The 288,358-nt window shown below is 45.3% G+C and overlaps 3 protein-coding genes and 2 long non-coding RNA genes across 15 annotated transcripts; 2 read left to right on the top strand and 3 right to left on the bottom strand.

Annotated features, from left to right (window-relative positions):
- Positions 1-11,060: 11,060 nt before the first annotated feature.
- Positions 11,061-15,031, bottom strand: LOC138066101 (uncharacterized). Its single transcript, XR_011139353.1, has 3 exons — positions 14,914-15,031; positions 11,819-11,889; positions 11,061-11,088 (listed from the first exon to the last, which is right to left on the bottom strand). It is a non-coding gene; the product is annotated as an uncharacterized lncRNA (long non-coding RNA).
- Positions 14,773-56,873, top strand: DENND3 (DENN domain containing 3). 2 transcript variants are annotated; one of them, XM_068933437.1, is made up of 23 exons: positions 14,773-15,008; positions 20,537-20,813; positions 21,145-21,260; positions 21,772-21,911; positions 27,209-27,320; positions 28,855-28,974; positions 30,610-30,828; positions 32,008-32,129; positions 32,614-32,769; positions 36,254-36,350; positions 40,105-40,208; positions 40,520-40,701; positions 41,281-41,802; positions 43,044-43,306; positions 43,871-44,041; positions 44,670-44,799; positions 45,250-45,357; positions 47,412-47,551; positions 48,821-48,981; positions 50,674-50,807; positions 51,880-51,995; positions 52,137-52,274; positions 55,263-56,873. In XM_068933437.1, the coding sequence occupies exons 1-23, from the start codon at positions 14,925-14,927 to the stop codon at positions 55,461-55,463; spliced, it is 3,813 nt and encodes a 1,270-aa protein (XP_068789538.1). In that variant the 5' UTR covers positions 14,773-14,924; the 3' UTR covers positions 55,464-56,873. The 2 variants fall into 2 exon arrangements, with proteins under 2 accessions (XP_068789538.1, XP_068789539.1); XM_068933438.1 differs by lacking the exon at positions 14,773-15,008 and adding an exon at positions 15,531-15,615.
- A 3,584-nt stretch (positions 56,874-60,457) lies between these two features.
- On the bottom strand, positions 60,458-152,837 carry SLC45A4 (solute carrier family 45 member 4). 9 transcript variants are annotated; one of them, XM_068933444.1, is made up of 9 exons: positions 128,716-128,825; positions 114,393-114,483; positions 99,819-100,437; positions 74,892-75,080; positions 71,677-71,856; positions 69,399-70,474; positions 69,187-69,286; positions 67,921-68,132; positions 60,458-67,108 (listed from the first exon to the last, which is right to left on the bottom strand). In XM_068933444.1, the coding sequence occupies exons 3-9, from the start codon at positions 100,060-100,062 to the stop codon at positions 66,746-66,748; spliced, it is 2,364 nt and encodes a 787-aa protein (XP_068789545.1). In that variant the 5' UTR covers positions 100,063-100,437; positions 114,393-114,483; positions 128,716-128,825; the 3' UTR covers positions 60,458-66,745. The 9 variants fall into 9 exon arrangements, with proteins under 9 accessions (XP_068789545.1, XP_068789544.1, XP_009682077.2 ...); XM_068933443.1 differs by lacking the exon at positions 128,716-128,825 and adding an exon at positions 115,927-115,959; XM_009683782.2 differs by lacking the exons at positions 114,393-114,483; positions 128,716-128,825 and adding an exon at positions 152,760-152,837.
- LOC104149889 (uncharacterized) lies at positions 152,292-187,034 on the top strand. The gene is made up of 5 exons (XR_695417.2): positions 152,292-152,580; positions 152,776-152,897; positions 174,148-174,332; positions 182,997-183,226; positions 186,115-187,034. It is a non-coding gene; the product is annotated as an uncharacterized lncRNA (long non-coding RNA).
- An 18,595-nt stretch (positions 187,035-205,629) lies between these two features.
- Positions 205,630-233,491, bottom strand: GPR20 (G protein-coupled receptor 20). Of its 2 annotated transcripts, XM_068933847.1 has the most exons (3): positions 233,405-233,473; positions 219,279-219,375; positions 205,631-206,978 (listed from the first exon to the last, which is right to left on the bottom strand). In XM_068933847.1, the coding sequence occupies exon 3, from the start codon at positions 206,955-206,957 to the stop codon at positions 205,896-205,898; it is 1,062 nt and encodes a 353-aa protein (XP_068789948.1). In that variant the 5' UTR covers positions 206,958-206,978; positions 219,279-219,375; positions 233,405-233,473; the 3' UTR covers positions 205,631-205,895. The 2 variants fall into 2 exon arrangements, with proteins under 2 accessions (XP_009682078.1, XP_068789948.1); XM_009683783.2 differs by lacking the exon at positions 219,279-219,375 and having other exon boundaries at positions 205,630-206,978; positions 233,405-233,491.
- Between the last annotated feature and the right edge of the window lie 54,867 nt (positions 233,492-288,358).

Here is a 288,358-nt window from a genome sequence, read left to right on the forward strand (position 1 = left end):
TTCCCGCAAGCTTCCTCAAAGATAACTGGTTGCCAAGAGGTCATGATGGCTGTACACCTCCAGTTTATACTGAGTACAACTGGAGTTTGAGAAGACAGCATTTCTGAAAGTTTGACCTAAGATATTTCAAACTCAACACATAAAAACAAACAACATCAGTAAATAATTTTGAAACTCCTTCCCTCCTTGTTTATATTTCAAAGAAAGACATAAAGTACACTCTTAATTTCTGCTTAGATAAAGATAAGGCAGCTGAGGTTTTTAACAGAGGGAAGCAGTTTGGTTTTACCCTCAAGTTTCTCTTTTAAGTTTTCATTTACTACCAGGTTAGAATTTGAGTTGTGATACTTACAGCAGTTTTAGCTCAGACTGTCCACCCTGGTTAAGGACACACTTTCTTTTCCCCCACAACTGACCTATTTTGAGTCTTCTTATTTGGGAAATGGTTGCTTGGTACCTGCTCCTTCATACGTATGCTTATGACTTAATGCCTGCACAGAGCTTGAAAAAAGTGTTTGTTTATTAAATTTGAAGATTAATGGTTGCATAAAAAAGAACAGAGGCAACCACTTCTGCACATCCGGCCCAACCTCTTACCTATCCTGTTCATAGTGTTTGTTTGCTTTGAACAGATGGAACAAGGTAAATAAGCTGTTTAAAAATAAGTCCTGCAGAGCCATTGTACCTGCTTTTTCTGCACAGAAGGTGAAACAAAGAAGCAGACAGCTCAGGCCCTGAATATCAAGGCATGATGTAGTTCGTCTGCAGCCAACTTTGTCTGCCCTATAGAAAGGAAAGCAGCATGCTGATTTCTCCTATGTGGTTTTACAGAGGTGAGTCATGGCAAAGAGAGATGAAGCAACAAATATTTTATTTATGAACTAGAGGAGCCATGTGACAGCTTTACTATGTGTCCTACAGAAAATGCTGGTGCTACTACTTAACATGAATGGGCTGGCAGGGAAGGGAAAACCAGCTTGCCATTTTTAATTCATAACCTACAGTTCATGAGAACTGTAGACTTTGGACAAATCTTCCAGGCAGATTCATTCATTAGTCTTAATAACTGCTTGCAAGCAGTTAAAAATGGGGAAAAAAAACTATCCAGTTTAGCTTCTGCTTAATCTTTCCAACGACAGTCTAAGTAGTGAATGCATAGGTGACATCAAACAAGGGATCTTTTTTCCGCTCAGTTGTAACTGGAAAGATGCAGATATGCAAAGGCTTCTTGAGACATTTGTAACTTCCTATATGTATTTTTATTTGTTATTCTTGTGTCTCTGTAGTCTTATAAGAACAATCAGGCCAGGTTTATCACATCTGTCTTTAGATACCAGCTGAAGTTCCTAAGCTGAAATTTAACCTAAGCTCTCTCTCTGTTCTCCGTGGTATCTTCATCCTGCTGTCAGTTTGAATCCTGGTCTAAGTTGCTCCACGGCTTCTTACGAGCAAGAGGTACAGATACCTTCCGTAACAACCGATCCTCTCAGGCTCTTTAAAAGCAGTTTCTACAAGCCTGAAGAATGATAGGATGGAGGGAAAAGACTTGTGCTGGTCTGCTCACAAAAAAATAATAGCTGTAATGGTCAGAAATTAAAGTACTCGTGGAACATCCTTAATTCTCACCAGTTTTTGCATGGTTACTTACTTGAGGGTAGTCCTGGGAGACAGGGAACTTGTGGTTAAAGAATTGCAATTACTTCTCACATCACAAGTTAGTCAAAAGCAGACCATTCCACCTTTGTTTATAGTTGCACAGTCTATACACTTACAAAGAGAGGTTCCTTCCACAAGGACTTTGCATGTCTGCAGTGTGTCACAAATAACTGAGCTATCACATTAATCAATACAGAATTTCTCATCTTTCCCCAAGAAGAGTCATGGTTCAACCCAAGCTCTTCTTTATCAACTCACCTCCTGTTTTTTCAGTTCTTTATGTGAAGCTAGTGCTGGTGTATGTTGCCAGCTGGGGTGGCTAGATCTGTTGTTGTGAATCTAATGTGACATATTCATTTGGCATCGCTAGTTCCTTAACTGTCACCCGGGCCTGTAAGTCTCCGTTGTGCAGCTGCTAAGTTTTTGGAGCTTTGCTTTTGTTTCATCTGCAAGTGCCCCGTTTCGAAATATTCAAAGTAGATTGTATCAATGCATGCAGTATAAATACTTAGGCACTGCATTACTAAGCAGTAACACCCTTCTGGAAAAAAGAGGATGCCAGTAAGAGCAGGGGATTAAGAATTACTAAGTAAATAGATGCAGTGGAGGAAGGGAGATAACAATCACTCCTGCTCACCTGTAGGTGTGAAAGCAATCAGTCCTTCAGTACGGAGTAAATAACTCTGGTTTGCCATCATCTGGTATTGCCTTAAAACTGTTTTTTCTTGTTTTTCTTAACCCTGTTAAAAGAGAGAGAGACTGTGTTGCATTTATGTATCGTGCTTGTATTTATGCACCCAAAAGATCAGCAATGAAAGCAAAGAACTAAGCTTGGCAACTGAAAATGTTATCATCCTTTCTTAGTGTCGCAGGATGGGCCTGCATTAAATGATTAAATAACCTCCCTAACTATAAATAGAAAGTGCTGTCCAGGCATTGCTGCCCACATTTTGTTTCACTCATATTTTCCTCAACTACATATACTAAAAATACTAGCATTAGAATCTGTTAACATCTCTTCAAGGGTTTCATAAAGAAATACGTGCTTACAACAGTACAGTATGAGACAGGCGTGCGAGCATTTTACACTGTGAATGGCAGAGTGCAACACTTTGTCAACTCTTCTGTGCACAGGCTCAAGGGAACCGGGAGCGGTGATGCCAATGCGCACGTGAGTAAATCCACTGAATTCCACAGCGTTGTTCATGTGGTTAAAGCGATCCGGAGATGGCTGCAACTACTTGCAAAGTTCAATACCTGCTGCTACAAAAAACAGAAACAGATAAAAAATCAGATTGGAAGGGATCTCTGGAGATTCCTAGTGCAATCTCTTGCTTAACGCAGGGAAAACTTCCAAGTTAGATCGGGTTGCCCTGCAACATAAATTCCACAACCTCTGCTTGTCATTTAAAAGGAAGAAAAGTAGGGTGGGTAGATGACTGCAAAAGTACAGTCCAGAGCCTAGTTTGCAATTCAGGCTTAGCCACTACCGAGAGTGGCTGAACGCCATGAAATTAGCAGTGATGTCTGAAGAGAAATCAGCATTGGCATCCACCCAGTTAGCAGTGGAAAGCGTTCACGTAACAGCAGTCGTCATTACAGTTATCATTAAGCACTTTCATTCTGCCTTGGGGACAGAATGGGGAATGAGGGCAGAGGAAAGGTGGAAAGCAAATGTTCCCTAGGGCAAAGGCTATGAGCTCATACTGCATTTAGCATAAAGTTGGGATCACGATGGCTTTGGGTACTACTGAAGCACAAGTGCTAATGACTTCTGCTATTAGCACCACGTTGAGCTCCGTTCTCAAAGGTACAGGTCACGTGCACTGTGGAAGAAACTACATGTAACTAGAAAAAATTGATGGCCTCACCCTCCTTCCTGACTTTTGTCTTTGATACAAACCCCGCATGCTCCTCCGCTGCGAATCAGAATATGTCTTGCAACATGATGAAAGGAAAAAACAATGATTCACTGGGTATTTCCGTGATACTTGGTATGGCGCTATGGCTACAGGATGAAAGCAAAATAAAAACGTGCTAAGCACTGAAAACTGGAGGATATCTATAAAACCCCCGTTTTTCAGACATAGGTCATTCATGCTTACCATCACTGCAGGCAATCTGAGTAGTGGCATCCTAAGGAGAGAGGACAGGTGCTCGGCTGGGCCTGGGCGCATCCTGCCATGGGAAACAGGAGGAAAAGGGGATGGAGATCTGGGCTAGAAAACTCAGGGGAAAGCCTCGGCAAGCTGGCTTTGCTCTTTCTGCCGTTGAGGAGAATGGGAAAGCAGAAATCCGTAGCTGTTGCTTACGGGTGGGCCGCTTCTGAAACTTCACTTCCTACACTGCCCTTTTTCCTTGCTGCCAGTTGCAAGCCCAGAAGCAGCAGAAGCAAACACAGCTTTTCAGGGCTCTGCCACAGGCTACGGGGGTAGCCAGAGCCATGGATGTTTTGTTATTGTAGAGCTGGCATGCGTCTGGAGCTGGCTGTGCTCTCTGAAATGAGACTGGTAGTGAAAGATAATACGGGGAAAACATCGCCTGATGATATGAGTGAGATGTGGTTAGAATTAATTTGAAAGCAAAGCTGCAAATTCTGCATATTTATGCAATCACTTGTCTGGAAGGCGTAGCTGTTATATTTAAGTTCTGATATTTATTTTAACTTAGCAGAACTGAACACCATCTGTACGCAGAGAATAAAGACAAAACAAGCCCAGGCTGCTTGGCTGTTGCTACTGTAAGCTCTTCGGAAAAGAGACTATGTCATAGGTCTGTAGTGCACTTAGCACCGGCGGCATTTCAAGCCCCACTGGGAACTCTAGGTGTTAGGAAAAATAAATCTGAGTACAAAAATATTGCATGGGGGATCCAATAGCTGGCTCAGTGCTGAACTACAGATTCTGCTTAGAGCCAAAGCGTTTGTGCTGTTTAGGTTTAAGGGTTGCTTTTAGGCTGAGCTGAAAAATAGAAGGCTTGACTGTTGTCACTTCACAAGATTTGGATAGGTGGGGAGCACTTGCACAAACTCTGTTTGAGGACTGCTTTCTACCAGCCAAAACCGGCTGCTTTTCAAAGATACTAATTTTGAAACAAATGCAGCCGTTATAACATATGGCAAATATATACTGCAGCACAGTGCCCTGCAGCACGTTTTAGGCATTGCTTTATTAACAGCCTCTTCGATTCCTTCCTGGTTAATTCAGATTGGTCTTGCTGCAGTAACTCTGAAGACTTCCCTAATCAGATTCAGGTTTCTCTCCACATCAAAAGACTGAGTGTTCCTGGGCAGTAGGTAAATAAATTACCTTCTTTCCTTTGAAGTCTTTATCGTAATGACATGATTAGCAGGGGTAATCATGTATGTCATTATGAAGAGGTGATCATGTCTTACTCAAGCCAGTTAGCTGTGCGCTGGTCTTACAATATTTGGCGGCAAATCACTGTAACAAAGCTTCTGTGAAAAAGAGTCTTTTTAAATCTGAGAGGAAAACCAGGAAGTATCCATTAAGAAATAGACTTGACAGGAATATCTGTTGATAGATTCATCTCCAAACTCTGTTAAATTAAACAATGCTGCTGTCTTATAACTATAGCCAAGGAAGGACACATCCAATTTTGCTGAACCAGCTTTCATGAGAAGTGGCTGCTCTGGTCATTAAGGATATATGGAATCTATCAGTGTATGATCAATTTTTGTTCTATCATCAACTTCTACAGCCTGAAAAAAGGCCTGCAGGGGAATGCCTTACACGGTAGTGCCACGGCATGTATTCCTAGCACGCTTTAAAGCATACCTCTATTTTGGTGCAATATGGAACACTGCAGAACAAAATATTTTGTAATTTATATTAATGTCACTTCTGGCCATATTTGGTGAAGGGGCCAAAACGCAATCCGATGAAAGATACAAACCAGCTTTCCTTTAAAACCATGGCAGAACTTTTAACAAAGAAACACCAGAAAACAATTAGTTGTTGTTGTGCTATTGTCCACATGCTTTGTATCGGTTCCATGCTCTGTAGGTAACGGTAGGAAACTCAGGGAAATGTTGCTTGCTCCTGCCCTAAGGTATTTAAAGTCTAAGGCTGCAGTCCTGTAGAGTGGTGTGGGCCCGATCCTGAAGAAGAAACTCAGGGCTGAGAGCTTAATTTTAGAAAAGATGTAGCAAGTGAGCATACCAACACATAGAACATGTGGATGAGAACAAAATCAGTATGAAAAAATAGTTCTTTAAGCCGTCTGTCTGCATAACAAAAGAAGTCTGGTTCTTTCCGCCAAGACTTAAAAATAGTCGCTGTTCTCCGTCAAGTAATCATAAACTTGTTTCCAGCTCTGGTTTAGCGTATATCCATTTTTAGTTTTTCATACAAATGTGATACCTACATTTAAGAACTACGAGGTCTCAAAATTCTATATGGTTTTGAATTGTTTATGTAATTCACTCTCAGTTGGTGAACAGCTTTGGTAACAATACTACGAAAGCTATGACCAAGGCTTTCTGCGGCGCAGCTCATCTTACAAGGAAGCTTTCCCAAACCATGAGACCAACTCTTTTTTCATGCTAAAATTCCATAATAATTGCCGTTGCATTCAGAACAACACGCAACAAAATAAAAAAAAACTCTTAATTGACAATCATTTGGAACACTTCAATAATGCTTGCCGGCTGACCACACTAAGGTCCTGATGTTGAGTTTGCTATATAAACGCAGAAAACTAACAACCACTCTTCAAAAAGATCGGTTTAGGCTAGTAGTGGATGGCTGGAGTAGTCATAAACGGTTTGCTCTTTCTGAGACTTGATAATTGGACATAAGGTTAATCTTTGTGGAGTATGATCCCACTTTCATAATTTCCAGTCATTTCCATTTATGTCGGGTTATTTCACTTCATCAAGAGGAAATGTTGCATTTAGATGGTTTTCTGCTTCTTAGAAGATTTGAGGTAAATTAACTCTGAAAAGTTCTCCAAACATCATGAAAAGGTAAATCCAAACAGGGAAAGACAGCATTAGATTCAGCTATGCCAGAAAGGAAAGCCTGAATTGCTCTGAAAAATGATTCCTTAAAATACCTCTGATGAATAATTCACCTTTGTAGATGAAATATTCTCTCTGCTCTTTGAGGAACAGGTTACCCTACAGAAAACTGAAATTGCTATTACGGAGGAATAAAGAAGAACCACAGAAAATGTGGCAGTGGGAATATACTTACATTTTAAGTTTTCCAACCCAAAATTTGGCAGTTCCTTTTTTTGTTTTTAGATCAGGAAAAGTATGACAAGGAAAGCAAGCACTACTGACCAGTGTCTGTACTGTTGCAATCTTCCTTTTTGTACTCAGCTATGCACATAATCCTCCTTCACCTTGTGGCAGTGTAGGATGTCTGTTCGTGTGATAGACAGGTTGTCACATGACGTCGCTATGCAAATCAGGGATTTTGAAGCACTAAGTAGAGTTAATTGCTTATGAGAAGTTACGTTCCTTCTGGTTACGGCCACACACGATACTGCAGCGTGTGCCAAACTGCCATATTTGTCAGAGTCAGGCAATATTTAAATGTACCCTTCTTACAGTAACATAGAAGTGGACCTAAAAGTATACGATATGTATAGCTATGCAAATGTTTGAGCTGTGTTCTCTGTCTTCTGCACTTTTAAATCTCTAAGGACCCGTGGATGCAAATAGAGCAATTCGGGTTTAATTATTATAGAATCAAAGACAATTTCTGGTCAGAAGGGGCCTCTGGAGGCCTCTAGTCCAACCCTCTGCTCAAAGCAACGACAACTTCAAAGTTAGATCAGGTTGCTCTGGGCCTCGTCCACTCGAGTTTCAAAAATCTCTTGAAGAAGCAGATTAAAGAGCCTCCCCGGGGAACCTGCTCTAGCGCTTAAATCACTCTCACGGTGAAAAGTTTTTTCCTTACATCCTATCAGAACTTCCCTTGCTGCAACTTGTGCCTGTTTCCTCTTCTCCTCCACTGTGCACCTCTGAGAAGAGTCTGTCTCTGTCTTCTCTGCAACCCCCTTTCAGGTAGATTATAATTACATGTCTCCTGAGCCTTCTCTTCTATGGTTTTGTTAATATGGTCCAGTACCCCATTGGCCTTTGTTGCCACAAGGAAGCTCTGCTGACTCCTGCTCAAAGTGTTGTGTGCAAACGACACAAAAAAGTCCTCCGTGTACAAAGCTGCTGGCCGGGCAGGCAGCACCCAGCCTCTAGTACTAATACCGTTACTCCACCCGAGATGCGGGACGCTGCACTTGTCTTTGCTGAACTTTACGACATCCCTGTTTATCCACTACTCCAGCTTGTTGCGATGCCTCTTGATTGGCAGCCCTGCCCTTCAGCCTACCAGCCTCTTTCCCCAGTTCAGTGGCACATGCAAACTTGCTGAGGGTGCATTGCATCTCACGGTCTAGGTTAGTGATGAAGATGCTAAGCAGTATCAGCCCCAGTATCAAACACCAAGGAATGCCACACATAACCATTTGTCAGTTGACACTTGTTGACCATAGCCCTTTAAACCTAATGGTCCAGGCAGTTTTCATTCTCCTTGTGGTCCACTCCTGTAGTCCATATCTCCCTAGTCTGGCTACAAGGGTGCCATGGGAGACTGTTTCAAAGCCTTGCTGAAAGAGAAATGACATCCACTTCTCTCCCCTCTTCCACAGAGTTGGTCATCAAGGAAGGCAATTGGGTTGCTCAGGTGCAATTGCCCTTGGTAAAACCTATGCTGTTCCTTGTGTGCTTAGAAATGGCTTTCACGAGGTCTTGCTCCACAATGTTGCACTGCCTCCTACAGAGCTGGGAACATGTGGGTCAAACGCTGTCAAGTCAGAACAGTCCACTGTCATACAAAACCATTCTGGTTAGCACCCATCGATAATCTTTCAGTGTTCACAGTAGACTGCTATAAAGGATACACACTGTGTACTGCCTTACTTTCGTTTCTGCTTGAGCAATTTTTTTTATCTGATGATAAACTAAGGTTACTTGGAAGCTAGTTATTTTATATGGAAAATACAACTCTTCAGTATTCTGGTTGGATCTAACCTGGATTAATCGTCTTCAACAACCTTGTAATGTGAATATTTAAAAATGAACAACCTTATCATATCATAAACAATGCACAAGCTAACATGAAAGTTGGTTTAACCTAACGCATTTTATTTATATATGTTGTTTTTTATAAACAGAGTGACGTAGAGGTAGCTAAAAAAGATCAAGGGGGAAAGAATCTGGCTTTTAATATGAACTGGCCTACTATGAACTGCTGACAGATCTTCTCTGAAAACAAGGGAGCCTACCAAGAGATTCTTGAGATTCCAGGGACAAAACCCAATTTCCTTCATTTAAGAAAATGTCATCCATAGTTACAAATTATGCTATCTGTGGTTATGTATTTTAAGGTTTTTTCATACATAGGTTGATGTATGCATGCAAGAAGAGTTATCACACCAAAACTGTTCTATCTAAAATTTTATTTTCTGTAGCTGATCTTCTACCTCTCTGGGCTAATCGACTTCTTCTCTATCTTGCCCCACCTCTTCAATAATTCTGAATCTGCACTTCTTCCGCAATACTGTAGTATAATGACAAATGTTACAAAGTCTTAAAGCAGCCGTAAAACTGTCAAAATCCCATTGGCTGCCTATGACTGTGTAGGATGGTAAAGAATTGGAAGCCCAGTAAATGTCACACTAAACAAGTCAGATTTGAGGGACACGTTGTGCGTTCTTTGTAAATAAAATACTTCTAAAACTGACCCTGTAGTGATCTGATTCAGGAGGAAGCTCTTCTGCAGGCTCAGTAGTATGTGGCAATATTTACAATGCAAAGTGTTGCTAATATTCAGAGCATTCATATTAGTTTGAGTCTTTGCCAAGACGTGACAGGTTAGTGTTACTATATTTCTCTAGATGCAGGTGTTGTCATAAAGCTCAGCTTTTTTTTTTTTTTTTTCCTCTCAGGACTTTTAACAGATTTTACTGCTCTGAAAGCTAAAACTATTGCCAGCCTGTTTATTGGAAATATAGAGACAACGGGGGAAACTAAATGCATTTACACCCAAAGCTATTTCCTTGTGCCTGGGCTATAATCCCATCACAAAAATTATTTGTTAAATTGAAAGGTCACTGATTGTACAATCGGCTGAGGAGTTTCCTTACTCGTTGGACTAGATTTCTAACTCTTTTCCTTCATACCAGAAGTCTTAACTCTCTTGCTGTGTTTGTACACAGAGGGTCACTGAAAATGGCGGAACCATTTGGGCCGGAAGGGAGCCCCGGAGGTCTCTACTCCAACCTCCTGCTCAAAGCAGGGTCACCTCTGAGGTCAGATAAGCTTGCTCAGCGCTTAAGCCAGTCTCGTCTTGAAAACCGCCAGTGATGGAGGTGGCACCATCTCTAAGCCCCTGTTCCAGCACTTAATTATTCTCAGACCAAAAAATGCTTTCCTTAGATCCAGTCACAGTGTCACTTGACCTACCTTTATATATCAAAGGAGATGGCAGTTATTAAAGTATTTAATAACAACCATAATATGAACTATTAAGTATTAGGCATATAGCACATTAAGTATTATTAAGTATAGGCATATAGCATGCCCTAGCTTATCCAGAGATGGTGGAGAAACACAACAAAGCCCTTCACAGCATATGTGGACATATCACAAGGATATGAGCCTTAGAGGCACATGTCTCCCTACACAAATTCGGATTGGGGGTAACTTTTCATAGTTTGAGAGTTGTGAAGAAACAGCAAGACAGGAGCTGACTTCTTTAGTACACACGCAGTACACAGTACAATCTGTGGAGAATACAAATCCCATCTGGTGATGTTTTATAAAAACTGATCTTGTACTGGCAGTTTTCTGTAATCTCGGTGAAACATATCTATTATTAAAGATACGCATGCTGCACGATATTTAACGTTGCAAAGAATTTATATTCTGCTATACCATAAGCAGTGGCAGGCAGGGCAAACCAGACAAGCCAAATAAAAAAGGAAAAAAGACGCAAATGCAACTGTTAATAGATGCTAAGATCCCTGAACTGTCCTCCTTTTTCTCTGATACATTTGCTCTGAATCTGGTGATCCTTTACATTAACGCTGGAGTCAAAGTCAATACACTCGGTCTGACAATACCTGGGGCGATAATGATTTCTCACTGTAGCGTTACTAAGAACGTCCAAAAATATTTGAGACTCTAGAGAGACAAATTTTAAGTCTGTGCGGGGCCCTTGTTTGAAGAAAAAGGTTCCAATTTGCACAGTCAGTTACCACACAGTTGCTTGGTTGCTAATATCAGTGTAAATTTAGAAAGTGTATTGCCCTGCAGTTAAAGAAATGTCATACCTTTCAATAAAGATATGTCTTTCTCTGCAGATTCATGGAATTCTCCTGCTTCATTATTCTGAAAAAAGGAATCTAAAACCGGGAAACACTGAAGTTAGAATATGACAGCCTGAATTCCCAAGTTTTGTTTAGAACAAATCCTTCCCACTGTGAAAGACCCAGTTAATGACTGATTTTAGAGCTAAAGGTCTTAAAATCCTGAGATGTAGGAGTGTACCATAGACCGCAAAGAGCGAGTCTGATGCATGTTAGAGCAGGATACCTCATGTTGTACTTCCTGATTTTTCTTTGGCTAGAGCACACATTTCTTACAAGACAGAATGAAGACTTATCTACGCAATCTTGCACAACATAAAAAGTAACAGAGTTGACAAAGAAACGTGTGTGTGTAGGAGTCAGGTAGTGGGAGGAAGTTGTGGTCTGATTCTCAATTCTCATCTAACGATACTGCTTTGCAAAAACCTTAATCATTAAAAGAGAGAGGATATTGAACTGAGCAACGTATCAGTCAACACGCACAATATGAGCAATGTCCGTGTTCAGTTTTAAAAGGATATGCCTATAGTCCTCACACGCATCACGGTGAAAATCTTCAGAAGGTCATGTACAAAGTTCTGAGTTGGAAACTAATACATAACTCCCTATATAGCCTTTATATAGTTCTCATCACTACTTGAAAAGATGCACAAGCAGGGATAAAAGTCAATACTAAAAGGTTAATCACGGTATTTTATAACTTAAGCACTTTACTGTAAACAGTCCTAGTGGTTCTAGGGAGGACAAAGTCCTTCCCCAGCCTTACCTCAGAGCTGTGCTTTTCAGCCAGTGGTATCATCCGTTCAGAGGGAACTCATAAGGGCTGAGGACTGAGTCCTAAATTAAGAGTATCACAGATGAAAGGAAACGTTGGAAGACGGTACAATGAAGATGCGATGTACAGCTTTACTACTACATGGGCTAGGATTCCTCTGACTATAGGTGTCTGCAGGGTAGACGTCTACAACTCAACAAGTCACTCTGGACTCCCTTCAACATCAACGAAGAACAAGTCAGCCATGTCCACGGAGTTTATGGTGTGACCGCCTGATGAATCTCATTCATAATTACTGATTTATAGCAGTAATTTGGAAGAGGTGAGGGTGGAAGTTTGGAGAAGATTTTGGAAGAAACGTCAAATACAAGGCAGATCATGGAAAAAGGTATGAAATCACCTGTGATTCAGCAGGGCCTTTTTAATGCTAGGGCCAGCTCCAGGCTTCTGATTAGGCAGAACATCTTTGGTAAGTACGACTTCATCAAAGAAACACATGACTTGTAAAATCATTTTCTCATCTTAACAGAGACAGCCCAAGTAAGCCATAAATGCCATACTTGGAAACTATTCGACTTCTATGTCAAGGGAATTTTTAATTCTTCAGTTATGGCCTCCAACTCTGATATAGCCTTATCCATATTGGGTATATATCCAGAGCAGCAGTTTTTTCTTTGCATATAGCTCTAAGCAGACGAGTACGACATCAGATGTAGAGCTAACATAAAAATATTTACTGTATTTGTATTCTTGTATAAAGAAAACAGATAATAAAAGCTATTTCCTCTCTAGTGGATAATTTTTCTTAGAAAAAATTAGATTTAACTAAATAAATCTTTTCGTAGCAGAGAGGGATTTTTCTCTACATGAATTATTTTGCCTCCTAACAGTGACTCCATATACCTTCTTTCCTATTTCCAAAATTATTGAGATTTTATCACAGATTCACATTATTACCTTTCATCTAGTAGTTCTGTTTGGATAGTAACTTGACGATATCCTTGCCTTGAGGGCTACGTTAATTAAGAACAAGAATCATTCAGTGTTTATCATTGCAGATAGCAGAAAAATCAGAAACTAATCATCATACAGACGAATTAAGTACAGTGAGATCTGGATTGCCTGATAGCAATGTACGATTCTTTTAATATGATCACATGCCAGGTTATAGGTACAGGTCAAGGAACGTAAGATGCATGACTGTCACGTTAGAAAAAACAACCCCGAGAAGATCGTAGGGGGGTACAGTGGGTAACCTATTAAAACATTACACCCTTTTTGAATGTTTTGTAAATCAGTCTTTCACTGTTTCAATTAGGTGCGGATATCCATCACAAATATCAAGGTGATTTACTGTCATGTTCAGCAACACTAAGTCGTTTTTGGTGTTCATAATTCAGAAGGATTATTGGAAAAATTTGAGGAGGCTGACCAAAGATGCACAAAAGTGATTAGCAGGGAGAAATCTAAGAAGTAGAAACCAATTGTTTAATTTTTCTGTTAAAAATAAATTGAGCCTAAGAACTGACTTGAACACTAAGCTTTCTCTGCGAGAAGTCGTCTTTTCATAATAGAGAGCGTGTCCAGATAGCAGGCAAAGCGTAACATGATCCAGTGGCAGAAAGCTAAACTAAAGAGTGAAACTAAAGATACGGTGCCTTTTAGCAGTGATGGTTACCAGCCCCTATCACAGGAACCCATTCGTCAGCCAGAAGTTAAAACGGAATAAAGGAATCACTCTGATCCTGTGGCCGACTAAACGAGACGATTTTAACTAACCCTTTTGGCCCTAAAACTCATTAATATAAACCTGTGGGCCCTTTGAAGAAGTGATCCTTGAACTTCCAGGTTTTCAAGAATTTCCTTCTTTTAGTCAGTGCTATATAGATGCAATTTCCCACATTCAGCATTTGTGACTTCCTCTACAGAAGTCGTTTGAGAGCTCTAGAGGCCAAATACAGTCCTGAGCTATAATAAAACAAAAATTCAGGCAATAAAATCCCCATGAACAGCACATGTTGTGTTTCTGATGCTCTGTGTACTTCTCGAAGAAGTTCCCACTTCCCTAAATGCCGAACTGACAGCAAGCTCTGAAAACCTAGGGCCGTTTATTTTAGGATTTTTACTGATTTTAACGGATGGGAACACCAGTCCATAAAAAAAGGTTTGTGCCTGTGGTGAAGCCGCATTTTGTAGCTTCAGTTTTGCAGAAACTGCGCTCAACGGTTTTAGGTGCCTTACAGTAAAATGCACCTATCCCAGGGGAAACACATTTCCCTCGGTGAAGATGCACACAGAGCCTTCACATACCGGCTGACTCATTGTCTGTTTTCATTAAATAGCTCAAAAAAAAAAAAAAAAAAAAAAAAAAGAAGCCGCGGCGTCCCCGAGGTTGTTTCTCCGCTCCGTGGGCAGCCCCATGCTGCTCTGGAGGCGACGGCGCCACGCAGCCTGCCAGCACCTCCTCTCTCGTTGAAACTCCGACAGATTATAAATAAAAGACTCTCACTTTAACGGCAGTCACGCACCCCTGCTGAGTCATCCGGAGCAAACAGGAGGGGAGCGGCGCCTCGCAGCACAGTGGCGGGCCGTGACTTCACCCTCCTCTTCACCCTCCCTCCCCCCCCAAAGCATCGGGATGGACCCAAGGCGCCTCCACCTCTCCGCAGCCCCGCGACTGGCTAGGAGAAAGCGGCGGGTTTCCCCTCGCAGGGGAGCGGCCTGCCTGAGGGACATCCCGGCGGGCAAAAAGTGCGCAACAAGGGCGGCAGCGGCCGCTCCACCAGCTCCTCACAGAGCGGCGCGAGCCCCGTTTCCACAGGGCGCGGGGGGCGGGGCCAAGGCGGGACGCGGCTCTGATTGGCTTCAGCCCGCAGACAGAGGGGGGAGGAAGCCAATCAAAGAGGGTTATGTCGTTATCGCTGTGCGTTTGGAAGCGGCCGGGCTATGTGGGGCGGGGAGAGGTGCGCGCGCGTGCTCGCGTGAGGGAGCCGCCGCGGCCCGGCAGGGACCGGCCCGCAGGGAGGGGCTGAGCGGCTCCTCGGCGAAGGAGTCGCCGGAGCCCGCCCGCCCGCCCCTGTCCTTGCCTCGCTGTGCCATGGAGGACGTGCTGCCCTCGGGCCTGCTGGAGATCTGCCTGCTGGTCGGCGTGCCCGGCGAGAGGGTGCGGGCGCTCCTCCAGGTGAGCCGAGCCCGCCGTGCGGGGTCCGGGCCGGAGGGCGGGCTCGAACCCGTGGCGGCGGGAGCGCGGGGCGGGCGGTGCCTCCCCCCACCGTCCCGGCTCCGGCCGTTTAACGGCTCCTGTTAACGGTTGTCTGTGCGGGGCTGCCCGGCCTGACGGCGGTTTGGTGTGGGTCCGAGCCGGGTCAGCTCTGCCCCTCCTTACTTCAGTGAAGCTGCTGCCTTGCCTTGTTGTTGCTGTGGTCGGATAGAGCAGGAAGGGCTTTGAAAGTTGTTGAAAACCCTTCCTTTGACAGGAGGCCACCAGCAGAGTAGGAATGACGTGGGGTGAGGCTTCAAGTAAGAAACTTGAACTTCTGTGAGGAGTTGAGCTTCGGTGAACATTAGCTTCTTGTAAGCCGTAGCAGCCAGCAAGCTGCTTGAACAGTGCGTAACCTTTACTGGGTAATATCTCATTGCCCATCGTCTGTGGGAGGTAAAGGCTAAAGGGGGGGAAGTAAAGCTTGACGGCTTTTATTCTTAGGGCAACAAGAAGGGCTAAATCCCCATCTCGAGATTACCCTTGGAGTCGTTACGTGCTCTGAAGTTGATTTTTTTGATCGTGTCAGGTGAGTTAGAAGTTGATAGGTTGTCTTCTGTTTTGAACGACTGCTTTATAATTTCCGTGTGTTTTGAGCAGCGTCCCGTCTGAATGAACAATTAAAAGTCCTTTCCCTGACTTTTCTTTATTAAAAAGTCCAGATGGTTTCGTTAGGGCTCTCTGTGTGCTGTCCGGCTGATGAGCTCCTGCTCCCACGGATCTCGCTTATCTTGCTTGAACTTGAATTTGGTTGTGCGCTCCGATAGCGTTCGATAGAAAGGTCTTTGTTAAACGTGTTGCTGTCAGCTCACTTGGGCTGTAGCGCTGGCAGCTTCCTAACTGATATAGGCTACTGAGTGATTCAGTTTATGGAATGTCATTTACGTATATATTGAAATTAGGGAAGTAGTCGGGCCATAAAAGTCACCACCCGTTTATTTTGAAATCGGCATGTATGCGTTCTTACGACATCTGCTTGAGAAGTAAACCTAAAATGGGCACTTTTTTTCTTCTCAGTTCACCGTATACTCCTTGCATACGGTGTGCTCCTAATCTCAGCGCTTCCAAAAACCCTGTTGAACCACAAATAGGAAATTGGCCACAAAAGATGGAACCGTATTCTGATCTCGTTGCCTGTTTTGAATCCTTGCTTTGCTCCAGATAGCAAACGTAGTGTCAGAAACAAAAGTGTTCTCTGAGCGTGTTAGTACTACTATAGTAACCTCACTGCAAGCTGTTGCACCATAGTGATTTTAGTCATGGTCTTAGGGCAGGTTTGTAGATTTTTATACCACATCCTTTTCCTTCCCAGCACTACTTACATGATGAAATGGTAGCACACGGTTTGTGTCCAATTTCGGCGAATGCAGAATGAAGAGACCTTATTGAATAAAGAAAATTTTGATGGAAAATAGTGGGCCTCTGATGATACTTACAGATATAAGAGCAGGGTAAAAATCTTGAAAGTGCTTAAAATCTTGGTCATGAAAGTGTGTTGTCAATTTTTAATTTTATTGCAATATAGAACAATGAAGTCAGTGGGAACTAGATATTTAAACCATTCCCAAAGTAGGAAAAGGCTTATCAGAGTGACCTGTCACCAGTGCAGATTCCAGGAACTGGAACAAAAATAAGGTTTTGCAGGGAAGCTTGTGAAACTGATCTTAAGTTTCCATGCTGTCCTTCATTAATTGTCCTTATTGTCAAGATTATTGTCACTGTAAGATTTAAATTTGAAGAGATCACAGACAGCTATTTTCAGCTCGAGATGTTTTTGGTGTTGGAAGTGTACATTTTGTCGGAACGGGACGTAAAAAAAATAATAAAGAACACAGAACCATCTTTGGTAAGATTTCTTTCCCCCACATTGGCTTCAGGTATAAAGCTGGGTTTTGGCTTGGCAAGTGCTACGTGCAAACTATCTGCTAGCCGCAGATCTTACTGCTCCACCATTGAGTTCTGTATCTGCCACAGTGAGTGGTACAGATGTTATCTCTTCCAGTGTCTATATCTCGTCTTCTGACTTGGCTAATTCTGTAACTACTAAACCAATTTTTTTGCCTTTTTCTGTAATTGTCTGCTGGAAATGAGATGTCATTCTGTGCACAATAAGCACGTTGATCAAACACTAGTCAGCAACGTGCACTTGTGGCAGTGAGAGCTAACCACACGTTGGCCTGCGTTGTCAGGAGCATAGCTAGCAGGTAAGGGAAGTATTACTCCCATTTGCTCAGCACTCCTGAGGCACATCGGGAATACTGTCCCCATTTGGGGCACCTTGATACAGGAGAACTGCTGACAAGCTGGAGGGAGACCAGAAGAAGGAGCCTAAAATATCTGAGGGCTGGAGAACGTGTCGGGAAAGGGAGGACTGAGGGACCTGGGTTCATTTAGACTGAAGAAGAGAAAGCCAAGAGGACATCTAACTGCAACTTTCATTACCTGTAAGTGTGATGGGAGGTTACGGAGATGACAGAGATGGGCTCTCCTCAGAGGTGGAAGGGCAAGAGGGAGTAGTCGCAAGCTGCAGGAAGGGAAATTTTGATTGGAGATACGAAGTTTTCAGCCTGAGAGTGATTAAGCACTAGATCAGGTTCCCCAGGGAGGTTCTTTAATCTGTTTCTTAAGAGATTTTTTGAAACTCGACTGGACGAGGCCCAAAGCAACCTGATCTAACTTTGAAGTTGTCGTTGCTTTGAGCAAAGGGTTGGACTAGAGAACTCCTGAGGTCCCTTCTAACCAAATTTTTCTGAAACTTCAGAATTTTCCCTGCCAAATTGTTCCTTGAAGAAGTCATTTCTTTCATGACATTCTAAATGAAATTACCCTTTCTCAGGGAGAAGAGAATGACATCGTGGATAACAAGAAATAGCTGAGCTCACGCTCCGTTCTGTGGTTTCAACGCACTACTTCTTTTTTTGTGTTTAGAATAGCGTGGTCGTTGTAACAAGTCTGTCTCCTGTCTATGTCCTGTACGGCACCGTTGTCGCAGGAACACAATAGGTAAATAGCACTGGAATACGATCTGGGATCTTGCAGAATTACAGGGAAGACAAGGCATTAGTGTTTATAAGTATGCTGCAAGGATGTTTGATAGCAAAAAGCAACATTTGGAAGAGAAGCCTTCCAAAATGAAGAAGTGACAGTAGAAGCAGAAAATATAAAATGTTCAAAGAGTGGTAGAGACAAGTGAAGATTGTTCTGTCGTTGCTTGTCCCCTATCCCTGAACTGAGAAGATTTAAAAAAAAAAAAAAAAAAAAAGTCTTTGGCGGTGGAAGTTAACATGAGCTGAGTTGAATGCTGACGACTGGGTCACTGGGTCGGTGGCAGTGCTGACAACGCTGTTCTGTGAAAAAGTTGGTGCTTAATGCTTCTGTTGTAGTCCAAGACATCAAGGACCTGCCCTTTTAGAGGCTGTTAACGCTGTGAGGCCATTAAATCGCTGGCTATAATCCAGCACTTTACAGCAAAGAGATGCCTTCAATGCGAGTCCGGGATTGTCTTATCAAAGCAACTTTGTATTAAACCCTCTGCAGGGCTGATCTGCCAAGCAAGAGGGCTACTGTTCAAGGAAGTCTGTTTTTTCTTACTTAACAGCCTCAGGGCTGAACCTTAATTCTTAATTTCCTTCTGCAATGTTTAGCAGCTTTTTTTTTTTTTTTTTTTTTTTTTTTGGAGAGTGATCTTGCTGAATTTACCTCTCTCCCCAGTTTCTTCAGTTGAAGCTGATGTCAGCTGCCAACTAAGGAGAATTAGGCTTGAAGCTCTTTGCGTGTCTGGAGGTGGCATTGGGTACCCTAAGTTGTAATATGCTTTTTCAAAGTTATTGTTATCTTTTGACTATCCCAAGGGATGCTTACCTGAATGTTTGTCTTTTCCTCTAGTTCATCTTTTCATTCTAGTTCAGACTTTGCATATTCTATAAAGGAATATTTTTTCACTCTATTTCTTCTAAGTATTTTCTTTCAAGTACACTATTATAGACACTATGGTGGAGCTTAAGATACAATAACTAATATATCATGAGGGTACGTATTCCTCCTCACTTTTCCTATGATGCTCAAATGTGAAAAAAAGTATTAATAGACTCATCTACTAGGACAAAGAAGCTGAGGCTTTCTGTTCCAAAACTTTGGTGGAGGAAGACTGGGCTTCAGTAGAGCAGTAAAGCTTTGTATGTTGTAGCTGCTTTAAAAAGTGGGGAAAACATAATGAGAGAGGCCATCAGTGGTTCTCAAGGAATAATTTAAATGCAAGTAATACTGTTGCGTTATACCTAGAGGTGAAAGTAAGAAGCAGCATGTATGCTTTGTCTGTTCTGGAATTAGCAAAGAGTGAACACAAAGCAAAGCATTTCTAGCCACATGGAGGCTTGCCTTTCCAGTCCCCAAATATTCTTTGACTAATCAAAGGTTTTACTTGCTGTATTTTGGCCTTGCAGAATGAATTAAGATTATTGTGAAGTATTTCAAAATGCAGTTACTTGCATCTTTCTCACTGTAAAGAATAGAATAAGCACTCCCAAGTACAAGGGAATCTCCTCTTCTGATTACTTTCTCCAGAAGTTTTTCTTTGAAGTGAAACAGCAAGGACTTTTCGCACAGTAGTTCTTTACAGAGCTGCTTACTATGGAATTTTGTAATGTCATACATAATCTTGGGATACACGTTGCACTCTCCATCAGTACGTGGAAAAATTTTTATGGCCTCCTATTTTACGATGTCCTAAATAACAATGTCCTGCAATAAAAAACAATTGTGTTTATTTTATTTATATATATATATATATATTCACTCACACACTCACACACTCACACACTCACACACTCACACACTCACACACTCACACACTCACACACTCACACACTCACACACTCACACACTCACACACTCACTCACTCACTCACTCACACTCTCTGCACGGACGTTTTAAATTGCCCTGTCAAGTTAAAAAAAGTTTACCTTGTGAAAGTTGTTTTTCTGTAACGCTTATTCTGAGTAAACATGTAGCTTTTCCTAAAATTGAACAAAGACTTATCTTGGAGTTCAGCTTTCTCTGTTTGTTCTCATTTATTTGTTGCCAGGTTTCTCTTAATACCAGTTTTTATTTTAGATATAGTTTACACTTAATCCTAGCTCTTCAAAGAAGGAAGCATCTTATTTTCTATTTGTTAGTTTTCTTAGGCCAAAGGTGCATTGTTGATTTAGTGTGTTTTGAATGATGAAGAACAATTCTTTAGCTACTGAAACTGATGAGAGTGTTCACATTGAATTAACATATTTCCAACAAGAAATTAGAAGGAAATGTGAAGAATTAAGGAAGGAGAAAAAACACTCTAAATCCACAGTGTTAGGGCTAGAGAGAAAACAGGGCTAACAGCAATTTAAAAAAATTAGCAGAATGAGTGTCAACTTCATGTATTAATATAGATATATATATTTTTTAATAGGGTACTCAGAGGAAACCCAAAAGCCTTCCTCCCCTTGATCCAGAAGTTCTTTCTGTGTTCGTGCCTCCGTTTATCAGTAAAGACGATATTCAGGTGATTAACACAAGTAGTAATAACTTGAATAAAAGTAAACGTCGGTCTTTCCGAAAGAAGAAAGAGAGACCGAAGATTGAGAATGTGAAGAGTCTCAATGGGGATCAGAAAGCAGCTGATACTGAAGAAATTGCAGTTCCAAAGGACATTGACCTTATTGGTTTGCCACAGCTATGCTTCCCAGGTACTGAGGGGTTCTCTCTTCTTACTGAGAACTGGTTTTTTTTAAGTATAGGTAGATAGATATTAAAAAATAAATAGCAAAATACAATAGATGGGCTTTTTAAAGTATTACCTAATAATTTTGCATTTTTGCTTTTTCGGTAAGGTGTGACTTACAACCTTTGTATAATAACTCTTAGATTAAATGGATTATATATGTGCATTTTAATCCCTTAAAATGAGACATTTCTCTTGAAATTAAGTGGAAATGTACAATACTTGTCATGACTAATCATTTTTCAAGTGGCTGTCGGTATATATGTAGTTATAAAAAGTTTCTGCTTTAATTGTAGGAGGACTTTATATAACCTCTGAATCAAAAGAGGACCACATTCACTTCCTGGTCTTCACAGATGTCTGCGGTAACAGAACATATGGTGTTGTTGCACAGTACTACCAGCCTATGCAAGTATGTTATTTAACTTATGCTTTTATTAAAACGTATTAAAAGATATAAATAAAACACCTTGAGAATAATAGCAGGTTTAGTTTCTGAAATTAGTTTACAGTTATGTTTTTATGTTAGTAGGAACAGAGAACAAATTGTACTTTATAGTGGCGCTCTAATTTAAGGCAGTGCTGTTCTAATGTACTCGGGAACAACTGTTATGGATTTCAATTAGGAGTTCTGACTGAGTGCTTAAGAGCAGATTTTGGCCTTTGAGCATCTTCTTTGTTCTAAGAATATTTGTGTGATGATTGAACTCCGTGTTCTTGGTAAGTGTCTTTGGCGCTAAAAAAATTTTTAATGTGTAGAAGTCTTGTAGGCTGAAATTTTTCTGAAGAGCTTAAGGGAGATGGCACCCAAATTCCCTTGAAGTTTAGTGGAAATTGGGTATCATATTTCTTGTGTTCTCCTGAAAAGACCAGCCATAAATTCACGATTAACGTCAACACATTAATCTGTAGTTTTCTTGTAGGATGGCTGTTTTTCCTCAAATGGGCATGCCCAGTGGGAATCCGTACAGACTGGGAAAACGCTTGGCTGTTTTGTACCGTTTGCCATTTGTGTTATATCCAGATATCCATATTTTAATGCCCTCAAGGACTGCCTCTCTTGGTAAGAATTGCTTTCCTCTGTGTTTCTGCTAGAAATAACTATGCAGATTTTAATACGTGAATTTGCATTATGTGTGTTAGTTTCATGATGGTAAGACTGGAGTTAATTTTAAGTTAAGATGGCATGAGGCAAAGGAGATGCGAGGCAAAGGAGAGGAGAAGTGTCATGTGAATGGTACCTAGACGGTAAGAAAAGGCATGTTATAACTGTCAAGGAAAATTCATATGTTCTTCTTTTGAAGTGGATTAAAAGCTCCTTGCATCAGGGAGCCTGTCTTTATACATTTGGTTATTACTGGATAATCTGCGTTTACAGACCTTCAGTTGTCCAAGGGGGAAAGAGGTTTTTCGCTGAATTCCAGTCAAACTCTGTAGAGTCAAATTTGAAGTCAGATGGTTTGCTTTTGCAGGTGTTTGCTTCAGCAGGTAATGTCCTTATTTGTAAACGGAAAGTTGCTAGGATTTTTGGGTCAGAGCTGAACTCTTCCAATTTGTTTCTGCCTACTGTCTATGCTGAGCAGGTGAGCAAATAACAGCATTTTTTTTGGCGATTCCTCAGGTTGTGAAGCTGCTTCTAAACTGCAGAGCTCGGGAGAGCTTCTTGGGTGCTGGCTGTGGGTGCATAGCTAGCCCCTAGCCTGACTGTACCGGGAGCAGGTGTGAGCACTCATTTCCCCACCCTATGTACCTCTCCCTCCTCAGGCTGTGGGCTTGGGTCTGCCTGGAGCGCTCGCTGGCTCTCCCTGGTTTAGACAAGGAGAGTCCTGGAGGTGCACAGCAGCACCTTCATGCTGGGCTGTTCAGATGTTGCCTCTTAAAAAGCTGTGTTATCAGAAATGAGTGACTGTCGACTGCTCTTAGGCAGGAACAAACACATTGCTGATGTTCACGATAGTGCTACGCTGTCGTCGTCAAAGCGTTAGGAAATGAGTTTAATGTGGAAAGTGGGCTTTGACGTGATGGAAACTAGATAGAAAAAACAAGATCAAGATATTCAGGAAAATGAAAAGGAAATGTTTGTCCGCCTTTCCTGCCCAGATCATTTTTTCTACTTTTTAAGTTTAAGTCAGTTACATCAGCCCTTGGTATTTCAGGAGCTGATTCATTGCTGCTTTTTTAAGTCTCGGATCTCCAGTACATGCTAATCGGTACGTGTAATTGTTAGAGCTCTATTGCTGAGCTCCTGTGGGAGCAAAACCTTAAATCTTTACGCCTTATGGTACTTTGCCTTTCATATACAGTCTTTATAACAGGATTCATGCTTCTTTTATACTGTGAACTTAATCTCTCTGGGGACTTACTGTGCGCTAGCTTTCCGCTGGGTGGGAAATAGCCTAGATTCAGCTTTACAGTTGTGATGCTCATCAGTGGTTTATATAGTATATTCATAAGTGAGTCATTTCTTCTCTGAAGTGAGACATCTCTGAGCTGGGAGAAGCAGGCAATTTGTGAACAGATTTTTAAACAGCCCGCTAAGGGAGAGGTGGGAAAATATTCAGGAAAAGCCAGGAAATTTCCAGAGGTTACGAAAGCATTTTAGGGTGTCTCATACTTGTTCAGAGCAGACAGGAACTAGCTTGAAAGAAACTTGGAGGTAGAGTCAGCTCTCCTGAGATGCAAACATCTGCCTCAAGATAGGCATTTTAAACATCATGATTAAGCATCTCTGCTTTGATCGTCCATTAGAAGTCTTTGCACATACTCAAAGCCGTTAGCCTCTGAGCTAAGTGCTATGGATAACTTTCCTCCTTAAGCTGAGTCTGTATTGGTTAGCAAGGAGAGGTCACATTTATCAGTACCCTGCCTACTAAGTTCTAGCTGATTTATAAATACGCGAATAATTGCGGAGGAGATCTGTATGGTAATAGCCTTCCACGTTAGTATTGTGTGTAGACCTTATCATATAATAGGGGAATTTGTTGTACAGGTGCACAGCTCTCCTCCATCCATGTTAGCAGCTGTAGCTGGATACAAGTTTCAAGACTTAATCAAAGTATGTTTAACTGAAAGAATGAAGTCGCAAAGCTGTTTTTGGTGTTCACATTTCCTGCTGTACTGGAAACTCAATGGATAACGTTTTCATGTTATTTTCTTCTATATTTTTTTTAAAGTTATAATAACAATGTTTTTTTCTTTGATACCATTTGATAGATAAGTTCAGAAAGCCTACCCTTATTATGTTTTTGTGCGTGTGAACAAAGTACGTATTTTACTTTGCCAGAGTAAATTTAAGTGGGAGGAGAGGAAAGGGTGGAGAGGTAGCATTTTTCTGTGTTTGTTTTGGTTGCGTTACTGCATTTTTTTTTTTTTCTCCATATCGCACAAAGCGATTAGCTGCTGGGATATATGGCTGCTCTGAATGGAATATAGGCAACTCCAGTAAGCAAGACCTCGGGAATGTCTTTTGAGCATAGTGAACCATCTAGCTAATGATTTTTCGCTGTTTTGTAACCTAACAATTTTAATATTGTTTTCCTATAAACCAGAAAAGGTATTAGAGTTATTTTCATTTCGTAGGTCTTAGTTGTAATCAGAGCGCAATGGATTATAAACCTAGTTAAATAAATGTTTTGATTGAAAAAGTGTATGCACTTGACAAATAATAACACTTTCAATAGGGAACTGATATCCTTGGTATGCCTCAGTGATGTTTTGTGTGATGCTTTAACTGATTGATCGTCCTGCAAGTCCAGGGATTCAAAGATACTAAATGGTGGACCTGAAACTATGTACTCCTAGTGTGAAGCCCTTTCCTGGTGGGAATTAGTGGGGAAAATACTATATATTATTGCTGCTATAGGCCTGATGTTGAAGTAGCATCTGAAGAGGTTCTGCTTCCATTTAGGATCCTGTTGTAGCAAAAGATTTCATATTTCCCCAGATTTCTGTCACACACAGCCTGTTTTCTCCAGAACCTGCAGTGAACAGGATAAATGAGGTAGTATCTGTATTCATTTAAGAGATTCTCCCAAGGTATTTTATTGTCCTGAGCTTTCCCAGATAAAAAACAGGTTCCTAACCGTTTTCAAATGGCAGCGTATAGTAGAAATCACACTGTAACCGAGTAACTGTGACAAAACTAAGTTGCAGAGGCTGGGTCAAACTATAAATCCCTTAAGGTACGTCCAGCCGCAAGGGGAACTTGCCAACTTCTGTCGTAATGACGAAGATCTTCATATTCTGTGTCATTAATTTCATAATTAATTGACGTATTACTAATGTACAGTGCTTCCAAATCCAGAACAACTTGAATAGAGTGTGTTTGACTCTTTCCTAACAAAAAAGTGTGAATCTAGACCATTTCATAACATTACCACTGCTGAATTACTCTATAGGATTATTTCAAAAGATTTGGTATTAAACTGAGAGGTTTTGGCACTTTGCATAGTATGTTGGGGTTTTTTTTTTCCTTTTTTTTTTTTTTCCTTTTACCCCAATCTGTTATGCTCCGTGTACAGTGAAATATTTCTGGCAGTAATCAGCTTCTGGATGAACTCTCATCTCGGATGGGTGAATAGGCTCCACTCAAACAGTAAATTTTCCAACCTGTGTGTTAGTCCTTTCAACTGCCTTGAGGAAAAGCTGGAAGTGTGCAAATAGCTCAGAGCACTGAGGCAGTACAAAAGAACCATTCTTAGGTGTTCTTGCTTTCTGAAAAATCTTTCTGCAGACAGTTAATAGAGGTAATGGAGGGTTCATAAACTCCTTAGCTCCCTGCTTTAATGTTTCACAGATTACTTCATTTATAACAGCAGACGTTTGCAGTGCAGAGCTGTCAGCTGCTGTTACATTGCATTAATGGTCACAGTGTACTGATTAAGAAGCTCTTACCGTCCCTTCTGTACATCTACTGCTTATTCAGTGTCAGGGTCAAGTTGTTTCTGTTGTAACATTTACTGGATGTGCTGATATGTTCTTTTTGTCTCAAAGAAATGAACAGGTCTGCTTACACTATTAGTAATGTATTAGGTGTGGCAGTGTACTGAATTAAAATGTCTGCTTTTCTTTGAGAATTTTTGATTTCTCAAGTCCCTGGTCTGCCTTCCCAAATAGCTGATGGACTTTTGGGGAAATGTTTAATGGTGTAATAGTCAGTCCAGGGCTGTCTGAATTTAGTAAACTTTTATGTCTCACTAATCCATTAAAAAGCTCTATAACATAAAGGCAGCATATTTTGATTCAGGAATCCAGCTTCCACACACAAATGTGATATCCTGGATTCTTCTATATCTCTTGAGGTATTCATCTGCTTTCTAGACCACTTCTCCCCTTCTCCTCCCCCTCCCCCCAACCCGAGCAAATATCCTTCTTTAGGAAATCAGTAAAACTATGAACCAAAGTAAAACCTTGAGGGCAAATAGAACCTTATTAAGCTCCTAATTCCTGTACATAGGAATCTGCAAGCTTATATTTCTGATTGTGTAACGGATAGAAATAGAGAGCGAGAGTGAGCGAGAGAGCTATAAACATGCACGTGAGACTTACATTGGATAAAACGTTGATCCCTTCCAACTACAAATACCTATTTGCTTAATTGTTACATTTCATGCATTTAATGCTATTGGACTTACCAGTTTGCAGTCTTAATATCATGCACGTTTAAATGTTCATGAATTGGGCTGACATTTAATATAAACCTTTAGATCTTTGTGGCTTTGAAACAGCTAAGGTAATAGAGTTCCAGAACAGGCATATTTGACAGGTTTGAACAACTGTGTTTATGCTTTGTGTGTGTAGAAATGATTTCAAAGAGCAGTGTTCATGCAGGCCTGCAAGGCCTCGTGCTGAGCATGCTTCTTGCTTCACGTTCCTCTGCAGTTAAACTCGTCTTTCATACCTACAACTTCTCCTTTCCTTTGACTCTTTTTGCCAAAACAGCTGCTTAGGTAATGGATGCATTCGTTCCAGAGCTGATATCTGATGCGATGGGAGACCCCATGGCACTGTGTTGCAGCTGTGGGTGTGTTGCTCTCAAAGCAGCATCTAAAAGGCGCTTCCTCTAGCTCCCACCTCTAGGTCTCTTTTGCTACCCTGCGACCCAGTATGTGAGATGCATCCTCTGATATATAAAATATAGCAGTAGTTTATATGTGGAAGTAGAAAAAACTTGAAACGTGCTTCTAGCACAGCAGCATCGTTAAAATTAAATGGAGCCGCTAACGTATCTAATAGATTAGAAATTAATTAGCTGGAATAATAACTTCATTGCTCCCAATAATCCTTTTAGTTCTAGGTTATCAGCAAAAAGTCGGTTTGCTTGTTAGTATTTATAAATAATTTGCTATAATTTAATTTCAGCTTACTAGTGCAACTGCGACCTTTCAGGAATTTCGATGTTGACGAGCCCATAAAAGAATTTGCAGCAAAGTTATTTTTAATACCCAGCCCTCCACCAGGACCACTGCACTTGGTAAGTACTGATGCTAAATTTCATAATTACTTTACCATTATGTGTTGTAAAGTATTAGGATGCTGCTTTGTATAGTTTAGAGAAAATTCTTCACTGTCAGATCGGAGTTTTTACCTGCTGGCATAAAACTGGTGTCAAAACCTATGCTCTGAAAATAAAGGCTGTGTGTTATTAGTAGATCCAGTAATGGTGTTCATGGGGTGCAGGCTTGCACACTGACGTACCAAGTGGTTATACTGTTTAGTTTTTAATATCCTATTAGCCAGGATTCAGTACCTAACAGGCATGAGCTGTCTGCAACAACACTTGGACAGGTCCAGAGGATAACGTAATGTAGCTTCTGGTCTCTGGAGGGGCAGCCCGCGTAATCTCTGTTAAAGGCGGCTGGAAGCTCCAGTCCGTAATTCCCTTATTAGAAGATCAGAAGTTTACCTTTGGTTGAACGGTATGCCATTGCCATCTCATTGAGTATGCACGTACCAACCCCAGTATATCACATAACTCTATTACCTGGCGGAAGTGTGGGATGGTGTATGTTCAGCCATGTGCCTGAGAAGTAGTGCAGTCCCTGTGAAAGAAAAGAGACCAGAAAAAAAAAGCTACTGGAACAACATGCGCAGCTCTGGACTTGTTTTCTTCTTGTGTCTGAACAATTCTGGGGAAGCAGAACAGTGAGTGGTGAGTTAAATGTTGTGGAGTGTGTGCGTGTGGCTTGGCTGCTGCCAACCCTGAGACCCAGCTGGGAGGAGAAAGTCACGTAAAGGTTTGTATTCAATATAGAAGCCAAGATGTGTGGGCTGTATTTCTTCTTTATAACCTTTCCCAAGTCATGGTGGATGTTAGCTGAGTCGATGACTTCAGTACGCTCTCTTTGGTCTGACTGAAAAGGCTTGTAGCAAAGCAGCGCTTCCGCCATGCACTTCTCCTCAGCTGCTTTCCTTGACATTGGGATGAGGTGTAAGGAGCAGAGAAAAAGTATCAAAGCTGGAGAATTGTCTGAATGATTCGCTAAACCGTCTTCCAAGGGCTGAGGTAGACGGGACATGCAGGGTCTGGCCCATAGAGATTTGAGCTGGAATAGTTGAAATACTGAAAAAGCTTGTTAGTTTTGGCTTGTTCTGTTGTCTTAAGTACGAGTGCGGAGTTCTTTTGTTCGTACTCTCATTTCCGTTTCTTGTATGGATTTTATCAATACTTTGATTTCTCAATTGTGTCTATAGGTACAAATCCTATTATTCTACTATGTTTATAAGAAAGCGGGTTTTATAAGTCTGTTAAAAGAATATTTGATTATATTTTTGGTAAGCTTTATCAGCCAGCCAACCTGTGAGAATGAAAGGAAACAAAAGTCCATGCTGATCTTTAGAACGAGTTCGAATATCTTTTCTCTTTCAATTTTCTGCAATATGCAAATACCTGTCTGTTTGCTCTCAAGTAATCTGAATGTTTTGTAGTTGGAACCAAAATTAGGAATGCGATGCGTTGTGGGAACGCTTTGATTAAAGAAGTAAATGGAAAACATCTGTTACAACAGGTATTTAATATGAAACCGCTTCAAATAATAATTCCTTCACGAGAGGATCCAGACAGTCCAATTATTGACCTAGATCTTCATCTTCCGTTGCTGTGTTTCAAGCCAGAGCAGGTGCTGCAGGTAAAATCGGCTAACAGATACTTTAAGACGGGTTTGAGACAGTACTGGTGATCTGTGATTTAAAAAAAAAAAAAAAAAAAAAAAAAAAAGATACTGTAGTTATCATAAACCCAGAAATTCAGAGTAGTCTTGGTTTTATATTCTAGAGATACTGTGCCATACTGCAACTGTGAATAAAGTATATTTATCATAAAGACGTTTCGGTATGTGTAGACCAGATTTGATTAAGGCACATTGGATTTATTTTTCCTGTTGTGGTATACAAATGGGTGCTAAATTTCTTAAGCATACATTTTAAAATATAAATGCCCAAGCTGATTGACAGATTTGATGCTGAATTGTCATAAAATGCAAGGTTAGAAGATTTGTAGGATTCATTCTCATGTGTGAGAGAGACCCCGAATCCCTGTTTAAGTGCAGACTTTAGCTTACCTGTAGGATCGATCTGTAACAGTTGGCGTTCTCGTTTAAGTGAAGTGCAAATGGTGCAGAAAGACAAGAAATTACAAGAAGCCATTTGCAAAGAATATTTTGCAGTGCGTCATAGAATGATAGAATGATTTGGTTTGGAGTGACCTTTGGAGGCCGTCTGATCCAGCTCCCCGTTCAAAGCAAGGCCACCTTTGACAACACAACTTCAAAGTTAGATCAGGTTGCTCAAAGTCATCGGTATTCCTTTAAAGGAGCTGGTGGGAGACCTCTTTCTAACAACTTTACCTGGGATGCTTGGAAACTTCCTCAGTCCAGAGAGTAGGCAATATTGACTCTATGTATTATATATGTGTGTATATATGTGTGTGTGTGTGTATGTGTGTGTGTATATATATATATATATATAAATATATGTATATACACATACATACACACACACATGTATTGACTTTATATATACATACATATATATCTCCCCATTCTTCCACCCATGTTTGCACGCTTTGAGCAAAACTATCTGAAGTTCTAAATGGCCCTCTGCAACTGCTGCATCCAGAGTCCAGTGCGTGGGTTGCAGCACCGATGTAGTATGTCCCACCTGTATGCCGTGAGTGTTACGTGATCTTTGTGACTTGGATTCATCCCAGCTAACTTGAGGTATCTGAGTTTGGTGTTCAGGTGCCATTGGGTCCCTTTACATCAGTAGGCATCTCCAGATAGCTTCCTGAGCTGCTCTGTGCAGACATCTCTCTGCAATGGCAATATGAGGAATCTGATTGGCTGCTATCTCGAATTATTTGGCTGGGATATCTAAAATCTAGATTGTCTTTGTGTTTAACATCAGTCAGACTGGTTTGCTCGTTGTCTTCATCTGAGTGCTGTAAAGGCCTAATACTGTGACAGAAAGAGGGGACAGTTCTTATCAGCGTTTCCAGCTAAATCCTGGCCTCGTTGACTTTGGTGGCAAAACTCTCACTGACTTCACCTGTCACTTAAATTTTCTCTCCATTTCTACTTTGACCTCTGGTGAATTTTATAAGAATTCTCCAGGTGGACATGATTTTTATTTATGAATTTGTAAGGTAGCAATTGGAAGACAGAACTTGTGAAACTCAGCCTCGCTAGCAGATAAAAGTATTTGTGTGTATATTGTATTTTTTAGGTGTAACTCTTTGTAAACATTTTTTATTTTGTTGTTTCCAGATTATGACTTGTATTTTAACTGAGCAGAGAATTGTTTTCTTCTCCTCTGACTGGGCCCTGCTGACACTTGTGGCTGAATGCTTTATGTTGTACCTTCATCCTCTTCAGTGGCAACACACTTTTGTGCCTATTCTGTCTCGTCAAATGCTGGACTTTGTAATGGCCCCAACATCTTTTCTTATGGGATGTCATACTGATCATTTTGAAGAAGTTAGCATGGTATGTTGTAGAGCATTACAACTGTTCGTGCTGTTCAGTTTCAGCACGTTTATGTGTCCCTTGCTTCTTTCAGGTGCACCTTAGACATTTGCTTTTGTTGTTTGAGCCTATAAAAGGTGAAGAAATGAAAGCTATGAAAAGTAGCAATGTAATGACTATAATTTCAGAATTATTCTGAGTTTGTCTTCTTTTCTTTCAGAATCTTAATTAACTAAGCCTCTTCCAGTGGGAAATAATATTTTTAGTTTCTCAAAAACATAAAAAAATATCTTGACCTCACAGTTGAGGGGTTTACAAGAGCTAATGTGTATATCCTTTTTTTTTTTTTTTTTTTTTTTTTTTTTGAGAGTGTCTCACATAGGTTTTCTGCAAGTGCTGGAAGCCAAACACAGAAAAGTTGTATAAGTTTGTTATTTAAATCTATCTGATCTGACTATAAGCCAAATTGAAATTGGTCAGTCTGTTCAGGTCCGAAATGAACAAAATGCAAAATTGAAATGAAATATTAAAAATAATTTCAGCTGTAAGGTTAGCTGTAAGCCAATGTCATTATCATGAATAAGTACAGATTAAAGAATCTGTAAAGAATCTGAAAAGTGTAAAGAATACACTTCTGTTTGCTATTACTTGAAAGGGTTTTATTTTTGTTTTTACACACTGTGTTACAGCCTTAACTTTTTAAAATTGCAAATTGAGAGATCAATGAAGAATTTACCTCCATGTCACCTTTTCTACATTAGTATGTTCTTATGTTTGAGGCTGTAATATATAATCCCTCCCACTCCCCCTCGCCCTTTAGAATTGCAACAGAAGTAAAGGCTGAAGGGAGACAGCTTTTAGGGAGCTTGTTTGCAATAATTTTCAGATTGTTTTGCATACATCTTCATATGTGTTCCTTTTCAAGGAAGGACTTAGAGATTTAGTATTAATTTAGTTCTACACAAAGAGCATATTAGGTTACCAGAGGTTTGGGTACTGAGCTAATACCTGCTAAATTAATGACATTTTTTTTTTCTTGAAAGTCATTGTTTAGTTATCGATGTAATCTAGTTGGTAGAAACTCAATTCTTTTCTGGTTTGTCTTGCTGCAATAATTTATTACTTGAGTGTGTAAAGAAGAAATAAAATACGTTTCTGTTGTAAAAGTATTTTAATCATTCTGTTCTCTTTCATTAAAAGGAGGCTGAAGATTTAATTCTGATCAATATTGATAATGGGGATATTACACATTCAAAAACACCTGAGGAGGAGCCTGAAATTCCAGATGTTCCAGCACAAGCAGCAGAAACTTTCATAAAAAGGTAAAAAGAAGCTGCAGCTGTGTTTATGCTAGTGCATATCTTAGGCCTTCTTTGTAAGTTTTTTTCTTTTGTTATTATCCATTATTATTATTTCATTCATATAAGAACCATTGCATTTGATGAAAAATTAAAGATTTCATCTAATTAATATGCAGGTAACTTTAAGCAGTCGTAATTATAACCATATTATTCTGCCATAATGCTGCTCTTTTTCTTTTTTTGGTTACTGGTGCCAATCCCTGGTACTGGTACTGGTCAGATTTTTCTCTGAACTTTGCTGTTCTGTTTTACAGAAAACTTAATGCACTGTAATCTATGTGATCCAGTAAGATCAAGACTCTTGCTATTTTTTCAACCCTTGTGCATCAGTTTTGTACTTTCTCTGCAGGGGTGTGAGGTCTAAATTACTTTTTCTTTAAAAGATATGACAGAAGAAAAATTGGTGTTAGCACGTAACTTGACAATTTGCTTCTTTTTTGTGTAGAGTGGAGAGTCTTCAGCTGCATTATGATTTAGAGCTCTGCCATCTCGGTGCTAGCACAGATCTTGGTGAACTCCAGATGCGTAGAAGGTCTTGGCAGCAGAAACTCAACAGTGAAGTTCAGCAAACAGCTTTGCAGTTAATCGTTAATATCTTCAGGTGAGGGGATACAATTTTTTTTATTGCATGAGCACATGGTGCTTGTTAAGATGGACACTTTCACTGTCACTGAAAATACTCTTATTTCGTCTTACTTTATAGATATTTTGTAAATCTCCTAGGTTTTGTGAGGGAATGTGAGAAAGAGGTCCTGCTGGCCCATAACTAATGTATTTGGGTGCGTATTTGTTGCCAGGACATCTTAGCTTAAGCCGTTCTGATTTTGAACTTAGGTATCTCTTGTATGAAGATTCCAGGAAGAGAAGTGTAGCCCTCGTATTTTATGCTTAAGAAGAGGTTGAGACCCAGTATGTGTATTTATTTGTGTGTAATAGATACGCGGCCTTGGTCATTTATGCGAGAGAAAAATGAATTTAAACTGGGACAGAGGAGAAGAGCAGGATCAGGAAATCGGAAGACCTGGGCGTGTTTTGGCTGGTTGAACACACGCTGAGAAGGGATGAGGTATTTGCAGATTGCAGCCATGTGAGAGTGAATATGAAGGGAGAGGCAAGAGCTGTTGAAGCCCAAGGACAGTGTTGGCACAAGAACAGTTGGGTTTTGAGTGTGGTTGCGGGGTGAAATTTTTAGCAGCGATGTGGGGTATAGATGAAGTAACTTTTAAGATTAAATTAGATAAAATTAAAAATCAAATGGTATACTAATAGGGAACTAGATTCAATGACCCAGCTATCACTTTTACTCTGATCTTCGTATTGATTATTCTCGGTGGTCAAGTGAGTGAGTCCGAGGCCTTGTAGATCTGCACCTCTGTGAGGGCAGTGAAAAAGGGATATTTTTCACTTAGGAGAAACGGATTCGATTGTCCTAGTCAGCAGGAGGCTGAGAGGCTTGCTTCTTCTTTGTGGTTCTCTTCTGGCATCCACACCTTGTGATCTGGTGACTGATCTCTCTATTTCACCAGTGTGGTTGTTGCTATCCAGTCATGTGTTATGAAGCTGCTGTGAAATGCTTGGGGAGGAGGGGAGGTAAGGGGAGGAAAAAAAAAAAAAAAAAAAGAATAGTAAATAAGTGATTTTAAGTGTGTCGTATACCCCATACTTAGATAAGGAATTGGTCTTAATGATAGCAGCCAGCATCCTGAAAAATTAAATTCAGCGCTTTCGTGGCGAACAAAAGAACATGTGCAGTTTGCTTTAATTTTCTTGTCAGTGTTAGTGTCTGTCATAAATCTGTGCTCCAGAAACTTTCCATAATTTATGCTTAACATTTCTCACACATTGTAATCTTGTTCCGTATATTATCTTTATTAATACAATATTGTAGATTTGCGCAAGAAGAAGTTTCGTTTTGCTAGAACACTACCAAGGTGCTATTGTGACCGAAGCTGCGTTCCTACCCCTGCCCTCCTCCCTCTGGAAAAAGGTCCAGCTGTACTAATTTTTCTGAGTCTTAACCTAACCTAACGTATTGATAGCTGTAGTGCGCTTCATCTTATCAGAACGCTGGCTACAAATCCTGCTTTAATTTGGCAAGTAACGAATGAATGGTAATGTGGCAGGTGATCCTTTCGAAAAAGTGCAGAGGAAGGATCAGTTTGCATGTGCTTCATTTCTTTTTACATAGATATTAACATACTCAGCCATGAGAATGAAACTGCCTACCTGACATGCCTAAGGAAGCTCACTGATTGTATGGCTGGTGGTCTGCAAATAGCTGTGCCAATACACATCCCCAGCTGCTTCTCCTTGCCTCTTGCTGGAGACGATGCTCCCTTCAGATGAGTCCTGAACTGCTCACGGGAATGCTCTTAAGACTTTCAGCCCAGATATGTTGGGTTAAATAGTCTGAATACCAGGTCTTTGCAAACCTGCTGGCTTTCACTGAATCAGCTTAGGGAATGTTTGTGCAAGTAGCTGGGACCTTGGGGAGGGCAATAAGTGCTGAGCATGGAGGAAATGACATACTACCCAGCTAGCACAGCTGGATCTGGCAAATGAAACCGTATTCACAACCTGATGTGCTGCCACTGTGGGATTTGGTCGATTTCTGTGTTTGGCAGCAATATGTTTCAGATAGAGATGAGCAGAAATGAGTTTTGCTGCTAACAGCTTGAACTCTTTAACGCACTAAACACTTGGCTGCAGAAAATGAACAGATGCTTTGCTCTCTAAGAGATAATAACATGTTTTGCAAAAGGCATGGTTCTTTTCTCGCTTTCTTTCTCCTTTCCTTCAAACTTTCTCTTTTTGTTCTTTTTTTCAGCATTGTCTCTTCTGTCTTCTAACGCTATATCTACCAGAGTCCAGGAGCGAAGGAAAGTAAATCTCTATTGATGCAGTTGTGCTGCCAGTTGCTACTGTCTTCAGTGAGGCATTGTAGTATTTTTATGTGCCAAGGTTTCATGTTTAAAACAAACCCATGCTAAATTATGTAGAATTATATGCTTGTACTGGCTACCATTTTTCTGAACCCATATGGCTTGATAAACTGTTATGGGCTTATAGGTCTGATTTATGAAAGACAAGTGATGTATAGGTCTTCTGTTGGGTGTCTGCATAGGTCTGAGCGTCTCCTGTTGTGCTTGCATTCGAGTTTTAACTCACCAGATTATCTTCTTCGCCCATATATTTTCATGGGAATCGTTTGTTCCTTAATATCCAGTATGAATAGGTGAAATAACATGCAATAAATAAGAGGAATCCTAATTTTAGCCACTTTGCATGCATCTAGGCTAAATAACTTTTCATTTCTTACTCACCGATTTGGGTTCGGAGAACAGCTTTTTCTCTGACAAACTCCTATATCCTGTTCCTGAAACAATTTGTTTTGGCTCATCTGTAGGACATAAAAGTTGCTGATGACATGTGGTTTTCCAGGGATGGTGTCAGGCCTCTGCTGCCTGTTGTGACCATTCATATACTAAAATATGCATCAGTTCTTTATCTCACTTTCTCTTTTATTTCAATAATTCTATTTCTTTAGCTTAACATGTCTGCCAGATATTGCCAGATTTTATGAGCAGAGCTGAATTGGGCAGCAAGAAATATCATACCCTGCAATGTCTTACGTGGACATTAGAGATGCGATGTAATGGGGCAATGTGAGGCCTGATCGCATCTTTCAAACTGCCTGTGTGGACAGGTACATTGATCTTCATAGTGCCCCAAATGGATTGTGTGTGATTCAGGAATTGTGTGCGTAGATATTATTCCAGGACTGGAGTCTAAATCCTGACTTTAGTATATAGATTCTTCTCCATGGAGCACTGAAATTGATCCCAGAGCCTCTAAGTGAATCTATTGACTGGAAATGGCAGTGGCAGCAGATAGCCTGTCTTAATCCTCCTTATGAGTGTCTCTGTTCTTCTGTGATTCAGTAACCCAGACTTGTTTGTAAAATTAAGTTCGCCTTCTGATATGGCGTCGTGTTTCTAGTAGTACCAGTGGGCTGCTGCTGCAAAAGTGCAGTTTGCTTATAAATCTCCAAACGTACTTACCTTTTTATTGATTTTTGTCTCCAGGGAGGTAAAAGACCATCTAAATTATGAACATAGAGTGTTTAACAGTGAAGAATTTCTGAAAACAAGGGCGATAGGAGACCAGCCATTTTACAAAAAGGTAAATTCCTTGTTAAATGTTTTGATTCTCTATTATTAATCTGTATTTTGAGGATTAATGCCAAAAATCAAAGGAATGGTCATGATTTGATCTGTGTAGTGCTACTGAACTGCCAGTTTTCAAAAATGCCTTACCACATTTATTTTATTTACTGTAAGCAGAGAGAATATTAGACAGCGTTTTGGAGAGCAAGATGCTAAGTAATTTCAGAGCGAATGCAATATAATTCCTCTCGAGTGAAATTAACCTATGGCAGATGGTCAGTAAAGCTACATCTAAACAGTATTTTAAGCACAGGCACCTGTCCAGACTGTTTGGACAGAGGCCCGTGCGCAGACATGGGTTTTCAGCAAGCCTGTGAGCGCAGCAAGAGGGAGTTTGAATGACACAGATCTAAATACCTGCTTTATCTGAAGCCTGGGCAACAGGGCATGGAGTTGATAATGCCTGTTTGTCTCCAGGCCAGGAACCACTTCCCTGCAATGCATGCAGTGAAAGTGTGCTGCTGGTGTTGAGCACAGGAGTTGGCCAGTGTTGACTGGTAGGAAATACAGGCTGTTAGGCCACTGGTATCCTTTAGGCCTGCAGTGGGACTGAGGGCGTGCTGTGGTTTAGCTGACCTGTGCTTTACCAGGTACTATAACTGTAGCCTACCTGTATGCTCCTTGTGTCCCACTGAAGCCTCCAAAATAATACTTGAACGGTGCATATCCTCAAGCCAGATCCAGCAGGCAGGACTGTAGTGCTGTAGGCTAAAGGACACCCTGAAATCCCCACTTAGTTCTTTCTTAGCCCTCCTACCAACTCTGCTCGTTGGGTATTTGTCTGAGCTTAAAAATCTGTAGATGCGTGGAGTTCTTCTGTACAAGCGTTGAGCCCCTCTTGCCCCTGCAAGATCAGCTTGATCTTGTCTAAGCCTGATCTGGGTCCTCTGCTGAAGCTCCCCAAAGACGGTTTTCACCCAACGTGCATAGAGAGCCACATTTTTACAGGAGACGGAGATCCGTTTTCCTTAGGAAAACTGGCAGTACTGGTGCACGTATCCCCTTTTATGTAACAGCTTTGTATATGCTAAGGAAATGAGGGGCTGTGTTTGATTTCCTCTTTAAATTGAGAGTGTCCTGGTCACCAGGCTGTAGGATTTAGAGCGCTTTTCCCTTCCTCTGGTTTATGGCTGTGTCACTGAGCATCAAAGGTTGGAGATCCTGGGGCGAGGGTTGGGGGGGAAAGGAAAGGGAGGGAGAGCAAAAGAAGGAAAAGAGCAGGAGAAGGAAGAGAGATGAAGAACATATGGATTCCTACTTGAGTGTCTTGTGGTAGGGTACTTTGCCCAGAAGTGGAGAGACTGAAATTTTGATTGAGTTGAGACTGTGATTTTTACATTAAACTGTTTACACCTAATGAAATAAGTATTTACATTTGATGAATTAAATGTAACTGTTGTGTATGCGAGATACAGAATTTACATGTTTTAAGCCTCTTGTTGGGTCTAGTCACTTGTAACATCCTGGGAGAATTCTGTTGTGACACTGCAAGCCAAAATCCAAGATTATAAACTCTGAGGTTTTTTTAAGTATCACAGATATTAACCAAATAAAAAGCATACCTTATTAAATGAAAAACAATTGTTGGAAGGACTTATACCCAGAATTGAGAGGGTCTCTTGGTCAATATCTAGTTTCTGAAGGGACGTGGCATTTTCTGCAGTTTCTTGCACCCTTTAATACAGTTTAGACAGTTTTTAACAGATACGTAATAAAGTAGATTCATGTTCTGACCTATGGTAAGACATTTTTGGTGTTACTGTTTAAGCTTATACAAAGGAAAACAATAGAACTGTATGCTTTTTACTTTTTTCTTTCTCTCTTTTTTTTTTTTTGGGGGGGGGGATAACTGTAATTTGTTTGACAACCTGTGGGTCAAAGCAGAAGCTTAAAAAGCAATGTAGGAAAGTTCATCTGCCGTTTTAGGTTTGGTCTTTATTATGTACCATGAATATTTAAAAAAAATTATGGAAGTTTCCTTGGCCCTTGGGACCCTGGAATCACTGTTTGCACCTGGCAAAGAGATTTGTTCTCTGATACCAATAGGTTGTGGTCGGTAACAAACTTTGTATTTCCCACTTCAAAACCTTTTCTTATCACGTGCGTGAACATCCATCTAAAGGAGATTTCAGGTTTGGAAGAAAAGGTCAGAAAGACATCCTCTCATTTTACTGAAGCAGGTGCTGTGGAACTTTACAGAATTTCCTGCAATTCCAACATTAACATATTACCGATTTCTTGATAAGAAATGTTTATTGGATAAGGCTTGCAACACTAGCAAGCATTCTTGAAGCAAACAAATGAAGAGGAAAAATAAAAAAGAACCTCTTAACATGCCCTCAGGACAGAAATTCATCAGAAATGTTCTGACTGGGATTTCTGTAGAATAGAAATATTTTTAGTAGTCGATTCTAACCCTGTTAATGCAACAGGGTAAATTTTAAGAATTAAAGCTTAAAGTAGACGTACACATTTATGAAAACCTTTGAGCAGCTGACTTGTTGAAATACTAAATAACCATTAGAAAGGACTATTTTTTGAGTTCCTACAGCTTGTCCCCTCCCTTGCATACAATTGCCAACAGAGGATGCCATCTACAGGGGAAATACTTAAAAGCAGAAATCTCAGTGCTTTTGAAGATGCCATTTTATGGAATATATTGCAAATGGATAGATAAGATGCATCCTCAGTAAGAGTGGCCCATGTATTGGTACAGTGCTTCCATTCATTTCAGAGTAAAAAGATTACTTGTGTATCTTTCTCGTTTGCATTTTTGAAACATCGTAGTAATTCATTGACAACTGATCAATGTAAAGGTTTATTACTTTTTTTTTTTTTTTTTTTTGGCCTGTGATAGACTCCAAGACTAACAAGGGTAATTTGGGCAAGCCTCTGGGATATAGCATTAATAAGTCATTTTTCATAGTTAGATTCAGATATACGACTGTCTTTCGGTTAGTGTTAGTAAGTTTGTAAAGGCTGGACGTTGTATAAACATAAAGACAGGTGACTTATTTTAATATTGTTTCCTAATGAAGTTTGCATTTGATTTTCTGAATAGAGAGGTTTGCTGAATTGTTTTGTTATCAAACAGGGTAACTTTCATTTTTTTTTTCTTTCTTTCTTTCTTTCTTTTTTTTTTTTTTTAAACATGGCATTTCTTATGCTCTCCTCAATCCTAAAAGGAGCAACTTGACCTTTTAGAAGTTATTTCTGGATGACACCGAGATAATTACCTTAGCAGGAATTATTTTGGGGGTTACTGAGGAAAAAAGGTGACTCGCTTGTCTTTTCAGTTTGATGGTATAATGTGTGTGTTTGAAGGTACCACAAACATCTTATTCCAAACCATAGACAACATTAGCATTGCTCAATTATAACATTAGCATTGCTCAATTATAGACCGAAAATATAAAATTCGGGAGCTAAAACTCTGTTGTACTCAGTAGCTCATATTTTATTTGGTTTTATTTTTTGGAAGGCAGTTAGAGATCACTGTTTGTCATTAAGCAAATATCATAAAGTTACAGAGTGGGAATGGTGGCTGAGTTAGTGCTGTTGTTGAAGTTTTCAAATGTTTTGATTTTTGTGATTACTATACTGGGCGTTCTCAGCATTGCATAGGTAAAGATGATACAAATGACGAAAACGTGCTAATAAAAATGGCACTTGTAAATGATCCACAATTAACTTTAGTTTGTGTCCCACAGGTTTTAGAGACCTACATGTTTCACTCTTTCCTTAAAGCTCGTCTGAACAGAAAGATGGATGCTTTCGCTCGACTTGAGCTGAGTACCCAGACTGAAGAGGATAGGTAACGATTTTTCACTGCTTATTCTGGTTTTGAGTCGTCTTCCTTTAAAATCAGTGATAAAACTCCTTTTGACTCCAGTGCTATGGGATCAGGTCACCTATGAATAAAATTATGACTTATACATCATGAAGCTACTGAAAAGGGTGATATCCACATGTCCAACTGTGACTGTAGAATCATGTAAATTGTGGGTTGATACTATAATACAAAAAAAAAAAAAAAAAAGTAGTAATGTAGTATGTGTGTTTACCAAATTTTAGGATAATGTGTTACATAACTGGTTATATATATTTTTTAATTATTTTCTTCAGATTAAACTTGATGTTTGATAGCCCAAGAAGACGGACTATGGAGAAAGTGGCTTCTAAACGATTTAATCCGCAGTACCTGGTCAGTAGGCGTATGGTAATCAGTATGCCTAATCTGCAAGATATCAAACTGCCAGAAGGCCCTACTAGAAATTCCTCGCTTCGAACACTAGAAACAGGCCGTGGTAAGGGAAGAACACGTTTAACAAGTAGACCGTATTTTCTGTTGATATTATGGGTGACGACATGGAATGATTTCCACAGAAACAGTATCAGATGCTGGAAAGAACTGGTGAGCTGGGGTGTTTTGATCCTGTCCGTGCTTCTCCCTGCACGTTACGAAGTCAGTCTGAAGTCGGCTTAAGTTTTGTGGTACTACAAAAGCCTGAATGCTCACAGGAGGACAGCACTATAGAATTGCTTCCCGAGTCAGTCATCGTGTTCAGTCCTTTCCCACTTTAAAGCCAGTGCAGAACTGGGCATGAATGTAGGATAAGGCTTATCGCTGTTTAGCAAAGCAAGTCCTGTAGAAGTCAAGGGTGTGTGTAGTACTTTTGAGAATCACCATTATCGGAATAGGAAATGTTTTGTTAAGGAGGCTAGATATAAGAATATGTTTCTGTCCCTAGCACAACTGTACTCTTGAATGTCACGCGTGGTAGTTGCATATTGCTGTCTTGGAGATTCTTTTTCTTGTTTATAATACTGCTGCTTGTGCAGATACTCACTGCTTATACTAACCAATGTATTCTTTTTGTTTTTAGCTGTGAAAATGCCCTGCAAGCCAGTTAGTACGTTCAAAATCCCAGAAGTTCACTTTCCTCTGATATGCCAGTGTGTCCAATCCTACTATGCAGACTTTTTCAACCATCTCAGCAAAGCTATAAATACCTTACCACCTGACAACTCGGCGTTGCTGGCAAGGTACTTCTACCTCCGGGGACTTATTAGCCTGATGCAAGGCAAACTCTTAAATGCACTTTCTGACTTCCAGAATCTAGATAAAACAGACTTAAGAATTTTCCCTACTGATCTTGTAAGAAAAATTGTGGAAACCATGCCACCTTCTGAACGTTCTCAAGCAGACCGCAAACCTGAGCTGAAGAAGCTGATAAGTCGCGTGATGGAAAAACAAAGAGAAATTATGAAAATAGATGACCATGTCAAAAACTTTGAATTGCCAAAAACGCACATGCAGCTGGATGATTTTGTGAAGCGAATCCAGGAATCTGGGATTGTCAAAGATATAGACACCATACATCGGTTATTTGATGCCTTAACAGTAGGTGGGTAGAAAGAGTATTTTTAATGAACGTCTGTGCTGGTGCAAAGACAACTTTGAACTTTTTTGTTAAATAATTGCAGAGAATAGATTTAATGTATACATGAATTATTGGACTTGTGTGCACAATAAGGACAAGGAATCTTCTTACACATAGGTACACAATTCAGTTTTTCAGGGATTGTTTTGCAATCTGATGTTGTGCAGTTCGATTTTTGGCTTGGATTATGAGTAAAGTGAACCTAGAGCTGTCCTAATTGCTAATGGAAAAATATATCTGTGTTATAAGTACCATGGTGAGATAGTAATTTGTTAAAAATAAACTAACATAACCCAAAATTTAAGTAGCTAAGGTTTAAATTCCTCTTGAAAGGTCCTCATAGCAAAAGGATAGATTATGTTTATATTTGAGAGAACTTTCTTCTTTCCTAAATGAGGTCTGAATCTTGTGATTGATTTCTGAATACACAGTTTGAGAGTGCTTTTATAAATTTCTCTTTGCTTTTCTTTCTGTGCCTAGTTACTGCAATAATTATCATATTTTATGTCCACAGAGTATTAAACATTGGTCAAAATGGCAAGACTTTCTGCACATAAGCCAAAGATAGCATACATCTCACAAGAATTTATATTCATTTGGGATTTTCATGTCCAAACCCAGTTAAATTCTTAGAATATATAAGTACTTAGAATAACTGTTGCTGAAGTCTTTGAACTAACTGTTTGCTATATCTCTAGCTTTTATCCCAGGTTGGTAAACGTGTGATGTAGTAGCATTCAGTAGAATAAAGAACTGGAAAACCATAATGAACAGTATTCAGTTTAGTAGGGAAGTATAAATCCTTTCCTGTTGGGTAACTGGATTTTTGGCATGAATTAAAAAAATTCAGAACAGCAAGCATTTGCCCTTGCCTTTGTAGAGGAGGGTAGAAGGGGGGATGTCAGATGGATGGGGTCTGTGTCATAGGCTAATCGCAAAAACGTCTGTCCACCTCAGGAGAAGAGTTTTGTCTCTCAAAATTTTTTTTGGGGGGGGGGGGGGTGGAGGGAGAATGTTTTTTGTACTTTATGTACCTTGTTTTAACATTTAAAACCTTTTAACCTTTAAAACCTTTAAAATTTGAAGGTTTTAACCACCTTTAAGTTGTAATAGAGACAATTTGAAAGTTAGTATCGTAAAACTATCTTTCTATTTAAATTTGTATAATAGTTCCAGAGAGTAAACAAGTTTTTAAAAATTTTTAGGACATCAGAAACAAATTGATCCTGAGACATTCAGAGATTTCTACAACTACTGGAAAGAAACTGAAGCAGAAGCTCAAGAGGTTAATCTGCCACCTACAGTAATGGAGCACCTAGATAAAAATGAATGTGTCTACAAGTTATCCTGCTCAGTTAAAACTAACTATGGTGTAGGAAAAATAGCTCTGACGCAAAAGCGCTTGTTCCTTTTGACTGAAGGAGGACGTCCTGGCTATGTCCAGATTGCAGCTTTCAGGGACATAGAAGTGAGTATAAAATAACTTCTTGTTTGCTTGCATGATATTGGATGATAGGCCAAATCCTGTTCTGTCAGAAGATCTGCCTCTCAGACTTGCAGTTTAAGCGCAGGTTGTAGGAAACGCCTATAAAGCCACCAACTTACAAGTGCACCTATGCACCAAGAGTTTCAGAGTTGATGTTGTGCTGTGTGCTAGGTGCTAAAATGACATGGAATAAAAACGTAGGGGTCGTAACCTCTAGATTTACAGAAAGATCCAAAGTATTGGAAACAGGATATAGCGTTAGAGAGAGTAGCTTAAGCATGCAAGTGTTAAGTGTATTTGGCTATGGCGTCAGCTAGCCAGCTTGCTTCCGCTGTGCAGCAAGGCCTGCACCGTGTTCTGTGGAGCTTACATTTTCATAAAACTTGATAAGAGACCATCTCTGCTTAATGGTGTGTAGAGATAATTGAAGTAATCAGCTGTAGCTAGTTAGAAATAGGGAAAGTTGACCTTTAGGGTGGGTGCTGTACCTTACCTGTGATTGTATCTTACGTGTTCCTTGCTATCTTTGTTTCTCTGCATTTCCAGGACGTTAAGAGCACAACTGTAGCTTTCCTTCTTTTGAGAATACCCACTCTGAGGATTAAAACACTATCTAAAAAAGAAGTCTTTGAAGCTAACCTTAAAACAGAGTGTGATCTCTGGTATCTGATTGTGAAAGAAATGTGGGCTGGAAAGAAAATGGCAGACGATCACAAGGTAAAAATATGGGAATTTCTAACTGAAGAAAATGTGAAGTATGTGCTTTCTGTCTCTAAATTTAACACACTTGGAATTTCTAGATGTCAACAAACAGTTAATAGCTAAGTTAAAAAAAAAATTATTTTTGCCATTGTTTCTAAATATAATATATCTTGACACAAAATAAGTGAAATTGCCTAAAAAATATAGCATGTCTTTTCTCGTTCATTAGCCTTAAGGTTTTGTTTAGACACTAGTTTTGTAAAATAGTTCCTTAGTGTAAGCTCACTTCATGAGAATAGTGATCCTAAAAGAAAAGTTGACCCATCTTGCTTCCTTTTCAATGTGCAACATTGTATGAGATTTTGCCAAGGTGGAACCTTGGTGGTCATAGGTCCTCTGAACGAATAGAGCAAGAGTAGAGAGTTCCTCCACTACAGACCCCTTGAGAAGAAGGATCATACAGAAGCAGGGTTTCCATCTGCAACTAGCTTGGATTATGCTGCAGGGAAGAAACTGGCTAGCGAGTGCTTGTGCTAAGCATGACATGCGTTGTGATTATTGAAGAGGGAGCCTTGTTTTAAGAAACAAAACAAACAAACAAAAAACCCAAACAGATAAACTACAGTAAGACTTTTGTCTTTAGGATCCTCAGTATATCCAGCAAGCACTGACAAATGTTCTCCTGATGGATGCTGTGGTTGGTGCCCTGCAGTCCTCCAAAACCATATATGCAGCCTCTAAACTGTCTTATTTTGACAAGATGAAAAATGAAGGTCAGTGACATAGCCGTGCCACAATGTCTGCTGTTGTTGCATCATCTGCTTCAGCTTTTTCTGTTTTATATTCCATTTTTCAAATGAATATCTGTAGAAACATAAAAAGTTGCTAGCCTGTTTGCACTTTCACAGATGTAGTTTTTTTTAAATAGTAGTAGTAAAACTTATTTTTTGCTTCTGTGTATTAGAAGCTTAGGTGATGTGTCTGTCTTGAGGGTGGGCTGTTGTGTTTTTCTTTTGCTTCTTTAGAGTGCTTTGGTGTTGCATGTATGTGTCTATCACGAGAATTCATAGAAATAGTGCTTGGGCTTTCATAGTCAAAAGAAAAGAAAAGCAAGATATGTGAATAAATGGTGCAGACTTTTGACTTTCGTAAGGATTATATGTCTGTTTCAGGCTTAAGTTTCCATTATCTTGGAATTCATGACTCTTAAAAATCTGTTTTAGTACCTATGATGGTTCCCAAAACAACCTCAGAAACACTAAAGCACAAGATCAACCCCTCAGCTGGTGAGATGTTTCCACAGGCAATAGATGTCTTGCTTTATACACCAGGTAAGGTGATTTATTTCTTCCTTTACAATAGCCCCATTTTAATTAGACTATAAAGCATGTTATCTCCTAACAGCTGCTATTGTGACTAAGTGATTTTGTTCATTCCAGCGTGCTTTGCTTGTGTATAGAATACCAAAACATAAAATCGTTAAAAAAGAACAGTAATACTGCAAATTTAGACACTCCGAGGCATAGCTTTCACTATTTGCCTTCCTGTATGCATATGCCTTATAGACTTCAATTATGTGTCAATGTACTGTTTTTCCATTAAGACTTCTACCTCATTCATTGAGCAGGATGGATGAATGATGCTCCGCTCTTGATCAATATTCATGGTTATTTTTTTTTTTTTTTTATCTTCCAGGAGAGTTATAGGGGGGTGCTTGGTTGACCCCCAGGGCAGGGAATAGCGTACCACCTCTTGAAATCCCAGTCAGATATATATCCCTGTGACCCCCATTGCATAGTGTATGGTTTCATGACTTATTCATCACACATAATTTAAGTTCGTCCCTGAAGAAAGCATTATGAATTTCCTTGTGGGTTTTTCGGTGATGCTTGGCACGTTTGTATCTGACTAGTTTGTGAATGCTAATGAAGTTATTTTTATAACGTTCCTGTCAGAGGAGGTATATTGCCTTTCATTTTAGAGATGACACAGGATCACTGGAAAAAAGTTGAGGCCAAAAGGCTTCTCTCATTTTTGGAGGCCTAATTTGGGATGTCTTGGATCTGATAGCCATATCTGGCACTTTCTATGTTCAAGCACAAGTCTCATTAACTGTAGCTTTGCCTCTCAGATCTGTCATCTAGAAAATGAGGAGCATGCTGTTAGTGCGTTCATGAGAAATTTTGGATCAAATAGCTTGAATAGGAATTCTGGTTCAGAGGCACTAAGATCTCACTAGAGATCCTAACATCTGCCTCACTCATTCCATGTATTTGGCCAAAAAACGAAGCAGGGAACCTAGCAATAAGTCTCCTTTTGCTGCAAAATCCTGATTCATTTCAAGAGCAGATCTACAAAGCACACTAAATCTAGTAGTGGGTCTATGAGGGGACGTCGTATGTGATCATCCATTAAAAAAATCCCCACATACCTGAGGTTGTGTGCAATGGGTGTGAGTTTATGTGGAAGAGAATATTTTAATTCTGAAATTTCCTAACTCTAACTCTGACTTCATAACCTTACTATTTTTCCTAATAAACTAGGAATTATGTACCAACTTGCATCAGAAAAGTTATTATGTGGTTGTCTTTTGACTCCACTATGACTTACGACCCCACTACTTCATCTCTTGCAGATCTCCTGCCATTTCAGACAAAAGAGTAACATTTATCCTACTAGCAAGTATTAGTGGCTGTCAGTCTGTTTTTAAAAAAAAAAAAAAGTCTATCCTAACCAGTAAAAAAAAAAAAAAATTAGTAGTTTATTTTCATTTTAAACCGTGTAGTAACATTCATTTTGGGTTGTACCTCTCTAGCCCTTATCTTTTTCTTTGCCAAGTTGTTTAGTGTAAGTGGACGATGTACTTTGAGGCATGCTCTTAAAGTTCCCATGTTCAAGCAGTTTGAGACCAAGGTGGAAAGTAAATTCCAAAGTGAAGAACTTGGGCAGGGGAAACTTGTGGGGTTTTGTTAGTGCTTTTTTCTTTTAAATATAGGTCTTCTAAGCAGAGCTCTCCTGCTGTGGCAGTTGGAATGAATGGATTTATTAGCTGCATTTTATAGGGCCTAAAAGCCTGCCTGCAGTCCCAGTTAGCTCAGCTCTTACAGTCCTCAATGGAAAAGGTTATCTCTGCTCTGAATAACCTCAGAGTGTGAAATTAAGCCATCAGGTGGGCTCAACAAGTAGATGAGAAGGAGCACAAATTCATTGTGAAAACTGTGTCGCACATTAACTGGTGCTGTAAGTTCCAGGACACAGACGCAGTTCGCCAGGAAGATGCTCTGCCTAATAACAGTTTCTGCACGTGTTGCCAAATGTGCTGACAGTACTGGCTTGTGGGGTGTTATTTCTCTTTCCTCTCTCACCTTCTGCACTTCCTTTCTAGGGCATCTTGACCCTTCAGAAAGACCCGTCAACGCTCATCCAAAACTATGGTGTGCTTTAAATGAGGGGAAAGTGGTGGTCTTTGATGCATCTACCTGGTCTATTCAACAACACTGTTTCAAAATGGGCAGCTCTAAACTGGTAAGACTGGCACGTGAATCATGACTGCTGCTTTAACCTGGTGTTTCTGTCGCTATAGCCTGAATGACCCTGAATCATGGGCTAGGCCACGCTGTGAGGCGTATTCCTTAAAAGTTGTGGAAAGACATTTAAATCTTCTGGGCTTCAATTGATTTGGAGAAATGAAGACCCTTGAGAAAAAGGGAAAGGAGAGAACATGAATCCGTAGTGAAACAAGTCAGCCCGTTAGAAGTGATGGATCAGATGCTGGGAAGGTAGTGGCCTGAAGGTATGAGTTCTTGGAGCTGGAAGACTGCTTTGAAACCATTGAGGACAAAGACTGGTGGAGATAATCAATATAAGAAAGAGAAGAGGAGGAGGAAGAGAGCGTGAGGAAAAGATGAAAAGTCTTTTGAAGAACTGGAAGTTGGGGGAAGGTGTGAGGAAGCCTGTGGGTGATGCTGAAAGAGCGGTAGCAGTCGAAAAGAAGGAGTCTCAGCCAGTGGGTTAGGAGGAGTTGCTTGGGGAAGACCCTTTGAAGGGAATAACTCTCTTGATAAAGTGGGGAGCTGAACCAGAGCTGCTAGCTGAGTGAAGAACATTCAGGAGAGGAGAACATGCAGCAAAGGAGTTGGATTAGGTCACTTTTTTGGAAGCTGAGAAACGTCACTGTGAATGAGTCGAAAAGGGAGAAGTAAGGCTGATGGTGAGGGCCTGGGTGGAGGGGTAACAGAAATCCGGGAGATGATTCTGATGCAGGAGTTTCTCTAAAGAGGAGAAAGGAAGGAAGAAGTAAGTTTGGAACTTTACGGGAACTGGGAGGGAGAGAAATGAAGAGGCCCTGAATAGGGGAGAGGTTGTTCTGGAGACAGTAAAGGAAAAGACGGCCTTCTGCTTAGGCCGTTGCTCTTAACTGAAGAAAGAAGGATGTTTAAATCAGATTGATAGGACAGCTTGCAATCCGTGAGAGAAATGCACAAACTTAGATGGTTTTCCCTGACACCCTTTATAACTTTTACTTTGTTGGAGCTAGGAAACACAACTTTGAGTCAGTTACCAAGATACATTATTAATCCTGTTTTAACGAAGGATAGAGTAGGCAAAGAGATCCATCCTCTTGCTTTGTTTATAGAACAGAACAAAGCGTGGAGCAAAAAACTGGAGTGTTGAGTCTTGATCTCTTGCTGTACTCGCCAGAAAACTGCAACACCTTAATGTTGCCTTTTTCCATCTTACGCTAAAGATTGATTTTGCTTCTGGATTGTGTTTAATCCTGTTTTTTCTCCACAGACTTGTATGGTAATGGTAGAACAAAGTCAAGTGTGGATCGGTTCTCAGGACTCCTTTATTTATATAATCAACACCCATAGTATGTCCTGTAATAAGCAACTAAATGATCATCGTTCTGATGTTACAGATATCATCGTAGATAAGCAGAATGGAATGCCCAGGTATATTTAATCACAGCATTTTCTTTGTAAAAATGCACGTACAAGCAAATCTGGAAGACATCTGTTCCACTGGGGGAGTCACGCACGTTAAGAAAATCCTCGTGTGGTTAAATAGAACATCATTTTCTGTAGCTAGAAGAGTATTCACCAGCCTGGAGAATTTAGGCTGCAGTGAGCACAGAACCAATTAAAGGTCCCAGTGACGCAGTATCATGCGTGAATTATTTGAAACAAAGGCAAAATGTTAATTTTTGCTCAAGAAAAACGAGCCCATACAGGAAACCAGTGACTGACTTTCCAAGATGCGGTAGCAGTCTGTTGCTTTAAACAGGGGGGCCTTATCCTGCTAACATAAGCCTTTGTTTAGCCCAGTATGATAGCTCTCATATTGTATATGGTAAACTAAAAATTTCATTTAAAAAAAAAAAAAAGAGCATTATGTACTTTGGAACAAAGAGGATAAAGGAATGCTTTCTTGGACAAAGATGAGAGCAGCTGGGAATTGGCGGCATCCAGCTATGAATCAACACAGATGCAGTTTAAAGACCACTTCATTTTTTGCTTTGAGCACATCATTAACTAGATGTTTACAGCATGCTTCTGGATTTATCCTGCATGTTCATAAAGGAAATAATACATTTATTGTTTTGTTCAGGGAGAACACTCTTTGATCCTGTGGTAGAGCTGGGAACAGTGCTGGCTGGGGGGGGGCCTTTTCACCTGTTGAATTCCCGTGGGGGCGGCAGCTCCCAGGCTGGACCAGCCACAGCTCTGCCAGTGGTGCAGCAGTCATAGCTGGCTTCTAGGGAGAATCGGCTTATAAATGTTGTTGGGAACTTCAAGAAAGGTTTTCTCATCTGAAGAGAGCAAGTGTCAAAGGGATATGGAATAGTGTGATTTGTTTCCTGAGGTGCAATAGCAATGAAAAACAATTTTGAGATATTTTGGTCCTAACCTGAGAAAGAGAGAGAGAGAGAGAGAGAGAGAAAATCCCCTAGGCAACAGTATTCAGGAGAATTATAAGGAAAGTTTTGTTCTACTTAGCTTCTGATGCATGACCATAATGCATGCTCTAGTTCACTTAAAGCTCTGAATTAGCCTAAATTTCCAATGATATGGAGTTTGCAAATTATAATCTTAAAAACAACCAACCAACCAACCCTCACTGTACTTAGAATCCTTTGATTCCAATAAGAGACATAAACAGCTTGAAAGGTGGATGCCTGGCTGCAACCCAGAGCTCTCTGTTGGTTGCTGAATGCTTCAGAATGGGTTGCAAAGTAATTCTGATGAGCAAGATGCCTACGCAAGATGCAGCTGCCCAGAACTGGCTATTTAGAAAACGATGAGAGGATTTAAATCCTACCCTCGGTGTCATGGTGATCACAGGATGTATGTGCTCGTGTCTGTCAAGACTCTGGTCACCTTGTTTCAAAGGACTGAACCAGGCTAATTGTTTGCTATTAAAATAACTATAGTGGCAGACCCCACAGCCTTTTGGGCTTCAGTCCGTTTTCTGTTGGAAATCATTACTACACTTCAGTCTTTCCGTCTGCAAATTGAAGGTCGTTAATTTGGCTTGGCATAAAACTTGTTGTGCTGCAAATGACAGTCTCTGCTACGTAGAGCTCTTGTTCTGAGCATGAATGCATGCTATATTGTTGAATTTCTTTTTTGTATCTGTACCAACAGTGAAGCATACTCATGCAGCTTAGATGGGACAGTGATTGCTTGGAACATCAGCACTCTGAAAGTCAACCGTGCATTTCAGCTGCCCTGCCAAAATCTGACTTGTGTCAAACTTCATAATGATCGGCTGTGGTGCTGTAAGTTCATTCCTCAAACAATTAAAAAAAAAAAAATCTTTACATATTACACTTTTACTAGAAAAAAACAATACATGAATCCAAAACTGACTTCTGCGTACGTGACCAGTTTTTCTGCCATTCTCTACTGTTCCTCTTCTCCACCTAGTATGTTTGAGGAGCCTTACCCAGTAGGTATGGCCTCCAAAACACTGACATAGATGCCTAGGTTGGAGCTCTACTGAAGGTACGCTTGCATGTATTGTGCTTGCTTTAGGTTGTGACTTCTAATAGGTTGTGACTTCTAACAGCACTCTGTCTGTCTGACCTCTGTTGGAGATGTCTGTAAATTGGGGTTTGACAAAGTCCTTTTGAAGTCTAGGGGAAACTGGACTTGGTGTTTCACACAGACTGTATGGTATTGTTTTGAACTGGTAAGTAATCCCCAAACCTGTATTTTAACGACTTGAAAAAAATCTGCTATCCCCTCTGTAGGAATTCAGATGAATAAAATAAAGCTTTGTGGCAGTATATAGGAGCCTCTTGCAGATGTTTCCTAAATAATGACTGATTGAAGAATTTGCTCTAATACTCAGTACTGCCACATGCGAGTGCCTGGATCCAAATATACCTATAGCTTAACAGAACAACAGCTAAAGCCTAGGGAAATTCCTGGTCCTTCTGTAGTCAGTAGTGATGCTGCCGTTGTTTCGGTGGGGTCAGGATTCAGCCCTGTAACTTTGTAGGACAGACCCTTGGTCTCAGTTCTGTAGACAAAAATAATTGTGTACTTGAGAACCTGAGTATGAGATCTAATTTTAAAGAAGTTGTCTCTTCTCCTCTTGTTATTATTGGACTCTAAACTGACAAGTATGTGCTGCAGAATAGCAGCCAGCATTTGGACAAAGACAGAACAGATCTAAGGACTGGGCATTGTGTAAAGCAGCGTGAAGTACAGCTAAGACTTGTCCGTTCATTGAGAAACGAGACAGTTGTTAGATCCATCCATTTATGCTGCATTTTTTATTTATGGTTTCCAGCAGTGGAGGACGTGGGCACTTCTGCTACTAACACTTTATCTTTAATATCGAAGGTACTGGAAGTTGCATACTCGTAGTGTCAGCTCATGAATTTCGACCCCAGATGAAAATTGAGCATAACCTGAAGGATGTGTGTTCATATTTGCTCTTATTCCAGCTGTTTCCTGAGGTATGAAATTTAAACTGTTAATTTGGTTTAGAGGAAGTGTGACTATGTGGCATTACAAACAGTGCCGTATAATTACTTCTTGCAACATTTGCACTTCTCGCGCTATCGGCAGTGCTAAAGTTGTATCTTTTTGTGCTTTAGAGAGATGAAGTGTGGGCGTCTTATTCGGGGAGCAGTGACTTGTATATTTGGAACACCAGAGATCTTGCAAGTACACCTCAAAAGATTCATCTTCAAGATTGCTCTGAGATTACCTGTATGATAAAAGTTAAAAATCAGGTGAGCGACACTTGGACTATTTTTACTTGTTGTGGAATTCTTTACCAAAGTGCAATGAATTATTTGCTTGCAGCTCTCGTGGGCCGTCGTTAGTTAGCTTCCTTACTGGGGGCTTGCCTATCCGCTGATGTGGAACATTAATTCATCTTTGAAATCAGAGAACCTAGTGACAGCCTGAAACAACTGACTGTTATAAGTACCCAGCAAGCATGTAGAGCCAAGAGCCCCATCAGTAATTAAATGCACGGTGACTTTCATTAGCCATCGACATTTTCAAGAAACTGCATAAACCAAAAGTTTAGATCCCTTGATATTTAATCTCTGAGGGATTCTACGACCAAGCCTTGAAAGAGGTTAATAGACAACCGGTAAATGCTGATTAGCTGGCCTGTTTTTGCAGATGACCTTTTCCTTGTTTAGTCACCACATGCCTAACTCAACAGAGACCATAAGAACTAACAGCCTACCTGGCAGTCTCGTGTCCCTGTCATACAGGCCTCCGCCTGTGTAATAGTGGCTCTGCAAATGATTGTAGGAGTGATACTGCATGGACAGGTTTAGGGTTAAATTATAAATAAATAGCCAATATATATTGGGAAACCAACTTTCTAAATTTTTCTCAGATTTTTCTTCCTTCTGGTAAATGGTTTTTTTCTTTTTCTTTTTTCTTTTCAAAAGATGCCTTTGAAGTTAGGGAAGCTTTCGGTGTGTTCAGCCCTTGGCTAGGTTACTGAACCTAACACAGGAAAAGCTTTTGAGATAGCCCCCTCCAAAGCATGGGGGCGTGAGGGACTTAAGGGAACTGACTTCCTCTCGCTCACAGCACTGCTTGGTGCAGTGCGTGCTCCTGGGTTTGTGAAGGAGGAGAGAACATGAGGTTTCCTGGGGCGTTCTCCTCACCTAACAGCCTTATTATCACAGCAGCATCTGCCTTAGCCACACACTCCTGGGATCCTGCACCAACCTATAAATTAGAGGATTGCTCGGAAACTCAAAGCCATTAACTTCTCTCTTGTTCTAGGTCATAGCTTTGTTCCTTTTCTCTTCTGCTCATTCCTAACTCAACTCCACCTTAATTAGCATCATAGCCCAACTCATTAAAGCAAAAGAGAAAACTGAGAGAAAACATCCTTGTGTAATCCACCTGCTGAATCTGAGCATTTAATACACCAACTTTCAACTTGCCAACAGCTCAGCAACCTCGGTTATCCAAGGGATGTGTTGGAGCCTGTTGTAGTAGTCAGAATACCCATGCTCCTCCTCTACACAGCGTTGCGACATCTACTGGGATGCCAGAATGGACTTGCAGCCTGGTGCAGACGAACAACAGCATTGTTAGTTGTCTACCATGGGCTTGCTTTTAAGTGCTTTAATTGAAAACAAACCACGTTAAGAAACCTGAGACAAAACCCAATTACATAGCGTGTCCGTGTGAAATGGGCTGCTTTCTGGCTGACAAGCATTGCTGAGACACAACGGTGAGCACTTAGGCCGTACAAAACTATGCAAAAGAACACCAAAATTGGACCAGACCAGGTGCATCTGACCCAGTATTCTGCCTCTAACAGTGGCAGTTGCAATGCTGTGTATGGAGAGTGCATGAGCCTGGCCTCTATCTGCAGTCCATTCCCCTTAAACTCCTCCTCCATCCCAGTTCTTGTTTAGGGATACTGCAGTCTATGCCTCTGTCTCGATCTCTTGCTATCTGTTTTTGGACCTGATCTCTGTGAATACGACTCCATTTTGAACTTGCTGCTGTCAGTTTCCTGTAGCAGCAAATTCCAGAAGTTTGCTACCAGATGTGTGTAGAGAAGTACTTTCTTCTTTCTGAAACCAAACTCTTTACTCAAGTGCCCCTTGTTTCTCTAATCGTGGGATCTGGTGATCAACGGTTCTGCATTCAGCTTGTCTGCACTCCTTGTGATTTTTGTCACAAGGAGCGACAAAACCTTGATCTGATCCTTCCTTAACTGCCTTCTCTTCAAACTGGAGTCCTAGCTTTTGTCATCTTCACTCGCGTGGCAGCTGCTCTGTTCCCTTGATAGCTTTAGTTACCCTTCCCTGACTTTTCATCTTCTCTGTATCCTTGCAGTGCAGAGACCAAAAATGCGCACAGCTCCTGAGGTGTGGGCATGCTGTGGCTTATACAGTAGTAAAGTGACACCTTCTGTCTGTTGATGCCGTTCCCAGTGATGCCCAGTGTTTTATTGTCGTCTTTTGTTTGTTGCTGCACGTTTAGTTGATACTGGAGAATGTCAGTGATAACTCCAGGGTCTTTCTGCAGTTGTTCCTGCCAGTTAAAAGCTCAGGATTATGAGGGCATGGCTCAGATTATTTTTCTGTAGTTGCATTACGTTACAGTGAAGCTCATCTGCTGCATTTTTGCCCGGTTGCTTGGTTTTCGGAGGTTCCTCTTGGAATTTCTTACCATTGGCATTTAACCACACCCACTGCTTCTGGTCATTAACCAGCTTTCAGGCCGGAAGAGAACGTTTCCTCCAGTCCTCTGGCAGCTTATTTTGTTTTGAGTCTTTGGTGTGGAACCAGAGACAAGTCACGGGCTTTTGGAAAATCAAAATCTGTGGGCTCCTACGAGTTCGCAAGGGTACTGATGCCCTCCTGGAACTCCAGCAGGTCACTGAGGCAGGTTTTCCTTCTAAAGAAGCCCTGCTAGACAGTGTGTTCATCCGTGTGGTCAGTGATCTTATTCTCTATTATAGCATCTGCCATCTTACCAGGGATGAAAGACTCATTAGTCTGATTTTTTTTTTTTTTTTCCTAGGATCTCCTTCAGAGCCTCTTTCTGCAGAGGGGAAGCCACTAACTCCTATGGATACATATATAGGAGATTTTCAGTATTGCCCTTTTCCAGGCTAGCAAGAGAGAGCCCTTACTGTATCTATGTGACATGTAAAACTCCTGTTTGGACTGTGTCCTCGGCTGAAATGTAAAGAATCTTTATTTTTTTTTTTCTTTATTTCCCCCTAGATGTGGATTGGCAGCAGGGGAAGATCACAAGGCAAAATCAAAGGGAAGATCTATGTGGTCAATGCTGAGAAGAAGACTGTGGAGAAAGAGTTGGTTGGTCATGCTGATACAGTAAAGGCACTTTGCTCCGCAGAGGACAGATATGTCCTCAGCGGCTCTGGAAAGGAAGAAGGGAAGATTGCCATTTGGAAAGTTGAATAGTTAAGCTATTAAAAATATGGGTACCTTTGCTGGAAAAAGCGAAGGCCTCAGGCTTCGTTTAGTCCAGCATCCCACGTATATTTCAACCAGCCGTCAGTGTTATTTGTGTATTTATTGAGTTATTTTTGTGACAACATTGTTGTAGGAAGTAAAAACGAAAGTAAATCTCTCCTTGCACCTTGTCGTGCACTTGCACATTTGGTAAGGAAATGGAAACGTGAATAAGAAACGTGAGTAAGAGGAGTCTCTGGCTTTAAACTTGACGTATGTTGGTGTGAAGGATCAGGGTTATAGAGCAGTGATGTGTGCTGCTGTGAGCCAAAGCCGGCGAAGAATAAGCTCGGTAATACCGCTGGAGCTCTTCAGGTAGCGAGGTAAAGATTGCCTGCAATATGGGATTGGATACTGTCTTTACAGCCCTATAACAGCTTGAAATGTTCATTGAAAACATTTTAAATGCATTTGTTGGATGTATGGAGTTACTGGAAATGTTAAGTATCTTTCTGAACTAGCAGCTAGATTTAGTGGGGAAGGCTGTCCAGTACTACTGTATGTATATTTATGGTGCTGTATTATTTAAAATGTAGATAGAGACAGGCTCTCCCTAATAGCACTGAAAGCTCCCTGCTAGTGAAACAAGATACTTGGATATTCTCATTAATAGTTTTAATTTTTAAGCTTATTTTTCCTTTAGAAACAATGCACAGCACTTGGCATTTGTAACAGTTTGTGAAACTGTGGTTTTTCATTTTTGGTTTTGGCTGAAACACTTTATTTATTTAATTTCAGTCTATATTATACCTGCTTTTGGGAGCAATCTCTTAGTTGCTATGCAGAAAAACTTCTACCACTCCTCCCTTCAGTCCCCGTTTCTGTAATCGGAGGAACCGCTGTTCTTAAGCGCATAACCTGCTTAATTTTTAAGTTCTCGGAAGTCGTCAGACTACTCCTTAATACTGAAGTAAGCATCACCAGATTGTGGTCTGGGCATTTCTTTTGGTCTGTGCTCCCCAATCACGTATTTAAAGACAACAGCATTCGTAAATTCTGAAGCTGGTACAAACCCCCTGAAGATACTGCTATATATTTTCTCACTGGTAACAGAGGTATCTATATGTAAAGCAATGCATAGATGCAGAACAGTTTTTGTCTGTATCAGTGCTTAGTAAAGTGGAATAAAATATTTAAAATACTGTAAATAGATGAAAAAAATGAGCTGCTACTTTTGTTAACAAATAACAACTGAACCAGTATATGCCTACTAGAAGTGTAGACTAATGGTGATATACTCCATGTAATATTTCTAACTCACTCTTTTAGTGTGCAGATGAAAGATATCATATGATGGTAATTGAAATTTTACCTTTTTATTTTTTTTTTCAATTTAAGAATATTAAACACTATATTGATATTCTAGCCTCTTTGTACCTTTGTTCTTTTTTTCGCTATAATTCGATACAAGAACGAAGATTCGTAGCATTGATTCGCATTCTTCGTGCGCGCTATAGAGAGATTTGCCTGGGTTTTTTCTGTCTTTGTGTTTGCCTTTCTAAAGCCAGTTTCTGCTGCTAATGTGGCCTCTGCTGAGCCCCTCAGCTGTAACTTTCAGGTTCCTCCTTTTCTTCCCAAACAGCTGCCTGGCTGCTACTGGTAAGTGATATGAATTATTTACTGAATTAAAAGGTTTCTCTGCACAGAGACCCGCAGGAGCTGCTAATGAATTTTCAGTTGGCGCAAAGATGTCCCCAGCTATGCAGCAACTCGCCACCTGCCTTCCTGCCCTTGCCGTCATTTTCATTCCTGCAAAGGGTTTTAGACCGGCTTTTGCCTTCTCAACCGCCTGAAGAATCAGTTCATGAAAAGGGCAGATGACAAAACAGCAGGGCCCCGTTTGCCACCTGTAATCTTGTATTGAGAAAAGCCTCTGATGTCTGCTTTTTAAAAATACTCTTTTTTTTTTTTTTTTTTAATACCAGCTGTTGCTAGGGCAGCTGAACATGAGCGGAGAGGAAGGCAGCTGAACACCAGGGGAGAGGAGGACAGTTGAGCCACATCATTGAACAAAATCCTGAGAAATAAAAATCCTTCTAGCCCTCTAAAACATCCTCAAATCCCCCAAGTACCAGTGCTCAGCCCCAGTACCCCTGCCTGGAGTAGCAGCGTACCAGCTTGGGCTGTCTCTGCTGGTGTGAAGAGGAGGTTCGGGTGTGCCTATTTAATTGGCTACCTGAGGTTGTCTTACCCTGCCAGCAGTGTTTGGAGGCCTTCAGGAGGTTGCTCTAGAGGTAGAAAATGGACATTAGTGCCTGTGTTATTCACTGGGCCTTAGAATAACATAGGTTTCTGCAACATTTCTTTTAAAATGTCCTACTGATCTACCGCAGAGTCTCTGCCTCCTGCCACCTGGTGTTGGAGCCAGACACCATTTCAGTCTTCTCTTGCCCAGGGCGGTTTTGGCCCCGCCACCCGTCTCCACTCAGCTTAACACCCAGTCCGTGTCTCCCGGGCCGGCAGCAAGGTCCTGAAGATGTCACTGGCAGGGAGACAGATGCACAAGTGGCCCAGCTGAGTGCACTCGCTTGCTCCCTCACCCTGACGCTGAGCTGGCTGCCCCCTGGGCCACCTCTGGACCAGTGTACCCCAGTCCAGCTGTGCCACCACCCGGCCTCCTGTAGCTCCTTGACATGCTGCCTGGCTTTCGGAAGCCAGCTGAAGTTCAAGGTTAATTTTGATCAGCTCCTTTTCTTTTTGCTGTTGATTTTTCCAGCCGGCGGATGGCAGTGTTCGTCTCCACAAAGCCCCGCGCGCGCCGCAGCAGTGGGAGCTGCGGTGAGCCGCTGTGCTGGCCGTACAGCCAGGGCCGGCAGGCTCTGCCGCTGCCTTTCAGGCTGCGGCTCACGGGCCGCTGTCGCGGTGGCTCCGTTGGTTGGAGCAGCCCCCTTTCGCCATCAGCCCCGTTGGCTCTGCTCGTCGTGCGCTGGCTCCTTTGCCGACCTGATGCTATTTGCTTGCCCTCAGCGATAGCCCAGGGCCCCGTGGCTATCCCATGAGGGCAGTGTGCCCCCCCCGCTCCCGGCCCCGGGCAGCCAACCAGCCACCTTCCTTCCCTCTGCCCTCCCGCCACCCGCGGTGGCTGTCCCTCACCCCAGGGCTTCTGCATCTGGGGCAGATGCCGTTTTGGGGCTGAGGGTCCCGGACGGACAGGGAGCCCCAAGGCCAGCCCTACGGGCGAGGGACATTCCCTAGGGTGCTTTGGTTGGGGGGGGGGGGGTCAGTGGGCTGCGCGTGGCCCATCCTAGGGACAGCGTGGAAAGCGGGGACAGCGGCTCCTCTCCGCCGCGTTCCCAGCCGCTCCAAGGCCGCTGCGAGCTATTTTGTAGCCGCCGCATTGAATTCGGACAATAGCTGGGGGCAGTGACGCAGGCGCTCCTTCCTCGGCACGCTCCGGCGAGCCCGGAGTCCGGCGCCCCACGAGGACGGACCCGGCCGTTCCCCAGGGCCGGGCCGATTCGCAGCCAACCCCTGGCCCAGGGAGCACGTCGGCTGGGGCTGGGGCGCTCGCCAAGCTGCTCACGGTGGGATGAGTCACTTTTCCCGAGCCGGACAATGTACCTTCTCACTTCCCCTCCTCGCTGGAGGATCGCCGACAGCAATGACAGCGCCGAGGAGGTTCCTGCTTCCCACCGCTCACCCCGAGGGCATTTTCCTGGCACATCTCGGCAAGGAAATGGCAGAGGGCTGCCCAGGCCTCCCACCCCCTCTAGTTCAGCTTTTTTCCCTTCCAGGCTCCCAGCAAGCAGCTCTGCCAGCCCGAAGACACAGACGAAGCCGAGGCGGGCAAGGAGGACCGGCCCAGATGGGCACGCGCTAGGGGCCACCAACAAACCACTTCACGCTTGCTACTATTGCTTCTGGGGGGGGGTTTCCTATGCCTATAGACCTAGGAGATTGCAACGGCTGGGACAGATGCTGTCACTTCATTTTTGGGCTCCACCAGGTGGTGGGAGTCACCCGCAGCAAAGAAAGATGAGGGCCCAAGAGGGGGGGGGGACGGGGGACTTGCAAACCCAGGCACATCCAAACACCTCATCCCAGGAGAGAATGAAGAAACGCGGACACCAGTGGGAAGCAGCGCATGGCGAGGAGGAGAGGCTCCTTCCCAAGTAAGGCAGGAGCCACAGTTTCCCCTCAGTGCTGGTAGAAACGCACAGCTCAGGCTGGAAGTCAGATTTGCCACGTTTTATGTTTTCCCTTCTTCCACAATCTGCAGCTCCAAAGAGGAGAGAGCCCTCGGGGCTGCAGGTAGCCAAAATCGACCTGAAAGCTGCATGCGCCTCAGCTTCTCTGGCCTGCTGGCTCCGCTTTTGAACAAGTCCCTTCAGAAGAAGCAGCCACAGACCAAATCCATCAAATAAACTGCTGGAAATTAAAGCAAGACAACAGCGATCTTCATGCTTCAAAGTTTCACCCTGCCAGCCGGCATTTGTAACCCAACGCGGAGGTCCCTCGGCCTTTTCCCCGTTGTCACCGCCAAAGCCCAGGTGGTTCATCAGTTTGGCTACGAACTGGTTTCTCCGGAAGCTGCTTGTGGCTGGGTCCAAACTGAAGCCGGCCCCGTTTCGCCCCCCCAAACCCTCCCGGCCCTGCCGGGCTGAGGATCCTGCCCCACTGCAGAGCTGAGATGTGAAACCCGGCCGGCAGGCTGCCGAAGCGGGGAGCGGGCTCTTGCTGCCACCGCAGCAAGCCCGACTCCTCCGTCCACCTACCTAAAGCCCCTCGGCCCTGGCAATCCAAGCACCCAGCGGCACCTTCTCCATTTAGTCTCGTCGGTGACCACGCTCACGTTGCGAGGTAGCATTTTCATAAACGCTAAGTGAGCCTTGGGAAGCAGCTAAATCCGACTGGTCTTTCACGGCCCCCGGCACCCGCGTCCTCAGAAAGGGCCCGTGCCTCTGCCGAAGCGTCACACAAAACGACACGGCGACACGACCCACAAACTCTTACCGAAACGTTTATTAAGATCGAACTTCAGAACAACGGATTGGAACACAATGTAACGTGGAGCAGAATATTTTTCTAAATTGATTTTGTTTTTCTATGCATAAATGGGGGGGGGGGGAAATCAAGGTTATACAAAAAGAACAGAAAGTGCAGAACACAATAAAACAGTTCTCATGCAACAAATCTCTTTTTTTTTTTAACCTTAAAACAGAAAATAAGCTCAACAGTGTAGAAATAAAAAAAACATACATACATTATGCCGTCTACTCACTCAAACATTCATCTGTGACATTACTTTTCTTTATCCCTTTTTCCTCATAAAACTTATGTGTTTAACACATGCTTATAAACATTGCTAAACTCAGCAAGAGCTATTATAGTGCCCCAACTTAATAAGTTGATAAAAAAGTAGTTGTCATATGGCCAGTTCACAAAGGAACTAAATAGTCTTTTTTTTTTTTTTTCCGCTACGAGATGCCTATATGCAGCTTTCTACTAATACGAGGCATTTAAAATAAGCTGGTCATTTGGCTACCAAAAGGGCTTAGTGTTCATGTTACATCAGCAAAAAAAAAAAAAAAAATTGGGAACTGCCAATTTGTCTGGAGGGAAGGCTTTCTAGCTTTGGGGCTATTCACTACAATTTGGCTATCACTGAGTACTGAGTAGGTGCAGACTAAACAAGGCTAACGACTAGTTAAGCGAGGCTACGCTCCTACAGCTCTACCCACAGCTTCCAAAAGTCAGAGAGACGCGTCGGAGCGCGTCACACTGAACCAATGGACTGGGTTTTCTCTAAAACTTTCGCAGGTCAAAAAAGGCATTGAAAACCTTTTAGTTTTAGTTGGGCGTCGCGTTTGGGTGGCAAACGCTTGCGACTGAACTGCTGCGACTTCTACGTCAAGTGAAGTCTGCTTAGTGGCGGCCCCGGTCCCGTTTCTCCGTGCTCTCCGGAGGACCGGGAAGGCAAAGTTAAGAGCCAGGCTGGCTGCAGGGCTATTTGGGTTGCGGAAACAAAAAGGGGCAAAAATTCCCCTCAGTTTTACAGGATATGAGCTTAATTTAAATTACAGGAAAAGCTGAACATCCTAATGGCGAGACCTTGCTGCCCTGACAGACTGAAGTCATCTGTTAGTGCCATATTACGAAAAGACAATTGAGTCTTTTTGTTATTATCTAACACAATTTCCTAACTGTCCAAACTGCTGATGCTCTAAGCTAGACTATCCTCTGCATTTGAGCTTTTGGAGCTTGCCTTTGCAAACCGCTTGTTCTGGATGCAACATGAGAAACAGCAAACTTTGGGTAGCTCAACTTCTTAAAAAATGACCATTTTCAATGCAATTTACAAACTTTCCGCTTTGCAGTTTAAGGAAGAATAACAACTAGAGGACTATCTGTAACCATAAAGTTTCCGCAAAGAAAAATAAAATTTGGTATTTCTTATACACAGTCATCAATACCATTTCTGTGCAACATTTGGTTGTTCGTTATATTTATTTGGCCTATGAAAAGAAAACAAGGACAAAACAGCTGCAAATAAAACCAACTCCTCTTTCACGACAGACACTTCAGATGCCGAAGCTGCTACAAGTGCTCAGATCATCATGCAGGATTTCACTTTATTTAAATAGGAGACGTATTTGTAGCTGAGCCTGTGTCGCATCAGACTGGGATGAGGGAAAAACTGGAAGAACTCGGTGGAAACCATTGTGCAGCACAGCGACAAAGAGCACACAACCATCAACGATAGTTTGGCCCAAACAGCATGTGTGTATATATATATATATCTCTATATATGTATATATATACACACAGATACATACACACACGCGCACCTAAACCTCAGTGGCTGAACTAGAAGTCATCGTAGACGCTGAGCTGCAGCGCGTGGCGCAACCCAGCGACTTGTCTCTGCGAAAACGGCAATGACCGAAAACTTGAACGACCACCAAAATAACAGCGCTGCCCACCGAGCCGCGCTTCCGGCGCGCGGCCGTTCCCCTGCTCTCCCTTCCTGCCCGCCCAGCCACCGGAAGCCTTCTCAGGAATAAAATTCAACTTTCACCATCTTCTATCTGTAAAGGTGACCTCAACCTGCAGAGCCGCCAACGGACGCAACGAAGGCCGCCGGGCAGCCGCGAAAACCCTCCCTTCGATCACGGCGGACGTTGGCCCAAGACCAGGCTCTCACCGCGCGCCGAGGACAGGTTTTGACAAGGGGGGAAAAAGGAGGCTTGAAGGAGGCATCTGGCACTAAGTCGCCGCCACGCAAACGCTGCGGGAGTCGAATCGGACGGGAGGGGATTTCGTCCCCCGGCTCTACGGGCAGGGCTGGCACTTCCAAGGAGGCCACGTTCCCAGCAGCCTCTCCTCAGCCTTCAGCACGGGGAACATTTCGTACGTTAGAAAAAGGCTCTAAACGAAAGGGGAAAGGGACATGAGGTGTTTCAAAGAGTACGAACTTCTGGTGGGGTCACCAGCTTCTTCCCTCGCTTACCTACCTCCCTTCCTTCCCACATCTGCCCAGAGCTCTGTTGACTGCCAGCGCTAGCTAACGACCCGATCTGTACTATTAAAAGGCTGTTCAGGTAGTGAAGGTCGTCTAACCAGCCAGAAGGGAAACATCCCTAAGAAATTATTGCTTCTGTAATCTGAAATTGCCATCCGCAAACGGTTCGGATCCGACCGGCCTCTGCGACAACCCAGTGGCGCAAAATCCATGCTACGCCCTCCACGACGGTTACGTCTGAGCCGCTCTGCTTTAATGCAAAATACTTCTAGACATGCAGCTGACCCCCGACGAAGTTCTCCTCAAACACTCGCGAACCCGAGCGCTAACGGGGTCTGATCTCAGAGGCGTCACGTGTCACTAGAAAGATGAGCCTGGAAAACTGTTTACGGTATAGAGCAAGGCAGAAGTAAACCACCAAACCTTAAACCTACTGCAGGAAAGATCCTGAGAGATGGAGCACACGGGATGAAATCAGCCGTAGAGTAATACCGGCAAGCCGAAAACGATGCTTCTTGTCCCCAGAAACAAAAACAGCCCCCTCAACTCTCTCTTCCCTCCGCTTCTGCGAGAAGACACACAACCTAATACTTTACACCTTTTAGTTGTGATTACGAAAAGAAAAAGAGAAAAGAAATCTTTTGGCATCAAAAGACAAGGCGAGGGACGCATTCAGAATCACAGGAACGCCCGCCCGAGCCCGAGAGGTGACGGGGCTAGAAAGAAAAATCTCTCAAATCCAAGGGAAAAAATAGCATTAAATACGACAAATCTCAGAAACCGTCACCGGTGAGCGCCCGTCACGCCAGAGCTGCGGTTTCGCAGGCTGGCCGCGGTACAGGAGGAGATCCCTTGGCAGGGGCTACCCCGAGTGAATTCTCCTGGCGACACTACAAACGCTCCGGAGCGTTTACAATGGATAATGATTTCCTTCGGCTTTACGGGGGAGTGAAACACAACTTCCTGCTACAAAGCACCATGTATATTTATGTGTTACCAACGGCAATCAAACAGCCCCGTGAACAATCCCCAACACGGCTTTTAACGGCCCGTTCTTAGACGCGAGGCTCGGCACAACGCCGGCGAGGACGAAACGGGACCTTCCCCAGCCTCTGAGCGAGAAATCCTCCGGGGCTGAAACGTCAGCCTCCCTCCTCGCCCCTTCCCACCACAGAGAGAGCTAAATAAGAACGATAACGCGTGCGATGGCAGCCCTCCCAAACGGTCTCACCTTCCCTCTGCTGGATGGGTCGCAAGAGGGAGCTTCAGCTCCTCGTCCCTCCCCAAAGCTCGAGCGCGGTTCGCTTGAGCGTGCTGCGAAAGGGATTTTGGCTTAAGCAGCCGCTACCTGGAGCAATGCGAACTCCAAACGACGTTCGCGATCAGCGAAACGCGCTGGTGCTGGGGAAAGGGGCAAGGCTGGCGCCGACCAGTGGATGCAGGTTTTCACACTGCAGCAGAAATCTTTCAAGAAATGGCGATTAAAAGGAGGGATACTTGACAGTGCTCCTTTAACCAAAAGCAGGATCTTCCAAAAAGGTTTAAAAAGAAAATATTAAAGCCACTTTAAAATGTCTAACTCAGTTTATATTTTACAAGAATGCCAGTTATAGGGTGCAATACAACACTCACTTCTGTTATATATGACTATCACCAGAATATATTAAATGTAACTGAGATGATAAAATTCACTGCAGAAGTTCAGTTAAAAGTATTTCTCACAACTGATTTCTTCCATAAGGTCTTATATTCTTCAGTAGTATCATTCCCCTGTCTGAACACAGTTCACAGTATGTGTTCTAAATAAAAAATATTCACCTTAAAGAAAAACGACTTTCTTGAGTCACTTGACCAAAAAAAAAAAAAAAAAAAAAAAGTCCTGTGCGATTACATGCACTTTAGCGCTCCGAAATTTCACCAGCCTAAAAACAACATCGCCACCCTTGACAGCATAGGACTTCAGTACTGGCTGAAAGCCTTCGGCTTAGGAACACGCGTACGCCACCAGGAATTCATCAATGACGTCGGCCAAGACTGCGCGTTAACTTCAAACATACCAAAACATACATATTTCTTAAATACATTGACAATTCAAGTAATTTATTAAAAACTGCTTTTCATTTTGAAATATATATTTTTTTCTTTTGAATGAATATATTGCAGCATGATTTACACATGCACTTTAAAGTACTGTAGTATAAGAAGTCTGAGGCAGCAGAAACCTTGCAGTGAGCTGTGATTTGTCTGTGTAACACATGGATTGACTGCAGCCGGTAGGTCCATGCGCAAATGGGTAAATAGCATCACAAACACTTCTGAGACAACAACTGGAAGTTCGGTTTCTAAAGTTGCTTTAACTCGCTGCTGGATCTCTCTGAGCTTTGTCTACCCATGGACTGGGGCACTGCTAGCGATCCCAATAATATTTTAAATCAGGATAGTATCACTCTCTTAAGCTCTTCATAGAAAATGTCTTTGCACGGCAGCTGCGTCCCGAATCAAGGAAAGGGGTACGGAGGTTGCGCTGACGAAACTGGTAGCGCAGCTCAGGAGAGCTTAAGCCTACAATTCCTCCAACGCAGGGACAGGGACAGCAACACATGCTCGTGGATTGAATTTTAAGGCCTAAAAACTGTTTTCTGACAAAGATTTTTATACAATCAGACCATGCCATAAAGTTACAGAGGTAGGCCTTCGGTTTACCTTGTTGTACTGACACTGCGCCTTTACCTCGGCTGCTGCGTTCCCAGCCGGAAGGTTAAAGGCCTGTAAAAAGTGCAATTAATCATCGACTGCCTTTCCCCGCTACAGAGACTCCTCACACCCCGCTCTGGGAAGCTGGCCCCGGAGACGCCCTTCTCCGCGACCGCTTCATCCAGAGACGATCGGCTTCAGATGCCGAGAAAACCCCAAAGTTCACCAGCACGCAAAACTCCCAGCTAAAAACTGTCACAGCGTGTTCCAATGACATTCACAAAATGCAGCACGCGTTAGAAATACCTGCGAGTGCTGATCGCCTTCCCAGTTGCTGCTACTTCCATCTACGGTTCACGTCAGGCACCCAGCGCTATCCATTCCTGACAAGCAGTAGACTCGGGAGTAGTTGTTGAACAGTATGACTAAAAGAATTCACGGCAGTTTCTTAGAAACCGCAGCAATTGCTTTTGTTTGTCTTGAAAATGATTGCAAATAAAACTTTTCTGTAGCAATTGCACCAACAAAAATATGAAGTCGAAAATAAATGTTAAAGAATTGTAGCTGTCAGACCAATATCATCGGGCTGATGAAAAAGACTGATCGGGATGTCTAAGCATTTGATTCAGGTGCTGTACTAGTGAAATCTGAAATGTTCAGACAAAAATAGCAAGAGACTATAGGTCAAGATATTAGCTTCCACTTTCAGTTAGTTTAAAAACAGCCGAAAACTTAATTTTTCTAACTGCTAATTGTATACACTGTGAGTCTCATGCAGATTAATAAAACTTATTTGAAATCTAAATGCATTCTTTATAAAAAAGTGTTCAGAAATGACATTTCTAAGTTGTAGAGAAAGCAATTAGCATCAGAGCTACCTGTTCAAACCTATATTAGGGACTACAGAATTTCATTTACATTTTTGCATGAAACTGCCTGCAATTTTCTGCAATTTTAGCTACAGGTACTGAAGATCTTAATTTGTTTTCCTGGGGAAAAAGAAAAAGGGGGGGGGGGGGTTTCCTGATCCTGCACCTGCACTCCCTGGAATGTGTGTGAACGAAGAGTGACGGCCTCACACAGCGGACTCGCTCTCCAGCCCCGGCGTGGCAGCCCCTTTGCGTGTGAGCTTCAGAACAGTTGGCTTCTCGGCGTTGGTGCCCCTGCTCTCGGTGGTCTCTGGAGGGCCGAGTCCTTTCTGTTCTTCCTTTGGCTCTTCATTGACTTCGGGGTAAATCACCAAGAACGTTGCTGTCAAAAAACCCAGGAAGGATCCCACCGAAGCCACCATGGGAATGACTCTGACTGTGCCAACTGCATCCACCACACCACCAAGTGCGGAGGCCACGAGGATCTGGGAGATGTAAACCTGACATGACAGAATAGCACAATCTATGCCAAATCCTCGCTTTGAGTTCCCGGGGCTATGGTGAATATACTGAAAAAGACAAGAAATATGTGTTAGAAGATAAAATGAAGGATGACATCAGATATTTCGACACTAGCATCTTCCTGAAACTTCTCAGCCACGTGGTCACCTTGTGCACCACGCAGGCTATACACGTCCAGAGCAACAGCCTCCTTTTCAATGGCCTCATTATTTACACCAAGAGGCAGATATTTACTGGGGCACTCCTAGCTTAAACTTGGCCCCAAAACTAGGCTTTGTAAAAAATTCAAATGAAATCGGTGGTGGAAAATGTTCTTGTGATCTTAAATAGGAATCCCTCTCCCAATCTCCATGCAGAAACATGTTAAAATAAGTGATCCCTGATGAATCTGTAACTGAAGCATAACCGTGCTAAAAATGGAAAAGTAAAGTAGCCCTCGTTCCCAGAAGAACCAGTTTGCCTTATAACTTGCCAAACCCATACCCGTATTTCTAGACCTCCACCCCCCACACATCTAAAAAACTGCTATGAACCTCAGTAATGCTAACGTCACACCTGTAAGAAACAGGAGTGACAACCACATATACAGTAAATATTGCAATAATTATTTCACATGCATTTGAATCCTTTTGCACCTCAGTACAGGGTAACACAATGATTATCCAACTGAGCCAACTTCATGCTAGTTCTGTCTGATTAAGTAGCGGCTCTTGCTGTTTACTATCAAGTATTAATCTGTTCTTGGCACACGTCCAAGCAAAGTAGGTCTCTCAAATAACTGGATGTACTAAATCCATTTTGTCACTTTGATCTTCAGAGAAACATGAATGCTCTGCCTCGATGAAAATATTTCACATACCTCTTTAATATCATGATATTGTCCCAAAAGCGCATAGGGGCAGTAGGAGATACTCATGGAGACTATTCCCATGGTGCTGATCATTATCATGGTGACGTACACGTTGGGGAACATAGCCATCACCGCCGTGCCAAGAGAAAAACCCAGTGTCCCCAGGATGTAGATGACTTTTATACTAAGGTCATAGTTGTCCAAGTATTTCTGCAATAACGCTGCAGAGATCGAGAACAAAACATAAGTATCAGTTCACTCGGTGAAGTTTTATGGCATGATGCGGCCGTGACAGCTTGATATGTTGTTGAGGACTCGGACGCACTCCGTATGTTTGGTGTGTCTCAGTGGCATAGCTCAGTCCTCGCTGGGAAAGGACCTATCGCTGCTCAAGGCAGATGGGAACCGACATGAGTTCGGTGACTTGCCTAGAGCCACACCACAAGTGCGTGGCAGAACTTGGAGCAGAACTCAGTGCTTCCAGGCTCAAGCATATCCTGGGCCGCTCAGCAGAAGTGCGTTAATTAATGTTGTCTATTTAGGAACTTAACAATGCAGATATACTCTATGCTCTGAGCACAGAGTAGGTTCTGTTTCTAATGCAGACCCATTCGTCAAATGAAACGATTAGATAGTTCAAGGTTATAGCCCCATTTCGGTTTGTGTTCAGAAATAAGCTGTCTGTCTGGACTTTGATTTGAAACGATTCACCAAAGAGGCATCCCCTTGACAGTGATCTGTGGGAATATGCCTGCACATACGCTGCAAAAGGCAGAATTCAGGTGCACCAAAAGCTCCGAGTTTTAGAGTCTATATTCCAAGCGTAATTGTTACTGCTAAGGTCTGGGGCTGGTGTAGCTGTTATTAGAGAGCAACAAATAGAGTTTAAGCTTCTTGTCTCAGAAATAATAAATTTTGCTTTTAAAAACTCTCTTACATAAGCTTTTTTTTTTTTTTTTTTTTTAAATCAAGCATAATTCTAGTTTACTGAAGACTAGCTAAATGCCATTCAATATCGTTAGGTATAACTTTGTGCTTTATGCCACTCAACGAAACTTTTCATTTGTCCTCTGTATTTGAAAGGATTTTTTAATACTGATTCTTAAAGGAGCCGCTCCCATTACGATCATGTGAAATGCTTTTGCAAAGTACCCATTGCCCCAAACATGGAGATGGATGCTCACTGAAGCAAAGCAAGACATGTATGCAATTTAATTTATTTTGCAATACATTTATGAGGTTCATTCCACTGTTCAGTTGCGCAGAGTGCCTTACCTGAACAAACGGCAGCAGTAGCAGCATAAATTACCAGTCCCCAGCATCCCATCTGAACTCCAGCATTATAGGCATGTAACTCAGTTGAATTAGAAGGGGCCTGCAACCAAACCCAAAAACAAAAGCAAAGCCATTTGCTTTTAATCAGCACGTCTCAGAATTAAGGAATGATAAGCAGGTCTGCCAATGGTAACACAACCCTCTTCTCTTACCTTTGGATCGCCTTTAAAGATGACCTGGCCCATGAAATCTGTATAGAACACAGCTTCAGCAATGATTGAAAACCAAGTTAAGAGGTGACAAACGCACAGTCTCAGCAGCTCCTTTGGCATCTTTAGCATTGACAACCACAAGAGTCGGACAGTGGTTTCAGTTTCCCCTTCTTCGCTCTCTGTGTCTCCGCTTGAATTTGTTGTGCCACTCTGATTCCTGTGTCTGTACTTCTGTCGCTGCCGCTTCTGCATGTCGTAGATATCATTCATGCTGCGTGAGGACTTTATCAAGACGATGGCGTTGGCCCGACGAAAACGATAGCGGTGAGAGCCTATTTTCCCATAGTATGAGAAGGTGTAGGATGGCTGACGATAGAACATGTGCCTTCGCCTTCGCATGGAATTTGAAGTACTAGATTGCTTCATGCCGATTCTAGCGTGTCCATTGAGAAACTCTTTTGGTAGGGAGCCATTTGCGTTTGGGATTTTATCTTCAATTAAGTGATTATCAAGCAACATTTCCTCCTCTTTCTCACTGTCCCTGAGGAAAGCAGACAGGCGGTTGAGTTTGGACTTCATGATCTCTTGGCTGGTGTTGTGGGGAGTGTTCGGGTACGAAGCATCCTGAAAAATTGAGGGTTCGATGTCATGCAGAAAGAGCAGCTCTGATTCAATTTCCAACGTAGCATCAGGCATGTGCAGAACCGAGTCACTCTTACTTCTTACAATGTTCACCTCGAGGAACTCCATATTGAGATCATGCTCTGATTGAACCTCATCATGGAACATAGAGGCTCCATATGGATCTTCCTCACTAATTACATTCAGTCGATTCAGGGGCGGGAGACTACCGCTGAACTTCACGCTAGAAAGCGTGTCTCCTTCATCATCAATCCTGTCCTGCTGAGGGTTATATTGCTCTTCTTCAATGCTAAAAAGGTGGAGGGCAACGGAGACGGAGAAAATAATGGCTGCAAAGAAGAAAAGGACTTGCTCTTGAGATTTAAAAATACTACCCAAGAAGGTCTGTGTCCAGTCCAGCCCTCCTAACATGTAACCGATTGCTCCACCAAGACCTGCAGAAGAGAGAAAGGAGTTTTGTCAAATGACAGACTACAGCCCCAAAACGCCAAGAAGTACATTCAATCTGACAGACAAGTTTCCTTTCCACTATCACTTAACTCAGATGTTTCCAAAATATGATCTGTCGACTATGCATATTTCCTCTTTCACCAATAAAGAATCTCTTTTTATAAAAAAAAGTACTACCTTCTGATTGGAGGCTAAGCAATCCTGGGAATGTTATTGCTGACTCTGAATTGTGGTATTCCTGGGACACTTGGATTTCCCAGGTTAAATTTAAAAATAGTTCAAGCCGAACACACCTTTTAGACTACCAGTAATAAAGTGAAAAAAAGAAAAGGAATTTTACAACCTCAATCAAATTTAAATGAAAGTCTCCTTCTTTTGGGGTTTACAGTTTAAGGTAAACTCCAAGATCACACATGCAGGATTAATCTTTTTTTCTTTTTTCTTTTTTTTTTGATAAAGTGCCTTCCTTGTGAAACAAAGCCTTTTCAGGAACAACCTGAGAGCTGCCTGGCCAATACATGAGGCACTCCGTATGTACTGCTGCACCCTTAGCCTCAAGAGGGGAATGGGTTTTGGCACATTTGGACCGAAAGATATAGTTGTTTCAGAGCGAAAGATGCAACGCCTGAAGGGTGTTCATTTGGGGAAAGAATGGAAAATAAAGGTGGGGCCTCAAGGATACCACTCCAGGTTCATGCCTTTGAGTGAGAATGTACAGCTGACGAACAGTGCAGTAGTGAATCTCTCCGCGAGGCAGGTCTGCAGGCTACTGCTCTGTTCTCACACTTCTATGTATATGAGGTTCACCAACACATTTGGAAATGTCCATTTTTAATACTTATGGCACAAGGGAAAAGGAACATAAAACTACCTCCAGATGTACGCTTTACAAAGTTTATAATGCTAACCATCATTTTGTATTGCTTTTTTCCCACGGTACCTGCTCTTTGTACTTATCCTTTATATTACACTTTTATTTTGCAAGTACTTTTTACTATGCCATAGTCAATGGTCCATATAGATATTACCTCCTAGAGAGCGTTACGAGCTTCAGTATTAGCCAGACAGAGGCAGTGACAAAGGACGAAAAAAAAGGAGAAGTGAGGTTAGGGAAAATCAATTCAGTCACAACTAGGCCATCAGGAAGATGGGACAGCTGCAGAAGACACATCGATTAACTACCTACCAGCTGAAAAGGCATGGATGTTAAGGGCCATATCTTGTTCCTCACTGTCCACCACATCCAACAAGTAGGCCCGAATTGGCCCTTCTGTTGCATCAGCACAAAAATCCAACACCACAACACCAAGCACCGTGAGAACGATACCAATGGGCTGCTTGTCTGGGACATCGCCGATAGCCAGACCTGAGGGAAAACACAACGAGGAATCTGAGCATTTCAGTCAAAAAGGGAAAACTACTCAAAGCAAGGATAATCTCCTTAAGAGAAACGTGGCCAACACACTTACTGGAAATATTCTTTTACAGAATAAAATGGCAATTTCAATTCTTTGGCAGAGCTTCATGGAGCGTCTGGGACAGAAGACACGTTTTTACTTTCATAAGACTGATGTTTATTTTTCAAAATGTTATTTTTAAAGCACCTCTTAAACCTTTGAGAGCACTGGTTATTATTTCACTTTCTCACATTCCAAATGTTGATGTTTATAAAAGACAGCCATGGTCAGGGAAGAGAGCATCCAAAAGCAAAATCCTGTACCCCATCTATGAGTTACAAACACAGGCAACTGCTGCTGACAGCATTCATGACATTTCACATGGTGCCCAATATGAAATGGACTGCAATACAGTAGGATAAAGTGGAATTTACCCCCCTAAACTCTCTCTCTCTGCTTTTCTTAAACTTTCAATTTTCTAGATCACTTTTACAAACAAAACTTTTAAAGATGAAGTGACATGAAGGTATTTATAGGTCATCGCATAAAGCATCAGTCCAGCTTCTGTTGAGAGCACGGGATGAAGTACTTTTTGTCTACAGAGCAGAAAAGAGGCATTAGCATTTAGCTGGAGAATTTTCAAAAAACAAAGCATTTGTAAAAGCGTGAATTTTTTGAATCAGAGAATTCAGATGCTATACATGCACAACAGCGTTCAAATCATTAACACAATGGATGAAAATGACCGTGGAAAGAGAGGAACTAGGTAAGTCACCAAAAATCATCTAAACCTCAAGTGCTGCGAATCCTGTATATTCAGCCTTTCTTCATACCAAGTCCTCTGAACGCTGAAGTTGTTTGCAAGTGTTCCACACTAGGCTGAACCTTACAGCTGAAAACATCTACAGTGTCAGTGCTTTAGATTTGTAGAAAACCTGAACGGTGCTTACAGTGGAGAGAACAACAACAGTTAGACAGGGTCTATACACAGGTGGACTCCTTGGACATGCTGGTATTAACCTTAGTGCTACAGATACCTTTCAATAGCACTCTCGTAGCACACCCTTGTGCTCCTTGTTCCACTGCCCATGACTCCTATCGCCAGAGGCCAGGTTATGAAAAAAGGCTATCATACAACCATCATTTCACGTTTTTGCTGCATCTCCTGAAGTCCCAAGCTGACACGAGGCGTACAAGTAGCTGGAGACTAAGGATAGGAAAGTGTGAACATACAGTGGGAAGAAGATAGACAATGCAAAAACATACAGGGTCCATCTAGAAGGAAACCTCGTTACAAATGAGGTCTTCTTCTGGAAACCTCTAGACAGCCCCCATTGTGAGAATCTGCTGAGCAATGTCTCTTCTCTCTGAAAAATGGTCCAAGCCACCATTTAGCAAAGTTCAACTACAGAGAGACTAACATTGCTTTAGCATATTGTGCTTTTGCTCTAAATACCAGATTAGATGGTTAATATCGGATGATGATGTGCACTGAATGTTAGTGGCAAGCCTGCATCTTCTAGTATGGAAATAGGTCTACAGAAGACCAACAGCTGAGTTCACTCTAAGCTCTCTCCGAAGAGGCACAGCAGCATTTGTACCACTTTTCAGTATAGGGTATTCCTTCAAAATCTACTACAACCACTTCCCAGGAATGGAAACCTCAAGAACACGGCTCACTTCCTCAGTGCACTGCAATAACCTCTGTCTTTTAAAGACATTTCACTGGACAAAAGTAGCACCGCACTATCTGAAAAGCATAGGCTTTCTACAAAGCAACGCAATAGACTGCATTATTGGGTAACAAAGAATTAGGAAAACTGAAGGCAGCATTTTGTGCTAATTTATTAGAAGGTGAGATACTTCCAAATAAAAACACAGGCTCTGTATTAGCTTTGCTTGCCAGCAGCAACGGCTGTGGACCTAAACTAAAGTGTGGAAGTAAGAGCAAAGAAAATCTTGTACCAGGGCTGCAATCTAACATTTTGTCTGCATCTGCTGGAGGAGGGATAAGTCTTAGAGCAGAGACAACAAAGACAAAGTCCAAATGATACCATACGATACCAATTTCATACCATTCATACTGATTGCTTGGATAAGTTCAAAGAACATGAGCTAAATGTCATTAATCGGAACAGTCTGTCCACTGCCATTTGCAGAAAATTAAAAGCTATCATATGGCATCTCAATCTGGCTTTGAAAAGCTAATGTGCTGAGCCAAGGTAATGTTCCACTCATTTCCCTGAATTAGTAAAACTTTTTCACAATAGAGCTGCATCTAACCCAAAAAAGAGAGCCAACAGGATATTATTAGGTGCTAAGTTCCTTTCATTTGCATCAGACCAACCATGATGTAAACATTTCCCCAAATGTACTTGCTGTCACCTCTCCTACACTAAATTTACAAAGAGTCTTAGATTGTAGATTAAGTTCTGTAGTAAACTATGTTCAAGGGAAACTATTTTTACCAGCTTTGATGGGGGCTCAGGAAAAATTATTTTCCCACATAGTTTTTTGATAAACAAATATTAACCGTGTTCTGGACTTTTTCAATACCAGGTCTAAGAAAAGAACAAGAAAAAGTGAAAAGATAATTTTTGAAATAATGCTGGAAACAGGATGTGTTGCCAGATATGCATTAAAGGGAAAATGGATCACAACAGGAAACATTTCCCTGTGAACAGGTTGCTACAATTTTCCCATGTCAAGGATTGACCAAATTCATCTCAGCAACTGCAAACATTATGCTGGCAACCATTGTATTAGTAACTGTGTATTAACAGCTACAGCTACGATTGCACAATACTCAGCACCGCACTGTAACCTTCAAATGAGAATGAAAACATTTAAGATGGAGAGCTCACATGCAATGTTGCAGAGATTTCTAATGCCTTTAAACCTAAGTTCATCAACTGCTCATCGTTATCTTTGCTTCTAACATAAAAATCTTTAATCAGATAAATGTTTGCTAGAAAAATACGCAGGTGATTTCCTCATTATTTACCTATGACAGAGCCATTAAGGAAAAGTGCAACTCCAAAGAGGACACCAATGCAGAGAGCAAGAATAAAAGGCCGCCGGCGGCCCCAGCTCAGTGTGCAGCGGTCACTAGCCGAACCTATAAGCGGAGTGAAGATCAAGCCCAGGATAGGGCTAAGGAACCAAGTGAGGCTGTAGTACTGTTCGGGAAGACCTAAAACAAAGACAAAAACGATGTAAAGGTTATGTGGTACACACAAAGCTTTTTACTTTATACATGACGTTTTCTTACACTTTTGAAAAGCGAACAGCAATTTACCTAGAGTAAACTCCCTCCCAAATTCACAACTCGATTAGATTTCTCATCGATGATAAAGGAACCGCTAACAGACAAAGGAGCGCACCGCTCGTATATCTTTCGCATACTCGGGCAATGAGAAGGCAACAATAGGTATACGAAAGATATTGAAATAAAAATTTAAAAAATGAGAGATCTAACAGTCACATCCCTAGTCTAGGTTAGTTACCACCGTCTGAGAAATCACGCTTTTGCTGAACTTTGCTGTGTACGCTGAATTTTTTTTGGTGATGGTGGGGCAGGGAGGGTGGGGGGATGCTGTAAGGAAAAACAGCCCGGGTCTGGTGTGTAGGAGCCCAATAGCCCTGCTGAATCCTCTATTCGTTTGTGGATATATAACAACAAAAAAAAAAACAAGGAAACCTTGGAGCTGCTTGGAAAGCTTTAGGGTTGTAGCATACCGATATATCCCCTTCTCAACAAAATTGTTAAGGTTCAACGTGACTTCAACGTTATCATAGTATTGCACATCTAAGACCACCCCTATAAAGAGCTATTAAAGATTTAACGGACTGAGAATGACAGACAGAATTTGATGATCACATGAAACATCCGATTTACAAGTATACAAATGCTTACTTATGAGAAAAATCGAACAACGGGCAGTAAAAGAAAAAGCAATTATTCGCTCACTTTTAGAGAGCGGCTACGGAGGCTTGCTTACCTCTGCAGGGGACTATCTATGGGACGGGGCAGAACCAAACTGGATTTATCATGCAGTATTTACCTGGGAATAAATCTGTTGCAAATGTTTGGAAAAGGAAAGCTGCACAGGAGGAAAGAAAGAAATAGAAACACAAGGCCCCCTCTACACCTCCTTAGCATGGAAAGTACTGGCCTGCAGATGGCAGACTGGCTCAGAAGAGGTGCTACACTGGGACCGTGTGAAATCTGTCTCCTTGGTTTATCGGCACAAACCTTTCTGACACGCTTCTGAGTGAAGCATTAAGAACAAAACAGCCAATTGCTTAGTTCAGCTAAGGTCAAGACTGAACAGCTCAGTGTCTTTACCCCTACAAAGGAAAAACATTCATTATTCAAGACCACGTACTATGTTTGCAAGTAGTTTTTCATCTTTGCTGGTGAGAACAACCTGTACCCTGTGCTCTCCCTTCAGCCCACCTAGACATTCGTTACTGAGCGATGCGAATAAACTTTTGCTGACTTAATAAGCTAACAACAGCCACCTTGATGAGTACGGAGTTATTAAAAGAGACTTGCCCTTTCTGAACTTTGCCAAAACATGTGCTTTTCAAGACCAAACATACCTATGAGCATCCTGAACGGGGAAAGCATCATGACTTAGCGGTCTTCACCTGCTACAGGAAGCTGAAGGCCTGCACCTGAGGCCAAAGCCCCACATCCCTATGGACCACCCCACCACTGTCTCCTTTTGCGTTAGGTTTTAGGTCTGCAGGACAAGGCCCGCGTTTGCCTAGATGTGCTACGGCATCTTGTTCACATCACAGCTCAAACTGCTACCTGCAAGCTCTTGCTTAGCTTCACTGACTGGTTGGTGATGTCTTAGCAACTAGCCAGCGACACAAAAGTGTTGGCTGAGACATACTTAGCAGGGCACTTTGGGATTTTTGGGAGCGTGTTAGGATGAGACATCACGGTCAGGAAGCCACCGTTGTTAGCGCAGTTCCTCCAGATGCCGACCTGCAGCTGCATCAGCCAGCTTTCATACGAGCACTATTTTACTAGTAGGTGCAAATCACCAAGACAGGAGAGCAAACAAAAGTGCAGAGAAAACCTTCATCTCCCCAAGTTTTAACATCCTCTTTGATCCACTGCGTCCATTACCCTTCCCAAGTACAGAAGTAGATTCAGGCACTGTGTGGTTTAACCCGTACTTTATGCTTCACATAAATTAATGATAGGAACGGAAGAAACGTTTAGTACGAGGCATGCAAAACTAAATGCTAGGCAGGTTTATTTTAGAGGTGCGTGATTTTTCTGCAGAACACAGAAGAAACGGCCCTGCGCAAACATTCATCCCATTCGGCTTCCACAGAGCTACCCAGTCCAGCAAGAGTTTTGCATCAGACGTTCCCATTGCGTGAGGCCAACTTATTACAGCAAGCCCTGTTTTAAAGAAATTAAGCCACAGTTTAACCAATGTTATTGATCTTTTTTCGTAGCAATCACCATCTGAAAGAATTTGATATCGTATACAAGCAGGTTGTACGTTGAGAATGGAAGTTTATTTTATGATTTACAGCGTGACTTATGAATTATATTAAAATGTGATTTGGGACATCTAAATTGAGCCCACCCATCGGTAAACATACTTTAGAGATACAGGGAGGGTTTTGCAGCAGGCCATATAGTCTCTTCAGATACATACAGGTGATGAATCCCAAAGGCTGGCAAGAGCTCTGTGACTAACATTACAGGTATCGTCGTATTTTATATGAATAAATGCCATTAAACAGAGAGATACAAGTAAAATGGGTGCAATTGAGAGACTCTGTTTTAATACTGCGGACGTCAATGAGACATCCAACTTTGCGAGGAGGAAGAAACATCGTCGCTTTAATGTAAACTGTTAGCAGTAACAACAAGGAAACGGACCTACAGACTCCCGCAGGGACTAGCAATAGCAGGGTGTATCCAGGACACCCGGGTCTGGCACAGCTCGCCGTCCCCGTGTCCTCGCTGCTACTACTTCATATGTCCCCAGTCTGCAATGACACTTGTCTGTTGCATAGAAATCTTAACGCCAGCCTTATCTATCTGAAATGATTACGTCTATGTAGAATTAAAATAACCTGCTTGCAAATGTTTTTCCTTCAACCATAAAAGCTGCGCATTTCTAAATAGGAAAGACCAGGTACTTTTTGTACGCTTTACAGCCGCAGTGAATCAACTGTCATAAAAATGTCATAAGAGTCTTTAAAAACACGGTGATTTTTCCTGCTAGCATTTACTTTCACTTCTGTGCTTTCAAGGTCAACTTTGCCTTTAACAACCAGAAAACAAATTAAGGCCTGCATTATGTTTGATTTTACAAGCTAGCAGAAGAAAGGGAAAAAGGCACCGACCACAGGTTACCCAACCTCTGTCACATGCCCCAAATCAGGGAGTCTTCCCTTCCCATATGAGTGAGAAGGCAGAGACTAAAATGCTTTCCTGAGAAGGCTTTATTGTCACTGATTGAAAACGGTGATGTGATCTTCCTGACATCTACCTGTTAGAAATAAAAGCCTAAATCCAAATATTTGCATTTAAATGGCTTGCTTAGTAAAGGACATGAACCTCAATGATTTCAAAATGGAGCTAGGGATGTATATGGCTGCTTCTAGGGAAGGGAAAATTAACAATTAAAAAAAAAAAAAGAAAAACCTAACGTTTGGAGATCCTTCTTTAGACAAACAATGTTTATATTTTTATTGAATTACTCTCTAGCAGAGGAAATACGTATCTTTAGAAAAAGAGGCTACAGTAAAAATCTATACAAGAATTAATAGCTGCAAGCACAAGACAGAAGATTTTCTAAAAAGCTTCCAGTGCACCTCTAAGTAAACAGGAAAGGGATAACGTTCAAGTCAAACAGGAGCAATTCTCATATTCTCAAACTTGCGTAACGACAGAAACCATCAACACTAGCACAACATCAAATACTTCTGCAGTTTAAGGGGCAGGACTCTTACAAATTGCATACCAAGTGTAAGCTAACGGTTTATAAAACTGCCACGTGCTTTTATATACAGTTACGCAGAATTTAAAACAGTTATCACTTATTACGTGACGTGCATGAGCTTTCTTTATCGTAAGCATGTAAACAGTGATACAGGCACACTAGAGTTTAGTTGGTTACTCAAGCAGAAAATTAGCGAGTGGGGTTAGGGAAGACTAGGGATGGGAAGTGGGTGCACATGAAAGCCTAAAAAAAGGGGGAAGGGGCAAAAAAAAGGAAAGCACAGGGAAAATTAACTTTTAGACATGTGTGTCAGGAGAACTTCCTCGTATACCTGTTTGACAGATGGCAGACCGGCCACCTGAGCACTGAACAGGCAGGCCAATAGAGCATTTCAGTGACGGGTAAGAAGGTTAGTTACTCAAAGCTCACTTTTGCATTTGTTTTCTATCTATGAAAGCTGAGATTTGTTATTGATAGGCTGTAGTCCACCCAGCAAAGCAAACCTCTGCTCCACATGGAGGTAAAACTTCAGGTATCAGGAAGACCTTACTCTTTCTGTAAATGCTTAGCTGTCATCTCCAAGGTTTGCACTCCACGGTGTTGCTGGAAAGCCAGGTTTTTCCAGCTCTCACAGCCACGTTCTGCTACGGGTCCCCCACAAAAGACCTTCCCGAGGCACTGAGCACCTCCTCTACTGTCCCACGAAACTTTAAAACTTACTTTTTAGATGCTCTTCATACAACTCACGCTTCATCCTACCATCATGGGGTTGCTTTGATATTTTAAAACAGCACTAGACATTTTGATATAGTTAGAAAGTTACAGACAGACAAGAAGAAATCCAACCCTAAAACATTTTTCCCTGAAAGAGACTGTTTTGGTTTCAGCATCTCGGGTGCCTGCATACATGACATGCATGCATATTTAGGTTGGCAAGGCATGGTTTGGCAGCAGAAGCAAAATAAATATGGGATTTGAAAAATGAGATACTTTTATGTATGCATAAATATCTACATAAAAGTATGTGTAATTTGTTTATATCTTCTGAAAGTTTGCTGCCTCACAACGAGAATGAGATCAATCAATGCAGCTACATGGAAGTTAGGTCTGCAAAGGGTGCTAGGCAATCACTGAAGGTAGTTTTGTACCCTAATGGTTCCTTTCTCTGTATATGTATGCCACTACACCTAAACTACTCAACCATTTCATTCGATAGTTAAAAATGGGAGGAGAACGAAGGCAGCACCCTAGACACACAGGACAAGATTAAGACGTGCAGAAACGGGAGAGATAAAGGTTCTGACACCAAGAATTTCCCTCTGATACCACCATCTAGCGGTAAGGACATAGATACAGCATGTATTTTAAATAAAACTTGGCTGAGGCGATGCGCCGGGCCAGCAGCCCTGCAGAATCCAGTCTCTGACGTGCAAAACAGATGCAGCGATTTTGACTCGATGGCGGAGAAGTCCCATGCAGTAAGCTTGTCAGTCATATACGACTGCCTCGCCATAAGCTCTGACAGCCAAACGTAAGATCTCTTAACTGCTGAGAGTTGCTCTGTGCATCTGGAACAGGTTAGAAGTGGGCTGGGACTGATTTTGTATGGCCAAGAGAGCTATTGGATAGCAAATGTTTTTACCAGAGGCTGCTGGGATGCGCATGGAGACTCGAAAGGCCAAAGCAGCTGCATCCCATTACCAGTTTAATGCCCGTCCTTTATTTTATCTGTAATTTTCCACGGCCGTGTTTGCCTTTCCAGGTAGCAGCTCTAGCCAAACAGGCTGCGGGAACGCTAACCGCCATGCACCAACTTCGGCAACGCTTGGAAAAGTGACGTGGTCACCTCTGAGGGGGAATAACAAATGAAGGGTTATTATTTAGTGTTTTACTGAGAGCTAATCCGAGGAAACACCGAGGAGGGGAAAAAACATATCGGGTACACAAGGTTCGCGTTTGTGCCGTGAACTGAATACGGAGCAGGTCACGAGTCAACCTCAGAAATCTCATACGAATCAGTGAGAAAAAGAGCACAACACAGCAACGGCTTGTGTTAGCAGCGGCGGCTGCCACTGAGACCCTCCTAACGTGGCATTTCCCAGCCAGCTACAAACAAACAGGACACTGGCTTCTAGTAAATAAGGGTTTGTTTTTTCCCAGACAAAAAAGGGCCCAACAATAGTGGGACCCGCAGGGCTCGCGGTTCACAGGAAATGCTCACTGTGTCACCACCAGTCTCAGGGCTGCGGGAGGTCACGAGTTACATGGAAGAAAGATTAGGTCGCATGCAGCAGTTTCTATTCAAAACCTCTTTTTTTTGATAAGTTCTATTGGGGGAAAAATAGGTCTTTATACGCTTAACAATGAGATCTGATATGGGAATAGGATGCTAAGCTCCTGTGCTCATTTGTCAGAAATCATCACCTAGAGGCTTGTTTATACTCTTAAAGTAAACACCATACAAATTCCTGCGCTACCAGAAAGAAGCTGTCATGCTTTGCAAATACTTTTGTCTTCCATGTTTTCGTCCTGCATAAAATGCTGGAGGTTGCTAAAAATATTTCACATTGATCTGTTTAAAACGCATTGGTTATACAAGCCGCTTTGTTTTTAAGGTGCGTAGCAGGCAGGAGCGATGCTTGCCAAGCACCTGTCCACAGAAGTTACAAACCCCGTATCTGCTCGTCATCTTGTTAGGACAGGATGGTAGAAAGCACTGCAAACTCAGTAACTTTGGGTTTTGAGGGTGCGTACGAGGAATAAGGATTGCAGAACGTTGCCGCAATCATTTTAAAAGTACACTCTCATGTCCGTTTCCTGATACTTAAAACAAGAGTTGCCGCACGCTTTGTCCTCCCAAGAAACTGGGAACGGAAGCTGTGTGCTCATTTGACAACCTCACGAAACTTCAGCTGCAAATCCCCCCACTTTTTGCTATCTCCCGTCAGATTGTTAACATCTCTGCAGATCAGAGAGAAGGCTTAGTGCTCAAACGCACCTCCGAACTGCCAAAAACTTCCTTGAGTCAATATGTGTTGAACTAACGCTGGAATGAGTTTGACCGGTGGCCTGAGCACTATACTGCAACGCAGTACGTACTGGGTACTGGTGAGTTTATTGCACCCATGAGAAACCACCTTGTAACCTCTGGACTGAAGGAGGAACTGCGACCAACAAGGAAGGGATATGAAAAAACTTCCTAATTTCTCCTGGCGTGCCCATTACCACACTTTGAAGAGCTTCCAAATGTGAGAGTGCAAGCTTTCAAGAAGGAAACATGTTTAAGTACCACTTGAAATCAGAGGCAGACATCCTAGCAGAACATACAGCACCCAGTTTGCATCCCTGATGTTACAGTTTCTTACGGCCGCTGGTGTGAGAAGAAACGCACGGAAAGACTAGTCTCCAAATACAAGCTACGACGCTATAATGGACTTTATAAGACAGGTTTGCTCTTAAGTTACTCCCGCGCAGCCTGTATTACAAGACCGCATTTGGGAAGCCAAGCGCTTGCTCAGTAGCTATTCTGCACAAGCTGCAAACACCAGCAGAAAACTGGAGACAAACTATATTGACCAATGTGTGCGATCACAAGGGTCATTTTAGTTGCAAGCGTGCAGGTGCAAGAAGACAGAATAAAAAGGGGCGCCCTGACACAATTAGTACCATCAGGTTTTTCACTGTAGTTAACTTTCTACAGAGAAATGATAGTTGAAAAGCTGTCAGGCATCTTTATACTTGCTCAGTGTCTCAGAATGACCCTATTGCAATAAACAGAACAAAAAATCAGAGCAATATCAAAACTGTTGCTTAAATTTTCTCACTGCTAAAATTTACGTCCTGAGACTCTTCTGTCAAATATGAGCTCTTCTGCTTAGTCTGCAACATTCGTAAGAAGCTGTCAGGACATTACATAATTTTATAAGCAGAAGCAAGTTCATCACGCTTTCTGACCATACTTTTCTGAGCATGAACTACTATCACCAAAACACAAGTAGTCCGCCGTCTTCCCTCTGTTTTTTAGCTCCTTGTCAGCAGGGATGTCTCTCCGTACGACAGCTGGGCGTGCTGGGCTTTGGATCTCGCTCAGCTGGGCTGTTTCCGCTCCTAGTGATACAAAGTGAGGATTGGGCTGCCTCCTCAAAGGGCATCTGCTACATGCATCAGTGACATCCAGGGCCTTTACTGCAGTTTCATGCCTTTAAAATGCACCTGCATTTCTGCTTTAGTCACACTAAGTCACATAAGAACAAGGTTACAGACAAAAGCTGGATCTAGATTCGAAACAGATGAATAAGAAGTTTATGATGAAATTACTTTAGAGGGGCTAGCAAACCTGGGCACACTTAATTTCTCAAAAGTTGGATGCCAACAACTCACACTTTTACAGCAGAAAATTTCCAGGAATTTGGAAACTTAAAACAGGTCTGCTTGATACCATTGGTTGCACGTCATGCCAGTGAGAGTAAGAGCCACCTATTTTGAAAAAATAATTTGAACAACCGAAGTGGTAATAAAATAATGCTCTTGCTCTCCTGCTCCAACAGCTTCAGCACAGAAAGGTTAGTGTGGGTATTTCACATATAGAGCCCTGGAGGTGTTTTCAAGTCCTAGAGGAGTAATATCGCCTTCTGGTAAAGCTATTTTGCCTTTCAGTAGAGCAAGAGCTTTTGAAATAAGCAGCAACCATGTTGGGTTAAATAATGTTTCTGACAAATGGCATCGAAGAAATGAGTTATAGGCCTCTGAAAGGATTTCATCACCCTCCAGTTTTCCCATTCTCTGTCTCAGTTCCATTATTGCCTCTCAGGCTCCTACTGCCGTCCTAATATTTGGCAAGGTGGGAGTCGTCAGTGTTTATTATTCGTTATTTAGTTCCGCTGTTATATTGCCACTCTCCCAAAGCTGTAGAAAGCTTTATAGAACATCCTTGACATTTCTGTTTATAACAAAGTTTTACGGTGCTGCGTCAGGAAAGAGAAGCATATATTTTAAAAAAGGGAGCCAAAGGTATCTGTGCAAAGGGAAGAGGAGAAGCAGCAGAACGAGAACTGAATACCGAAAGGCAGCAGCGTGATGACAAATAAAATGCTGTCCAATAAAGCTTTTAAAGCTTTATTTATCTACTTTTAAGTTTCTTGCCCTCCTATTAGCTTACATCTACAGGAGGAACTAAATAATTCAGGTAGATCTTTTCTTACTATCCCTGTTAACAATTCGGCTTTCTAACTCGTCATACAATAAATCAACAGATAGCTACGACATATGTAGCAGCGTTAGCTACTCCTGCTGCTGCTGAAGAGGAGGAATCAAAGGCAACGCCTCTGATGCGCTCTGGTCGGAGAAAGACCAACGGACCAATTGCTATTCTAGATTTTATTATCACAGTAAAAATACTCGGTTGCCCAGCATGATACCCTTACCAAAAATATGGCATTTCTTTTCCCAAGGAACATGTGGTCCAGTGAAAAGTGCCACGTTTAGTAAAACCAGAAACCGAACCTTCTGTACTCAAATACTGATGGTGACAAACACGCTGGAGCAGGCGGGGAAGCCCCGCCGAGGGCATGGAAAAGCAACACTGCCAAGAGGTCCTCTCCACCGCTGCACCTGATTCACCGTTGTCTGGATTACGCATGCCACCTCTTTTGGTTCTTGGGAAGCTTGTTGGAACTTTTCCTTCTTCTCTCACTTATTAACCAATACTCAGAAACACGTCACGTTGACACCAGCAGCAATCAATGTGCCAGTTAGGCAAGCTGCAGATACAGAAGGGCTCAAAAGCCACATGCAGCTGCGCTAGCTCCCGCTGCACGTCAGTAACGAGCGGCCAGGCGTACGCAAACACATGTATGAAGGCAGCCGTCAATAAATCACTTTGCCACACTAATCTCTGCCTCTCCCGTACGGGATGTAATTAAAACGCACAAGCTGTACACGATGGCCCACTTATACGCCGCTGCCTTACGTAACACTGCAGCACTGCAGCGCTCCGTCTCGCTGCAAGATGAGGCACCGATTGCAATGACATGTGTTGCCCGAAGATATGCAGCATCCCAGTTTATCCAAAGCTCAGTAGAGGTTTTTGTCACCCCTTCAAGAGTACTGGCAAATTTCTAAACAAAAGCATTTCGGCTCAGAACGCACTTTGAAATCCCCAAACTCAAGAGACTCCTACGTATAAAATCTTTCGGCACAACTCGCAAGCCTGTTCTGCTGATCAACAGCGGAGTTTTTTGCAGCGATTAACACATTAATACCCTGGGATATGACTCAAGAGCTGACCCCAAACCCTAAGCAAGAACCGGCATTAACATTTTTTTCCTTCCGAGTAGAGCTACACCTGAACCGTTACTCTGAAATCCCTGTTCAATCCAAACTGAACTGAGACTCTCGCAATCCCTGGCGGCTCTGCCAGACCCAGTGCAAGGGCTTTTTCTTGTGCCTAACGTAAGCTTTGAACACACCCGTGCACTGCTCTAACCAGACTTGGAAGGGAAGGAGAAGCCTGATGAACGCAACCGATAAGCGAGATGAAGGGTCCGGCCAGGAAGGGACACCTCAAATGTTGAGACTCTCACTGCCCAGGGTGAAGATTTTTTTAAAAGCTGTCCTAGCAAAGCAAATGCTGGACGAGAAAGCATTGCCTCGATATTAACTGCAAAATTCAGTGCAGCAGGAGTTTGCCTCTGCCGCTCTGCCCTACGAACCCCCAAATCCTAGGGAACCACAAAGGATCCTGTTCACCCTGCTAAACAAGTGCCTGGCGTATACTTAGCCCAGCATGGCATTTGGGAAGTGTATCCAGGAACCGACCTTGGCAAAGGAAGGCGAACAGACTTGAAGGTAGCCAGAAAAAAAAAAAAGAAAAAGTATTTTTGTCAAGCAGGCGGCCAGGCAGAGTAGGTCGGCACAACACCCACTCCTTCAAATTGCAAGCAGCAAAGAGAACAGCTTATTTCCAGCCTTGAGTTGTGGGTATTACATATTTAAGTAAATCACGAGGAGCTTCTCTTTGCAGGAATGATATAGGCCGCGCGTACATTGATGAAAAATAGCCCCCCCACTCCGCAATTTCCAGGCTTGACTATGTACTTGGAAGCCATGTGAAAACAGCGACTAGAGGAGGTCTTTTTTGGCTCACGTCTCCCTGCAGACACAACCTGAGAGCCCTCATCTGCCCCGGGATTACCGAGCAGACAGTCGATCTCTACATTTCAGCAGGGGTCACGTTGGCATAGTCCTTGTAAGGGTCAGTAAGAGGTGCACGCAGCTTCTTCTATAATTACTCTAGCTGACCTAAAGCAAACGAGCATAACAGGTTCCTCCTATATCCTTCATGTTCTAAAAGCCATTTTTCCAGCTAGAAACACCCAAGCTTTGTAGGGATAAACAGCTGTAGCGATCTTACCCGCACTCCTTCGGCCCTTCACGTCACGCAGTCTCCAAGTGCTTTTTATTTCCCCTTCTTTTTAATAAGCAAAACCTACCAAAAAAGCCATCCTTCCCGTAACAGGCTTACAGAGCGTGCATTGTTAATTGTTATTACACTGCAAAGCATCAACCTTCTGTCCTTTCGGAAGTCTTTAGGCTTGTTTAGGATAGGGATAATCACACTGGCAGCGCTCAAATCATTTTCGTCACAGCTGTGCTATCGGGATGCCCCGCCAGCTAAAACTCAAAGAACAAAACCACTACGCTCACTTTTTAAGTTATTTGCTATTTTAAAAATGTTGCTGAATTAGAGCTATCAATACATGCCCTGATTCTTCTAACTCATTATTCATTGTATATTTGAGAAAAGGGGAATTTTGGAAATAACCCATACTAAGCTCCTAAAGAGAAAGTACATTCCTCTATGCAGTTGCCTTTATTGAGGTTAATTCCTCATATAGCTACAGCAAGTGAAACATAAATCCCATTAGTGCTTTTCCTATTTGTTTCAACAAATGAACTGCAGGTTTTAGTTTGGACGCACGGTTTTCTATTTAGTCAGATCGTTGCTCCAGGAAAACACTGCAGTTCACCAGTTGCTTTAATAAGCTCTATACGCGCTAACGCTGGTAAAAGGACTATCATACAGAGTGCTTTAATTGAACTGTGTTTTGTGTGCTGTCCTCTCTAGCTGTTCACGATGGGCCACCAGCTCTCTGCCTTTTGGGTAAAGCCTTATTATGGAAACCCGCCCGCTCAGAAAAAAATTGCAGGGGGTTGATCAAAAAGATAATATTGATATTCATATAACCTGCCTTAACCACTTCCAAACTTTTCAAAATGCCTTTTTCTCACAAACTTGTAAGTTTTGGCTTAAACACTAACCTCTCTGAAACGCATGCTACAGGCGTAGCAGAACTACTGAAATGCATAGCTAATTTCATAGCAAAGTGTTCAAAACCTTAGCTATCAAAAAAAAAAAATCACTTCATCTCAATATTTTGAGCTTGGACAGTCATACTTCAAAGTTGCATGCCCAGTAAGTTTTAGTAATTAAAACAGAACTTAACCCCCAAAATCTAGGCTGGATTCCAAAATAACCTGCTTAGGAGTGAACCACTTTCTCAGGAGGGGCTTCCCCACCCTTTTTTGAACTTTGAAAAAGTAATACAACTTGCAACTCTCCATGAAGGTTAATGAGATCCACGGAGGCATTTTTCACCAAATAACTAGGACTGATAGTCTGGTATAAAAATGTAATGACACTAGATGAAAAAATACAAAAACTTTTTTTTTTTTACATGCAATCTTTACTTACATGCTATGTTTCAGTCAGTCATGCTATGCACGGAAGGGTAGATTTACCATTAAAAATTATTCTGCCAAAGTTAAAAAGCAGAGCACAGCAGTAAATAAGACAGGAAATATTTTCTTTCTAAAAGCAGAAGTTATCATAATTAGTTTCCCTAACAGGGATAAAGTAGGACAGAACTTTTGTTCCAAACAACCAGACAAATATCTTTATCACGTTGTGAAAAAACGGTTTTACTTTATGTCACTTCTAACCTTTTTGTTATCATCTCGACTTGTAAAGAAACTGAATAAGTTATGTAGATGAGTTACAGATGTACTCAGCATAGCATTATGCAGTCTTCCAACACAAGAAACAGTTTCTGAGATTGAATTTGGCAATCCTTTAATACCTGACAGGGAGAAAGTTGTGTCAAACCCCTCCCCTGAAGGTTACAGCCTAAAAACATTTGAAAATTTATCTTGAACAGAGTTGCCAGGTCAATGCGGTAGGAATCTGTAGTGCAGAAAAATAACCTTCTTCTGCATTTCTCTCCGTAACCTCTCACATGTTGACTGCTATCCAAACCTATGGGATCCCTGGCACATGATTTATGGTCTTAGACTCCCAACTATGTCAGAAAAGGAGGGAACAGTGCTTAGAGAGTACTCCTTAATTAAATGACACAGCAAGAGCCACCCTCAGCTTTTTAACTGATTGCATCTTCCCTTTTTCTCCTTACTGTCCCCAAACGTCTTTAAGCTCCCGCATGCTCTCTTCTGCGGCTCCTCCACAGTTATGCAGTGGGGGGGAAAATAGCTAAGTCACTAGGAAAGGGATGTCAGTGTTATTCAGCGTAAGTTGTTGACGATGAGCTGAGACGCAAGCCAGGTCAGGTTTGTAAATCAGGACAGTCTCAACTGCATGGGGACTGTCAACGTGTTTCTTGCACACAGTCATTTGTTGAACAAAAAAGGAAAAAAAAAAAAGAATTCAATGCAAATCCAACAGCAGGCAATAGCAGCGAAACTCAGTTTTCATTTCAGATGGACGACAAAATTACCCACTGCTCTCATTTTAAAAAAATCAGTATAAAGTAAGCAGCATTTGATTTTATGTTGCATAGGCATTAGCAGCAGGATTATATCCCTTTAGTGAAAAAAACCCCTTGGAATTAGCAGTTTCTCTAAAAAGGTGGATTTAGTACAAAAGTACTACAGAGGTGATAAACTGACAGTGGAGGTTAGCAAACCGAAACCTATTTCTGTGAAGTGCTCGATAACTCAAGAGGGAAAGGCAAGGGTACGGCGCAGCGTGTCTGTTCTTCGTTTGCGTTGTAGTTTGGAACAAAAGACAAGCCTGGATGTTTCTGCGGCTGCAGTGGCATCCCATCGTTAGGTCGATCGTTTAAGCTGCATCAGAGTATGATAAACAATCATGTTAAAGTCACCTGATGCACTGCATGGGAGACAGCAGGTATGCCCGCTATGATTCCTCCTTGCCAGAAAATGTCTGGCTTGGAGAGACGCTACGCCTGACTTTCCAAATCAGGAAACAAAAACACGGCGAATGCTGCAACAGTATCTACTACAACTAACACTATCCTTGGTAAACAGTCTGAACGCCACAGGCATGTTGTTGGGTTTAGATTCATCTAGAGCCGCTAGTTTTAATGCTAGCTTTACAACCGATAATTTAACATTAGTTTTCCTGACACCTCGACGAACTCTGAAGTGTGCGCGCTGGATCGTCAGCCTCCAAAGAAAAAATATTAAGTTCTAGTAGAAGCATCCAGATATAACATTTACAAGAGATGCTAAACAGCTCCAGAGCAAGAGCTCATTTACACTCAGCAGGACGCTTTTGGAGTGTGTAGATTATCCTCGGGGGCCTCAATTCTGATAGCCCGAATTACTGAAAGACCATTGTTCACAGACTAGGACAACTGATAAAAGGAGGAAATTCATGTTTTTAAACACTCTATACATGAGAACAGAGTGAAAATGATCCAGCTCAGTATAGCACTGGAGCCAGAGGGAACAGGAATCGGGAGCCAGAGCAGGACAGAAATTCAAGCTTAAGGTGATCCGAGGGGCTACACAAAACTTAGCAGCATATTAAAAACATCGCACCGGTTGGACACTTGCCAAAGCCAAAAGCAATCCTGAGGACAGAGCTAGACCCCTGCAGGGACTGATCCCTTCTGTTCACCTCTCTGCAGCACTTTTGCCAGTACTCTGCTGCTCCAGTTCTGGCTCCCAGCTAACTCTCTGCAGAGAGCTTGCTGCAGGAAGACACCTTTCACTCAGTATCTGGGGGTACAGGATGATACATGGTTGTGATTTGGGCATTTAACTGCCAACCTCGAGCTCTACCTCCGGCATTTAATTTTCCAGCCCATTTAATTTTTTTCAAAAGTCTCCCTTCGGCTGCCATGCGAACTGTTGCAGGGAAGTCACGTGCAGAAACTGGTCTCGATACCTGCGCCTAAGCAGAACGCCGTCTCTGTCCTCATACCGCGCGTTTCTCAACAGCCGGCTACCCAGGACCTGCGAGAAGGCCTCTACCTTGGTTGAAGTGTGGTATAAGATAGCAGTCAATTCCCAAGATACAACAGAAGCTCAGACTCGAGGCCTTCTGTTTACCCAGTCCCAAGCAGATATTTGCATCCAGACCTTCGCTTTTCAGAATGTCCTGCCTATTTGGGCAAGGGGCACTGCAAGGTTGAAACAACTTCATAAAGCACCTACTTTACAAAGAGATTCAGTCTCAATTGGGACAGGTGAAACAAGCTGCAGTGATACTACAGTCATTTAAAGACCGGCTCTCCTAAAGTTTTATGCTAGTTCGTACAAAATGGAACAACTTCCAAAGACAGCAACTGGAAGAAGGAAATCTCATTTAATAAATATTTCCCCCAGAAGCGGGAATGTGGCTTAAAAACTTTTCTCCAAAGCAGGAGTGGCAATAAATCGAAGACCTGTGGAATCTCTTCTCAGTTTCAAAATACAAGAGGAATTTCTGACCTGCTCTAGCGGCGCTTGCCCAAGAGTCTACTCCTCTGGCCAGCCACTACTTGCTCATCACTGCCCCCTGCCTCCCACCACCTCACCCTGCCTACTCCCCACCATCTCCCTTTCACTAGCTACTCATCCTACCTACCCTGTTTGCAGAGTTTAGGTTTTCAGGCTGTTCTGATTGCGGACAAGTTATGCTTGCTTCCTTGATGAAGCCATTTTAAATCCAATTTATTTCTGTAGAAAAGCAGGTCTCATTCAGTTTAAGCACTATGAATCTACCCTGCTGCCAAGAAAACACCGTGAGGCTCTCACTGAAGTTCGCCAAAGGGGAAGACGGTATATTGCTTGTTGTCTACTCAGGGAAAAACCTGCACTTGTGCTACTTCATAGCCACTGCTTCCGAAGACTTCATCCAGGGGAACAGGTTTATGGAGTGACACGAGTTATGGGGCAAGCCAACGCAAATAAAATATGTGACCCGCTTAATCCCTGTTTAGTTAAATGGACTTGTATTAAATTTTACCAAACTGAATCAGCAGCTCAAAACTTTTCCAGTAATTTTCTGTAAAATAGCCTGCAGGAAGTACATCTGAAACCTTCTCAGCTGTTGCTTGGTTAGAAGAGCACGACTGGAATGGAGTACCAGAGAGCGCATCACAACAAAACTGCTGTTGCAGCAAGCACACAGGAGCCTCACAGGAGAACAGGGCTTACCGGGCTGCAGCCTTGACAATCCTCTTGAAGGGAGCTTTATTAAAGCAGGACGTGATTTGGCAACGGCCTGTGACATTCTTTGCATTTCAAAAAGTGGCATTTCAAAAAGTGGCCTTAATTTTACTTCCTTGAAAAGTAAGGATCTGGTTCATTAAGGAGTTCTCCATTGTTCCCTTTTCATAATCTGTTTTGCAATTAATTCCACGTTCAATAGAAAACCATCGATTTGAGTCTTGGAGTAGCACAGCAATGCTGCAGCTTCAAAAGCTAGGTGCCTTGCTCTCGGTTCTGCATTTGTGGGCCTCCATTACCAGACAGCTGAAAGCTTTCTTTTTACAGTAAGGAAAAGGTAATTTGCCTGCTGGGAAATTCCCCAGGTGCCAATTACTTCATTATAAGGAACATGGAATCACTATCGTCTTTCATCTGTTTTCACTAAGGGCATAGTTACCTCTGAGTCATAGGCGAAGGTCAAAATCAACTTCTCACCAGCACATGAAGCTCAAACTGTCACCAAGAAAGTCATTTTTAAGTTTACTGTACACGTAGGAGAAGGGTCACCTAATGTGCATGCTCTCCTTGAGTATGTTTAGGCACATGAGCAGAAAGATGAGGGCTTTGGCAAATTTGGCTACGAGTGTATGTGGGTAAAAAGCAGATTGAGAGGAAGGGTATAGACTAGAAAAGAGGTTGCGTAAACGCGTCTGTTTAAAACCACTCAATTTTAGCACGTTCTCAGGAGGCCTAAACCTGCCCTACTTCCCCCTTTTCCCATCCTTGCTCCACTGTCCACAGCAATAGGGGGGGGGGGTCTGTTTCAACTCCACTAATAAGGGAACACTAAAACACTAAAAATATAGGAATCCTCCACTTCTTACATCCTGTAAATAACTCGTTCTACTGTGGAGCTCCCACTAAAATCAGAAGAAAACCTAGGGTTGTGTTCCAAGTTTCTCAGTAGAAATGAAGACCTCCGGGCCTATCTTGCCTCTACCAACCAGGTGGGTTGGCAGTCCAGTGCAGGTGGGAAGCAGGAGTTGCAGCGCAACTCAGTGACCCAGTGCAAGAGGGAGGTATAAAAGATAGCAACAATAAACTGATAGAGCCATAGGCTGTGAAAGAAATTTTAAAAGCTATTGGCCAATATTCAAATTTAAAAAAAAAAAAAAGGCATTTTCTGCTTACACTTTAAAAGAGTCCCGTAACTAGCCTACTGCTACTAGTATTATTAACTGGTCCTTATTTCTGCTGCTTTAATAGCTCTACTGGGGCAGGGGAGAACAAGAGATTTGAAAAATGAAGGAGAAAGGAGGGAACCGAGATTCCAGAGTTTTACAGATCCTGCAAGCATATTCTGAAGTCATTCCAAAAAGTTTAACCTCTCTTAAACCTTGGCCACTCAAGATAAAAGGAGGCAGCACGCTGGACAGGAAAGATTTACTGGTAGAAAAAAGTATCTACATAAGGGAGAAGTTCATTCCCTTCTTAGGGGGTGATAAATTATTTTTGGATGCCTAAAGCTCTGCTCACAGATATAAATGTAAATCTCTGCAGAAACATAGTTTCGAAGAGCAAAGACAGCAACAAAATTAAAATTTGCTTTTAAATCTCCATCCTCCTTTAAGAGCTAACAGCATATGCTTTTACATCATTTGTTTTGTCTTGCACATTGTTTCTATTTGTCCACAGTTCTCAGCTCTATTAGTGTTTCTCGTACGCAATATATGGTTACTCACACTAACCTCAAATCGTAGACTCTCAAAAGGAAACTTTCTGGGGATTCAAAGGAACGTTCTCACGGGGAAGCTTTACTACAAACACTCCTTATGCTAAAAAAAATATTGAGCCAGTTCTGTGTTATCAATCCCATAGTATCTAATTAAAAGATCAAGGACTTTGGTTAAAGATTTGGAGGGGAAAAACCAGCATTAAGAGCAAGTTTGACTTATTTTAGAAGCAGCTTCTTAGGCAGATCGCATTCAGCCAAAAAAGAAACAAAACGTTACCTACTACTAAGTAACAGGAAACACGTTTCGTGCTATGGGAGAATCCTCTAAAGTTACTTTACATTCAACTGCCCTGTCCTTGTAAGGCTATTAATCCAAAATTGCACAGTCTGGAATATCCTAAAGCCAGCTTGAATCCTCATCTCACCCCAGCTAAAAATCTGACGTGTGCCTCTGAAGCCCATACTCAGTGTTATTTAAGGAAGAAACAGAACTCTGTTATAACAAACAGCTCTGTAAGTGACAGTTATTGCACAACTGCCAGACCGTGTGGCATTTGCCTCGGTATGAAAACAGAGCCCGCGCGCGTACTGCCTCCAGGATGCAAAATCCTGGAGAGTGGCATAACTCCGTTCCTCTAAAGACGCCTTAACCGAATTGTCAACCAAATCTTCTGCTAAACATCACGTGTGTTCAAAAACTGTGCTGCTGTTGATTTTAGGTCAAAAGTTCCTTTATGTAAAAGAAAAGTGATTTATGATACGAAAGCCTTACGGATTTGCCTTTTGGTTGAAAAAAAGCGTTCAGTGATGCTAGTCTTACACAACCCCTTAGCGGGCATAAAATTAGTCAATAACTAAAAAATGATGGGTGTGGAAGTTTTCTAGAGCAATTAACATCTGCCTCAAAGGCACAATATTTGCAGTTCTACATATTCCACCACTTGAGATCTGAATACAAACTTGATATGATCTTAGAGGAATAAGCTTGATCGCTTGAGCTGACCTGACATAAAGAGCCAGCACTGCTTTCACGTTGAAGAGATTCCTCCGTCTTGTAGCGGTCTTTCCGGTCAGTTGGCCTTTTTCTATCTGAATTATCGGCAGCCTGTAAAAGCTCATCCAATCCCTTTGTTTCCCTCCCTCCCAATCAGACCCTTAAGGTTTTTAGATTTCCTTTGATCTCAGGCTTAGCCTTGAGAAGACTATCCCCCTCCCCTCCATGCCGAATTGAGTCGGCAATTGATACTGTAATTCCTCTGAAGAAACATACCTAAAAGCTAACTTAACTTTAACATTTCATGCTTGGTTTCTAATGACATCTCCGTAATCTCTTTTGTACCTACATTCATTCTGCTCGGATAGGTATCAACACTACAGTTCAACAGGGAAACTAACTGCTTCATACTAAAGCTCACTACCTAATTTCAAATCTATTTAGGACAACGACTTGTCAGCAACCACTGTGAGATTTCTCAGAATAAGCAGTTTGTATTATTGCTTAATATCCTTTTGCCATCCTGGCAATTTCACATCAGCTAGATTTCAGGACCCTTAAAGCACGGTCTGGCTAATCTTTAGGCTGGAAGAATTCTACATGTTAGAGAAAGCACTTAGCTTAGATGAGAAAAAAAATGTAACGGAGAAATGATAGCCCAAATCCCAAGTGACTGTCCTACATGTATAACACTGCAGTAACTCTAGCATCCGTTTGATTCAAGAGTATATAATGAGAGAAACCATTCCTTTTCCAAACAGAAATAACCTATTGTATTCTGCTCTGCTTAGCTCAGCCTTTCTCTTTATTAGAGCCTATTAATTAGCACTGCAGTATCCAGTTTCCTGAAATGCTACTGCTTAGTGTTATTGCCTAAAAGGAACATTACATTCAGGGTTAAGCTTAAAACCACCAACTTGAATATTTAATGCTAGACTAGCTGATGTTTACAACAAGAGCCCATGAACTCTCATTGCATAACAATGTAATGCCATCAGCTAGGCGCCCACATATGAAATACACAAAAGTAAAAGCTATTTTACGCTATATTAGACTTGAGATACGTGAGTGATACTGTATCAATTAGTCACTGATCTGATGCACTCCTTCGATTAAAGAAGGCAAATGAAACATTTGTTTTATAGAGGAACGTCCGTACGTTTAAGTCACATCATACAGGTAAACTGTGTTTTCCGCATGTAAATGCACATTGTTTCTTTCCAAAAGCACAAGTGTAATATATTTAATCATTTATGCAGGGGAGTGAGTGGGGAGGAGTTCTGGTGCTGACAACCACTTCTGTGCCTATTAACTATTCATAAACACTCAATAGCTCTGGGAGAAGCCTTTGAAGCAATAGTAAAGGCTTGGCAAAGCTTTTATCATCTGAAATTTAAAACATGAAATTTCCATGTTTACAGCTACCACACCACTACTCAACTGTCATATGTCAAGGTTTTCATGCTAAAACTCAAAGCCACGACACGTTACAGAGTACAGACTTTTTTCTTTCGCAGTCTTAAACAGGCACATGGGCCCCACCTTTAGAGAAACCAACGGATTTACTGGATGCATTACAACCCAAACTGTGCTTGAATTACATCCCAAATCATCCGAAGGGAGTTATCAACTAAGTGTTGATAACAGAGGTCACATATACATTTTATTGTCCAAGTCACTTTAAAAAGCTAGCAGTCTCTCTAAGTCTACATCAGGCCAGCCATTAGTTTTGCCCCACCTTTACTCACTCAAAATACTTTGCAGCAGCTTTTCCAAAACGTAGCCAAATTCTCCATGAACCCTTACGAACTGGCAGTAGATTGAGAGATTTAATCTTTAGAAGCCGAGCTCAATAACGGAAGAAAATACACCGTCGTTTATAAACAATAGCAGGCATTTTAATTCCCTCTCCCAGATAAGCAATATTAAGTATTGCACGTTTCTGAAGGCAAAGGCCTCATCATGCTCCATGGAGCTTATAATATATGGTTGAAATGTGACAGAGGAAACAAAAAGTAAGGAAGCTCACCCTTTAAAGAGACATTTTACCTTTGACAAATGAAAGCTCCTTAGCCGTTGCATACTACAGTTACATATTACACGGTTCTGTAATGCCCACAGTTACAATTTGTGAGGTTAGGGTCAGTCTTTGTTAACTGTACAGAATATCCAAAATAGCAATATGAAATCATTGGCTTTCTCAAGCGCCCTGGACTGATATAAACAAGCAAACCTGGAATGCTAAAGGAGCTCACAGTTCACTTTCCCGTAAAGTTTTAGCACTGGCTGGGAGGAACTGTTGACTGAATGGGTCTCTAAAAAATGGTTAATGAAGATTTATAGAGGTCAAAACTTTAGAAAGTACCAAGCAATACCATCTCAGCTGGAGTCAGCCTGCCAAGACCCAGGATATCTGGAATACTTTCGGATTCTCTGAATTATTCTACACATGTTAACTGCTTAATTTTGAATTCTTAAGCTGCAGATAGTGGCTAACAAATCAAAGAGCTAGTTGGAATTAAAAATGTGCAATATATGTTTGGCTTGTTCCTGTTGCTAAGCTACTAAGACCAAGTTATGACTACAAGATTGTTACTAACTTGTAGGTGCATTTCTAAAAAGGCACTGCAACATCAACTTAAGCATAGCAATAATGGATAGATTAAAGTCATAAATTAGAATTTGTTTCAGTAGTTGTACAGCATTCAGTGACTTCCAGATCTTTCTGATTCACAGTGTCTTTCAATCCAAAGAGCTCTCATTGCCAGCTTTAGTTTTTTTGCTGAGATTTCTGGAAAATGTAAACACATCAACCATTCAACCACTGTTGAATTCGAAATAGACTTTTCAAGAGACTCTTTCCTTCAGCTGCTGAACATCCCAGGGCTTATGAGAGAAGTAGGACAAGTCAATGATCTGCCAAATCATGAATAGAGAGAAAAGTTACTCTAATACTTGCAAGCACAAAGTGTATAATATACTGACTGGCCTAGGATTTCAGTCATCTCAAATAATTTCAGAAGGTTTCAGTGACCAAAGGTTACTCTGAGATGAGGAACGCAAGCACGTATAGGAAAGCTTAATTCTTAAGATTCAATGTGCATCTGTAAGGACGAGCCTTATCTGCATACCCTTGGACCAAGGCTTCTGGTTCTTTAGCTTCGGTATGAGCCAAGTCAGCTGGTTGTGTTACCACATTTCTCCAGGAGCTCCTTCTCAGAAACAGTTTCTCAAGCCAAATTAATCTGACTGGGCAAACAACTGAATGTTGCTTTTATCAAAACAAGATGCAGAGGGAATATTACGGCAGTTTAATGGCGATATGCAACCCCTTTGGTGAGGAACAGATACAGCTCATGTTGAGGCAGACAGATGTTGAGACTGAGAAAACTAAACAGAACCATGTAAGAGGTACTTACCAAACAGACTAGATAAGTCAATCATGAATTAATTAACCCTTAAGTGAATCCAGCATTGTTTGCACGAGCGGAGAGCTAAAGACTTCAAGAAGTTTCCAAACTGCTAACATTTGTAAGAAGGTAACTTCATTTCCTTATCTGTACAGCATAAAATATCACCATTGCATCACCACAGTCTTTTGCATTTGTCTATTTGCCAGCTTTTCTAAAAAAAGGGAGCTCTTTTCTTCCCTTCCCCCAAATCTCAATGCTATTTGGATCACTGGTGTTAGAGGAGGAAGGGAAGAGATTTTTTTCAATTATCTGGAGGAAACAGATTTGCTAGAAGAGCTCACAAAAGAAATGGAAACTAGTAGAGTGGTCCATAATTAAGGGGATGCTTTGTTTATACAGTCTGACCTTACTCATTTGGTAAGGTAAATTCAGCTTAGCTAGCTATACATTTTAAAAACCCAAGTGCCAGCACAAACAAGAAAGTGAACAAAAAACTATATAGGTCACTTACAAAACTGGGGGTCTCCTCCAGGAAAAGCAGGATGCAAGCATTTTGTATTCACGGTAGACAGCAACTGAACCAAAACTGCTAGTGCAATTCAAATGACTCAGGCCTCTAAAGCTTGGCTTATCCGAAAGATACAAAATCTCAGAAGAAGTCAAGGACATCAGAAACTTTCCTAGATGAAGTTGCATGTGGTTTATTCAACAAGTCGGGTTGATCAGAAAGCGCCTGTTTTGGGGACAGTTGTAATCTATTTTACCAATAGATCTATCTATCTTACCAACAGATCCCAAAAGAACTCCCGAGCTCTGAAAAAGAAAGTTTTCAGGGAAGTTGGGAGGAACAGCTCATGAGCATCTCTCATGAGAATGAGGTACTGACTACTGACCCACTTGTTGGTCTAAAATAAGCTATTCATTTCATATGAAAACACATTTTGAGCTGTATGAAGAGTGCAGAAAGGAATTTGTACATTGCCTGTTCTTACATTTCATCTTTTACGCCCTGCTGTCATATCTAATGCAAAAATACAGACGTTTCATTTGGAAGGCCATCCTTTAAATTTTTAAACAACACTGTAAATATTATTCAATGAACATTTAGAGAGTTGTTTGGGTACCTCTACTTCTGTTTGGCTGCAACTGGGCATGTTCTAAGGCACAACTGCGTGTATTAGCCAAAAAAAGCATAAGCAGACATATAATGTATATATGTTGTATACACACTTACACTATGTACAAACATATTATTAATTTATTCACACATGGAAGCATGCTCAGTCTAGTTCTTCCATTCACCTTCATGCAGTATTTTCTGATATCTGACAGAACACGATTGCTGGATTGGATAAAGGTAACGTCAGAAGTCGTTAATACTGTTTGGCAGTTTATCTGGAAACCTCATTATAGCACTCTCCCTGAGACGCAACATCATCTACTTCCGACTGTAATCCCCGTTTTCCCTCCATTTTATCCAAAAACTATTTGTATCACGGTAAGGATCTGGAAAAGTATTAATGACTTGCTACATTACAGTGCAACCAACAGTCCTAGGAACATTCTTTGCTAGTATGTCTGATTCAGTTAAAATACAAAGTTACCGAATTACTTGCTAATTTGAGGCTTGCAAGCAGTTTGGGGCAGAAGCTTTAACACAATTCAATGACAAGAACTTCCACCGATCACTAGATCCATCTGAATTTTTAAGTCATCTAATCGAGTTGAACAATTTGGGCCTTAAGGAGTCTACATACTACTCGAAAAAGAACAAACTCTGAATACTTATTTCCTTTCATCAGGTTACCAGTGAACATCGCATAATACAAACAAGTTTCTCGATAAAGGATTTATAAGTTTAAAGATAAACTAGGCACCTTAACCATGTAAAACAAGATTCACTAGTGGCTTGAAATACAGGTAACATTTCATTAACAGCTGGAAAGGCAAATTATACAACAAATACTACAACCTGAAGCATTTGTCCATAAATGAAACAGTTTAATTGCAGTCCTTTATAGTCTGGTGCTGTTTCCGGTTTCTAGAATATTTACTTTTTACAAAGAATTTTAGGCGCTTTTAAGCTTGCACGTTTTACCTGTAAACTCAAAACTTAATCCAGCTTAAGCTTTTAGAGAGGGAAGTGATATTAAATAGAGAATGCAGATACACAACTCCTCCCCACTTAAAAAGATAGTCATACCATTCAATCTGTGGCACAGACAAGAACAAAAAAATTCCTTATTGCCAGAATCTATTTTTAGTTTGCAGCCCCCACTTCCTTCTTCTTGCATTTTAACCAATGCAAAAAAGAAAAGTAAGGTTTGGTTTAAAAGAAGTGAGAATTACTTACCGATTTGTAACAACACGGGTGTTACCAAAGCTGTCTCCATGGCGTAACAAAATTCCCTGCCAAACATTACTGCACCATGCATCACCCAGAGGCGTATCGGTATCCGGTCTATGGATCCTTCACTAATGGTCTCCTCTCTACTTTCATTCTCCTTGTTTTCTGGTTTCTGAAGCTGTGCCACAGGTAGGTCTTGAACTTGCATAGATTCCGAGTCAGCGTTCTGAGGAGCCATTTTCATCACCATAAAAAATATATATATTTATTATATCTATATAAATAATACTACCATATCTCCAAGGACAACTCAGGGCGTCTTCTCTTTCAGCTTCTGTTCCCCAGGCAAGTAATGCTTATATTCCTTGTATACAAACAAGTATCTTGCAGCTTCTTGTATAAGTATGAGACATTAAGAACGAAAAGCTATTTGGTAGGAATTTCAACATATGGCTTGCTGGTTTACTGTGAGTTAGAGTTAAAAATCCATAATTGCCATTCAGTTAATACCAGTTTCATAATTATTATTGAAGAAGTGCTGAAGTTGTTTTTCTTGCTACAGAGAGGTGGAAAGGCGACACAAAGAGGTGCTCCACTGTTAATCCCCATCGAGTGGCTGATTAATCTGCAACAAAAAACAACCTTTTAAAAAATTTCAATAGCATTTTTCAGGATATTACCCCCCTCCCCTTTTAACCATATACCCTGTTTCCTGCTTACTGTTTTCCATTGTCCTTGCTTGGTGTAGGGTCTTTTATTCCACATTCCCTCCTACCCTTGGACTTCCCATTAAAATGCAGTTGTTTGTGATGTTTAAATGATGCTTAGCTGCACTCAAATAAGTTCCTCCAGTTTGTGGTCCTACACCGCACACACACCTGTGGTTCTCAGAATATCTAGCATAAGACTAACAATTCTGAGAAATTTAATGCCAGTCCCATTTCAGAAACAGCTAGGATATTCTAGTACTGTGCCAGGAGGATGATTCAGAGATTGCCATTTCCTCACTAGCCACTAGTATAAATCCCAGTTTATACTTCCGGAAGTTAATTACTTTACAGTAGCACCTAACACCCAAAGGCCCCCTCAAGCTTCCACAATTCTAGAAAGTCGATTATGCCACCTGGTAGAGAAGTTCACGCTGTGGGAACTGAGACCGTCTTACAATGAAGATATTCCTCAAACCAACATCAGTGGAAACAAGCCATTAGGAATAACATTAAGATCAATATTTAAACTTTTAATGAAGAGAAATATGGCATACGCATCCATCTTGACTTTTTCTCTGCATACAAGAGCAGGACACCTTGGTCACTACATCCTACGAGGCCTCTGAAGTCCGTAATAGGAGAATGATGCAAACCTTCCACTGTACGTTACTTCTAATCTATATTCCAGCCAGGCAACACAAGCTTCTCCTGCATATCCCTCATCCGTGCCACAGACAAAGTCTCAGCAAACATGCATATCATGCCATTTCAATGAAAATGTGAATGTTTTTGAGCACACAGAGGGGAAAAAAAGCATTTTATAAGAAAATACATAACATTTGTAGCAGAAGAATCCATATTCACTAAATGTGACTGGTTTTGTATCCCAGCACGAAATCACTCGGTGTATAGTTGCACGAGATGCTGGCTTTGGCAGCAAAGCTGGCTTACGAAGGTCCCCTGCTGCAGTTCACTACTCCTTCAGTTGTGGCAATGGAAACTGTGTGCTACAGGACAAACCAGATCAGTAAGCAATGAACCTAAAAGGGAGCCTCAAGAAAAAGATGACAAGTTTGGGGGGTTAACTCAGATCACATCTGTAACCCCATTTCAGTGTGACTCTACACCCTCTTCTACTCAAACTGCAGCCCGTGAGCATCTTCACGAGCACTCCTTACTGCTGATACCAGCCTCAGAGCTGGATTGCCAGGGTGCTTCCCGCATATAGTTTTTTCTTCCAGCTGAAAGTACCTTTTCTGCTTTTAGCATTGCTCCAGTCCTACTGTTCTGATGTACTGTAGGATTGCTTTAAATAAGGGCAAGGTGTCCTGGAGAATTATCTGTTCTGCTCATTTATGAGGTTATTCCTTAGAAGGAAAGAAACAACAACAACAAAAAATCATCTTTGTCTTGTTGCGGCAAGACCCTCAAATTGGTCAGATCTATAAGATGAAGCTGCCTGTACCCTTTCATTAAATAAGTATCATACAACAACTCTCAAAAGCTAGAGTTCATGAGCAGAATCTAAAGGAGTGAGCTTTTTTTTTTTTTTTTTTTTTAGAAAACAGTGTGAGAAGGAACAGAAATAAAAAGGGTTCTGCAAAGAAATTTTACTTGCTGCTCCCTGTGATCTCGTAGGAAACGTTCTTCCCATCAGGTTTTCCAGGTTCCTTCAGTTCAGAAGCTTTTTAGTGACTTTCTAGGTTTTACTAAACCTTAGACAAACTGTCTGCATCCCTGGGAAAGGTTTCTTCTTGCCACCTCTCAGACTAAAGTGTTCACAGCTTTGAACTCCTGCAACCTCTGCTCTTCCTGCGGTTTCTCTGCTTGCTGGATCTCACGCTCTCTTTTTGTCCGTCTCCTCTCATTCCCAGATGGACTCCTGCTCTGCAGGCTCTGCCGCTGGGAGGGAGGAGGTGATGCTTCCCCTTCTTGCCTCACAGCTCCCCCCCTCCCCGATCCGATGCACAGCCGGAATATAGCAAACCGGCGCTGCCTCCTGTGCGTGGCAAGGAGGTCACCAAGTTTACTCAGATTTTGAGGAGAATGACTAGAGCAGTAACCCTAATACTGGGGTCAACTCAAAACACTGGCATTTTATTCTCCTAGGCTCCCCCAGATTACTGGAGCACTCAGATTTGATCACCTTGATAACAAACTGATACCACAGTTTGCTTTAGTCAGTCAAACCTTTACATCATGTGAGAAAAGTTAGAATAACTTACTTATCCTGAATGCAGGTGCTTTATGTTGTTTAAGTTCCAAGTTTATTAATCTATAAACAACAAACAGCTCAGGACAAAAGGTCTCAAGAAACTGTTTCTCCACCCACTCAGTACCAGCAGGGGCAGTTGAGATGCCCTGCTTAGGGTTACTGAACTATGGCACAATACGAAGAACATGAACAAATACATTTAATTAAACTCCTTGCCTTTGTAACGCATTTTCCTCCCATATGCCAGGGTTTGGATTTGTTATGTTCCTGCATGTGGTAGAGCCCATTTGTCTCCTTCCAGTAGTAATTACAGTGCTGAACTTACACCAGGAGGGGAACATACGTGATTCTCTTACCTTACTTCAGTGTCTGAGGTTTCAGCTGACTCCTTGAATGGCTAATAGTTTATCATAAATATGAAGTTAAGTACTGTGTGTATTTAAAAAAAACAAAAAACAAAACGCCCCCCCCAGAAGTTCTGGCTGAGTAAAGCCTACAAAGTACAGGTTCCAGACCTGGGGCATTATTTTAATCACAGACTAATAAAACATCTAATAACTGGCAGACTCATTATACAAAATTCCATTCATTAGAATTTAACAAGTTTACATATCAGCTCTTATTACTCAGAAATCACTCCAAACATGTAGAAGGCATTCTCTTCCTCAGACCAGTCACAGACTAAGGGCCACGGATAGCATGCTGTATTAGATGGCTACAGATATGATAGGCTTTTTTTCCCCTCATGCTTAACTTCCCCTCATTTCACTGCCTAGGAGGCATTTGATTCAGTTTCCCTAAATACCTCATTTACAGGGTAGCAGAACGAGGGACGGACAGGCCCAGAGCTCATCGTACCAGAGTATTTTATGATGCCCTGGGGCAGCCTGAACACGCAAACAGGATGAACCAGCCTGGGAGCATTTATCACTGGCAAGGGATAAAGAGGCAGGACAAAAGAGGCTATCTGAGATTTGGGCCATTTCAGCAAGACTCTTAAGGTATGCCTGAAAAAGTTGTGCTTGAAGTGGAAGATGAGGGACCAGATAACTTAAGAGACAGGAATAAGGTATGATAGACAGAGGTAGACTTTAAGTTGTAATTGATACAGATAAGAACAATATCTTTTAAGCATGCCAAAAAAAGCAGTTACAGTATTCAAGTGCAATAGCAAGAAGCAGAATGGACAGGTTTTATCTAATGGAACAGAGAATTACTGTTCCATTATGCCAATTTTGTGGTAAGCATAATACTAGTCTTCCTTCAGCACATTCATCTGGCTCCAAATGCGTGCCTAACATAAGAGTCTGAGAATGACAGCCTCTCAGAAAGGTTTCTTTTATGAGTCCCGTTGTGTTCATACTCATTTTAGGTTGATCCAGATTCTGTTGCTTCTCTTCCAAGTTCATTTTGAATTTGGCAAGTTTGAATAGTGGCATTCTGCCTTATCGAAACGGGAGGTAACTTTATTTACCTGCTGGAAGCAGGTATTACAGACGTTTACACGTACTGAGGAACTCCAGAGTGAATGGCATGTGAAGAGTTGGATTAAAATACCGAGGAAAGCACGCTTCCATCTCTGGGTCTAGCACAAATAGTTCTTTCTTCACCTTTGTCAGCTAGGAAAACCAAGTTTTACTTGATAAGATTTTTCTAATACAGTAAAATAAATCACTTTACTCATGAGGTTCAAAGGCTTCATTTCATTGAAAATCACAACTAAGACACAGGCCAGTATTATTTTCTTTTCTTTTGAAAAGGGATAAATTGGGCTTAGATTTTTACCTACCATTCAGATATAGTGTAGGTATTAAAAGAGCTGGTAACCCTTCCCCAAGCAGGAGTGGAGAAGCACAGCAGCAATACGCTTTAGAAAGACAACTTCCCTTTCATCTGTACCTTTGGGACCATCAAGACATGCAGTAGTGAAATAACAATAGCTTAAAAATGTACATTGGCAAATAAGACAGTATTTGTCTCAAGACGACCATGTCACACATTCTGCCATCCGCTCTCACTATTACTTTCCACAAGGCTTTAACTAACAAAATTAAGAAAGTAGAATTTCATCCACAGAAAGGGGTTTACAGCTTTACTTTCAGACACTGTACAGAGGTTGAGCATGAAGAAAACTTTAGATACATTCCTGATCTTGTAAAGTGTGTATGGGGAGGTGCGGAAGGATTACACTAGCTCTTCTTCAACCTAATTGCAGATGTTTCTCTTCACCCTTTGGCCACATAGCAACAATGACACAACCTATAAAGTGGTAGTTAATATTTCAACAAAACAGGCAAGTCACATATTCTGAAAACAAATCTGTAAGCAAAAACTTGTTAAAAGCCGCTCAAATGCTTGTAAAGCTTATCTGTTATACTTTTACTCCCTTGCATCTAGGCAAAAGTCATAACAGGAGCGCATGAAGCCCAGAACGACATGTTACAGGCTTGGCGAGGCTATAGCACAATAACCCTGTGCGGCAACAGGCAGCGTCTGCAGACCGAGCCAGAGGAATGCTACCGCCTTCTTTGGGTTTCCAAAGGAGAGAAACAGTTATATAGATCATATCTGTGGCCCACAAAATTCAGTGTTTTGTCCCTAGCGAGCGCCAAGATGCCAGAGAAGTGCTAAACGCTCATGCTAGACAATTATCCAACACGATACCTCAGGCAAATGGCTTCTGTCATAGTTCACAGCATGTTTTTTTTTCCTCCTTAAACACAATTTAAGACTTAGAGGTTGACAAGTAATGTTTTTGCATTTGTGATACCATCACCCAGAGATCAGATGATGGGTAGCACACCCATCGATCCCAAAATAGAGCATAAACGGGGTTAACAGTGATCTTGTCCAAATCCTTTAAGACAGAACTATTTTGATGCATGTCTCCAGATCTCTGTTGCTTACAAGGAACAGGAATGCACTGTTCTACAAGCAGCTAGGTTGTCTGAACCAGTGCCAAAGCATATGACTTTAATTAAGTTACAAAGTATGCAGTAAACTTCAGGTAATCACATACATACTTTATTAAGTAGCAATAAAGTTTGGCAAGTTCAATGGGCCCAACTGCATACCATGAGAAAATTTCAACTCTTCAGGAGGGCTTTTTTCCTCTGAAGCCTTCAGGCAATATTGAGGCATTTGTCGGCCTAAGAAACAATTCGTTTCAACAGGGGAGGTGTGTACTATTTGTAAAATGTACAGTCTTGAAGGGAAAAATAAGCACGACCTAAGAAAAAGTGGAGCAGGCAAACTGAAAAAGGCAGAACAGCTCTGTCGAAATGCTAATGAATATAAGGGGGCGAAGGGGATTGAGCAGAGGCAAGCTACCCCCTTCTCTCATCCTGGTCTTTAAAGCTTATTGCATTAACTTCCAGTCACTGATCTAGCCAGCAATTTTCTTCAAGATCTGCATCTTCCATTACCATTATACTGTCTTTTACATGCAAGTGCACAGGCTCCATAATGCCTTGCCTAGTACTATCCTGTAATTCCTGAGCCCATCTCAGACATACATGCGAGCAGCCATTCTGTTTCACCTTATGCTAGGCTGGCAAGCCTACGATTGCCCAGTTACGCTATTTATTTGTCTGATACTTAATGACTTTCTTCCAAGTTGGTTTGTGCTGAGGTCTTCAAGTAACTCGGCCATCTCTTGGAAAGTCGTCTAGACTGACCGAATTCAGTATAGTTTTAATTAGCACTCTCAGTCTCCCATGTCAGCACTGGAGAGAAAGGCATTCCGAGCAGAGATGGCTTTTCCTCAGACTAAACGTTTGACTGAACACTTCTACCTCTACATTGCTGACAAATGTCACTTATTATTCCATCTAGGATTAAATGCAAAAAGGAGACTCACTTTCTGCTTCAATTGGCTTGCAAAGCCATACATTGCTTGGAGTTGTGCCTTTTCTAACGCACAAGAGTAAAGTGACGTTTGTCCAAGGAAATTCCTAAACTTCAGTTCAAATCCTCTAGCGCTCTACCATACCAGCGGAGCAATAGCACGGTCCTGTGAAAGAGCTAATCTTCAAGGTAAGGCTATCCTGCATCATTCTGTGAGCATAGCTATATTGAGAATTGCTTGCTTTTCAAAACGTTAAAAACAATCCCGTAGGACGCTGATCTAAGTGACTTTGTACCGAAACAGACGACTCTCTGCACAATTTATTTTGTTCTACAGATCTGCTAGAGGGATGGTTGCTTCCACCATGGAGGCAGCAGCAGCTGAAACCAGATAAATAGTCCTTGCAAATCTGATCACAGCTTCCAACTACAATGGCACACCATGCTTTTTCTAGGGCAACTTGTTTTGCAAGCAAGGGTAGTTTCGTTCCAGTCAACTGCTTGCATAGGAATACCACACAAAACACTTTACCAGTTTATTATGCCGATTATACTCTAAGTTTCTCAATCACTTTAAGCCGGCATAAACAAGTGTTTCCTCTCAAAGCAGCAAGTTCTTCTTTTTTTTCACCCCATGTTCCTTACTCCCACCTCTTCCTGCGTAGCCACGTAAGCATTTACAAAGTGAACCAGACAGTGAAACCGATCTAGGTTAAAAACCAACCTGTAAGAGCATAGCCAAAAAATTGGAAAAAAAATCCTTTAAGTCAGGTAAGTTTTATCTGATTGCGTGGCTGCATCGACCCGCACGCTGGCATAACGAGGGGAGGGAGAAACAGGAGCAGCTGGAATTATTACTCGGGGTAGCACCAGCAACTCAGAGCTGCTGGGAAACTGCAGGCCGCAGAGAGGAAAGAAGCTGTCAGTGGATCCCTGCAGCAACAAGGTCAAAAAGCGGACTCACCTGCTCGGCTCACGACTCCCCCTTTGCAGAAGGCAGAAAAAGGATCTTCAGTCATGCTGCGAGTGCTATCGCTTATTCTGCCTCCCAGTACTTTGCAGAGGCGAGGCAGAATACCACTTGCTTAGCCAAGAGGCAGCTATTCTCTCCCTGGCTGTTTTGCAGCTCTGTTGCTAATTATTAGCAGCTGTTTATAGTAACAGAGCTGGCCACAGGGGAAGTTTCTTTGGCCCATGTCAAGACTCAAGCGTTTAGCCGCTGCAATAGGAAGAAATGCATCTAGAAAACATACCTGAAGTCTTTGGCCCAGCTGGACAAACGCACTCAACTACTCTACTTGAAGTTTATTAAATGAGAAGGTGTCCTTCCGAGGTCAGAAGGTGTTGTCCCTTCATATACGTTTAGGGGCAAAAATCCTGGGACTTTGCAGAACCGCAACCTTCTAAATGGGTCACGAGGCCATTGGTTCAAAGAGGCAGGTAGTTGTAATCATAAGCAGGTAGTTGTTTAAATTCCCATTAAGACTACGCACCTAGTTAAATGGGAATAGAGAAAGCGGCAGCTAAAAGTCTTTCTATAAATCGATCTGCATCAGCCCTAACAAAGGGGAAAGACTATAGTAGTTTGGGAATTAAAAAAAATGCTGTTATACTGCATATTACTTAACAACAGTTTCATATTTGAGCAACATTACTCCAGATATTGAGAGGAAAGGGAACAGTCAACCTCTAATTTTAAAATTGTATTACATTAAACTGGACTAACCTGTTCTGAACCATTAAAAGCCTGCCAAAGGAAAAAGGTTAAGGATAACTGGGTGCAATTTGACATGTCCTAACATTTAATCCATCATTCGGGTAATCAAAGGCATTGAAACAAAACAGCACAAAACAGCTTGTTTTACAAGACTATCATGCCTAAGCAATCCTGACACCGAGCAAAGACTTCTTAGATGAGATTTTTAACAAGTTAATTCTGAGACTTGAGATTGGTTTCATAAAAAAGAAAGAAAAAACACCGGAACCAATGCAGCAGCTTTGAATCATAACCTGCTTTTGAGGATATCACACAATTCTAGGCCACAGAAGCAAGGACCAACGGGCCGGAGGGAGAAATCATTCAGCAGCACATTGGGAATGGAGAGGGTATGGAGCAATCCATCTCACACAGTGAAGCAGCTTTTTTCCCCCCCTCTTCCTGAAATGCAAGTTTTCGCCTGCCTTGAGGACTCTTCATATTCCATAATCCAGACGATGCCTTTTATGAGCTCTGCCTTACTGTTGTTTAAGCTGGGGCATAACTTGTGAAAATTATATACAACTAAGAAGTGAGTGATTCTGACAGTTCCCCCACAAAAAGGCCAGCCATCTGACACCCTCAACTCCCCCAACAGATCCAGTTGAAATACAATCGAACAGCAAGGGTATATGCCATTTCATATAGAAAGGGTTAACAAATACTCGTTGTGCCTTTTCCTTGGTATATATAAAAGTTCCAAAAATTATTAAAACCTGACAAAAACCGGGTTCCAACTCCAGCATTGTCAATATCAAACCTCCCATAAAGTCGCCCACTTGCTTCTCTCCATTACACACAGCCTCGCTATCTTGCCATCTTCTTTCCACCCCCTTCCAGCTTACTCAAAAAATGACCAAGAACAAGACTCTTGCTAATGCTGAAAGAAGTGATGATGCACTGTGGTGGCTTAGAGAAAAATTGCTGTGCCTGACAAACTGCCCTGATGGGCTTTTTCCTGCCCAGACATGAACTGCTGAGACAAAGAGAGAGCTTAAGACTTCAATATGGAGAGAGAGAGGTCCTCATGAAATCAGGAGGAACATCTTTGTAAGACAGTACTATTCTTCTTTGTATTTTGGGGGCCAATGCCATTTGGCAAGCCTGATTATACTATTGGGGGGGAAAAAAAAAAGTAGGAAATCATGGGTCTTTATGAAGTTACTGAAACAATTCTGGGAAGCCATCTTTTTAAAAGGGATCCAGAATTTAATGCGAGACAGACTTTATTCAGTGGATTGGATATTATACTACTCCCTAAAGGCACAGGCTGTTACTAATATTAGATCAGATTACATTGTTAAATCACTGCTGCTGCTGTTTTTACTAGGAAATACTTTATTTTCTTAAACTGGGAAAGGTAGCATTATCTGATTAAACTTACTTTTGGTTTACTGCTAGATAAAAAAATTCATATATGCTCCTGTTCAGCCTCATGGTTATTGATACAAATACATTAAAGAAGTAAACAGGCATAAACAGCAACAGAGAAGCCTTCCTAGTGGGTTTTGGTAACACGGTACTAAGCAGCAGCTTCATACTACAGCAAAGACACAGGCATGTCCTTATTCATGACAGCAGGATCTCCAAGTAGCACGATCTGCCCAAAAAACTGATTGAAGGTTAAGGGCAGGATACCAAGCACTAACAGCTAACATTCAAAAGCTAATGTAATAACCCAGTCACTATGAGGAACTCAAAGACTCATTGGGATGAAGACCACTCAGGCTAGTGTGAAAACAGCATTGCTGCTATGATTTGAAGTTGCTTCAAATAACAGAACTTTCACTAAGAAAAGGCACTAATTTGGTCAGATAGGCAAGGCAGACTTCAGAGCCTGGCATGGAATAACTATGGTCCAGTCTGGGCATGCCATACTAAAAAAAATCCTCAAGATTTTAAACCATGTTAAACACGAGAATTATCTTCCATCAGAAGTAAATTGATTCGTTATCTCTCTGTCACAATAAGGTAGGAGAATGGAGGAAAACAAGTTTAAGGTTATTATCAGAAAACATCTCAATATATTACCAAATGGATTAACTAGAACAATCTTACCTTTTTGCAGAAGGAAGGACGTCTAACCCAATAAGGTTGGTGGTGCAAGAGTAACCCTAGCTATCAGCACATCGTTGCCACTAGCATCTTTTGCGAGTTATTTTACTAAGGCTGTCCTCTTGATTGCACAGTGTGGGAAATGAATTGTAGCAGTGTAACCATTTGCAAATTACTCTCCAGAATGAGCAATACTTTCTGTAATAGGTTGAGACTAGTATTTTGCATGAATATTCATCCGTAAAGAAAATTAAGGCCAGGACAAGTTAGTCCTATGTACGCAGTGCTATATATTTCTTGCAGATGTTACTGTACCTCGGATAAAGAGTGCAGTACCTTCTTTATAATTAGTTCAAATTCTGGTACGTGAAAATAGTCATTGCTCTGAAAATCCTCAGGCTGTACGAATTAGTTTCTTCAGGCTGTAAATGCTTAAGAATTCCAAATACTACCAGAATACATTTTAGACAATTACAGAAGTTATTCAATAGATCAAAACATAAAGAACACAGCACAGACATTCATAAGTTGACTTTCTCTAGTACATTATTAATGTCTGCAAGTCTAACTTACTGAAAGTACCTCCAGTTACCAGTCCCTAAATGCAATACTGTCATTCATTTCACAAAACTCTATTCAAGTAAGCTTTTGAAAGCATCCGTAGAACTGTGTTCACTCTCCAAACAGAGAGAAGTTAGCTTTTGGCCAGCTTTTACTAACTTTGAGGAAATGATTGCTCACTCAGAGGAAAACCAAAACAACTCAGAAAAGCATTTCTCATGTGTCAGATTCCCTGAAGGGTTTGTAAACAGCTAAATATAACCGTTTATATCACCTTCCACTATATATTATTTTGCCTCCTCCAGTGGACTTACAGACCAAACTGGTACATCAAAATAGCGATAGCGTGGTAATCCAGAAGCAATCGTTTACAGTTTGAAGAGCAACCTGCAGTTTGAGCCAGCGTTGATCCAACGTAATTGCTAGAATCAGTCTGTCCATAGCCAGTGTAAAGGAAAAAGATGCCTTCCCTTCTGCCTCTCCCTTAACCCCAGCTTGGTGCAAGTTCCCCTCATTTGGAGCAAGGAAGAATAATCTAGCATCCCTTGATAGGCTTAAATGGAGCAGGCTGCTGTAATATTGAAAAAAGGAATGAAGGTATTTTAATATCGAGAGAAGTTTTCATTTCTTACTTCCTCCCCGCCGTCCAAGGAGGCCTCCCTCTAATGCAACCGCATTGTAGATGGTGCAATAAAACAGCTGCTTCTCAGCCACAAGACATCAAGCACAGTATAGGTTACTTAGTGCTAACGGGGGACATAGCTATACATTAAAGTAGACTTATTTGGCGTAGCAGCTTTGGAAATCCTCTTTATTGCCCTCCTCAAAGAAATAAAGCTATTACAAAGAAGTATCAAGTCCCAAATATGAGAAAGCACACTCTATAAAAAGTACAGCTAGGTCACTTGAAGAACAGATCCCCATTCCCTTTTTTCAGTCTGTCCCAAATACCAGCCAAATACCACGTTCATACCAAACGCCACGTTCATTGCCATGAAGTATGGTTATTTGATATAGTTTCTGAATTATTTACCTAAACATTGGAACCCTCCCAGCAGTGACCCACCATCAGTATATTTTAAGTGAGGAGTAAAATAAAGAATCAACATTAAGAATACTCTTTGTACCAGAAGAATGCTGTTCTGCCAGTATCAATATGGATAAATTAATGCTTAGAAGGGTAGCATCATAACACTTAATTTAGGCCATATTTAAAGCTTTTAGAAACAATATAGTAAGAACGTCCATAAACAGTAATGTGTGATTTTAAACTAAGTAGGTGAAATAAAGCATTTAAGAGTTATAGTTTCTAGGATAAAAAAAATATAGCTCAGGAACAGATCACATTTTGGCCAATATGGCATACTTACAAATCGTTTGCCTTAGAAAAGTTTAGAGCAAGTAATACAAATTTAGACAGTGGGTTTATAGGCAGCCCTGCAGAAAGCTGATGGTCACATGTCACAACTAAACTTCTTACATATTTTGATTTTTGACTATGAATGTAAGTAATTTGGAAGTTACTGCCAGTCACTCTTATAAGATCCACATCATCCATGCCATTTTAAGCAGTGTACACCTAGATCACGACGGGCTGAAACTTGTGGCCTTCCCATCACAGGTCTGTACCAAAGCTGAGGTACTTTTTTTTTTTTATACTCTGCTTCTGTATCAGCACAATCACTGGAGGGAGTGGAGGGAGTCTTACAGCTGACAGCCACCTTAGGCAGCTGACAATGAGAGTAACCACATCTCACGCTTCATCTAGGTTTAGTCCTGTCACATTCAGATAATTTGACTGTGCTTTGTCAGGCCATCAACTTTTCCTCCCTGCCTGCTGCAAAATACACAAATTGCTATCCCTTCTTCAGAGATGGGACCGTTCTGCGAGATCGGGACAGACATCCATGCGACTGTAAGCAGCATCCTTCAACCTAGAGCATACATGCAGCACCCAGCAGTGCTAATAGGGAAGCTCACGCCCCTCATAGGCCCCTCACAGTGCCATTTTCCAGGGGCAGAGTGGTTAAGAGGAATCAGCATAATGGTTTCCTCAACTGCACCATAACTATCTGTCAAGAGTGAGCCTGGCCTGTCACAAGGAGATAGAGCGGGCAGTAGAGATGCCAACATAAGTTTAACTGGCTTGAACGTTGAGCCTTTATCAGCCCTAGCTTACACTTAGCAGTTAGCCTTACCAAGTATTACGTACCCCAAAAGCACCGATGCTGACTGGAAAGCATCTCATCTCTTGCAGCTGCCTTCTGTTAGAAGACTATCGAACCTACTTCTTCAAGTTACCTAAAACATGCTAGGCCATTCTTGCTTGAATATTTAGCAGTATAAAATCTTGCTGCAATATTTTATAGTGCACTAGGCAGGTTTCTTCTAGCAGGAGGAGAGTTTCTATGCATAAAGGGGTAGTTAGAGTCAACAAATCATAGCCAACACAGCCACAGTTGCAAGATTCAAAGGGATTGTGCTTGAGTAATTTTCTAGATGCAGGGTTGCTGGCAAAACGAACACGGGAATGAGAAGTTCAGCTTATGCAAGCACGATTGATTGTTTAGAAAACAAAGCTAATCTAGTGGTTGTTTCTTTACACACAGCTAATTGCACATGAGCTAGAGTACCTTTTGAGATCATTCTCAGAGGTAGACTGAATTGTGGTCAGATAGCATCACCAGTATTGCTGCAAGCAGGTAGAGCTGCTTTAACACTTGCAGACACTGATAGTAGCGCCTGGGAAAAGCGAGCTGGACACTGAGGAAAAAGCTGAAATTTCAGTAAATGGGAGAGTTATACTAAAATGCAACAGCCGAGTTGCTGGGCTATCCTACCACTTGCCTAATATCCTTGGAAAAGCACGTGATCCTCTGTTTCAGAAGTATGCTTGCTACATGGATATCAAGCAAAGGTTTTCTTCTTGTTCTACTGCCCTTGATAGTTTTCTGAAGTCTCACACCACATGGAAAATTCAGTTGGGAGAGAGGGAGAGAAGTAGCAAGCTGAACATCAGAAAAACAGGTTTTGTGCCTTTGCTATTTAAAAGGCCACCAAAAAGAACATACAACTAGTGTAAGCCATCTTCAGAGCAAGGAAAACAGAAGGGACTTCATAGACCATGTGAATAGACTTTCAATGGAAATGAGGACTAAAACTTAAGTTTAGGATCCCAGAATTGGACAGGTATATATAGACAGAGGCTTTGAGCTTCTCGTTATTCACAGAATAGGTCAGAGGAAGCAGTGATCAGAGCTGGACAAGGAACACTGCTTTTATCACACTGAAAAGCAGCTGTTTGCTTATGCACTTTAACAGTTCAACACAAGCCTTCTTTAAAGTATTAGACTATTTTTGAACGATAACAGAGTTAAGAATATAGGCTTAATAAGGTAGTTAAATGGCTCTCCGTTCATCTTCTCTCACCCCCACACCTTTATTGTGCTTCTTGAAGTTTGGGGTTGCACCACTGATTTTTCCTCATCTTGCCTCACTCCTGTTCAGTCTGGCTTCACCTCTGCTGTTCTGCTCAAAAGATAGAAGGATTTTTTTTATCCTTTGACACAGCACAAGTCCACCCCCAAAACCAGAATATTCTTTTCACGTTCCAATAATTTCCAGCCTCTCCTGATATTGGCAGTATTTTAGTACCCCCTCATTCTCCACTCATGCAGAACTCCCATTCTCACCAGGCAGCCTCAACTGCAAATGGTTCCCATCTCAATGCTGTTAACAAACCTTCTTAGCTTCTGTTCTTTGCTCTGGTTTAACCTTTCTTGTGGTTCAGCAGGAGCTGCTGCAAATAGGAACACCCTGAGCTAGGACATTCAGCTCTTTGCTCTAAGCTTTTATTGCTTTACATTCTCTGATCTTATAAGCTTAAAAGATGGTAAGTCTTTTCATTGCTGCTTTGGAAAGCTGATCCTGACCTCATGGGATTCTAGATATTATATTTCTCAGCTCCATGGTTTCCCTATCACTCCTCTGATCAACTCTGCTGGCTTCTACTTCCTGCAACATACTAGTTTTTCTACTTTCAACATTTACTTGGCGATGATCTTCCAGAAGATGACTGCTTACAGGTGAAAAAACAGCAGCAACCTGAGCAAGGAACATCAGCAATCACATGCAGATGTCAGATAAAAACCATGATGTGAGGACAAATGCACCTAGCTGAAGCTGTTAGGCTTTTTGGACAGGACAAACCTCAGAAAGGGATGATTTATGTGGAACAGAGGAAGTCATTAGCTTATTTCTGTGGAGGTGATAGAGGACAGTCATCACTCCTAAAATAAAGGGATGACTTGAATGAAAGGAAGTTGCAAAACCAGAGTCATGTACTTGAATGACTATTGCATAACATTACCTAATTTATTCCAAAAGCCTTTTAGGTCTTCAGAGTTTTTCTTTAAAGAATTGTTCTACTTTTAACTGGATGTTTTTCTTATCAGTTTGTTCTGGTACAAAACAGTGGTTTGGCTTCCAACCCAGTTCCCATGAAGTCAGTTAACTCAAAGGATTCTTTTATTCCTCTCCCCTACAGGAGTTGAGAAGGCACAGTAGGTTTGTCTCCTCAGTTTTTTCCACTGCTTTGGGCTGGTTCCCCTCACTGTTTGAGATGTTCATAGACAGAACTTTGTTGGAGTTAACAGATCAGCCATTCAGGTTAAGGAAAACTTTGCCAATTACATGGTAAAGACTTCACTTTGACATATGAGGAGCAGACAAAGATGTTACCTTGGTATAGAGACACATACACTAGGTCTAGAGTATAGAAAGCATTAGACTTGCTGAGAGTATGTAGGTATTAAGAGTGGGCCTCAAATCAGAAATATCCCTTGAATGAGCCTTTCAGCAAGTGGTAGAGTTATCCCAGTCTCCAGACTGTGGTAACATTAGTTGTTTAGCCTAGAATTTCCAAAAACTCCATTCCAAGTACTTTGGCATATTGGATGATTTGTTGCATACCTTTTCCATTTTCAGTTAGAGATGACTTCAGTTGACTCTAGTTGTTTGGAATCAATTTAATTGTCACTCAAGAGGTCTCCCAGAAAAAAAAAAGCACTTCTGAAAGAAGAAGGTTCCAATCAATTAGGAGTGATGTAGGATTTCACAGGCCTTATTAATAGGCAGTAGATGCCAATCATCACTATATTAAGACTCTGGCAATCTTGGATAAAACCACCACAAGTGGGTAGGACACGCAAACTTACACCAGTTTCACAGTACACCAATTTCACAGCAAAAGATGTAAAGAGTAGTGATCGAAATATAATTTATATGGGAACTTCATATAAAGTCATGAGCTCACATGCTGAGAGCTGGTTTATTGAACAAGGATCTGAGGACTGCAAGAGATTAAAGAACAGCCTGAAACAAAATTGATAAATTGGCAAATAATTATTCAAACACAGCTCCTGCTAACAAATAACTGCATAGATGTAGAACGGAAAAAGGATTATACATTTTTTCCACAAAGATCTAGGCATTATAGCACAAATGCAGAACACAAGTCACTATCCTGTTGAAAGGCAGGCCATAAGTAGAAGTGTCTAGAGGTAGGGATTATTTCACATAAATAAAATGCCACATTGAGTACAACATTCAGTTTGTGTACTTGGTGAACAAAGCACGCTGTACTTCAGAACAGATGTGGGCCAACTAGAAAAAGCCGGGGGAGAATAACAGAAAGGACAATAAAACCCAGAAGACGCAATCAAGTGACAAGCATGAACTTATTCCATTTAAATCAAGTAAGACTTGACAGCAGGTTTCAAATATGAGCTGTTGAAAGGACAACATGAAGTGATCTCTCCTTCACCAGAGAAGTAATGACTTGCTTAAGCTGTAACCAGGAGAATAACAGGGGATTTCCACATGCTACCAGCAATAGAAGTGTCATTAGCCATCAAGAAAGAAAAAAAGGTTCACTCCTTCCTTACCACACTCATTACTCATGACTTTGAGGCTCTAAAGGCTGAGGCTACTCCTTTCAATCCTTGACTCTTCGGTTGGTTCTGAACTAACACACGATTGCCTAGCTACTGCATTCCATGACCGCAGATAGGCTCCTGTGTCACACCTTCCCTTTTATGTCTTCACAGATAACACAGGCAATTTAAGAAAGACCAAGTGTTTAATTCTTGCAGCGTGTGAACAAGAGGTACATTTATTACTCAACTATTACAGATCTTAAAGCTGATGCAAGCTAGCGGTCAGCACATGGAAGCATTTAACATTTTACATTTTAGTCATTTGTAAAGTGAGAGGAAGCCCTTAGGCTGAGAAGTTTCATAGAAGCTGAAGCTTCTTTAACGAAAGTAGCTTGCCCTTCTGGACTGTGTTTTATTTTGGCAGCTTTACTGACAGAACATTCTGCTTAGTCACTTCCCCCCCCCCAATTACAGTACCAGCTTATGCAACAAACAAATGTGTTTACTGTTAGAACCATCACCTGTCAGATTTTTAGGAGGAATATGATTTGATTAAAGCAATGTGTATTTTAGCATAATATGCTTTAATGTTGTAGGCTCCAAGAGCCTAAAAAGACTTGAAATTTCTTAATATTGCTTTGTTTATGCAGCAGTCAAAGTTTAGCAGATAAAACAGGGGGCAACACATCCCTATGTTAGGTCATTTCAAAATGAAATGTATAGGTTTTCTCCATTTATTATCTTGTCCTAATGTGCGAGTTAAGTTTTCATTCACCCAGTAGCAAGTTTGGTATATCTCCTCTATAGAAGTATTTTTGCAATGAAAGACCGTTTTGACCCATGAAGTTCTCTGGAGACCTAGATCATCATGAAGTATGGTAGAAATAGTTCAAAAGCTCACCTCTACTTTGTTGTGAAGCTTTATTAAGCCAAACAATACTAAGTCTGAATTCTGCACAAAAACAGAACACAAGCTAAGGAGACTAGCATGTCACATCAGGCTTTTTAAGTTGTCTTAAGCTTGCTGCTCTTTAAATGTGGGGTAGAAAAGTATGGGATAGAAGTTATTGGTCTATCGGGAAAAAGCAAGTGCAACTTTTATGCCTCACTGGTAACACTTAAATTCCGCAAGAGAAGAATTCATGTGGTGTCTGTACAGTTCTTGCTAGTTACATATGCCGAAGTCTGCACTGACTGCAGATGAGCTAGAAATCTTGGCTAGAAAAATTGTTTCTCAGCTCACCTTCCTCTGAGGGCTTGCAGTATTGCCTCGCCTTAACACTCACATGCATCCTCTTTCTCTAGACTTCACATACAACATGTGGCAACAGTGTCTCATTCTCACTGATGAAAGAATACTTGCCCTAAAAAGATATGCTTTAGTCAGGCTTTAAGCTTCACTACAGTGAAGTGCAAAGCTTTAGAAGCAAAGTGTTACCAGCTTTCAAAACAGGGAACTGAAGTTAGTATGAACACTAGTTTTAGAGCTCACTGAGGTATAATTTCTACTGAAGAATAGAAGAGTACTCAGTAGAGTTGAAAGACTCCAGTTTACTCAAGGACAGACATTAGGTAACACCCAAGCATCTGGGTAGGAGATTGAGCAAAAAAGAGTGGAAAAAGACACTGAACATGTGTCTTTTGGCATGCTTTTTGTTTTTAAACAGTATCAGATCAAAGAATTGGACAAACTCAAGGAACTCAAGCAAGCTAAAAATGCTCCTTTACCCTCTTTGCTGCAAATTAGAGACATGACCTACACAAAATTAAAAAAAAGGAAATTGGTGAGTATAGCAAACTGATTAGGTAATTCTGTGAATTAGCATTCGTTTCTCAAGAGGGCTACCAAACCAAAAGCAGACCTACTCCAAACTTGTATTCACCACAGTGAGCACATTCTGGTTTGACTTAGACACACAAAGGAAAGCTTGACTGGAACAGTCCATCCCATTTGGATTAAGAGAGGTTCTCAAGCTATGAGGGGATTGTGTCTTTGAAAGCTGCAGTCTGTGCCATGAGACAAACAGCAAGAGTCAAAAAAAAATTGGTGCTTAGTCATTTAGGAGTTCAAGGTGGACTATCTTGTTATACAACACCGTTCCAAACAAAAACTTCTTCTAAAGCCTTCAGTTTCATATTTTCTTTCATTTGTTGTTTGTCCTTCATTCTGCACACAGCATCAAAAGTTATACTATATACTCTTTTGTACAAGGGGAAAGTAGGAAGATAAATATCCCCTTTAATTCTTCGCTTCATCTCTTTAATGCAGGGCCAGGTCAGCACCAAAAAGCCTTTGCCACCCTAGACATTTTTGAGAACAGTTCCTGAACTGTTACCAACCTGGATAAAAAGCACGGAATTAGCTCTGTAAATCAAGAGACAATGAAAGCTAGTTTTGAAGAGATCAAAACGCCTTGCACAGCAAATCCCTCTCCCATTAGAAACTCAAATATCTGAATTAACTTTTGCCAACAAGCTTTCCAGAAGAAATGCTCATAAATTTACCTTTTGAGTGAAAAGTCACTGATGTCTTTTACTGCACCAAGCTCTCCTAGCAGCTGTCAGTGCAGTTCTTATCAAGGTATATAAGCGTCTGGATGCAGGCAGCTTTCCACAGCCTCCCTATTTAGCATGTCTCTGCCACCTCCTCCCCTCACCACATGTTCTCAAAGCCACCGATCCAGGCGGTGGCAGCTTTGAAGAGTTTTATATAACTACTGGTGGTGGCAGAGATGAGGCTCTTCCACTGCCCAACTCCCCAGCAAGGTAATGTCTCAGCAGCTGCTCAAGGTTCAGAGAAAGAGCACAGACATGACTTCATTCATCTTTATAGGGTGCTAGTTCTAAAACAAATTCAAAGTCAACTTCTGGTTTAGCCACTTCTGACAAGGGGGGCAAAAATAGTCATTAAGTTTTGGTGCCATCATCCTCCAGCCTCTTTTGGAGGACTCCTCAGTTGTATTTGAATAGGTAAAACCTTTTGTCCATCCACTTCCGTACTGTTGCTGAAGAAAGCCAAAGAAGTTTTAGCTCTCATATCCAGTACCCAGCTGCATGCCAACTGGGCTGAGCCTATGGGTTGTCACAGACCAGATCAAGGAAGTTTGCTCAACACTTACCGTCAGCTGTGTGATGTGTAATGTTATCTGTAACAGCCACACAGCATAGCAAAACACAGTACTGAAATCCACCAGCACTGGACAGATACTTCCTACTTGTTGGTTAGTCTTATATCCAGACATCTGCTTTTAGTAGCATAGATGCCTTACCATTAGGAGCAGGTGTGACTACAATTTGCTGCGATTATTCTAATTTCAGAAGGTAAGGTGTTCAGCAGTTACACCCTTAAAGTCATACTTTGAACCACATTAGATCACTGACAACTGTGTCAGTCCAAATACATCCCCCTTATTCATACAAGTGAAATTGTTCATATAACCTACCAGAAAAGCTACCCATACCTACTGACTTTTCCTGGTCAGCCTGCAGTACAGCCTAATTTATTATTCAGAAGCCCTGTAAATAACAAGTCCAATTTTAAATAGAACTGGAGATTCATTCATTGATCTTGTAACCCTTCTGTTTCCAACTCCCCATGCTTTCCTGAAGGGTTAGCATGGTATCAGCTTGACTACAAGCATAAACTTTCAGATGCAAAGAAAATGACTTACGAATCCTTCAGTCCTAGCCCCTCACATCAAGCAATTTGTTTGTACTGTAAGGCTAACCAGCTTGTGAAGAAGAGTTCTGGGCTCTTGTTTGCTTTATCAGGTAGCAGAGAGCCCAGAAATTTCCAGCCCTGGCTGAATCTACTCCCATGCCCTTTAAGAAAATATCTCATTTAAAGCCAAGGACTGGCCGGTATTCTTGATGTTATATTTCAAATTATTAGCCAGACAATAATAACAAAGGAAGTTATTAATTGAATCTAGTCACAAACAGCCTAAGTAGTCAGAGTAAGGCTCAGTTTTAAGGCACTACAGCAAACGGGACTACTTGCCCACAGGTATATCCTGCTGTTCCTAATTAGTGAGAGTAGTCATTGCTAGCAATTGAAGTTTAAGCCTACTAGATGAACAGGCACTAGGCATCTATAGAAGAGCTAGCATAAGATTCACTGGAGGGGAAACCAAGCTCTTGTAGTACAGCATAACTGGGGGCTACTTGAGATCCCAGGAGAAAGGCTAAGGTATATATGCTTTGTTTAGTATGCCAGTCAAGTTCACGTGCCTACCTCCCACTATTATCTACCGGGTCCAAAGGCTTACTTTTAGATGGCATATTAGGTTAAGCAGACTGTCCTGAAGTGACTATGTGCATGAAGAGACACGCTGTCTGGCCCAATGCCATTTCTCCCAGGTGTCCTTCAGTGGATTTCAAGACAGTTAATACCATGCAGCTGCATGACAGAAGTTTTGAACATACCAGACCTTGGAGAGGACTAACTGGCCAAGCAATGTGGAAGGCAAAGCAGCAGAAAAACAGGGCTCAAACTGTCAAGCCTGCAATAACCATCGGAGCATGAGGAGCACATAACTGGTGGGCCACTCCCCTTTTAGCCCACTGAAGGGGGTAGTAGTTTCACCCTTATGCTGTGACAAGGTCTGAATCAAAAGCTTTGGACAGTCCTAAAAACAAAAGAAGCAGAACCTACATAAGTGGTATTCTGCGACACACAGAAGTGTAAGATGCTGGAAACATCAGGATAACTCACACTGAGAAGCACTGGCATTTTCCTTTTCTACAGAGGAGCGAGAAGCAGAACAAGAGCCAACAAAAAGAACAAATCTACATCAAGAGTTGATTTCCCCAGATACATTTCAGACAAACAGGACATGTGCTCTAGATGTGTTAGCATTGAAGCTAGTTGTGCATTTGTTTTAAGTTATTTTTTGAACTCTTGGGAGTTAGCTGGCCAGCCACACTACTCTAAGGAGCAATAGTTCAGACTGCCAAATCACTCCTTTGGGAATATCCCAAGCCAGACTGCACAGACCAATGTACTTGCTGAGATATTCCTGAAAGGGGAGGAGGTTTTTTTGCCCCACATGCATTCCTTCCCCCTCCCCACAGAAACCCTGAAGCCCTTGTCACCTGGGAGCAAAGATCCAGCATCAAGATTACCTTAATACTTGATTCTGTTCCTCCCACTTCTATTCCCATTTGACTGATAAGCCAGTGGTAGGTGAAGCAGTCCTCGGTTTAAGTGGGTTCTGGAAGACTGCTTGCTGTACGTAAGTGATGATAGGAAATGAAGTGGCACAGAACACCGACTGTTCTGTAGTCATCGCTTGTTGGGTTAAGCCACTGCTTTCTGGACATGGTCCAGGAAGACTGATCATAAATTCAAGGGCAGAATGACAGTAAGTACAACATGCAATTGTGCTTTTGTAAGATACAGCACTTTGGGTTCAGCCCCTAGTTAGGTCATTTATTTATCTGGCACTGAAGGGTGATAATGGCTTGTTTTTAAGTCTCCAAAATACATGACCTACACTGCATGCAGAAGTAGTCCAGGCCAGCCAGCAGAGGATAGAAAATGTGCAGGGTCAGCATAACACTGGTTTCAATTTCAGTTACAAAAACATTAGCATTCAGTTAAAACAAGATGAGGAAATTAGGTCCTCTCAACTCTGGTAAGAACTCTAGTCTTGCTCTCCCCAGAACACTGATAAAAATCCACTTCAGATATAGTTTAGTAAAACAATTCAGGAGTAATGTTTTCCTGCATCTGTTGCTGTTCACATGCCATTTAGGTTTTTTAAAAGCATCTTTGGTCTGTTTTTAAGGGCTAAGAAGTCTGTTTCATGTTTACCTCCCACCCTTTTATGCCTTGCTATAGCATCTATTCTAGCAGATACATCTAGCATCTATTATGACCAGCAGTTTTAGTCTCACAGGAAAAGTGGGTCGCATTCCACCCCAAACTTGTCAGTCTTCATACAACACTGCTAAAAAAAACTGCTCGTCAAGCTTAACAAGGTTATGCCAGCCAGGTGTCCTAAAGCTAAGGAGACTAGTTTAGTAGGCTGCATCCCTCAGACAGGAGGGCTGAAAAGCACATCTTCCTCAGCTTTAACTGAGATTTTAGAGTTTAATTGTCCATGTACTGAAGACACAAACAACCTTCCTGTCACCCAGAGATTTGGATTTGAGTAGACTCCATACCAATAAGAGTCAAACCAAGGTCAGAAACAGCTCCTAAGCCAAACCAAATCATTACCAAATGAAAGACTTGTGTCCTGAGGCTTGCCAGAAAAATCATTGCCAAGAACGAGCTTCATGAGAAGTCCTGGCTGCTCGTCCTTAGCTGTTACAATGCAGTATTCCAGTTGCAGCCTAAGTGACTTTACAGCACTTGTTGGAAATATCAACACTAAGGGGCTTTAGTTAAGCTACTGTGTGCCAGTTTACCTAAGATGGCAGTTCACAGCACATCAACTACTCTGCAATGACTCAGACACTGCAGCGCTCTGAAGCCATTGCCGAGATGCCTAAAGTTCGGCTTTTAACTTGAGGCAAACTCTGCCTCCAGCAACTATATCACAGGCCTACATTTAATACTATGAACTCAGCTCTTTCTAATGCCGAGTATCCTATTCCACTCCAAACAGAGTGGACTATATGATCTCAAAGCATTACAGAACAACCAGTTTATTCAGGACAGAAGTAACAGTTTATTCAGGACAGAAGTAATTGTGCTGGGATACAAGAGACCCTCAAAGTTCTAGCTTAAGGATATAGTAATACCCTTTACAAGTTGAAGTTTTGGGTGGTTACTGAATGCACTAGGTAGGGCTGCGGCCCAAATGCAAGATGTGTGGGTAACTGATAAGGTGCAAACTCTTCAACAGTCATCTGACAAGCAGTAGTTTCGTCAAGAATGTGAAGTCTTTAGCTCAGACCAGAGCTCTACTGCTTAACAGTGTCTACTTCCAGACTTGGCTTCTGGGCTGTCTAGGATAGCCCATCTCAAAGGGGATTCTCAAAGAGGAATATCAACTGTCTTTCAAGCTGTGCACAAAGTGTCATTCATCCTGACAGCAGATATTATGTTTCAGCTTTCTGGCAACTGCATTCGCCAGAAACGTTTGCATTTTTTATAGTGACTTACATACATTGCTGTGCTAGAAAGTTCACTGGACTCATTGTGAAAGCAGTTACTAGGCAAGAATAGTATTCTTATTTGTAAGAATATTGTTTCAAGCACTCCCCAGGTTAACACCAATACATTAAGCAAGCAACAACCACTGCATTCAGTATTTGAGTTACCTGCACTTCTGAACAGAAGCTGCACAATAAGGCTGACAGCAGGCTGCACGTTGAAGGACTGGGTGCACAGAACCACCAAGTCAGTTTAAGCCTCCTCCAACAGAGACAGTTCCACACACTTATGCTACAGCTGAAGTAGCTTTGATGAATTTTACGCCTATGGCTGCAATAGCCCAGAGCCTGGGATCTCGCAGCTAATACAGGTAAAGGTCGTTTGGTCTCCTTAAGATCCTAGTGCAGCACAGAACAGCTGCACTATCAGTCAGACTCAGCAAGCTGAGAGAACTTCCCCCATGTCACATGATGGCCTCACTGCTTCCACAGCAGCTACCCTGGCAGATGAACTGGGAAGTCCCATTTCAAGCCAAGTAGCTTCACTTCTGTTTGGCATGCTTTTATGCCAGCAATGATCAGGTTATCAAAGTCAGTTTGAATAGCAACTGGAGCTTGCTTTTATCTCAAGCATGATACCACTGTTATTGTGCAGGGTTGCTCAACACATGCTGCTTCATCGTTTGCTGCAAGTATTTGAGGTTAGCTTCTACTGTTAGGAGAAACAGTAGAGACAGACTGTCCATTAAATTCAGGAAGAATTTCCAACTGCAGTTTCCTGCAATAGGACTGTGAAAGGCTTTCACTGCTTTTGCATAACATGTAAATTGAGGTGCCCACAGTACTCGTGAGAAACTATCTACCTGCTCTAGGAGTCAAGTCTGGAGTCACAAAGCATTCAGCTATGAAGAGAATGACAGCAGCATACCACAGGCAGAATTTAGTTTATGAAGATTAAGCCAGACAAGATCAAATGCTACTGCATAAAGGAAGAACTTCAGTCACAACTCTGCTCATTATTTTGCAGCTACTAGGTCAGTTCAGCAATAAACTCCCATCTAGGCATTTTAAGATGCCTCTCAAAGCTCAAACATCTTTTCTAAGCTACTCAATCAGCAATACATTTTGACTTCCCCTCCCCCCCCCAAAAAAAAGAGTAGCATTAGATGCAGTTTCACTAACAAAATGCTCCACAGGTATCAGTTAACAGGAATATTCTCATATAGCTTTTAGGAATGATCCATTTTTTTGGAAAAACAAGTTTATACAGAGAAAGAGGCAGAGTTCACACATTCCTTAGCACACAAGCAGGGCAATATTAAATTACCAAGCCCTAACTCTTTAGCTGTCAGGGAATCCAAGACTAGAGTGAGTTTAAAAGTAATTAACCTCTGAGGTCACAGCCTTGCGAGACGGGTCCAAGTTCAGCCTGCTTTTGCTAAGCTCCTCAGAGCCTGTATTTCCACACAGTAGAATAAACACAGTTGCTTCAGAAAGCTCTTCACCTAGGCACTCCTCCGCTGCATTTGCTTCAGTGTGAAGAATTTAGGTCACGTGTACTTAGATATAAATGCATGTGCATTGTTTGAGTTACACCACACTAAGCTTCATTGGAATCCACATAAATATTCCACTTGTGCTGCACCACTGAAAGGTTACCCAGATGTTGCACTTCTGTCTTCAATTTACAAAAAAACATGGAGCAGCAGCAGCAGCAAGTTTGCCAGTTATGCAAAGATAGTCTTAAATATACCACCTTCTCACTATTAATGAGGGACACCTACAGGAGAAGACACTTCCTTGACAGTTGAAAGCAACAAATCTATCGAAAGTGTACAGAGACTAGACTGCTAAGAACACATTTCAGCTTTGCAGGCAAGAGATACCTTTGATTGCAAGCATCTCCAACAGCACTCAAACAAGATGTTAGCAGATTTTGCTCACTGTTTCCAGAGACAAGCTCCTGAAGAGCAGTAGGTTCCAAGAGGAGTTAGCATGCATTATGTAAGAGGGTTATCTATAGAGCCGTAGGTTTTCAGTTTTACTCAAGATGCCTCAGTTACATACAACCAAATGCAAGAATTGCTGTCACTTCCTTGCTCAGTGAGGCATGAGCCGATTAACATGAACTGGCCTCCAATAGTACAAATAGCTAACTAAAATAGACATTGTTCCACTGATCCCACCCGTTAGATCATGGAAATTGTTATTTTGTCATGAAAAGCCCCTTAAGCACCCTATTTAATCTCATTAATACTGGAATGAGGCTCTCATTTCCAAGATAGCAGCTGCCACCACCTTTGACAGACATGGGAACCAATAAACTGTTTTTGGCTGCCTGTGAGACTACTGGATGGCGTTTTAGAAGCCTAAAAGGGTGCCATTACCTTTTTTAAACTTATAGTAAAAAAGCACTTTTAGGAGCATTTATAGCTAGACTGTCAACTAGAAACCTTAATCTCTTATCTCAAGCCCTTTTCCTTATTTAGGAAGGGAACACTTAGGCCTGTTGAACATTTCAACTATTCAGTATAATCATTAAACAAACCTCATAGGAAGACCTTATCTTTTGCAATTCTGGTGGGGGGGGGGGGAGAAGGCATACACAAGCTATGCACGTTCTGCATTTGAGCAGTAAAATTATCAGAGCGATCACACCAGCAACTACTTTTGCCAGATGAAAAGCTTGAGGTCTAAAGGAAAGCAGCAAGTATTCACTAGCTCCTTCTCCGAGCTGAAGTGCCAGCTCAAGTCATATTCCATTAAATATTTCAGTAGCACTGCCTGACACAAGGAAGTGCAACATGATGCAGATCACACTGGAGAACAGCTTTCACACAGTATTATGGACACATGCTGTAACTGATTTCTTCTCACAGTATTTCTTCTCATTTCTAACACTGCAATTTAAGTCTCTGCACTCCATCTTTTCAGTGCTAGGTATCACTTTAGGTCTGCTTCATGCAGCACCTCCCCTTTCTACAACACAAAGTAGTCACCTCTTCTGTCAGACTTGCAACATCCTGCAACATCTCTTTTCTGTCCCTTCCCATTTGTAACTAGCTGCAGTAGCCAACTTCCAGCAATATCAACTTAGTCACTGGAGCTAGCATTGAGCTGAGTCCTGGCTAGATCTTTTCCTCTCTCCTTTCCTCCTCTGTACACACACACACTACAGGAGGTCAATCCTTCAAATACTACAGCTACATGACTCATTGCAGTAGAGCACAACTGCCACAAAGGGACAGTATTTTTCAAGGTCAATAGCAGTTTCTGCACCTGCCAAAGGCAGGCGATCACCACTTCAAAGTTGCAGCTCCAAGGTGCTCTAATTACTGATACCATGAAACATCTGGAGCTTAAGGAAAACTAGTTTTTAGACAGGATACCTGGGAAGTCTTGTAAGGGTTTAAGAGGAGGCAATTTCTCCCTCCCCAGTACTCCCCCACAAGCACACCACATTCGGGGAGGTGGGACTTAGAACTGCTTCATGGTAAAGCACTGAGCTCAGGTTACAGATTAAGCATGGAATTACCAAAGTGGCAGAGAAACCTCAAAGCTTAAGTCCGAGGGGCTAAACTAATCTCCATCTTTAGCACCTTTGACAAGTCCTCTCCCAGCATATTCACCACCCAACGTAATGCCAAAGGAGCACTCAGTCACCTCTTCCTCACCCCATCTTCACCTCATTAGGACCCCCTCAAACAACCCAAGTTTTCAAGCCTCTCCAAAGTAATCCTACTTTATTCATCCAACCATTCACCCCCTCACATCAAGCTATGCCCACTCTTTCATTCTCCTCCCTCCTTCAATCGCTCTCCCCGCATCCCTCCATCCCTTCCTTACCTTCAGAGCCCCCATCTCCCTCCCCAATCCCTCCCCCCACATCTCCCCATCCCTTCCTTACCTTCACAGCCCATCTCCCTCACCACAATCCCTCTCCAACAGCTACTTATCCTTTTCCCACTCCGGCAACCTTATACCTCCCTCTCCCCACATCTCCCCATCCCCTCCTTACCTCCACATCTCCCTCCCCCCAAACCCTCTCCCCACATCTCCCCATCCCTTCCTTACCTCCACAGCCCCCTATCTCCCTCTCCCCACATCTCCCCATCCCTTCCTTACCTCCACAGCCCCCATCTCCCTCCCCAATCCCTCTCCCCACATCTCCCCATCCCTTCCTTACCTCCATATCCTACATCTCCTTCACCATGAGCCCTCACACCCCTTTCCCACATCCACAGCCCCCCATCTCCCTCACTCCAAACCCTCTCCCTACATCTCCCCATCCCTTTCTCCCCATCCCTTCCTTACCTCCACACCCCACATCTTCACCATGAGCCCTCACACCCTTTTCGCACCTCCACAGCCCCCTATCTCCCTCACCCCAAACCCTCTCCCCACACCTCCCCATCCCTTCCTTACCTCCACAGCCCCCATCTCCCTCACCCCAAACCCTCTCCCCACACCTCCCCATCCCTTCCTTACCTCCACAGCCCCCATCTCCCTCACCCCAAACCCTCTCCCCACACCTCCCCATCCCTTCCTTACCTCCATACCCCCCATCTCCTTCACCCTGAGCCCTCACACCCCTTTCCCACCTCCACAGCCCCCCATCTCCCTCACCTCAATCCCAAACCCTCTCCCCTTACCTCCACAGCCCCGTATCTCCCTCTCCCCAATCCCTCTCCCCCCGGCCCGGGCAAGGCGGCCCCCTTACCTGCCCCCGGGTCTCCCCCTGCACCCGGGACCTGCTCCGCGCGGCGGGGCTGGGGGGAAGGAGGCGGCGGTACCGGGAGATGGCCGCGGTGGGGAAGGGTGGGGGGGAAGGAGGAGGAGGAGGGAGGGGTGAGGTCACTCACGGCGGCACGAGCGCGGCGGGCGACACCGGGCACCAGCGGCCGCTTTATACCGGGCTCCTCGGAAACCGTCTCCCGGCTTCCGCTTCCGCCCCCTCCCCGCCCCCTCCTCCTGCCCCGCGCCGGGGGGGGGGGGGTCATGAATATGCAAAGCAGGGGGGCGGGGCCCGGCGTGTTGCTAGGGAGACGGGGGGGTTGGCTACGGGGGTACCTGGGCATCGCCCCAGGGGCGGCGGCGGTGGCGGCGCCCCACCTGAGGCGGCGGGTGGCGGGGCCGCGGCCGCCTTCGGCTTCTCTTCCCTTCCTCCGGGAGGAGGAGTGCGGCTCTGCTCCCCCGCTCCGGCCGCGGAGGGGAGCGGAGGGGAGCTCCCGGCCTGCGGGGGCCGGCTGAGCGGCCGAGGGCGGCGGTCGCTCCTCAGGCCGCCACCTGCCGCGCGCCTCCCCGTTAACGGCCGCCGCGCGGGAGGCGCCCGCCGCTGCCCTGTGTGGCGGCTGAGGCGCGGCGGGCGGCTGGGCCACCTCCCCTCTCTCTCTCTCTCTTCCCCCCCCCCCCCCCTCAACGAGCGGGGCCGAGCGGGTTTCCAGAGGGTGTTTTGGGGTTTTTTGGGCTTGTTTTTTTCCTTCTCGCCGTTGCTCAGCCCAGAGCCTTTCCTCAGGTTGGGCTGTGTGCCGGGTGCCTCCCCGACCCCCCCCTTCCACCCCCCCCCGGCAGCGCTGCTCCCTCGTTACCTCCACCCCGGCGTGACAAGCCCTCCCGTCTTCAGAGGCTGCTCATTCCCCCTTGGTTTTCACGCAGCCGGTTCAGCGTTTTAGTGGGGTGGGTTGTGTCACACAGACGTCGCCTGTTTGGGGTTTTTTTTGGGTTTTTTTTGTTTTTTTTTTCCCTCCTCCCTGAGCGGGGGTCGTTCCGGGCTCGTGGGGCGGGCAGCGCGCAAGGCACACTGCGCACCATCCTGCAGGAAATTAAAAAGCTGAGGCTCTAATTGCAGCCGCAGTCGCGCCGCAATGTGAGCCCACGGTGTAAGCTCGCTATAAAACTTAAAGACCCCATTTTTTTAGCACTGATACACTTTTTTTTTATTATTATTCACAATTATCTGTGTCTCAGCTGTGCTGACTGCGCTGGGCAGGGTAGCATATCATTTAATTTTCATTACTTACGTAAACGAGGGCTGCATAAAGCAGCCGGTGAGCGGCATCCAAAAATGTATGTTGCATAAGGGTAATTGTTTTCTGTTCCCTGACATGCTGTTAGTATATACTCCAAAACAGAATTATTTTGTTGTGAACGTCTTTCTGTGCAGTTCATGAATAAATAAACCACTGAGCATACCAGACTTAAGAAAAAGGAAAGCCGCAGAAAGCCAAATGAAAGAACTGCACACATCCACGCGCTATTGAAAAGCAACACGAATTTTGAATCTAACAAAAATATGATGATTATAAACCCAGAAGGAACAAACAAAAGCTCATCTTATATTTTAGAACTGCATCCATCTATATTATTTTAGGCTAATTCAGGCAAAGTGCTTTCAAACGTGTGCCTGATCACGATCGTGTACAGCTCACAGAATTAATCATCCTCTGCTGAACACTCCCAAAGTCTATTTAAAGAAGGTTTTCTTTCTGACATGTTATTGCTGTTTATAAATGCTGTGTCCACATTGCTAGCTTTTTGAAAAAATACAACAAAATAAATGCATGTTAGTTAGCCAGACGGAAAAGATAACACTGCCACAGAGACAACGGCAGCCCAGTCTAACACCTACTCTTGACAATAAAACAACAACCTTTATATCACGACTGAAAGTATGCATAGCATAATAAAATGTTAAAGTTTCTGCCACAGAGGAAGCAAAATATACCTAAAATTTATAGCAGTATAAAAATCTAAAGGCTTGTGGTAAGAGAAAAGAAAGACTTCAGCGACTGGAAATTACGTGAGATCCTAACACAACTGAAAATACCAGTTAAAAAGCTCCAAGTTGTGTGTGTAGGCACAAGTTCTAAAACGTGTTTCTTGTTTCCCATGTATTTGTTGTAGCAAAAGGTGTTTTGACGTTTCCATATTAAGTATGCAGACACTTTAAAATACCTGCGAACATTTTATCTTTCTGCTCTTCTGTTGCCTGCTGTTGTGGTGAAGCATGGTCCTTATCTATCCCTGACATTTGAGGCGTTTCTAGGCAGTATCTCCATTATATTTCCTTATGTGGTTTTCACTTGAGACTTACTGTCAGCCACTAGCTGAGCCAAGAGCCGGAAAGGGCAGTTTTCCATGAAGCAAACGTTTTAGTTCAAAAAATCCAAATTGTTATGAACAGTATGGGGCGAGGGAGAGGGACAACAACGAAGCAGACCCACCTCTTCCCTCTGAAGTTTTTATTCAGCCCCAAATATTTAACCCGTCATAAATATGCTCACCCTCAAGTCTTTGCAGGGGAGAAAAGACAAGTTTCCCTTTTCACAGAATCACAGAATCGTTTAGGTTGGAAGGGACCTCTGGAGATCATCTAGTCCAACCTCCCTGCTCAAGCACAGAGGTCCTCTAGAGCATATTGCCCAGGATCGCATCCAGACGGGTTTGGAATATCTCCAGCGAAGGAGACTCCACAACTTCTCTGGGCAACCTGTGCCAGTGCTCAGATAGAGAGACGTGTGAATGCAGTCTGGACTAGACTGTGTCAGTCAAGTCACGGAGGTGCCACCTGGATGTAACTTTCTCCCAGGAGAGGGACAAGAGTAAAGCCCCTAAATCGTGGTAGGCAGCGAGGTATGAGGCGCATTCCCCTTCCTAGCAGTTATAACGATCTATCTTAAGCAGGCCCCTGCTCAGCAGGCTGCTTTTTATTCATGCTTTTCCTAGGAGCTCAGTTCTGCCCTTGCAACATGTAGCGAGCTGAGGCACTTGAGTCAGGGCTGTGGCTTTCCCTAAAGAAAGCATCTGGAAGTAGTGACTTTAAAATCTCCTTAGGGACTCTTAGGGTGCACGTTTCCATCTTGTGGGTCACATAGTAGGAGAAATCCTGCAGCTATGGGGGATCCCTCACTGAGTCCTTGCTTGCGCTGATTTGACTGGCATGCAATGCCTACAGATTTTAGAGAAAATCTAGAGGGCCACTGAACACCAGACAGCAATATCCTTAGAAGCCTTGCAGCTTGCTGTATGATGCCTTGGTATACAAAATGAAACAAGGGGTCTTCCCTATTTAATGAGATGCGTTGATGAATCAGATTGCAGATTATCAACAAGCTGCCCTGAGTTCTGTACTGCATTTCACAGGTACTTGGCTTACAAAATTGTTATGAAAATTTACCATCCAGCCAAGCCAAACAAACAACACCCCTGATATTATTTTACATGCGTGTCAAAAGAAATAACTTGCCTCAGGCAGAGCGGGTGAAGGAATTTTATGAGGCTGTGTGTGATCCTCCCTCTCCCCTCCCTCAGACAGTTAAAGAAATGTTTGTATGATGAAAGGGGTAAGGGAACAGAGGACAGCTGGTTAGGAATTAATGAAATGTTTGAGCATTATCATGCGATAATGCATTTAGTTGACTGTTTGCCAGTGTTCAGATCTAGTGTGAATTGCTTTATATGAGATGCGGGGAATCCTAGATTATCCAAAACCTCATGAGACTGCTGCTTCTAAGTCCTTTGAAAACCGGCACTTTAAAAAAGGTAATTCGTCATCTGAATGGACGGGGATTGTTTTGTCTGGCTTTCAGACTTAATGACATCTGACACAGCCAACTTACAGAGGTGTCTTCTGACTGGGAGTGGCCGTGGGTTTGGGAGGCCTGAGGCTAGACTTGAAGCAAATCTGAGCATCCAGAAACCTAGGTGAGGCCTCTCAGCCAGGACGCTTGTAAACAAGACATGAAAAATGAGTCTCAACTTTTACACATTTGGCCTCTAACTTATCCCCAGATTATCTCTTGCAGAGGGTATTTGATTCATTCTTGGTGGGAAAACAGTGCTCAGTCCATGAAACTGCTGTTTATCATTCTTCCCACCCTCCCCCATCGTATGCTGTCATTAAACTGGAACTTAAATGGCTGTGTAAAATGGCCCATGTCCCTTAATGCTTTTTTTTTCGCCCTAAAAGCTTTGGGATGACTCTGAATTCTGCCCATCAGATAAGGCTGTAAACTTGGGGAAGCCAACAAAAGATATTTTGTTGGGACTCAAACAAGTCATAAGACGGTTTCATGGATGGCAGGGTAGTGTGTGCCAGTACATGACTGGGACCCAGACAGGCAGATTTTCTGGCTAGGTGAGGTTGTCTTGGGTAGGCAAACTTGACTTCAGGCTTGAATTCTCAGAGCCAAATGGCTTCGGGCCGGGCCTGCAGATACAGAGTGTGACCAAGCCCTTTTCCCTCTCTTGTGCCCAAGTTTACCCATCTGGAGCCAGTTGGCTCCTGTCACACCACAGCGGTGTCGACAGTCCTAAGCAAACTCATCTTTGCCTCTTTCTAGGGGCTGAAAGCTGCAGTAGAAACAGCACTTACACCCTCCTTTTCCCCTTATAAAAAAGGAACAGCTCATGATGGAGTCTCAAGCTCAGCAGTTAGGTTGGCCAGATGCTAATACAGGCCATAAGATGTGTTTGCTGCTGCTGCTGCCACTGGTGAGGTCTCAGAGTTAGTTCATGCCTTAAAGAATGATAATTCTCTATCATTATTTTCCTAGTTTGCACAGCTAAGGAATGGTTTGCACAGCTGTAAAATTATCCTGCCTTTTGAATATATGCGGTCTATAATTATCTTTGTAATAAAACTGCAAGGAATTAAGCTCCAGTGCAGTTTATAGTTGACAAGGGATGACTTGATAGACCTTAAAGAACAGTGGTTTTCCGTCCTTAGTTAAGTGCTAAGGGCAGTTAAAATACCGATTGACAACATTTGAAAATGACAGGATTCAGTTTAGTCACTTCTTACCTTGCAATAGTGCTATCAGGAGGGATTTAAACCTCTTTTTATCCTGTTTACTCTTTCTGTTTTTCTCAGCTTGGGCAGTGATTTGAGATTGGTCAGTCCAGTCTTCCTTCTGAGCTGTCTCATATTAACTCTTGACTATGGTATTTATGAGGTTTCCATTGCTGCACTCGAATATTTGCACTTGGTTTGTCTATTTGTATTCAAAACCAGATTGAAAAATGGATATATTTTGATCAGATTCCGTTTGCGAAGAAACCAACACCTTGAACCAAAGCCTGAAATACAGGAGGCTACTTAAGTCTAAGATGAATTTCAAGTGACTTCATTCATATTTGTTTTACGCTGGTAAAGCTACCTTACTACTGATTGGCTAGTATTATTGCCAGTTTACACGAGGGAATACCGAAAGAAGACTAGGCCCAGGAGCTGCGCGAGTTTTCTCACTGTATGGACTCCTGCAGGCAGTTGCTAGCGTGCTGGAAAACTGGCTTTGCTGAAGTCTCACTTGAGAGATGTCTTGGCTCCCTACTGTCTCAGAACAAAACAACTCTGCATGCATTTAACTTACTTGTAGATTATAGCAGGTTGAGCTAGTCCAGTACAGAATCAAATATCTAATTTTACCTGGTCACAATGCAGATGCTTAGCCTATGGAGCTAGACTCTAAAACAGGGCTTTTAGCCGGGCGTTTATCTCTCTTCCAACAACCTTGTTGTCTTGCAGTCTCTTAGCTACAGCAGAATTTAAGCTATGCAGGTGTTACTGTTTTGATCAACCAGGTGGGACCCAAAGCCTGCGCAGCCTTCCCTGGAGGACCTGCTTCACTTTGTTCTGCTAAGGCCTGTTACTACCACGCACTGTGCCTTATCTCATCTCTTCCCTTGCCTAATCGGGACCGTGCCTAATCAGTGTTTGCAATATTCTGGGTCCCAGCAGAGACAGGAACTCGAATGGTTTAGCCCTGTGTCTTGGAAACTGCATCTGGAAAACCTGCAGAATTTTGTGTGTTTTTGGAAAATCTGAGGAAACAACCTGGAGGAACTACAGCTCAAGTGACTTGCGCAGCTATGACTCAGTGCTAGCATAGGTCCACGAACAGTAGCAAGAATAGACACTATTGTGCTGACTGTATTCAGGGTTTTTTTGTGTCCCCCTGAAAAGATGAGTAACCCTCACCTGGATGATGGAAGAGCAAGTTGGATCGGCATTGGTTGGCGAAGGGATGGAAAATTAGTATGTAAAGAACTTAGTGATTAAGATAATAAAAACAATGTTAGGAGTCTTAAGTGAAGCCAAGTTTTATAGCCCTCGAGCTTTTACTTGTGAAATTGTTGGCTCTCATTTTGTTTCTGAAATAGAAATCTATTTAAACCACTTAAGCAAACCAAGTTTCAAGAATAACTCTGATCAGGCTGTGTTGGTAGTTGTGACCAAGGAACTGAAAGAAATTGGGTAAATAATTTTTATCCTAATTACTTGAAATTCCAAACAAAACCAAACAGCTGCAGACTCTGAAGTGTTTCATATTAAAGCCATTTTAAACTTTGAGAAAAAAAATTAAAATGCATTTCCAAAGTCCAAGGGCGATTGAACCAAAGAAATTAAAATCCCTGGCAAAATACTGAGATATCTTAGGGTTCTTGTAATCACTTTTTTCCCCCTAAAAGATAGGTGAAAATGGTCAGAATCACAATTTTTGTAATTAATAAATATTTAGTTGTGCTCAGCAACTTTTCCCTTTTCCTAGAACTGAATATCACCTGGTCATGAATTGTCACGCAACTGTTTGATTTGGGGAAGTCTCTCTACAGGAAGTACAGCATGGAGACCACGCAGTGCTGTTCTAGGGGTCTAGTTTCACTGTACAGCTAGAATGATTTAACAGCTAGCTACTCCAAAAAGGGGCTCTTCTGCTCCTCTTGTTTCCATCTGGTGATGATATATTTTCAGAATTAGTTAGTTCATCTAGTCGATCTGGTGGAATACCCGGCACAGAAAATGAATGTTTTTTTGCTGGATCGACTACACACATTGATTCGTGCCACAGGCACTAGATCTAGCAGGAATCTAGCGTGAAAGCACGGCCTTAGTCTCTGGCTTGCAACAGACACTGCTGAGACCTTATTTCAACTTGAGGTTGCCGGCAGATAATGGTCAGGCCCTTTATCATAACGTCTCTCTTAGGCTACGTCATGCTCTGGTTCTCACTTTTGGCCCTTAGAAAACAGCTGTATTTTCTAGTTCCTTCTTAAGCATTTCCATTGTCTCCCTCAAACATTTCCCAGATCTTTCCAGATCACAGCAGAACCTGCTGCAGAGGGGCCCGGAGGTGGCATAAATCTTTTCTAGAGCTGTGTGTGCAAACCCAGTGCCGACAGCAGACAAAACAGGATGGCAATAGAGATGTGCTGCTCTTCTTACTTGGGCAATCCCCTCATTTCAGTAACTTCTTTCCTTATGCATATAGAGGGAGACTGGCAACTCAACTAACTTAAGTACCTTGGAGCCCTTTTGGTAGGACCAAAAGTTTTGGCTTTCTGATTTTGTCTCCCATAATTAGTGAGTCAAATACATTGAGGAATACTTTCTCAATCTTTCAGAACAGAAATGAAGATCCTTTCTCCCTAACTGGGTCTCAGACCATTTTTCTGGACTTCCACTGTAGTATTTTTGGTGGATGTGGACTGATACTCTTCATGAGAACATCTTAGCACTTGTCTGGGTCGTAGCACAGAAAAACTAGAAAATTTCTACCTCCCTTTCCCAACACACACGACTGCATGCAGAGTTGATAACAGGCTCTTTGCTCGTGTGAAGGAAGGATGATATAGGGACAGAAGCTCAGCAGGTAACGAATTTAATGAAGGAGGTTATTCACAACCTCCAAAGTTGTTGAGATGGCTATGACTTAAGATAAGGAAGGGAAAATTTAGAGGAGAGAAAGTTTTTAGCAATAAGGCTATTTGGGAGGTTCAGCAATCTCCCCAGGGAAGCACAGTTACTGCAGAGAGCTTTGCGAACAGACTATGAGGTATGTTTTTGAGGAGTTTAGCTGTTTCTTGTCATACGATCAGTTATATTTCTGAAAACATGGCCTCCTCTAGTCCCAATTAAACAAGAACTATCCTGAATGAATTGCTCTAAATTTGAACGAAGTGTTGTCTCCGAGCTGAGAAAAGTTTCATATATTTTTCTCACTCTTTTGTTTCTGTTAGAGATTTTGGTCAGACCAGCAGCATATGTTACAGAATCTGTCAGAAAAAAATGTTTTCATAATTGATATTTTCTTAAAGGCCTTTCCAAAATTTCCAGTCAGCTCCCTGGGAGACAGAAATGTTCTCTTTAACTCTATAACAGCTACAAAGTAAACACCAGACACTTCAAATTTTTTCTCACTGTTTATCAGACTCAAACTGGAGACATGCTAGCTCTGGCTTCAGAGTTGACTCTGTCTTTCACCTTCCTTCTGAGATGTCCAGCGAGTCTGTGATGTTGCCTTTGGTGATCTATACTTTGATGCTGCAAACCTCTGGTGGGCAACTCTGTTTCCCGGCACCTCTCAGTGTGGTTTGGTGAAGCTGTGGTTGGAGTATGGCTGGAGAAGCTCAGAGAAGTTTTGGGGGACTCTGGGACACTGACCTGAGCTAAAACTTGCCTTGTTTTCTCCTAATGGATAGTCCTGGAAATTACCTGTCAGATGGCCTAGTCTGTTTATATTGAGCTCCAGTTATCCTGCTGCACAAACTGTTGCTCTTCTGATAGGGGTATTTTGTAGGGGATATCAGCTTTATGTCACCTCCTTTTGTTTGACCTTCCCAGAGATGAGAGTCAACGGAGGGGGGCTTCCCCCACCATGCTTACCTTACTGCTTACAGTTCCCCAAAACCATTTCTCCTTACAGGTCTATGTCTGGTTGACTACAAACTCAACCACAAATTTTCCTATGGTTTAAGCAGATACATCTCTTCCATGTGGATTTGCTCATGTCAGATTCCACAGATTCCATATTCCAGATGAGTCATTTCAGGTCTCCTCCTTTAACCACCTCTTTTAACAAACTTACAGAATTTCATTAGCTCCTTGATTTTGATCTCTCTCGGAAATGCAGCTGAAGCCAAGAGGTTTAAAAGTTATCAGGAGGGAGACACGCAGTCTGACGGTTCATGAGAACACACCGACCGCACACCCTTTGGAAAGTGGCTTAATATTCAGAGATAGGAACAAGTCCGTAAGTTGGCATTGCCAATATTTCCGGGGCTTGGAAGTGGAAGATGTATTTGCGTACTTAAACTTCTGTTTTGCTCCAAATCTCTGAGTTTTTTATGAATTCTGCACTTGAGGCCAGCCTCAGAAAATCTGACTGCTGTTCAGACTTTTGCCTTAGATCTATGTGTAACAACAAATTCAGAACTGATTGTAACAGACCTCTGATGACTGGGCTGTTGATGAAAGGAAGAAGCTGAAGTTGTCCAGCCAATGCATGACCATTTCCAGTGCAGCCAGTGGTTTGTTATTAGAACCTCAGAAGTTTCAAAAAGACTTCATACCTTTGCTGCGACAGATATTCCACCACTCTTCTCCCTGGGGGTTTGCAAGATTTAGGTTTTTATAGATGAGAAATATTGTGCAGGTGCGGAATATTTTGATGTCACAGAGACTCCCATTACTTTCAGAGTACAAGTAGGGATGTGTGCGTGTGTGTTGCATTGGTTGACTTTACTTTCTCTTTAATGACCTATGAGTATCTCTTGTCTCATGGAATTGAGTGTTGTTTGCTTGTTCACAGTTTCCTTTCCTTCCGTTATCCAGCAAAGAAAGTTTGCTTAAGTGGTTTTTGTGAACTCTTTCAAGATCCCCAGAAGGATGATACAGGAAACACTGAGTTTCCTTTCCATACAAACTTCTAGGGTGTTCCCGTAATAGCTTGAAATTTATCTGCGCTCAACAGCCTGCAATGAGACAAAAAATTAATGAACTGTCAAGGGATCAGGCAAAACACAATTAACATATCAGAGAGAGGGAAGCTCACAGTAAAACGAATCCTCCATTTATAGAGCACCTTTCATCCCAAAGCATGATACTTAAGTTGCCAAACACTTTCCTTTGTAACCTTATGTTTCCAATTACTTTACAAGTTGGCTGCACTTTAACCATTCAGCCTGAAATTTTCCATAATTGCTCTCTGCCTCAAGTTGAATATTTTTTTCAGAGGGGAGTGAAGGAGGAAAAGTTATACACCAAAAAAAACCTCAGAAAAGGGGTAGTCATTTTTCAAAGAGATTGACGCTAAAGAAGTAGTTTTATGAATGCTGACGTTTTCTGTCTCTTTTTTTTGAAGAGCACTCGCACCGCAGGAGGCTGGAACAGAAATGAGACGCTTGGCATAGAAGCAACGCTGGGGATCAGTCTGTCCCTGTCTCCGTGCAAATGCATCTGGATTTGTCCAAAGAAAAAAAGAAACATAGACAAACCTCTTTTTGAATGTATTAGAGGCGTGCTCGCACCTTGCTTTTTATGCCTCCTAACTGCATGGCGCATAATGTCTGCAGCCCCCGAAAGCAGCCCCTGTAAAGAGAACATCTGGACAGAGCGCAGACAAAAATGGATCTACGTCTTTCCCGAACTCACCCTGCGTGACCTGGCGCAGTGGGTGAGAGCGGGGAGGATTGTAGCACTGGGAGGGAGGGCAGGGCCTGCGCTGAAAGCTGACAAGGTAGAAATGTGAGTCATTCAAAGGCAAAGACCAAACTGTAAAGAAACAATTACTTACATATTTAAAAAAAAAAAAAATCAGTTCTGGAAGGCATGTTCGCCTGATGGCTGACACTCCCTAGAAAAACGCTGTGTTGTTCCAGAAGTCTCCCATGAGATGAATAAAGCTTGCCAGAAATAATAGCAGGTATGAAATGGTATAATTGCTCAACTAAATACAGGCGAAGAACAGATAGGGAACCTGTTCTTTTGTTTTCCTGCTCGCTTGCTCGATTTCAGGGCTGTGCTGTGCTCAGGAGCTCTGCGGCTCACAGTGGCCGGAGCAGTCAGGGCACCAGAAAAAAAAAAGCTTCTTAGCAACAGCTTCACAGCATCTGCTGTTTTTAACTCCATTCATAAAAGCAGTTAGCTGCACTGTACCGAGGCAGGGCCTGTACGCTTAGCGTACGCGTTTCTGCCACAAGCAGAAAGCTCTTGACTTGTTTTGAGCTGAGCGCCTGCAGATTTCATTCCCTCACAGCCCTAATCTAGCAATAAAGAAAATGGCTTTAAGCCACTTCAGACTCTAGCGCTCCCATTAGTATTCTCCAGTTACAGACATCAAAGGACTGTAAAGGGCAGTGCAATGAAGAGAACAAGGAGATACGATAACAGCTTCTCCTCCCCTTTCTGAGGGGTTTTCTTCTGTTTTCTCAGGCAGCAGAGACCATGTTTTTTTGGAAACCGATGCTGTGAGAGGATGGCTTGGGCGGTTCTGCAGCGCACTGACTGCCCCGTCGCCAGAGTCCAGGCCTTGCATCGGGCAACGTTATCAGCAGGGCTGCGGTGCCTTCGGTTTAGCAATAACTCATGGCTAACCAAAAATCATGTACTTAATCTGCTGCAGCCTGGAAGAGCAGGTCTATATGCGTAACTACCTATATCTGCATGGCCACACGCAGGCATTCATGTGAAAATTGGGTAACAGCAATTAGCACTGCAATAGTTTTTGTTAATTTTCTATAATGGCTTGTGGAAATTAAAACTTTTTTTTTTTTTTTTTTTTTAGTTAGGAAACAACGTATTTCACTTTCAAAACCGAAAAGGTTTTAAAAGGTGGAAAGTACTGAGAAGAGGCTGTCTCTAATGACAGGTCACTACATTTTATCCAAACAAAGAAATTTCCCGTAAAAGGTCTTCAAATAGTCTCTGAAAAAAAGTAAAGAGTTTCTACTACAAAACTCAATGATACAAGGAGAGATATGGAGACTAGCTGACTAGCTTGAGACCACAGAGAGAAACTGGTATCATCCATACTCTGGGGGACAGGAGATGCTGAGGCCGTTCAGAAAAAGCTGCAAGGGTGATTCGCATCCTGGAAAGCAGCCTTGGGAAACAAGGGCTCCAGTATGTTTGTCTTGTAGGAGAGAAGATTAAAAGTGATTTGATCACTCCCCAGAAATACCTAGAGCAGCAGCAGGTGCCAGATATTGCGGGCTCTCCAATCGAGTAGGTAAAGCGCAGTAAGAGTCATTTGCTGGAAAGAGAAACAAGAGGAGTTCCCACTGGAAATAAGGATCAAAGGTTAATTAACTACAGGAACATCCTACTGAGGAAGCCATCCCACAAATTCCTATATGATGGCATGGGGGCATGTCCTGGTGTGGAGATACTTGTTTCTCTGCTGATTAGAGAGGGATCCCAGGGCTCCTCCTTTAGGTCCCCAAACTGCAGGACTATGACTATATCCCTGGTTTCTGTCGAAGGACGGTGCCCTAGTTCTGTGTTTCTCAGCCTCTCTTAATGAAAGAGCCACCTCAACTCTGGGAGAAGGCAAAACCCAAACCAAGTTTTGCAGTTCTACCACTCTGTTTTCATTTACAGCCAAATACAAACTAGGCTAAACTTTGAGTGTCTATTTAAAACTTTCATTTCTTCCGATCTGGTCTGTTTCCTTGCTTGGTTGCATGTTCCTTTCTCTAAATAAGTTTTGCAGTTGTTTCACAGGCTACCTGATAATATGCTCATCCGTCCAGATACATCCAGACTCTGATCTGAATACGGGTTACTCCCCATGTGCATAGATCACAATGCAAAACTTTGGAGTATGTCTCCTGTCCAAAGGACATGGCAGAAGATGACAACACACTTTTCTGGCCTGTGAATTTGTGGCTCAGCACGTTACTTGTGGCTGCAAAAAATTAGTGTATGGGTCCTGTTTCTGAGGAACAGCCAGCAAAGTCACTCTTTTGAGACTGTAAGGGTACAACCTTTTCCCATTGACTTGCAGCCAATACGCATGTCAGCTTTGCTCGTCCTCTTTGGATGTCACCAGATCACTATCACACGGTTCTCCTGCGGGTGGGAGAATGCCCTGGCTGCTCTGAGCCATTGGCTGCCCAGGCTTCCTTCCCTGATAAATCTATGAATATGGCTTGAAGATTTCAAGAGTTTGAGGTGTAACCTGAGCTACTCGGGGCTCCTCGCTTGGGACACAGCTCCTGGCTAGCTGAACTCCCCTTGTCCCCTGCAAGGCGGAGTTCATTTAAACCAGCCTTGAAGGAGGCTTTACCCAGCAGGGTGCGGGGGAGTGTGCAGGGAGAGGTGTGAGGCTCTGTCTCTGCTGAGGACACCAGCTCCTTGAACTGCTCCTCTGCATCTGCTTGGTGATCAGCCCAGACCAGACCATCCAACTTGGATGCGCAAAAAATGCAGTCCTTTCAGGCACCAAAGCTGGAGCTGATTCCTTTTAAGCATGGAGGGCCTGGAGCTGAAGAAGAGTGAGTCCTGTTCTGGGGTGGTTTAATCTCACCAGCCAGAAACCGATATAGATTTGCACTTCTTTATGCAACCGTTTGATAATCATGTTGCCATGGCAACATTTAAATCGTGCAATACATGTGGAATTTCACACATTTGCATCAAAAGGAATTCCAGGACATGTAACTGTGCATAACAGACCAAACTGATCTCTTTTCATAAACGCTTTCCATTTTAAAAAGTGCATTATTGCACTCATTGGGGTTTTTGGGGTGAGGACTATGGGGCAGGTTTGACAGCCTGGAGGTCAAGTTGCTGAGGTGTTGTGTACGCTCAGGCTTCCCTAGTGCTGGTGTCAGGGTGGTTACCCAGCTGGGCTGTTTCAGTAGCCACTCCTACTGCCAGTCTCAATGGGAGTTGCAAGATACTGAGATCTTTTGCAATAAAAGAAGAAAAAAAAGATGAACGCGAGGTCCTCACATGCTTAAGGCAGGGAGAAGGACAGGGAAGGGGAGTGGAGCACAAGGCTCTGCACAGGGTTCTGATGTCCACCTCTCTTCCCAGTTCAGTCACCACATCCCCCTTTTAGCCCAGTCCTGTTGTATCCTCCTCTCTCGCTCCTTGTCTCCTCCATCCAGCCATCCACCAGCAGGACTCTTTCTTACCTCACCAGCCACCTTGTCCCAATCTCTTTGCTCTGCTCACCCCAGGCTACCTGCCCATCTGTCACTCGGGTGCCTTGTCCCAAGTTTTCTCCTGCGTTTCCTCCTAATGGCTCCTTGTACCGGATATACCCTCTCCTAATCCCATGGCCAGCTCTTATCTCAGTTAAGGCCTCCTTCCCTGCCTCTGGCAGGAGGCAGTGGGCAGGTAAGGGTTATTTAGAGGGAAAGGTAGCAGGGGTAGTAGAGAAGAGGCTACGCCCAGGGTGTAACTTCAGCCTGCAGCAGCTGAACACAGCCGTGGATGGCCGAGTCCCAGTGCATACCCACTGAGCGTTGGGTCTCAAAGGAGTTTTTCATCTGGAGTCTCACTCTGCTTCTCCTGAGCTGATTTTAACAGATTTTTCAGGAATTCAAAACTTGGACAGTTCTGCCTTTTTTTTTTTTTTTTTTTTAACCTATAGCAACCGTGGCTGGAACATTGTCGGCACTGGGACACCGCTGCAGCTGGACTCCTCCTTGCAAGAAGCAAAGAAGTGTTGGAGAGTCTTTAGCACTAACAGAATTTAGGCAAAACAAACATGTTTCCCCCTTTAATCTCAATCTCAGAACATTCTGTTGAAAGGAAATTTGATCTGAGATAACTGCCCAACACTAAACATTTTGGTGTGAGGAACTACAAAAGAAAAATTTTGGCAAAATATAAGATCTTCTTTTGGTTGTTTATACAATTGGAAAAGTTAAGTAAGCCTAATTATTAAGGTTATTTGTTTTAATGAGTCACCTCCTTGTTGTTATTATTCCTGGTTTCTGTTGCCGTATGACTAGAAGTTGCAGCTGTGCTGTGCAATGAATCCTTAATATTTCCTATTCCAAGATTTAGACACAAGAAAATGGATGCAGGCAAACAAGGAAACTCAGGGAAGGAAATTAATTTTGGTCAGCGTGGTGAGTGGCAACCTAAGCACTCTGAAGATTTTTGTGGGCAAAGATGAGTTTCCACCTGATCTGAGGAGCTATCATGGGCCTGCTTTGTGGACATTTCTGAGGAATCCTTCCAAGCATGCTAAGGAAGCATGGTAGAGAGTCCAAGGAGGATGGCCACAGAGGTTGCCACCATGGGCGGGTTGTTGGTGGAAATTGCCATGGAGAGAGAAGTCACAGGGCCTTGACAGTGAAGACCTTAGTTAGATGTTATGGGAAAGGAAGAAACCAGTGGAGGAGGGATGCAGGGTGGGAAGCAAGACAGAAAGGACAAGTTAGGAAAGCAGTCCTCACTATAGCATCTCAGACGAGTAAGAGCTAAGCATGGTCAGGGCCCATGGAAGTAACAGACCAAGGAAGAGGCATGCAAGAGATTTACCTGCATATCTGGAGGCTGGAGAATCCACACAATTTAACTGCAGCCCGAATGCAGGGACTTGGAAGGAGAGGTTTGAGGTGGCGCCGACATCCAGGAGTTGTGTCTGAGGCAGGTAACACACTCTGTTGTTCACTGCCTTTATTATAAGATTCAGGGAGAAGGTTTAGGAGGAAAGGGATATCAAAAACTCCATTTTAGCCAGGCTGAGCTTTAGCTAATAGACATCCATGGGAAGACGTAGGAAAGACAGGCTGAGGCTGTGCCTAGAACCGAAGGAATAGACAGGTTTGGCCTGAAATAGAGAGAGTCAGCAGCACAGAGATGTGGTTGAATTTGTTTGTGTAGATGAGTGGTCCCCAAAAAGAGAATCAAGCACAAATCTGTGTGAGACCCCATCCGAAGCAGAGACGGGAATAAAAGGAACATAGGAGAGAGAAGCAAAGAGGAAGGAAGAGAACAGGGCAGAACAAATCACAGAAGCTGGAGGAAGACAACGTTTCAAGGGAAAAGCACGCCTGAGTATGGGAAAGGCAGCCTTACAGCCTTGGGAGAGGCAGATCAGCAGCTTTGTCCAAGAAAGAGGCATTAGATTGGCAAGGCTGGTTTTCAGTTCAGGGATTTGTGCAGGACTGCTGCTGGAGAGGGGACACAGAGGACGGGATTGGAGGAGAGGGACCCCAGACTGGACTCGCTCTGATTCTAGACAGGGATGCAGCAGATGGCTACACCTGGAGGGGCAAGGAGGCAGCTGCAGGCGTCTAAGAGTTAGGTGGAAATGCAGGAGGCTGTAGCAGGCTCACAGTGACAGTGAAAGATGGCAGAGAAAAATGGAGGATAGGAGACAGTGCAGGAGAAGGGTCAGCTCAGGGTATAAGGGAAGAAGACCTAGATGTGGGCAAGAAGCGTCTGCAACTCTCTTAGGAGATGGAGAAGAAAGCTTAGAGTGGAGGGAGAAAGGCACACTTCCATCTTGTCAGCTCAGACCTGGTTTAGAGCTTCACCATGGCCAAGAGCCGGGGACATTATTTTATTTTTAATTGCACTACAGTTTGCTTCTTCAGCCTTCACTGGCAGCGCAATGAAATGCCTCTGCTGGAAAAGCAAGTGACCCAAGAGCTGGATGCTTTACAGCAGGTTGAGAGAGAAGATTTTTGTCCTATATTTTTCATTGAATGAATGACTTGCTTTGAACTGGCCTTTCGTTGCTAAGAGCTGGAACGAACCTGCAGGAGGACCTGGGATCCCACTGGATGGTGTGTTTGTGTGCGTGCTAAATATGATCTGTTCGGCCTAGGCCACACCATGAGGCTGCAGAGCGGAGGCAGGGGCACACTAACACACAGTGTTTCATTGATTGGTTTCAATTGATCATTTGTGTAGAAACAAGGCAAGTGAAGTTTCCAGTCTCTGGGATGGATGTTGCAGGGGGTGTCGGATTTGCAGCAGCAAGTTGATCGCTTCCATCTGATTCTGCACTTTCAGTTCTCTCTCTTTAGCATGTTAAAGTCTTTTTTGAGATAGACAGTTGGCTTCAGAAATGAAAGGAAAGATCCTGCTGGAAGAACAGACTCAGTTTTTCTCTTCCTCTCAAGTCCGCATAAGGGCATGTGCTAAAAATGTCATGAGAGCAAGCAGAGAAGGGGTACACGAGAGAGCTGAGCTGTCCCGCAAGCCTGAAAGGCGCCTCACGCTGTTGCGTTTCCTCCAGCACCGTTCGGCATGGACCTGCCTTGGCCGCAAGTGAACTTCCCTCCCCCTTGGCTATATTCCTCCTAGAGGATTGAGGGGCAGAAAGGAGGGAAGGGTGAGCTGCAGTTAGATACTGTCCCGGAGCTCTTTTTAGCTAATGAGGAACAAGCCCAGTGCCTGAACGACCTTGAAAGACACCATGGCCCGGCTCCCCATTCGTGAGGCACCTCACATCCGAGTGGGGATGTGGTGTTCCCAAGTGCCTGAGCTGCCACACGCTCCAGCAGCCCAGGGATGCTGGGGACAGCGGCCAGGCTGCTGCCAAGGCACTGGGCTCCCCTCTGGGAACTGGAACAGGGCACAAATGCAGGCCGCGGCCACCGTCCGGAGTGAATGACCCGGACATGTCTGCCCAGACATTACACAAAGAGGCAATGCGATCTCTGCCCCGTCACTTGCCGGGCTTTGTGGCAGAGGCCCAAGTGGGCACGGCATGACGTGCGGAGAGCCACAGCACTCACGGCTCTTGCCCACTCACAGAAGAGGCTCCTGCTCTCCTCGGCACCCGGCGCAGCCTGGCGAGACCAGCCGCACAATAGACTTGTCAACATGGATGCCAAGGGCGTCCAGCCCCTCCGACGTTGCTGCCAATGCTGCCCCATAGCAGGCTGCTCTGCAGGCTAATGCACCTCACTAACAGGCAAGGAGCAGTTCAGATGCTTAGGATGCTTAGACTAGGACTGAATAACACATTAGCAGTCGTCAGTGTTTTTTTCACTCCTGTCGCCACTTAACTTTTGGACCTCAGCATGCAAAGCCTCCCGTGTGCAGCACTGTTGCAGTGGTTTTCATGGGTAGCTAAAGCAAAGTTCAGCTGTGTTTTTCTTTGGGCATTTATCACTGTTTTCTCTTTCAGCCTGCGTATTTGGGAAGTGTTATATGAAACTCCCTCTCCTCCTCGCCAAGGCACGTTGACTCTTTGGCAGCTCATGAGTGGCCGGCAGACTACGAACTCAGAAACACCCGTCTCGTCCTCTCCTCCTAGCAGATATTTGCTCCACGTCCATAAACACAGGGATCAAACGCAGGTGCCTGCAGCTCATGAGGCGGTGATGATCCCAGCCAGAAGCTGCTCCCATGCTTAACGATAAGCTATCTCAAATACCTTGCTGAAACAGGTCTGAAAGAACATGTACAGGAGACCTAGTAGGTCACTCAGTTTGTCCCCAGCATTGCACGGGAGTGGGGTCAATCCCCCTTTGCGTGACTGCAAAATTTGCTTTTTTTTCTCTCCCTTGTAATACTGTATCCTGACACAGAGGTTTCTTTAGCCATTTGCTACTGCTGAGCATGGCTTAGTGCATCACGTTATAAATAAAGGACAATCTTCATAGGTGCATTCAATTTCCACTCAGAATTTTTTTGATTATTTGGGAAGACTTAAAGGGCAGAAATTTACTCATGACAAACACAGATTGAAGATCAAATATTGATAAGAAAACGAGGGAAAGCAGGTTTTCATCCTCCAGTCTTTTTCTGGGGGTTAGAATTAATGGGCTTTTCAGGGCAAATTTGATCAAAGAAGAACTAATATGTCAGCTTTCTAGTGAATGAGACAGCACAGCGGAAATCTCCATGAGCTCCTCCTAAATTCCCCTTTTTTCCCCTCTGCTCTTCAAATCAGGATAAGAAGGGGCAGAAGAGCGGGAGAGACAGAGCTGGCTGTGCTTCCCCCTCCCTCCCACAAACAGAAATGAATAACCCAAAGAGATTTCAAACTCATCTCAAAGAAACTGCTGCCTAGAAGCAGAGCAGCTCCCCTCAAAACATCCCTCCAGCTCTCCTATATGCGAAGGGAGAGACTCCAGCCATTGCATTGCCCTTAAATTAGGCAAAAATAATTAACGTACCTGGTGGTACATCACATATGGTTTTACAAATGTGTGGGATCCTGGACTGGGGTCACTGCTCAACCCCATAGGAATAGACAATCCCTTTTAGCCTGGGAGGTCTTAGAGCCATGGCCTGACCTGGGTCTGCGCTCACAGCTCCCACAGGCAAGAAGAGGATGTGCAGGCAGCAAGCCAGGATTGTATCTCAAGGGCAGGTCCTATCTGCTCTTCAGGTACTGTTGGATGGCTGAAGCTGATAAATTGGGCCAAGGAAAGCCTTAAACACTCCCTGCTTTCACTGTAGCTTGAACTCCAGGTCAGTGTGAGAGCAGGGTATATGGGACCAGCTGGGATGTGTATGGAACTTCAGGTAGACCCCGGACTCTAAAGAGCCCCATCAAATTTGCCTCCACGGCCTTTTGTCCACCACTGAGAGTTTAACTAATTTAGCAAAGTATCTATCTCGGACACTAGTATCTAGTGCTACCTGAAGGAACTGAACCATGAATGCTGCTTCTGCAGTGCAACCTGCTGCCTGCAAACCCGGAAGAGTTAAAACGCCCTTCCTGGGAGGGCTAGTTCCTGCCCTGACAAGAGGAAGGACATATTGATAGACCGACATGTACGTGCCAAACTGAAGGCCTAAGACTTCCTGTGGAAAGGTGGGCTCTTGTCTGGCTTCAGCAAAACTGGCCACGTGAATTAGAGTTTCTACTAGATCAGTGAAACCTGCATGGTTTTAGTGCAGCCCCGAGGACAGGCTGCTCAAACACTGCACTTGGCAGCAGCTGCTTCAGGCCAGGAGAGAGACACTACATGATACCCAAGAGCCCTCCTCCCACATCCTCCTCCAGAATAAAAAAACCCCTATGATTTTAAAAAAAAAAAAAAAAGCTGGCATGAGGTGGTGAATGCTGCCGTGCAGTGTTCAAGGAAAACCTGTTTGTGTGGGCTTTGCTGGAAAAATTGCTCAAGAATGGTACATTCGCATAAAATATGATCTGGCTGCTGTTCAGGTCAGTATTTTCATGTTGGAGCTGCTGGCTACGTGGCTGCCTCAGTGTATGCGTACAGCCGCTGGGAATGTGCTGGTTTTGCGTGTGACATAATCCCCCTTGCTCTGGGATATCGGAAATCTTTGCCTTCACCTGCTTTTGGTCCCTACGGGATCTGGATACTTCTCAGGGCAGCCTGCACTAGCACACAAGTCAGTAAGTAAGGCTGAAGAGGAGGGTCACTTTGTGGTGCGAGCGTCCAGGCGCATGGAAAGCCACAGGGTGACGTTCTCATGTGATGTGTCTTTTTCAGGAATGTCAAGCGGCCCCTGCTTGATTTAAAGATGATGCTTGTGGGGCAGGCAGGAGACCTGGGTATGGCTCTCAGCTCAGCGCTGTGCAGTTCTGGACTTGTCCGGAAGCTGCTGTGTCTCCATTTTTCTCCCATAATAGGAAGATAGTGGCTCCTTCCTACCCTTTGACTAGTTTGACTATTTAGACTGAGTTACTCAGGGCATTTGTCCAGGGAAGCAGCCCAGCCCGGATCAGTTTGTGCGGTGGTGCTTGGTCACTTTTAGCACTCTAATTAAATCATAGCAAGAAGGTGGGAGGGCGTCAGGGCTAAAAAGCTACACCCACACCCACTTCAATAACAGCTTATACATTGCTTTATTAGCCCTGCCAAGCCAAGCAGTGACCATGCTTTGGAGGTGGATGAAGCAGTTCCTGGAGATCCAGGTCATTAATCAATGCGATGCGCTCAAGGAAAGAAATAGCAGGAATGCCCAGTTGTTAGCGGGAGCCTCCTACCAAGCCCTGCTTGACAAATTATCAATCAGTCTGATGCCATGGAGTGACAGCCCTCACTCCATCTCCATTTCCACCCCAGATGAAGAGGTAAAAGTTAACTGGAAGATCTCTTGCAAGCTGAAGAGCTGCAAGTTTTTTCCCCCACGCATAGTCCTCACTCTCCCTCTGCCAGACCTCTAGCCTGCTGGACAACAGCAACATTGTTCTACAAACTGTTCCTATAACCGTAAAGATTAGAAACATCAGAACCGCTGCTACCAAAGCCTGCGGCGTTCAACCCCTGCGGTTTCACAGCATTAGCTTTAATAGGCACATTTTAATATGGTTGCTCACTACAGAGGATCCTTTGTCCTCAGTGGTATTAAAAAAAAATTACAGGTCATAAATTTAGCGGAGAAAATCTAGTGAAAGAAAGCAAAGTAGCAATTCAATGGCAGAAGGCTACTTCTTCAGTGGAAGTGCTCTTGGACCGCCGAATATGTTGGCTATCGTCAGTGATGAACCAGCCATTGGGAATTTAGCGTAGATTAAAGTTGTGAGGAGTGTTGTGTTTTACATCCCTTGCACTACTGCATTTAAAAATAAGTCTTCTGAGTGACTGCTCTTTTCCTTCCAAAAGGAAAGGTAAAGCGGAGTTTGCAATGTCAAGTTTAATAGAGAAGTAGAGAATGAGCAAAGATCCCTTTTCTTGCAAGCATGCAGAAATCACTCATTTGTGGCTTTGTGTGCTCACCTGCAAGGACAGAAACTGTTGAGTTAGTGAGGAGACCAGTTCCCCGAAGTCATATGCCTGGGTCTGCACGTACTTATGTATCCTCACCCCTTCCATATCCAGAAACAGCCAGATGGTCCTGCACACCCAAATGCTACCTCTTCCTTTCAATGCCTGATCCCCTCCCCTCCGTGAGGATTCACTGCTATTCGCCCTCGTTTCCGATTTCCGATATTTCCGAATCAACACTGCCAGCTCACCCTCCTCAGGATTTTCACTGTGTCCCCCAGCTGGGGTTGGGTGTCAGCTCGAAGCTCTCATCCCTGCTGCCAGCGCCTGAGTGGCGGGCTCGCTCCCTGACCTGTCTCCTTGCCCCTCCAGCTGGCTCAGCCTGTGGTGCCAGCACCAGTCCCACGTTCCCTTTGGTTCCTGCTCTCAGGCTCCTTTTTGGGTCATTTTGCCACAGTTTGGCCAGCAAGTCCTCTCACTGTCCAGAGATCAGACCCCAAAACACATCATGGAGACCTCATTTCTCCAATGCTTTTGTGTTTTTTCCCAAGAAACCAGAGCGGGGAACACTGAGGCGTGCGCCAGGAGAAGTGGAGAGGAGGGGAGGCAGGGACCTCGTGGCTGTCCCGGCCCTGGAGCATGCAACGATCGTTTAGAAGTGCTCCCTGCATACCTGCAGGACGGTCCCCTGGCAGCACTGCGCTTTTGATGCCAGCTCTTTAGAAACAGGGACCAGTCTCAGCTATGAGATGCTCGAAACTGTGAGCACCAAAAGCAGCGAAAACAACCCTTGCGTTAAAAACAGTTGGGATTCTCTTTTCAAAGGCACGGCCCTGCGCGATGCCTGGCGGCACAACTGCAGTAACACCATCCCACTGGCTTGGCTGCTCAGATGCAGGGTCTGGCAGGGAGCAGGTCCTGCTTCCATCCCATCTGTTCCTCCTGCCCTGAGCACAGATACCCACATGCAGAAAACAAGTGCGTGCAAAAAACTTCCCTACAATGTCACATTTTCTCTGAGAGCAGTTTTGCTTGCATGAAAACCATTTCCAGAAAGGCCTGGCGTTCAGACAACAGCCAACACAGCTGGTTGCAGTAATGTCCAACACTGCAGCATCTGGGCTTTGCAAAACAAGCTCTATCTCGGAAAATCATTGTTGTGAAGATAAGGTGAGCCCTTTAAGAAGCGGCGTCTCCCCTCCTATTTCATAAGCCAAATGGCTCCAATCAATGTTCCCTTGCTTTGAGCTTTTTATATAATTTAAGAACACTCAGCCTGGCCTGGTAATTCTGCATCTTAACCAGCCTCCTGGGCTTCCTCCTTTAACTGCCAGCAAACCCCCCTCACCCCAAATTAACCTGATCAAAATTGAGCTGCGGCAGACTCCACGCAATTGCTCTTGCCGCTGCAGACAGTAAGATTTAAAAGCGGACGTTCCCGGCAGTGGCCAGATCTACAGGATTCATTAATCTTCAACTGGGGAGTTGCTGCAGTATATTTAATCTCAGAGACTACCCTTAATCTCCGATACCTGCCTTAGCAGCACCCAACAGATGCAGCGGTCCCACAACATGCCCGCTTTCCGCTCTGTCCCAGGCGAGCAACGCAAGGTACTCCTGGGGGAGCCAGCAGAGCAGAGGTGTTTTTTGGCAGCCACTCGGCAAGAGCGGCATCCTCCCCTGGAGAGAAGCAGGCAACGTCTGCCTGCACTGGCGGGCGCCGAGCACTCCCGCGGGCGGCAGCCTGCGCCCCTTTGAGCAGGTTAGCTACAATTTATTTTTCTGTGATTTGCAGAGCCCCACCGGCGGATCTCAGCTGCTCTCCACGAAGCCAAAACGGAGGTGCCTGCGTGACGCCAAGGCACCTAGACCCCGGCTTGCCAGGCAGCATGTCAAAGCAACGTTGCGGTTAGCAAATACATCGACAAACGAACCAGCAAAGCAACCAGCCCCCGTGTCAGTGCAAACAGCTCTTTCTGCTGCGCGGGGTATCGCTGCTGTACAGGCGGGCGGCTAAAGCCCTCTGTCGCTGCTCTTGGCTTCACGCAGCCCCGTCGGATTCGCTTCGCTGTTGCTAGCTAGCGCTTTCTAGCGCCGTTTAAAATAGAATCAAGAATGTTCCCTGCCGATTTCCCCAGCAGCGCTTGCTGAGCCGTGCCAGGCACCGCGGCGCCCGTTCCTGCAACCTGCCTCCGTACGGGTACGGCACGTTAAAAGCTTTCTCCTTCCACGCATAAATTTTTGCGAGGTGGAGGTGGGGGGAGCAAGCCCAGCCGGCGTTTATTCTCCCGGCTAACAGCAACTGCCGACCTGAACGAATTCTGCCATGGCCGAAAGCAGAGGATGTTTGCAGCGCAGGGAGCTGATTTGCTGACTTACCCTTCATCTCTCGCAGGAACGCCAGGTGGGGAAGCCAGTCTTGCGCTCGGAGAAGGAAGCCCGAGGAGCCCGGCAGCAGCCACTGCGGAGCTTGCTCAGAAGTTCACTCCCTCTGTCACAGTGTATGCAGTTTGCCAGGTATAGCCTCGATGAGAACACCCCGTGCTTTTCCCAAGATGAGCGAGATCAGCACATATTCAGGCAAGGGGAAAAAAAAAAAAAAAAAAAGAACAACCCCTGCTAATATATGTGATGGTTTATGACCCAGAGGTAAAGTGTTAGACTGCAAGTTCCTCTCCTTTACAACTCAGGATTTGCTAGGGAGGGGAGGGGGGAAGGTTCCCGGCTCGCTTTGGTGTTGTTAGATGCATGTTAAAAAACAAGCAAATGGTATATGCACAGGGGAGGCAGGAAGCCTGTCCTCAGCAGCTTGCAGATGGAGGGCAGGCGAAGGGTACCACTGCAAGCAGCAGAGATGCCTTAGCACCATGCGTGCTGATGCTTTTGATTCAGGCCAGTGCCGTGCTGCTACAGATACCACCTGGCTGGAGCAGAGGGATCCTGACTCCACCAGTCCTGGCTTTTCTGTGCAAGCTTGTTCAGATTAAGCTCTCTTCCAGCTGGCCGCTTCGCAAGTGCCTGGCTCTGCAGGGCACTTTGCTGCTGCCAGGTGCTTTGTGTCGAGCATTTCTCCAGCTTCACCACCTGCCTTTCCCTGGGGTGTCACTGCACCACCGAGGCCCTCGGGTGGCCAGGAGGTAGGGAGAAGGCATGAGCGCTAGGCACTTGGACTTTGATCTCTGAAACCTTGTGGTGGCAGGAAGTCAAAGAGTGACATATACGCCTCGGCCCTCTGTCCTTGTGCTGGGGGTATCCTGTACCACTACGAGGACCACGGCATGGTTGGGGGCTTAATGTCTGCTTCGGCCTTAGCTAATGGATGACAATACATGAGGCACCAGGACATGCCCTTTTCCTTCAGCCTTGGCTGGGTGAAAATTAATGAGTTGGAGGAAAGAGGGAAAAGTCAAATTATTTGCTCAAGCTCAGGCACTAAGCCCAAGGAGCAAGGAAGCAGGCTCAGATCTCCACATCTCTATCCATAGCTTTTGCCATAGGAGGTTTTCAAACCTCCTCCTTTTCCCTCTGCTTAAGCACATGGTTGGGAGTCACCTGCATGCTGGCCTCTGCCACTGGCTCTCTGCATAACCTTGGGTAAGTCACTGCATCTTCCCACCCAGCTTGTCTGCACAAAGATGAGACACAGCTCATCCACACAGGGAGTGGGTTCCCTGCCTCCTGCACCTGGCTTCATTCGCTACTGAGAGCGCAGTCTGGGGTGTGGGTTTTTACGTAACTGAGACAGTGTGTGCAAATATGCTTAATATAGTGGGGTCTTGGTATAGTTTGGCTCTCTCCGGGTGGCAATTAAAGGATGATGAAGTACGGCAGCTTGCTGTGCTCTTGGGTCACTGTCCTGAATGTCGAGTTTATTCCCCCGTGTCAACAGAGCTTGTGCCAGCAGGACCCCACGAGATGGTTTCCCCACTCGCGTTCAGGGCACGTAATTGCTTGGAGGTGTCGGTAGCTCAGCAAATCCTGCCCTCCCAGCTGATCATCGCCCTGACCTCCAGGAGTGTGAGCTAATTGTCCTCAAAACTCACCTGGGGTTTCCTTCTGCAGAAAACGGCTACCCCTCTGTACGCCTGGTTGGTAGCTGGAGAAGGGGGACAGAGCTGGGGAAGGAAGCAACCATGCAGGGCCAGTGAAAATGCAGGAGAAGAGGCCATTTGAGAGCAAGCTTGGCCAAGGGTCCTGGGCTGCGGGCATGGTTTTTATTCTGTGCCCAAACTGAGCAGATGTCTAATAATCTGAGCAACAGCATGCCCTGATTCCTTCTGGGCGTGGTGACCTCTGAAGTCCCAGCAGGTCCTGCGATGCAGAGGGACAGCGCCACCAGGGTCCCGTGGACAGACGTGGACAAGGGGGATAGAGGATCCACAGACCTGCCTCTGCCTTCAGCCTGCAAGGCAGCCATGGGCATGTTTTGTAGTGACATGCAAGACTGAACTAACCTACCTCAGATAGATGTTCGGATTAATTAGTCAATACATGTTAAGTGCTGCAAAGATTTAAGGCCCTGCTTAATTGTTAAGTAATTCAATCATCAGTGCCTGCGTGGGTTGCCTGAGGCATAGTGGATGAATCAGCCGGTTTCTGGCAAGTGCAAGGTACTGAGGGAGAAAACTTTCCAAGGCTGGGTGACAAGACCATAGGTTTGCTGGGGGACAGCTGCAATTACCAAAGCCGTTGGGACTGGGAAAATTTAGAAATACCTAAAAGAGGTCACATCCTGAGCGGAGCAGTCTACTCTGAGGGGAGCAGGGCTCTCAGACTACAGAGGGCTGGGGAAAGCAATGAACTCGTAACAGAAAGAGCTTAAAAGGCCACCAGGAGCTTCTTTGGGCTCTTCAGGACTGTTACATCTAGGTATGGGGCTGAACTGAAGTGCCTTAGGGGATCTGTGACCAATTCGGGCAAAGAGGTAGCATTTACGTGCCAGGGACTGGCCTGTCCTCACAGCAGGGACCGGCCCTGAGTTATAGGCTTGGATGTACCACCAAGCTGCTAACCACGGTCTGACGCAAGTGGCTTGTTTCAGAGGGTTGCATTGTGCCAGCACCCTCCAGGTCAGTTCTCTGTGCAGAGACATGAGCCGAGAGGCCAGGGGCTCCCAGCAGGGACATCAGCGTGCTATGGTCCATCTACCAGGCTGAGAGAGGCCACAGCTCTTCTCCTGCCACCACACACCATGTCCCATCGCTCAGGGGTGGGTTTCAGACCTGGACCCATGCCCTTGTTTCTGTGCTAGCTAACTCCAGTTTTCACCATCCCTGCATTTGTTCCTGCTTTCCTGGCTGAGCTCTGCCCTCTGCTTTTCTCCATGTGGGATCTTCCCAGATAGGCCACCTATTCTGCCCCTGGAGACCTCTGCTCAGGGCAGAGCTGGACCCCAGCACTCAGAAATGACCTTCTCAGAGTCAGCTAAGATTCTCTCCATCTTCCTAGGAATGAGTGATTCCCTTCAAGGTGAAAGGAGCTGATAATAAGGCTTTAACCCCAGGTTTGGTGCCTGTCCAGAGGGGACTTTCAGCCCTCTATGACCATGGTAAGAGTATGCTCTTCCAGAGACATAAGATGAGAGTCCTCACTGCTATGCCCCGTCCACGGACATTTTCCCAGGGCTTTACATGAGGCTGGATCTGGGGAAGACCTATCTGGCTGGTGTCTGTGTGGCTGCAAAAATCCCTCTGAGCTCTGCCCTGGTGAAACGCTCCCATTTCAGGAAAGGCACGAGCGGACTGGAACGGCCTGTACTGTTGCGACAGAGCTGCTTGTCTGAGCTGAACCTCCCTAACAGGGTTGTGATGGTTACACATGGCTCACGTGGAATAGGATGTGAGCTCTGGAAGGAGACACAGCTAAACACTAGCCTCAGGAAGAGCCGGCAGGAAAGCGCGGAAGCCTCCAAGGTGTGCCACAGTCACGCTCAGTAACTCGCTTACCAGCGGTGTAAGCGTTCCTCCTGGGCTGCTGCACCACTAATCCTATCGTTGCCCTACAACTCTCCTTCCAGAGCAGCACTACAAGAGAAAAGCATCCTGGATTAGTTGCCTGGGTCTCCGATTAGACCTGCCCTAGCCTTGGAGAAGTCAGCATTGCAAACAGACAGCCTACTGCCACAGCACCAGCTGCGGGGCTCAGCATATGTTTGTAAGGCATCCCCTGACCTCAGCCATCGCCCACGTCCTTACAGCCTGCTTTAATCCCTTTTTAATTAACTGCAGAGGGGTGTGATGGTATCAGGAGGGTGGGAGGGGGTGGCCTGCGGTGTTTTGGGCTTGGTGTGTATGCCAGCCAGCTGGGTTTGTTATGAGCCTGTCAGATCTCACATGCTAGATTTCCCTCTCTTCTTCCTCTCTAGATATGGCCGCAGCTCAGATATTTGTGTGGATCGTCCCTGTGACTTTTCCATTGCTCTGGGGTCCTGTGGTGTCTCACCTGGCAGGAGCTGGTGTATTTTACAAATCCATTAAATTGGCAGGAAAGGTGAAAGGTGAGGTGGCTCCTCGGAGAGTGTGTGAAGCTCCAGGGGGGCGTGGAGGAGGGGGGAGCTTGACTTAGACCAGGAAACAGCATGGGTGGGACACCCTGAGCAGAGATAAAGTGGACACAGACATGCACAAGGAGGAGATCAGGATTCAGGTCTCTGGCTGTTTGAGCAGTGAGGTTGTGAAAAAGGCTGTTAGTGGCATTCAAGTTTATCAGAGCTCAAAGAGTTTCTCCCAAGGACTCAATGACCTAGTTGCCCAGGGTTTGGACCTGAAGACAAGGCAGATCCAGGCTTCCCCCCCCACCACACACATTTAACATCTGTAACCTGGTGAGGAAAGTTGCAGATGCCCAGAGTATCCCAAGGGAGCAGGTGTTCCTGGGGAGAACAAGCTGCAAGCTGGCCCCAAAAGCAGAAATGGCAATGAAAATGCCTGTCTCCAGGCTGAAAATAGTCTCTCAGTGGAGGGATGAGATGCTCTGGAGACTGATTACATCCCTCTACCCTTGAGCCAGAAAGACGGCAGGAAGGAGAAGGCAGGAAGGCCCTGGGCTGCTGGCGCTAGCTATGTTACTGTGTGTGCTAGGAGTTTGTGGAGGCTCTAACAGTGCAAGTTATTGAGCTCTAATAAAAACGCACCCAAGTTTTCGCATCCGTAGGATGCATCCCCACTATGCTTTTCTTTCAGAGGGACCTGACAGGCAGAGGCAGGATGCTGGTCTGGCTTTTCCCAGCCCTGGGGTGATTCTCCTGTTGTTTGTAGATCTGACATGTTGTAATGTGAGTGACTAGTGTGGCTTTGAGGGAAATTGAGGGGACACAACACGGATCTTTTCAGCCATGGGGAATTACCAGGCAGAACTGTGCACTATGTGGTCCAGAGCCGTGGTGGCATGCAGAAGAGAAGGAGCTGAATTGGGCAGAGAAAGAGCTGAATGGATATAATTATTGCTCGAAGGGAAGTTGTGGGCTTGACAGAGATGGTCAGCGCTGCTCTGGGTTTTGCAAAAGGGCCGACTGCTTAGTGCTGTATGCTCCACGTGTCTTAAATCCCATGACCCTGTGAAACAGCAGCCGGTCACTGTTCCCTGCTTGCCAGGGTCACTTGGGAAGCCTTCTGGGTTCGTTGCATGAAGAGCCGAGCGCTCTGCAATGTTGTTTAGAGAATGTCCACTGCCTGTGCAAATCAATATGCAGAGAATTTGATGGAGCTGAATTTGATGAAGATGATGGACCTGCCCTTACCTCTGCAAAACTCTGACTTCGAGCCAGCCACAAACTGCTGAGCAAGAGGAATGCTTGAAAGGAGGCGACATGATGATCTGGAATGTTTTTTTCTGTAACACATACATTTTCCTGCAAAAAAAGCTTCCTGCTGCTCTGGTGAAGTGCCATCCTAGGGGGTCCTGCATTTAATCCACCTCAGTGTTTCCCAGATCCCATTCCCTCATTGAGCCTGTGAGACAGCTGGGCCCAGGACCCAGGAGTCACATCACACTGCCTGTTTCTCCCATCACTGCAGCCAGTCACAGCAGGAGTCCATGGACCAAACTTTGCCCTCTGATACAGTCAGCTGACCTTGGTGACTTCCAGGCATGCCTATTGCCTGTGAATGGAGGGGATGAACTCTGCCACTGGGATTCTGGAGGAAGTAATGGTGTTTCTGGACCTCCCAAGTCTCCTTGGCATCAAGGCTGTTGGCCATGTAAAGGGAATAACTTGTGGAGTGGCTTGGGAATCTTAGTCTTGCTGCCTCACGCTCCCCATTTGCCTTCCATTTGCACCCCTCCTACATTTCCAGCAGAGCTTTTCCTCTCCTGAGGTGCCCAAGACCTCTCTATCCACACTCTTACGTGCATGCACAGAGCAAAGCCTAGCAGGCCAGGTAGAAATGCCAAAGAGGTGCTCAGTGAGGTCAATTTGGTCTTTGGGAGTTCAATGTTTAATGCTAATCACCCCAGAAATTTTCATGCTTTGCAATGCCATAGCAACTGCTCCCATGCTAACTAGCAAACAGTGGCCAGGCACCACGGTGCACTGCAAAAATTCTTTTCCTCCTAAAAGCCAGAGCCTGATTTACTGCACAAGTCTGCGGAGCAATCTGGCTGCACTGCCACGGCTGGTGAACGGACTTGGGCTGTGATGCCAGGAAGCCGTTCTCCCTGATGTTTGTTTCCAAGGGCAAAGCAGACCTGCACGAGAGATGGATACGTTCTGGCCTGTTGCATAAATTTGCCTTGACATCTCATACTGTTGTCCTCTGTTGAAGCTGGGAAGCTTGGCAATAGCTGGAGCTTTGCCTCGGCAGAGACCCTGGGATGGAAGCAAACAGCACACGGCTCAATGAGCCCTACAGATAACTCGGGAAGATTTCAGAGCTGTTTGAAAGTGGGGCCAGGTGAAGGTCTGCTCAGTTGCTGAGATCCCTGACAGCCCTCATTTTAACTATTTTAAAGGACAAGATTTAATAAAAATCCTGTGGATCGGGGCCTCATAAGTCTTCCCTCTGTGAGTACAGGAATGCTGCAGTTTGGGCTTTTGTTGTTGGGTTGCTTTTTTTCGCAACATCTGCCTGCTCTGAGGTTGGCATCAACTCAAATGCTGTTCACTGAATTCAGCTTTTAGCTGGAAGCAAGTGCATTCATTTATCCCCTTTTCCCAGCTGTAACCAGATGTGTGTTGTTCTCCTGTAGCTGTGTTACTGTTTTTTGTATCATTGCCCTACCATCTCCTAGCACTTACGTCTTGGGGTACCCTTACCCTGCAGCCATGCTGGACAGCGACCCGGAGAAAGGCATCAGAGACCTGTTGCTCGCACATTGTGGGGGCTCGGTCATGAGTGCTCGTGGGTTCACCTGAGAGCAAAGCAGATTACTGCAGGCACTGGGCTGTGTATGAGATCAGAGCTAATTCAGAGCCAACCTGCCTCTTTCCTGGGGATGAATCCATTGCATATTTATTTTCAAGGCAATATAGAGGGAGTGAATCACAGGAAATGCAGGTGGCCTGGCTGCTGCTTTTCTGTGTGCAGGGTGGATATCGCCCACGGGGCTCATTAAAACCACAATATTTGTCACCATGACAGCGTTGGCCTGGGGGAATAGTCCTAGGTCTCTTGAGAGGCAGCGAGGAGCTGAGTAGTGTACTAGGCCATGGCTATAAGAACTAGAAGCAAGGAGAGACATGAAGGGGTTTCAACTGGGAAGGAGAGCAGGACAAGGTGGGAAGAAGCAAAGGTCTGCATAGCATAAGACATGTCCATAAACCCAGCTGTCCTGATATACCCCACCCTGTGTGTGCAGGAATGACCAGCTTGACCACACTTCCTCCAGTGCTTCCTACAAACCCCAAAGTGACAGTTCTTGTGCCGGATCCTGGTCTGTGCACACAAACCAGGATGGACCAGGCGGGACACAGTTGCAAAGCGCCTAGCAGCTTAGACTGAACTTCCAAGCATCAGGAGATGCTCAATGAATGCAGGGAATCCTCATTGTTTATCTGGAGAAAATTTCCATGTGGGAAAAGTGGAAAACCCAGAGGGATCATACCTTAAATCAATGGGATAGCCCAGCCAGAGGTAGACTTCAGGTCCTAGCTTGGCTTAGTGTTTTCAGATGAGTGTAGCTCTTGGCTGGCCACCCACAGAAGAAATGCTGCTGCATTGCACAGGGCTAGTGGGAGCCAGGCTGAACTGCACCCTGTTGCAGTGTCACTGCAGCATGCGTCACTGCTGTGGTTGTCTATCACCACCTTCGATATCCTCCGCAGTCTCAGATAGAGGGACACTCTGCCACTTGATTTAGCGCAAGTGCCGTCTGAGGAATGTTGTTAGAGCTGGGGGAAACTTTCATGGCTAGAGCTGATGGCCAAGTCAGCCTTGGGGACAAAGACTCTTCCTAGCTTGTCCCGAAAGGTGCTGATGGGCATGAATGCAAGGGAAACTCCGTGAGAAAGAGAAGAGCTTTGTAGAGCCCTGCCGTTTCCCATAAGAAGGTTCCCTCCATCCTGGGTAGAGAAGCTGTGCTCTGGGACCTTGGTCTGTAAGGGACACCGCAATGGAGGAGGTAAAGAGAAGCAAAGGGATCCTAGCAGGGCTTGAAAACATCATGAGGGAGAATTACAGTTGCTCAATGAGAAGGAAGACCTGGCAGGGGACCTTTCCCCTCTCCTAGCATCTGTCCAGCACTGAGCAAACACCAACTAATCTTCCTGACACTTCTGTAAGACAAGGAAGCATTACAGTGTCATAATGATAAGTGCATTGTAAACCACAGCTCCAGTGACGCATGCTGCATAAAACGACTGCTCAGGCAGCCTTGGCCTTGAAATCTGCAAATGTGGCCCGTCAGGAGCAGGGCTGAGCCACGTTTCCCTCAGCAGGTCGGGGGCAGACTTCAGAAGGGAACCCAGGCGTCCTGTCTCACAGCCTCCTACTCTTGCTTCTGAACTACGATGAGCTTAGTCTGCCGGGGGAATAACAAGCCAACAGAGGCTGTAGGGGTAAGGAAGTAATTAAAAGCTGACCTGGGCTCCTGCTTTGGAATAAGCAAAAAAGTCATATTTGCTTAATGTTTTAAAAGCACCCTTTCATCTCTAAAGCTGCAGGAACCATCCACTGTTTATTTCTTTTAGATTTGCTTCTAATCAGTTTTGTTCAGCAGATGTAAAGATGTGGGAACCAATTTATCAGGTAGAGCCAAGTAGACACTCAAATTAAAGTGGAACGGGGAACGTTAGTTCCCATCAGCAAATACTTAAAGCTTTGCCGTCAAAGAGGTAAGAGCTTGTTCTTGCTGCTCACGCAGCCAGACACTTGGCAAGCAGTGAGAGAAATTGCTAGGCTCTTTCTCAGAGGAGATTTTCACAGGCCTGGTCCTTGGAGGGAGAGCAGGACTATCAGGCTCTTCCGAGATTACTTTAATCCATCCATCTCCGAAATGAATGGGAGCCAGCATCTCCCCACAAGGAGCTTACATGTGCCTTGCGCATCTCCTGCCTAGGCAGCAGGTCGAGGGAAGAAATGAATCCTCTCCATTTGGAGCACTGTGTTCAATTTTGGGTCTCCCAGTATAAGAGAGGGATCAACAAACTGGACCACATCCAGTGGAGAGCACGTGACACACGAGGAGAGGCTGAGGGAGCTGGGTTTGTCCAGCCTGTAAATTAGGATGCTGAGAGGTATCTAACTGCTGTTTTCTTCTGGTTAGTGAAGGACTACAGAGAAGAGAGCCAGACTCTTCTCCAAGGTGCAGAGTGAAAGAATGAGGCAAAACACACAAATTGCAGCTGTCGGAAATAACATTACAGTGTTTAGCAATGCACAATGTGAGACCTTGTAGGACAGGAGGGTGGTTTGATTTCAAAACAAAACTGAAACAAAACTGTTGTCACTCATTGCACTCACATCCTCATGCTTACAAGCACCAGGATGTGTGTGCCCACCACTTAGGCACCAAAATACTTGTATCCAAGTCGTCTGTCCAGGATTTCTTGCAATGCCATGGAGGACAAGGGATGCCACCTGTTGAGTCCTCCTCATGTCTCCCGCGTTCCTACTCAGTGGGTGACAATTTGTGTGTTTTAGATGTGTTTTTTTGCCCGCGGAGGAGTTGCCAGTGATGAGTGTCTCCATCCTGTGCCATCTTTGTGAGTCCTAGTCGGGTTGTCCTGGGACGGCGCATGTAGATGTTCTGGGATCGTGTTGACTTGCTCATCTAGGGGCCACTAACGCATGCCGTTCCTTCTGGCGCTTCCACACAACATCCCATTCACACCAATCTTAATGTTTTCATTAGGATTCCCTGCAAAACCAAGGAAATTCTGACCAGACAGAAGGAAACATTTTTCACTATGAGAGTGGTTAAATAGTGGGACAGGTGTGCAGGGAGGCTGTTTATCTTCAACCCTGGAGATATGCAAAACTCCTCTGGATAAGATCCTGATCTAACTTTGAAGATAACCCTTCTTTGAGCTGGGGACCTGACAGGAGGTGTCCAGAGATGCCTTCTAACCTAAACTATTCTGTGGCTCTGAGATAGCATGGGAAGGAGAAGATCTTTGTTTTGACAATGGGAAGAGAAGACAGAAGACATGGGGAAAGCGATGACGTTAGTGTCCTCATTAACCTTACTGATTTACTCTGAATCCTCATCAGCTGGTTTACACAGTGATACTAACCACTGGTTGCAGGAGAAACCATGCGCTTTCCCTCTTTGAAGGTCACAAAAAAAGACTTGTGATGGCTAATGCACATAACCTGCCTCCATCTGAGGATTTCAGAGCCCAATATGAAGACAGATCTGTATCCTCAGTTCACCAGAACTGGAGGCACAAAAGGACAGGCAGTTTGCCCAGCTCTGCAGTGATTCACTGGCAGAAGCCAGACTCCTGTTTCCCAGCCCCCTTCGCCTCCAGCCACCCTGTTTCCTCTGATAGTCCTCTGCCAGACCACAGACACGTCCTGGTTGTGACGATGGAACTCTACAGGCCCTTCTTCTGTCCCAAAGCTCTGTGTGTTCCCCCACGTCCTGCACAAGGCCTTAGAGCAGATCCCAGTCTGGGCTGCAGGTAAGCAGAGATGGTTTCTACCTGATGGGAATGCCCACATCTTCCGTCCATCTCCATGACCTTGTGCGTGCTTGAGGGTGGGGGTCCTCCAGCTTTTCCATAGTGGCCAGTCCTCTCCCCTGGTTTTACAGAGGGGGCAGAGGGCCTGTCACCTCATGACACTTTGCTCACACCCTTTGATCCCAAGCATATCACTCTCCTTTTCTCACCTGCCCATTTCTACAGTGTGTGTAGGAACATCCTTTCTTTGAACATTTAATCGCCCTGGGCTGGGGGGAGGGCGGGTCTACATCACTGGGCAGGGTGAGGGGAACTGCTAAGCACAGTGATTGCATAAGGGGATTTCCTAGCCACTTAGGAAACTTGTCTGAAAAACAAACACAAGCAAAAATACCCTCTTCTTGAAATCAGCTTCCTCAAAGAGCTTGGGGATCTGGTAGCTGCACAGGAAGGATCCTGCCCCAGCTCAGTGGCATCCTAGGTTTCCCCAGACACCCTCCCAGCCTGCTCTGCAGCCCCCTCTGAGTCATCAGTTTGCAGCAGCTATCTCCCACCTGCCTCAGAAAGCTCTAGTTATCCACCCAGCTGCTGAATAACCCTCTTGTCTGAATTCCCCCGAAGGCCCGAGAAGAGTCTCTGCTTATCTAGCACTCATTTGACCGGATAATTTGAAGGCATTTTACAAGCTCTGTGGAAGCGACCTGCTCTTAGGGAGTTCAGCTTTTCAATCCCCTTGGCTGCAACCTCAGCAGTTTTCCTTATATATTTCCTTCTGCCTGGTGTAGGGTATGACATATCTACTGTCACGGCATCATGTTTGTCCCACTGAGACTCAGCAGGATGGAGAGGTGCCCCCCAGCTCCTGCCATAACCCATGTTTTATTGTCCCTTGGCCCATGGTAATTCAATTGCAGGTGATCATTTGCAAAGACTAATTGAACTTAAACGCCTTGTCTCTTTTTTTTTCCGGTCTCATCCCAGAGCATTTGAAAGTGACTTCCTGGAGTAGGTCTGTTCTCTGAGTACACTATTAGCAGCTTGTTCCTGCACTTTCTCGTTTTTGAGCTCTATTGACTAATCCCACTTCTGTTTTCTGTTTTGCTGGTGGAGCTGGGTTGGTTTCTCACTATTGGGGAGATAAGCTGCAATGTTCCCATGGGCAGAGCACAGCAGGTATTTAGTTCCAGCGCTAATGCTTTCCAATAAAAACTTTGTTTTCTGCAACCAATCTCGTGCATGGCTTTGAAACACACTTTCAATGAGTCTATTCACTGCACAACCCCCACGTGAACCTATGTCAAAAAAATAGTGAGACAATTGCCTTGTGTTTACTCTCCTCCATTCAGTGCGTGCCCAGCTTTTCCTGAAAATACTAACTGGAAGCGGCAATAGTATCTCGAAACTCTGAAATGACTGAGCCGTCTTTTCAGAGATTTGTATGGCCAGATCCAGCAATAGCTAATGCGTGTCACAGCTGATAGGTAACGATGCAGGTTTAGGATCTGCTAGAGATATTAAGCTAATACTGTCCTGCTCTCTCTTGATGTGCGTGTTCCCCTTCACTCTTCCATAATAACCTTGGATCTGTTAGCCCATTTCAGCCAGGTGTGGTGAAGGGCTAAAGATCCTAGATATTAAAATTCCTGCCAATTTTGCAAATATTGGTTGCTGGGTAGAACAAGAGTCCCTTCTAGTGGCCCCACCAATGGAAATGCTGTGCTATGATTGCACTGCGTATTACACCCCAGAGCAGAAGTCGGGCACAGATCTCTAAACAAACAGGTTTCATTATTCTGCTTCTCCCCGGACAGCTTGCTTTCACTGCATTTCAGTTAATGATTTGGGTGGTTTGCTAGATCCTCTCCAAATCTTCTTGGGATTCTGCTTCCCTGCTCTGGAAGTTCTGGATAGGATGATTTGGTGCAGCACCAAAACTGTGCCATTGCAGAAGAATGGCTTTGTGACCTGGGTCACGCTAGAGACAGGCGAGAGGACCACAGTGGTATTCTCCAGCCTCGGTATGTGTCTCTGTGCTGGTTATATCCACTTCTTTTGGCCCTCATGAGAACCAGCTGCAGCTTCAGAGGCAGGAATTTATTTGCTGAAGGAAAGTATTGAGGTTGTGAGGGATGTTGTGTCCTTTTAGCCTTGAAACATAAGGGACCTCAATTGAAGCCAAGGAAATCATCACGGCAGTGGAAGATGATGTGGTACTTTAGATCATTACTGGGTCATCCTGAATATAAGGTGGGATTTCTTCAGAAGCAAAGATCTGAACAGAAACCCATCTGGTTTTATGTTTCTACTCTGTAGGGGACATGGCTCCTTTAGAAGGCCCAGAAACATTAGCTGGTCACAGCTGTGTTGTGCTTCAGGGATCTTACAGTGCTCTCTGGTGATACCCACCTCCTGTCCCTTCTGTCTCTGTTCCATTTCTTCCCTTGCTCCGCCACTTCCTTCTTGAACTTGTTCCCCTTTCCTCTCCAGCCCATGACTGTCCTGAGCCATCTTGCAGACTCTGACTCCTCCCTAGAGACCTTTCTGTGGTGGTGTCCTTCTCTTTGCTTCCCATTTGCCTCCACCCAATTACCATTTTACCTTCTGCTCTCTTAGAGGAGCACCACCAAAAATCCCCCTCCCCCCATCCTCCTCCCCTCTTGCCCCCTGTGCTGCTTGCTTGCCAAGCCTGAACATAAAAATATTATTTCCTGCTATTTCATTAGCAGCAGCCAAGAAGGACACTCCCTCTGAGGGCAGACACTTCAGTGAATTACATCCCTCACTTATCTGCCCTAGAGGAGACTGTGAGAGGTAAATCTGGTCCTTCTGGACCTTATTTTCCCCTTGCAGATACACCATGACAAAGCAATAAGAAGAACTGAGATGTAAAGCCCATCCCAAACCCAGACAGGCATCTCCAAGACCCCTGGGCAACTTGGCTCTCTCCCATGTGTCTGTTCTCTGACCTCCTATTGAGGGCTGACGAGCGATCACTCCAATTAGCACCTCTAGCAAGAGGCCTTATCTTCCCTGGGGACAATATACGTATCCTAATCTGAGTCACCAACTCAAGGGAAAACCCCATAGAGGGCAAGAGAGCCAGTAGCTTCTCTGTGAGATAGCAAATTGTGTTAAAGCCCTGGCTCTCCCAGAGGATCTCGTTACCAATAGATAGGAGAGCTTTTGTAACTGGTTAATTAGGCTGTCTGATGGTTTTCTCCCCGGATATGGTCCTTCAGGGCAAGAGTATATGGCTCTTCATATCATTTTTCCTGAGACAGCTGCTATGTGTTGCTCTCTACCGATCAGGCGATGGTGCCAAGGGGTGCCCATCATTGTATCTGCTTGCAAAACAGTTGCACAGAAGTAGCAGGGATGTTGAAGACTTGTGGCAAATTCACCCATTTCGAGAGAAACAGGCATGGTTAGGACATCTCATCCTAAGAAAGGCAATGTCTCACTGTGGGTGACAGAGTCTAGATGATGAGCTCACATGCTGACATCTGCTCCTGTCTCCACGCTGGCTTTAGTGGGGGACGCCTCCTCCTTTAACCTCCACTCTCTTGCCTTGGTGCTAGCTTAGTGGTAAGAACACCGGATGAGGGTTGAGCCAGACCAAAGAGGGCACTGAACCCAGAATCCTATTTCATGGGTTGGAGCTCTACTTTACCAAGATGGGTACCACCAGCCTGTATCTGTGCTGCCAATGGAAGCAATGCAAGTCTTGTGAGGGGTTTGCCCCCCTTGGTATGCACTGAACTTAAGATTCAAGCACTAATTGTCCAATTTGTGGATTCTCTTGGGGCTCAGGAGAAACTAAGGGACCTTCTGGCAGAGGGAATGGCAGAACAACTTGTCCCTGGGGAACTTGGCTGAGCAGCATAGTGTGTAGTGCTTAGTGCTTCAAGAGTTTTGCCAGGCATCAGGTGAGGTTTCTTAGGCAGTTCTGCACCCACAAGTCTTTTAGCCACTGAGTCTTGTTCTGCCCCTTTATCGTTTACAGGTACAATCCTTGTCTGTTACAAAGCAGGATGGGGATATGTGCAACTCTGTAAACACACAGACTAACATGTTGGAGACCCTGATTTCTCTGAGTCAAAGGGTCTTGGTGTGCATCTTTCAAACATGCTCCCAACCCTGGAGCAAGATGATGAAGGAAACTAGCGAGCAGGAATGAGGCATTAAAAGGTTAAAAATCCTCTTTCCAGGTCTGTCAGGTGACGCAGTCCGGCTGTCTTCCCTCCCTTCCCATCTGATGTGTATGTGTAAATTTGCACTGGGACATCTTTAATGAGAAGTATTATTTTTGATAGATGAAGGCTTCTGATTATGTAATTGTCCTTGTAAGGAAGTACAGAGGAGAATTTTAGCAATATTGCTAGCTCTTATGCAAGACTGTTGCCACTGTTTACTCTGCAGAGATGTGAATCTCCCCTGTCATTTGGGCAGCAAATGATGCCATAATCTTTTAAGACATTTATGAAACATTGGATTATGCCAGGATCAGTGCACGATCATCTGTAAGAAATTTACTGGCTGATTGGATTGCACAGAACTTTTTAATGCAGATTTTTTATTTAAACTCTGCATTTCCGTGCCAGAAGAACAGCAGATATCAAGCCCTTAAGAGGCTTGGGTAAGTCATCAGGTCCGAGTTTGCAGCAACTGCTATCAGTGGAAAGTTGGGGTTGTGCATCTGTCAAGAATAGAAGTTGTATTGCCCATCACTGGTCTTCCAGATGTATTTTCATTAAATCTCTCTTGGCCAGCAGGATTTAAACATAGCTAAATTGTGCAGCAGTGCAGAGGTCATCCTGACTCTTAACTATTCCCCAGAGAGCTGTGAGATGATTTAATGATATAGATTTGGTGTCTAAGGAGCTCCTGGAGTGGTGACTTAACAGATACATCAGGAACACAATAGCAGATGAGACACAGCCAATTTCAGCACAGTAAGTTTGTGCTGGTCTTTTGGCAGGTGGCAAAGCTGTTGTCCAGATTTGAGAAAAAGTTCCTAGCGGTCTTTGCCCTTTTCTTTCCCTTCTTTGGCAGGGAGCAAACTGGAGTCACTAGAGGTGTCCAGGATAAATATTTGAACGCTTGTTACAGTGTTGGAGAGCATCTGGGTGAGGCTTTCTGGATGACTGCTATGTTCTGTGAGATGTCTGCTGCAGATAGAGCCTGTCCCAGGCCTGCATTAATGCATTGGGAATACTTGAGACCAGGCTAATGGCATCTCTTTGCATAGGCTTGAAAATTAGCAATACAGGCTAAGTGTTGATTTGGTCTTAAGAGGGGTCATGGATTCACATTAACCAGCTTTGGAGGCCCAGAATATCTTCTAAAGCAGTAGAATTCAAGGCTTGAGGCCATTGCAATTAGTGCCTTAAAAACATTGCCCTTTTAAAACACACTTCTGAGTGTGTTTGCAATCCAGTGCTCACATCGTTATCAGATATATTTAGTATGTAACAGCAATAATAATCTCTTGGCCTCTCTCCTTGCTCAAGTAGGAAGCTGGCCCAATCTATCAGATGTTGACCTTTTTTAGGAAGTGTGAGTCTTGCCCTTTTCCACGTCAAACAGCACTTAAAAAGTCAAAGGACTTGGAGCTAGCAAAACTACCTTCAAACTGTTGTTAAAAGGAGGTACGTAGTGTCCTGCTGAAATCTAGCCACAGCCCCCAAGCTGGGAACTCCTCTGCAAGGCAAATGCCCAGCTTATGCTCGGAGGAGCACAAGAACAACCAAACGGGCACGTGTGTGCACACCTGGACTGTCTTGCATAATGCACTGACAGCACTTTGTAGCTGGGTCAAACCCACGTCAGCAGCTGTAAACACCCCTACATGCACAATATTCTGTGCTTATGTCTTGCTTTTCAACAAGGGTTTGCAAATTATCAAGCATCAGCCAAAGGATTCCCCTCCCTGCTTCCTTCTCCAGTAACACAGAAATGGAGCCACTTGTGCTGATCATTTGTCTTTTTTCAAAGGTGGGATGGGGGGAAACTGAGGCAGAAAAGCAGAGCTGAGGTAGAGCTGAGGACAACACATATTGTGGACCTGGATGTTTCAAGGGTAGGTTAAACCCAGAGCTCTCAGGACCAGTTCAGGCACACTTGATCTTGCCTTGGGGCAGAGGGAAGGACGAGGTCACCTCTTCATGTCCTTCCCAGCCCTGCTCTCAGTGCTTACAAGATCCACCCAGTTACTTTGGAAACAAGGCCCTCCCATCATTGACACAGAGATTTCTCTTACTCTTCCTGTTTATATCTTACTGATGCCCTAATTCCCACAGGGTTTACTGCCCCCGCAGGCTCCAAGGCCATGAAGCTAACGATTCAGTGACTGACACACACAGAGCACCTTGAACTTGGCCAAAAACACCACAGTGCATGTTGCAAAGCAGCTCCCCAAGTGCTGCTCACCCAGTCCCGCTGCTCGTTCTTGTTTCTGCACAAAATACTGATGGGTTAACGTTGTATCAGCTCTCTGCTGGATCAGGCATTTGCTCTGTGTGCGACCTGTGTGTAACATCAGGTATTATCTGTCCTCCTGGGGCTCTTACAATGCTGTCCTAAGAGTACACAGCCAGGGGCTCTTGCAGCAGAAATGCAAATGCCCCCAGCACATGGTGCTGGGAATGGGGAGTAGAGAAGTGGTGTGATCTGAGGGAGGCACCAGGCTGCCCGCTGGCACCCTTTGTGGCTCGCGGAGCACGTCAGCATCGCGGTGTGAAGTTTGTGTTTGTTAGCTGGTCACCAGGTGATGGCCGGGGCTCCCTGGGTGTGGTGCGGCCTCTCGCCATGGGTGGGAAGGAGTTAACTTCTCCTTGGGTGGGGAGGGCGAGGAATTGGGTGTGGGTCACGTAGGCACATAGTGTGAAGCACAGGAATGGCGTTACCTTGGAGATACATAGCTGGATGTGGATTTAATAGTGTTTTACAAACTCTTCCAAATAACCCAACCCTGCAGAAAGACTCTGCTGCAGCAGGGGTGAGTCCCTGGGTCAGCCTGGCGTGAGGTTGCAGGGACAGGACTGGCGGGTTGGGGCTCTCAGCAGTGTGACACCTCCCTGAGTGCCAAGATCTTGGGAACATAGAGTCCGTCCCACCTCGACTTTGCCCTGGTATAAATGATTAAACAGGGTGCCGAGTAACACAGAGTCCTCATGGCCCTGGGCCAAGAGGAAGAAACTAAGGAAGGAGCACAAAAGGAAGAAAAAAAAAAAAGGAAGAAACATGGACTCCATCTCACAAGCATCACTAATATTAACAGGGAAGAGCTTTGTTTTTTAAACCTCTCACACACAATATTCGTGGTACTATGCAAAGATTTGCCTGTCTATGGTTTAAGCAGAAAAGCAGGAGGGGGGAGGTTGTCCTACCTCATTGGGGGACAGCGTCTGGAGGATCTGGATCCGGAAAATATCAAAGCATCCTGGGATGGGAGCTGTGAGGAGAGAGACCAGCCAAATGGTTAGGTAGCCATAGTATAGGGCTCAAAGCTGTCATTCTCATGAAGCACATGAGGAAAGACGGCTGCTGAATAGCGGAGGAGGTTAAAGGTTACTACCCGCTTGGCTTGCTGATAAATACCGATCATGCGTTTTGTTGGCAAAAGCCATGTTCAGAACCAGAAAGGTCAGTCACGAGCTGGAGAGGAGCCACAAATAATGCTATGGCCCTGCAGTGCGGTTGCCCGGAGTTGGATTGAGATGGTGTTGTCCTGGCCCATCCTGCTCTGGCAGGCTTTTCATGGCCAGGCCAGCCTGGGCTTTGCTCTCAGAACAGAACTTCTCAGCTTCTCAGCATAGAGATGTGAGGGAAGGATGCTGGACAGAGAAGCCATTATTCTAGAAATAACAAAACCACGCCCTTTAAACTTCCCTTCCTGGCACGTGGCCTCAGTGTTCGCAGGGGGATGTCAGGGCCTTGTTGTAGGGTCACAGGATCACAAGATAACTGACATTGGAGTGGACCCCAGGAGGTCTCCTGCATATTTACAGGGAGGACAGAGAACTCGCCTTCTTGTAGGTCACACCGGTACCCTGGAGACCAGAGGATGGCCTGCAGGACCAACACTGGTTGTGCAACGTTCCTGACTGATGGGTGGTGAATGGATGATGCTATGGATGTGGTTGGCACATGAAACTGGACTGTCTTCTCATCCATGGATGTCTGTTGGCTTCCAGGATAGGTTGAAGTGTGAGGCAGAACAGCAACAGACTGCAGCTGGCTTAGCAAAAACTCATACCACCCCTCTGTGCCCCTTGTCTGAAGTGAGGGAGAAAATGGGCTGGTGGGGTGTTGCACTTATATTGTTTGCTAGTGCTAATGCTATTAAAATCCACAGAGACACCCTGAGTCCTGTAGCCTGTATCCAGGTGAAGATCTGACTGTCAGGATATCAAAGGGGAGAAGATATTTTTGACTCTAAAGCCGCCATACCTGTCCTTGATTTGACCGGGCTGCTTTTTCAGCAGGCCGGACACAACGTGATACAACTCCCCAGCAAGCAGCTCATTCCCTCCTGACTTAAGCACTGTAGCATATGAGACAAGATGGGAATTACCATGGAAAAATAATAAGAATTGATTTTTGATTGATTTTTGTCCTTTCAGATTAAATTATCCTGGGTGACTGTTGTCACAGAGCAGACACACTGAGTGAAGGAGCATAAAAATGAGTAATGACGCATGGTAAAATGCAGGGATTGTCTGTGGGATATTGCGAGAAACAGGCAGCTCGGAGCAGGAAGGGCTTTCGAGTTACTGTGGTTGCCTCTCTATCTGATGTTGGTGGTACCAACCCCCTCTATTTCAGCTGCAGACTGTGTGTGGGATCCGAGCTGCTGGCAGGCTCTTCATGTCTCCATATCATCCTACATTTGGGTGTTTCTCTACCCCCACTTTACTGAGCTTGCAGGTTTTTGTCTGTAAGGTCCAGACGGAGAATGATTCAGCTTAGCATGTCTGTGAGCATCTGCCTTTTCAGCCCACACTTGGTGGAGAGTCTAAGGCCATCTCAATCCTAAAGTTTGGAGTTAGCAGCAATGTTGTGAAAGTCTCATTCTCAGAGCTGTGGCTGCTCCAGGTTCCCCTATTACTACTGCTCAGCCCCTGTCCTAGAGCGTCTTGCTTCATAAAACCACCCCAGCTTCTTCTTTGGCAGCTAACTAAGAGAATGGGCAACCTTTGCCTTCGAGTCAGCAGAGGAGCAGGCAGGGCCTGTGATCCTCTTACAGTACCTCCAGAGGCAGGGGACAGCCCTGGACCTTTTAATGAGATGCTGGTTTCAGTGGTGAAACTGGCTTAAGAAATTCCCATCCTTGTTCCTCTGCTTTTGGGACTGCATTGCATTTTCGCTTTCTTCCTCCCTGCTAACAGTGCAACAGTTTTTTGGCTCTGCTGGATCACTGAACTGATCTGATATTTTTTTCATCTGTGAGTTTTTAAATTGTGGGAAAAGAGGCCCAGGCACAGCAAGCTAATGTCAAACAACTGAATTAGGGCTGAATTAGGAAGGATGGAAGCATGTGAGCCATGAAAAATATACGTAGAGTTTGGCTTCCCTATTTTAAAATATTACACCCAGAGGTGAACCAAAATGAGAACCCAGGATTCATATGGGAGCCTGGCACTGTGACTTAGATCAGGTGCTCAGCATCATGGCTTTACCTCCAAATGAAGCTTGTGTTGTTATTGATATAATTTGGATTTCTTAGTCCATCTAAACACACAGCTGTAGAGGAGTGAGCCATAACATTTCCAAGGAACGGATGGTGAACAGAGGCACAAAGAGATTGAATGAGTTTCAGTCGGAGAGACCTCTGAGCATCTCAAATAACGTGTAGTGCTTATGTTTAGGCAAATGGGTTAGCTGTATATTTGGTCAGTTAAATTGCTTCTTAGTCTCCACTGCCAGTGCAGATTAGCTCCCTGCTGGCTGCAATGCGAGATCAGATGTCTAACACCCATGGAGACACCTACAGTTAGGCAACTTAACCTGGAGCAACCTCCCATCCCTGATGGGTTTCCAAATGCCTCCTCCGAGGTCACACGGGAAGGCTATGGTGGAGATGGGGAACGCCTCTGGACCTCCTGACTCCCCTACCCACGCCCTAGCACCTGTCTGCCCCTGCCAACCTGCTGACACTGCTTTATCCTCTGTCCTCACTCCCTGCGTCTCCATTTCAGCATGAGTTGCCTCTTGTCTCATGCTTGGAGCTGAGGCCACCATGGTTGACTCTGCTCATAGAAAGCCTAGAGTAAAGGCATCCTATCCATGACCTGTACTCTGAATAACAGCAATAACGATACTAGTTTTCTAACTGCCAGAGGAATAACAACAATTACTATTATTATTAGTAATAACAATGGCAGCAATAATAGAGGTTAATATGTACTGGTAATTACTGTTACTCCATCATATTAATTATCATCACTCTATTAGCCCTCTTGAAATTGAAGGGCAGTGATTTGGCATTGTGAGATACGTTACTTTTGAAAGGCCACGAAGGAAAGGCTCAGCCTGACTCATACCCTATGGAGGCTCCGAGGTAGGACTGACCTGCCTGCTACCCATCTGTTTGTGAAGGTGCCTAAGGCTATTGTTTGGCGGGGGGGGGGGGGGGGGGGGGAGTGGGAAGTCACAGAATGGGCAAAATTTAAAAGTGAAAGACATGTACCAATATGTATTTTTCAGGGTTGGGAATTATAGCAGGTGCCTGAACTATTAAGGAGTGCAAAGGAATGGGACACACAGGTAGTGATCAAGTGCTCGCCTCTGCCAGTACGTCAGAGAGACTGCCCAGACCTGCAAAGGTGCCGCTTTTCATGTTCACTCTCAAGGCTTCCCATGTGAGTTTTCAACATTTGGGCTACAGCTTGGTATGTATCGCTACCCGTGCAGAACATCCTGATCACACAGCGTGGATGCACAGCTGGGGGAGAGGGGGGGTGCCCCGTGGGAGGTCGATGCACCTCCACTGCAAAGAGGAGGGTTGCTGGGGACATTCACCCACTTTTTGATGGTAGAGAAAAGCTGAGTTTTAACATTTCTCCAGGACATTTTTTGAATCTCTGTTTTGAGGAGACTGTCTCTAGCTTGTGAAACATGGTGTTTTAATGCAAAATTAAGACGTCAAAACTGAACCTCAATCAGAAAAAAAAATTCCCCTTCCATCTCCCTCCTCCCTCTGCCCTGCAATTTTTCTCTCTGGAAAAATTCAACATTTGGAATATTCTTCCAATGTGTAACAAAGCCAGATTCTGAAAAGCAAAATCTGGGAGCAATGACAGCTCTTGTCCAAATGGTTTGCTGGGATTACAGATGTGGCCTGACCAGGGTCTCTGTTTTCCCATGCTGTGTGGTATGGGTGATGTTCCTTGCTTTGCAGAAGCAAAGACAGAGGTGGGGAACAAGCAGGAATGGGGTAACAGGGGCAGCTTTACCAGGGTAGAGGACAAGGGCTCTCTAGGTATCCATCAGCATGGCCGTGGGTCATGGAGGTGGCAGGGCTGTCACTACTGTGACCATGTACAGCCCTGTTAGATGCTCTGTCACTGATAATATATATCCTGGGAGCTTTGGAAATTGAACACTCAGGATCCATTTTTAATTGTATGGGGATTATGACAGCTATGGGATTGTGTCCAAAACTCAGCAACATTGCAGCTTCTAGCTTGCAAGCTGCTCTACTGACATGTGCCACTTGCTGCTGAATGGGCTTTGTCTGGCACTGGGGGAAGGACTAGAAGTGAAGTGGAACAGTCTCAGTTCTGATTATCCTGATAGTGTTTTATTACTCACTTTTGCCAGGTTAGCTGCTCACTGTCACTATGTGTTGACCTCAGCAGGTTGCACAGGTAGTGTCACATGCTGTGAAACTGGTGGACGTGCTGCCTCCTCTGAGGCAGCACACAAGGTGCCAAAATCTGTCTCTGGAGATGAAACACAGAAATTTGTTTCTGAAGCGAACATGGGTTAGCTGGACTTTTGAGGAGCGGAACAGCAATGCTGGGCCTGGGCTGGATGTGGCCAGCTGATGGCCCTGGCCACATCCCAGGGCTGACGGGAGAAGAGAGGGTGTTATGGGTCTCCCCAGGGTGAGCAGAGAGTGTATGCTCTGCTGAAGGTGCTGCAGGGGAGGAAGAGAGGATTGTTGCTCTCCTAGCCCTCCATGAGATAAATCCACACCAATGCACTACGAGCAGAGAGAAACCTTCCTCTAGGGACAACTTGGAGTGTACATATAACCCTAGCCCAGTATGTGTTACTTGGCTGATCCACTGTGGTGGATAAAACCTTATTGTTGCTTCTGTCTAAGGGATCTGAAGAGCAATAGTCTGACCTTACTGTGATTTGCTGATCCTGCAGTATTTCCCACAGGAGCTTGAGACGGTGTTTGAGTCTGGCCTCCGTTCAGATAGAGGCCAGACTAGTTAAGTGGCCTCCCTCCATCTTCCGAAAATCAACCTTTCTCTTGACTAACACAGTTCACAGAATCACAGAACGGCTGAGGTTGGAAGGGACCTCTGGAGATCATCTCGTCCAACCCTCCTGCCCAAGCTGGGTCCTCTAGAGCATATTGCCCAGGATCACATCCAGACGGGTTTGGAATATCTCCAGGATATGGCGACTGCACAACCTCTCTGGGCAACCTGTGCCAGTGCTCTGTCACCCTCACAGGAAAGAAGTTTTTCTTCACGTTCAGATGGAGCTTCCTTTGTTTCAGTTTATGCCCGTTGCCTCTTGTCCTGTCACTGAGCACCATGGAGAAGAGTCTGGCCCCATCCTCTCGACACCCTCCCTTCAGATACTTGTACACATTGATGAGATCGCCTCTCATTCTCCAATGTTAGCCCAAAGCCAGCTGGTGGGAGACACAAGCAGTGCTTTGGTCCCAGATTTGTTCTTGGTGGGGCTGAAAGGAACCTTACTGTAGGGACAAACTTCAGTCCAGGTTGGTTCAGCTGTGGTTTGTGCGTGCGGACTCCTGTGTGCCATCATCTTTCCTCATCATGAAGGTGTTGTTATGCTGTCTCTAGAGACTGGATTTTGCATGTTTTGGGAGTTACAATGGAAACATTGAGACTGACACAAACGGAGAATGAACGGGGATGTTGTGTGGAAGCACCAGAGGGAACAAATGGCAAGAGAAGGGCTACACAAATGATAGGTGTCAGTGATGTGTAGATGAGCAAGTTGACAAGGCCCCAGCACATCTACATGCACCATCCCAGGACACCCAGGCTAGGAGACAAAGGCCAGTGAATAAATCCTGGTGACTCACAGAGGTGGGACAGGGTGGAGAGACCCCTCACTGGCAGCTCCTCCAGGCAAAAAAGGGCACATTCAAATGCAGCCAACCTAGGAGGAACCCAAGAAAAGTGATGAGGACTTGGTAGTCATTGTCCCTTGTCCTCCATGTCACTGCAAAGGATACTGATCACAGCACCTGGATACATATGCTTTGGTGCATAAATGAGTCTTGATGCTTGTGGGTACGTGGATATGACAGTGTCAATGAGTAAAATTGCTTTTGTTTTAGGAAAAAAAATCATCTTCCCTTCCTGGAAGGTGCTTCATTGAGATTTGTACACTGATCTTACAATGTTGCAACATTCTTTCCTATGCATGCATGGTGGGATCATGTCTCTGACACCGAGGTAGGTATTGCTCATGCCTGCTCTTACGTGCTTGGAACAGAGAAAAGCTGAAAGGTGATGGAGCACCCACCGCTGGAGATGTGACATTCAGACAAATCCCACGAGGGTGCTGGGGCAGAAAGAAGCCTCACTCATTTGCATTTCTTCAGCCAGTGAAAAGCTCTCCTTGGATGTAAAATCAGATGTGAAATTGCCTTTGCCTCTGAGCCATTTCTGAAATCTCTTCCACTGCTATTTGTCAGATGCAATCACTCCAGAAATAGTAAGTAGCGGCAGAAGCAGCAGCTGTGGCCCAGGGAATACACTGTAGACTTCAGGAAAATGGTATCTGTACTGTGCCCAACTGATGCAGAATTAATCAGGTTTGAAAAAAGAACACAGCTTTTGCACCCTGGGGGACTGTAGCTAAAAATTCCTGCCTGTGCAGATCTTCTCGTTGTGCTCCTTGACATAACTTCTAAGAGAAATAATTGAGTTTATCTCCCACATTGCCCGGAGACCTTTCACATGGAAATAGTGGGATTAAGGAGATTAAGATTTAGTTTCAACTTGGATAAAAAACAACAAAGAGGAATGATTAACACATGAAATGGTTCCCAGTCATTAGATGTGAAGTCCAATCTCCCTATATTGCCTCTAGTGAGAGCTTTTCTGTCGTGTTCATTGCTGTCACATCTGATCCCATAAGAGAACAGGAGAAAACCAAATGATTCCCCAGTGGACTGGCCCTAAAGCACCTATGGTTTGGGCCATGGAGGAGGTAGAAGGTATGGAGGGGAAGAAGGGGGGTGGTGAGATTTATGGGACTGTTGTGAGGAAGGCTCCCCTTGCGGATGATGGGGACCAGGGATAACAGGGCCAAGGAGGTACAGAGCAGAAGCTAATGGCTGGGGTATTGGTTTGAGGAGAGCAGAAGGAGGAGGGAGAAGGTAGGAGGTCATAGGCTTGGGGGCCTGGCTTGGGTAGAGGATGAGGCTGCGGGAGGAGATTGGTGTGAAGGCAGCTGCATTGTGGTGTTGGGGCGCAATGCGTGGGGCTGAGAGGTGGCCACAGACCTATGTGCCCTGTTACGGATCTGGACCAGACAGCAAATGGGGAGAGCTGGAGTTAAGGAGGTGAAGAATGTGAGCAAATGAGTCTGTAATGGTGCAGATGAGAGGGTGAGTGTTTGGAGAGGCAGTGGTGCGGAGACCAAGAAGGCTTCCTGAGACTTTGGGCAGCCATTGTGGGGCTTGCTGGTGGGGGCGGGGGGGAGGGGACGGGACTTCTCCATGACCCCTTACCTTTGTTCAAGCTCATTTACCTGGGTTTTGATGTAAGGGGAGCATTCAAACCCCCAGATCTGGTTTAGATTAGAGAATGACTCTTCTGAACTTTTACCTCCATGGAGCTGAATTTGAACTAGGAATTTTGGGGTGAGAAGTTTGGGTCATTTTTCCTCTTCAAGAACACGTTCGCAGTTCATGTGGGTTCTGGGGTGGTGAAGTTTTCAGAAGCAGCATCTGGGAGTCAAGGCTGAAGTGCTCTGACGGATTTTCATAAGTCCTTAGGTTCCTCTGGGCCATGAGTCTCACTCCGAAACCAAACACAGCCACCAGATGGTCTTTAATATGCCAGACAGTCTGGGGAGCTTTCCAGTCTCCCACCTGGAGCACCCCACACAATTTGGACCTTGTTAGTGCTGGAGAAGCAAACACAAGGCAGTTTTCTGAGAAACAATGGCAATTAACAGAGGCAGGGAGTACAGCAGTGGACTTTTTTAATCTTGTGTATGCTTTGATGTCTTTAGAGCTTTGCCCCATGCATATAGGGTCATGTCAGTCTTTCTTGGTCCTGGGTGCAGGTGTTATCGGCTGCAATCCAGTGGCTGTGCAGCCCCCATATTTGACATGGGATACCTGGGCTGATGGGGTTTGCTCAATAGGACCTGTAAGCTGATTTACCCTTTGCCTGGAGGGACAGACAGGACAACGTCCCTCAAACCTCAGTGTCTGGCGGGCGAGTCTGGCCTGGCCAGGGGGAATTTTCCTCATGAGGACAGTCAAGGTAGGTTAAAAGCAGATGGACTTTTTACTGGTAGAATTAGATGTGCTGAGCTTCTTAGACTCCTGGAAGGCTTGGTCAGGCTTGGTACAGTGATTGCTGGGTAATTTATCTGTCCTGTTCCAGAGGAGATCTTATTCCTACTCTGCAGGATTTGACCTCTCCTAATGAATCCTGGCCTGCTTCCTTGAGCAGCTGGCTGCTTACAAGTTTTGGTGCTCGGCATCTCTGAATCTGGTGCAACACACGAGGAGAGAAAAGGGCATGTGATCCTGGTTCCAGATCCCACGCATCCCTGCAGATGTTAATGGTGCTCTGGAGACTGCAAAGCAGTGCAAACCAGTTTCAAGCCTGCCTCCTCTTGGCCTAGTCATCAGATCATTGATGATTTCTTTACAAAATAATTTGGTGCCTTTTTGTGCTGCACTGTACGTTAGATGAGACACAGATGTTTGCTCTGGCAGTGAGTCATTACCATAGTTGCAGCTGTCAAGAAGGCTGGTGTTTTTTGCAGCTGAATCGGGGAAGTCAAAGCCTTTAGCATCTCTGAAAACACAGAAGTTCCTGTGCTTTGTGGGAGTCTGGGGACAGCTAGACCTATCAGTCACAGCAAAGGAATCCCTCTCTGTGGCCAAAGCAGTAATAAATTTATAGTGAATGGGCTTTGAATCCCCTCTTTCCGTGCCGAACAGGGGAATGCTTTGCCTTTCCCTGCTCTGCCTGTGTAATTTACTTGGGGTAGGGACTTCTCATGTGACCCCATACAAGACAGTAGAGCGAGGACTTGCTGGCTTCCAAGGTCTCCAGATGAGACCACAACAGCAGTTCTAGGTTTGCCATCCTTGTATATGTGAGTTGCATTTTCAAATGAGCACGGGAAAAGGGACTGGGATTCCCTTCCCTTCTCTTTGCTGCAAAGTGAACTTGTGCTAATGGCTTTTGTGATATGGTAGTGGTGGCTTACCTGCAGGACTGGACCTTCACAGGGGTTTCCGGATAGATTTGTTGCTCACTCTTGTCCTAGCTGGATTCTCATATCCCGTTCCTACCCGCTGTAGCACTCATTGTAGTTCTGGTGTTTATAACTGTGTTGAAAACAACTGGTGTTTGCAGAGTTTTAGCAAGGTAATTTTTGAGCTTTTAAGCAGAGCACACTGCCACTGTAGAGAGACAATCTCCGCATTCATCACTGGAGTTCAGTGTAAGAGAAAGGCAGTGAGAGATAGCATGGGAAGAAATGGGAAAAGTGGGTGGGAGAAGCAATAAATCTAAGGAACCTGAGCAGAAGTAGTTTTTTCTAATACTTTTTTGTGTGTCAGAGGAAAGATAAGGATAGGGGAAGTCATTAACTTCTATATCCTTTAAAGGGAACGTCCTGCTTGGTGTTCAAGGGAGATACACAGAAATATGTGGTCTCTCCATTGACGCTTAAGACATCCAGTCCCTCCAGGCCACCCTGCTCCAGGGCAAAGAACAAGACATTTTGGTGTCTCAGTCTCTTCCTGAGGTTGGTCCAGGGCTACGTGGTGTGGAGGTGCTGCAGGACTGTGGGTTCTTCTGGCTGTCATCTACAGACAAGATGTCTCAAGTGGCTGCATTTGAGGACCTCCTCAGGAAAGAGGGAGAAGGCCCCTGTTAGGGTGAACTGTGATTTAGCTTAACCTCAGCAGCTGATGTAGAGGTCCTGCAGTAGAAGACCCTGTGTTAAAACACCAAGTCTAGGCACCAAAGCCACAACTTGCCCTAAGAGGAACCATTCTCTGCTGAAATGTGGGGCAAATCGTGACTTTCCTTGCCCATTGCTGTAGCCCTGTTTAGCAAGCATGAATGTAGTTGTTCTTAGGGAAGAACCAGAGCTCCTGTAGCATTTTCTCTTGCCTTAAAGACAAGCAGAAAAGAGCCCTGGGAACTTTCAGGGGTTGCCTTTATTTAATTTAGAGGAACAACGGAGGGTACAAGCAACGTTGCTACTCTGCCAAGGTCATGCACTGAGAGCTCACACTCCTGTACAAATATTACAAGATCTGTAGTAAGAAGATTAAGCTGAGTGTGTTGGAAAAAAAGAGAGGAAGGCAGAATTATTGAGTTAAAACTGCATGTGCACACATAAGAGATAGGGAGAATGAGAGAGTGTAATTTCCTGCCCTTGTAAGGAGGGCATGGAGGTCTCTGGGGTGAGAGCACTTTTGCAGACTGAAAGGGAAAACAGTGCATGCCTCCGAGGAATATTTGCGTTCAGCTCTCCTGGAGGAGCAGCCCTTCTGGGGAATAGATGCTACCATAAACCTGAAGAAAGGAAGTTATCTGTAACCCCCCAAATACAAGGAAATATTTTCCATGCCATTCTGGGAGAACAGGAAGTTATTTTTGGTCTCTGTAGCACACTGAGTGTAGTTGAGAGCGTGTGCAACAACAGCAGAGTTTTCAGCAGCTCCCATTGTATTTGCTCCTATTGACTTTATGGCTAATAGGTGCAGGATGTGAATTATAACGGCAAAGATGTAATCGGAGAGGCTTGGAGACAGCTCGTCTGCTAGGGACGATCAGTTGCCATGACAGAGGCTCTTGCATTGCTCCTTTTCTAGTGGAACACCAGGTAAAACAAGGACTCTGCGGCTTCTGTTGACTTCAGTATAATTTAGGGGATAAATGACTTCACCATTTCCCTGGATGTGGGAGGCGAGGATGTTTTTATGATTATGAAGGAGAGGGAAAGTCATGTTATTGTGTTCCTGACGAAATACATTGATATTCTTCACAGCACACAGGCTGGGAGACTAAATGTTATTATTAGCTAGTGTTTATTAAGTCACTACAGAAGGCAGGGATGCACCGGAGGCAAAAGATCCAGATCGTTCCTGATTTACACCAATTTAAACAACCTTGGTGGTGCTGCACTCATTCACATCAGCTCAGATTCTGTCACAGAGTTTCCATGAGGTATAGCACCAGGGATTTAAACTTTATAGATATTGTTTCAGCACCTTCTTGGCGGATATGATCACTCTGGCTTTGCACGGGGAAAAGCTGCAGCCTATATGAGTAACTGCACAGAAGTAATGTGCAACACTTCCTCCCGTGGAGTAGCGTGGCCAGGTGAGGAAGGACTGAGTGACCTCCTTTCCCATAAATGAGCCAGGGGAAAAGGATCTGGCACTCAGCAGCACACGGTTTACGCCTGCTAGAGAACCAGCATGTCAGTGCAGCCCCCCTAGTTGAGGGTGTAATGGAGAGTCTGGCCAGGCAGGGATTTTGCAGAGGGCTTCTGAACGGCTTGGAGGCACAGAGTCTTCCAGGTTCCTCTGCCTGCCCCTTATGCTGGTCATAATAGTCAGGGCTATGGTCTGGGAAGGTGCTAGAGGAGGGAGCAAGTTTTTGGAAGTTTGTATGAGCCAATCCTTTTCTTCATTCTCCTGTTTTGTCTCTGCTGTGAAATCCTTGCTGAGACAGGGACTGCCACTGGCTGTGGGGCTGTACAGCAGGTAAGGGAAGGCTGGCAGTCTTGTCTCTGGAGACAGCTGAGGACGATGGTGTGAGCTCTAGCAGAAAGAATGGATGTAGCAACTATTCTGGCAGAAACTTCAAGACATAAAGGTTTAAAAGGGAAATGAGGGAAAAACCATGCCTCATAATGATAAATGTGCGTTTATCCGTGGGTGGATTTATCAAAAGAATGAGAAGAAGCATTACAATCTGCAAGCGTCTGTGTGTCCAGAAGGACAGTAGGCAAAGGGACTGATTAATGGGGGTTGGGACCAACGTGCAGTGATACCATTATTGTCAAATGTGTCAGTGCTGATGACTCTTTTTAAAGCAAGGGACTTGTTGTCATTTTAACAGGACAGACATTTTCTCCCTTGATGCTACCTGGTTTACATCACAGCACCTGGATCCAAGACTGAAGAGTTTTAGGTGGAGATAAGAATCAGCCAGGAGGAGGATTTTCCCAATGCGCTAAAGAAAGAAATAACGAAGAGGACTGGGGATTTAAAGCCTCATGTGCTTTGAAAGAACCCTGTATCTCCTTTTAACCAGAGAAATGAAGTTCAACTGCCAGATGTGTGGACCAGGTAAGCAAGTACCTAAGCATCTCGCTATGCCTTTTGCCAAGACCCCACTGTGTTTCACAAACACCAAAAAGATTTTGAGGTGGAGTCGAGCACTGTTTTGTAAGAGGAGAGACAAGAGGATTGCCTGGCAGGTGTCTGAGCAGACCTCTGTTACAGCTCAGCCTATGCTCTGATTCCCAGGCCAGATTTCTGCCGCCTTCTCCAGCGATCATTATTGCTCATTTTGTATCACTTCTATGGACTACTCGAAATTGCAAATTTGCAAATTAATGCCTCAGAGTAGGTGTTATGCCCCCCAAAAAAGAGAATGAAGGCTGGTATCTCTCAGTGTAACTTGCTCCCTATGTAAACAGCCTTCTACTTTTGGCCCATGTCTGAGTTCCTCTGGCCCAGATCCCAGGGAGGTCTCTGAGCCCTGTAGTTTTCTGAGGTTCTGTAACCAGTGGTGGCAGGCTGCCCTTCTGCAGAGTTTCATGGGGAAAAACACAGCATATTGCATGGGGAGAAACACAGTGTGTTGCATGAAACGATGACATGAAGTCCTGGAGACCTGGGAAGGCATGGGCCACATGCCCGTCTCTGGCTGCATTATGGCTCTGTGATTTTCTGTGTGTGTTTCCTTACATGCACACATCTCAGCAAATTCTTGCTGCCCAGTTTCAGGGGCACTGTGAAGGAGATTTGGCCATGATACACCAATGGCTCTATTCTGGAAGAATACAGAGTTGTTGACATTGCTATTTGCACAAAAAGCTGAGTGTTAACCATTAATTCGTTTCTTCGTGTGATCTGCCCTCCCCAATGCATCCAACGCTAGTAACACCTTCAGGCCTTTGTTTGTGTTGCTGCTAGAACTTTGGTGGATCAAACTGCTTTATAGCTTGTAATAACACGATGGTTCATGGCCTCGGAAACATAAAGATCCTCATCAGAGTCTGGTAATGAGTACGAGGATGAATGATCTGCTGGATATGTTCTTATTCCCTTCTCCATCCTTCCTGAAAAGGGATGCTCCTGATGCAAGCTGGTAATGGCCACAGTAACAACAGTGACAAACATTTAATTCATGATCTTTAGCCCTGGAAACAAAGGCATTAAAATGAGATCTCCTCTTCTCCTCTAATGAGGACAGAGTCTACCTGGCAAGCTTAGAGGGGGATCTAGCGATCTTCAGGAGACCTCCATCCTTTGCAGCATAGAGCAAGAATCAGTCTGTGCTTTGGCTATTCCTAGCTATCTCTATGGACCTGCAGCTGGGTAAGATCATATCGTATAGAGGTGGGGTTTGTACCTCCTAATGCAATGGCTACCCTCTCCGAAGAGCCTAACCCACTCCCAGGCATCAAAAAATACCTTAAAATGTCTTGTGTTGACGTGCAAAAAATTCTAGGCCTTTGAAAACTTCAGCAGTGAGATCGGGCACAGAGTCCTACCACTCCATTTGGGCTGTCAGGCTGACCTGAACACCATGAGGCAACGTGGGGCAATCCCAGGAGCAAAGTTTATATATAAACTGCACCACCAAGTGCTGACCTATGTGGTTCCCCAGCTATTGCTACAAGCTAAACTCCCAGATTCTCCAGAGTGCTGCTGATTTTTCCATCTGCCTGTTTCTCCTACTCTGGATGGTGATGGTACCCCAGCGACCGAAGCTAGATCCAGAGGCACATCTCTGGTGACTTCCAGGTCCTGAAATGCTGGGATTGGTGTGGATGAAGGGGACAATACATGCGAATGCTTCCTCTCTGCACAGATAAGGTCTCGTGCATGGAGGTACTTGCAAATAGCGTGATTTCTCATAGACTGAATATGGCTTTGCAATAGAGTATCAGACTCTTATTTGTATTTCTACTATTTTATTAGCCTACAAAAACCCTACATATATGTACTTTGACTACTTTTGCTTTAAAAGGCTGTCAGGAGTACTCCTCAGTAATTTGCTGTGGAAACAGAAAGATGGAAGGGAAGCAGATCGTAAATGCTTATATATGCCTGTTGTCTGGATAAACTTTACATGCAGTATGAGCTGAAACTCAAATGCAAATTCATGGTGCTTGATCCAGTGCCAAGGGAAAACTCCAGTTCAATTGCTTCAAGGCGCGTCTGTGTAGACATAGGCAATTTGAGGTTAACTGAGATGAAGCCACTGCTAATTTCACTGATTGGTTATAACCTTGGGCGGACTTGAACCTTCTCCCAGAACCAGAATGTCAGCGGAAACACACTGGCAGCCTGTACTGCAGCTGTAGGGTGAACTCTCTGAGCAAAGTACTCTAGCTGGTGGGATCTTGGAGAAGCCAGAGTTTTAAGATAAATGCACAAAGGCTTCCTTCAAATGATGAGGCAGTTGCTTTGTCTAATGAATAGAGTTTCAGATGAAGACAAGGTTTTTATGGAGATACAGATCAGCTTGGAAGTTTGTGAGAATACAAAGTTTCCAACCCACGGAAAATTTGATTTCTATGTACAAGCAGAGGCATAACTAACACTTAAGAAAAATACAGTAGCAGCTATTACCTTCCTGTGAGTTTCCCTTCACATGCTCGACAGTCCTCCTGAAGACATCAGCCATGTTCTCTGTTTTGGAAGCAAGTTACATGTACACAGCGATGCTGTACTGGCTCCTGTACAGTCTTGGGACATAGCTGGTCCTCCTCACAAAAGCCATTTACAACTTTTCCTCTTCCTGCCTTCGGCTGGGGTCATCCTTTGCTGATGAGGTTGACTTTGGGGCTACCTTTTCAGGAGCAAGAGAGCTGGCTTTTGTGCACCCTCCTACCCCATTTCTGTCTGGACAAATGATGTGCTAAGAGGTCTGAATGATATCTGAGCTAGGATGTCCCACACTATCACAGTCTGAGCTGTTAACACTCCCTTTCTCTCTTCAGATGCCGTGGCCTGAGACTTGTTTGCCAACAAACCCAGAGCCTCGTGGGACATCCTTTCTGCTCGACACCCCTGTCCCATCCTTTCTGCTCCTCTCTCTGGGTGGGGGCAGCTGTATTTGCCGTGCTCTGCACATCTGTGGCCTCCTTTGCTATGGCTCTGGTATCAACTCTGATCTAAAGGTCAGGTTCAGCTCACCAGATGGGTGTAGTTGGTATGAGGATTAGGTAAATCCCATGTTAGCAAATGCAGGGGAGAGTAGATACAGTTGAAGTGGGTGCCAGGCTTATGCTGAAATTGTCTCCACCCAGGATGTAGATAGCACCCTACAATTAGCCAGGTTAATCCTTCCCACTGGGGTTTTCAGAGCTCTTTCCCAAGTTGGGACATCGCTATTGAGGAAAGCCACAGCATAAGAAACCAGGCTGTGGATTTGAACCCCTAGCCATCCTGCTCTAGCTGTCTGCACTGTGGCTTTTGCACAAGGAATCTTTTTTTTTGTGGATTACAGAATCACAGAATCACAGAATCGTTTAGGTTGGATGGGACCTCTGGAGATCATCTCGTCCAACCTCCCTGCTCAAGCAGGGTCACCTAGAGCATATTGCCCAGGATCACATCCAGACGGGTTTGGAATATCTCCAGGGAAGGAGGCTCCACTACCTCTCTGGGGAACCTGTTCCAATGCTCTGTCACCCTCACAGTGAAGTTTACTTTAATTGCCTTCTGAAATAAACTAAAGCTCAGAGAAACTGTGATGTGGAACAAGGGACTAGCATAAAGCCATTATGGGGGCGCTGATCTGTGCAGAGACACCTTTGCAAGTTAAACTGGACTAACTGAAGGGGTGAGTTTAAAGTGTGCTCAATAAACTGGGTCACAGTGAGTGAAGCTACACAGAAATAAAATTGCTTTAATTATTATTCACAGTGTCAATACAGTAGTTTAATGTGGTTTAAGTAAGAATGTGTCTCCAGGCAGAGCAAAGCACAAAGTCTATAAGGGTAGGAAAATGTTTTAGGGTAGAGGATACAAATGGCCCCAGGGCCCTGATGGACAGCAGTGCCAAAGCTGTACCATTTATCCATAAGGTTATTTAGTCTGACGTAGCCGTTCACTACCCTGCCTCTACGGAGTCTAGATTTCATCTGCAAGGCTGGGGGTCCCCTGTCTATAAAACAGCAGGCACCTCCAGGACGCAACACTGCTTTGCTAAAAGGGAAAAGGGGAAAGAGGGCAATTTTTGGAGTTGCCTCGCTGCTGCATGCAATCATTTCTGATCATGACATCACTGCGTTTTTCTGCATTGACTTGTCACTCAGAAACAAATCAAATCACCAGCCAGGCAAGCTCCCTGCCTCTGTAGGCTAGGTTGTAAAAGATGCTGCTTATGTCAGAGGCTTGCTCTGTTCTGGGCTTGTGTGAATTGCTGCGTCACCGTTTCATTGTTGCTCCATGTTTTGAAATATGCTCTGCAGCTGCTGTGCCTTCTCCTGTTTTATTTGGAGTGAAGCTGCAAGGAGTCATCATGGGCCATTTTCAATGTTCTTCCTTTGTGGCAGTTTGCCTGAGATGAATCACAGGCAGGTTACGTGTCCTGTACACGTGAGCGTGAATTAGAGGGAAGGCTCCAAGATTACTGTTGATTGTCTCTCTGAATGGCCTGCTGAATTGTGCACTTCACACGGCTGGAGGCTGGGATGGCCTTCTAGCCCTTTGGGTCCTAGTTAAAGGGGGGGCGAGCTATTGTGTTCTCCTCTGCCAGCTGGTAGCAAAACCTGTTAGGTCTGCCTGACCTGTCAAATTGTTAGGGTTCAAACAGATTAGGAAAGGAACGTCAAAAAATGTTCCCAGTATATGGATGCCTCATGGCCTTGCAGCAAACTATGTGTCATGGAGAGAGGTATGTGCAATCAGGGATAGAACGGGAGATAATGGAAATATTTGCTCCCTTGCTGTATTCTGAGCCATGAACGTTTCTGTGTCTAAAAGAAACCAAGGAAGAATTAAAGGGGGTCATCCAGCCTCCAGAGTATTGCACATAGTCTCAGGGAGTTCAGACTGTCCCTTAGATGGTCAGAGGAAAGGGGGATCAGTTTTGTGAGAGGAGCTTGCTGATCACTTAATCAACCAAGGTTGAAGGATGTTCCAGTGGCTCTTTGTAAGCACACTGGGGCATAAGAGGCATTTATGTTAAAAGATGGTACTAACGGAAGATCAAATGGGAATAAATTGGACATGGGCATCTTTGGCCTGGGAAGAAGAATAATACTGCTAAGCCTCAGGGACATCCTAGAAAAGTGTTCCAATGAGAGGCTCGAAACCTGTTTCAAAGTGGAATAGGTAAAGTTGAGAAAGGGACTGCATGATAGCGAAGGAGGTGAAAATTGGCTGGATGAGGTTTTGGGATTTGTTGATATCCCCAACAGGGCTTTGGAAGGGGGTGATCATTGCTGCCATTTTTGGTTTGCGACACACTATTCTCACAGTTATGAATTATTCCCATGTTTCAGAGTTTCTGCAGGAGGAGGGACACCTTTCGTCCTTGATGCAGAACTTGACTTTGGGTTTGTTTTGTTTTGGGGGCTTTTTTCTCCCCGTTCCCTGGAAGCACTGGACTGGCCTGAGTGAAAATAGGCTGCTGCTGAGAGGACAAGCACTTCACTTGTGCTTTTAGTGGGAAAGAGAAATGGTTTGGGTGCCCTCCTTGCCCACGCACCCAAGTTTTATCCCACAGTCAGATCTGGTGTCAGAGAGGAACTGGGCTGGGTCCTTCTCTGTAGCACGGAGGGTGACATCATCTGATAGGGACCCAAAACCTTGGCCACACTCTCGCTATCTTCTGCTTTTTTGCAATGGCACATTGTCATTGGAGCCATTTGATCCCAATTTCACCTTGACTGTGGGCTGCTTGGATGCTTTTTTTGTGATTTGTGATGCACGTGGAGGTGGGTGGTGGAGCAGGGCTCTGAATGGTCTTTCTTGGGGGCTCTTTCAGATATAGTGCTAGTGCTTGGGGGAGACGGGTAAGATGCTCCAGTCTGGAGCTCACTCCAAAGTAAATGATTCACAGGAGTGATTGGTGGTGACGTACTTCTATCAGGGCCTTTTCCTTCCCTAATGACTTGGTACCCAAAGGAAATTCCAGATGAAGACATTGCCTAACCAGGAGCACTTTGTGTCTGAAAATGGAAGGGGTAAGTCATAGCTATTCTTTCTTCAGTTTCTTCCATCCTGGAAGATGACAAATAAAACATGGTTTCAGGCAGGAAACTGTTAGAGCCTAATGCAGTGTGTAACTGTATGGGTTTGTCCTGGAGCTGAAAAGTTCCCATACGTGCTCTCTTCAGTATTACTAGCCTCAGAACACAGCCAGAGACACCCCATGTATTTACAGGAGAAAAAGGGTCATTTAGATTGAAACATGGCCACAGTGGGTACGGAGGAGGGAGTCTTAGTGGGAAAGGTCATCTATCACACATCACAGGGTCATTTATGCAAGTGTCCCAAGGCAAGAAACCATGGACCCTTCTCACACAGGTGCCAGGATTGTACAAAGTCAAGCAGGGCTTGCCGCAGGGCTATGTCCCCTCCCCATGCTTAGCTAGAGGAAAGCACAGCATCCCCCAAAGAGGTTTGCAACTCTGAAGAAGCTTTGCCACCTTGTCGTACGTCTGCCTTCAGGAGCGTTCAGGCAGTGCAATGCACAGAGAGGCTGAATGCGTGGGGCCAAACCGCAGCTACGCTACACGCTGAGGTGGATGAAAGAGATCCCTTTTCTCACCTCTAGGACTGAGGAAAGCAGGAGGGTGCTTGGAGCAATCTTGGGGCTCCTCTATCATGGAGCTCTACTCCCTACCTAAGATTGTGGTCTAAGGGATTGTCCCTCTGCTCAGATGGGGTCTGAGCTCTGCCACCAAGGAGATGGGAGACCTGCCACTAAGGGGAAGGGGGGGCCTTCCCACTGAGGGATGGGGTCTGAGCCCTGCCACCAAGGGGTAGATCTGAGCCCTGCCACTGAGGGCATGGGAGACCTGCCACCAAGGAGATGGGGATCCTGACACTGAGGGACGGGGTCTGAGCCCTGCCACTGAGGAGATGGGAAACCTGCCTCCAAAGGATGGATATGAGCCCTGCCACTGAGGGCATGGGGGACCTGCTACTGAGGGGATGGGTCTGAGCCCTGTGACCAAGGGATAGGGGAGCTGCCACTGAGGAACGGCGTCGAAGATCTGCCACTGAGCAGACAGGGACCCTGTCACTGAGGGGATGGGGGACCTGCTGCCAAGGGATAGGGGTCCTATCACTGAGGGGAAAGGGGTCCTGTCACCAAGGGGATGGGGGCTGTGTCACTGAGGGGATGGGGATCCCCTCACTGAGAGATGGGGGTCCTGTCACCAGGGGATGCAGGTCCTGTCACCAGGGGATGGGAATTCTGTCACTGAGAGAATGGGAGATCCTGTCACTGAGGGGATGTGGGTACTCTTACCAAGGGGATGGGGGTCCTGTCACTGAGGGATGTGGTTCCTGTCACTGAGGGGACACGGGTCCTGTCACCAAGGGGATGGAGATCCTGTCACCAAGGGAATGCGGGTCCTGTCACCAAGGGGACAGGGGTCCTGTCATTGAGGGGACAAGGGTCCTGTCACCGGGGGATGAAGATCCTGTCACCAATGGGATGCGGGTCCTGTCACCAAGGGGACAGGGGTCCTGTCATTGAGGGGACGAGGGTCCTGTCACTGGGGGATGGAGATCCTGTCACCAGGGGGTGGAGATCCTGTCACCAACGGGATGCGGGTCCTGTCACCAAGGGGACAGGGGTCCTGTCATTGAGGGGACGAGGGTCCTGTCACTGGGGGATGGAGATCCTGTCACCAGGGGGTGGAGATCCTGTCACCAAGGGGACAGGGGTCCTGTCACTGAGGGGATGGGGACCCTGTCACTGAGAGGATGTGGGTACTGTTACCAAGGGGATGGGGCTCCTGTCACCAGGGGATGCAGGTCCTGTCACCAAGGGGACAGGGATCCTGTCATTGAGGGGACGAGGGTCCTGTCACCGGGGGATGAAGATCCTGTCACCAACAGGATGCGGGTCCTGTCACCAAGGGGACAGGGGTCCTGTCATTGAGGGGACGAGGGTCCTGTCACCGGGGGATGGAGATCCTGTCACCAAGGGGATGTGGTTCCTGACACTGAGGGGATGGGGACCCTGTCACTGAGAGGATGTGGGTACTGTTGCCAAGGGGATGCAGGTCCTGTCACCAAGGGGATGTGGTTCCTGTCACTGAGGGGATGGGGATTCTCTCACTGAGGGGACGAGGGTCCTGTCACCAGGGAATGGAGATCCTGTCAGCGAGGGGATGCAGGTCCTGTCACTGAGGGGAGGGGGCTGCTGTCACTGAGGGATGGGGGTCCTGTCACTGAGGGGAGGGGGCTCCTGTCACTGAGGCGACGCGGGTCCTGTCACTGAAAGGACGGGGCTGCTGTCACCGCGGGCCGCCCCCAGCCCCACCACCCAGCCCCCGGCAACTCCGCGGCGCGACATGGCGGCGTCGCCCTTTCCGGCAGCGCCATCTCGTGACGGCGCGGGGCAGCCGGGGCGGCGGCCGTGGCGGATGGCGAGCGGTCCCGCCGCCTCCTCCCGCTCCCCTCGGCCTCCTCAGCGGCTCGGGGCTCCCTTCGGTCACAGCGGGGCCGGGCGGGCGGCCGCCATTCCCCCTCGCCTGGCCGCGCTCCCCTTTGCCCTCAGAGCTAACGGCCGCGGTGGGGGCTGCGCGCCGTTGCGGTGCTTTTGGGCTCCCCACAGGCCCCTGCTCCTCGGACCTCTGTGACTTGATGCTGCTTGGCCTGAAAACACACAGCGCTCTTCGGAAGAGTCCTAAGGGTCTCGCTGAGCGGTGCCACCGGGGCCGTGGGGCTGAGCGGAGGCCCTGGGGAAGGAGGGTCCGGCCGCGGGGCGCCGGGCGCCCTGTGAGGATCGCTCTGGCCGAACCCGCTTGGCCCTGCGCTGATGGATCGTGGCACTGGGGACTTCTCACCTGTGAGCCCCGTATCCCCCAGCAGAGGTGTGGGGGACGGGTGTGCTCAGCACAGGGTGTACTCAACACCTGTGGAGAGGGGCAAGAAGTCCTTGCTACTGTGGGCCATGCACGGGCTGTGCTGTCCATCACCTGGACCTCAGGGCTGGCAGAGCCCACCAGGGATTTCCGTGGGGTCCAGCGCACCAAGGCGTGCAGGAGATAACGCTCGAGGCTGCTTCGGGCTCTCCTGCTGAGGGAAGGACAGCCCAAACTATGAGGAAAAACTTCTTTCCTGTGAGGGTGACTGAGCACTGGCACAGGTTGCCCAGAGAGGTTGTGCAGTCTCCTTTGCTGGAGATATTCCAAACCCGTCTGGATGTGATCCTGGGCAATATGCTCTAGAGGACCCAGCTTGGGCAGGGGGGTTGGACGAGATGATCTCCAGAGGTCCCTTCCAACCTCAGCCGTTCTGTGATTCTGTGAACTGTGTTAGTCAAGAGAAAGGTTGATTTTCGGAAGATGGAGGGAGGGAGGGATACTTAACTAGTCTGGCCTCTATCTGAACGGAGGCCAGAGATGTCACCTCCTGCCCATGGCTGGGCTTCGGTCTGCCTTTCAGGAAGGCACCCAGGCTTGACTTCTTGTGAGTCCACGAGGTCCCTTAGAAATCAGCTTCAGTGGGTGACTCCCTTCCAATGTAATACATTCCACTCTTTCTTGGCTTGGGTCTCTTCCACAGTAGTGGAGGGTTTGCCTATTTGGGTGTGCGATGGTGACAGTTCTGATCAGAAACATTTTTTTTTTCCTTTTCACATACAGTAGCCAGAATTCTTAACTGAGACGGCTAGTGGATGGATGCAAATACAAAACATGCTTAACTGTTAGCAGAAAATAGGACAGTCTTATGTAGAAACAGCTGGGAGCTCTGTAGAGGATTTCAGACTCTGTTCAGCAGAGGGCAGTGGTTGGTTTGGTCACTACTTGGCCATCAGTTTCAGATCTCCTAAGCCACTGCCATGATCTGGGAGCCTTGGAGGCACTGTCTTACTCTCTAAAGCTCTGCTGTAAAACAGATTTAAGCACCTTGCTTAACTCTCTCTGCTCTGCAGAGTATCCAAAAAGGCTGTAGAAAGAGATGGTGCAAGCAGATCCTTCCTGCCCTGCAGTGGTGCAATGCAAAGGTGATGGTGGATCAGTGAAGTCTCTTGAGGAAATTCAGCAGATCTCCCTCACTTCACCCTATGCTGTTTTACAGAACTAAAAAAAAAAAAATGCAAGGAACAAATTACGATTCCTTGACCTGGTTTAAATCTGGTGATTTACTGCTGCTTTTTAAGAAACTTGGCATTTTGTTATCTGCAAGTGTTTAATTGACCCCCCCCCCCCAACCCAAACCTGCTATCTGTGTTTATAAAGCTTCCCTAAACAGTATATGTAACCACTACTGCTCATGTGAACGAAGAATACCACGGAGCATCTCATCATCCAGGCATCCTGTTCTCGTGGGAAGGGAAGAGACGGAGGGAAAATGGAAAAATTCCTGCAAAACAAGGATACCAGCCACCTGGACCAAGCAGCGAGTCCTAGGTGGCCTTGGGAAAATTACTGAAACTTAGGAAAATTCTGTGGGTCTGCTCTGAGCTGCTTCAGAAAGCCTGGGAAGGGAATGCTGGGGGGACAAGTCCCGTGACAGTCCCCCTGCGGCTGCTGGCATGTTGGATGCTGCTGTGGGAAAGAGGCCAAGGCCCAGGATTCCCAGCCAGTTGCTCCATATGAGGCTGATGGCAGGTGGTGTGACAACAAACTCATCGGTATGGAGCAGCCTTGGGGGTACCAGAGGAGCCCCGCTTTGGATCTGATCTCCGTGCGTGGAAGGCTGGTCTGGGCGAATTCCAGTTCACTGACATTGGGTGCACTGGTGTGATGTGAGTTCGGGCAGAAAGGGCGACTCTAGCCCTGCCAAAGGGCTGAGCAAAACCCAGTGTGAAAGAGAACTGCTCCAGTTTGATCACATTTTACACAGTTTAGACCTGGTAGCCCTTTAATCCTTAAGAAACTTCAGTGCTACCTTAGTGAATGAAGGTGCCATTTAGTGATGGGAAAGGTATCAGGATCTGGCCCTGAATGCAATATCCAGGCTGTTCCCTTGTGAGACTAGGACTGGAAGAGAGGAGATGGGACAATGGCTGCAACACAGCTATAAAGGCAGAGCAAAGCACATGGGAAATCTGATAGGCTGGGAGGACTGCGGATGAAGAAGCTCAGCGATAAGATCAAGCACTTAGCTGTGACCTGCTTGCCCAGCTCAGCCCCTTCTTTCTCACCATGTGGCAGCTATGGTCCTTTGTCCATCCCAACATAGGCTGGACAGATATATGTTTATCTATGTTTATTTGAAGTTGGTTCCTCACTTCCACAACCCTGCTAGCAGGGCTGATCTTTGGAGGAGAGAGGGCTCAGGAGCGAGGAATTCTTGAGGAAAAATTATATATGTCCCAAATGGGAAGAGCTGTGAAAGCCTGCAAAGAGTGGAGATCCAAGGAGGCCTGTTCTGTTGTAATGCCAGGGGGCAGATCCTGCTTGGTGCTGTGCATCCTCTGTTCCTGCTGCAGGCAAAAGGGATGAACCACTTCCTAGGAAAAGGCCCAAATGAAAAAAGAGCCAGTAGGATATTTACTCCTGCTTCCCAGCAGCTTTATCTTCTCTCCGGTTGCTGGAAAGGCCTCAGGCAGGCTATTTCCTGTGATTTTACACACCACTAGCTGGGCAAGGAGGCTTCCCTGGAGAGCTATTAAAGCATATTTAAGCCGTGAAAGTTTTTCTCTGATTGTGGGGGGAAAAAGAAACATCACAGAAACCTGCTTGCAGAGTGCGGAGGGAAGAGACGATGTCTGGCAAAAGGGACTGTGATTTTAACACATGCATGAGGGTTTGTGCAGCGCCAAGGCGTGCTGCAGGATGCCAGCATATGTGTCTTCATTGGGGGTAGCCCCATGCTTGTTGAATGCAGGTAGTGCGGGTGACTTGGCTACATGCTAGGATTCCTCCTTTGTTTTCCTGGCTAAATGTACAAATCAAATCTCTATCAGGTCGGGGTGATATGGCTTGGTTTCTTCTCCAGATCTGGGCCTGATCCTGCACAAAACCAGAAAAGAGACTGGACTTCCTCTGTTTTTTCTATACAGTTGTCTTGAGGCTCCATTCTCACAATATCTGAGCATTTTCCACCCTTAGCAGGAGACTGCAGGCAAAAGTGAACTTGTTCTGCCCTGCTCCGAGCCAAGCATGGGCAGAATAACCCCAGAAACCTTCAGCTGCTTTATAGATATTGGTCCTGCCTGTGTCCCTTGTCTCCAGCCTCATCCCTTGCTTCTTGCAGATGGAGTGAGGTTGGAAGCAAGACCTGGCTCTGTGAAGGGAGAATTCAAGCTGTTTTCCCACCCCTTGGCACTACTGGGAGGTGACTGCATCAGGATAGAAGATGGGGTTTCAGCTCTTCCATTGCACTGTGAAAAATCTGGAGGGAGGACTGGATTTGGGCTCAGTTACACCTTCATAAACCTGGAGATAGCCTTTGTGCCATCCCCTCTTCCTGGCACATCACCCCGTTCCCCTTCCACAGAACAGTGCCCCGGGTGGGCTCTCCACTCCTGGTCTCTTCCTCCTTGGTGAGATTATGCAAGATCCTGGAATAACTGATGTTCCACAGTTATAGCTCCACCCTTCTGAGGTGGCCTCCGAACTTGGTGGCTCAGCCACTGGGCAGTGAGGACGCATGCCAGCCGGCACCTCACCCCGTGGGCTGCAGCGGACGCAGTGAGGCTTGGTTAAAAGCTTGTGGCGCTTTCAGAAATGAGATAGGCTTGTGCTTCTTACTGCTTTGTTTTTTACTTTTCTATAGACTGTTTAAGCGACTTTTACACTGTTTAAAATCTATGCTCCCTGCTGCAGATTGGTTTCTGTGCCCTTTTGGATTCCCCCGGGCGCATAACAGAGCAGAGCCAATGCGAGCAGTGAAGTTGCAAGGAAATGGTTGAAATAAGTGAGAGACAACTGCGACTGGGACTGGTCCTTGCTGCTGGTGTTCTCAGCATGCACTGACCCAATCTGGACAGGTTTGTGGCCTTCCTGGCAGAGAGATCAGCACTGGGACCCTTAGGGCTATATTGAAAAGACCTGAGTGAGAAGCAAAACAGAGAGGCTGTTACCTCATTTAGCGAGTGCCTTGCTTGGCAGCATGGGTGCTCACTGTGAGAGTGTGTTACCAACTTTGTTGTTCCCAGTAAAGACAAGTGGTCCTGGACATGGCAGTGGCAATAGTGGGTAATGCTGTGGTTGGAGGGTGCCCTGAGGGATCCCGTGTGCTTGGGGGTTTCTGCTTCTTTCATATCGCAGAGGAACACCCTGTATTTCCACCTCCCTTCAGCATGCTCCTGCCTCTGGCTGCTTTCCGTCCTCATGGGTACTCTCATGCAGCCTCCTTGCAACCGCCACAGCCCGTGATGGTATCCCACGCTAACTGACACTATTCTTTGGCTCTGGCTTGCAGTAGCCTTGGGGTGACCCTCTGATGCAGTGCAGATAAACGCATGACATCCTGCCCTAGGAACTGCATGTTGAGACTGTGCCTCAGTTTCTCTCTGACTGTCACCCCATACTTCCCTACCATGTCTGTGGTCTCCTAGTCTCCCTGTCTCTTTGGGGTTTGCACCCTCAGAGCATGGTCCTCCGAGTCCTCTCTGCAGCCATGCTAAGGCATTTCTTTCCATGCTTCAACATACATATGTTCAACATACACTGTTGCACAGATGTGTTCCTTTTGGGTTTATGGTGTGTTTGTTTTCACTGCTTTTGAGGCTCTGTGCCCTTGGATGTTCAGCTGGTGTTGGGCTTGCTCAGGCCCCAGGACAGCGAACCCAGGAGGACTTTCTCTCACAAGGGTGCCATCACTGGGGCTGGAGGCATGGAGGACTTCCAGGAATAGCCGAGGACAGACCCCAAACCCTCCACTGAAATGTTCCCCGGCTGTTAGTGGGTGCTGGTTCGGGATGTGAGTGATCTCTGATTTATATCACGTAGCAGGAATTTGCCTCGTGATGCTGGTGTGTTTAACAGCCCACAGGCTCCTGCTCCCTGACACAGATGAGACGAGTTTCCTGCCTGGAGCTGTCTCTGCTGGGCTCCTTGCCCTGTTTTTCCGACGCGTAGTTGTAACAGCAAACATGCTCTGCGTTGCCACCCACATGGCCCTGTGCACTTACACCTCTGTGCAGGTGTCCTGTCCCACTCACCCTTCAGGCTCTCCTCCTGCTCCCTCACAGTTCAGCGTTGCTGACAAACAGCCCTCCAGGATACTCTTTGGCAGAACCAATTGATTTTTCTTGCCCTCAGGAGCCTGCAGGACAAACAGCTGCTCTATTGATTGTAAACACAGAGTTGCAAATGGCAGGTCCTCATCCTCTATCCTGGCAGCAGCTGCTGCTGGATTTCACCACAGCAGCTGGAGAGACAGTGTGCAATGAAAAGCTCCCCTACAGTCCTCATGGGCTTAGAAGAGCTACATGCACTGCTGCCAAATGCTGCAGAGCATGTGGGCCTTGCAAAGCAGGACCGGCCAGACAGCACAGGGACTGAAAGGGAACTGCAGATGTCAGGGATACACATTGGTGCTGGCAGACGTGGAGCTCTCAGCAGTGGGTAGCGAGTCACCATGCTCGTAGAAGGGCCCCCTTGAGGGTCAGTTGTGCAGTTGTGTCCCTCAGTCCGCCTGCATCACCTCCCTGTCTCCCCCAGTGTAACCTCGATTAAATAGATTGATAGAATAACATCCCCCCACTCCTGCAATGTAAATAGGAAGGGACCAACTTCCACCTCCAGTACACAAGGGCTAGAATGGCAGGGTGTAAGCATGCTTCTTTATACAGCAAAGCATCCCTTGCAGGATAGGAGGAGACCTTGGTGTGTAGCCATAGAGCTAGCTGGAAAGGAGGGATAGGGGTGATAATCTGCCCAGAGCTGGCTGAGGGCTCCTGGTGCACTGAGCAGGGAGTTGAATGCTGGGGACATTAACGGCGAAAACTGGCGAAAGGAAGCAGTATTGCCTCTGAGTCATGCTTGAGAGAGAGCAGTGCCTTTCTCTGATGTCCTTACCTAGAAAAGGAAGCTGAAACGGCTGAAGCGAGCTCAAAAAATAGCCACCAGAAAGCCTGAGCATGGAAACTTGCCTCACAGGAAGAGACAGAGTCATTTAATTTTTCAGAGTGCAGGGGTTGAGTGTGGTTTACAAATACCTTTGCTGGGAGAAAAAAAATCTGGCATTGGGGTGTGCAGTAATCTGTTAGACAAAGACAGAGCAAATATCTGTGGCTTGAGATGTGATGCTGCAAAGGCAAAGAAACCACTTTATCTTTTCTAAACCTCAAAAAGACATTGGAGTGACTTCTCTGGGCAAAACTGGAGGCTTTTCTGAAAAAAGGGTTCCAGTTTAAGCAGGCTGATGCTGGGATGATGAGGTGAGGTTATTTCATCTCTATTATGCATGCAGTAACATTGGAAAGAAGTCCTGCAGGCTTCCAAGTCTTGACAGCCTTGGGATACAGCGGGGTCGTTCTGCCTGGTTTTGATTTTTTATGGGTTAACATACTCCAGCAGCTTGCTGAAACCTCTGCAGGCCAGGTAAAGCATAAGCAGTAGCAGAACTGTTAGGACTGTATAGATAAACCATCCAATAGTTTGCTTTAATTATGACAATACTAATTTGTTTGCTTTATGCACTGTTTGTCAGAAGATGAAGCATTGTTACCAAAATTATCATGTAGACTAGTCTGTATATAATAGCAGGCCAAGAGGTTAGAAGAGGAAGGGTTTCCGGGTTGGGTAGGAGGCACAAAGTAAAGCTACCAGATAAACAAGCCATAACTTCTGTCAAGAACCTATCAACAGATTCCCACCACATGTGCTGCAAATGGGCAGCTGTGCAGAGAAATCCGTTTGAATCGGCGTCTTGTGCGCTGCAGTATTTTCCAAGCCATGCTGGCAGGACGGCGTTTCCAACTCTAAATAATATCCGTCAAGAGAAGCCTGCCCTGAGAAGCCTAGATTCAGGGTAGTCTCTGAGCTTCAAAAACTTCAAGAGGCTGGATACACTGCTTTGGTCTAGGCGTCTGTCTACTGAGCTTCACAAATTAATTTATAGTGGTCCTTCTCTTGTGGGTGAGATGCTGCGTCTGTGGGATCAAAGGAAGGATGAGCTAACAGCTGGGCTTGGGCTAAGGGCAGTGGTGCCGTTCTCTGCTCTGACACGGACTTTGCCTGTACAAGTCCCTTTCACCCGTCTGCAAGAATCTCCCCCTTTAGCTCCCTTTGTAGAAACAAACAGGCATTTCTAGGCCTATTTTAGAAACCTGCTTCTGGAGGAGGTGTAAGTAAGACTGAGTATGATCTGAGTATAAGCTGGGGGTGTCATTTTGATGCTGGGTGCTTGAACCTTGCCTAAGGAATTTTGTTGGGTTGTTTTAAGGCAATGTCAAGAAGGTCCCATGCATGTCCACTAAGGTGACACAGAGAGGCTGAGTAGTCTGTGGCAAGGGAGAGGGAAAAGGCCTTCAGGGCCTGGGAACCTGGAGCGAGGCAGAGATGCAGAATGGCCAGCCCTCAGCTATATCTAATCTGGGGCTGGAAACTCAGGCTGGTGCTTCCGTTTGGTTGTTCCTGCTGAAAAGAGTGAAGGTGACACGGTTGGAGAAAGGGATGAGTTTGAATCAGAGCTGTGGATTGATTTTTTGACAAAATAAGGCCTGTTCTGGCAGATTTAGACATTCTTGAAGCATTGCTCATCTCTACGTGGCTGTCTGAGTTAGCCGGTCCCTCCATGGCTGGTAAGAGAATCAAAGTATGGATTGCATTTGCCCACCGAGGCAAATGCAGCATTTCTGACCTCTACCCGCTTTCTGACCTCTAGCCCTTTTTCAGCAACTGCAAGTCAGATGTGTTACCTGAGAGAATTGGTTTGAGTGGGTAGCAGGCCTGGAAGGAGGCAGGTAAAGGAATTTCTTTGTCCAGCTCAAACTGAGTCAAAGGGACATAGCACCAAGAATAATGTGGAAAATGCTTCTCCATATTATCCCTTTGTTTCATCTCTCCTTGAGGTTTTAAATATATTCCATTTTTTTACTGGGCTGTTGCCAATATGGCCTTATATTGTCAAGACAGTGAAGAAAGCAAAACAGCAAAGGCTGCCAGTTGTTTAATTTCCTGCTATTAATGGAGCTTAATCTAAACATCAATGGCAAATATTTATCATTGCATTTCTCTGGCCTGGTGCTGACAGGTGATGGACAGCGCTCTGCCCTTCCCAGTACGACTGTCTGGGTTTATTATGGCGAATGCAAAAAGGTGAATGAAGCTGGGAGAGGGCTACTTACCTCCCAGGTGGGATGGTAGGAGCTCCTCTCTGTGAGTTTTTGTTGAGATTGCAGTGAGGTGAACAAGGATTTTCTTCTACATATGACGTCAGCTTTATTTCATCTGAGGGGCTCTCTCTTGGAAGCATGGGCAACTGGAGAGTAGAACCTCAGACCCATGTTGGGCTGTGGGCTCTACATGTGGCCCTGAAGGAAAAGCCACATCACTCTCGTGACAGAAATCAAACCATACCTGAATTAATCTAAGCTGGGATGCTACAGTCAAGCACGTATCCTGAAGAAGGATAGTTTCATGAATTAAAGACCTTGATATCCTGCCAGTGCTGGCAGATTATAAAAAGATTTAGGGAATCTCATGTCCCTGCCAGGGAAGTTTTGGTCATTTTTACAGTATCTGCTTGGCGTACAGGAGGGACTGACTCAGGCCTTAGCAGCTCACAGCCTTCAGGTTGCGTGTGTCCTGCAAAGCCAGTTCTTTGTCTATAGCACTATAAGAACTCAGCTGGTCTAACGTCTGATTGTCAGCTTGGTATGGGACTTGCGTAGATTATTATATGGACAGCGAGCAGTCGGCATAGGAACTGAGAGAGCAGCTGACTCACGGCTACTGTCCCACATCTGCTGTGGTGGTCAGAAAACAGGACTGCAGGACTGGGAACTTCTCTTCGGATGAGGGCTGGAGTCCTGAGGATGTACAGGAACAGGGTCTTACAGGAAAGGGAAGGAAGGAATGGGCGCAGGGACATGTGGAGAGGGAATTGCATGGGGAAAAGAAAGGATCAGAGAGATGGGAGAGAGGTAAATATTGCAGGGGATATTCCCCGCTGCATCCACATCTGACCTCAATAGCCAAACAGAACCCATCTCCAAGCACTGAGATACTACAGTGATGTAACTCTGATCATTTCCCATGCTTGGGGACATACCGCCGTCTCCCAGTCTGCATTTGCCTGGGACGCAGGACATGGGACATGTGCTGTGCTGTGACATTTCAGGTGGCATCGCCTAGCATAAAGGTCGCTCATCACTTCCTCTGATGATCCTGCTCATCACTTAGCCGACATACAAAAGGGATGCTGATATCAAACCCATGAGCGTGCACAAAACAGCAAGCCTCCACCTGCACACCCTTGGCACAACCTTCCTGAGGGCTGAGGGGACAAAGGCCCTCTCCTTCCTTTCCAGCACACAGGAGACCTTCCCTTCCTCTCCCCCGAGACCACACCAGCTCACACAGCTGTGGGGAGATCACTTTTGTCCCCTTTCTAGGCCCCACCTTGGGAAGGGTATACAATGCTCTGCTTTTTCTTCCAAAAATGGGAGTCTTCCAGCTCTGATCCAAGTGCTGGAATCTTCCCGAGAGCTCCTGTTTTGGGACTAACAATGCCCAGATGGGGAAAAGCAAGCCAAATCCTCTCTGTGTCATCCTTTGCTAGATATCAGCTCCCTGTGTTCCCTGGCTGCTTTCCCCTGTATTAGCTTCATCGTCCTTGTCCTCACTAGCCCTCCCCTCCATTGAGCTTCACTTGTTTAACCCACTGACTCCCCCTTCTTTCCTTCCTCTCTTACTGCTTTGTCTGGGGCTTTGGTCCCTTTGTAACATCTTCCTCATCTTCTCCAGCCCTGGGGGCAGCTATGGGGATTGGACCTACTGCTGTGCTGCACTCTCCTCCCAGATCCTTCCCCAGACCCACTCCTGCCCTTACGCCTGGAAGGAGACAGCTGGAAAGTGCAGAATAGGCAGGGAGGCAGGCCAGTATTTCTTCGATGCTAACATACATGGCCTGTGCTGGTAGCTGTAACATGGGTGATTCCACCTTCCCCGGCCTTTCTGCAAGTCAGGCCCATACCTGCTAATGGTACTTGTTAATGCTGATTAGGCTGAGTAAAGAGACTCGTGAGCACACATCTGAGGGGCAGCAGAACCCAGAGAACAAACAGGAAGGAAAAAGTCACCTTTGAGCATTGTTGTGCTGTTTCAGCTCTGCAGTTAACAAAGCTGAAGTGCGGTTGTGGAGGGGGAAGCAGAGCTTGCCTGGAGCCCAAGAGGAAGCCAGTCTGGCAGATAACCCCATGTGTGCAGTCAGGGGGCCCTGTTCTGGCACAAAATTGAAGATTTTCAGTTTTGCGGGGCACAGCTATGTTTTCAGTGTAGCTGAGGGCTGGGTATTCTGCACCTCTGCCTCGCTCCAGGTTCCCAGGCTGAAATGTGCACTGTAATGGGAGATAACTTGCAAGGGAAGAGCTGCTTTGAAACACAGGCTGTGCTGGAGGCAGTGCAGGTGAGACGCAGAGCAGCAAGAGAAAGAGGCTAAGCTTTATTTCTGGACTCCCATCCCCTGGCATGCATCAGGTAGCCAAAAGATTATACACGTCGGTGTCTCGTGACTCTGGCAGCCCAGCTCATGGTTACCAGAGATCTGTTGTCGTAGGAATGGCTGAGATCCCAAGAAATACATGGGAGATTTTGCATGGTCTTTTTTGTTAGCCTCTAGGCCGCTGGTAGAAGAGGATATTTCTAATTCTTTTTATAGGATTTTAGATGCACGAGAGAAGCACAGCACATCAAAGAGGAATGAATGCTGTAATTCCCTTGAAAGGTTGGGGCTTTTTACAGAGCTCTTTATTGCCGTGAAGCTCTTTAGGGAACGCTGTATTCTGTCTACCACAGACTTGGCAGTGATCGTAAGATATGCAATGCCCATCTATCCCTATTACTATTTCAGCCTTCGGCTAATGACCCAGATCCTCAAAGGCTGTTAAGCGACTGATTTCAGATGAACTCACTGGGAGTTTGGCATTTAAATCTTTAAACACCCCACATAAAAACCTGTCCTGCAAAAGCCGATGTGCAGAGCTCGCTCTGGTTTAATGGCAGGGACTACAAGCAGAAGGCTGGAAGGTACAAGCCTCACAGCTGGGTTGGCAGAAGTGGGCATGCAGAGAAACGCTGGGAGAGACCAAATCATACCAAAAGGAACAAAGCCAGGACCTGCCTACTGGCAGCAGTGCCTCCCTGCTGGCGTGTATGTGCTCTACCTCGGTGGTCTCTGAGTGTATTTAGTGGTAGATGGAGTTACTCAGAGGGCCTGTGTAGACTTTCCTGTTGCGCCACGTGGGGCTTTGGTTGTGTTGTTCCTATCACGTAAAGGGCAGATTGGGGTAGAAATAGGACTATTGCAGTCCCCACCAGCGATCACTGAAGGGCGATCCAGGGAGATATTCTGAATAGAGGGGTGGAGCAGGTAAGGGCCAGAGATGTGGTCCCAGTCTCTAGAAACGTGGAGGTGAACTGAGGGAGGCTTTGGCAGCAGTAGGAACTGGCCAGTGGCAAGTGCCCACCAAAACTGTGCCACTTGGAAAGTGATTTCTGATGACAGCTGAGTTTTTAGTACTAATTTTCAACAGCATGCCCATTAATCTGAGCAGAAATGGCTGACTTTAAATAGGAGGACAGAAATGTAGCAACTGCTGTACCCTGAGGAAAAAGGAGATGTGTAAATAAAAGGGACTAAGCAGACAGTATAAAAAGTCACTGAAAAATAGACTGGTTGATAACTGCTTTAGCCTGTTGCCATTTTTTTGGAGACTGTCCTTGACAAGGGACCAACTCCTGGTTTGGAGCTGGGAGAAAATGAAGAGGGACCGCTGGAAGCTCTGATTAAGGCAGTAGACATTACAAGTAAAGAGAATTGTCCAGTCCCAGCGGGGCCTTATGGCGAGTGAATAATGCATAATTCGGACTATTGCTAGATAAAACTTACAGCAGAAAGACAGAGCTTCAACTAAGAGCCGTTTAGGGACTTAAAAATCTAAGGAAAATATCACAGAGGTTTTATACGGGCCTCAAATGAACAATTGCACTGAGAAAGATGTTAAGGCATTGCTGTATAAGGCAAAATATTGTTCACTGCAAAAGAAAGGGAGGTGTGAAACTTCAGCTCATTGGAATAAGGGAACTAAAATAGGCTACGCGCTTAGCCAGCACTTTTGCTCCTGTTTCCCTTAGATAGTCTTGGCAAAAGACAGTACTGCTAACAGCTCCATGCTGGGAAGCCCTTTTTCATTACAAATGGCTTATCTGGCATGGTAATGACTGTGAGCGTGCTGTGGGTTGGTGGGCATGAGCTTCGGGGCGGGGGGGGGGTTGCAGGGAAGTGCAGAGCTTTGATGTGTAACAGACTGTCCCTAAGTCAGGGGCTGGTCGAAAGTGGTGGCAGAGATGTGAAGTAGCCAACCTGGCTGAGAAGTCGGACCCTCATTCGTGGTGCAGCATAGACTGAAACATTTACCCAGCGTTGTGGAGAGAATTTGCCTAGCATCGTTAACCTCATGTAACTCTTCAATATGGGTCTTAAATCATCCGAGGGACTTTATATGGGATGAATTTTGACCTAGATGCTTGAGATGGATTCTTTTTCTTTCCTTTGAAGAATCAGCGTTTAAGCAACTGAGCGGATGTACTGATAGTGGGAATTAAGACGGCAAGCCCTGATTTCACAATGTGCCAGGAAGGGAAGTCAAGCAAGGGTAGTGCAGCATCATAGTCTGCTTCTGCTTTTCTTCTTGGATGCTTTTCAGGAAGAGAGTGCAAGTACAGAACAGCAGAGTTTGCTCGAAAGCACGTTCATTTGCACAGCTTTTTATATTTTCATCTGCAGTTTAGGGGATTTAGTGATCCAAATGAACGTGGAACATATCCTTAACCTCTCCCCAGGCCCAGAAAATGTGCATGAATACATACACCCCTGTGTATTTTTTTCATATAGCTGAAGTAGTGAGAGGAGACATTACTGCTCATACTTTCTCAGGGAAGAGGTGATAAAGTTAGAAACAACGGAGTAGCTGCAGGTGCTGTGTGGGTTAGAGTATTTTCTGTCCTACTCTGCTGGTATCTAAAATCTCTGTGGTGGGAAGCTGTGGAAAAATCTCTGTTATCCTTTACTCTTAAGCACATGCCCAAGGCCTGCCAGCTTTCGTAGAAAACAAAGGGATTTACTGCTTTCTAAGTCATCCTAGGAGTGTCAAATTACAATGTCAAACAGGAAAAGAAAACCACAGTAAGAACATTGTTGCTAGCAAAATGTCTGTATTAAAATACAAAGAAAACATTCCTGTTGGGAACAGTAATTAGTAGACTCTCTTTTGTATTGGTACTAACAGCACTGCAAGTTTCTCCTTCCAAACAGACCACAATGTTCTTCAGGAATAAATTCCACCGCTGTCATTCTGAACCTCAGCCTGAAAGACAAAGAGGTCAAAGACAATAGTACCATGCATCCTAGCGATATTCCAGCATCGTTACGCTGGCTTACTGCAGCATGTCCCATCAGAAGTGGGTTAGATCTGGGCACTGCTTGCTGATGGCAAGCTCAGAGGGCTTCCTATTGTGTTTGAGAAGGCAATGATTGCATTGGAGCCCTTGGAGTTCTTGTTCATACCCAGGATGTCCACACTGGTTTGTTCTGGCTCGGTTTTCCTGAAGATATTTTTCATGGTTGACTGAAAGTTATTGGTGACGAAGCAGTAGACAATGGGGTCCATGCAGCTGTTGAGGCTACTCAGAGTCACTGTCACGTGGTAGACAATGAGGCTGACATCATGGGGCATGTCTGGGTTGATGGAGATTGCTACCTGTCGCACATGGAAGGGAGTGAAGCAGATCATAAAGATGATGAGGACAGTGATAAGGAGCTGCACAGCCCTCATTCTCCTCTCCCGACTCTGGTGCATGAGGCTGGGCTTGGATAGAGCACACATAATCCTGGTGGTAAAGAAGATGATTATGATGAGGGGGAAGAAGTACTCACAGACCATGAGGGCCAGGATCTTGGAGAGGCAGCACTGGGCAAACTGTATTGCCATGCTCAGGATGGAGAAAGTCACCACGGTTGCAAAGATCCAAATGAAGACACAGATCCCCTTGGCACAGGTGGGGTTCCTCCATTTACGTGAGGCCTCCACCTGTACGATTGCCAGATAGCGGTCAACACAGATGCATGTCAAGAAGAGGATGCTGCAGTACATATTGACAAAGTAGCCAAAGATATGAACCAAGGAACAATTCAGGCAGTCCCCTGCACTATAGAACATGATGAGCCGGACAGGCAAGGAGAAGCCCACCAAGAGATCAGTAACAATCAAGTTGATGGTGTAGATAACGGAGGTGGTTTTTGTCTTGGTACGGAAGCAGAAGACGTACAGCGCCAAGCTGTTCAGCACAACACCCACCAGGAAAATGATGGCATTGACCACCATCAGGGCAATCCACAGGTTGTAAAATTCTCTGTACAGTTCTTTGTCAGGGTGGATGAACTTGGAGAACAACTGGAGGCTGGAGTTGTGTCCCTGGGTAGAGTTGATAGGGTCAACGGCCGGCAGTTGGGTGGAGGAGGTCGGCATGGTCACTGGCTTCCCAGAAGTCTGGAAGAAAAGAAACAGATATTGATGGGTATGTCAGCATTCCTTTAGGGCTCGAAATATTGTCCCCCAACTAAGAACATTTTAACCAATGTCTTTGCACATCCTCAGAGACAATGTATATTGCTGTAGTTTCTGAGCATTTCACCTGTCAATATTAAGTAGCAGGCTGAGATTACCAATAATCGCTAGGAAAATACCTGTTTTTGTAGCCACTGACTTTCAGTGCTTGCAGCTGGTTGTTCCAGAGAAGATGCGCAATCCCCACCTCAAGCTGCTCTTTCCCTGCCCTGGGCACAAGTGGGTTTAAGGACTGAGCAATAATAGAGAAGTGAACTGTGCTGAAGGGAGCAGACAGGACAAGGGAAGGACTAAGGTGGTAGAGTGGAGAAGTGTGAGTCGTGCTTGGCCCAGCCATGTGGTGAATGGCCCAGGGAAATAGATGGGGTCGCTGAGGGCAAACAAGGTGCGTTGCTGTTCCTGGAGGGCACAGCTCACTTGCTGTCTTGACAGGGAGGGTTGCACTCTTATGGGGCTCCTAAAAAGTTTTGTTTTCTGAACATGGCACACACCCTTCTGAGTCCTTCTCTCATCAGAGCAACCTCTTCCTAGCTGGGAGCTCTCCCTGCCCTGCCATGGGAGGAGGGTAGTGCTGGCAGTGAGAAGATATTTGCCTGACCTAATGGCACAACCATAGCCCCATCACGTGACTCCTAAATATCACATCCATTCCCCCAGCCAGGTGATAGCATGAGAGTCATGTGCAGCAGCACTTTCAGGAACTGTGAGACTTGTGAAGAGGCAAAGGATGGCTGAATTTTCCAGGGAAGCATGAGCAGGTTGTGTGGCATCTTCTAGAGATTTGCACTCATAGCAACAGCTATGAGAGCCAGGAGATTTCAAACCGAGGGTGTCAGCTGCTACTCCTGCCAGGGTTTGACAGTTTAATTTGCAAATCATTCCTGACTTATACACTATTTTAAACTGATTTGTATATTAAAAAGATAAAAAAAAAAAGCCCAATATATACAGAGACTTGGCTGGTTTCAATAAAAATAAATGGTTGAAAAATGTCTGGAATATCTCAAAGCGGCCGAGCAGGACTGTGAGGTTAAAAAAAATCAGCTTGAATCAGCACAGAAAGATGCTGAAAGACTTGAGTTATGAGGGTTTGAAATCCCTGCTACCAAAGAGCCAAGTGCAGAAGGGCTAGGAGAAAACGAGCTGCAAGCACATCTTCCGTGTTCACAGAAAACACAATGTGCCTGGGCTGCATGTCTGAAGAGGGAAAGTGGAATTGCTAAGAGGGGTCTGGATATCCAGCTTGTCCTTTGGCAGCTGACTCTCTGCCTGGACTAGTCCTCTTTGCTGCTTCTGGGGATAGCGAGGATGGACTGAGGGTGTCCCATTGTCTGTGAGACGCTTCAAGTTGTCGGTGGACTTGTAGAAAGCAGAGGAAGAGGGCCAGAAGCTTTCCAGTGAAAAGGGGCTCCACAAGAGAGTTCCTACTGGCCAAAAGCAAATGTTTTGTGGGGACTGTCCTAACTAGGTCCGGAAAGGGTCGCAACTGATCTCGGCCTGCCTGACGAGTGCCAAAGCCCACCTTACCTGCCCAGCTCTACTAGAAACTTGCCTGGTGAGCTAACGAAACACAAATCCCTGCTAGCCATAACTCTCAAGCTCTTGGACTTCTCCATATCTCTTGACAAAAGTAGAAGGCTTCCGGCTGTTTGGGATAAAAAGTTGGGGAACTGAGATTTAGAGGAGGAGATTCCCAAGACCCTGAGCTTGTGGATCTTCAATAGCTCTAACCTCTACGGTTTGTATCTCCAGAACAGACAGCTTGGGACTGTCAAGATAGATATTTTCATTTCCAAATCTGAACAAGATCAAATTCTAACACAACTACACCCTCAATGACCATGAGATTTCAAAACTCTCTGAAAAGTACTGGCCAAAAGTGGCCTTTGGCTTAGTTTAGAGTTACAGTAGCAACCCAGGGAAAGAAAGACTTTCATAGCAGCAGTCACAGATTATTGATGGAGCATGGTTAATAAATGCCAGCAGAATGTGTAGATTTTTTTGTTTTGCTTTGTTTTTGTTTTTTCTGCTGGAGGCACTGATGGTTCTGTAAATGAGCCACTGGTCATGAGTTAGCTCAGGATGGGAAATCTTATACTTTCCATCTTGTGGATAACAACATCCGTCAAAGTTGTGTGAACTGAGGAAAGGAGAAGAGGTTTAATAAAAAATCATTGCTTAGGGTCTGAATGGCAGGGGAGGAGTATGAGTGGCACATAGACTGAAAGCCTATGTTCCTGTCTCACTGACTTTCAGCGTTACGGGAGTAGGATCATAGGATGGTAGCACTGGCTGAAAGGGATCCCTGGGTGTCTCTCGTCCTACCTCCACCCTCCCTGCACCACTCTCCTCATGAATAAGTTTTCCTTAATGCCCGACCTGAACCTCTCAAGCTGCAGTTTCACAGACTCACAGAGTAACTGAGGTTGGCAGAGTCCTCTAGTGATCATCTAGTCCAACCCCCTCTGCTCAAGCACAGTCAGCTAGAGCAGGTTCCTCAGAACTGTGTCCAGTCAGGTTTTGAATATCTCCAAGGATGGAGACTCCATGGCATCCGTGGACAGCCAGTTCCAGCATTTTACCTCCCTCAACCTAAAAAGTTTATTCTTATGTTCAGATGGAATTTACTGCATTTCAGTTTGTGCCCATTGACTCTTGTCCTGTCACTAGGCACCACTGATGAGAGTCTGTCTCCTGCCTTCTCTACTCCCTCCCATCAGGGATTCATACACATTGATAAGATCCCCCATGAACTCTCTCTTCTCCAGGCTGAACAGTTCCAGCTCTCTCAGACTCTCCTCATATGAAAGATACTCCAGGCCCTTAATCATCTTTGTGTCCCTTTGCCGGACTCCAGTCTATCCATGTCTCTCTTGTCCTGGGGAGCCGAGCATGGGACATAGCACTCCAGATGTGGCCCCACCAGAGCTGAGTGGAGGGGAAGGAACATGTCCCTTGACCTGCTGGCAATGCTGTGCCTAGTGCAGCCCAGGATGCCATCAGCCTTCCTTGCCACAGGGGCTCATTGCTGGCTCTTGTACAATTTGTTGTCCACCAGGACCCCCAGGTCCTTCTCTGCAAAGCTGCTTTCCAGTCAGTTGTCCTGCAGTGTGTCCTGGTACATGGGGTTATTCCTTCCCAGCTGCAGGGTTCTGTGGCTGTTCCCATTGCTGTATCGTCTGGCATTGCAAAGAAGAGTTTGGTCCCATCATCTTTGTAACTGTGCTTCAAGTAGTTGTAGGCTGTGATTAGATTTCCCCCTTTGCCTACTCTTAGTCCTAGTAAACAAGCCCAGCTTCCCTACCTTTTCTCGCAGGGTATGTGCTCCAAGCCCTTGACTGTCCTGGTGACCCTCTGCTGGACCATCTCCTGTTTTTCATCATCCTCTTGAACAGAGGAGTCCCAAACTGGATGCGTCACTAGTGCTGAATTAGTGGAGTTAATAATTCCCCTCAATCTGCTGATTGTAAGCCTCCAAATACAGCACAGTGTGCAGTTTGCCTCGTTTGCAATGACAGTACACTGCTTGCTGGCATGTGTTCCGCCTAGGATCCACCATAACAGCCAGGCTGTTTTCAGTAGAACAGTTCCCAGCCTGTGTTGGTGATGGATATGGTGATGGTGGATATGGTGATAGGGTATGACCAGGCAGGCTTCTGGGGAGGACTAAGCAGCCAAAGTGTGGGTACGTTCCTGTCCTCCTCACCTTGGAGAAGGCAGAGGATAAAGTATGTATGTTTGGCAAACGGTCAAGACAACAGTCCAGATCAAGAGTCCTTACAGGATGCTATGGGCCAGCCATGGTTTCTGTGTGGTTCGTTTGAGCCAGATGAGCATGAAGCAGAACATTTTTCGAACAAAATCAGAGACTAGGATGGGGAATTTAGAAGATGTGGCATGACATTCCCTCTAGAAATGTTTAGAGAAGTGGCTTTACTATTGTGAGGGAGCCTGGATCTGCTGATCTGGAGTCCAGTGACTGCTCTAATTTCTTCCTGCCTGTCATCTACTCTCTAGAGATAATGTCAAAGAAAAAGGCTGGTTTCAAATATCCTTGAACTTGGAAGGATATGTAAAATCAAATAGCAATCTGTGCTTTTTATGTAGCTACTCAGTTCCACATAGTTGGATTGCTCATTGGCATGGCTGGGGCTCATCCATAAAGATGAACCCAGTGTTGGGTTATGTGACAGGAGTGAAATCCCGAAGGCTGGCATCAGAGCACCTGTAATGTCCCAAGGAACTGCTCAGCAAACAAGAGCAATCCTAACTCACAAGCACTTTTGCACTTCTTAGGACATCTCTAGCAGAAACCGGATATTGGAACATCTTGTGTTTCAGGAATGACTGGATTACCTCACTCTGCGCTGAACTCCAGCGGCAGCCAAAGGAGCACACATGTTCATATTATTTTGTCTGGGTCTGATTGAGCCTGCAAACTCCTGGGGGAGAGTCTTGTCTCTTTACATTTTGTGCCAAGTAACGCTGTCAGCGAATAACAGGAAAAACTAGACCCGAGACTGGCTGAAGGTAGAAGAGTTGGAACGTCTGGTACCTGAGAAAGATGCATGGGGAGGATGCAGAACATGGCCCCTTTTTCTAATGACTTTCTAATGATATTCTCAACATCCCATCCACTCTGTTTGTTTGTTTGGCACTCTAATTACCCAATAACAAAAACAAATGAGCAGATGCCTGGATCTGCTCCCAGATTTCCCATTGTAGATGCTGTTAAGGGAAGCAACGTGGAAGCCGCTGCAGCCATGCAAACTGGGAAATAAAGACTTTGCTGCTTCTTGAGCGCAGCACGAGCTTGTGTATCTGTATTCATACAGTTGGGGAGCAAGTGAAGACGACAAAATCACCTATCCCACTTCTTAGCAGGCACTTAAGGGTATTTCCCTGAGTGTGCGTTTGTCTGTTTTCCTATTGTACTTCTAAAGCACTGACTGTTCACTCTGATTTTTGAGCCTGTTAGCAGCTTGCCCCCTCTGGGAGATTTTTCTCAAGTCTCAGATACCTTCTTATCGGGAATACCTGACATTCATCTTGCATTTTTCATTTTCTGCCTCAGCAAAATCAGTAACGTGAAATGCGTTCAAATGTGCCTCATCCTCACATTGCCGTAGAGGTATGTAGGCCACTTTACAAACTAATAGGGTATGCTCCCCTGTGAGTATTGTCCATACACGGGAATTATAATCATCAGCATATAGAGTGTGCTGCTTGCATATTCACCCCTCCTACTGAATCTCATTTACAGTGAAATTAACTTTAGATGTTGTAGACTGCTAAAAAACAGCAGGTAGCACTTTACCAGATTGAATATGCAATGCTGAAGTTGTGCAAGAGCTGGTGTCTCTTCTCACTCCACGGCTGCCCCACATGGGCTCAAAAGCCAAGCAGCTACGTGCAAGAAACCTCACCAGATTTAAGTAATTCTGAAGATTTCCTCACTGACAGACTATGAGCTGTCTCTTAGTCTGCAGTGTGAAAAGCCTTCCTGTAACTGAATTGCTGCTGATGGATGTTTGGGTGAATGGCCTTTTTTGCTTTCTTTGTGGGACTGCTCTCATCTCATGGTTCACAATCAGAAGGGATGGAGGGCTGGACTGGCAATGTAATAGCATTCCTCTGAATACTCTTAATGAGATGGAGCAGGACCAAACCCCTGGTTAACAGCTCCTAAGTATTTTTCCATTGTGGGTCTCCAAGCGCTTGACAAAGGTACATTGCCCCATTTTACAGCAGGCTGAGCAAGGCACAGAAAGGCAATGTGACCTTGTGTCCAAGGAAAAAACAAACATTTCCAAAGGTTTTTAATTCCAACCTCCCCCATTTCTGAGTCCAAAAATTCCCACAACTGGGTATCTCTCTATGACCAGAAATACTCGTGCTGGTGTTGAGTAGGTCAGTTCAGCTACCCATAACCATGGAATGGTGGCATATAGCAGTCAGCGTGGGTCATGGCTAAATACATGGGAAGCCTTGCAGCCCTGGAGACCTCTGTTTTGCTATGATCTCACTGCTTATTGCTACCCCAGCTTACAGCTATGGCATGAGCTCATGTAGAGCTACAGGAACCAAAGTCATATCTGCTTACAGAGTGAATAGCCCCTGAGCTGCCACTCTTCCTAAAATCTCCTGAGAGTTTGAAGCTGGGCCTTCATCAGGCTTACTTCAACTCTCGGCATCCAGATATCCGGGCAGTCCTGTTTTGTAGAACTGGTAGACTGCAAAGCCCGGGATGGGTAAACACGCTCCCTTCTGAGTGCTGCCTGAAAGTGCTTGGCTTACGCTGTTATATTATACCTCACAGGCTGGATTTTGTCTGTCTGGCTGGAGACTGTGGGTAGCATTTCCTTAAAAGTACAGCAGACATCTGGGTAGAAAAGGGATAAGGGGAGGGACAGAGATTTGAGGTTGACCTGGTTTCCTTTGTTCTGATGAAGGTCCCTGTTCAGCACTGGGAGACAGGGACTTGCTGTGAAATACTTTCTCTTTTTATATGACGCAACCAATTCCATCATTCTTGGGCCAAGTAGGAAACAGATGGATGCTGTGCTGAAACCAGGCCCTCCGGCCTCTTCTGTCACTTGCTCAGTGTTTGGCATTGCATTTGTTCTTGTAGTATGGGCAGCCCAGTGCTACATCTGCCCCAGGAGGGTTTCCTTCACCATCCTCTATTTCTTTCTGCACAACTTTTAGCTCAGTGTCAGCCTTAAACCTCATCCTGCACTTGCAGAAGTCAATGCGAGTTGCTTCCTTGACCCAAGGGATTTTTGGATCTGGCTCAGCAATTCAAGTAATGGGACACAAAAGACAAGGCAGGTCAGGCAACTGAGCTCTCTCCTAGCTGCCTTCCAAAAGGGTTATTTATTGGTGTGTGCAGATAAGATCTTTGCATGTGGACACAAAAAAGGAGAACCAGAGAGATGTGCACTATGATGGGAAAGATGAAAAGGAGATTAACAAGTGAGAATGAGTGTTATTTTGTATAAACAGCTTCAGCTTTTCTCATCTCCCTGTCTCCCTGAATCAGAACATCTGACCTGGCAAACTGGCTCCTCTATCATTCCCCCTTTTCCCCTCATCTAGTCTAGCCTGTTAATGTTACTCTGCTGCCAGGGATGGCAGCAGCATGTGTTTAGTTTTGCAGCCTCTCCGTGTTTAAAGTTCCCTGGGTGATTTATCATCATATTTATAAACGAAGGGTTAAACTTACTCTCTTTCGGTTTAAATTGCCTGATTCTCCTTCTGGCAAGCTCTCACTCAACTCTGGCTCAAACTAGCCAAATATGGTGTTTTTGTGCATGTTGAGGACTTTGCCCTATACGTGGTAGCGTTCGTTCTGTGTGCCTCACACGCAGCATGGGGAGGGTAGGTTTGCTGACAGGGAACTGAGGAAGAAAGCGGGAGAAAGGGAATGAATCTGGCTGCTGAAGGGGAAGAGCTGTCTCCCCTCTAGCCCAAGGTCCTGAGAAAGGAGCTAATGTCCTGGGGAGAAAGATCCCACCCCGAGGCAGAAAGTATCTTTTTAATGGGCATCTTTGGCAAAGGGTATCCTTGAACTTAGCAGACAATTTTCCGCAGGGATTTGAGGGACTTGGCTTCCCTATGGGGTTGTCAGAAGCATTGAATTCCCACTGAACTCTGAGTGGGGGGCCTTGCTCTTCTACACAATCCCAAACAGCCCTTTTTTTGCATCTGTAGGTGCCTAAACTAAACACTGCTGGTTCTCTGACCCAGCCTACCCTCCCTGGCCTGGGCCTGCTGGGTTGGTGCTGAGGAACGTAATTTAGGGTTGTGAGAGGGGAATCGTGCCTCAGGAAGCAACGGGGCTATTCCTGAGGCAGGAGCCTCCAGTATTTGAGGGCATCAGATCTCTGCTCTCACTTGATTTCTGGGCATTGATGTGTCCTAGAAACCTCCAGGTCTGTGGACAATTGAACAGTATGTGTGAAACACCTGACTGCTGGAGAACTGCAGCTGGAAATAGTCAGACACAGTCCAAAGCAGGATTTGTCCTTTGCCTCCAGTGCTGTGGAAGTATAAGGTGCTTCAGTGATGCAAAACACACTGTTCTGTGAGTGTCAGATGAAATGACACGTGATTTGATATGGTTTCATGTCTTGCAGTGACTTGCAGGATTGGATGAATGCTTTCTCCTGCTTGGGTTGCTTATTGTAACTTTTTCTCATGTGGACGTTGCCTCTCATGTGCCTTAATGAGAACTCACGTTCCGCTCTTCCGCGGAAGTCCGCTCAGGCACTTGTTAGACTTTCTCCTCTCTTTGCTGCCTAGTTTCTTGAAAGCTGAGGTGATCTTTCCCTTCTGCCAAATTTTGGGTGAAATTACCCAATGGACTGAAAAACATTAGCAGGACAGAAGAAGCCAGGAGCTGACAAACACACAAACATGCACTAAATATGACCGGATAATCCTTGTTTCCTCAAATATGAAACTGCAGGGAGTTTACTAGCACTCTCCACCACATAGCCTCTGATTTAGGTTTTCATCCCTGCAAACTCTTAATTGCTTTGGCACTGAAACACTGTAAACAGGACTGAGTGGCTTCTTTGCAAGGAAAAACATTGCCTGCCTCTGTCTTTCTCTTTTGCTGCACCGAAATACTTTCAGATTTGCATCAAATCATATCTTCCTTAAGGCAGAACCAGCCTGACTAGGGATGGATGTTAGCTGATTGCCTGGTGTCTGCACCGTTCAGCCACAGCCTGGTTCATCATATACAATGCAGAGCATGATAGGCAGCAACTCCTACCCTTGTCTCCCAGTTTGAGTAGCCACGTGCCGAATTACAACCAGAGAGCCTTTAATGGGAGCCAAGAAGGTCTGAATTCCCTTTGCACAACACCGAGAGATTAACAACCTCCTACCGACTTTTGCAGCCCTGGTGTTGCCCTTGGGAATCAAATATTCCCTCTGGCCAGAGGAAAAACTTAGATATCTATCTCCTGGCCTGGCCAGAGGCTGTCCTTTGGGCTGCGTAAGCCATCACAGTCTAGGGATGGCTGGAGGCTAGCACAATGTTAGTCATTGGGCTGCCGTTGCTGATAGGCCATTGAGCCATTTACCTCCTGTCTGATATGCCTGAGCAGTCTACGCTTGACCCTCCATCTCCAAGGCACTGCTGTGGATGGACTATGGGTACTGCCACGAGTTGTGATTTGATTTCCACCCAACCTGCCGTGTTCAATGCTTCGTGTGCACATGGGTAGACCCCATGCTCTCAGCAAGTCTAAGGCCAAAATTAGATCCTCTGTGAGCAAGGGACCCAGCTGCCTGGTTCAGGCAGAGGCAGTCAGATTGCAAAAGCCTGTGGGTACCTGAGCAAAAACTTAGTCTAACAGATCATCCAAGGCCCTGAGGGATCACTGCCAGGTAGAAGAGAGGGAACACAACTCTCTGAACTGTATTTATCTTCTTCATGGAGTAAAGCGACCCAGATGTGAGGAAGACCACTCAGCTTGGCCCGGAGGCACACTCTCTGCATCTAGGTTTGAACCTGCTGCTTAGTACCAGGTGAGGGATCACCGGTCCCAGACACCCCAGACACAAGCTATTTAACATCTGGAAAGATCTACGGGATCCTTCCCCAGCCCTGTCCTGAGCATGCATGGAAAATATGGAATGAAGCTCCCAAAGATACACAGAGCAGGAAATTCATCTGCCGGCAAATCTGTTAAGGGCTTATACCTCCTCCGTGCTCATTGGCAGCAGTAATGCTTCGGCCTTTAAAAGAAGGAGCCCAGCTGTGTGCACTGGTTTAAGTGAACAAAGCAGCAGACTTGCGCATATAAGCTGCAGCTCCCTGGCTGGCCCCTCCGGACTCACACACGTGCACATAGCAGTGGCAGGGAAGCACAGGCCCTTTATAGGTCTCTAATAAGGCTTGCTTATACAGGTCCTCTTAAAAGTGCTAATAAGTGCCTGCACTCACTTGTTTATATCACATTTTATAGAAAAGTCCCTCCTGAAATGTTTAGACTTCTAAAATGCCTTATTGATACTGTTGCATTTTTCATATCCCTCTTCTCTGTGTTACCAGATCTTGGCCTTGGAAATATTAAGTGCTTTGGTGAACGCTTCGTAAATCATGCTGTTAGCATTTAAAAGTCCAATATCTCATAGCCTGCCAGGGCTAGTACCAAGTACCATCTGTCATGAAGAAGCATGAAATGACATCTCTGCAGCGAATACTCTTTCTAACTCTAATACAAGAAATCAAAGCATGACTTCCTTCTCTGTTCTTTGTGGGCCAGTATAATATGAAAGGAAAGTGCCTGTTTTGGGGGAAAAATATATTTTTCCAACAAGTTTTAAAATTATTTTTGGGCTAGATTTGGAAGAAGCTCATGGATTTGGAGTTGTATAACTGAAGTCAGCAGAGATGGATTTATGCCTGCCTTCTTGGGAGGTGGTTACATTACAAGAGAAATGAGTTTGATTTTATTAGTATTATAATAATCCATGTAGCAGCTCTAGGGTGCCTAGCACATAATGCTGGAAATGTCAGTTTGGAAGAAAAGTTATCATGGCTGTGTACAAGGAGATCCCTACAGTGAGAATTACCGTATAGGCACATACAGGAACTTCACAGACCGGCAGAAAAGCATCGCAGAAGATTTAACTGAATGACATCTGGCCGATGCATTGCTGCTAGCTTCTGAAAGGGAAGTTTTTAGTTGCAAATCTTTGAGCAGTTTTCCTTCTTTCTGCCATCAGCTGCCTATTTGCTCTGTTCCTTGATGAGAGGCCTGAGCAGGACAGCGGGGGAAGAGCAAGAGTGGAGGTTTCCATTTGAGGAGTGCACTGGGTCCTGCGTGGCCCAGGGATGCAGTACAGAAGAGGGCAGGCTCTTTCCTTAGGGAGCACAAGGAAAGAAGGGCAATCAAAACTCAGGCAGGGAGGAGATGAAGGCAAGAAGCAGAGGAAGAGGGGTCAGACGCACTCCCACCTCCTCGTGAAGGGCAGACCGGCCCGCCACGGATACAACTCTCTGCAGCACAGTACACACTTCAAGTTGTGCTGCTCTCCTGGCTGTGGGAGAAACAGAGGCACGGAGCCATGCCCTAGCTTGGCCCAGGGAATTCAGCAAGGTGGGAGATGTGTCATCATTAAGCTTGGTGCCCTGCACGCTGAGGGTAGCCTTCAGTCTCCCCTGCCTGCTTGGCCTTGGGTTGGTTTTCAAGGTGCCCCCAGGGTGGATTGCCAGATCTTAACCCTTTAGGAGACTGATTTCTGTGGTTTCCTTTGCTGGGCTCACGGGACACTCTCTGGCTGTGCAGACAGACCCCCTCCTCCCCAGTCCCTTGAGGGATTTGCACGTTTTGGATAGACTGGGTCAACCTGGAGAAAAGTTGAGCTGTTGGTGGATTTAGTGCCAAGAAAGCAGTGAGCATTTCTGAAGGGCATAAAACACACCCTGCTTGCTTAAGGATCTTGGAAAGAATCTATTTCTCTTTGGGCTGACCCAGCAAACTAATTCGGAGAAAGAAAACAGCATCTTCCTTAAAGCTGAACTCACACCCTGCTGCATGGCCGAACAGAGGCTAAAATGTCCCCAGCCCTGACTGATCCTGTGCCAGGCACACATCTGAGGAGCAGTGCACTATCTCCACTCCTGACTTCCACAATCTGCCTGGATCATTTCCCCAAGATTTTGTTACGCCTCGGAATACTCTGATACAAACAAGACATCACTCCTCAGATGCGCTAGCACAGTACTTTTCACAGCCACTTCGTACACCTTTTCTCACTCCCCCATTTCCTTGGAAAACAGACACATATCATGGCATTGACCAGAAATCAAAGTGCAGAGAAGCTTGTGCTGGGAAAGCCCCCTCGCAGCCTGGCATGGCTGCTGGTGCAGCCTGGCTCTCTGGGAACAGGTAGCTCCTGATGAGCTTTGACATCTGCTGCAAGAGCAGAGTCAGGGGCTTACCAAGGTCTTCTTCCACACGTTGGATGTGGAGCCCTCTCCGTCTCACCCATAGTGGCTCGCAGCCCCATGGGGATCCCTGCCACGATAGCCATGCTTTCCGTAGCAGACTTTGAGTTCGGTTTCCAATGATTCCCTCCTGGCCCCCCCCCCGCTGCCAGCTCTCTGATACTGTGCCCCCCCTTTCTCTCTGACCAATAACCCAAAGCATTCACTGCAACAGTCCCTGCAGTATATTCCTTCACAACAGATTGACTTACCTCTGGCCCGATCTCCCTTCTATGTTAGAGGAGCTGTCGTTAAGAAAATTTCCTTGTGGACCTGAATGTTATCGCCCCAGGAAAGAGACATCTGTTCCTACAAGCAGAACAACTGGAGTGACTACAGAATATGAAGAAATGCCTAATCTCTCTCTCTCTCTCTCCCTCTCTCTCTCTCTCTTCCCCCCCTCCCCCCCCCCCTTCTAAATATAGCCTTGCAACTAATGGGAAAAAATACACACTACCAAAAAAAAAAAATTTCCACTTGTCTTCAGTGTTCAGAATTTCTCCCGAAACATTTGGCTCCTTGCCCTAAGTCTCTCTGAAATTTATGAAGTGTTGGAAACACTAAAGATCCAGCCTTCCTCACAGTGTTAATGTCTGAACCTTGCTAGCAAACTAAAACTGGTGTTGCTGACCCCCTTTGTCCCCTCCCCGTGTCAACTTTCCTGTATGTCTGCGGGAACAAACTCTCCTTGCTGAGTATTAGCCAGCTCAAGGCCACTGCAATGCGGTTGAGCCGTTGCCGTGTGACACAGGAGGAAAATACCTCTTTTCATCTTCCCGATATGAACTGTGATTAGAAAGAAGCATCCCTGGCAGCTGTAGGAAGGTGCCATATCAAATGCCATGACGCCTGTGGCATGCTGTGAGCCAACCCAGTTTGTACAGACCTCAAGAGGGGACCTGACACAGGGAGATAAAGGATGATTTTGCACACTTTGGTGGCTTCCAGCTGCACTAATCTGGGAGAGGGTTAATAAGATCTATCCAAGCCATAGCCTTAAGTGGCTGAGTGTATACGAGATGAGAGTGGAAATGAGAGTCTGAGATTCCACCAAGGAAGCCCCCAACAACCTGCCACATCCCTCCATCTTCACATAGCCCTTTCCTACTGGTGGTACTGTCATTGTGGGTATCGGGACCATCTCAGAGCTGATGAGCAAATGGGTAATCCCGCCAACTCCTAGCTCAAGATGGGTGACTCCCTGGTCTAAACTGGGTAGCAACACATGCCATTTTCTGTGGGCTGTGGGGAAAAAAGGGACATGCTCAGATGTTACCTCCGGGAGGTTTTATGGTAGTTATCGAAATCCCTTCTGGGAAAATGGGCAGAAAAAAATAAAGGGAGAAGCTGCATCAAATATAGTTATTTGGAAGGATGGGGAGGATGGATGCTAGATTTTAGTGTCAGTCCTGGATTGCTCTTTTCCCTTATCCTTTAGATAAAGACAACACTGGTGCCAATGCAATAAATATGCAGAATATGGCCCGTCACAACACAACAGGATCAACTGAGAGGCACTGAATTCCAGGTCAAGAGGCCAAATCCATAAATAGAGGAGAGGTAAACTCCACACATGCGTGTCTCACTAGAGCACAAACAGTAGCTATGGATATGAGAGAAGGTTGACCTCATTTTCTGGAATTAGCTTTTCATCCTTGGATCTTTCCCAGGAAGGCTGATCTGATCTATTTTGTCATGTTATTTTATTGATTTTCTATTTTGAGTTTCTTCACAATGAGGGGCAGGTTCTTCCCCCAATTTCAGGAATATCCTTCCTGACTTCACACGCCCCTGATCCAGACAACCAGCCTTTCACAACTGACCTCCAGCTCAGGCACGTGTCTGGGTTCTCATCTACTTTTCACTTCCTTACGACTTGGAAAGCAAGTATGATTGGAAGGCCTCCATGAGTCATCTCTGGGTAGTAAAGTTGCCTTTGCTTCCTTCCACGCTGGGAGTTAAATGAGAGGAAGAACGAAAGAGAAGTCGTCAACCTATGATCCAGTGCTGGGCCAGGAGACTGAACTTGGACCCTATCTTTCATGTTGCCTATGGTGGCAAACACTTGGTTTCCCCCCCAGACCATCAACAAAACTTTCATACTTCAGGAATAACTCTTCAGAGGAGGAAGTTTCTGCAGTTACAAATGTGAGTCTGAAAAAAGGAGGAGATTTTTCTCCAGGATGGGTTATTGGTACTTACGCTCTGTTCACCTGATCTGGGACTTCCTGGCCCTTGCAGCGACTTGTTTTTGTGCTTTAGCATGATGCATAGGAGCTTTGTTCTCATCCCTTGTGCACAGGATAATGATTGCCTTGCACTCCCCCACTGTCCCAGCCTCTCCCTCCTTGCTGAATTTAGAGCGAGACTCAGAGTGGCAACAGCTGCAAAGTTTCAAGTTGTGCCTGAGATAGTGCAGAGCATGCCATATTGGGAAGCAGATGCTGCCGTTAAGGTGGAGAAGGCACATCCGGGCTCTGGGACATGCTTTGTCCCAGACCCGGTTCCCACAGTTGACTTCAGGAGGAGTTGCAACTGTAGCTAATGAATGAAGAAATCTTTTGATTTTCAGATATTCAGACCGAAAGACAGGAGAAAGGGGAAGCTTTAGTAAGTGGAAAGTTCTCAAACTTGTTGGCTGAACGTTCAACAATATTAAATATTGCAGTGGATGTCTTGAGGCTGTAGGTGGACGAAGGTACTGGCTCAGCTGAAATTAGCATGTGGGAGAAAGAGTAATAGACAGGGCAGGAAAGGGAGGTACTGGCCTGTATTAATTCCTAGCAGTCCCTTAACTGCTTCGTATAAAACAGGGATGGGACAGGACTGTGGTTAAAAGTCCACTGTGTCACAGAGTAGCAAAGCAAGAAGCTGGGCAGCTTTGGAGAAGGTGGGCAATAGCTTGTGGGGTGTGAGGTGATACTGCACACTGTTCTGTGGGGATATCTTCTCTGTTGTTGTCAGAAGGATTTCCAGTCCTTTTCAAAGAGGGGAGTTGAGTGTCCTTCACCCCTTGCTGCATGAGAGGAGATGGAGATTGCCGCAGCAATACCGTCAAGATGGGCTCGAGGCACATGGCCATACCAGCTTTCAGGACATCTCTGCCGTTCAGCTCTGTAAGGACCCAAACCAGAATCCGTGTCTGCACATGTTTGATTTTTTCAGGATATCTTGGCTCTTTTGGACCAGACAGGTCCTCAGAAATTCATTCTCTTCTTCAGTGGCAAAGGAGAGCCTCTACCTGAGAAGTTTATGGACCTAGACCTGGCAGAATCAGAGCTCAAAAAGTTGACAGGCCTTTACACATGATCGTGACTGCATGGAGGACACAGAAGAGTGGGAGCCTCACTGAGCTGTCTAGGAAACCATTTTTTATCAGCTGCTTTACAGAAAAAGAACTCACCTGCCAGTAGACCACCTCCATTGAGTCTCCTCCCATCTTCCCACCAACACAGATGTTACTGAGATATTTTCCTACTGTCTTTGCTCCTGCACCAGGGAGCAGGAGATTCAGAAGGAAATGGGAGCAAGAAATGCCCGCAGTCACAAATAGGAGCCTGTCCTCAGGAGACTGCCCACATGGGAGTTTGCCCACCTGATGCGGCTACAGGGCTGATGGAGAGGCAACAGTGGATGTGCTCTGCTCCTTGTCATGTGAGGAAACTATTTACCATGGCACATAAAGTTAATGGCATTGGGGAGGACCTACGTCCATTTTACCCCCCGCCCCCAGCTCCTCCTTTCCTGCAGTAAATCTGCCCTGGATGATCCCTAGGCCTCTATAGCGTTCATAAGCACTGGAAAACACTTGTATATGTTTCTATGACATACACTGCCCATGATCCCTAAATTCTTGATTCTCTACAGCATCCAGGGCCATTGTTGCATGGTGTGAATCAAGTGCAGGATTGTGGACCTAGAGAACTGTTTTTTTTCTCGTGGATAGCCTGAGGGTGGAGGCTGTGGAGAAGCTGCTGTAGTTGATCTCCCTCCGGGACTCACCTTTCACTGCATGGTGCTGTGAGACCCAGAGAGGAGAGCTGCTAGGAGAGTACTGCATGGCATTTCGTTTAGGGGGAAATGTGGAGACACTTGAGACTGTTCCCAGATGTGAAGGAATTTCTCTTCTTGTGAAAAATGGTGGTGCTTGGTCAGGTGTGTTTCAGCCCTATTGCTCTTCCTTACCATTAATGAGCGAGACATGCATTCCCTTCCCTTGGAAGGTAAGCCTTGGACAGCGGTGCAGGAATATTGTCAAAGGATGTGGAAATAAAAACACTGGCTTCTGTCCCAGCCCTGCAACAGAGTACAATGGAGCAGGGCAGGGTCTGCCAGGTGCCGTGCTCCTGCCTGATGGACTAAAGCACCTGCCCTAACTTTCCCCCCTCTGAGAGTGAGGAGAGGGGAGAGAAGCCGATATTTGGCTGGAACAACTTGTGGCAACTCTGATTTAGTGGAGACGAGAAAGGTAAGGGAGGACCCCTGGCTCCTCATCCTACATCCAGCCTTGATCCTGCCTGTCTTATGGGTGACAATCTCTCTGCTAGTGAGGCCTTGGGGACAGAGATGGGAGAGGGCTCAAGGGCTGAATTCCCCCCAGTGAGCTTCATTTACTCTAGCTGAGTCAAAATTGGACCCTGCAGTGATGCCAGCACTGAGAGAGGTGCAGCACCCAGTGTCCATGAGAGAGAGGTGGGGGTGGACACAGCAGGGCTTGCAGTTCACAGAGGATCTGGGCTTGTGTTTGCTCCTTTGTAGAGTTCATGTCCCTCACTCAGTCCTACTCCACTGCTGGTGCATGAAGAGAAATCATACTCCCCTTTGGCAGCTCCGGACCCACAACCAGAGGGTGCTGAAGTCTCTTCCTGACTGCACTGCTCAATCACATCGATGGTCAGGGCCATTTCTGTGTCTCCATGGGAATCAGTGCCATGCTACCAAGGTCAGGATCTGCCCATCTACCTCTGGGAAATGTATCCTGCCGGCTGTGCTGGGAGACCTGCTGTGCTGTGGGCTCCAGCCTATATTTTGCTGTGCTGCTCTCCTCCTCTCTCACCCCAGGCTCTGTGAAAATACTAGTGTGGAAATGGGTGGATTCTGAAAGTAGATCCAGGATTTGTCTAGGTCCCTTAGTAGAGTCCATGGGAAGCCCAGTTGAGAAAACCTCAAAGTTTGGGACTGACAGCTGGATCCCAGATAGTCAGTAGTCAGCTTTGGGCTCATGGTGTTTGCTCCCTTGGATCCAAGCAGAGAGAGATGTAGCTTTGGCTGCTGGCCTATTGAAAGGTCATTCTCTGCTGCTCTCTGACATGGTGATCCAGGTGTGTCACATTGGGCCATCTGGGGAAGGAATATCCTCCTGATCTCTTGGGATCTGAACCCTGAAGCACTGTTATTCCTGATGGCTATTTCTAAGGTGGCTGTTTCTAAGTTTAGAGGGGCTGTAGGGAAGGATCAGAGCCCTTTGTACCTAGCCCTAGACAAAACTATGGGGAAGAGAAAAACCTTGTCCCCTAGAACTTGTCCCCTCTCCTAACGGTAGGCTGTGATGCTGGGGCAGAAACACAAAAGGGGCAAAGAAATATGAGCGTCTTCTGCCCAGATAAAGAGGATTTGGATCACTAATCACGTTCAGCATCCCCCGGGCTGATTGTCTGGCTCTCAGCATGGGCAGTAGAGGCAGTTTCCACACATAAAAAATGATCCAACTGCCTCTGTAATTCCAGCTCAGTGGTGCTCAAAGGCAGCTCTACCTACCTAACGTAACTGGGTCAAGAGAGAGCAGCTGGCTTTCCCTGCGAAGGCACTGCTCTGAGATCACAGGCAGTTCCCAGAGCCTGCTGGGCTGTCAGTCGCCATCCTCAAAGGACTGTAAAGGCCAGTGCATGGCCCTGCCTCCGAACAAGCTCCCCATTTGTGTTTATACAGGGAGAGAGATCAGACAGTTGCCATATGGGAGCTTCTGCTGATGGGATCCAGCCGTGATTTGTCTGTTTGATGAAGGATATGAAAGACAAGTGGTTCCCAAATGACAGTCATGACTCCCTTTGGGTGAGTCAGGCATGGGGGAGAAAGCGTGCAGGAGCCAGTTTCCTTCCTGCCTGCCTGCCAGATTTTTGGGAAGCTACTTTTCTGATCGTTGCCTTCCCCTGCATTTCTCTCCCCAAGCCATGGCATGTTTGCTGCTGGATCTACTGAGTTCAGGAAGATGAAAATGTCTGCAGAGCAGAAAGAGCAAGCTGCTCCTCTGGGCCAGCCTGAGATCTCTCTCAGATGACTGGTTTGGAGTGCACTTGATCCTGCCCATGTCCAGTTCTTGCTTGACGTAAAGCTGGACATGCCCTGTCCTGGTATAAATGTACACTGTGGAGGTGAGTCCAAATCCCTCTCTACACCCCAGTCTGCCCAGATCACCACCACTTTCCCACTAATGAGGTTTCTAACAAGGTTCCTCAGTCAACACACCAACAAAATGAGCTGGAGAGACCTTTGGGCATTGAACAGGGCCTGTTATGTCTCCACTATCCGTTGTGATCCAGCTCCCATTGGGATCCCTTATGGGCTTCTGCTCCAACCTTTTCAGCCCCCCAACAGCTCTGGCCAGCAGCCACTTCTTGTTCTTTTCTCCCTATTTTTTTAAAGTTTCAGGAGCTAATTGCCAAGAACACGACGTCCAGTGTCACAACCTCACTGTGAAGCTCTCTCAATTCCCAGCAAAGTATTTCCTGCTGGATTTATTTGTCACTGGGCACACAGGGACACTGGTGCTTGGAGGGGGAGGCTGTGCAGGCAGCCAGAGCTCTGGCATCTCTTGGGTACGCGTGCCCTGAGGAGGTCAGAGCCAGGCCTTGCGGAGCAGCTCTTGCCCAGCTCTGGCTTGAGGGCTGCAGAGCAGGAGTCAGCAGGGCACTTGGCATGGCTGCACTGGGCACTCAAGGCTGTTGAGAGAGTCACCAGGCAGCTCTCCGGCACCCTGCTCTTGGGTGTGGGGAGGTGGGAAGCACAGCGTAGCCAAGTCAAGCAGGAAAATCTGGAACGCAATGTAAGCTGCAGCCTCCGAGGCAGCAAAGGAGTGTCTAGCTGTGCCCAAAGGCTCCCTCCTATTTGGGGCAGCCCTGCCCACCCCGATATGTGGCAGGAGTGCAATGTGGCTTGGGGCTGGAGGTCCCAGACCTTACTCTGAGCAGATGCTGCGCCACAGAGATGCTAACCGGGGCTGCTTCCCTCTCGCCCATCTGCCTGTGGATTCCTCTGTGTTGGATCACTTCTGCCCTGAGCACAGGCCAGGCAGGAGAAGGTTTCTCCATCTTTGTGGGGTGGCGAGGACAGAAGGGACATTCACAGACCAGTGGAAGGGAATTGGCGGGGACCTTAAGGGACTGGTTTGGTACCTCCACCTGCTCAGGCACAAACCTGGCAAAGGGCAGCAGGATGCTGACGGGACTGTTTGCTCAACAGGCAGGGGTCCTTTGCTGTAGGATCAGCCTAGCTTGTGGGTGGAAGGACACCTGCAACTCGGAAAATCTGGTCTTTGGACCCACGGTCCTAAAAGGGCTTTAGAGAAAGTCACATCTTCTCCCTGTTCGTTCTCTGCAACCTGGACAAGCTAATCCTCTCTCTCCTGTCCTCTTTGTTTGCCCGGTCTGTAGAAATTGCAAGCAGTTGAGGGCAGGGCTGTCTTGTTAGACATGCACAGAGCTCAGCGACGCTCTGATCTGGAACAGGGCAGCATAAATCTAATGGATTATCATAGGAAATTCCACTGTGATGAAAAACTCTAGAGGAAAAGGAAGAAAAGAAAGGGCCCCATTTGGAAAAAAAAAAAAAAAAAAAACCCTGCTTCTGCTGCCTAGTTACAAGTGGTTCCTAAAATTGCTGCCTCTGGAAGAAGCTGGTACAACTGCTGATTTTTTGTCTGTTATTTTGGAGGGGATGTTTTCCTTTGTGTTTTCAGCTGTTTGAAATTACAGTTTGAGTCCCTGCAGGCAGTCTCTGCTCCTGCAGTGAGCTCTGTGCAAGGGGCCTCATCGGGGGCAAAGAGACACCTTCTGGGGAGGTGCCTCAGTTTCCCTTTTGTTGCAATGACCACTGTAAACACAAGGTGCAGAAATGCCTTTTTCAGGAAAAGTTTCCAGGAAGTGAAGGAGGGAGTCAGACGTGCAATTTAAGGGATTTTCTTACTGGAAATTGAAATGTCAGAATAACCAATTTTCTTTTAAAGACAAATGGTGGGCAGCAGAATACAACAGGCACCAGTTCTAATTTGCATTTATGGACTCAAAGCAAGTTTTTTGCCAGGAAGAAAAATGCAACTTGTCACTGCTGAACAGTCACCCGTTCCTTTCCATACCTTTGTCTCATTGTAGATAGCTTCGGTTGCCATTGTGCCAGAGGTGTGGTCAGGTGTTAGGTGTCACCTATTTGACATCCATGCACCACGGCCTTTTGCATCCTCTGGAGGGATTTTTCTTCCAGAAAAGCACTTATAGATGTAACAAATGCTGTTAGATGGGATAATAAAAGGGGCATGTGTCTCTGCCCTGGAAAAGGTCCAAAGCAAAGCAGTGGGAATGACCTGAAGTCCAGCAGACATGTCCCACCAGAAGAGATGGACAGAACTGGGGTTGTTTAGTCTAGAGAGGCGATGACCGAAGGCAGACGTGATAACAGCTCCAGAGATGTCCGAGGCAGCTCCCCTTGGAGCGGCTCAAGGTGGGTTCATCTCATCTGACTTTGGACATCTGAGAGTTACCGCCGGCTCCCTCCAGCTAAGGCAGAGAAGTGTTTTTGTTTTAGTGAGATGTCTCTGGCCTCTTAGCCTGCATGGTGACAAAGACACTGTGCAGACAGGGCTTTAGCCCATGACTTGGGCTTGCTTAGTTTGTTAGTACAGGTGTAGTCTAAATGATCGACCCAGTCCCTGGTGGTTCCAGGGTAGAGATCTCCTTCTGGTCAGAGAGGTCCTACTGCTCACATCTCCTAGGGCAGGAATATGTGATCAGCAACTGCTGTCCTTTGTCATACAGAGTGACCAGCCTGGCCAGCCAGAGGATCCCCCATAGCACTGGGGTTGCAGGTTAATCCCATTGCAGTAACATAACCTAAGTGGCACTTTCTTTTGGGCAAATTTTCCTGGTTTCTTTAAAGCAAAATTCCAGTCTGCTGCAGTTGCTAAACTGGGCTATGCTTCTTTGGGTGTCTTTCCATTTTCCAAGAAAAATAAACTGCAGGCTCTGTATTTTTAGATATGCCATCTGATCACAGCCAGTCATATATCAGTCCCAATACTGTGAGTCAAGATGCTGAGCTCCATTGCTCAGCTCCCTTGGGCAAGAACTAGTGGCTGGAGCCATCCTGAGTGCATTAATAAATCAGTGCATTTTAAATAGTTATACATTTTCCTAGGTAAGCTGTTCACGAGGAGTCATACTGTTGAGATTTATTACTGCTAGTATCTTAGTAGCTATGGTTCTCTGAGTGAACTTAATACTGTTGTGAGTGGGAGACGAACAGCCCTGGTATGAGACAGGCCTAATCTAGGCATGGGCCAGAGGCAGCATGACTCGCCTTCCTTTTCCTCTCCCGCCCGCGACTCTGGCTCCTGATGTCTGTCCTTTGCTATTTCAGTCCTGGATATCCTCCGAGATGGCTGCCAGTTGAAATGAACTCTATGGTGCTTCACTTGATGGTGGAACGCAACAGTCAGCTCTCTCTTTGCGGCTGAGTCAGGGGTGGGAAATATAAGACTTGTGCATCAGTCCCAGTATTGCTGAACCCCGTTGTGGGCGGCAGGAAAAAAGGTAGTTCAGGGACAGCCTTGTCTCCCTTGGCTTTACTTTGTGCCCTTGTGTAGTCTTGCTCTGTGGCTCAGCCCTGGACCCCTTGAGAAACTACCTGCTCAACCTGGCCCGCACAACAGTGCACAAACGTGTGATTATCAGTGTATTATAAATCTGTTCCTTACTGGCTTGCTCCATGCCTCACAAGTCTGTATCTCTAGCACCAGTGCCGCCTGGAGACAATTTTCTGTGCATTTGATCAGACTAGCCGGAAGCCTTGAGCCTGGCATGTGAAAAATGGGCTGCTTCATTCCTGAAAGTTTATTTGCTGAGCTACTTCATCACTCTAATGACAATCAATTTATCTGCATAATTGGTTGCTGGAGACAGCGTAACACCGCTTGGCAGCCTGGATTTATCTTGGAGATATATTGCTTGGCATATTCATGCAGGGCAAAAGGAGCCAGCCGGCTGCTGGGGGGACTGCGACTCAGTGTAAGAGCCAAGCAGGTAAAACCCAGCTGCAATAACCCACCTTTCCCTCTCCATCCTGCCAGAAGAGGACTCAGGGTGAGGATGAAATGAACCCGACTAATGTCCTGCTAGTGAGTCCGACAATGCCTTGTCCTCCCTGCTGACATGGGTAATGACAAGTCAGGCAGTGCCAGATATAGCGAGAGGGCGTACTCTGCATGACTCAATTCACATCATCGCTGGATGTCGACATGCAGGCAATAGCAGGCCTGCGTTGGACTTGGGCAGCAGTGTGGTCGGGGAAGCAGGGGACGGGAGAGCAGGTAGACCAGTAAGACAGGTGTTCCACGGAGCAGAGGGGCTCATTAGGTGATAGTGGCTCTGCCTGGTGGAACTCTGTGCCCACCGTGTGTCACCTAAGCTGTCCGTTGGCAATCTCTTGTCCTCTGCACCCAAGCGCTAGAAATCCCCTTCATCTCATACAAGAAGCTGATCATCTTACTGAGCCTGTCTCAGCATCCTCTCCTGTTGTGCTCCAGGTGCCCACTTTACTCCATCCTTCTGGGTACATCACTCTGAGAGCATGTAGTTGGGTTGTGAACACCTGCAATGATCTCTGCACCAGTCTGTGTGCTCAGAGCTCAGTGCAGTTTCACAGCTAACCTTGCTAACGCCTACCCAGGGCATGCAACCTACTTTAAGATAATTTTTTGTAGTTGTCTATTGCTCTGGATAAAGCAGAGAATTTCAGCCAGCCTCCACAGCATACACAGATGGTCCTCACCCATAAGACCGAAGTCTGCTTGTAACAGCTTCACTGTGGGGCAGCTCCCCAAAGAGACCCAAATCCATGTCTCCAGGTATCCCATGGAGAAGACTGACCTCAAGGTATGTAATGATGAGGAGATGGGAGCTCTATACTGGGTCACCATCGCAGGAACCGTAGCCCACATTCATTAGCCTTAGGGGTGTTTCTCAGTGCCCCATCTTTTAAACGGGCACCTGGAGAGAAAGTAGCTGAAGTTACGAAGAGAAGGAGACATTTACCGGTAAATCTTTCACCGCCAATGTGGAAGAAGTCGCCCTTTCTGTTATGTGATAAAGGCTGTAGTGGCACTTTTTGAGGCTTTGATAGATGAGATACACGTCTGTCATGGATTGTATATAAGAGGTAATAAAGAGTTCAGTTCCTCCATGTTTATGCACTAATGGCATATCGACCCCAGTAAATATCATACTGAGATTGAACAGCAGCATCCCTGGTTAGCGTCATCCTGACGGGTGACATCATTTCTCTGGGTGTCACAGCCCAGCTCAGCCTAGTCCTATCTGATGCACAGCTTTACTGATCCAATTTGCTCTGGCCCCAGGCCTCACCTTTCTGCTTCACTGATTCATCCTTCACCTCAGCCCAACTTCTTTGCCTCTGGACTGTGTCATACTTGGCTGGGCTCTGCCTTGACTCTATCAGACTTACTGGAAGGGAAGTTTCTCTCTGCTAAGAAGTCAATAGGATTTGCTCTGTGCAGGTATCCTTGGTCGTTTCCAGATGGAGTAAAAACCAGAGCTAAAAGCTACAAAGAAAAATGCATGGATGAAAACTGGAGCAGAGGAAGGAGAACAAGAGAGCCAGAAGGGCGGGCAGGGTCCTTAAAATATTTACAGAGGGCTTGTGAAGAACCAGCAGACATTCCTCGGAAGGGGCTGTAGACTTTACCTTAGATGTCATGAGATGTTCACTAACACGCATGTTTAGGTAATAAATTGTTTATAACCTCTCCCTAAGCCTAGCAACTGGGCATTTATAGAAACCTGCTATAACAGTCTCTGGTGTAAAGGACAGTCCAAACAATGTACATGTTGTGTGTTTGTTAGAGAACTACTCCCATGAGGGATTTTTGGCTCCCATTTTAAAAACGGGCTCAGGAATTTGGATGTCTCCATTTTTAGATGCTGGGATTCACATATCCTTAAAGGGTGAGGTTTCCCTGAAAGTGCTGAGCACCTGCCCACTATAAAGATCCCTGTTTCAGTGTCTCAAGCTGATGAAAATGTAGACAGCCAAAATCCCACAGCTGTTCTGAAAAGGTGGAGTGCAGGTTCGGTCTCCCTCCTGAAAGAGGCCGTAGGGACAAGACAGGCCCCATCCCTCCAGGAACCGCCTGATCCCAGGGGACGTCCCTGCACTTGGCGGGCTGTGATGCAACCCTGGGGACAAGCACGTAACAGGGAGCAGAGCTGCTGCAGTGCTGTACGTGCGTGCAGTGGGATTTATTGCTCTGTTCAGCAGCCTCCCCCGTCTTGCTTGCCTTGTCTCCGGGAGAACGTGCTGTGAAAGATGTTTCATGTACAATTCTTTCCTTGGCCTTTACCTCCTTCTTCGAAACAGGGGAAGGAAGACTCCTAGGGTGCTTTTGGTGCCTTTACACTCTGCGCGGAGGGAAGAAATGACTCCCTGTCTGCATGAAGTATGATATCTCAGACAGACTGGTGAGACTGGGAAGGAGGCTGGAATGAAGTTAAGCAAAACCTCAGTGAAATCAATTGATTAATAAAGCAGCCAGCTGATCGTGCTGCTAGATTGCTGTGTGCCGATATAAATAGGGAGGGTGGAAAGAAGGGGATTTACTTTCTGGTTTGTGGGTTAGCACAGATTTCTGCATTTAGAGGAGCTAGAAAAGTTTCTCACTTGGGAAAAAGCGTTCCCACTGAGGACACACCTCTGTCCTCACTTGTGCCCTATAGATGCTATGACACCAGTGCCATAACATAGGCATGGAGATGGCAGGGGATTTTGTGTCCTTTTTCTGTGTTTTCCCAGCTTTCCTTTCTTTCTGTTCAGAGAGGGATTTATAGAGTAGTTGAGATGCAGCATTTTCATCTAGTCATGAGCCGCAGAAGCACTTACCCTGGTGGTTTTAAACTGGAACTGTCACGTGCATGTAATAAGGATTAAACTTGCTCACCTACTCTCTTTCATTTCTGAATGGGGGAGTTTTAGCTTTTACTGAAGGAGCTGCCATTTCAGGAAAAGGGCCGACTTTTAGCTTAAGAAGAGAAATTGGCCCTGGCATGTGAGAAATATTGAAAGAAAAGGCAACTCATGTTACCAAAACACAGCTGAACTGAATCTAAAGAGCTGCATTTCCAGTTCATCACACTTTACTGCTGAGTATAGTTTGTGTAAAGGATGAGCAATGCTCTCTATACTGGAGGGACTGCGCTGTAGCAGACCCATCTCAGCTGGCGGTGGCTTGCTGATGGGACTAGCAGGCCATTCATCCCTCTCACCTGTGCCAACTCTGGCCCTGCCACTTTCCTCCATCCGTAATCAAAGTGCCCAAAGTATGGGTGTTTCCATACCATTTCGCTAGGGGAAGTGTTCTGCTTCATAATCCTATTTTACCAAGTTCATCCTGAGCTGTCTCAGAGCACCTTTTCATGACCTATGCCTAAACTCTTTGCACCCAGCTCAGCATCTACATACCGTGACACTCACAAGATGCCAAAGTGTATGCGTAGCAGCACTTGACAGAGGTAGGCAGTGTATGAAGCTATACCAGACATAAGCAATGTAACATACAGAATTCCCTTGGACAGCTCTGCGTGCAGCCTGCTTTGTAGGTATAATCATATGTGTGTCCGCACACACCCTTGGTCATTTGAGATAACGGACCAGTGCAAGTTTATTTGGCACCCAAACGGGCCAGTTCAGCAACTTGGAATAGCCACGTTTCCCTCATTGAGACGTTCTCTCCCTTTGTGCCAATGCTAGGCTGTTAAACCCCCCGATTGTCCTCTACCCTTTCAGTACCCGATGTGAGACGCTTGTTGCAAGTGCTATTCCCATCCGCATTGTACTGCCCGCTTTAGTGCACAGAGCAAACCAGTTCAAAACCCATGTGCTTTGCGCTCGACCAGGCTCGCAAGGACTCCTGCCCCTGTCCACATGGCTTCCAAAAAGCCTGTGCAGCTGGGACCGGAGCATGCTGCCTTTCCAGGCTGCAGCTGCTGAAACTCCCTCCCTCTTCCCCCGCAGCCTGCCTGCCTCTCCGAGCCCCATGCACGCCGCAGCCGGTACTTACGCAGCTTGAATGAGAAAGCTCAGCTGCCGATCTCTGAGCCCGCTCCCAGATTCGACAGCGTGTTCGCTCCCCAGCGCTCAGCCCGGCACAGTAATACAGGAACCAGACCTCTTTGGTTTACTTTTACATTGACGTCAGTGTCTTTTCTAGCCTCCACAGCTCGTTTTGGTAAAAGGATGTCTTCAGGGTGGAGGGGAGGGGTGGGGAAGGGAGAGGAGTGAAGACGAGCTGGAGATGTGTTTTTCTGACGTAGGTAGCCAGTGGTAGGAGGGTTGAGGGCTAGCATTAAAAGAAGGGATGCATGTCGAGCCCTAGTTGACCCAAGTGTGCAGCTCATCACCTGGACGCAGGTATGCTGGAGGCCTGACACTCTTGTCCACTCATACAGCTGCTTTCTCACCTGCGCTAGCACCTGGTTGGGAGCAGAAGCCTGGCCTTCCCCTACTTTGGGTGGCCGTTTGCACCCAGGTGCTGGTTCAAGGAGAAAGGGAAGGAGGGAGTGAAGGTGGACCAAGGGAGGTCCAGTGCCCCATGCAATGCCCTGTGGACATGGCCACCCAGTTGGGCCGTCTCTAGGCTCAGACCAGGGCTGTGTCTATTGCCGAAGGGAATAGGAGATACCAATTTGGTTCACTTTTACAGTCACAAAGGACAGCCTTAAAGACGTAGGCCCCATGGGCCATGCAGTCCTCGATGTGTGTATACACATGCAGATCAGCGTTTTCCAGGCCTACAGGTCACCACCTCTCACGTCCGGATTGAAGCACCTTGATAGCTGGCAAGGCCTTGCAGGACGCTCGCTTCTCTACATCCCTTCTAAGGTCAGAGAGCCTCCTGCGGAGATCTGACTGGGTCGTATTTGGGCTCAGATTTAATCCCAGGATTTTAGCTGTGTGGTGCGCACATCTCTCCCCACTCTTTGTTCACCCACTGTGCAGGGCACATGTTCGTGGACACAGATACACTGTGGAGGGCTTGCACAAGATGGTATCTGCGAGAGATTCGGAGAACACCAGCAGAAACTGGGGAAACTGCAAGTGTGATCATTAATGCTGAATTATTCACATCAAATTAATCACACCTACGTTTAAGACTTCTTTCTGCCTGGGAACGGAGCCAAATTTCTTTGTGTGGCCACACAACTCCCAGCAATTCCAATGTACGTCTTTCATGCTCTAAATGCTGATAGATTTCTTTCAGGTACATGGGTAGTCATTCACTTGGGTAGGGTGATGCAAGCACTTGAACAGTTGAATGTTAAAGTGTCACATAACAGCTGGTATGGAGCTTTCCCCAGTGCTATTGCCCAACAGCAATTAAACCTGCGCTCTCCTTGGATCATGGATCACCTTTCTATGATGCATCCTTAGCACAACTGGTCTGTCATCTATTATTAGACTTTTTATATACTATGTTAATACAAACCATTCATTGCAAGCCCTTAGAAGCAGATGTTGAGATTAGTCTGCATGAATAAGGCACAGATCTCACAGCACCCAAAGCATCTGATGATACCAGTGTAATTGGGTTGGCCAAGCCTTAGGAACTGCAGTAACACAATCTCTCAGGGAGTTGGGTCTTATTAGCAAGGAAGTATCATCTGGTATCACGAGAACAACCAGGCTGTACTGGCTCTGTGAAAACCAGTAGTAAAAAGGTGATTTCTGGCCCTAGGGAACATACCATCTCTACAGAAATGGAGATACACAGAAAGGGGAAACTCTTAGGTTGTTCAGCACATTGGTGGCCAAGCCCAAGTAATAAGTCCAGTTCCTTGGCCCTTGGATCACACGCTGTCTGTCATAAATAATATTAAAGTCTCAAATATTCCCAATGTCCTTGTCGTAACCAATCCAATTGTTCATGGCTGAAGGAAGACAGGATCTTATAAAAAACAGAAAAAAAGGTCCCGATAAATCACCATGTCTATACTTAGAAACGTGTTAAACCTTTCTAACTCCATTTCAGAGCACATAAAGATTTTTTTTTCCAAGTTGAAAAATCCATCCAAGGGTCAGTCAGAAACAGGAATAAAAGTGTCTTTGAAATCTCAGGCTGCTGTAATAGCATTTTTGGCAGTGAATGATAAACTTGAACAGTTGAGGTTTACATGGCAGATCAAGTGAACGTGTATTTGTCTATACATTAAATGACCCAGCAATGGCCCTTTTTCATTCCACCTCCTGACCTAGCAGACTATTTATAGGTTTTTACTACAAATGGACCTCTTGAACAGAAGAAGTCAGACCAACTAGCTCTGAAGAAACCATCACAGTGGAGCTGTGCCCACAAGCCCTCATTCCCGGGCAACAGTCCCATTTTAGAGATAACCTCCTAGGTAGCAGGAATATTAACCCTCCATTTACCCAGCAGGATTCCTGGGCTTTTTATAGTCTTTCACAGCTTTGGAAGGGCATGAAGGATTTTGAAGGATTGATTTTTGAAGGATCTCATGATCCTGAGGGTCTGTGGATTGAAAGGGAATTGTGGCATGTCCTAACCAGAGCTCTAGGACAGACTGCTAGGGAATGAGGTCTACCAGGCACTACATGGAGTGCACCTGGCCCTGATCTAGACGTAGCCAAAGGACTGGAGCTGAATATTCAGAGCTCTGAATTCGAATGAAAAGCCTGGCTAGTCCTTGATGATAACGGATATTCTCTTTCATCCAAGGATGGAAGGCATTTGGAGGCTCTTCTCTGCCAAGCCTAGTAGTTATTAAGCTCTTGCTGGACACCTGGGTTGCAGTGCTTGTTTTTTTAACTCTGGAAAAATTGATTCAGGGTCTGCTTTTTGGAAAATATCTTAACATTCATTAGAGCAGGGTCTGCCATGACATCTCTTCTGTCACCCCAGTTAAGTGCCTGCACAATGACATGTCCTGTCTGGCCAGGGAGCTGTAACAGAAGCTGCAAGATTTTTGACAGAGGTAACTATGAGTTCCTCACCTCTGGACAGGTTAACCTGGTAACTGAGGGTCAGGAGACGGGAATTTGAACCTCCTTTGAAGCAGGGCGGAAGATATGCAGTGGGAAAATGAGATGTCTCCCTTTTTGAGTGGAATTTGGAGCCACTGGCTAAAAAACCCAAACAAACAGGTCTTCTTCATCCTTTGGATGCTCTTTATGTAGGCCTGGCTGGGCTGAGGTGCCTCCTGGGCTGAACTGCCACTGTTCTAAACAAGGCTAAATGCTGTGATGGTCTGGAGACCAAACCAGGGCTGAAGAGAGACATCTTCTAGGCATGACCAGCTGTTTCCAGGCACCCAGTGAAAGACTTTGGCAGATAGAGTGAGTATTTCAGGGTTCTCTGAGGGAAGGCAGCTGTGGAGGGGATGTTTAGGATGACAATTTTGGACTTCTGTGCTTGAGGTGGGAGCTTAGGTGGCTGTAGGCTCTCCAAACCTCTGTGGAGTCAGACTCTCCCAGGTCCTTTTTTGGGTGGCTGCAGTCTGTGGAAGTTTGAAGATGAGTGCCAGCTCTGCAGATCTTGCTGGGGGTGCTTGGTTGCTCCCTGCTTTCAGGATGTCCTGGTACGTATCCAGTTTCTTATGGCTCCAAGTGAGGCTCTCCTTCCCTGAGCCTCCTCCTATTCCCATGGCAGAGACCTGAGGTAATGTCAGACAAATAATGTTTCAAGCCTCTGGGGAGTCTTTTTAGGTACTTAGACAAGCTGATGAGCTGGCTTTCCAAGCCCACACCGTGTTGCAGGGCTCAGAGCAGCTGGACAGGGTTGGTTGTAGTTTGGCACATATCTGAGGAGTTTCCTAGGGAGTAAGAAATGTTCCTGACAGTTCCTGATGCTGGGAGCAAAGGCAGTGCTTGGAGGCTGCAGGAGCGTGGCTCTGAGCTTTGAAGACAAGAACATCCAAGGTTTTCTGGAGAGAATGAGGACAGAGTGGGATCTCTTGGGTCTAACAGCTGCCTCTACTCCACATTTGCATACAGGCAAGATAGCGACACTCCAGAGACAGCAGTGACCTCTTCAAAAGCAGACACACAGAGGTGGAGTCTAACAAGGCTTCAGCGCTCCACACTGCCAAGAACGCCCCTCTCAGCCATCACAGGAGGATATACCACTCTGACTCCTTATGAGCATGTTAGGAGCTCTCTGCTACAGTAGCATTTGCAAACATATTCTTTTCAAGATGAAAATGCATCCCTTTCCCAGCCTACTGTCTCCTGCTGTAGAGCAAGGTTGGGCTATGGGAAGCAATGGCCTCTGACCCAGCTGTGGGACACAGGACCTTGTGGTCATGTCCCCACAGCTGGTCACCCTTGTTGCACGCTTGCAGCTGGCTTAGCCTGGCACTGCGAGCTCTGTACATAAACATATTTCAGAGTATGGATCAAAGTGGCTTGGCTTAGAGGAGGAAGCAGGAAAAAAAGCCTTGGGGCTGCACTAAGCTGCCGTTGCATAGCTGTCTAGTGCCACTTGAGATGCTGGAAGGTAGCCACCGAGCTCCAGGTTTCCCGTAGGTTCTGTGTCATGTTTCCCAGCCCTATGAGGAACTCAGCTTTCCTAAAGCATCTCAGACAACACTAGACACCTCTGTGCGGGCAAATGACCAGACCCTGACAAAACACAGACAGCTGTATTCAGCCTGAGTAAAGACTACCAAATGTTGTTGTTTCCCTGTCCTTTGGGTGTCCAGACTCCTGCTCCAGTCACTGGAGGTCTAGTCAATACAGTTATGTAGCCCGGATAGCCGTTCGGTGACCAGCTGGGAGGGTCTTGAGACGATTGCTCACATGCAGATGCCCTTTTAGAGGTGCTAGCCTGGCCTCTGGTTGATACTTTTTACTGGCATGGGCTCCCACAGGTCATCCTTTATCCCTTGAGCAATGACTTATCTGTGTGATTGGTGGGGTGCATGTTGGAGGAAAGGGCTTTGCAAGAAAAACTCCTAGAGGTCCTTTAGCTGCAGGGGGTGCCCCAAACATTAGCCCCATAGGGAAAATGCCACAGCAAAGTTTACAGTCACAAAGGAATGAAGCAGACAGCAAGTGGATTTGTCCACAAAGGCATTTTGAGAGTGTCCACACAGCTGTCCATGGTAAATAACAGCTGGGCTCCCAGAACACTCCTGTGGTGCTGCAACCACGTGAGGCCTCAGTTCTTCATTTTCAAATGCACTTTTTCCTCCTGCCTTGCAAAAGCATTTTTTGTGCATCAAAGCTGGTCCATCAATAAGGGAAACAAGGGCCTTAAAATTCTTAACAGTTAGTTTGGGGCCCTGCCAGGGGTGACTACTTCTCCCGGTGCATTTGTGCCTTCATTGCCCGAATGCAATGAAGGTTGCATTTGGAGGCTGCATATTCCTTGCTTTGCTGCTGACAGACCTCTGTAAAAGAGGTTTCAGTGTAACCTGGAGGGAACTCAGGCTGAGATCATTTCACTGAGAGCTTTTCCTTTCCCTCAATTCCCATTTTTCAGAAATTTAAGTGACAAGCTAGACTCATTGAAATGGGAAACCAGATCCAAGGAGTTTACTTACAAAATGAGTGTGTGGCATCAGCTACCTGGATTTTTTTTTCTTTTTCTCAGTGACCAAATACCAGATTTCAACTGATCTGCATCTTTTGCCTTCCCTTCCCCAAACCAACAAGGGCCATGCCCAAATCCTGTGATCTGAGCAAATCTTTGGGAGTCTTAGGACTGGAGCTACAAGAGCATTTTGCTATATGAACAAATCAGACTTGTAATGCTGTAATGCACTTGTAATGCACTATTCAAACACCATATGCCATAGAGACCCCTGTCTCATGCCCTGGCTGTCCGTGTAATGGCACATCTCCTGCTTTCTCTCGTGTAGGAATATGCATTCCCTCCCTTCTAGGCTTTTCTCAGTAAACAGAGTCCTGAGAAATCACCCTTCTAACACCAATAAAATCTGTTATTTTTCATTTTTTTTTACAGCAGTCTGTTTGGAAGCTATTTCTGGGAGCTCTGTCCTGTGTAAAATTCCATGCCCATTTCAAATACTGTTGCTGCATTTCTTCCATCCTCTTGCTCTTCCATTCTGGCTAAAATTAAGATTAAAAATAAAAATAAAAACCGAACAACAACGTCCTGTACTGCCAAAAGTGTCTCAGACAAACTGGCAAAGCAGAGCAATTTTAAGCCACAGTGGCCCAACCTTCAGAGCCCTTACAGCTTAACTTTCCATTAGTCAGCAGGACAAGTCATATAGGCCCTAGTTCAATAGGTCAGAGAAGGACACACATAATGACCTGCCCGATTTGCAAATGGCAGATGATGTGGTACATGGGAATTTTCCATGGCTTAATCTTTGATGGATGGGATCGGGTTCTTGAGGGAACCACCTGCTCCCATCCTTACCTTCTAAAAGGAGGGGTATGGCAGCAATGCCAGTGCCGAGCGGGCTGGGTACAGGGCTGTTCCCGGTCTTGATAAGAGTTAGCATAAGCTATGTACCATGGGGATGCCAGTCCGATGCAAAGGAAGCAGATGGCTACTGGTGCACTTGCACCTCTGCTATTTAGAGTGATTTTGACAAGTGAAATGGCATTGTCTATGGAGGTATGTAATCAATGCTCACCATCCCTTGTAATAAGTGAATTTTGACCTTAGGGGGAATTTGTCTATGCCAGAGCAGAAAAAGGGAGGGAAAAAACTGTCCTCCTTCATTTCCACTATCATCAACCCAAGCCCACCAGCCTTGCCCTCGTTAAAAGCGTCCTCAATGTCCCTTGGCCAGCTTGCTCTAAGGGTGAAATGAACTCAGAGATTTGTGGCTGGAATGAGCTGGGGTGTTTGGAAAGAAAATGACATGCTTGTTTTATGTAAAGCAGTAAAGCCAATGGAGGGGTATCCAGGAGTTTATTGGGCCAAAGTCAGCCTGCTGCTGAAGGCAAACTCCCAGGCAATGTAAATCTCACCTTGTTGATGAGTAACAATGTAAACTGTATGGACATTAACGATGCAATCAAAGCAGATAGTCTTTTGGGGCTAATTCTTCTCCTATTAAAATCAGTGGGAGTTCTGCCTGTGGGTCCTTCATCTTCTAGGCGGGGTCTTTAACATGAGTTATAGAAGGCAATATACGATGCACTGTGACACAGTTACAGGAGATGTCATGAGACCTTATGTGTGTTTACATGAAGTGTAATAGCTTTTCTTTGGCGTCTGCAGAATAGTCACTTTGGGGAAAGCAGTTTCCCAAAGCCTTTTGTGAAAAAACAAACAACTAAAACCTGAACTGGGACTGAAACTGTTTTGATCCTCTTGTGCCTTGTACTGGGTGGCTCATGGCAGAGTGTGCATCCTCCCATGAGTAGCGAGTGAGATGAGAGTCTGTGGAGTCTATGGCCTTGTATATACCCAGATCAGAGGGTGCCAGTAACCTGCCTTGGAAGGAAGCTTTATTTTGCCCTCAACTGCAGTGAAAATGGTCTGTCTGTCAAGCTGCTTGTATAAATACACGAAACCCTTAATATGATAAGTGCCAGGTGAAAATGAGGCACCCTCGGGACAAATTTACCTCTGAAAATTGATTCTGAGTTGTGCTAAGTTTTCTCTGCTGATGCAAAGGAGCCTAAAAGAGGGTGCAAATGCAGTGTTTGTTCATGTCTGCTCTGGTACAGAGCCAACAAGGGTACAGCAGAGAAGCTCAAGAGGATCTGATGGTAGTGTCAAAGGTATCACTCCAGAGTGTCTGTGCTCTTCCGGGCTGGAGGCCACTTCCTCCAGAGCAAACCCGGCAGAGCAGAACCCGCTTTTGCTGGTTTTTGAGCTGAGTTGCAAGACTTTGCACAGAAATGGATGAGGCACACTGACTTGAGGAGCTGCAGGGCGGGAACACCTTGCAGATGTTGGTGACAATCATCCGCTGTCTGGAACTACCTCTATTGTCTCTTCATTAACAGAAGCCATGCTGTGAGGCTGTGGCCTGGTTGCCTCCCTCTGCTTTGGCTGTGGCTCCATAGTTGCTACACTCACGCCTCGCTGTACATTTCTGCTGCCTTGTATGTACCAGTGCAAATGTTGGCCTGGCTCTCTGGTGACCTGACTCAGAGAAGTGATGTGAAAAGGTCCTAGACATCGACTAATCCCGTGCTGGATCAATTCAGCACAAAAGGAGTAGGGGAGCCCATCTGTCCTGGGAAGGCTGTGGTGGGTAAAGCAGGACTCATCCTTTGTGCAACACCATGGGCTTATGTTGCTTGGAGATGACCACAGATCTACACTCACAGTGTACACAGTTGGGAAGGACACAGTCCACAGCAGGGCTGTGCCACATAAGCCTTGCAGCAGGCTGATGCTTTCTAAAGAGAAAGTGCCACGCTCCCTCCATCGATTTACATAAGTGGTCATGCCCATCATGGCTGCCTTCACCCTCAAGCCCTTAAAGAAGATATATTAAAACATAAGAGGGCAGTAAAATGCTTAAGGAATAGCTAGTTCACTGATATGTTTTGTAGCTCGTTAATTTATGCTCTGTAAAGTTTTTCTGTGTATTTGAACAATGAGACCAAGGTCTTTCCTCTAGGAGTTTACTAGAAGCAGGCACATGTTTCATTCCTGGAAGTGACTACAGGCCTGTTATTGATTTATTCCTATTGATTGCTTTGAGAGCTTTTGGCAAATGACACTGGGTTTAAAAGAGGGAGAAAGAAATCTCAGCAGCATATTGTTTTGCTTCCATGCACCCAATGGCTATATGAGCTGCAGATTAGTGGAAAAGTGATGTTGTTAATTATCTTTGTCTGCCAGCATAGCTCTGAGGTAAATCAGCTCTGAGGCAAATATGAAGCATTGATGAACAAATGCTGGTTGTGCAAATGCTCGTGTGCTGTTCTCGGAAATGACCTCCCATTCGGATAGCTTCCAAAGTTGCTCCTGATCACTTTGAGCAGGACGTGATGACACAAGCAGGCTCTCTCGTCCAGACTAAATTTGCCATGACTGGGGTGTTATGTCTTCTCTAGTCCATTTAGGACTCCTCTGACACTACACTATTTGGAAGGGGTCTTTATTTGCAAGTGATGTTCAGATTTGCTTTGTTCTTAGTTTCAGTTCATTACTTAGCCAGAAGGACTCCCAAATCTGCTTCCAAGTTGCTATTGGTCTTAAAAGTGCTGTAACCACACCTCTGGTCCCTGCCTGTGGCAGCTCAGTAAATGCATCTGGCAAGGGAACTGGCAGCACCCCTCCAAGCAGCTGCCTCTTCAGTTTAGCTCCTGAAGAGATCACAGAGTCACATAGACTCACAGAATGGTTGAGACTGGAAGGGACCTCTGAAGATAAACTGGTCCAACACCCCCTGCTCAAGCAGGGTCGCTTGGAGCACAGGATTGTGTCCAGACAGCTTTTGAATATCTCCAAAGATGGAGACTCCACAACCTCTCTTGGCAAGCTGTTCCAGTGCTCAGTCACTTTCACTGTAAAGAAGTTTTTCCTCATGTTCAGACTGAACTTCCTGTGTTTCAGTTTGTGCCTGTTGCCTCTCATCCTATCGCTGGGCACCACTGATAAGATGGCAGCCTGAAGAGCTGCATCTTCTATCTGAGGTGGGCATGTGTTGGGGAATGTGCATGAGGATGGACAGCCCAAGTGACAGCTTGCTAGGTGGAACTATATCTGTGTAGGCTCTGTCCAAACTCACCTTCACCCCCGAAGGACAGAGATCATGGGCAATTTCTTTTTATTGTGCAATTTCTTTCTCTTTTGTTTCTGAAGAATCAGCCATGCTGTGGTGGACAGCATACTGAACCAATGGAAAGTACAAGGCACCTTCTGCTAGCCCAGGGCAGGAGGATGAGCACATGACAGAGCAATGCTGGAGCTTCTCAGAGGTGGGAGGAGGGCCCTGGAAAAATTCGTCTTGAAACCCAAATGCTGGATGCACAGAATCTGTGCAACTGCTGGATCCCCTTTCAAACAGGGACAAATGACAAAATGCAGTGAGGTACAACCTTCCCCGGGACTCCTATAAGAGCAGTTATGAGTTCAGTTAAAGGAGAGACGTAGGTACAGATGGGATAATAGGAGTGCGGGCTGGTGGTGGTGGGTCTATTTGCTCCAGAAGCAGGTCACCCTAGTTCTTCCTGGAAACCCTTGCTGCTCTTGTCCTCTGCCTCCTTGTCTTTACACTTTTATGCAGTCCCTGACATGAGCAGAAGGTACATTGATGTGGATGCTTGACTGATGAGGGAAATCCTGCCTACCCGAAGGTGAGCAAGTGAGGAGCCTGCACGCACCAGGTGAGGTTGGAAGGAAGCAATGATTTCCCATGGCTTGAGGCTTAGCTTTTCTTCCTGCTTTCTATGGTTCAGCAAAGATGAGGAGTTCTCACTCAGATTTCTCCAGAGTGTAGAAACCTGCATGATCTTGAGGGTGACTGTGGAAAAGAGAGTGACCACATTCCCAACTCTAGGCTCTGCTTGCACCGGACACACTGTTTCTTTAGCTGGGTTTTGAGCTCTGGCCAATGCGTTTGCTGCATGGGGCTGATGCAAGGGCAGCATACCAAGCGCCTGATTCACCACTTGCTTTGCTTTTTACAGGGCTGCCGTCCTATAGAGTCAGAGCGCTTACCTAGCCTGTGGGCATCTTCCAAGGCAGTCGGATACTGTGGAAAAGTACAAAAACCTTGATTTCTCAGGTGGAAAATGATTGTCTGCAGAGGACAGGTAGCCAGTACCAAATCACACCTCTCTGTCTGCCTTCCATAGATAAAATGGTCTTTTCTGAAGGAGGGCAACATGTCTCCTTCTCTCCTCTTCCATCAGTATTACTGCGCCCTGAAACATGAAGACAGATAACCTTTTCCAAAGTACTAAAGGGAACAATCTGAATTGCTTGAGGATGAGTCAGATTTGGATGGCTTCCCCTCGTGCAGGCTTGGCTGCTGGCCTAACGTCCTTATGAAAGGATCAACCAGCTCTATCTGATAATGGCTAAGGGGGCCAAAATTCTCAGAGTGGCTCATGTTTCCGGACCAGGGCCAATCATGTTTTGCACAGTTGAAGATATTTGGGGGTGGGCACATCAGATGCCAAGTGCAACATCCCTGGCAGTCTCCCTCATAGGTGGAGGTCCATGTACTTGAGGGAGAAGTTGAGCTGAAAGGGTTCTTGGCAGCAATTTGAAGGAGCTTTGACTAAAGCTGCTTTTTCATGATTTTCCTTTTAAGATCCTGACCTCGATCCCTTCTCATCACCTGTCTGTGCATTCTCCAGTACTGATGACTGTGACTTCTGGCCCTCTCCTTTGAGATCAATAAAAATTTGGCTACTGACACCAAGGAGAGGAAGGACTGTCCATTTCTGGGCTCTGAACAACGAGGTGTAGCAAGCTGAATCTGCAAATCAGATGGAAATGCTGGGGCTGGGGTAGGAGAAGCTCCTTAGTAATCAGGCAGTGCAGGCTCCGGTTGCCTAATTAGAAACATTTAGTGTCATTTGAGATGCCTTAGGGAATAGTGCCTACCTGCTTGTTTCAGAAGGTCATGGACTTCCTGTAGCTCCTGGGCCAAATCTGCCAGCTCGCGGTCGACCTCTCTGATACCCTAGATTAGCTCAAACAGAATGAGACACCTATGTGCAGGCAACTGGCTGGAGCTTGCAGAGGACACGGGATGGAAGAGAGTGGCATGGTAGAGGGAGGCAATGATTTTGGTATGGAAAGTAGATTTTGACCCTATTTGCAGAGACAGAACTAATGCACCGACTCACCCTCTGAGACTGGGTGCCCCGATGTTTCAGCATGTCCCTCCTGGTCTCTCCCTGTAGCTCTGTTAGAGAATATGGGGCAGGATACCCCCATTTTTCATATGTAAGGGGTCTATTTTGGAAGCTCCACACATATCCTTTCAGAAAGAAATATCATCCAGCTAACATCCCTTCCTCAAGGCTGGAAGGCAAGTACCAGATTCTTGCGTCATGGGGTCATTACTTACTTGTCGGACTCCTCTTTGATGGCTTAAGCTCTTCCCCCTTCAAAGGCAGTGAGCCTTTGGGTTTAAAGATGGACTTTCTAGGAGCTGTGTCAGGTAGGTCCTGCTGTAAATGCAAGCTACAAAACCTGTATTTCTTCACCCGGTCCTTGCTGTGTTATTTCCTTTGTCCCCATACTCCTACCGCCACATGCGTAGGAATTCATCTCACTAGCTTCAGGGCTGGATTCAAGTCTGGATTGAGACCCATACATGTAGGAGTCTCCATGTTGATATCTCCATGTATGCTAGGTGTCCAAGCTCCTGTTATGACTTCTGGAGACATAGTTAACAGAGACTAGCTGGAAAGGTCTTGATTCAGTTGCTCACATGTAAGTTCCTAACACTGTGTGAGATTCTGTCTGGTCTCTCACTTGGCCTCCACCTGCTCCAAAGAGCGTGGGTTTTCCAAAGACGTGGCACATCATTGTTCTAAAATGTCCACTGTTCTCAAACGTTCCCATCGCAAGAACTGGGAAAAGCCTCAGATCTCTCCAACTTCCATCCATCTCTGCAGAGCGAAGGGACAGGACAGACTGATCCGCTTGTCCCCCGCTTTCTCGAACACTCCTAGCTCTTCCAAGGAAAAGCTGTAGCCCATCCTTCTGCAGTGCATTGTGACACCAGTTCCTCTGAAGGCAGCACAACCACAGGGCAGAGGCGAGGCACATTCCTGATAGGACCAAGATAGCTTTTTCCCATAGCTCCCAGGCAGTGGGAACAGGGCACTTTTTCAAAGAACTGCTGTGCCTAAAGTTAAAATAACAGGAGGAACAGAGCAGGAGATCCAAGCAGAGTTATAGTCCTCAGGGCTCGATTCCTTCAAATTAAAAGAGAAAAAAGAAGACAAAGTCTAAAGGATGCACTTGGGAAGCTTCCAAAATACTTCTGCAACCACTTTGATATCTCTTCTGTCTCACACCATCACGGGAATAAAGTGTTTGCCTGATTCCAGTTTGTAAACACAATCTGAGCTGCAGCATTATTAACAGGGATTATCCAGGACTGTGGTTTTGTTGTTGTTTCCGAAAGATTTCTCCTGCTGCTGCAGTAGCTGTGTCCCTCTTCCTCCCTCCCCCTCATGGAAGAACAATATTGATATAAAGTCTCAAACATTTAAAATCAGATGGGCCAAGTGCTGCTTACAACTTGGAAGCCCCAAGCTGTCTTTGTCCTTCTGGTTTTTCCACATGCTTACAAGCCATGGAAAATCTTGTCTGTTTTCAAAGTATAAATCTCCATTGAGTACACAAGTGTCTCTCATGAGAAAATAGATAGACAAGTACTCCGGGGTCACAATGGTGTTGAAGCTTTCACAATGGAGCACACACTGTCTGTAAGAGCAAAGAAGAGGGAAGAAGTGCTCCTTATTATTTTAAAGATGCATCTTGAAAAACAGGAACTTATGCCAATACAGTTTATTTTGGTTAAAACAGAGTCGTGCTGCAATTCCCCGAGGCGAGACTGAATTTCAGGACATGGAGCAGGAGAGAGACAGGCTTGGGGGGAGTCTGAGCATTTAATTGGTGCTGAGTGACCAGCATGGCTCAGGAGCACCGGTGACAGGGTTGGATCGGATGGAAAATGCTGTCTTCTCCCAATGTGCGCAAATGGCTCTGGGCAGTGAGGAAAACAGGGGACTTCCTCAAACTGGGCTAAGCTGTGAGACTTCCTGGTATCCTTAATCTTCCATACTATATTTAAGCAACCGGCCTGTTCCCAGGAACCAGGGATCCCCCGGTCAGCACTGATCCCTAGGGAGCGGAAGGATGTTCATAGGTCTTCATTGGGAGAGAAAGGAAAGCCTCCATGGGCCCTTTCTCATGGAGAGAAATTCTTAACGCTGCAGGAAGAAGACAACTGATGGGATCAGGAGGAGGTTTTTCCCTCTGGAGATATTTTTTCCATCCTTCTTTGGGAGAACCCCTGTGATACAAGATGTGGGCCAGGGGCGACTGAGCAGCTAGTTGGGGTTGCTCCGTGGTGAGAGGCAACCGAGCTTTACTGAGGCCAGACAGTTATTTGGGATGAGGGCGAGTTTGCTGGGGCCCATTGAGTCATGTCAGACCACAGGTGCGCCATCATCCCTGAACAGCCTCCATGTCAGGCTGTGAGCCTGCTCTCACCTTGTCCAGGATCCTGGTGTCGCAGAAGCTCAGCTTCAGGACTGTTTGGGCCTCACCTCTCCTGCTATTGTTTCAGCCCAGAAGGATACTTAGGCCGTATCTACATCAGTAAATAAAACTGGAGCATCCCAGGGACCTGGCTGTGACCATCAGCACAGTTAACTGTAAACATGGGCCCATAGGTTTAATTGTGATTTGGTCACACCAGAACGCAGTGTTGTACTGAGGTGTATTTAGTCCTGTGAGGCTGGACCACTGCCAAGGAACCAATAAAGGAATATGACCATGGCAGCAAACAAGCATAGGATCATAGGATCATGGGATAACTTGGATTGGAAGGGATCTCTGGAGTCTTTAGCCCAATCTCTGGGCTCAAAGCAGGGTCAGGGAAGATGAGTGTCCCTTTGTGGTGAAACACCTGGAGGGTACCTTATCACCTGAGGGCTTGGGGCAACTTTCCTGCTACAGAGCAGGCCTGTTCAGCTTGTCTTCAGATGCACACAGTCACTTCAGGCTGAACTGCTGCTCCCTGACAACTTTCCTGGGGAAAAGGTGATGCTGGTGGATGGGGATTTTCCCTTTTCTCATCCTTCTGTTACTGGAGAAGGGCCTATCTCAAACAGGAATCAACAGAGGGAACAAAATGGCCATGATCAGTGGCTGGGCTGCTATTTTGCACGGCCTTTGTGTTAATCTGATAAAAATCACAGTGGTAGGGACGTTTTCAAGTTGCCTTGTGCTACCCACTTCAGGGTGGCTGGGTGTCTCCCTGCAGGACACTTTGTCTTAGAGGGGAATTATAGCTTTATGGTCTGTAGGTACAGTGCATAAAAACAGAGCAAACACATATGAAGATTTTCTTCCACATACTCTCCCTGCCTCCAATACTTTGTGTGCTGATGACTTTCTGAGCTGAATGTTGGTTTTATGTATTTAGTAATGCTCAGTGTATTTCTCTTCATGAACTTGCCTACTGTCCTGTTGACTTATGTAAATTTTAGCACCCACGGACTCTTATGTCAGGGAGTTCCACAGTTTGACCACACATTACATGAAGAACCATGTTTGTTTTGAAGTTTCCAAGTGTTGGTTTCATTAGATGTCTAATTCTTTCAGTCGTGGAGACCATGAAGTCAGTCCCTGTTTACCTTTTCTGTGCCTTTCATGGTTTTATAAACCTCTGTCACCCTTCCTATTGCTCATCTGTTTTCCAGGCTGAAGAGTCCTGGCTTGGAATTCACTCCTAACTTTCAGCTTACTGAAACCTGAGCTGATGTTTTCATGGTTCTTTCAAACCAAGATCTTGTTCCAGCCCATCATTTTAATCTGCATTTTGAAACCCTATTTAAGCTGTTTCCGAGTCATCCCATATGGAACAAGCAGCACAGCTTGTTACTTAGAGCAGCTAAATTTTCCGTGCAGAGAGATGTGGTCATTTTATGAAGGAACGGAAGTCATCAGAAATAAATGTCAGTGGGAAGATGTGGCTATTAACTGTGAGCAGCAAAAGCAATAATCACCCAAGTCCCACGATAGTATGTGTCATCTCTTCCTTGTTCACCTGCCAGGGACAGGGAAAACAGTGAGCATCAATGCCAGCAGGCAGCATGGGCTGTTGGATTTGAAATCCCACCCAGGGTTTCAGAATCAAATCTCTGAGATTGCAAAGTCCAACCATGCACGTGAGATCTGCCAAAAAGAATCACCCCAGCTAAATCTCCCCATTCCTTCCAGGAACATGACTGTGCAACTAGGGCCATGGAGACTTCTGCAATATCTTCCATCCCTTTGTAGTCCCCTGGAGATTTGTAGAAGCTTGGTTTGTACAGAGAGGGAGGAGTGAGGAAGGTGGGGGGAGGCTTAGTGTGCCTGATCACAGGCCGGATGAGATCCCTAGCTTATCTTACTGAAAAGTGACTGGGATGAACACAGCTCAAAGCTGCTCTGAGAGATCGTAGTGAAAAATGTTGGAGATGATAGCAAAGCAGAAAGAGATGAAGAAGAAAGTGTAAAAACCTTAGTTTATGTTACCGTTTGGATCAGAAACCAGTAGGGTCCTTTCCTCCTCTTTCTCAGCCTGCTCTTTCTCTTGGTGATGTTTGTGATCACAGTATCACAGAATGGTTGAGGTTGGAAGGGACCTCTGGAGATCATCTCGTCCAACCTCGCTGCTCAAGCTGGGTCCTCTAGAGCATATTGCCCAGGATCACACCCAGACGGGTTTGGAATATCTCCAGCGAAGGGGACTGCACAACCTCTCTGGGCAACCTGTGCCAGTGCTCTGTCACCCTCATAGCAAAGAAGTTTTTTCTCGGGTTCAGATGGAACTTCCTGTGTTTAAGTTTCTGCCCGTTGCCTCTTGTCCTGTCGCTGGGCACCACGGAGAAGAGGCTGGCCTCATCCTCTTGACACCCCCCCTTCAGATACTTGTACACGTTGATGAGCTCGCCTCTCAGTCTTCTCTTCTCCAGGCTGAACAGGCCCAGCTCTCGCAGCCTTTTTTCATAGGAGAGATGCTCCAGTCCCCTCATCATCTTGGTAGCTCTCCGCTGGACTCTCTCCAGGAGTGCCATGTCTCTCTTGTCCTGGGGAGCCCAGAACTGGACACAGTACTCCAGGTGAGGCCTTACTAGGGCTGAGGAGAGGGGCAGGATCACCTCCCTCGACCTGCTGGCAACAGTCTGCCTAATGCAGCCCAGGATACCTTTGGCCTTCTTGGCCACCAGGGCACACTGCTGCCTCATGTTTAACTTGTTGTCCACCAGCACTCCCAGGTCCTTCTCGGCAGAGCTGCCTTCCAGCAGGTCAACCCCCAGCCTGTAGTGCTGCGTGCGGTTATTCCTCGCTAGGGGCAGGACCCTGCACTTGCCTTTGTGGAACTTCGTGAGGTTCCTCTCCGCCCAGCTCTCCAGCCTCTCCAGGTCCCTCTGAAGGGCAGCACAGCCTTCTGGTGTGTCAGCCACTCCTCCCAGTTTAGTATCATCAGCAAACTTGCTGAGGGTACACTCTGTCCCTTCCTCCAGGTCATTGATGAATAAGTTGAACAAGACTGGACCCAGGACTGACCCCTGGGGGACACCGCTAGCTACAGGCCACCAACTAGACTCTGCGCCATTCACCACAACCCTCTGAGCTCGGCCAGCCAGCCAGTTCTCAAGCCACCTCACTGGCCACTCATCTAGCCCACACTTCCTGAGCTTACCTAGGAGGATGTGATGGGAGAGAGTGTCAAAAGCCTTGCTGAAGTCCAGGTAGACAACATCCACTGCTCTGCCCTCCTCTACCCAGCCAGTCATTCCGTCATAGAAGGCTACCAGATTGGTCAAGCACGATTTCCCTTTGGTGAATCCATGCTGACTACTCCTGATCACCTTCTTGTCCTCCACATGCTTAGTGATGACCTCCAGGAGGAGCTGTTCCATCACCTTTCCAGGGATGGAGGTGGGGCTGACAGGCCTGTAGTTTCCTGGCTCCTCCTTCTTGCCCTTTTGGAAGACTGGGGTGACGTTGGCTTTCTTCCAGTCCTCAGGCACCTGAGGATGTCCCCCTGGTTTGGCCCATGACAGTGTCATGCCTGCCACCAGCTGGGAGGTAAGGCCAGGGTGCTCAGCAGTGCAAAGGACTGGGCCTAACACTGCTTGCTGAACTGTCAGAGTGCGGTGGAGATATGCTGATTCCTCCTTCCTGCTTACAGAGTTGTCACATAGACAGAGAACAGATAGGAGAAAGCATTCATGCCTGCAGGGTGAGAAAAAGTATGAATCACGGGTGTGACAGTGGCTGCCCAAAATGATGGGTGGTTTTGCCGCTCGGACCTCCTGGGCCACCAGGGGGAGAAGAGTTAGATTTTCCCTTTTCTGTCCCAACATCCCTGCCAAGCGCAAACACAGAGCTATAGGGCAACTGTTCGATGAATATCCATCCTGTTGGGCTTGTCTGGCCACTTACTGGATGTCCTTCTCCTGTCTGATCTGTTTAGAAAGGACCATTTCCCCCTTTCTGTTTCTGAATTTATACTCAGCTCTGTCCTTTCCCACCCTTGTTTGTCCCTTTATGTTTCTATTCTTTATTCTTCACGTTTAGGAGTATCAGTTGTTTGGGGAAAACTGTGGGAGGTGCTTCTCACACACAGTCAAGAGAAGGATGGAAAAGCCTTGACAAGCCTGTGACCAGCAAGAAGCTCTGCATCACTTTGTCTCTCTTCTACAGGCTCTCATGTCACAGCTTTTTTTCTTTTCATGCTTTTCTCACCGTCCAGAAAAGTTTTTCTAGGATTAAAATGCCCCAGAAAGGGGAAGGGGAATTTTCTTCCTAATACTGCCATTTCCTCTTGCTGGTGACTTCTTATCACATCTACTGTATCTCAGATTCCCTGGCTGCAAAAGAAGGAGTGTTACCTGGCCACTGTAGCCAGGATTGATATGCTTATGTTTTAAAATTGCTGGACAAGAAAGGGCTACTGGGAAGGCAGATCGTCATTACAGACGAAAATCTCCCTGCCTAGGACATAGACACTAGAAAACACAGTTTTATGAGATTTGGCTACTGCACTCGTTTCTATGTATTTTTTTAATTACTTTTCTTGCCCCCCCCCCAAATAAATCTCCAGCCTTTATTTTTCAAATGGGGAGGGCCTCACCCCTCAGAATAAAAGCAAAAGACAAAATCTGATTTTGCTGTGACTAGACTGTAATGAATATGTTAGTCTGGATTAAAAAGTTAGAGGAGTTGACTAAGATAAGATGCTCTCTGATAAGAGCACAATGGGAGAAAGGAAGGAAGATGGGGAGAGGCAAACTTTCTGACCCAGCTGTCTGGTGAGCTATGAGGCAGTTCTCCATGGACACCACTGCCAGAGCAGGAGCTGGAAGAAGGATTTTGAAGTGAGAGGAGATGATTTTCCTGAGGAGGTGATCCCTCTTGAGAATATGGGTTGGAGGTGATCCCCTCTTGAGGAGATGGTTTGAAGGTGACCCTCCTTGAGGATGTGCGTTAAGCTAGGAAGAAGGTGCTGTTGTCTACAGACAACCCCATTGTCCTGAATGCCACAGCCAGTTCTCTGGGGACCAGGGGAAAATGAGGTTCTGGGACCCATTGGGATGAGCACAGGCTAGAAATAATAGTTAAGGGACTTGCTCTCTCAAAACCCCTGTATCCCCACAGGTGTTCCTCTCCATTCTGCCCCCATCCCAACTTCCCCTGTGGGTGAAGAGCAGCAGAAACACTTGGTGAGCTAAGACAGGATTATTTTTTCTGACACTTCCTCTTCCTCCTCTGTCTGCCTTCTTCTCATTCCACTGCCTAATGGCTAAGGGACTTCACTAGTCATCACAACATCCCCTTTGATGGATGTGGAGATGGATGGGATGGGATGAATCAGAAGAGCTGGAGTTTAGGAACATTTGGAATCTATGGGGAAGGCAAAGTGCATGCTAATGCTACAGACTTCAGACACCCAACGTTTCACCGTTTAGCTGCTGATAGGTGCAGAGCTCAGTTATCCCCGACAAACAGATAGAATAATTCTCCCAAGTACTATCCATTTCTGTAGCACTAGTACTATCCATTTCTGTAGCACTGTTCCCATGATACTTTGTGCCCATTGACTTGCATGGGAAAAGAGCTGAGCCTTTCGCAATACTTGTGAAAGCCCCTAATTCACTGCTGGCAGGGGGAACGTAGTCCCATTAGTGGTAATGGAGAGTTTCTGCTCACTAGAGTATCGAACTAAGTCCATTTTACCCTAGATGTGTTTGCTGGGATCATTTTATTTTCAGCAGAACAAAGAGGCTGCGGAAAATCTGGGTGTTATCTAGTGTTGAGGAGAGAAGGGAGAATCAAGCAGATGGCTTTCACCATAGGAAAGCACCTCCCAGGGAAGCAGAGACCATGAAGGGACCATCAGCCATGAAGTGAAGGGATAGGAATTAGCCATAATAAAATAGATGTAAAAGATACAAATTGTATTCCATTTTATTCCATTAAGAATTTAAAAAATTCTTAAGCAGTGGCTTGTTGATTCTGTGGCTGCTCTTGGCCAGGTGCCAGAGCTTGAATCCCTGGGTGTTAGTGTCTGTGTGTCTGACACATACTTGGAAACAGGAGCAGAAAGAGGAAGGTGAGGTCACACCACCTCCATGGGCCCAGACGAGTGCCGGCACACAGTGACAGCCTCCAGATCCGTAAAAGGCTGCTGCAGAAGGAAGGGGAGCATGGGCTCTGCAGGTCGCTGATGAATGGAGTGGGAAGAAATGTCCTAGCCCTGTGGCACGTCTCCTGACATGTGGGAGGCAGGACCACAGGGAGGCATGGGAGCAACTTGCCTGAGGAGGAGCTGGAGAGGGCTAAAAATAGTTCCCGTTGCCAATGCTTTCATAGAGTTGGTTCCACCTTGGCACAAAGAGATGGACCAGGTGGTTTTTCGAGGGCTGATTGTGCCCTATTTTTAGCCCAGTTTCGTAAGGTAAGAGACATTTGTCCACCTCTCCCTACGTTCCTCCCTGCTCAACCTTTTTGGCCTTTTGGCCACCTGGAACAAAGTAAGACAGAAGGCCAGTGATCTCAATGAGAAAAACTGCTGGCAAGTTTCTCAGCCCTCAAGATTGAATGCCCCTTTTGAGAGCAGCAGCTATACCATAGCCCTTTGCACGCAAAGAGAAGCAGCTGCCCACTGGCCAGTTAGCACGGGTACATTGCCTGGCTGATAAGTGCCATAGCATGTGCTTAGGGGCTTAGGGATTGGAAATAACAAAGCCTCGTACTCCTAGGCTGGGATCATGAGCCTGCCTGCTCCTGGGTAGAGCTGAAGGAAGGCTGCTGGGCTGCATCTGGCTTAAGCGAGCATTTTCCCCTGCTGCTCTCTGGATCCTATCTGGGCTACCTCCTCTGCAGACACTTTGGATGGGTTGACTCTGACACCCACTGAATCTATGTGGGGGATCTGACCCTGTCCTGGCCGAGGTGAACAATGAGAAGGTTGCAATGCCAAAGAGACTAGTTGTGCAGTTTCCACCCTTGGAGTCCAGACTGCATAAAGCCTTAAGCAACCTGGGCTGACCCCCATTGCTGACTCTCGTTTGAACAGGAGGTTGGACTAGAGACCTCCTGAGGTGTCTTCCAACCTGAATTATCCTCTGATCCTGTGATGATCTCAAGGGATGTGGGACCCTGTGCTTTGTGGTGGGGGGGGTTACTCCATCTCTCTCCTGGGGGAAGCTGCTGGGCAGAGTCCTCCTGGCTGGCCTGGAGGAAGCTATTTGCTGACCTTGAAGATGATATTTAGGAGTGAGGTTGTCCACAATAACGGGCAGCGCAGCAGTTGACGTTGTAGATACCAGCTAGTGCTCTAGGGTTGCTTCAGCATGTGGTGCCTTCTGAATTAATAGAAGATGATGACATTTGTCTAGGCTTTGGGAAGGCAGGAATGTATGTTCAGACTGAATTGCAGGGAACCTTTAATCAGGAGAAGCTGGATAAAATGATGAATTCATGTCAGTGAGCTGCTTTCTCCTGACCCAAGGGGTTGTGGGCCAGGACTATCTCACTCACCATGTTGTGCTAGGTCCATCATAACAGGGTAGATGTGTCCCAGGCTACTGCTGGGCCAGAAGGAAGCCACTGCCTGACACAGCATTAGTGATAGAGGCAGTCTGTCTCCATGCCTTTTATTTCCATCCTGTCATTTACACATGCATCATCTTTGCTTGGCCAGCTTGACTAGCCTTGTCCTCACAGCACTGAATCCTTCTGCAGTACATGTCTGCCCTGGGGTCCCCGCAAACACTGCTCTTATGTACAACTTTTTTTCATCTATGTTGGCCAGAGGGTCTCTCTTGCCCTATATCCTCCTTTCTGCTTGATCCCTCTCATCCCATCTGGACTAAAACTAGACTGTGAACTTTCAAAGTCATAGGCAAAACTCCTCCTGACTTCAGCAGGCTTAGGTTTTGCATGGCTGCTCAGTAAATTGCCCAAAACAATTTTGGGAAGAGCTACTAAGGAAAAGGATCCTGTAGAGGGCCTGTGGTCAGCCATCTCATGCAACTCTCTGGATGCCCTTATTCACCATCTGCGTTAACTCCAGATGCACACAGATTGAAAAGCATGTTTGAGAAGCATTTTTGCCTGGCAAAGGGAAGTTGTTTCCCCCAACTTTCCCCCTTTTTGGGTGATTTGTTCCCGTCTTCCTGAACAGAAGCTGTGGGATAGCAGTTGGAAGTGAGGGGACATGGGACAGCTGATGGGATGGTATATATCAGCATTTTTTCTGCTCTTGGGCCTAGTTGTCTGGAAAAAACACATTCTTCACTTGAAAGGGAAAAAAGCTTGTGAGACAGCAGTGATTCCTGGCAGTCCCTATCCAGGGCAATAGAATATGGATGAGAACCGTTCAGTGTGGAAATGGCAGGGCAGGTGGACCGTGCCCTTGCCCTCACACAGTGTATAAACCCAACTCCAGGTTCTGGGTCTTTTCTGAGCTGAAGTAGCTAGATTTGCCCTTAGCTGGCTCCAGGTTCAGCATGAGGATGGCTGCAAACTGGATTTCCAGTGTGGTAAGAAACCCAGATCTTGCAATACATTCACGCTTTGTAGTGCAGAGAGGTCCAGAGACTATGTCTCATTTTGCGTAAATTGTGTTTGGCTAGAAAAGCCTTTGGTCTTGATTTGAGGCATCAAGGATTTGGTCTGGATTTGAGGCAAATCCATCTCTTCCCATGCTAGTTTTGTTTCAGTGGTTAATCATCCTCATTGTTAAAGCATGTGCTTAATTTCTCTTTTGAATTTGTTTGGTTTCCTAAATACGTAACTTCGAGTTTGGCTGTGCTGGCATACATTAAATCTCTCTTGCGGTACACTCCCAAGGTCTATGCTGACCTTATCTCACTTTTCCTTTGCCGTTAGACAGCGGACCACTGGGGCAGAACAGCTGATTTATCCTGATGTAAATCAGAGCACAAGCATATCCTGAATCTATTTTTATTTGGCCAAGAGAGATTATTGAGCACAGCTGCGATTGTATGAATGCAGTGGGTGACCCTTGTGCAATCTGGGCTGTTAAAAGGCACAGATAATCCCGTGTGATGCTATTATGACTATGATGATCACAGCACGACCTGCACATTGGGAGCAAAGTTTATGCAGCCACTGGGGAGAAGGCTGCCGGGAGAGGGGGGGTGTGCAAATGCACTTGAGCAAGGAGAGTTCAGATATCCCCTGGTAACTTCCTGTGCTGGAATCCTTTATCCAGAAAAGATCTGGGTGTGGAATGCTGTTGCTGATCACTCAACCACGGTCCTGCCTCTGCCTTTTGGACTTGCATCGCTGTGGCTTGCTCTGTCCCCAGACTCATGCAGCTGATTTCTGCCTTCCAGCAGCCACGTTGTGTTTCTCAGTCACCTCCTTACTGGATGGGAAGACAGAGCAGGTCCTGGTTAAAAGTTCAGAGCTCCACACAACTGCAGATTTCACCTCGAGTAGGTTGGTACAAGCCAGATTTGCCCCGTGTTAAAAATCTGACCTTTTGTCTTAAACATCCTTTACTAAGCCTCTGTTTTTTTTTTTTTTATTGCTGCTTTGAAAACCTGAGAATACCAATGGAGCTGCTGTTGTTTTCTCCAACAGCACCTGCCACAGAGGGAGTCTGCTGCCAAGAAAAATAAAAATACTAATCCCCCAAAGCCTCTAGCTGCAATAGCTTTCAAACCTTGCCCTGCTGTAGTAAACATCTACCCCATTGCAGCGGTGGAGAACTGGCTAAGAGGCAGAAGTCCCTGGTTCCCAGCTTCAGCGTAACTCATGTGGAGCACTCTCAAAGCTTACACTGCACCCACTCTTATCTAAACATGCCTAAGCCCCAGCATGCTGCTTCAGCTGCGCTGGCTTTACACTTCGGGCTGTTTTGAAAGTGAATTTGTAAAGCCATTAACATTATTTAAACAGTTTAGTCACAGAATTACCCAGTGGTGGAATCCAGCTGCCAGAAACGAGACGCGAGGCTCCTTTGTGCTTAGTATCAAATAAAACTCAGCCAAAGCACGTGCACTTTGGAGAATGCCAGAACCAGAGGTGATGGGGGAGTGAGAGATAGCTGGCTAAGAAAGCAGGCTTTCCGGTTAGTGGGAAATGTCATCAGTTTGTTTTGTTTTGTTTTGTTTTTTTTTATGAGCTGGTTTGGGTCCAAATCAGACCAAAACCAGACTTTTTTTTCTGAAGTTTCCGGAGGACTGGAAGCCGTCAGACCCCTAGGTCTCCTCAGGCAGCTTCCCTGCTTACAGTGAGCCCGTTTCAGCGAGCAGCTTCATGGCCCAGGTTAGGGGCATAGAACGAGCGCAGGGCTGGCAGCCAGAGCTTTCAGTGCCCTCGATCTCATGGCAGACTTCGCCGAAATCACCTCCTCCAGGGCAACCCCCCTCCATCTCCTGGTTTCCTCCACCTTGAGTCAAAAGTCCTTTTGCAGGGTGGAAAAGCTTCTGGTAACACATGGCTTAGAAGCTGGGAAAAGACTCTGGAAGCAGCTACTTCAGGCATCTGCAGATGATTAATTTCTGCAAGCTGAACCTGTGACAGGGCTAAGGTACGGTGGTAGGGGACGAAGCCTAGAGGAAGAAGTGTAATAGAAGTGGAGAAATTGAGGCACTCAGAGCTCACATGGCCTCTCTAAGGTTACAAGGGGTTTCTAGCAGAAGCCAAGTTGAGCTCCTGCAGAACCCCACAATACATGATATTCAAGCTAGGGTCTTTCATGTTCCAGTAATGCAGGTGACAGCAACTTTCCAAAAACATGCAGAGGTCTGAGGGTCATTCTGCATCAGGATTTTTTGTCTTAATAGGCTAGTTCTCTGGGCTGGCATCTTAAGACAAGTCTTGAGATCTGCCTAATTAGAATAAAACATGATCCTAACTACGAATATTCTTCCTTTTGAGCACATTGCCTTAATTGGCTATTTGACTATATTCCATTAAAACTTACAGACATGCAGCTGGGAGAAACAATGGTTATTGTTTTATATTTAGACTGAGCATTAAAAGCTGAAACATGCAAAGAGATACATGCTGCTGGAAGGGCTCAGACCGTCAGCTCCCTCTGCTGACTTATTCTGGAGAGAAGCAGTGCTGCCAAGTTTTGGGACTCCTCAGGCTGGAAGAGTGAGACCTGAGGGAACATATGAGAATATAACTCCTGAGCAGCAAGGAGGAGGAGAATAGGGAATGACTTTTCAGTGTCTCTTCAAATACAAGAACTAGGGGACACTGGAAGAAGCTCTTAAAGGACAAGTACAGAGCAAGCAAGAAGAGGTGACTGTTCACACAGAGTGTCATTGAGCTGTGGGGCTCCTCGATGCAGGACGCTGGGGATCTGAAAAGTTTATGTAGGCTCAAAAGGAGATTGCAAAAATCTGGAGGAGAATTTCCCTGAAGACCACTAAATGCAGTGATTCCCTGCTCACCTGGGAAATTCCCAGCCCACGTTTGCTGAATGCTGGGGAAGTGTTTAATATATTTGTGCAGTGCATAAGTTCTTACTTTGGCATCCGCTGTTGGAGACAGGATGCTGACTCACCCCAGCTTGTTCTCCCATTAGTCCCAAGGAATGGCTGAAGTGTCTGGTAGTGGTGGTGGATAGCTTTGGGCACTAGAGCTGGGGAAAGAAAGGACTTTGAAGTCAAAGTAATCCTTATTTCAGTGAAAAAAAATGGGTTGTGGTTAGCCTTGTTATTGCCTCAGCCTCCGTACTGAAAGAAGTGACACTGTGGAGACGTTTACACCAAGGAGGTGTTGTGATAGCACTGAAGATACATTGCCCTTTGGTTCAGACGTAGGTAGTCAGCCTGGCCACTCAGTCTTTCTTGATATCATTCTTTTTCAGCTAGCATGGACATGGGCTGACCTTTTAGCCTTCTAGGACCAAGAAACTCATAGCAACATGATGGCGATGGTTTGAATGTAGGTCCCACCAACACGAGTAAAACCACTCCAAGAATTCAGTGGGAAATGGCTCCTAAATACCAGGAAGGCTAATACACAAAGACCGTTTCTGAACTCTAGAGATGAAGGGGCTATGCTAATATAGCATGACATTGCCCTGGGGGATGGTGGTTATTCTACGTGTCTCCTTATGGAGTTAACAGAATATTGAGGCAGCTTCAAACAGAAAACCATAGGAACACCAGATTAGGCAGGGACCCTTTACAGGCTAAACAATGCGTCTTTTCTAGTTTGTAATGTTAAATGAGCTTTTTGGATGTCTTCCTACTGTAGCTTAAGATGTTCTGGATGCCTTTAGTACAGGATTATCCTCTTTCCATGAGGCAGGTAGCCTGCACGCTGGAGAATGCAGAGATCAGAGCCAAGTCATTATGATGGGAGGAGGTATCCAGAATCTGAACAGATAGTGGACTCAGTTTGTCCAGAAAAAGTGACATTTTCATCGTCAACAAGCATCAGTGAGAAATTTACATCGTTCCTGAAGACCAGAAGCTGAGGATAGCATCCAGGAGAAATGCTGACCTCAGACCCTTGTAGGCCAAAAGCATGGGTTTCTGTCTGACCCTGCAGGAGAGACTCTGCAGTTGTCTGACACTATTTCCAAAGTTTGTTGTATGATTTAAGCAAAAAGACTGTTTGGGTTTGCTGAGGACATATCTGGCTACCCAATCCATCAATGTCTTTGACCTCCGTGGCTTACCTGTGGATGGAATTTAAATATCTGAGTGTGACTGCTCAAGGAAGAATTTACCCTTTTGTCATGACTGGCCTCAGAATCACTTTGTTTATTTGTGGTGACATCGGCCATGAGGCTGGCTTGAAGTAGGTTGTAACTCTGGAGCTAGATTATTTTCCTGTGAAGACCACTCTAGAAAAATGTTCAATTCCCTAGAATATAAAGTCTTTGCCTGATGGTTTAGACTTCTTTTTATACAAGAGTGCTACAAGAATTCAATGCCCTAATGCTTCTCCTGATGGCCATAGCTCAGAAAGATGAGAGGTCTTTACAGACATCACGGATTTTTCATATTTGCACCTGCTTTCTCTTTCCTTCCAAAAGTTGTTGAGACACTGAAAAAAAGGGGTTGACTTATGTCCAAGAAAATAGTTGTATCTCAAAGTCTATTGGGAGCTAATTTACTCTGGTACCGTGTATGAATTCCAAGAGAAAGTTGTTGCAAGTAGGCAAAGTGAGAAGCCAGCTCCTCCCCACTGGACTATGTGATGAGCCAGGCAAATGAAGAACAATTATTCGTATGTGACAGATGAGAGTATAGTCCAGACCCTCCCATACCTTGCAGTGTCACACCTAAGGGTCTAGCACGAGCTCAGGTGGGAAAGTCAGTGTCAGGAACTGAATCAGCACTTGTCTGTGCAGTGTTTTTTTGGTACATCACACAGCCCATATGACCACCCTGCTGTTCCTACTCTAATTAGAGCTGCCTAAAGGCATTCCAGTGAGACTGTTATGTTAGACTGGCAGGTCATAATGTTTTGAGGGTCATTTCCACGCTGCTGACAGGCCAGCAGGACCAGTAGGGGTTGATAAAGCTCCTAGGAAGATAGATTCTAGCGCACATCTGCCTGGTTCCCATCGTGTTTCAAGGCCAGTTAGTGTGGAGGCTGCTGGGCCTTGTGTGGACCTTCAGGTGCCACCAGGTAGACTGCCCAGAGCCGGAGACTCCAGAGTCTCTAGCATTGTTGCCTGGCAGCCTGCCAGGGCTCTATTCCCTCTTCTGGGCCATAAGGAATCAAAGCAAAGCTATATTTTGAGCTAATAACCAGATTCTCCCCCACAGCGCTGTCACTTCCCTCTGCACAGCGTCAGCAGCAGGGTGTAATGCTGACTTACAGGGGAACTGTGTGCACAGGCTCTGAAAACAATAGAGTGTGAACAAACGTTGAAAGACGATGCTTTGTGGAAGTGCTGGGAAGCAACCAGACCTAGGCCAGGCTTCCCTCATCTGTCTCCTGGCTCTGTCATGATGAGCCAATACAGTCTGTATTTCTCTCCTGAGCACTACCTAACATGGGCGATCTCAGCATGTGGGACCTCCCATCTCTGCAGAGCAACGCTCTCGTGCTGAGCGGCTTGTTGATATATATCCATTCTGCCATGAATGCTGCCCTGACCACCCACATGCAGGCTGACGGCTTGTGATGACGGAGATGAGGTTAGCTCACACAAAGTCTTTGCAGTTGGAAAGCTGGCACACGAGTGCATTTATGGCAACTGTGAATTTGCTCCCCTTCTTCTTTGCCCTTTTGCATAATGCTTTGCTCTGCTGCCACTGAAATCACTGGGAGTTTTGCCATTGACTGAGATAGGAGCATGAAGAGGAATTGCCTCCATTAATGGCTAGAAGAATGGGTGCACAAACATGAATTTACCAGATGCCAAGTAGCCCAGATTCCTTCTACCTTTGCTGCCTATTCACTGACCTCTACTCTTCTCAGAGCCCAGTTAAACAGACATCAGTTTCTCACCTGCTGGAACTAGGCACTTTGGTGAGGGTAAGGCATTGGATGGACTGGACTGAAAGCATGACTCCTGCGGTGGCTCCTGTGGACAGCAGGTATATGTCTTGGCTTGGGAGGGATGGGTAGCGCAGTACGTCCCCTGTGATAGCCTTCTGAGAACTGTATCAAGAAATTTGCACCAGTGGGAGCTTTTCACATCCAGCTGCTTTGATGCAGAGATTGAAGCACTGTCGTCTTCATCACTGGCAATAGCTTCAGTCATCCTTGAGCTCAGTGTCTGCCTGGGGATTTGCTGCTGTGCCTACTCTCCAGCTCACTAGGAGGAAAATCCCGTGAGAGGAACTGCCAAGTTCTCTCCTCCTTACAAGGTGTCATTAGCCTAACCCAGCCCCTAGCATTTCTCACAAGTGCATTTCACAGGCTGCAGAACAGGTATCTTCAGCCTGCTGCAGTCACCATGGTAGTGAGATCACAGGCTCAGGCTAAAACTTCTGGGAGAGTTGTCTCTGTAACAGAAAGGCTGTCAACTTCCCAAACCCCACTCAGGCTAGGTGGAAGCCCAGGGCATGGCGTCTTTGTCTGAAGTGCTGAGTGTTGACTGCGGACCTGGGAAGGGAATACCTTCCTTCCCCATCAGGAAGAGCTCAGCACCTTGCAGACACAGGCTTTGAATGGAGAGTTAGGGATACCAAATACAGCCACACTGGGACATGGAGGACGTTGTCTTTATTGCCTTCTATTTGGATGCATGACATGGTGCTGTCCAGGATGGACACAAATCAACCAGTGATGAGAAAGATATAGAGAGACAGAAAAGTTCCCCGATCTTTGCCAACTGTCAGGGTACTAGGTCTGCGTCAGCTTGGACATCTTCCCTTTGATCTGCTCTCTGCTCCATGGCCTTTTCTGGGAGCAAAACATTGGGTCCTTCATTCATCTCTTCCATAGGCAGTGGCCTTATGGAACGTAGACACAGTATGTGGCAGAACAGGGATGGGTGAGCAGAGCAGAAGAAGAAAATCCCTTATCTTTACGCCAAGAGGCTTCTCATATCTCATTCTGAGGTGACAAAGAGCTAATTTCTGGACTGAAATTGGGCTAGGTCAATGTGTTCATTATTGACACTTGGTGGGTGGAGGACTGTAAAAAGTGACAAGAGGCTTCATGCCTGCACCAGAACCAGTTCGTATGGAAGAGATGCAGGGAGGCCAGGCTAGGCTGGCTAGGTTTCAAATGTATGTGTGGCTGGGAAAAGGCCTGTCCAAACTTTTACTGGAGAAATTGTAGTGTCCCTGTGTTCGTGTGTGCTGATGAACCTTTTTATGCTTGAAAGCTCTTGTTTTAGTCAGATACCATTTTTGTTGTTTAGCATGAGTCTTCCACAGTTAATACCTTGATGGCATTTGACTCAGTGGGGTATTGAGGAGAAAGAATCCCCTTGGTAACTCTGGGGATGGTGTATTCCTGTAGGTGCTAGCCACAGGACGCAGCAGGTTGCCATCACCACTGCTGCTGAACTTGTGCTAGCATGTTGCAAAGACATTTTGCTGTGCTAGAAGGCCACCTTCTGCCCCCAGCTGTGCATGTGAGGAGACCACAGAAGTCAACTGATGTCTTTGCCAACTATTTTGGATATTCAAATATAGCCCATATCAAGATGAAAGTTTTTCTTCAATGATGGCCTGGCAGACTGAGCTGGTCTTACAGCAGATGGCACAGACGGAGAGCACAAACTGGGAATAAATGTTGGATTTTTTTCATTGGCTCTTTTAGCCCTCCCAAAGCCTAGCATGGGTTTTCTGATTCACATTCAGGCCATCCTTCTTGTTGCGGTGATAGAGCCAGATGAAATCTTTGGGGAACACGTCCATGGGTAGACTCAGTTCACAGCTATAACGGTGGGTGTGCATTTGCGGTCAGCAATGTTAAAATGGTGGGCTAAGGTCCTCTCAGCACTCCCTTCCCTGGTGAATCGGTGCCTGATGATAGTGGCTTTGTAATGAGAGAGGCAAAACATCCTCCTCTTACTGTGCTAGAGAAGGGAGGATGAAGGAGGAAATGAAAAGGGTCAAACCTCTGCCAACTTACTGATACTCACTGTGGGCATGCCACAGAGCTAGGCATATTTATCTGCTTTCTCAAGGTCTTGTTTCCTCTCATCCAACTCAGGGTCACCTTAACCTACTGTAAATGAACCTCTGCTTCAGCTGTTCCAGCTCTGCAAATCACAAAACATTGCTCCTGCCAACATGGAGGAGGCGATCTCTATAGCCAGTGGTGTTGGTGTGGCTTTGTTTTACCGATATATGCTTAGCTCTCTCTAGACAAAGCTTACGCATGCTCAGGACACCTCATTATTCCTCCTCCCTTTTGCTGTTTGAAAACTTTTTGCTACTTTGAGAACTGACTCCAAAGTGTTTGGATCAGCTGCAATCCAGCAAAGATGTGCAGAATAATGACCCTGTCCTTAACAGGCTGCCTTCTGCCTAGATATGGTAGCACATGCAGGAGGTTGCTCAGCAGAACATCTTTCAGCCAATGATCTTTCCCAGAATGTACAATACCTGAAAAAAAAAAAAAAAGAAAAGAAAAAAGAAAAAAGAAAAGGAAAAAAAGGGAGGCAAGAGGGGTGCAAGAGGAGCAGAAATTCAGGACCAGAAGGAAGGGAGGAGGTAGGCTCCTCCAGCTGAGTTGCGAGCCAAGATAGAGAAGCAATGCAGTGGAAAGGTGCAGCAGTGGCATGGCTGTGACAAGGGAAAGGACTTGCAGCAGCAGGAGGGAATCTGTGGGCCACCAAAAGAAAGATGTCTTAGAGAGGTGTTTGAGGTGCTCAGGTACCTTGAGAAAGGCAATGGCAAGAGGTTGGCCTTTCTGCACCCACTTAAGGCAAGCCTGCACAGCCTCTCCCCTCTACAGCAGAGGGGAGGGTGTTGCTTGCAGAATCCCATGGTCTGAAGCCATGGAGGGTCAGCAGCTCCTGGTGAAAACTCAGGCTGCAGCCCTAGCCAACCAAAGGGCATCTGAGCTGGTATAGCCAGTCACAAGACACCAGCATCAGCTAGGGCTTCCTCCACGTGGAGCACCCTTACCATGCTTCCCTTACTGCAAAGAGACTGTTTTTTGCTTTTTTTTTTTTTTTAACACTGATAAATCCAGCCTAACAAGCGCAGGCCGGAGTGTGAGAAGTCTAGGCAATGGTTCAGTGTTCGGATGTGCACTCATGGCTAGTGCTGCTCAGTGGAGGGTGGACGTTTCCAGAGGCTTGGAAGAAATTTCTAGGAGGGGGAGATTTGTGCAATTTTGATAGTAGTGCAGCTTCAGGAATGGGGAATTCCTGATGCAAGTAATGGGATGCAAGCAATCGTTCATGGCAAATCACTGATAATAGAGACCATTTCCTTGTGTATCTCCCACTGAACGAGGGGTTAACAAACCAGCTCATACACAGAATGAGCATAGACAAACAGAACCAAAATGGCAAGTTCAATTTATCTTCCTTCCCCTTCTGCCTCGTGCATTCATCTCCAAACAAAATGGAGAAATAGGCTTGAACTTTCTATATTTGGCTAAGAGGAACAGCTGACTACTAGCTCAGTGTTACCATAATCAGTGAAGAAAATGATATGAAGTCTCATTATACACTCGGACTTAGACGCTTCGGTTTGATAATCTAAATGTGTATTCGGAGATGCAACATTAGATTGCCCATGTTAAAGAAAATCGCAGAGTCCTCTTTGAGATTCCCCCTGTCCCCCAGGAAAGGGTTTGCTGAAAACAAAGAAATAAGGCCATACAGTGTTTAGCACATTTTGAGTTCCATTTTTCTCAGTGTTCAAAAGCTGAGTGGGAATAATTTTCAAATTCTCGGCATCTCAATATGGAATTATTGCAAGCTTGCATTAAATTGACTGAAATATCTGTCCCCAGGCCTTTTTATTGGCTAAAATTATTTTGTGAAAAATGGAAACTTCTTATGTAAACTCCCAGCTAGACAGAAAATGCCTCATTTCATTCAAATAAGTGGTTTCTTACCAACAATTTTGACCAGCTGTAAAATGTTTGAGGATGTACTTTAGGTCAAATAACATATTCAAGGAATTCAGTTTTCTTTTCTGTTTTCAAATTGTTCCCTGAGCAATGAAAGTTTTCTTGATTGTACACATTAATGGATATTATTCTTCATCTAGCTGTAGTAAATATTTCTTGATTAGTGACAGTTTCGTGTTTGGTTACGTTTTCGTAGGGAATACAGATTATACAGTAATGTTTTTGATCTTTGATGAGATTAACAACATTTAGAATGATGCTTATGCAATGAAAATTAACCCTCCTGAAATATTTTCTAAGGTTCTCATAATGTGTGCTGTTCGCGCCAACTTTCCTGCCAGAAAACTCATCTGTTGGCATACCAACTATAAACTCAGCAAGAGGGCACACACAGGAGAGGCAAACTCATTTTTTCCTTCACACAAATATTTGCAAAATTAGGGGGTCCAGCTGACATCTTTACTTGTCTCTGTAGCACTGACACCCCAGATTTTCCAGGAGTCAGTCCTCATTTCTGAGTCAGACAGCTGGGAAAAACACGGAAGGGAAAACAATCCATACTTTGCTGGAAAAATCACATCATTAAATGCCAAGAGGGTCTGACTGAAATGACTGAGAAAGAGGAAAATGCCAGGAATTGACCCTGACACAAACGTATTTTTAGTAAGTCTAAGTAGGGAGAAGTCTAGTCTGCTGGGTTCACCTCTCAGGATCAGGCCCTGGGTCTCCTGGGATCCAATTTCTCAGAGAACTACAGGAATGGCAGATGGGAAAGACTTGTTAGGTCATCCTGTCCACATGCCCCGGCAGGAGCAGAGCGGGATTGTCTCTTCGGTTCATTCTCAAGTGCCTCCTCTAGATTTAAACAACTCCAGCAGTAGGAATGTTATTGCAAGAAAATTCCATTGCCTGCGTGTACTTTTGCAAAACCACTTCTTTAAAGCTCTTGACGTTAGTTTGTTAATTTTGCCTGAGTTACATCACAAAGGAGAAAAGTGAAAGTATCTAATGTGACCTTGGTCAATTTGATCTATCTGGTGGCTGAAAAATAAAATTAGGGTATTTGTCATAATCAAATGCGTTTTGCATGGGCTTGCTACAGGGCAGAATTAATGTTTTCAGTTATCTAATCTGTGCATTTCCTTACATTAACCTTCTTGACTGCTTTGAATTTCAGCTTAGAGTGAATTTCCAGTGTTTGTAATGCTTGATTTTGGCATATATACCCTGTGACATTTTTACTCGAAAATTGCTGATACGCATTCAACCTTGGCTCCAGGTTGAAGTTACTTTTAATCTGCCATTTTATCTCCTGTTTCCAGGCTATTTGTGACTGATTTTCTTAGCTATGTGGTTATATTATACGTGCTTGGTCCTTGTTTGGGTGGGAGAGGATACACAGATACCCATGTAAAATCAAGGACAGGCATATGGAAGACCTAGCATTGCAATTGGAATTATTCAGAATCTTTTTGCTAAAATAAAAGGTCATGGGAAAATACTAATTCAGCAAACATGAAATTCTTTGTTTGAAAAAATTTGTTTTTAAAGTGCTTCTACTGAGTCCAAGGGTAGGTTGCAGTGGAACCTGGCCAGGATTCCCGTGAGGCTGGTTATGGGGTGGGAACTCTTGAACCTGCTGGTTTTTGAGCCCGGGGTGAGTTCACATAGTGAGTGACCTTGGAAGCGGGGCAACCTGGGTGCTGCCTGCAGCCGTGCAGTGCAATTGATATTAATGTCTATTGCTGCTACCGGCTGTGGAATTGATAAAATGCCAATTCTGTTGGGCGTGCACCATGTTTGGAGAGCTTCCAGTTTCCAGGAAACTAAAAAATATACATTTGCTGATTTGAATCCAATTTGGGCAGGAAATTTTTCTTCCTGTTAACTTGGAAACTGCACTTTCTTGCCAATTAGAATCGCAGTTGTGTCATTTTGTCTGTAGTATTCTCAGTTTAATTAATGTTCATGAAAAAATGTGCAACTTCAGTATCTTTGTCAAGTTTATAGTACAAATGAAAGTCATAGCTCTGGAGATGAACTGCTGCATTATCCAGGTGCTTAGGAGCTGCTAGACTACCTTCCCCTTGACAGTTGTGAAAACCATGCAAAAATTTTTTTAAGAATAATATTCAGGGAAAATCTTTAGCCTCAAAGCCATGCCTTCCTTTCCCCGCAAGAAACAGCTTCAGTGAATTCTCTGACGAATTCAGTCCTTCCTTATTATATTACCCATGTCATTCTGCAGATGCTCATAGATGTAAAGGAGAACCTTCTGTCTTCATAGGAAGGTATTTTCATAGAAATAGTTAACATCTGAAACGAGCCGGTTACAGCACCCGGGGACAGTCCATCCATTCAGATATTAACAAAAGAATGAGCTTAAAAGATGGACTCAGATTTAATGCCCAACTGTTGGGGGCCTACTGTAAAATGAAATCAATTGTAACCATGCACCTCTAGGAGCAAGAGTCTGCCTTCTGACCCACTCTCCTCCCGAGTGCTGTGTTGGGTGCACACTGTGCAACGCAGCTGAAACCTCAGGGAACGTAGCTCAGGTGAAGCCCCTCTGTCCATGGTGAGCTGCGGCACGAAGGGCAGTCAAGCCTGCCTCGAAAACAAAGGCGAAAGAGCTAAATCAGCAGCTCACATCTATGGTTTGTGGAGAAGAAAGAGACCAGATCGCACCAGCTCTCTGCTGGCTCAGGACGGAAAGTCAGCAGATCTGCAGGTGGGAATTACTATGAAGGATGAGTTAGTAAGTAAAGGAGTAAACCAGAACGCTAGCAAAGTCCCCGCTTACAACACTGACTTATCGTCCCGTAAGGGACAGTCCTGCAAGGACCTAGAGTTATTGAAATTTTCAGGCTAGAAGGGCAGCAGCTGTAATGTAAGCTCATCTGGACTTACTGCCTATGTCTACAACAGTAAATTCAACAGTGGCAGGGAATTTTTTACTGCCTTGAGGCCAACAGGAATGATGTAGGCACATCCGTATTACTAAACACTCCTTACCTCCAAAGCAAGGTGGCTGCATCCAAGTCACCTGGTGGGAAAAGCCTGGTGCCAACTCCTAATTTTTATGCCTGGGAATTACTTAGGAGAATGCTAGCCGTCCCAGGCCACAACCATGCCAAGTGCTGTGCCAGCAGTTTACCAGTGTAGGAGATGACCGTCCAGTGTAGTCCTGGGAATATTTCCCTGCGCAGCTTAGTTTGCTGGCATAGAAGTAGTGTCAGGATAAAAGGAGGTCCCAGGAGCAGCAGGATAAACACTTCTTGGTGGATCTCTTGTGGGCTTCATGAACCTCTGCAAAAATGAGTCCCTTTTCAGTTGTTCAGTGGTGGTAGAAAACCACCATTTGTTGCTCCAAGTGGGTAATTATTAGTGATTACGCTGCTTTCTTTGCTGCCAGTCTCATAAGGTGCACCAAAGACTGACTGAGCCAAGGACAACCAGCTGGCTTCCCCTGCACAGGAGGTTCTCCCATTCCTAATGAAATCTCGCTGGTAAGAGACAGTGAGGGAAAACTGCCTGGCAGGTAGCCTTCCTGCACTAGATCTGTGAACTTCTCTGGGGGAAGGACGAGTTTTCCTCTGGATTTAAGTTGATGGGATTTGGATTTTACATCATTCACTAGAGATTGTCCTGGGAGAGGGGCTGGTGAGTGCCATGATTGGCTGGGACCAGGACAGAGCACAGCTCTGATGGGAGCAGGGTTTCACTGGGGAATTACAGCAGTGTCTCACATTGGCGTGAACAATGAGATGCTCTCTGATCTCATCACTCTTTGGCCAGAAGGAGAGAACGTCAAAGAAGAACAGAATCAGTACTTGAATTAAATAGTAGGTTACAATGCACCATGCTCTTCACCCAGCATATGATTGTTAGCAGCTGCTTCTCCTGACAGATAACCTGGTTATTCAATAAACTTTTCTTTGTTCTCTGCAGGTTACCCTAAGCAAAGCGATGAGTTCATGAAACCCGGCCCTCTTATTATTTTTTTCTCGGAGCAGCTGACAGTAACAGCGACAAAGGAATTGATGGGGGATGTGGGACAGAGCGTGAAAAATCCGGTTGTAAAAGCCAGAGTGTTTGCAATAAAATATCTATACATAAAGGAGGAGAAGGGAGGGAAAACCAGCACTGGACACAAAGCAGAGCAATGAGCTATGAAAAGGGACGTCTGGACGAGATGAAGAAAGCATAAACCCAGCTGTCAGCGCAATAATATCCCTTGGCAGCTCTGCCTCATTTTGCTTGAAGCTCACGCCCATGCCAGTGGTTAACGTGGAACAACGGTTGGATCCAGAGGGCTGACACAGTGCAGCAGGGTGAAGCGATGTGCTTGGAGTCTCCCAGGATCATCGGCAAAGCCAGTACAAACCTCAGCCCCTGGCTACGACAGCTCCACAGGGCTTTTCCCCTTTGACAATGAAGAGCTGAGGTTGCTGCAGGGATCTGGGTTTGGGAAGGTGATCTGACCTGCAGTGTGACCCTGTAGGCACCCACAGCCACCAGGGCAGGGCAGCAAACTGCATCGAGGGTGGGCAAGAGCAGCTGAGGAGGTAAGAGCTGAAGTTAATTAAATGCCCGAAAAGAACACACTGTTGAGCTGCCTCCTGCTTTTTTGGGGCTACTCTGTACCCTTCACTGGGCACAAGGCTCAGGAGAAATGGCGTTTCTGAGAGCAGCTGATGCAAGTCTGTTCAGAGACAGGAAAGGGAGGTGCACAGGGAGGTGAAGCATTTTAAATGCATCAAAGAACAGACTGGATGGCACTAGAGAGCAACGGTCAGCCTTGTGGTGAGGTTTCTTTCAGTGCAGGGAACGGAACTAACGCTGAGAACAGATATTATTATTATTAATTGTTAATTATTACTATTATTATTGAACCCTTTCCCTCCTCCTCTATCTCAGTGATGGATAAAGGCTCAGAAAGGAGCATAGGAAAGGAGCTACTTCATAGGGGGAAGTGGTGCTGTCTTGAGGCATCAAAACAGGAGAGAAAGCTTCCCTAATCAACACACGGCAACTTCAGAGCTGTCACTGAGCACAAAGGATGGCAATTTTTTGCGTTAGGCAGCGGGTTCTGGGGAGGTCCACATACTTAGTCTCCTGATCTGTACTACATCAGAGATGCATCCATCAAGTGGTGACAAGGAAGAGAAGACGAATGAGCAACAGCGAGACCCTGGGTTGCCTCCAGATGTAAGAAGTCTGAAGAATTCAAAGCAAGGAAGGGAACTATTTTTCCTTTGGCAGCCCCTTCTGAACTGCAGGATGTTTAACTCAGAAATATGTCTTTGTTGCATTCGAGCTTGTGGAAGAACCTTGGCTGTCTGCTGGGCTATGCGAGTGTGTTGGTGGGCAGGAGGAGTGTTTATGGTGTCCATTGAATTCCTGTCCACAGGAGCAGTCTTGGGAGACATGGGGAAGATATACTAGGGACTTCAGAACTGAAGTGTCCCAGGAGTGCACCCAAGAGCATCACACCCTTGTCATGGATAAGGTCAAGAGCGTGTTCTTCATGCTGCCCTGCCAATGCCTCATGGAAGACTCAGCCTTTAGCAGCAGTACGGTATCTTGGCCTCTCAGACAATAAATCCCAGGCCTCTCAACCAAAGAGCTCGGGAGCTGATGCTAGCTTTGCAGGGTGTCTATGGCAATGAACCTGGCAGAGGGAGGGCCAAGATTGCCTGTTCTCTATGGCATACCCACCCCAGGCTGGGTAGGTGTGAGCCAGCAGGAAGCCCAGACCTTCACAGCATCGTTATTACCATTTGCAGGCAACATCTCTCTCTAGTTGCCTACAGCAACTCAGCCAGCTGGTGTAAATCTCCTCTACATGTATCATTTCCAGTCACTAAGTTGCTGGCTAAGGACTGCTAACCATTACTCTTGTGAAATACGATATCATAAGGGGCGGAAAGTGGGGGAGACAAAGCTCTTCAGCGTTACGTCAGAATCTGATACTCATCTGCGATAAAGCTATCCATCTTCTGAGCAGCTGGGACCAGTTCACATTATGGGTATTAGGAAAGCTTCTTTAGGGACTAACAGGGAGAGAATTCTTGTAATATTATAAAGTGGTGCTAAATCCTTTAGGACCAGATAGAGTGGTCCCATGTGATGGGTGGGGGCTGCCAAATAGCTAGTCACTGGCTATGTTTAGTAGGCTGTTTCCTCTGCTGGCACGGCAGTGTTTCTGCCTTTATTTTTGGGAACTATTTGCTTGCAGTATCGTGGTTAGTTTAGTGGACATGGTATACGCCTTTTTCCCAGTCACTCAAAGTTCAAGTGACTGGTGGATCTCCCAAGAGGTGACCTTTGCTCATTGTCGAGTAAAGCCCATGCTGTACTAGAACCCTCCTAGATTACCTGTGCTAGAGGCTTTTCTCCACCCTGCTGAAGGCAATTCTGAAGGGAGAGGAAAAGGGTCAAAAACAGGAGAGGGGAGAGGACGAAGTGTCTCTGGCTTGACATCTACATTGTCCTCATGGGCACAAGACTGCAGTGAGGCTCCAGTGATAACAACAAAAAAGGGCAAAGGGACGTGGAGAAACTCCTCCCTGTGCCTGCTGCGAGTTTGAAGGACTTTGCTAGAACCCTTTGCAATACAAGGAGATCTTTTGAAAGCACAATGGAAAACTAATGATGTCCTATCTGTCTGGAAAAGACAAGCAGAGCTAGAGCTTCGGCTGGGGTATATCTCCAGAGCCCCACGGAAAAGTCAGAACCTACCCTGACTTAAAGCAGCTGAAAATCTACCCCCGCATCCTATGAAACAAAGGATTACAGCCTTATCTCCTAATCTTTCCTGGTCACCCTGCTAAATATATAAATGCTAAGCTCTGTCAGTGCACCTAGCTCAGTGTCTTTCTTCTGACAGTGGCCACTAGCAGAAGTTTAGCGAATGAGCGCAAGAAACAGGGATGCCTGGAGATCTTGATAGACCCTCTCTGTCTTTGTTAATCAGCATTTTAGGGGTCTCCTAAGGCAGAAGTTGTAGCCAGATCAACGTGCTAAGTTGTTCCATTGAAATCCTCCATGATTTTGCAGAAATCCTTTAGATATCCATTAATAATGCTAGCCTCTATGACGTCCTGTAACAATGAGCCCCACAGGTTAATTGTGTGCGTCACGTAGAAGAAAACCTCTTTCCTTCTGTTTGTTTCAAAGCTGTTGCCTGATTATGTCTTTGGATACTGCTTGGGTTCTAGCATGATAACGCTCAGAAATCATTTTTTTGCCATCTGTGGCAATGCTTTGCACTAGCTTTGAACTCTAATTTGAGGAGCTCTATCTCAGAAATGACAGCATTTCTGCAGCACAAAGCAAGCAGTGTCTTGGGATCTGTATGTGAAGACACGCCAGAGGAAACATATATTCTTTTCTTATTTATTCTCTTTCAAAAGCTAAGGGACGATCATGTGCATTTTGTGCTTTCCCAGATGATCTGTTTTTCCAAAGACTAAACACATAAGCAGCTTCAACAAGAAAAGAGGTGTTTCTGCCAGTAACTACTCAAGTGGCCTCAAGCTGAACTCTTCCCTTTCAGCTTCCCTATGGCTTTGAACTCAACAGCAGGTGCCTCCACTACGTAATGAAGGCTAAATGAGATTTTGCCTTGAACCCCGGTTCAAAAAGGCTTAAAGGCTATTTAAAGAATGAGCTCCATGTAGTATCCTTCTCAGGAAAAGACTGGGACAGCCCTGAAGGCAACGTGGATGGTTTGTTCCTAATCACTGGGCCTTTTCCAAAGAGGGATGTGTCTTCTGCTTGGAAGTGGTCAGGGAGGAGCAGGGAGTGAGATCCTTTTGGTGGAGCACAGAGCACAGGGACAGAGGATTGATCTAGAAGCAGGGCTGGACGATGCATGAAACTGTTGCAATATGAGAAGAGGTCAGGCAGAAGATACTCTCTCTGACCAAGAGCCTGACGAAGTGCAGACCTACAAGTTGGGGGGATCAGAGGAAAGGACCGTGCATTTCAGAATGTTTTATTTCCAAAGATCTGCAGCCTTTATTCATGATAAAGCCTGTATTTGTCTGCCATCCAAACTTATCTAAGCTGAACTGGGGAAACTGTGAAATAGTATCCTAAGAATCAAGTAAGTACAGCACTGACAGGAGAATGACATTTTAGTGAATGAATTTTTACCACTCATTTATATTTGTTTAAACCTATCCTTAGCCAATGAATAATTAATATTGGAAAGAAGGAAGTCTTTATTAAGGATTTAATCTCTTTTCACAGTTCAACCGAAGCAGTAGAGATAGCAATAAATACGTGTTTTGACTCCAGAAGAGATTTTTCAACAGAACTAAGGAGGTCCAATGCTAATGCTCTTCATTAAGTACAGACAGACCTATTAACTCAACAAGCACAAACCTTTTGTGCCATTGCTCTACATCAGAAAGATCACTGGGTACAACCTAGGAGCCCAGAACCTTTCCCAAGTGTCTTGATAAGGAAGCAAAAGTCTGCCATGGTGATCTCTTCTCGGGTAGATATTAGTGGCCCTGTCTAGAACTGATTGGAAGGTTTTCTGATGGAACTTTTTCCACTTGAAAATGCTGATTTAATTGGAACTGAAACCTTCCATGGGAACATATCAATTTCAATGAAACCTTAGCTGAGAAAAGTTTCTCAGGTCCCAGATGGAATTTGTGGTCAAAAACAGAGATGAAGGGAGTTTGTGCATAGTTTCACATGAACCTGATGGCTATGTACATGGAAATCCCATAGCACATGGGAGACAGGTTTAAATCATTGCTCCAGTGAATACTAGCTTTTACAAAGTGGAAAAACTGAATATAGACATGCATCGACAATGCGCCCTTGCAGTGACAAAGAATATCCACGTACTGGGCAGTGTTAGCAAGAGCATAGCCAGTAGGTTAGAGAAGTTGATTATTCCCCTCTATTCTGCACTTGAGAGGCTAGCATGGGAGTACTACCTCCCAGTACAGATATATTAGCAAGTTGGTGCAGAGGCCACCAAGATGGTTGGGGAGCAGGAGGCCCTATCGGGAGAAACTGAGGGAGCTGGGCTAAAGGAGGAGACAAGGCTAAAGGAGGATCTGATTGCTTACTTCCACTTCCTAAAGCGGATTTGGAAAAAAGTTGGAACCAAGGTCTTCACAGAGGTGTGGAGTGAATGGACAACAGGCAACAAACATGAGCATGAACAAAGGAAATTCCAGCTAGAAACATGGAAAAAACTATTCCCTGTGAGGGTGGTTAAGCACTGGATTAGACGCCCAGCACCTGAATCCTCAGAAATGTTCAAAACTTGACTGGGCAACCTGCTCTAGCTTTGACAGCAGCTCAGTTTTGAACAGGGTTTGGTGCTCACATGATTCTGCAGTAACAGGGGGTAGATATGGCCATGCTCATGCTGGTGTGTGGAAATTGAATAGCTGTGTTGGATGAGGGTGAAATAGAGATGTGAATCATGGTAGGTCATCTAAGTGACCTGCCCATGGACTGGCTGAGCTGAGCTGAGCTAACTGCATCTACAGAGAACTGCATCTACACCCCCCTGCTGCCGGTATCCTGCCCTCCATAGTCCTTCCCTGAACTCTTCCCCAGTCAGACTTTCTCATCCAACTGTGCAGGGGGTATGGCATCACCTGCAAATACATCCATCAGACTGGCTGAATAGATCAGCAGGCACATTAGACACTTCACATCTAAATTCCTTGAGGGTGTGCAGGAGAGAAAGGTCAATAAATTCCCAGCTCACTCTGTCACTGATCTACGTAGCTTGGATCCATAACTGCTAAATAAAGAGTGATCAGGGTTTGTTTGACAACCTGATCTAAACCTTTGCACATGTTAACGTTAGGATATATTTTTGTTCTGATGCAAAACTCCGCTGGGATCAAGTTATGCTTGCAGGGGCATGTGGGAGTCAGAAATTTTTGTTGGCTGCAGCCCGGGCTTTTAATACAGCATGATGTAAGCAGGTGCTTACTACTGCCGTGGACAATGGCAAATCCCTTTTCTTCCCTTGCAGGCAGCTCCTGGGAGGACGATGTCGTGTGGGCAATGTGAAGGGAAGAACAGATCGCAATGTTGGTAAGGAGGAGCCGGGCACCCACTCCCCGTGGCGGGGCTCTCTCGTGAGGGAGGGACGTGGAGGGACGTCTCTCAGCTGTCCTGCAATGACGCGTGGTGATGTGCATGGCTATTTGTCCATTTTGCAACCCTGCCAACCCTGGAGGAGGCACCCTGCCTTCCTCTGCCTCCAACCCTTCTCCTTCCCTAGGTCCTGCCTCCTGCTCCAGCCCAACATCAGGTCTGCCCTGCAGATGCGTTTCAGGCACTGTTCCCTCTCCCATGCATCCCCCTGCCTTGTCCTGGAGCCATCCTTTGTCTCTGGGCAGGAGGGAGAACATGCTCCTATCTGACCAGATAAATCTCATTTTCGATCTTATTCAAGTGGAAATAAGCTTAAAATAGTGGATAGAGAAGGGTCAGGATGGAAAGTTGCATATTTCACCCCATGTCGTTCAATACGTGTGTGCCCAGTATGGTAACCAGGCCTGCTCCACCCGCTGGCTGCTGCTTTTTACCCCATTCTCTGGCCCAGTGTTTTGGAGCCTTGTACAGAGAAAATTTAGCTTTCTTAGTTAACATTTTGACAGACTGGCCTTTTTAGTTTCCGCTTCCCTTGTCATGCTGCTTGTGTCCACGCGGGAGGTGTTTCCATATGCAACCCACAACTTGGCTCATGCATTTAACAAGCCGAAGCATGGACAGAACGTGAGTCAGGACTTGGGGAACAAGCTCTTTCTCCCCATCATCACAGCAGGACAATCCCTTTGGATTGCACAGCTGTGATTTCATGCAGCCAGAGGTAAGCTGGTATGTACACCCAATGACAGGATATGGCCTGTCGGCCTTCTGACACTTCCCTGTCAGGAATGAGCTCTGTAAATCTGAGTGCTGTTACCAAGCAGCTCCCTGATGGGTTCTGGGAGCACTGGGAACATACATCAGGGTGACGGAAATGCTTGCAGCAAGGTAGACTGGGGTGGGTGCAGCCTGGTTCGCAGAGCCAGGCTCCTGGGAGCTGCTGGAGGGGGGGCACTGAAAGATTCAGCGATAACAAAGCTTTTTTAGCACCACTACAAGGTGGGGGCTGCAGCACCTGGGGGAGTGATCAGCAACCAGAGACTGTGCATATTTCAAGGATCTGTACAAGCTGCTTTTAACAGTGTCCCATTGTAGGGGGGACTATCCACCACACTGAAGGACAGGACAGGTCCTTATGGGTAGCGCTGCTCAGCCCCACCTCTTTCTCCCCGGCGGCTTCCATCCCATCTTGGTTATGCAGTGATTTAATAGAAGGAGCTAGCAATGGGGTGGCACCGCCATCTGGTGCAAGTTTTCAGGAATTAACCAGATTAGAGCAGCCCGGGGGTGAAAATACTTGCCTGAGATTTTTATAACTGGTCTGTGCAATGCTGGTGTTACTGGTCCCAGCCCAGCATTGCTGGGCTGACCAGATCAAGGAGAAATCCACCTGTCTCCTGGGCATATTGCAGCCTGATTCGCACCTCAGAAATATTTGAGGCATCAAATAGCAAGTAGTTGAGCATGGAGATGGTGGGGAAAAGGAAAAGCAGCCAGCAGTGGAGGCTAGACCCCCCATCTTTCATTGGCAGTGTTTGAGGCCACCCTTCCTGCCCTCCCTGAGGCTGGATCTGCTCCCCAAAGCCCCACAGGATCCATACCACCAGTACTTTACAGTGCTGAGACACAACATGGAGCAGAGAATAGTCGTCTTCAGGGTCTGGCTCTGGGTGGATTTGGCCCACAGACTTCCAAGGGCATCCCTGGGAGCTAAGGATCAGTCTGTCATTCACTATGGGGCAAGCACAGCTTGGGATGTGCCAGGCATGCGCTAATGCCACCCTTACATCAAGGCTGCGGATCTCAGGGACGGATGCCCCCAGGATGTGCACAGGGGATCCTTTCTCCACCAAAGGCAGGGTGCAAGCATGCTGCTGTCCTGCCGGGAGCAGGGGCAGGGACCAGCTAGGAGGGAGAAGGCTGCCGAGGGTTGCCTAGGTATAGTGTGAAATAACTAAGAGCTGGTGGTGCTTCATCTTCCAGCTGCAGTAGCCACCTGAAAGGACTGACCTTCGTGAATCATGGCTGAAACATGGATAGGTGTTTGTGTGAGCTCCCAGCCAGGCACAGTCCCACACCTTGGAGAGACCCAGCACCCTCCCTGGAGTGCAATTTCTCTTCCAGTACCTCCACAGCTGGGATATGGTCATGCTCTGTGGCAATATGTAAAGGGGACCTCAGCATCTGCAGTGGGGAACGGGAGCTGCTTCCGGGCAGGTGGCATTTCTGTGCAAATGTGGATGCAATAGGATGCATGGCTGTGGGCGAGCTAAAATTCAGGTGATACTTATCTTGAAGATGGCTGCTAAGATTGTTGAGTGCCATTCTGGAAAAAAGAGTTTCCGTTCCGGTTTAGGGGCAGAAAAAGGCTACAGAAGTGCCTATGTATGTCCCCATGGCTTATTTTAATTTTTCTTAATCTCTCAGTGCTTTCATCTGCTTCTTGTTGGGCTGAGGGGAAGACAGAGCTACAATCACAGACATGACCTGGGCAGCTCAGCTGAAGTGAGGAGGTTGCGGGGGCTCCGTGGGTCATGGCACAAAATTAAAGCAACTGCTTGGCTGTAAACTAACCCAAACCCAGATATTTGATTTCAGCTTTCCTGGCAGAAAAACAACAAAAAAACCACAAGGAATCATTTGAGCAAAACCTCAGCTTTTTCTCAAAGAGAAGCTTGATTTTGCAAAAATTGCCTTTTCTGCTGAGCAATTGCTCCTGCAGACGATTCCCAGAGCCACTCTGGAAAGGCAGGGGGTAACCAGCTCATATCTTCGGGGCTCTGTATAGTCACTTAGTTCAAACCAATTAGAGAATTATTGACTATTACTAAACTGGAGTTAGTTTGAATCAATAACTTGAAGACAGCCAAGGCATTTGGCATGGAAAAACAAATCCAAAGCATCCCATTAGTGTTCCCCAAATCAGCTACTTTCCGCTCTCCACTCTCTTTTAGAAGCCTTGTCTATGGTATTGGCGTTAGCCTTGCAATGGTGAAAGACTGTCATCACCTTCCAAAGCAGTGGCATGCAGAGGCATGCAACCTCCTCCTAAAACAAAGGGGAAACGGCTGCCCCGATTCCTCTCTGGAAGAATGAATCCTGCTGTCCAGCTTGATCCACCAGGGATGCACACATAACCAACTTATTTGGCTGGGAACTGGGCTCCCCAAAATAGTCACCCTACTTTGCTCTAGAGCATTATTCCTCTACCCTGGAAGCCCCTTCCTCTTCCCAGTATGAGTAGGAAAGATAACAGCTAATACTCAGAATTGGGATTATTCCCGACTGTACAATGCAAGGCAATATAGGGAACAAGTTTCTGGGACATGCAGGGAACAATCCGGTTGCCTAAATACCTGGTGCTATTTGAGATGCCTCAGCATACCTGAGAAATCCATAGCGAACGGCAGACATAGCGTGGGACCTATTAGGAGGTCCACAGCCTGCTGGAGCGCAGCTGGAGGCCAGAGTATCCCGTACGGTACTAGACAGCTGTGTTTAGGCTAGGAGTTTAGGCAACCCCTAGCACACAGTAGATGCCTACATCTAGACTTCTGTGTCTAGGTGCCAATCTCAAACTAAAACCCTATCCTGCTCTGCACACGTGCCATGTCATACTGAGGGCAAGGATGGACAACATGTGCTGGTGCTGGGAAGGGACAGAGTTGCACTGGCAGGACTGGAGAAGAAAGCACTCAAGAAGAAATTGTTCTGTGCCCATACTGTGGTAAGGGATAATCAAGGTTGTTTGCAGAAGTGCAGAGAGATTGAACTGGCAGCACTGCACTATGATGTGACTGTTTCCCAGCACAGGTGGTGCGCAGAGTCTGAACGTGCACACCTGCTTGCCAGTTAAGGAGGTATTTCTGTGTCTTTGGTGGACCAGACCAGCAAAATTTTAGTTTTATCCCAGGTCCGTAGTCTGTGAGCTGCTGTACAAGCTTTGGATCCAGCATGCAAAGAGGAGGAACCAGCTTTTAGACTGAGCTTTCCTTTCATCTCCCCTGCTCCTGTGGATTGCCTTGGTTCCCAGGGTCTTTCATCCCAGGGACCAGAGGCAGCAGAGCCAACTCCTGCTGTCCTTTCCACAATTCACTCAAATTTTATTTAGTGAGGTTACAGGGTCTCCAGCTAGCCATGCGAACAAATCCCATGAGATCCCAAACATCCTCATCTTCCTTATGACCAACGGAGAAGTAATCCCTCAGATTTATTTGAACTGAACTTCAGGGTGTTAGAAGCTGGAGACCCTCTGAGCTGAATTGCCTGTCTTGGAAAAAAACTGTTACTCCCTGTTGGCTGAGTAAATGTGGTCTTGAACAGGATACTTGGTTGCTCTGCAATATGCTGGGCAGCAGAATATCTATTGAATGCAGTGATAAGGACTCGGTCCCAAATTTGAACTCTTCTGAAGGATTTGAGCTGGTCGATATGTGACTGAACACAGGAACTTGTATTTGATCTCAATATATTAATTTCGAAAGTGGAATCCCTAGGGAAAAAGCAGGGAGGGTTTGGAAGATAACAGGCTGCTAAATATATTCCTGTATAAAGCTGACAACAGCTAGAGCCACATGTGATATGGCTCTGGAATCCTAGCAAAGTTGATTTATCTTGGTGTTAGGCCTAATATACTTAAAAGCCCTTTATAAACAACCCAGGACCTTTTGCACTTGCTGTTCTACAGACTTGCTTTGTTTATGTGACTAGTTGAGCTAGGCCTGTCATTTTTAATGAAAATAAACTTCTTGTCAGAGACCTTTTCCTTTTGGGATCCTCAAAAGGACACACAGAGCAAATTCTCTGCTTCTCCCCCACTTCCCAGCAGCCCCATTAGTTTTCATCTTTTTGGCTTATGCAAGAAGAAACAATTTGGAGAAAGGTTAACTGGGCCCTTGTGGGTCATGTTTCTTCTGGCCTACAGAGCTTGCCTCCAAAGCAGAACAACGAGGCTTCTTGTTTTGAGCCTATTTTTCAAGAAATGAGTGGCCATTGTGGTGCTGGAGCTCACGTTCTCCCCAAAAGACCAAGAGGCGTCCACAGGGGAGTGTGTGTGACAGATGTCCGTGCCTTGGCCACGGTTTTGAGAGGGTGAAGAAGGGTGAATCCTGCCTGACCCCTTCCTAGTTCATCTTTTCCTATCTTGGGCTGCTGAGAGTCACTGTGAACTAAGCTGTTTCTGCAAGACTGGGAGAGGAAAAGGGAGAGAGGACAGCAGCTTTGGGCTACAAAGAGGGAGGTGGAAGAGTGGAGAGCTGCCTCCTGCCCTTTCTATCCTGGCCACCCCATGCCACCCTATCAGGCTGCTGGGAGCCACCCCAGGTCAGTCCTGGATTGCCATGTTGCCATGGCTGAGAGCAGAGGAGGAGGGGTCGTGGCAGAGGGACCAGGGCAGAATGCAGTGCGAGGGCTCCCCAGATGCTGAAGTTCCTCATGATGCAAGCTGGACGGAAAATCTACTGGCAATGGTGTAAGCCCTTGTCTCCATTCTCCACTGGTGCACCCATCAGTGGTGGGGAATGTGTCCTATGGGCCTGAACTGCTAAGGTGAAACTGTACCAGCCATGGCCAAAGGGTCTCTGGTCTTTAACTGCAGAAGCTCTGGCTTTTCAGCTCTGGAGACCGTTGGTTTGATGTCTGAGTGCACCAAGCTAGCTGTGGTTATGCACATCTGGCAAGGAATGGTGGAGCAAACTGTCCTCCCCGATAGTCTTACAGCCTAAAGGAAAGAGAGTTGACAGCTTTATATTTCTGCACTCTGGCACTTGCTTGTTTCCAAAGATTCATCTAAGTTTCTCTACTGCACCCGGAAGGACTTGTTCTTTGTTTTCATGGTGACAAAGATGTGCAGGATTGTCCACAGCCTTCTACAGCTTTGGCTGTGCTGGGAGAGAGGCGTACCTATGCTCTAGCCAACCTGAAACTGCATTGCTGTCTTAGAAAGATGTTGAAGTAGATCAACCTGGACTCTGAAGTCAGTCAAGCACCGGGACGGGTTGTGCAGTCTCTGTCTGTGCAGGGTTTCAAGACCCCACTGGGTCCTGAACATCCTGGGCTGATCTCATAGCTGACCCTGCTTTGAGTGGGAGGTTGGACTAGAGATTTCCTGAGGTCCTTCCCGAACTGACTTATGTCATTACCCTATGACCCCTGCTATGGTCACTGCTGGAGAGGAGGAGGAGCTCAGCTTTGTCTCAGACAACCCTGTAAATGGCTTTTGGCCCACTGAAGAAACTGTCACTGCTTCTGAACTTGGCCAGGTCTGGGGACTTCCATGAGGAGGAAGTTGGGGTTTTGGAGTACTCAAGTTCAGGCAGGGAAGGCTGTGAGCCCCTCACTTTGGCAGGTCTTCAGATGACACTTGCCTTGGTTCTCCTGGAGGCTGAAGTGGTCATGGCTCCTTGATGCCCTATCTTTCTAGAAATGTCGTCATGGGGAGTGGGGAATTAACAGGCAGCCTAAAGGTTAATATCTCACTCGCCACTTGCTCAAACCTGGTGTAACCTATGAGCAGATATTGTGCCAGCTTCAGCCATTTGCAGCTCAACTTGATCATTCATCTTTACTGGGAAAACATGACTTCCCCTTTCTATCCCCTTTTATATCAGATCCGAAAACCTAGGTGGCTCACCTGTGGCACTAAATAGCCCACTCTGAGTAAAGATATATTTGTGACCTCTAAGAAATGGTACCACCACTCAAGGACAACCAGGGCACTTGCTTGGCCTGAAGGAGCCTGGATGAGAGGACAGGACTGTGCTTACCATATCTGTGTTTCTCACTCTGTATTCCCCTTCTGCCCCCTGAACCTCAGGTAAGCTCCAGTTTGAATGAGTTGGCTCATCTTCTGTTATACAGCTGTTTTTGCCCCCCACTTTACTTAGCTCTGGCCCAAACATTTCTTTATTTTAGGATATCATTTGGATCAGCAGAGGGAGTGCAAGAGTAAGGAAAAAAAAGCACATGCTGAATATAGGCATTTGATGTCCTGAGGTGGATGCTCATCTGCAGGGGACGAAAGCCAAAGACACAGTAGGGCAGTGCTGATTACTCCCACCAAGCACAGTGGGGTTCAGCAGAGCCTGAGAAGGAAAGAAGGTGTCTCAGGACACCGAAAGGAGGACTGGAGTCAGTAGTGTGATCAGTGAGAGAGCACCCCATAGACCACTTGTGTGCAGGTGGTGTTGGGCAATCAGAAGTCTGTGATGGGCTGACATTACCCTGGGCTAAATCCCTGTCTTGCTGTCCTGGAGAAAGTCCTGAAAATGTCACTTTGTGCTGGGTTTGAAAAACAGCACCAAATGGCTGTCCCACATGCTACTTCAGGACATGGGCATTTCCCTCCCTCTTCCTCTCAAGCTGCAGCCTGGAAACATATCCCTTCCATGCTCTGGGGCAGGAAGGTGGGAAAAGAAGATCCTCATCCCATGTCCTGGAAGAGGTCCCACAACTGGAGGGTGCTTCACAAGGGGCCTCTGTACCAGAAGCTGATGAGAGACAAATGCCATCTCCATCCTGTATTTTTTTCACATTCCAGCGTGACTACCCTGACTCAAGCTGCATCTTATCATGGCTGAAACATAGCCTGTCCTCCTCCCCACCTGGGTCACACTGACGGGTTTCTTTAGTAGGATCTGCAGGGCCTTGGGGTAGGCTGTGCCGCTTTCAGGAATTCTGCACATATTACTGGCTTGCTCTCCAATCATTCCAGTCTTCCTGACCCAAAGGGGCCTGATCACACCCTTTCCCAGACTGTGGGAAGCTGAATGAGGATATGGCCCCGCTGAGCCATCGTTAGAGACCGTTTGCTGGCTTGTGTACCAGCTTGCCTCTTGCCTAGTGAAGAAGGAACCTGCCTCACTTTGCCCTTGCCCTGTTTGGCCTCACTGTGAGAAGCCCTGAGCAGTTTCCCCATGGGCTGTTGAGGCATGATGAGGCTTGCAAGGCAGTCAATGGGAAGACCTCCTCTCCACAGGTGGTCCAGTAAAGCTTTTTCTTAGCGTTGCTGTCTGTCTCCCAAGGCTGCTGGCTGCTGGCTGATAATAGCCTGTGAGGCCAGGTCTCTTGAGACTACCTTCCCTTCCCACTAAATCCTTGGCAGACAGAGACTATGGATCCCAGGAAAGGGGAATGTTGCTCAGATAAGAGTACCCAAAGCCAGGGAGGAAGGAGAGCAGCAGTGAATGACCATGGTCTCTTGGGGGGGGGTGCGTGTGAAGGGGGAACATGACACTCATTTTCATAATCTAGTGGGCTCCAGTTAAATAAACAGTGTTTGGGAACAGTCCTGGACACGGAAACTTGACCCTCCCACGCTGGTAAATTATATGAGTGGGCCCTGAATGGCTTTGTCATGGGGTATCACAGTATCACAGAATGGTTGAGGTTGGAAGGGACCTCTGGAGATCATCTCGTCCAACCTCGCTGCTCAAGCTGGGTCCTCTAGAGCATATTGCCCAGGATCACATCCAGACGGGTCTGGAATATCTCCAGCGAAGGAGACTCCACTACCTCTCTCGGCAACCTGTGCCAGTGCTCTGTCACCCTCATAGCAAAGAAGTTTTTTCTCAGGTTCAGATGGAACTTCCTGTGTTTAAGTTTCTGCCCGTTGCCTCTTGTCCTGTTGCTGGGCACCACGGAGAAGAGACTGGCCTCATCCTCTTGACACCTCCCCTTCAGATACTTGTACACGTTGATGAGATCCCCTCTCAGTCTCCTCTTCTCCAGGCTGAACAGGCCCAGCTCTCGCAGCCTTTCTTCATAGGAGAGGTGCTCCAGTCCCCTCATCATCTTGGTAGCTCTCCGCTGGACTCTCTCCAGGAGTGCCATGTCTCTCTTGTCCTGGGGAGCCCAGAACTGGACACAGTACTCCAGGTGAGGCCTTACTAGGGCTGAGGAGAGGGGCAGGATCACCTCCCTCGACCTGCTGGCAACAGTCTGCCTAATGCAGCCCAGGATCCCATTGGCCTTCTTGGCCACCAGGGCACACTGCTGGCTCATGGTTAACTTCTTGTCCACCAGGACTCCCAGGTATCCAGCAAAGTCCCCTGGCACGATTCAAGATTTAGTAGGAGACACTACTGATACGTGGCCATCCTGTTTTGGAGCGCAAAGGAGTTCAGTGGTGTGGAGAAGGGCTGGAGAATGGCCTGAGCACATTCAGTTTTGCAATGTGGACGTAGCCTAGCTATTCCGAGGGGCATCTTGGTGCTTTAATTTTGCCTGGAGGCTCAAAAAAAAGATGAGGCTATAGGAGATGATGGCTCAGCAGCTCACTGTCCAGCCTCAGGAGCCTCAGAGGCATGCTGGAGGCAGGACATGGAGGAATGCAAGCCCCATGACAGGGTGGTCTGAGGAACGGTGGGGATATAGGTGCTAGGAGAGCTACAGGAAGAGCAGGTGGTACCAGTCACCTTGAATAGTCAAGGTACCTTGAGGTACAGAAGGTACCTCAAGGAAAGAAGTCAGTGGTGTGATTTAGGGGGACATGGGCAAAAAAAGCTTCAGCTTGCCCATTGCAGAGCTATAAACATGGCTGGAGAGCCATAACTTGGCCCATGCCGAGGGGCAATATTGTTAGAAACATCAAGGTCAAAAATAAATGAGCTCAGTGGAGACACTGGGAAGAGGTTTCCGAGCAAGCTCCCTCCAGGCCCCTTGTGCACACACAGAGCAAGCTTTGCACTCACAGAGAAAGCTCCCAGGATTTTGCTGTGTCTGTGCTGCTGTGTGAGGCCGTAAATGACATTATCTGCTTCCCACCAGGCAAAGTCAAGGATAGAACTGCCCATCAAGTGGATGAGCTGCCTGGAAGGAAAGTTTTGGTAAAGGTCTCTGCTGCATGGAGAGTCCAGGTGGCCAGCTCTCCTACTCCTCTTGCACCAACATGTGATAATAGGGGACCTTTTCATTCAGGGACAAAAAATCCTACCAGTAAAGACCCTGAAGAGGGGAAGAGTCACAACATTAGAGTGTGACCAGGTCTTTATCTTTACAGATTACAATGAAACCCCGATTCTTCTGGCTGCAAATTGTCTCCAAAGGAATGTACCAAATGCCAAGAGAAAGCCTAGCCTTTTCCTCATAATTTGATTTTCCCCAAGCTCTGTGTTAGCTTGTTCTTGCTCAGAGATGTGTCATCAGTCAGGAAGCAATATGATGTCCCTGTGCTATTTAAAGTTTGAGCTGGGGCAACTTTTTAAATATATGGTCTTTGGACAGAGACAGTGCAACAATTGCTTGGGACCAGCCTGCGATTTGAAGGAATCATGGGAAAATCCCATCTGGGCTCAGGAACACCTCTCAGGATGGTAAAGATTCCTTCCCCAGGGAAAGGTGAACAGAAACATCACTGTGGAACAGCTCATCTCCCAGGAGCTTATGTCCTGCCCCTTGGTACAAGAGAGCCTCTGATTCTTGCTTCTCCACCAGCATTCGGTAGGGCAGGGAAAGGAAAACCCCATTATCAATTTGGGATGAGACAGAAAGAACAGGGAATCCTGTTCTTCGGTGAAACTGAGGCCTGAAAAAAAGGAAATCTGCAGAAGATAACCAGCACTGGCTGGAGGTCTGGTTTATGTCTCCAGAGTGTGATCACTTCCCTGGGGTGAGAGAAGACCCACAAACAGCTGACAACTTTCACCAAGTTCCACTGCGCGGGTGTATTTTAAACAGCTGATGAAAGGGTGACCGATGTCCCTGGGATGGTGCACAGCCTCAGCACAGCCATGCTGGGCCTGCCCCTGCCAGCAGCAGCAGGACAATCTCTTCCTTCCCGTGGGCAGTGACCACGTGCAAAGCAGCTGCTTGGAAGGAAATCAGAGAAAGAACAATTAGCAGTGGGCTCCCTAATGGCCTCCTCCAGCAGCTGCCAGCTCTGCAACAGAGCATCCGGCTCCTTTTTTTCATGGGCTGCTCCTTCTCCTGAACACCACCGATGGCAGCACATTGGATGCAACACTGGATGGCAGCACATTGGATGCAACAGCCCTGGCTTATCCCCTGCGACATGTTTGTGAGCCTTGGCTACATCTGTACGGCAAATTAAACAGTGCTAGAAGTTACCTGACAGCTTAATGGAAGTGTCAGGCTGTTAGAAGGGTCTCTGGCAGGGTTTTGACCCAGGGACCTAACACTCCTTCTAGCGCATTTCCAAAAAGTGCGCAGGGCAGGCGCCATTACCAATGGGCTCACCGTTCCCAGTAGGCAGGCTGGATGCAGCCATTGTCCTGGATGAAAAGAGAAATTAACAGTATCGACACAGGGCATTTTGCATCAGTTAGTCCCAGTGATGGAGAACTGGTTTAGACGTATTTAATTTACTAGGACACACATCACTTTGGAGAGGGTGTTTGTCCTTCAGCTGCAATAGCATGGTCCACAGGAGACTATCTGGGCACTTGGTCCTCTTTTGAAGGAGGACTTGCATACAGATCTTGCATGCGCTGCAGACATTTATGAACAAGGAGGGCAAGTTGCAGGGTCTTTGCTTGTGCCATGTAGACACCAAATGGGATACGGCCCACAAAGCTCATGTTTTGGATCTTGAATTCTTTCCAGAAGGAAACCAATTCTCGTCATTTCTGATCTGAGACAGCAGCTGGCCAGCAGCCTTAGGCAGGCCTAAACCTTGCTTAGTAACACTTTGCTATGTTTTAATTGCTCCTGCTCTACAAGCCTTACTCAGAGATAAACTAATCCTATTCTGCAGGAGAGGAAGGGACTGGCCTACTCACTGGCCAAGGTAGTTCTTCATTATTTTCACTCACAAAAGGCTCATCAAACTTCCTCAGCAATTTCTGTTTAGCTGGTGGATGCAAGAAAAGCTCCTCACTTTTCTCAGCAGCAAGATACTACCGAAAAAAAATCAAAAAATTGTGAACACTCCAAACCCAGAGCCCAGGTTGAAAGCTTTTCATGCAGGTAATTTAGAAATGAACAACACTGCACTTAAAAAGTAAAAACATAAATATCACCAACTCACCTACTATCTCACCATTTAAGAGAGATACAAAAGGGATTAAGAGCTTTGCGCTAGCCAGCAACATGGCTTCGTGACCCTTAACTTGGCAGTGATATGGACATATTGCCTTTGATAGCCAAAAATCCAAGGTCCGCAAATTTAGCAGATTTCACAAGCATGCATTTAAGTGCCGCTGAGGCCAAGGAGATTTAAGCATATGGCTGAGCACTTTGTTGAATCAGAGCCTC

The sequence above is a fragment of the Struthio camelus genome, chromosome 2 (assembly GCF_040807025.1).
Source record: "Struthio camelus isolate bStrCam1 chromosome 2, bStrCam1.hap1, whole genome shotgun sequence".
NCBI lineage: Eukaryota > Metazoa > Chordata > Aves > Struthioniformes > Struthionidae > Struthio > Struthio camelus.

Coding starts and splice junctions, on each gene's coding strand:
- GPR20 (XM_009683783.2), bottom strand. CDS start 206,957: ATGCCGACCTCCTCCACCCAACTGCCGGCCGTTGACCCTATCAACTCT.
- SLC45A4 (XM_009683782.2), bottom strand. CDS start 100,062: ATGGTGATGAAAATGGCTCCTCAGAACGCTGACTCGGAATCTATGCAA. Junction 71,857..74,891: donor CCTTAATGGCTCTGTCATAG/GTAAATAATGAG, acceptor GTTTTCCCTCAG/GTCTGGCTATCGGCGATGTC. Junction 69,287..69,398: donor TCTTTAAAGGCGATCCAAAG/GTAAGAGAAGAG, acceptor GTTTGGTTGCAG/GCCCCTTCTAATTCAACTGA.
- DENND3 (XM_068933437.1), top strand. CDS start 14,925: ATGGAGGACGTGCTGCCCTCGGGCCTGCTGGAGATCTGCCTGCTGGTC. Junction 20,814..21,144: donor GCCACAGCTATGCTTCCCAG/GTACTGAGGGGT, acceptor CTTTAATTGTAG/GAGGACTTTATATAACCTCT. Junction 45,358..47,411: donor TGTCTTGCTTTATACACCAG/GTAAGGTGATTT, acceptor CTTCCTTTCTAG/GGCATCTTGACCCTTCAGAA.